The 269,028-nt window shown below is 59.6% G+C and overlaps 16 protein-coding genes and 2 long non-coding RNA genes across 28 annotated transcripts in view; 7 read left to right on the top strand and 11 right to left on the bottom strand.

Moving 5' to 3' along the window:
* PABPN1 (poly(A) binding protein nuclear 1) overlaps positions 1–2,570 on the top strand; it is a 4,782-nt gene extending 2,212 nt beyond the window's left edge. The window contains exons 3-8 of one of the 3 annotated variants that reach the window (XM_074969317.1): positions 707–774; positions 855–961; positions 1,108–1,195; positions 1,468–1,619; positions 2,044–2,067; positions 2,499–2,569. In XM_074969317.1, the coding sequence (XP_074825418.1) occupies positions 707–774; positions 855–961; positions 1,108–1,195; positions 1,468–1,619; positions 2,044–2,067; positions 2,499–2,508 (449 nt within the window). In that variant the 3' untranslated portion in view covers positions 2,509–2,569. Of the gene's footprint in view, positions 1–706; positions 775–854; positions 962–1,107; positions 1,196–1,467; positions 1,620–2,043 lie in introns of all 3 variants that reach the window. The other 2 variants (XM_074969316.1, XM_074969315.1) reach the window with 2 other exon arrangements.
* Positions 2,571–4,492: 1,922 nt separating this feature from the next.
* Positions 4,493–11,443, bottom strand: EFS (embryonal Fyn-associated substrate). The gene is made up of 6 exons (XM_074969314.1): positions 9,300–11,443; positions 8,548–8,847; positions 8,258–8,356; positions 7,592–8,158; positions 6,210–6,314; positions 4,493–5,929 (listed from the first exon to the last, which is right to left on the bottom strand). The coding sequence occupies exons 1-6, from the start codon at positions 9,303–9,305 to the stop codon at positions 5,516–5,518; spliced, it is 1,491 nt and encodes a 496-aa protein (XP_074825415.1). The 5' UTR covers positions 9,306–11,443; the 3' UTR covers positions 4,493–5,515.
* A 3,812-nt stretch (positions 11,444–15,255) lies between these two features.
* On the top strand, positions 15,256–19,945 carry IL25 (interleukin 25). The gene is made up of 3 exons (XM_074969423.1): positions 15,256–15,273; positions 18,585–18,829; positions 19,705–19,945. The coding sequence occupies exons 1-3, from the start codon at positions 15,256–15,258 to the stop codon at positions 19,943–19,945; spliced, it is 504 nt and encodes a 167-aa protein (XP_074825524.1).
* A 1,142-nt stretch (positions 19,946–21,087) lies between these two features.
* Positions 21,088–32,737, top strand: CMTM5 (CKLF like MARVEL transmembrane domain containing 5). 2 transcript variants are annotated; one of them, XM_074969311.1, is made up of 6 exons: positions 21,088–21,482; positions 22,446–22,598; positions 23,006–23,101; positions 23,570–23,654; positions 29,100–29,118; positions 31,041–32,737. In XM_074969311.1, the coding sequence occupies exons 1-6, from the start codon at positions 21,387–21,389 to the stop codon at positions 31,285–31,287; spliced, it is 696 nt and encodes a 231-aa protein (XP_074825412.1). In that variant the 5' UTR covers positions 21,088–21,386; the 3' UTR covers positions 31,288–32,737. The 2 variants fall into 2 exon arrangements, with proteins under 2 accessions (XP_074825412.1, XP_074825413.1); XM_074969312.1 differs by lacking the exon at positions 29,100–29,118 and having other exon boundaries at positions 21,092–21,482; positions 31,041–31,088.
* A 166-nt stretch (positions 32,738–32,903) lies between these two features.
* LOC141997004 (myosin-6) lies at positions 32,904–66,283 on the bottom strand. The gene is made up of 41 exons (XM_074969310.1): positions 66,236–66,283; positions 65,869–65,902; positions 65,413–65,614; positions 64,918–65,061; positions 63,823–63,979; positions 56,990–57,017; positions 56,767–56,875; positions 56,499–56,591; positions 55,834–55,897; positions 55,441–55,539; positions 55,160–55,263; positions 54,444–54,582; positions 53,925–54,043; positions 53,270–53,419; positions 52,019–52,189; positions 51,056–51,365; positions 50,457–50,530; positions 50,096–50,183; positions 49,514–49,631; positions 48,973–49,096; positions 48,732–48,868; positions 48,320–48,446; positions 47,133–47,261; positions 46,423–46,665; positions 45,853–46,029; positions 45,458–45,603; positions 45,290–45,380; positions 44,246–44,635; positions 43,473–43,599; positions 42,894–43,012; positions 42,563–42,759; positions 41,035–41,218; positions 39,881–40,046; positions 39,634–39,758; positions 37,325–37,633; positions 36,981–37,184; positions 35,799–35,924; positions 35,312–35,587; positions 34,190–34,285; positions 33,481–33,615; positions 32,904–33,058 (listed from the first exon to the last, which is right to left on the bottom strand). The coding sequence occupies exons 3-41, from the start codon at positions 65,611–65,613 to the stop codon at positions 33,038–33,040; spliced, it is 5,817 nt and encodes a 1,938-aa protein (XP_074825411.1). The 5' UTR covers position 65,614; positions 65,869–65,902; positions 66,236–66,283; the 3' UTR covers positions 32,904–33,037.
* A 12,737-nt stretch (positions 66,284–79,020) lies between these two features.
* On the bottom strand, positions 79,021–104,267 carry LOC141997003 (myosin-7). Its single transcript, XM_074969309.1, has 41 exons — positions 104,166–104,267; positions 103,512–103,584; positions 102,915–103,123; positions 102,269–102,412; positions 101,469–101,625; positions 101,071–101,098; positions 100,656–100,770; positions 100,180–100,272; positions 99,590–99,653; positions 99,374–99,472; positions 98,586–98,689; positions 98,327–98,465; positions 98,109–98,227; positions 97,461–97,610; positions 97,000–97,170; positions 95,687–95,996; positions 95,440–95,513; positions 94,986–95,073; positions 94,189–94,306; positions 93,606–93,729; positions 93,194–93,330; positions 92,940–93,066; positions 91,754–91,882; positions 91,245–91,487; positions 90,722–90,898; positions 90,297–90,442; positions 89,971–90,061; positions 88,384–88,773; positions 87,946–88,072; positions 87,372–87,490; positions 86,911–87,107; positions 85,626–85,809; positions 84,211–84,376; positions 83,942–84,066; positions 83,298–83,606; positions 82,948–83,151; positions 81,589–81,714; positions 81,187–81,462; positions 79,811–79,906; positions 79,248–79,382; positions 79,021–79,082 (listed from the first exon to the last, which is right to left on the bottom strand). Exons 3-41 carry the CDS (start codon positions 103,113–103,115, stop codon positions 79,062–79,064), a joined length of 5,823 nt encoding a protein of 1,940 aa, XP_074825410.1. The 5' UTR covers positions 103,116–103,123; positions 103,512–103,584; positions 104,166–104,267; the 3' UTR covers positions 79,021–79,061.
* Positions 104,268–115,367: 11,100 nt separating this feature from the next.
* On the bottom strand, positions 115,368–118,423 carry LOC141997558 (uncharacterized). The gene is made up of 2 exons (XR_012641738.1): positions 118,252–118,423; positions 115,368–116,979 (listed from the first exon to the last, which is right to left on the bottom strand). It is a non-coding gene; the product is annotated as an uncharacterized LOC141997558 (long non-coding RNA).
* A 581-nt stretch (positions 118,424–119,004) lies between these two features.
* Positions 119,005–123,015, top strand: NGDN (neuroguidin). The gene is made up of 11 exons (XM_074969308.1): positions 119,005–119,084; positions 119,399–119,458; positions 119,540–119,611; positions 119,839–119,976; positions 120,272–120,356; positions 120,446–120,498; positions 120,697–120,808; positions 121,181–121,349; positions 122,331–122,487; positions 122,575–122,635; positions 122,955–123,015. Exons 1-11 carry the CDS (start codon positions 119,058–119,060, stop codon positions 122,969–122,971), a joined length of 951 nt encoding a protein of 316 aa, XP_074825409.1. The 5' UTR covers positions 119,005–119,057; the 3' UTR covers positions 122,972–123,015.
* A 9-nt stretch (positions 123,016–123,024) lies between these two features.
* Positions 123,025–164,174, bottom strand: THTPA (thiamine triphosphatase). 5 transcript variants are annotated; one of them, XM_074969301.1, is made up of 5 exons: positions 163,870–164,174; positions 162,974–163,406; positions 161,587–161,844; positions 124,062–124,756; positions 123,025–123,963 (listed from the first exon to the last, which is right to left on the bottom strand). In XM_074969301.1, the coding sequence occupies exons 3-5, from the start codon at positions 161,703–161,705 to the stop codon at positions 123,713–123,715; spliced, it is 1,065 nt and encodes a 354-aa protein (XP_074825402.1). In that variant the 5' UTR covers positions 161,706–161,844; positions 162,974–163,406; positions 163,870–164,174; the 3' UTR covers positions 123,025–123,712. The 5 variants fall into 5 exon arrangements, with proteins under 5 accessions (XP_074825402.1, XP_074825406.1, XP_074825403.1 ...); XM_074969305.1 differs by having other exon boundaries at positions 162,974–163,069; XM_074969302.1 differs by lacking the exon at positions 163,870–164,174 and adding an exon at positions 163,687–163,761.
* On the top strand, positions 127,091–149,399 carry ZFHX2 (zinc finger homeobox 2). 2 transcript variants are annotated; one of them, XM_074969299.1, is made up of 10 exons: positions 127,091–127,315; positions 136,892–139,092; positions 140,189–140,697; positions 141,098–141,338; positions 142,261–142,326; positions 142,819–142,871; positions 143,233–143,436; positions 144,393–144,513; positions 144,914–148,150; positions 148,603–149,399. In XM_074969299.1, the coding sequence occupies exons 2-10, from the start codon at positions 136,947–136,949 to the stop codon at positions 149,397–149,399; spliced, it is 7,374 nt and encodes a 2,457-aa protein (XP_074825400.1). In that variant the 5' UTR covers positions 127,091–127,315; positions 136,892–136,946. The 2 variants fall into 2 exon arrangements, with proteins under 2 accessions (XP_074825400.1, XP_074825401.1); XM_074969300.1 differs by lacking the exon at positions 127,091–127,315 and adding an exon at positions 134,077–134,108.
* A 2,355-nt stretch (positions 164,175–166,529) lies between the features above and the next one.
* Positions 166,530–177,213, bottom strand: AP1G2 (adaptor related protein complex 1 subunit gamma 2). The gene is made up of 22 exons (XM_074969947.1): positions 177,175–177,213; positions 176,561–176,765; positions 175,595–175,719; positions 175,124–175,265; positions 174,850–174,946; positions 173,479–173,555; positions 172,923–173,018; positions 172,645–172,725; positions 172,469–172,567; positions 171,729–171,784; positions 170,881–170,994; positions 170,602–170,742; positions 170,454–170,508; positions 169,743–169,865; positions 169,493–169,582; positions 169,234–169,361; positions 168,127–168,231; positions 167,809–167,929; positions 167,535–167,649; positions 167,083–167,249; positions 166,799–166,897; positions 166,530–166,712 (listed from the first exon to the last, which is right to left on the bottom strand). The coding sequence occupies exons 2-22, from the start codon at positions 176,762–176,764 to the stop codon at positions 166,608–166,610; spliced, it is 2,340 nt and encodes a 779-aa protein (XP_074826048.1). The 5' UTR covers position 176,765; positions 177,175–177,213; the 3' UTR covers positions 166,530–166,607.
* Positions 177,214–180,626: 3,413 nt separating this feature from the next.
* JPH4 (junctophilin 4) lies at positions 180,627–191,230 on the bottom strand. Its single transcript, XM_074969293.1, has 6 exons — positions 191,020–191,230; positions 188,725–190,684; positions 186,515–187,307; positions 184,080–184,198; positions 182,983–183,527; positions 180,627–182,267 (listed from the first exon to the last, which is right to left on the bottom strand). Exons 2-6 carry the CDS (start codon positions 189,101–189,103, stop codon positions 182,187–182,189), a joined length of 1,917 nt encoding a protein of 638 aa, XP_074825394.1. The 5' UTR covers positions 189,104–190,684; positions 191,020–191,230; the 3' UTR covers positions 180,627–182,186.
* Positions 191,231–192,500: 1,270 nt separating this feature from the next.
* Positions 192,501–198,136, bottom strand: LOC141997556 (dehydrogenase/reductase SDR family member 4-like). 2 transcript variants are annotated; one of them, XM_074969946.1, is made up of 5 exons: positions 197,789–198,136; positions 195,208–195,309; positions 193,837–193,971; positions 193,683–193,738; positions 192,501–192,650 (listed from the first exon to the last, which is right to left on the bottom strand). In XM_074969946.1, the coding sequence occupies exons 1-5, from the start codon at positions 197,846–197,848 to the stop codon at positions 192,536–192,538; spliced, it is 468 nt and encodes a 155-aa protein (XP_074826047.1). In that variant the 5' UTR covers positions 197,849–198,136; the 3' UTR covers positions 192,501–192,535. The 2 variants fall into 2 exon arrangements, 1 of the variants encoding a protein (XP_074826047.1); XR_012641737.1 differs by lacking the exons at positions 192,501–192,650; positions 193,683–193,738; positions 193,837–193,971; positions 197,789–198,136 and adding an exon at positions 194,595–194,819 and having other exon boundaries at positions 195,208–195,292.
* Positions 198,137–201,147: 3,011 nt separating this feature from the next.
* LOC141997554 (dehydrogenase/reductase SDR family member 4-like) lies at positions 201,148–204,199 on the bottom strand. The gene is made up of 8 exons (XM_074969945.1): positions 204,045–204,199; positions 203,187–203,364; positions 202,890–202,991; positions 202,445–202,515; positions 202,120–202,171; positions 201,742–201,876; positions 201,583–201,638; positions 201,148–201,435 (listed from the first exon to the last, which is right to left on the bottom strand). Exons 1-8 carry the CDS (start codon positions 204,173–204,175, stop codon positions 201,321–201,323), a joined length of 840 nt encoding a protein of 279 aa, XP_074826046.1. The 5' UTR covers positions 204,176–204,199; the 3' UTR covers positions 201,148–201,320.
* A 14,993-nt stretch (positions 204,200–219,192) lies between these two features.
* CARMIL3 (capping protein regulator and myosin 1 linker 3) lies at positions 219,193–243,134 on the top strand. Of its 2 annotated transcripts, none has more exons than XM_074969292.1 (41): positions 219,193–219,316; positions 222,822–222,916; positions 223,107–223,157; positions 223,724–223,783; positions 224,556–224,677; positions 225,049–225,128; positions 225,225–225,295; positions 225,703–225,776; positions 226,223–226,298; positions 227,268–227,356; positions 227,560–227,654; positions 228,149–228,235; positions 228,430–228,539; positions 228,974–229,051; positions 229,199–229,275; positions 229,490–229,594; positions 230,334–230,403; positions 230,871–230,952; positions 231,057–231,153; positions 232,092–232,146; positions 232,274–232,446; positions 233,086–233,154; positions 234,135–234,228; positions 234,324–234,422; positions 234,685–234,813; positions 235,493–235,606; positions 236,142–236,317; positions 236,492–236,579; positions 237,177–237,320; positions 237,439–237,502; positions 238,433–238,647; positions 240,145–240,257; positions 240,353–240,686; positions 240,768–240,902; positions 241,183–241,249; positions 241,334–241,423; positions 241,680–241,789; positions 241,982–242,165; positions 242,390–242,500; positions 242,624–242,743; positions 242,838–243,134. In XM_074969292.1, the coding sequence occupies exons 1-41, from the start codon at positions 219,277–219,279 to the stop codon at positions 242,861–242,863; spliced, it is 4,269 nt and encodes a 1,422-aa protein (XP_074825393.1). In that variant the 5' UTR covers positions 219,193–219,276; the 3' UTR covers positions 242,864–243,134. The 2 variants fall into 2 exon arrangements, with proteins under 2 accessions (XP_074825393.1, XP_074825392.1); XM_074969291.1 differs by having other exon boundaries at positions 240,142–240,257.
* Positions 243,135–246,029: 2,895 nt separating this feature from the next.
* On the top strand, positions 246,030–256,542 carry CPNE6 (copine 6). Its single transcript, XM_074969290.1, has 17 exons — positions 246,030–246,173; positions 248,524–248,683; positions 249,039–249,227; positions 249,976–250,050; positions 250,344–250,418; positions 250,572–250,655; positions 250,865–250,954; positions 251,123–251,221; positions 251,496–251,582; positions 252,907–252,966; positions 253,067–253,200; positions 253,597–253,651; positions 253,739–253,790; positions 255,227–255,360; positions 255,452–255,685; positions 255,942–256,097; positions 256,216–256,542. Exons 2-16 carry the CDS (start codon positions 248,531–248,533, stop codon positions 256,053–256,055), a joined length of 1,635 nt encoding a protein of 544 aa, XP_074825391.1. The 5' UTR covers positions 246,030–246,173; positions 248,524–248,530; the 3' UTR covers positions 256,056–256,097; positions 256,216–256,542.
* LOC141996995 (uncharacterized) lies at positions 254,727–256,657 on the bottom strand. The gene is made up of 3 exons (XR_012641667.1): positions 256,639–256,657; positions 255,478–255,666; positions 254,727–254,795 (listed from the first exon to the last, which is right to left on the bottom strand). It is a non-coding gene; the product is annotated as an uncharacterized LOC141996995 (long non-coding RNA).
* A 3,606-nt stretch (positions 256,658–260,263) lies between these two features.
* Positions 260,264–261,994, bottom strand: NRL (neural retina leucine zipper). Its single transcript, XM_074969944.1, has 2 exons — positions 261,653–261,994; positions 260,264–260,738 (listed from the first exon to the last, which is right to left on the bottom strand). The coding sequence occupies exons 1-2, from the start codon at positions 261,976–261,978 to the stop codon at positions 260,360–260,362; spliced, it is 705 nt and encodes a 234-aa protein (XP_074826045.1). The 5' UTR covers positions 261,979–261,994; the 3' UTR covers positions 260,264–260,359.
* Positions 261,995–269,028: the final 7,034 nt, after the last annotated feature.

Below are 269,028 nucleotides of genomic sequence, written 5' to 3'. Positions count from 1 at the left end.
AAACAGTAACCTCCCCGCCCCCCACATTCAAACTCAGACTCCCTTAGCGATTGTAAAGTCTAGAGACACATGCAAATTATGTCCCTCAGAATTTTGTTTGTGTAGGACTTACATAAATGCCACCATCTTATTTGTGTAAGACCTATGTACATGGTAACCATCACTTTCCCCCTTGGACCCTGTTGATTACAGGGCAGGGGGGAGGAATGAAGCTAGGAGGCATTTGGGATTCACTCTGCTCTGCATTTTATTTGTGTAGGGCCTGTGTAAACACTACTTTTTTGTATATGTAAGGATCTAAGTAAACAATACTGCGGGGGGGGCCCAATTCACTCTCAGACCCTGGCGGGGATGGCAAAGCCTAGAGACACATGGGAATTGTGCTCCTCTGATTTTTATTTGTGTAGTACCTACATAAGTGTTCCCATCTGGTTTGCACAGGACCTGTGTAAACACCGACCTCACTCATGCTGTTCTGAACCTTGTAGGTAGGTCCTACATAAACGCTACCCCTTGGGTTGTTTGTGTAGGGCCTGTATAAACATCTTTGTTTATACATCTGTCCATACTAATTATGCCAGATGCTGGTATAAATCCAGTACAGAAAGGGGGGTCTTCCCCTCTCTGTTCTGGGAAAGGGAGTGTGCCCTGGAAGAGATTTGGGGTACAGCCCCCCCTTACTAAGCCCCCTGTTCTCTCCTCACAGCTGGCCCAGTCATAATGTCCCTAGAGGAAAAGATGGAGGCAGACGCTCGATCCATATACGTGGGTAATGTAAGTGGGGGAGCCATGGAGGGGCTGGGGGGATTCAAGGGACCCTGTTTCTCAGCCCATTGCCCCCCCCTCTTTTTCAGGTGGATTACGGGGCGACGGCTGAAGAGTTGGAGGCTCATTTCCACGGCTGCGGGTCCGTCAACCGCGTCACCATCCTGTGTGATAAATACAGTGGGCACCCCAAAGGGTGAGTGAGATTTCGGGGGGCTCGTGGGGTGGCAGGAGGAGGAGTGTGGATCATAAGGGAGGGGCTGGAGGAGAAGCTGCGGCCCTGTGGGCTGGTTTTTGTGGGGGCTATGTTTTTCGGGTGTCTAATGTGGGATCCCCCCCCAGGTTCGCCTACATCGAGTTCTCCGACAAGGAGTCTGTGCGCACCTCCATGGCGCTAGATGAATCCCTGTTCAGGGGGCGACAGATCAAGGTGAGCCCCGCACCCTAAAACCAAGGCCCGTGAATCCCGAGATTGGGCCCCTATCCTGCCCTGAACTCTAGGCTCTCTCCTGGCTCACAGGAGCTTCACCTGTCACCCCGAACCCCAAGGTTCTGTCCCTGAACCCCAGCCCCACCTTCCCTTCTCTAGCCTGGGTCTGAACCCCATTTCTCTCTCCTGCCCCCAAGTTCCTCCTTGAGCCTTGCTGCACCCCGCTTCCCTCCCCCTGCTTGGGCCTCTCTGACCCCCCTCTTCACCCACAGGTGATCCCCAAGCGGACCAACCGGCCCGGCATCAGCACCACAGACCGGGGCTTTCCCCGGGCCCGGTACCGAGGGCGCGGTTCTGGCTACACCAGCTCCCGGGCCCGGTTCTACAGTGGATTCAGCAGCCGACCGCGCGGACGCTCATACAGGTCTGGGGGGCCAGGCTGCTGCGGGCAGGATGCCTGGGTTCTCTCCTGGTTCTGGGAGGGGTGTGGGGTCTAGTGGTCAGAGCAGCAGGGGCTGGGGAACCAGGACTCTTGGGTTCTATCCCCAGCTCTGGGTGGGGAGTGAGGGCTAGTGGTTAGAGCAGGGGCGAGGGGGAGGGCTGGGAGCCAGGACTCCTGGATTTTCTGCCCAGCTTGGGAGTGTGGGGGGGCTAGTGGTTAGAGCAGTGGGGGCTAGCAGCCAGGACTCCTGGGTTCTCTCCACGGCTGTGGGGGGGGGGGGGGGGGAGTGTAATGGTTAGAGCAGGAGGAGCTGGGAGCCAGGACTCCTGGGTTCTTCGGTTGTATTTCTCTTCTCCTCTCTCTTCCCCCGGTTTATTAACTCGTTCCCTTCTTCTCTCCTCTGCAGGGGCCGGGCGAGAGCAACCTCATGGTATTCCCCTTACTAAAAAGTGTTTTTTGGGAAAGAAAAAGAAAAAAAAAAAAAAAAAAAGAGAAGAATGTGACAGTGTTGCAGCAGCCCTGTGGGGCGCAGCGGGGGGCGGGGGCTGGCTCGCTGAGCACAGGGCTCTCCTCCTCTCTGTCCTTCTTCGCTCCCCCTTTTCCCGCCATCCGTCCAAGGGCGGCCTGCTTCCTTCCCGCTTTCTGTGCCCAGCCCCTCACTTCTCCGCCTTGGGCAGGCGGCGCTTCACTCCTCCCTTCCCCCGTCTCGTCCCCGTCCCGCCGCTCCCCCCCTGCGGGTGGGCCCTGGCCCTGGCGCTGCCCCCTGCCCGGCTCTCTCCTCTCCTCCGCTGCCCCTGCCCCCTTCCCTCCGTCCGGGCCGGGGCTGTTACCTGCCGTATTTCAGTGTCTTTATCTTTGCAGGTGGCTTTAGCCTGAAGGAATTGTCGAGCCGCACGGAGCTCTTGCGACCAGATTAACTATTTGGGGGGAGGGGGGCGGAGCAGGGATTGGGGGGCCTTTCCCCTCCCCCCTTTATTTTAATTTCCAGGCGGGGGGGCAAGGGCGGGGGGGGGGAGGAAAAAAACTTAAAAAAAAAATGTTTTGAGGGTGGAAAAAAATAAAAGATGTTTTTGGAAGAAAGAAAAGGGGGTTAAGGGTGATTTGTGAGGGGACAGGACTCCTGGGGTCTCTTGTGGTGGGGGTGGGGAACCAGGACTCCTGGGTTGTTAGGGGGTGCGTCTTAGCCCGGGGCAAGAGGTCCCTGGATAACCAGGCCCGCCCCCGCGTGGGGGAGGGGACCTGAGCTGCTGGCTTGCTCTGCTGTCCCTTGGTGGGAGCGGGGTTTGGAGGGTCCTAAATCTAGGCCCTTGAGTCCAGTCTGTTGGGTGTCATCTCTTGATCACGTGACTTGGGTTGGTGGGGGTGTTTGGGGAGCAGGTGTCATATGACCAGGGTCATGGGGGGCAGGTGCTGTGAAAAGGGCCCTTGACAGTGGCTGGGGGGTGGTCTCTCAGTTGGGGGTTGGTAGGGGGTGGGGGTTCTCTGGTGTCTCAGCTGATGGGGGTGGTAGGGTCCTGTGAGAGGTGCCATGGAAGAGGGAGGGTCCCAGGATGGTTGGGAGACTCGGTGGGGTCCTGATAAGGATGGGGAATCCCTGGGAGCATTTGGGGTCAAAGGGGAGTTAGGGGGTACCCCAGAGAATGATGGGGTGTTGCTATGGGGGGGTCTGGCAAGGTTGGGGGAGGGGCCCTGAGGCCATAGCAGGCCCCAGCAAAGGTTAGGGAGTTGCAGGGGGATGGGGGCATCCCCCTGGGGTGTCTCAGCTGGTGGGCTGGGGGCAGACAGCAGGGAGAAGGGGCCAGCTGCCCCCCTCTACCATTAGACCTCACCACCCTCCCAGGGAGCCCAGATGTCTTGGCCCCCTTCCTCTGATGTCAGGGGAGATGAGGTGGGGGCCAGGCTGGTGAGGGATGGCAGTGCAGAGGTGGTGGGAGTGGGTGTCTGGGATTTGAACCCAGGTCCCTGCCATCCTCAGTAGGAGGCTGTTATCCCACTGCCCACCACTGGAGGGTGCCCCTTGCCAGCTGGCCTGTCAGCCTGGGCCCCACATGTGGTGCTGGCATGGTGCCCATGTGTGCTTGCATGTCTGGGCATGGGGTGGGTGCATGTGCCAAGCATGGAGTTGGTGTGTTGCTGGTGTGTGTGTGCTGGGCACTTGGCCATGTTGTTGGCATGTTCCTCGCATGTCACGGGCCTGCTGGCGTGTTGTTGCCTGGCACAGGCCTGCCATAAGTCCAGGTGTGGCACTGGCGTGGAGTTCACATGGTCACCTGGCAAGGCGTGTTCCTGGGCCTGGCCTGCCCACACCTATGGATGGGCCTAGCAGTGTGCGCTTGTTTATGAGGCCTGGGGTGGTGGTGCCTCCCCGAGCTGGGCTGAGAACCCAGGAGTCCTGGGTCCCCTCCTCTTCCCAACCACTAGCCCCCACTCCCGTCCCAGAGGTGGGAGAGAACCCAAGTGTCCTGGTTCCCAGCCCCTCCTGCTCTAACCACTAGACCTCACTTCCCTCCCCTGTGGCTCCCAGACCCCCCCCCCCCCCCGCTCTAACCACTGGAGCCCACAGCCTGGCCTCCAACTCCCCTCCTGTTCACAGACTCTCTCTCTCCCCCCCGCCCCGCCCAGCATAGCCCCTTCCCAACTAATCCCCCCAACAGCCCCTCCGTCCCCTCCCTACCTTTCTTAGGGAATAGAATATGGGGGGAGGGGGTTGCTGGTTCTGATCTGGTCCTGGAGGGGCAGGCTGATTGCTGGGTGGGGGGAAGGTTGTGCACATGTGCCCCCCCCGCCCCCAAGGAACAGAGACAATTGGCTTTTTTCATTGATTTATTATTTACAAACATAGAAAAAATCTTTCCTGAGAGAACAGGTCACCCTATGGGCTCCCTGGAGAGGGGCTGCGGGTTGGGAGTGAGGGGCACCGGCAGGGCTGTGAAGTGGGGGTACAGGGGCTGGGGAGTCATCAGCGGATGGGGACCATCCCCTTTGCTGAGCTTTACCCAGACTCCTCTGCTTCCTCTTGCCTTGGCCAGTCTCCTGTAATCCTCTGCTTCTTGGCATTGGCCATTCTCCCATGATCCTCTGCTCCCCGCTGGTGTTGGCTGACCCCCCCTCGCTGCTGTCCTGTCTCCGGGTGGGGGGGTGTTCCTCTTGTGCTGCCCAACCGCAGTCAAGTCTTTGGCATTGCTCTGACCCCCCAAGCAACTCTGGGGTCCCTGGGGCTGGGGGGGGGAGGTCCATCCCCCTCCATGAGTCCAGACCTGAACTATCAATGATACGAAGATTCCCCTCTATGTAGTGGGTCAGGGCTTTGCAGGTGAGAGTTAGACTGGGGCAGACATCACAGGGCAAGGCTCAAAGGGCTTTTTGGTTGGGGGGCCAGGCCAGGAGGGGGTGCCCTTGGGTGGAGTCAAGGGTGAAGGTAACGGGGCACCCAGGTCAAAGAGGGGCGGAGGGCAAAGGGGAAAGAGGAAGATCAGTTGTGGGAGGCTAAAGGTCAAAGGGCAAGAGTCACAGTGTCATGGCTTAGGGGAAACTAGCCAGGGGTCAGAGGTTGCAGTAGGTTATTGGATCTGGGAGGGCCTTGGGCTGGGGTCAGAGGTCACAATTGGTTTGAGTAGGGCTTTTGGGGTCAGAGGTCACAAGGGGATAATTTGCTACGAGGCTTTGGGACTATGTCAGAGGTCAATGGACAGGGGTCAGAGGTCAGGTAGGACCAAGTGGCAGAGGAACAGAGGACCCTGGGGAGGGGGGTCAGAGGTCATACAGGGCTAATTGGCAGGGGGTCAGAGGTCACGGGTTTCATTGGCACAGAGGACCCTGGGGAGGGGGTCAGAGGTCACCCAAGGATCATTGGTGTCAGAGGTCAAAGGTCCCGGGGGTCAGGAGGGCGCCAGGGTGCTGAGCAGGCTGGTGAAGCCCTGGGCCCGCCGGGAGAGCTCGGCCAGGCGCTCCCGGAGCAGGCGGGCAGCAGGGGGTGAGGGGTAGCTCAGCGCCGCCCCCTTGACCGACAGCACGGCCCCCTTGAGGGCCTGGCACAGGGCGCTGGCAGCTGCCCCCACCCGGGCCCGCAGGGGGGCCGAGGCCGCCTGACGCGCCAGCGTGTCGCCCACGAAGACCAGCTTGTGCGCCGTGACGAGCACAAAGCGCCCGTGTGGCACGAAGACGCCCGGCGGCTGGTTGGCCCCGGCGCTGGCCAGCAGGGCCTCCGTGGCCGCCAGGAGGGTGGTGTAGTGCGTCCGGCACTGGCCCGCATAGAACTGCAACAGCTGGGCGTCCTCAGGGCTGGGAGGCACCTGGGGGGCAGGGGAGGGAGGGTGTCAGTGCTAGAAGGGGTCATTCCTGCCCCAGGTTGGGGAGAAGGGGGCGGGAAGGACCCAGGAGCCCTGGAGGGACCCCCTGTTCCAGGAGATGAGACCAAGGAATCCAGGAAATCTTGACGCCCCCCATTCACCCGCCCACCATCCAGGAAGGACTCCACCCTTCTGAAAATGGGACCCAGGCACCCAGGACAGCTTGATCCCCATCCACCACCAGGGAAAGGGACCCAGGCATCCGGGAAGGGACCACTCCTACCTCCTCCTCCTCCAGCAAAATGGGGGTCTCTGGTTGGAGTCTGGGGCTGGTCACCTCCTCTGGGGGGTCGCGGTCTGTAGCCGGGGCCTGTAGCCTGTCTGTCCCCTGGAGGGGGTAGAGGTCAGATTTGGGGTCAGGGGTTGATGCTGGGGTCAGAGGTCAGTGGTTGTGGGACAGGGTTGACATGAGGGGTCAGGAAATGCAGTGTCCGATTGGCATTTGGGGCAGGCTCTGAGGTTGAGGTCAGAGGTGAGGGACCCTGGGGCTTTGTTGGCTTTGGGGTCAAGGTCAGAGGTCAGTGACCTGGAGTCAGAGGTTGGGAGTCGGGGTCAGAGGTCAGGGTGGCATTAGGGTAAGAGGTTATTGGACAGAAAGCTGGGGTGAAGCAGAGGTCACAGGTCAGGGATCGGATAGCTAGGTGCAGGCTGGCATTGGGGCCAGTGATCAGGTAGCCAGGATTGGGTTGAAGTCAGGACCAGGGTCAGAGGTCAGGGATCGGATAGTTGGGATCAGGTTGGTGTTAGGGGTCAGAGGTCAGGGCTCGGGTTGGTGTTAGGGCTCAGAGGTCAGGGTTCAGGTAGCCGGGTTTGGCTGGTGTTAGGGGACAGAGGTCAGGGCTCGGGTTGGTGTTAGGGGTCAGAGGTCAGGGCTTGGGTAGCTGGGCTCGGGTTAGTGTTAGGGGACAGAGGTCAGGGCTCGGGTAGCCAGGCTTGGGTTGGTTTTAGGGCTCAGAGGTCAGGGCTCGGGTAGTCGGGCTCGGGTTGGTTTTAGGGCTCAGAGGTCAGGGCTCGGGTAGTCGGGCTCGGGTTGGTTTTAGGGCTCAGAGGTCAGGGCTCGGGTAGCCGGGCTCGGGTTGGTTTTAGGGCTCAGAGGTCAGGGCTCGGGTAGTCGGGCTCGGGTTGGTTTTAGGGCTCAGAGGTCAGGGCTTGGGTAGCCGGGCTCGGGTTGGTTTTAGGGCTCAGAGGTCAGGGCTCGGGTAGTCGGGCTCGGGTTGGTTTTAGGGCTCAGAGGTCAGGGCTTGGGTAGTCGGGCTCGGGTTGGTTTTAGGGTTCAGAGGTCAGGGCTCGGGTAGTCGGGCTCGGGTTGGTTTTAGGGTTCAGAGGTCAGCGCTCGGGTAGCCGGGCTCAGGTTGGTTTTAGGGCTCAGAGGTCAGGGCTCGGGTAGCCGGGCTCGGCTTGGTTTTAGGGCTCAGAGGTCAGGGCTCGGGTAGTCGGGCTCGGGTTGGTTTTAGAGCTCAGAGGTCAGGGCTCGGGTAGTCGGGCTCGGGTTGGTTTTAGGGCTCAGAGGTCAGGGCTTGGGTAGTCGGGCTCGGGTTGGTTTTAGGGCTCAGAGGTCAGGGCTCGGGTAGCCGGGCTCGGGGGGCGGGGGCACCCCCGGCTCACCTTGAGGTGGACGTAGTCGTATTCCTCTGCCAGCCGGATCCCCTCGTAGTCGCTGTGCCCATCCCCCGCCCCCTCATCCGGCCCCCCAGCCAGTCCCCCCAGCCGGGGCGGGGGCGGAGGCAGGGGCCGGTCCTGGATGCTGCCCTTCCGGGGGGCACCAGGCGAGGGCAGAGCCGGCAGGGGGCGGCGCGAGAGGCTCTCGGCTGAGGGCAGCCGGGGGCGCCCGCCCACGCCCCCCGTCTCACCCAGGCTCAGCCCCCCTAGGGCCGCCTCTGGCGGGGGGGGCCCTGGCAGGTCGTACTCCCCCCCCAGCAGCTCCTCAGGTGACTCGTAGAGGTTGAGCAGGGCGGACACCCGGCGCAGGTTGGATGGGGTGGCGTAGATGGGGGCCGGCTCTTCCTCCCATCCCTCCTCCTCCTCCTCCTCCTGGCCCAGGGGGGGCACGGCTGGGGGGGGCACGTTGTAGGGGTCGGTGTCTGGCGCTGCCTGCTTGGGGAAGGGCGTGGGGGTGTCATAAGTATCAGAGAGGGCGGCGTCCCGCGGGAGGGAGCAGGGGACGTCGTAGACCTGGGGGTCGGGGGGAAAAGAAAGTGAATCAAGGCTCAGACACTGGTCCCCCCCATCTCCCCGCCCCCTTCCCCTCCCCCCACCAGCCCCCATTCTCACCTCACTGGGGTTCCTGTCTCTCCGGGTGGCACGGGGCACCTTGTAGATATCATCACAGGTGGTCGGGCACGGCCGGGCGGGTGGGGGCACCACGTACACCTGGGGGGGCCAGAGAGGGGTCAGGGCCCAGACTCCTGGGTTCTCAGGCCGAGCTGTGGGTGATGGGGATGGGGAGTGGTACGAGGGATCCCCAGGGGTGATTGTGTTGGAGGACCTCTAAAGCCTGGGTTCCCTGGCTGGATGGGGGAAGGGAGGCGGTGGTGGGAGATCCCGGACGCCTGGGTTCTCACCTCCTGCTGTTCCTCCTTCTGCCCTGCCCTGCTCCTCCTCTGGCCCCGGGGTGGGTTGTAGATGGTGGATGGTGCGCTCTCCTTGTGGGGCGCCGGGGAGAGGTCGGGGGGCCCCGGCTCGGGCAGGATGCGGACGCGGTTGGCCGGGACGATGCCCTGCTGCCCGTGCAGCGAGCAGAGGTGCCAGCCGGCCAGGCCAGGCACCTTGGGCTGCAGCACCAGCATCAGGTCCCCCCGGCGGAAGGAGAGCTCCTCTGGGCACTCAGCCACATTGTCGAACAGCGCTCGGGCCAGCTGGGCCTGGGGGCAGAGGGAGCAGTGAACCCACAGGGACGGCTGGGAGAGAGACCAGGAACCCCCAGGGACAGCCGGGAGAGGGGCCGGGGACCTCCAGGGACGGCTGGGAGAGGGGCCAGGGACCTCCAGGGATGGCTGGGAGAGAGGCCGGGGACCCCCAGGGACAGCCGGGAGAGAGGACAGGGACCCCCAGGGCTGGCTAGGAGAGAGACCGGGGACCCCCGAGGGCCGGCTGGGAGAGAGTTCGGGACCCCCAGGGCTGGCTGGGCCTGTGTGCAGAGGGACCAGTACTCCCAGTGCTGCTTGGTGGCAGACCAGTATCCCCCGGTACAGGGCTCATTTCCCCCAGTCGGGGTGGCAGGGACAACCCCCCACCCCCTGCAAATTCCCAGCCAACCCATTCCGGGTCAGGGTGAAAATGGGAAGGCTGTAACCCCAAGCTTCAATCTACTTACAGACATGGTTCTTCCAGGGAGGGGTCTTGTGTTGGGAGAGACAGATGGGAAAAGGAAGGAAGGAAGGTGGGGTGATAGGAGAAAGCAAAAGGAGTGAACTTGGGAAAAGGTGTGAATGATGAAGAAAAGAGTGTGAAATGAAAGAAAGACAATCACAACTTTCCTCTAAACTGTAAATTAAGGCCTAGATTATACGTTGGAGTTTATAGATTTGTTTAGTTCTTTCTGCTGTGGAATGGGGGGTGGGGGGCATATGGGGATGGAGAGAGAGAGAAAGAAAGAGATAGAGAGAGAATCACAATTTTCTTGTAAACTTTTGTCAAAGTATCATTTCAAAGTGTCCCAGTTCCTTATAGGTCCCTCAGTCTTTCTTCCATGAGTTCTGGAGGCCAAACAAACAAGCCCAATACTTTGAGCCTAAGTAGTTTCCAGCCAACTCAGCAAATCCGTTGGGTTTCCCCTCGGATCCAAACACGACTCTTTTCAAAAAGTCCAGACGTGGAAGAGCAAAATCCCGGTCATTTTCCAGAGGATCGAGGAGTCTTTTCTGCTCTGCAAACAGCTTCTTTGGTCAGCAAAATACATCCAGCGAGCACAGACACATGTAGAGAGGCCTGGCTGCTTTCATGGTGCGTGGAGGGAGGCACGCAAGGAGGTTCAACAAGTTAGGACAAAATCCTATTTTGCAAGAACAGGACTGAGTTGCAACCAGAAAGCAAAGGGCAGGCATTTCCAGAGGGTCCTCCCCAAAGCTCAGAGTATCCAAGATTGGGGTTTTGCAGACCTGGGCAATCCAGGAAAGCTTGCAAACCTTTGCGTAATCTTGCCAGCGAAAAATCCAGACAATTTTTTGCAAAACAATCTTGCAACTGTGTAGAAATCTTGCGACCTTTCCCCCAAATTTAGACCATTTTCCTGAGCCAAAGGAGCCAGAAATGTGGCCTCATTCCAAACTCCAGAATTCTCGCAAGCATCAACACCCCTGCTTTTGCAAACGTTCCCAAATCAAGACGATTTTTGGAAAGCTCAAAATTTCTGCCCTTTTTTGCAAGTTCGGCTATCCAGAAATGCCATGAAATGTCCCTCAAAATATACTGGTTTTGCAAATCCAGATTTTTTTTAACAAGTTCAAATCTCCAGAAAAATCACAGACTCCCTACAAATCTAGACAAGTCTTTTTCCCCACAATGAAAGGAAAAAATAATCTAACTCTCAAAAAAATCCAGAACTCTCACCAAAACCGCGTCCTTAAATCCTGAATCTCCTTCCACAGAAGAAGTGGTGCATATTCACAAGTCCAGAAATGTTGCAAACTTTCTACCCAAAGCTAGAAAAAAAATCATTATCTTGGGGTGGAAATTGCTGAGAAATTCTGCTAATTAATGTATCAAACATTCCAGAAATTAGGCAAATGCAGAAATCCAGAATGTTTTTAATCCACAGGGAAAACTGTGGCAACTTTAAAGTGCGGAAAACAATCTCTCTCTCACACACAGAGTTAATTTTTTTTGCAACTTCCAAGAAAATTGAGATAATCCCTCCACTACCTCAAAATTCAAACCCCGTCATTTGCTTCGGCATCTCCTCCAACCCCAGATTTTGCACCATGCCACGAATGACGCCGGCGCCGAGCCAGCCAGATGGCAAACGCACCGGAACCAAAAGAGCACAACATCCAAACGCCAATTGGCAAAGGTCAAAATCCAGAAAAATATAGTGTGCCCCAAAATAGCCCCCTTCCAGACTAGGGTTTTTTTTCTGCAGAAAGAGATAGAGAGATAGATAGAGGGGGTGGATGGGGATAGATAGATAGATAGTGTGCAAGGGGTTTGAGGATGAGATAGATAAGGTCTTTTGCTGAATGTGTAGAAGAAAGAAAGAAAGAAAGAAAGAAAGAAAGAAAGAAAGAAAGAAAGCCAAACTCCTCCCTTTGAGTTCCCAAGAAATCTCTGAACTCAGCAGCCAGCAGCTCTCTTGGGAGTTTGCTTCTTCCCCAACCCCATAATCAGGGGCTTTGCCCAGCAGCTGAAGCCAAACCCGGGCTCTGGGCTGGGCGCCCGCTGGCCCCCTGGGCTGTACTTTGTCTGGGAGGGGCTGCAGCTGGCTCTGAGCTGGGGAGAGGGAGGGAAGGGGGGGAAAGAGGGAGAGAAAAACAAGGAATGGAGAGAAGAAAAGGGGAAGGGGGAATGAAGCAGGGAGGAAGGAGGGAGAGAAGAAAAGGGGAAGGGGGAATGAAGCAGGGAGGAAGGAGGGAGAGAAGAAAAGGGGAAGGGGGGAATGAAGCAGGGAGGAAGGAGGGAGAGAAGAAAAGGGGAACGGGGGAATGAAGCAGGGAGGGAGGATAAAAGAAGAGAACGAAACAAAGAGGAAAACAAACGCCCCAGAGAGAGGCTCAGCGGCTCTTCTCGGTCGTTGCCTCCTTCCCCCTCCAGAGCCCGGGGCGCGGCTCCCTCACTCGCTTGTTCCCCCGCCGGGCCGAAAACTTTCCCTCCCCCTGTTCATCCTCCTTCCGCCGCGGCCCGGGCAGCCCGTCCAGTCCCGCTCGTTCTCCCGCAGCTCTCCGCTCGCTCGCTCGGCCACGGGCTGCTGCCCCAGGCGGGGGGATCGGCCCCTTCCCTCCTCCCTCCCTCCTTGCTTCCCTTCTTCCCTCCCTCCCCCTTCCTTCCTTCCCTCCTCCCTCCCTCCTTGCTTCCCTTCTTCCCTCTCTCCCTCCCCCTTCCTTCCTTCCCTCCTCCCTCCCTCCTTGCTTCCCTTCTTCCCTCTCTCCCTCCCCCTTCCTTCCTTCCCTCCTCCCTCCCTCCTTGCTTCCCTTCTTCCCTCTCTCCCTCCCCCTTCCTTCCTTCCCTCCTCCCTCCCTCCTTGCTTCCCTTCTTCCCTCTCTCCCTCCCCCTTCCTTCCTTCCCTCCTCCCTCCCTCCTTGCTTCCCTTCTTCCCTCTCTCCCTCACCCTTCCTTCCTTCCCTCCTCCCTCCCTCCTTTCCTCCTGCCTCCCCCTTCTCCTCCAGCCCCGAGGGAAGCTGGCCCCGCTCGTCTCTCTCCTCCTCTGTCGCTTTCACATTCTCTCTTCCCTGCTGGGAAACCCGAGTCCCCTCCCCCAGGGCTGGCCGGGCGCCGAGGCAGAGGGAGGAGGAGGGAGGGAGCCAGGGATTGAATTACTACCCATCCCCCCCATCCCCAGCCCTCCCTCCTTCCCGGTCCCAGCGGCTCCGCCTGCCCGGGCACCAGGGAGGGGCAACCCCCGCCCCCCAGCGCCCTCCGCGGGAGCTGACTCCCCCTGCCAAGATGGGGACTAGGGTGACCAGACAGCAAGTGTGAAAAATCGGGACGGGCGAGGGGGGTAATAGGCGTCTATATCAGAAAAAGACCCCAAAATCGGGACTGTCCCTATACAATTGGGACATCTGGTCACCCTAATGGGGACTGGCAGGAAAGAGAACCCAGGCGTCCTGGCTCCCAGCCCCGCCTGCTCTGACCCACCAGCCTAGGGTGACCAGATGTCCCGATTTTATAGGGACAGTCCCGATATTTGGGGCTTTTTCTTATACAGGCTCCTATTACCCCCCACCCCCGTCCCGATTTTTCACACTTGCTGTCTGGTCACCCGACAGCAGCCCCTGCTCCCTTCCCAGAGCTGGGGATAGAACCCAGGAGTCCTGGCTCCCAGTCCCCCTGCTCTAACCACTAGCCCCCACTCCCTTCCCAGAGCCAGGGAGAGAACCCAGGAGTCCTGGCTCCTCATCTTTACTCCTCATTCACCCTGGTGTCTCCCCTCCAAGCCACAAAGCAACCTGTGGGGAGTGCTGCTGAGTTAGCCCCAGGGGTTGGGCGAGGGGCTTCAGCCCCACACCCGAGGGGAGGGGGGTGAACCCAGCCCAGGGCTATTAACTATGCCTGGGGGGGGCAGGCCTCATGATTAGCAGCCCCTATACAGGGAGCCCCCACAGCCTGCCCCATGGAAACTGAGGCACACAGGGGCATGTGAATGAAACCCAGGAGTCCTGGTTCCCAGCCCCCTCCCCACCCTGCTCTAGCCACTAGACCCTGCTCCCCACCCAGGTTTGGACATTAACCATGCCTTTATCTCTGGGCCTGAGTGGGGCAGAATTCACAGCTGGAGGCCACCTTACTGCCTGTCATGGAGTGTGGGGGAGTCAGGGCCCTGCACCTCCACTTCCTGTGATTCCCCGTGACTCTCAGCCAGCCAGTAACACACAGGGTTTATTAGCCGACAAGAACACAGGCCCAAAGCGAGCTTGTCGGTACAGACAACACAACCCCTCAGTCAGGTCAACCTTGGGGGGTAGGGATCCCAGACCCCGGTTCTGGGCCTCCCTCTGTCTCCCCAGCCAGCTCCAAACTGAACCCCCTCCAGCCCCTCCTCTGGCCTTTAGTCTGGGCCACCTGATCTCTGTGTTCTCCAACCCCTTCAGTGGCACCTTGCAGGGGGGGCCCCAGGCCATCGGTGGCCAGGAGACGGGGTATCCGCCATTCTCTGTGCAGACAGCATCACACTAGCCCTCTAGGGCTCTGCAACAATCACACCCCCTTATCCCACCCCCGAGATACTTCAGAACTGCATAGGGGAAACTGAGGCACACACACCGTATTCAGAGAAAACATTAAGAACATTCCCACTTCATCACACTGCCTCACTCCCAGCCACTTCTTGGAGCCCTGGCCCCCCTGCCCATAGCCCTGCTGGTGCCCCTCACTCTCCCCGACTCGCAGCCCCAGCTAGCCCAGCTCTGCCCCCCCTCCGCCCTGCCGGAGCCCCTCACTCCTGACCCGCAGCCCCTGCTAGCCCCCCCTGCCCCCCCCAGCTCTGCTGGTGCCCCTCACTCCTGTCCTGCAGCCCCTGATAGCCCAGCCCTGCCCCCCCGCCCCGCTGGTGCCCCTCACTCGTGACCCGCAGGCCCTGCCAGCCCGCCCTGGGCGCTGGGCTGTTTGTGTTGCTATGGGCACTGCTTTGTTGTGGCTTGGGATCAGAGCCGCCTGCGCGGGGTGACTCCCCAGAATCCTATGCAAATCCGCCTGCCCACAGAAACCTGCTCCCAAACAATCCCTGTGTTCCCCAGATACAGGACCCCGCCCCCTCCCCCGTGGGGCTAGCACCCCCCCCAGCTGTGGGCTGCCCTTAGGAGGGGCTAGCGGTCCCAGGGGTGGCCTGGGGGTCCCAGGGAGAGGGCTGGGGGGGTCTAGAGGTCCCAGGGGGGCCTGGGAGACTTGGGGAGGGGGCTGGGGGTCCCGGGGAGGGGTTTGGAGTGCTGGGAGACTTGGGGAGGGGGCTGGGGGTCTCTGGGGGTGGAATATACCAGGGAAAGACCTGAATTAATGTCCTTATTATGGTATGTCACTGTACGGGCAGGCTGATTGCCAGGACTCCTGGGTTCTCTCCCAGCTGTGGCTGAGGTTTCTTCATCTGAGTCTCACTATTGTGACCCCCCCAAGCATTAAACATCCTGACTGATTTCTGCTGCAATCCAGTCAGAGAGAATCGGGGCCGGGCTCTTCCCCCTCCCCCCAGAGCTGGGCCCTGAGTCCCTTGGCCAAACTACGCTGACGCCAGCCCAGGACTCCAGCAGCTGGTGATTGAAGACAGGGGCAGCTCATTCCAGGCTTTCTGGGCTGGGCAACCCCTAGTGACGGCGCTGGCCGTGCCCCTCACTCCTAATCCGCAGCCCCCTGCCAGCCCTGCCCTGCCCCCGACAGCCCTGCCGGTGCCCCTCACTCCCGACCCGCAGCCCCTGCCAGCCCAGCCCGGCCCCTCCGCCCCACCTGTGCCTCCCATTCCCAAGCCCCGCATGGGATGCCATGGGATTGTGAGGGCTGGAAATTACCCTGATCCGAAGTGAACATCCAGGAAAAAAAATTTGCATTGCTGATATGATGGAAATTTGCCCGCTATAAAAGAGGGGCTCCCAGCACGGGCAGGTGGCAGGCGGCAGAGGAGAGCGGGCATGGCTGAGACGCTGCTGGTAAGAGCCCGGACACCTGGGTTCCGTCCCCAGCTCTGGCAGGGGAGTGGGATCGAGGGGTCCGAGCGGGGAGTGGTTCTGGGCCAGGACGCTGGGTTTCTACCTAGGCCTTGTCCTCCAGCCAGGCACTGTGGCCCAGGACAGAGCATGGCCCCCAAGGGCCCTTCTTGGGCTGGGGGGCTGGGCCCCGCCCAGGAGACCCTCACGCTCTGCGGCCCATGGAAGGGACAAGCCCGGCTTCGGGTGTGCGGGTGACAACGGCTTGATAAGTAGCAGGGAGTTCCGCTGGCTAATGCCGCGCACGGACTTGGGTCCGTTACCTTCGCTTGCTGGCTCCCGGGGGTGCCCATTAGGAGGGGCCAGCCACCCGTCCCCACTTACCCCTTCCCTCCATCCCTCCGTCCCTATGTGCCCCTGCCATCCCTCCATCTGTCCCTCCATCCCTCCCTCTGTCCCCCATCCCTCCATCCCCATGTACCCCTGCCATCCCTCCATCCACCCCTCCATCCCTCCATCCCTCCGTCCCCAGGTACCCCTGCCATCCCTCCATCCATCCCTCCCTCTGTTCCTCCATCCCTCCGTCCCCATGTACTCCTGCCATCCCTCCATCCCTCCCTCTGTCCCTCCATCCCTCTGTCCCTATGTACCCCTGCCATCCCTCCATCCATCCCTCCATCCCTCCCTCTGTCCCTCCATCCCTCCGTTCCCAAGTACCCCTGCCATCCCTCCATCCATCCCTCCATCCCTCTGTCCCTCCATCCCTCCGTCCCCATGGACTCCTGCCATCCCTCCATCCCTCCCTCTGTCCCCCATCCCTCCGTCCCCATGTACCCCTGCCATCCCTCCATCCATCCCTCCATCCCTCCCTCCCTCCCTCTGTCCCTCCATCCCCGTGTACTCCTGCCATCCCTCCATCCCTCCCTCTGTCCCTCCATCCCTCCGTCTCCATGTACCCCTGCCATCCCTCCATCTGTCCCTCCATCCCTCCGTCCCCATGTACCCCTGCCATCCCTCCATCCCTTCCTCTGTCCCTCCATCCCTCCGTCTGTTCCTCCATCCCTCCGTCCCCATGTACCCCTGCCATCACTCCATCCATCCCTCCATCCCTCCCTCTGTCCCTCCATCCTTCCAGCCCCATGTACCCCGCCCATCCCTCCATCCCTCCGTCCCCATGTACCCCTCCCATCCCTCCCTCCCTCCCTCTGTCCCTCCATCCCTATGTACCCCTGCCATCACTCCATCCATCCCTCCATCCTCCCTCTGTCCCTCCATCCCTCCATCCCCATGTACTCCTGCCATCCCTCCATCCCTCCCTCTGTCCATCCATCCCTCCGGCCCCATGTACCCCTGCCATCCCTCCATCCATCCCTCCATCCCTCTGTCCCTCCATCCCTCCGTCCCCATGTACCCCTGCCATCACTCCATCCATCCCTCCATCCCTCCCTCTGTCCCTCCATCCCTCCCTCTGTCCCCCCATCCCTCCATCCCCATGTACTCCTGCCATCCCTCCATCCCTCCCTCTGTCCCTCCATTCCTCCGTCCCCATGTACCCCTGCCATCCCTCCATCCCTCCCTCTGTCCCTCCATCCCTCCGTCCCCATGTACCCCTGCCATCACTCCATCCATCCCTCCATCCCTCCCTCTGTCCCTCCATCCTTCCAGCCCCATTTACCCCTCCCATCCCTCCATCCCTCCATCCCTCCGTCCCCATGTACCCCTCCCATCCCTCCATCCCTCCGTCCCCATGTACCCCTGCCATCCCTCCATCCCTCCCTCTGTCCCTCCATCCCTCCGTCCCCATGTACCCCTGCCATTCCTCCATCCCTCCGTCCCCATGTACCCCTGCCATCCCTCCATCCCTCCCTCTGTCCCTCCATCCCTCCGTCCCCATGTACCTCTGCCATCCCTCCATCCCTCTATCCCTCCCTCTGTCCCTCCATCCCTCCATCCCCATGTACTCCTGCCATCCCTCCATCCGTCCCTCCATCCCTCCGTCCCCATGTACCCCTGCCATCCCTCCATCCCTCCCTCTGTCCCTCCATCCCTCCGTCCCCATGTACCCCTGCCATTCCTCCATCCCTCCGTCCCCATGTACCCCTGCCATCCCTCCATCCCTCCCTCTGTCCCTCCATCCCTCCGTCCCCATGTACCTCTGCCATCCCTCCATCCCTCTATCCCTCCCTCTGTCCCTCCATCCCTCCATCCCCATGTACTCCTGCCATCCCTCCATCCCTCCCTCTGTCCATCCATCCCTCCGGCCCCATGTACCCCTGCCATCCCTCCATCCATCCCTCCATCCCTCCCTCTGTCCCTCCATCCCTCCGTCCCCATGTACCCCTGCCATCACTCCATCCATCCCTCCCTCTGTCCCTCCATCCCTCCCTCTGTCCCCCCATCCCTCCATCCCCATGTACTCCTGCCATCCCTCCATCCCTCCATCCCTCCCTCTGTCCCTCCATCCCTCCGTCCCCATGTACCCCTGCCATCCCTCCATCCCTCCCTCTGTCCCTCCATCCTTCCAGCCCCATTTACCCCTCCCATCCCTCCATCCCTCCATCCCTCCGTCCCCATGTACCCCTCCCATCCCTCCATCCCTCCGTCCCCATGTACCCCTGCCATCCCTCCATCCCTCCCTCTGTCCCTCCATCCCTCCGTCCCCATGTACCCCTGCCATTCCTCCATCCCTCCGTCCCCATGTACCCCTGCCATCCCTCCATCCCTCCCTCTGTCCCTCCATCCCTCCGTCCCCATGTACCTCTGCCATCCCTCCATCCCTCTATCCCTCCCTCTGTCCCTCCATCCCTCCGTCCCCATGTACCCCTGCCATCCCTCCCTCTGTCCCTCCATCCCTCCGTCCCCATGTACTCCTGCCATCCCTCCATCCCTCCCTCTGTCCCTCCATCCCTCCCTCTGTCCCCCCATCCCTCCGTCCCCATGTACTCCTGCCATCACTCCATCCATCCCTCCATCTCTCCCTCTGTCCCTCCATCCCTCCCTCTGTCCCCCATCCCTCCGTCCCCATGTACTCCTGCCATCACTCCATCCATCCCTCTGTCCCTCCATCCCTCCCTCTGTTCCTCCATCCCTCCGTCCCCATGTACCCCTCCCATCCCTCCATCCCTCCGTCCCCATGTACCCCTGCCATCCCTCCATCCCTCCATCCATCCCTCCATCCCTCTGTCCCCACATACCCCTTCCATCCCTCCATCCCTCCGTCCATCCCTGTCCCTCCATCCCTCCGTCCCCACATACCCCTGCCATCCCTCCGTCCATCCCTCCCTCTCTCTGACGCTCTCTCTCGCCCCCTGCAGGCCGTGCTGTTGGTGGTGCTCTGGGTGGCGTCCCTGGGCGGGGCCCAGCGATGTCTGGGCGACACCGAGTGCTGTGAGCTGGAGGAGGTGGAGAAGGCCGGGGTGTGGCTGAGCGAGGGGCGCTCCCAGGAGCCCCAGAGCTGTCACTTCAACTCCCAGGCCACCCGCCAGGGGGAGGAGCCCCAGTGCCAGGGGCGGTCCCATGGGCCCCCCAACACCCGCTCCATCGCACCCTGGAGATACCGGTAAGAGTGACCCCAATATCCAACCCCCACCTTTCTGTACCCCAATATCCGGCCCTGCCCCACCCCTCACCTGATACCCAGCCCCCACCCTCTGTACCCCAATACACGGCCCTGACCCTCAACCCTCATCCCGATACACAGCCCCCTGCTGCTCTGTACCCTAATACACAGCCCTGACCCTGGCCCCCCACCCTGACATGAACCAACTGACCTTGCTTCTGACCCCCACCCCCCGTGCTTCCTGTCTTGGGCCTAGGATCTCTCTGCATCCCCATCTCGCTTGGTCCCGGACCCAGTCCCAGTCTCCCCCCCTCAGTCCCAGTCCCCACCGCCTCGGTCCCAGTCTCTCTCCCACCCTTCGGTCCCAGTCTCTCTTCCCCCCTTTGGTCCCAGTCTCTCCCCTCCTCGGTCCCAGTCTCTCTTCCCCCCTTCGGTCCCAGTCTCCCCCCTCTCGATCCCAGTCTCTTCCCCCCTCGGTCCCAGTCTCCCCCACCTCGGTCCCAGTCTCCCCCCCCCGTCGGTCCCAGTCTCTCTCCCCCACCTCGGTCCCAGTCTCTCTTCCCCCCTTCGGTCCCAGTCTCTCGCTCCCCCTTTGGTCCCAGTCTCTCCCCCCCTTGTTCCCAGTCTCCCCCCCCGTCTGTCCCAGTCTCTCTCCCCGCCGTCGGTCCCAGTCTCTCCCCCCCCGTCCCAGTCTCTCGCTCCCCCTTCGGTCCCAGTCTCTCCCCCCCTCGGTCCCAGTCTCCCCCCCCCCGTCGGTCCCAGTCTCTCTCCCCGCCGTTGGTCCCAGTCTCTCCCCCCCCGTCCCAGTCTCTCGCTCCCCCTCGGTCCCAGTCTCTCTCTCTCTCAGCGCGCCCTCTCTCTCTCTCTCTCCGCAGGGAGGACTGTGACAGCACCCGCTTCCCGCGGCGCCTGGTCCAGGCCGAGTGCCTCTGCCCGCACTGCGTGTCGCTGGCCCCCCCGCACCACCGGGACCGCCGGGGCAACTCGGTGCGGGTCAACGCCAGCACCACGGTCTATTACCGGCGCCCCTGTCCCGGCCGGCCCGGCGCCTACTTCCTGGAGCCCCAGCTGTACCCCGTGGCCGTGGCCTGCGTCTGTGTCGTGCCACAGTTCTGAGCCACAGCGGGACCCCGGTGGGGTGTGGGACACGCTGCGGGACCCTGGGGGGCAGAGGGATGCGGAGACCCATGGGGCCGTAATGGGGTGGGGGTCACTCAGGGGGAGGAGGGACCCAGGGGAAAAGGGAGAAACCCATTGGGAAAATCCAGGGGGCTTGGGGGCACAGTGGACCCTACTGAGGTGGGGGAACCCCAGGGGGCCTGGGGGCAGGTGGCAGAGAAGGCCCGGGGGGCCAGTGGAGGAGGGGGCGACCCTGGGAATGGACCCAGCAGCCATGGGGAAGAGGCACCCTCAGGGCTGAGTTTTGGGGTGCGCCTGGGTACAGTGTCGGTGGGTCCCTGGCTCTCATTTTAGGGGGCTCAGAAGAGAGCGGTGTTTGGGGATGAATTTCAGTCTGATTTTGGAGGCTGTCTGGGTCTAGTTTGGGGGCACCCATGGGGCAGTTGGGGGGGCAAATCTAACGCCCATTTTTGGGGTGTCTCTGGGTTGACCCCAGAGCTCAGTCGGGAGGCTGGGGAGCCTGTGTTTTAGAGCTGAACTGGGGGGCTGGTTTGGGGTGAATGTGAGTGGAGGTGGGGTGAACCTGGCTGTAATTTAGGGTTTACCTCCGGCTGAATTTTGTGTGGAGGCAATTAGAATTCCTGCCAGCCCCCCCTTCATTTTGGGGGGTCGTCTCGGCCCCCCCAAAAAACCTGCTGTTACATTGGTCCCCGTTTAATCTCTTGACGGTGTTGAGAAGCTAAAGACCTTGGTTTTTACGGGCAATAAAAGTTTTACAATGATCGTAATTGGTGTGAAATTGGGGGGGGGGATGATTATTGAGGTCCCCGAACACAGCACCCCCTGCTGGTAGAGGCTGGAGTAGCCAGGAGCTCCCACCCCAGCCAGTGTCCCCACCCTGCTCCCCACGGCGCCCCCTGCTGGCAAAGGCCGGCGCTGGCATATCCCGGAGCTGGAGAATGGACTCAATTCAGAGCCCCCAACAATCAGCCCCCTTGTTCCCCACGTACCAGCTGCTCCCAGCCCCATGGGACAAGCCACCTTTGTCCAGTGCCAAAGGGCAGCTGGGCAGACCCGTCCTGCAGTCGGGGGGAGGATATGGGGGGAGCTGGAGGATGGCTGGGGACAGACGGTCCCCAGGGCTCAGCTTTCACTTTCTGGGGCTTCTTCCTCCTTTTCAACCCTTCCACACTCCCCCTTTCATTTGCCTGGCGTTTCACTCCTCCCTTCCCTTGCCACACCTGCTGGCCTCTTTCTTTCTTTTTTTCTTTCTTTCTTTCTTTCTTTCTTTCTTTCTTTCTTCTCCTCTCCCTGATTTCTGCCCCCCCGCAGTGGAGGCCGGGGAGGTGGGGGCAGGCCAGGCTGGGAACACACCCTGTCTTCATCCCACCCCGTTCCCTCCTTCCCAGCCCCAGTGAGAGGCAGCGCGGGCTCCGGGATGGGGGAGCCGGGGGAGCCTGGGGGGCTGCGGGACCTGGCGCTGGACTGGCAGTTCCTGCGCTCCACCAAGGGGGTGCTGCTGGGCACCGAGCTGGTAAATGGACCCCCGGGACGGACCCTCCCAACCTCCTGCCCCACAGACGCTGCCACCCCCCAGCCCTGAGACCCCCTCGCCCTGAGACCCCCAGAACCTGCCACCGCGACCTCTGACACCCCCTGGCTCTGAGATCCCCACCCCCTGGTCCCCCCCGACCCTGCCATCCCCCCCAGCCCTGAGACCCCCAGCCCCCCAACTTCCATACCCTGAGACCCCCTGGCCCTGAGACCCCCAGAACCTGCCACCCCACCTCAGAGACTCCTTGGCCCTGAGACCCCCAGAACCTGCCACCCTGACCTCTGACACCCCGTGGCTCTGAGATCCCCACCCCCTGGTCCCCCCCGACCCTGCCATCCCCCCCAGCCCTGAGACCCCCAGCCCCACATCTTCCATACCCCCACCTCTGAGACCCCCTGGCTCTGAGATCCCCAGAACCTACCACCCCTAACTCTGAGACGCCCTGGCCCTAAGACCCCCCCAGAACCTGCCACCCCCACCTCTGAGACCCCCTGGGTCTGAGACCCCCCCCACCCCCTGGTCCCCCCCGACCCTGCCATCCCCCCCAGCCCTGAGACCCCCTGCCCCCCAACTTCCATACCTCCACCTCCCAGCTCTGAGAACTCCCCCACCTTTCAGCCCCCCTCAAACCTGCCAAAACCCCTTACCCCCAACCCCTCGACCCCCTGAATTTAATCGGAGAGGGGCGGACACCCGGGGGGAGGTTCAACTGGAACCAGACTCAGGGGGTTTGGGGGGAATGCTGAGGGTGGGAACAGGGGAGCAGTGGACATGGTGGGGGACAGGAGTGGGGGTGCCGGTGGGGGGGTGCGGCGAGAAGCCCCAGGGGAGAGTGTGTGTGTGGGGGGGACATCTGGGCTGGGAACTCTGGAGAGGCAGGGGGAGGGGAAGCCCTGTGCTGTGGGTTGGTGGGGGTCAGACTCACCCTCTATCCACCCCCAGGCCCTGTGTTTTCTGATCTTCCTGCTGCTGACAGCCTCGGCCTCGGCCTACATGGCACCCGCCCTGCTGGAGACGCTGCTGACGGCCGGTGCCCTGGGCCTGCGTCTCACCCGCTGCCAGGAGAGGGTGCCCCGGATCCACTGGCCCTGCCTGGTGCGTGGGACCCCCCCACAGGCCCCCCAGCCCCTGCCCCGGAGCCACTGGCCCTGCCTGGCGCGTGGGACCCCCCACAGGCCCCCCAGCCCCTGCCCCGGATCCACTGGCCCTGCCTGGTGCGTGGGACCCCCCCACAGCCCCCCCCGGCCCCTGCCCCGGAGCCACCGCCCCTGCCTGGCACATGGGACCCCCCCACAGCCCCCCGGCCCTGATCCACCGCCCCTGCCTGGCGCGTGGGACCCCCCCACAGCCCCCCCGGCCCCAGATCCACCGGCCCTGCCTGGCGCGTGGGACTCCCCACCGCCCCCCCACGCGCTGCCCCATCTCCGCTCGCCCTGCCTGTGGGTGCTGGCAGGTTCCCCTGATGGGGACCCTCCAGTCTGACCCTCCCAACTGCCCCCCAGGATTTCCTGCGCTCTGCCAGCGCCACCCTGGTCTTCCTGGTGGTGTCGCCGGCTGCCATCGCCGCCAGCCAGGAGGGGCCGGCCGTCAGCGCCTTCGTGAGTGACCCCCCCACCCCTCCCCCCCCGACAGCCCCCCCCCTCCCCCCTGACAGCCCGTCCCCCCACAACCCCCCATCGCCGCCAGCCAGGAGGGGCCGGCCATCAGCGCCTTCGTGAGTGACCCCCCCCACCGCTCCCCTGCCCCTCCCGCCCCTCCCGCCCCTCCCCCCCGTCCCCCAACAACCCCCCATTGCCGACAACCGGGAGGGGCCAGCCACCAGTGCCTTCGTGAGCAACCCCCCCCACCCCTCCACCCTGCACTGCCCCTCCCCCAGTGACAGTCCCCCCACTGCTCCTTTCCCCCACCAGCAGAACCCCCCCAACCTCCACGCCCATAGACCCCTTTGTATCCCCAGCCCCTCCACGCCCCTGCTAGCCCCTCCCCACAGAGGCTCCCCACGGCTCCTTCACTCCACTGAGGTCTCCCCCGCCCCCCCCCAGCTCACGCCCACCTCTCTCCCCCAGACCTTCGGCCTCATCCTCATCGCCGTGTTTGCCTACGACGCCTTCAACACCTACTGGGCCGAGATCAGGCCGGAGCCAGCCCAGGGTGAGTGCGGCCCGGACGCCTGGGTTCCCCAGCTGGGGGCAGTGACAGAGACAGTGGGCTGGGGACAGGCCCAGTGTCACGGGGTCCCCGGGCGATGCTCTGGGACTGCTCCCGACGAAGCCAGGCAGGAGCCTCCTCTCTCGGAGCAGCCTGTCTCCAGGGCAAGAGGCTCACCCGGCTTCCCCCTTCCTGGGTCTGACCTCGGAGCATTCAGCCTCCCCTGCCCCTCCGGGCGCTTCCCACAGCCAGTCCGCCCAGGCGGGGTCCTGGGGGGCAGAGGGTCCTGCCCCCCAACTCCGCAGTCAGACGGGACTCTCAGCCAGCCAGTAAAACAGAAGGTTTATTAGACGACAGGAACAGGGTCCAAAACAGAGCTTGTAGGTACAGGAAACAGGAGCCCAAAGTCAGGTCCATCTTGGGGCCAAGGAGGCCAGAACCCCATCTGGGCCCCCCTCCATTTCCCCAGCCAGCTCCAAACTCCATTTCTCCAGGCTCTCCTCTGGCCTTTGTCTCTTTCCCGGGCTAGGAGGCCACCTGATCTCTGTGTTCTCCAACCCCTTCAGTTGGCTCCTTGCAGGGGGGGCCCCAGGCCATCAGTGGCCAGGAGACGGGGTGTCGGCCATTCTCTGTGCAGACAGCATCACGCTGGCCCACTAGGGCTCTGCAGCAATCACACCCCCTTATCCCAACACCTAGATCAGGGGTTTGAAACACGCGGCCCGTGGGCTGATTTGCTGCAGCCCGCCAAGCTCCCCACGCCCCCCACCCCACGTTATTTCCTGCAGGCGCCAAGCTCCCCCTCCCCCGCCACCTCCCCCAGCACGCCGCATCCCCGCTCCTCTGCCTACCTCCAGCCGCTTCCTGCCACCAAACAGCTGTTTGGCGGTGCTTAGCGCTTTCCAGGAGGGAGGGGGAGGAGCGGGGACCCGCGTGCTCAGGGGAGGAGGCGGAGAAGAGGCGGAGATTTGGGGAAGGGGTTGGAATAGGGGCAGGGAGGGGGCGGAGTTGGGGTGGGGACTTTGGGGAAGGGGTTGGAATGGGGTGGGAAGAGGCGGGGTAGGGGCGGGGCCTCATGGAAGGGGTGGAGTGGGGGCAGGGCTGGGGGAGGGGTGTCAGTGATGCAGCCCTGGGGCCAATGTACTAGTCCTCATGTGGTGATTTGACTTTGAGATCCCTGACCTAGATAATTAAGAACTGCCTAAGGGAAACTGAGGCACCCCCACACTATTCAGAGGAAACATTAAGAACAGTCCCGCTTCATCACATCTCTCCCCCCTTCTAGACCGAACTGAGCGGGGTCACTTTAGCCGGTGACCTGGGGAAGTTCAAACCCACCAACGTTCCCATGGATGCCCCAGCATCTCTCCCATTCCTTGGTGGGAGTTACACCAGGCCCTTCCGGTTTCACACCCTCCCTTAGGTCGGGTGTGCTCGATGCACTCGCAGGCCGCATGTGGGAAGGTTTCTGCGGCCCGTGCCCTTTTGCCACCCCAATACCCCTGGGGTTCAAACTGGGATCGGGTCTTCTCCCAGCGCTCCAGTCTGGAGGGCTGTGATTCGGGCTCTCTTGGTTAAGAGCCCCCATCTTGACCTGGGCCCCCCTCTGACCAGGTGTCTCTGTCCCCAGCAGCTCGGCACCAGCCCCTTTCATTGGGTGCAGCTGCGTCGGGGCAGAGGGGTCAGGATACCCAGCAAAGCACTGCCCAAAGAGATCCGGCCGCAGCTTTTTAAGGGCTGCCCCATGGCCAGGGATTTCTCCTCTCTGGCCGCATAGTTCTGCTCCTGGGGCAGCAGCTTCCTGCTCAGGTACCTGATGGGGTGTCTCTCCCCCTTAGCATCGGCCTGCATCAGCACCGCGCCCAGCCCTGCGTCTGGGGCGTCGGTGACACTGTGAAGGGCTTGGCAACGTCTGGGTTTACCAGATTTACTGGGGCCTGGATTAGAGCCTCCTTCAGCGCACAGAGAGCCCCCTGGCACTACTCGTCCAGACCAGCTCGTCTGGCTTCCCCTTCTTACACAGCTCAGTGATGGGGGCAGCTGGGGAGCTAGAGTGGGGTACAAACCCCCAGTTGTACCCTGCCATCCCGATAAAGGCCTGGACCTGTTTCTTGGTCTGGGGAACAGGCTCCACCTTGTGGCCCAGGTACAACACCTCTGCCATCCCCACCTTACACTTCCCAGCTTTTACCGTCAGTCCTGCCTCCTTGGGGCAGCCCAGCACCCTCTTCACCTGGGACACGTGTTCCTCCCCGGTCTGGCTAAAGACCCAGGTGTCATCAATGGACGCCAGGGCCAAGTTCTCCATCCCCCTCAGTAGCTGATCCACCCAGCACTGGGAGGTGGCCGACACCCCCTTGAGCTCGAAAGGCAGGACCAGGAACTCGAACCCCAAGGGGGTGGAGAAGGCAGATTTCAACCTGGCATCTGGGTCCAAAGGTACCTGCCAGTCGCCCTTGGTGAGATCCCTAGCAGAGAGGTAATGAGCCCCCCCAAAGCTCGTCTAGAATTTCACCAGGCCTGGGCATGGGGTAGGCATTGGACACGGTGATGGCATTAAGCTTCTGATAGTTTGCAGCGCTGTGCCCAGCACGCTCCCTCAGCTCCTCCAAGGAGGGATCCTCCTGCGGCTGAGTCTGGAATTCAGCTGCTGGGGAAGGGAGCGGGACCTGTTCCCTCTCGCGGGCTGGGCCTGGGGTCACAGCCCCGCTGAGCCCTGTCCCGGGTCGCTCCCTCCCTGCCGTGGGATCACTTCCCAGCCGCGCCTCTGGACAAAGCGAACCTGGTTGGCAGCCGACCTGCCCTGCCTGTGTCCCCCCACTCAGCTGGGGTCTCAGCTCCCCCCATGCTCAGCGCTGCCCTTGCTGTCCCAGTGGGGGCAGGCAGCGAGCTCTCTGCTCTCCTTACGGCATCAGAGCCAGCCGGAGCCCCCTCTGCGGTGTGCAGGGGGGCGGGGAGCATCGGCCCCAGGGGGCTGGTTACAGGCAGGCAGGTATCCCGAGCCTAGCAGCTCCTCCCCCCCGGCCAGCCGGGGCATCTGCATTTTCACTGACCATTTCCCTCTCTGCCCATTGGTTCCCTGGATTCAAATTCAGACCCTCGGCCATTACAGGAGCCGGGCCTGGATCCTGTCCCAAAGAGACACAGTCGTCCCCCAACAGGACCTCACAGCCGATATCCTGGAGAACCCCAACGACTAGCCAGCCCCACCCCTCCTGGGTCTGCACAGGGATCCGGGCCATAGGCAGGGTGAGGGGCTTCCTACCTAGGACCTTCACCCAGCTCACCCAGGCCCTCAGCATCTGGGGGGGCTGCACCACCCGGGGCCTGACACCAGTTCTCTCTGTCCCAGGGTCTGGCCACCCCAGGAATGTCTCCCCATTGACCATCACCTTCCGCTCCCACTGGGGTCTGAGGGGCCTGGCCCCAGGAGAGTCCCCACAGACACATAGGCTGGGGTCAGGAGTGGGAGCCTGTCCACCTCCCCACCCATTGGGCTGATGGTGTCTATGGCCTTGGGACCCAGCAAGGGAGCTAGACACCGGGGCTTTTCCGCAGGGTCCCCCTGGTTCAAATCGCCAGCCTGCTCAAAGGCAGTGAGGTGGGCATCCACACCCCCCCCCTCCTTAACCAGGGGCAGCAATTTAGTGTCGAGGTTCCCTGCGGAACTGGCCCCCCGGGGTCTATCTCCACTCACCCCTGGGAGGTCCCCTAGGCCTCTCCGCTCCCCCACCGCCAGTTCATGCTGCTGCATCTCCTGCAGCTCTTTCTTGGGCTCTCGCTGTCTCTCACAGTCCTCTCGCTCCTTCGGACTCAGCTCCAATCCCGTCCGTCTCCGATCCCCCGATGGGGAACCCGATCATGAAGACCCCCGTCTGGTCGGGGACAGGAGTCTTGGGGATGCCTGGCTCCCACTCCAGCTGCTCCCAGATCCTGCTATAGCCCCATTTCGGGTCAGGAATCTGTTCCTTAGAGCGGTCATCCTCCTCCAGCTGCACGATGAACTCTGGTGAACTTTCCAAGGCTCAACCCTCTCTTTCTGCACCAGGTTACAATGTCCTTCTCAAGGAGACGGTGACAGGCCCTCACTCCGCTCTTCCCAAGTTGTTGTGGACTCACAGGCCTGTGTGCTCTCAGCTCCCCACGGTCTCCAGGGAGAACCCCTAGTGTGCCAGCCCTTCTCCAGGTCACCACCTCTTTGCCAGGGTCGAGCTGCAGGCTCCTCTGCCCCTGGGACCGCTCACTGCAGTCCCCAGGGGGACCCCGTTACTGCAACAGTCCTTCTCGCTGGTCACACTCTCCCAGGGGATAAGAGTAGCTCCTTCGCCCCCTGAAACCGCCCCTCTCTGAGCCTTCAGCACACCTGGTCCTCGTTAATTCCCCTTCGTTTTACTGCTCCCCAGTTGCTTACTGCCGGATGCTCGGTCCACGGGGTGCAGTAGATCCCACCACTGCCACCAGTTGTCACAGAGTCACCGGACGATGCTCTGGATTTACTCCATCCAAAGCCAGGCAGGACTCTGGGGGAGCCTCCTCTCTCGGAGCAGCCTGTCTCCAGGGCAAGAAGCTTCCCCAGCTTCCCCCTTCCTGGGTCTGACCTCAGGGCATTCAGCCTCCCCTGCCCCACCGTGTGCTTCCCCCAGCGAGTCCGCACAGGCGGGGTCCTGGGGGAGCCAGAGGGTCCTGCCCCCCCAACTCCGCAGTCAGACGGGACTCTCAGCCAGCCAGGAAAACAGAAGGTTTATTAGACGACAGGAACAGGAGCCAAAACAGAGCTTGTAGGTACAGGAAACAGGAGCCCGAAGTCAGGTCCATCTTGGGGCCAAGGAGGCCAGAGCCCCATCTGGGCCCCCCTCCATTTCCCCAGCCAGCTCCAAACTCCATTTCTCCAGGCTCTCCTCTGGCCTTTGTCTCTTTCCTGGGCTAGGAGGCCACCTGATCTCTGTGTTCTCCAACCCCTTCAGTTGGCTCCTTGCAGGGGGGCCCCAGGCCATCAGTGGCCAGGAGACGGGGTGTCGGCCATTCTCTGTGCAGACAGCATCACGCTGGCCCACTAGGGCTCTGCAGCAATCACACCCCCTTATCCCACCCCCGAGATACTTCAGAACTGCATAGGGGAAACTGAGGCACCCACACAGTATTCAGAGAAAACCTTAAGAACATTCCCACTTTGTCACACCCAGCAGTGGCCCAGACTCCTGGGTTCCCCAGCTAGGAGCAGTGACAGTGAGTTGGGGAGAGGTTCAGCATTGGCCCGGACGCCTGGGTTCCCCAGCCAGGGGGCAGTGACAGTGGGTTGGGGCAGACCCAGCAGTGGCCTGGACCCCTGGGTTCCCCAGCCCGGGGGAAGTGACAGTGAGTTGGGGACAGGTCCAGCAGTGGCCCGGATGCCTGGATTCCCCAGCCCGGGCGCCCCGTGAGACGCTAAACTTTAACTTTCTTTTCTAGATGGCAACGGGAACCTGGCGTAAGAGGAAAATTGCCCCCGGCTGGGGACAGAAATAACCCCCCTGATCTCCCTCCCCCCCAAGCTCTGCCGGTGCCCCTCACTGCCGACCCGCAGCCCCCTGCTAGCCGAGCCCTGCCCCGCCCCGCCCCAGCCCTGCTGGTGCCCCTCACTCCTGAGCCGCAGCCCTCCTCCTCCCGGCCCTGGGCCCCCTGCAAACCCCCAGTCCTTGGGGCAAAGGGGCGAGTTGGGCTCTGGGTTTGTTTGCATTTAAATTGTGCAAAGGGGGAAATTACATGTGCTTTGGCCTGGTAGTGGGGGTGTGGGTGTGTGTGTGTGTGTCCGTTTCCCTGCGCCCCCTGCTGGCGGGGAGGGGCCCTGCCCTGTGTGTTGTGGTGAGTTGTGTCACCCCCCGCCCCGTTCTCCCACCATGGGAGGGGGAACGTGTCAGCGCTGGGCTAGAGCGAGAGACCCAGGGGAAGGGGGACCCAGAGCGAGGGGTGGAGAGAGAGAGAGCAGGGGGGATGAAGGGGAGGGGCTGGGGGTTGGAGGGGAGAGGGAGGGGCTGGGGGGAAGGAGGAGGGTAGGAGGGGTGGGGGTAGGGAAGGGGAAGGGAGGGAAGGGGCAGGGGAGGGGAGAGGGAGAGGGAGGGGGCTGGGGGGAAGGAGGAGGGTAGGAGGGGTGGGGAAGGGGAGGGGAGGGAAGGAGGAAACGGGGGGAAGCAGCGCTGGCCGGGCGGGGAGCGAGGGCTGGGGGAAGGGAGGCGCGGAGGGGACTGGGGGGGCGGGATGGAGGGGGAGGGGGAGGGGGTTGGGGGGCGGGGGTGAGATAGAGGCGGGATAGAAGCGGGCGGGGGGAGATGCAGCGGACGCGGCGCAGGGACCCGGCTGCTCCTGCAGCGAAGCCCCCAGCCCAGGGGAGGCAGGTACCGGACAACCCCCCGCCCGACACCCTCCGTGCCACCCTCTCCCCCCGTCCTCCCGTGCCTGACCCCCCTCCCCCATATCCTCCATCCCCCACCCCTCCCGACCCCCAGGCTCATCTCCTCTCCATCCACCCGCCCCCACTCTCATCCCCCCTTTTCCCCGACACCCCGTTTTCCCTCCAGCCCGCTCACCCAGGGTGCTCTGTAGTCAACAGAGTATGGGGGCAGCATTTGGGGGTACAGTGGGCTGGGGGCGTTTTGGGGGTGTGTGTTCAGGAGATTTGGGGAGACACAGAGGCAGGGGTTGGGGTTATTTTTTGGGGGGTGCAGGCAGGGCTGGGGAAGTTTGGGGGGGCTGGAGATTTTGGGGGGCACAGAGGCAGGGTGAGGCTGGGGGACTTGGGGGGTACAGAGGCTGAGCTGGAGACCTTTGGTGGGCTGGAGGTTTTGGGGGCGACAGAGGCAGGGCTGGAGGGTTTGGGGGATTCTTTTTGTGGGGGTGGGGATCCTTGGGGTGATGGGGGAGGGGTTGTTCCACGTGAGGGCAGGTGTGTAGGGGGGCATCCCGTGTCTGCAGGTGTGAATGACTGGGCAAGGGGGTGTGCAAAGCGTGCAAGGGAAACAGACACGTGTCCCCAGAGCTCTGTGCTGGGTGTGGGGGATGAGGGGTACAAAGGGCTGAGCCCAGGGTGTTTGCACACGTGCGTGTCTCCCAGTGCCTGCAGCTCCCCGTGCGTGTGTCTGCCGGCCAGTGCGTGTGCCTCCCCGGGCACGGCTCTCAGAATCTGCCCAAGTGTCAGTTTCCTGGCATTTGCACACGTGTGTCTCCCAGTGTGTGTCTCCGGCACCCCCCCGCCATCTTCTGGCCTTTGCACAGGCGCGTGCCTCCCAGTGCCCGTGTCGCCCGGCCTCTGCCCTCGCCCGTCTGCTCGCGGCTGCCCCCCCCGTATTTCCCGGCATTTCCCCAAGCCTGCGCGACGCCCTTTAACCCGCCTCTCCCTTCTCCGCCTCCCTACAGACGCCGCCCTGGGCTGACCCCCTCCCCCCATGTCGGATGCCTCCCGCCCCAGCCGGGCGGCCCCCTACCCTTGTGGCCTCTGCGGGGCCGAGCTCCCCCGGCTGTGGGACCTGCGCGCCCAGGCCTGCTGGCACCCCGAGGGCCGCAGCTACGGCTGCCCGACCTGCGGCAAGGCCTTGGCCCACTCCTCAGCCCGGCTCCGCCACGAGGCCGCTCACCGCGGGGAGAAGCCCTTCCGGTGCGCTGAGCTGGCGGCTCAGCTGGAGACCCACGGCCGGGCGCACACCGGCGAGCGCCCCTCTGCGCCGTCACCTCAAGGCCCACGCTGGGGAGCGGCCCTAGCCCTGCTCCCAGTGCCCCAAAGCCTTCAAGACCTCGGGGCACCGGCAGAAACACCGGCAATTCACAGCAGGGACAGCACGGCTGGGGGGCGGGGGCAGCGGCCGAAAAGCGAGGCGGGGCCGGGGGCGGAGGGAGAGGTGGGAAAGAGGGTGCCCCCGCCCCGTACAGGGAGACTCGCCCCCTCCCACTGTAGGGAATGCTCATTGGGGTGCCCCTGGAGAGGGGGTGCAGAGGCTGCGGAATGCCCCAAATGGAAAGCAAGGTGAACCCCCAAATTAAAAGCCAGCATCCCCCCCAAATTGTCACATTGAAGCCCCAAATTAAAAGCCAGGATCACCCCCAAATTGGCAGTAAGGTGCATGCCCAAGTTAAAAGCCAGGTTCACCCCCATATTTGCAAGTTGCACCCCCCCATTAGAAGCCACATTCTCCCCTCAAATTGGCAGCAAGATTCGCCCCTAAATTCAGCCGCAGATTCACCCTTTGATTGGCAAAATGTGGGTTCAAAATCAGAGCACGGCTCGCTCACCCACAGGGGACTCGGGTTCCCCCAAATGCTGACAGCAGGATTCAACCCCCAAATTGACAGGTTCACCCCAAAAGAGCAAAGTTCCTCCCCCGAACTGGAATCAGGTTCACCCCAAATATGGCAGCCAGGTTTGCCCCAAAATGTCGCCAAAATGTACCCCCAAATTATCAGCAAGGTTCACCCCAAAATTCACAGCAAGATGCACCCCCAACTTTAGAACCCCCAAACTGACAGCAGGCTGACCATCATTTATAGAAAACACATCCCAAATTTACAGAGGACATCCCCAAATTAACAGCTCTCACCCTAAAATTTCATAGCATGGGTGACACCCAACATTCATAGGATGATTCCCTCAAGTTCACCCCAAATTTCTTAGCAGATTCACCCCCAAATTAGCAGCCTGGTTCATGCCAAAATTTCACAGCATGCTCCTCCCCAGCTGTAAATAAGAGAGAAGCAGATCTTCCCCCCTTCCATAGACTCTGGGCCCTGGGGTTCCCTCTGTCCCTCCTCTGGTTGGGGGTAAGGCACCCCTCTTTTTTGAGGGGGCTGTTTGGTGGGGGGGTGCATGTCTATATTTCTCTATTGTGGCCTGATGTGCTCCGGGACCGGGAATTGCCAGATCGTTGTCTCTGTACTGACGTCCCCCACCCTGAACCCTGAAATGTTTGTGGTGTCCCCCCACCTTGAAAAAGGACTCAGTCATCCTCCTTCATACAGTAAAATGTGGTCTGGTCCTATATACCCTATATGGGCCCTGTGTGGTTATTGGGAGCTGCAAGCAGCGTGCAACACCCCTGCTGGCCACCAGGGGGCATCTGAATAGCTGGGAGTGGCCCAGATGCCTGGGTTCTCCAGCAGGGGGCGCCCTGACATTGGTTAGGGAAGGGGGTCTGCAGAGGCCTGGACACCTGTGTTCTCCAGGGTGGGGGAGGGCCTGGTACTGGATGCAGGAGGGGTCCTTGGGCGGCAGGAATGGGATGCTGTGACACCAGCATCAGAAGTTTTTGCTGTTCCATTTTATTAATGACTCTCTATTAATGTTACATTATTAAGCCCAGTCTTGAGATGTGTGTGTGTGTCGGGGGGAGGTTCCCAGCCACGATCTGGAAAATTGGGTCCCTTCATTCCTCATCGTGGAGCTTCTGGAAGAAAAAGCAGAGAGGGAAAAGTGAGAGAGAAGGAAAGAAAGAAAGAAAAAGAGAGTGTGAGAGAAAAAAGATGGAATAACAGAGAAAAATGGAGTGATAAAGACAGATGGAGGGACAGAGAAAGACAATGAGAAAGAAGATGGAGTTGAAAGAAAGAAAGATGGAGTGATAAGAAGGAGTGATAGGGAGAGAAAGAAAGAAATATGAATTGATAGGGAAAGAAAGGAAGAAAAAGAAAGATGGAATGACAGAATAAGAAAGAAAAGGAATGAAAAACACCGAGTGATACAAAGAGAAAGGCTGAGTAATGCCCTTGCTGTGACAGGGTGGGGGTCAGAGCTGGGGTCTCTGGGTTAGGCCAGATGGACCGAGCGCCGTCCCCCCGGTTCTTCCCCCCGCCGGTCCCTGTCACTCACCTTCCCCCCAGTGTCCCGGCTCTTGGCCCGCAGCTTGTTGACTTGAGACTCGGCGATGTCAGCCCGCTCCTCTGCCTCGTCCAGCTCGTGCTGCACCTTCCGGAACTTGGCCAGGTTGGTGTTGGCTTGTTCCTCCTGCCAGGGGAGAGAAACCGGGGCGTTACCCTGTGGAACTGCCCTCCACTGGATGTGCAGTGGGCCCTGGACTCAGCACAGGCAGGACCCTGCACCTGCCTGGGTACTGCCCTGGGGAGGAGGGGAATGTCCCTGCCTCATTGGGGGCATAGAAAACAAATGGACTGTGTTAACGTGAGGAGCTTCCTGCTACTGGATTTGCAACAGATAAGAGCAGGAATGGGTACTAACAGGTTAGACCCAGGTACTAACAGGTTAGACCTATCCATCCTCTCGGCTGTCAACCTGTCCATCCATCCCCCTCCCCACTCAACTATCCACCCATTTATCCCTCCCTCCCATGCACCTGCCTGGCTTCTGCCCCAGTGGGAGTTAACACAGAGAACAACAACAACAACAACAACAAAATTAATATGTTTGCCTGTGGAACTACCAACCACTGGATACTCAGTGAACACAAGCAGGCCATGGTTTGGAGGGGGAAGGCAGGACTGGCTGGGATGAATGGCCAATGAGGGAAGGGGAGCCTGGGCTGACTGGGCCAAGGGGCTGATCCAGAGGGTCGGATACTCACCGCCTCTTCCGCCTGCCTCTTGTAGGCTTTGACCTTCATCTGGAGTTTGTCCACCAGGTCCTGGAGTCTCATCAGGTTTTTCTTATCCTCCTCGGTCTGAGGACAGAGGGGAGAGAGAGAGATGGGGATGGTGGAGGAAGCATTAGTATAACAGCATCCCTGTCACCCCTGACCTCTCTGGCTGTGGGGTATCCAATGCCATCTGGAAACCATCTAGACTCCAGTCTCCAGACCCCATCTAGAATGGAAAGGACAGCTAGAAAATGGTCCTTTTCTCTAGTTCTAGAATGGACTCTAGATCAGATGGGGGACTTATGAGGAGCCGGACGTAAGGGGGGAAGGGGTAATGTGGGGAGGGTCTAGAGTCTGATTCTAGAAGGGACGGGTGGGTGGTCGGGTGGTAGGGCCTGGCTCTAGATCAAAGGGGGCCAGCAAATCAGGCCTTTTAGTTCAAGTTTAAGAGCAAGAAGGCCTAGAGAATGACTCCAGACTCATATTTGTCTTCCCAGGGGGAAAGCGCGTGAGAACAAAAGATGCAGTGGGGAGCTTATGCTTTGATTCTAGAAACAAGATGGGTTTTAAAGTTCTGTTCTAGACCCAGAAGGCCCAGACTTGGGCTGTTCTTCACACACAGACCTTTCCCCACTGCCCCATGGGCAAGTTCCTTCAGAATGAAAGCGACCCATTGGGGACATGGCAGCAGGTGGGGTCTGATATTTGGTTCTAGAACCATCACAGCATTCTAGAATTTCATTCTAGAACAGGGTGCTTGGCTCGTGCTAGGCAGCGTCAGCCATCTCCACGGAAAAGCCTCTTTCAGAATGAAAGGACCCACTCCGAGTACAGTGTCTTTGGCTCTGGAACCGAGACAGCGTTGAAGAGTACCCGCTCCAGAAGAGGAGCAAAGGAATCCTCTGTGCTGCTGTCCTCCCTTCCCCCAGGAAGATGGAAAAGCACTGCAGGGGTCCTGCCCCTCAATGCTGGAACTAGGAGCAATGATCTAGAAGCAGGAGAATATCACCTGGAGTATATGTTCTACATCAGGAGAAAACCGTCTGGAGTAGGGCTTCTGGAGAAGGTTTTTTTTTCTAGATTAACATACCCCCCCCAGCCTCCAGGTACCTGGTAGGTGAGCTCCTTGATGCGGCGCTCACACTTCCTCATGCACTTGATGCTCTCCACATTGCGCTTCTGCTCCGACTCCAGCTCGTTCTCGAGCTCCCGGACTCGCGCCTCCAGCTTCTGCAGTTGCTTCTTGCCGCCCTTGAGAGCCAGCTGCTCGGCCTCATCCAGCCGCAGCTGCAGGTCCTTGATGGTCTGCTCCATGTTCTTCTTCATCCGCTCCAGATGGGCGCTGGTGTCCTGCTCCTTCTTCAGCTCCTCCGCCATCATCGCTGCCTGCCGGCCAGAAAGAAGAGTCATTCCCTGCCCCCTGAGCCAGCCAGTCCCCCCACCCTCGGGCCAGATCAGAGCTGGTGCCTCCTGCAGGGGATGGCCCATGCCCCAATTCCTGCCCCCCCCCGAGCCAGCCTGTCCCTGCCTTGGGACCAGATTGGAGCTGGCGCCCCCTACAGGGCACAGGCCCCGTGTCCCATTCCCTCACACTCACGTCGGTGATGGCTTTCTTGGCCTTCTCCTCGGCATTCCTGCACTCCTGCACGGCCTCCTCCACCTCTGTCTGCAGGTGGGACAGATCCGCCTCCATCTTCTTCTTCTGGTTGATCAGGCTGGTGTTCTAGAGGAACACAAGGGGTGGGGGGTGGTCAGGATGACCAAGAAACAAGGTGTCATCCAGTTATCAAGATCTCTGTTCCCTGTTCTTTCTGGAAGAGCACCTGGAATCCACCTGGAACCAGGATCCATAGCTGCATGGGAACTGGTGGGGGAGCCTTACAGGGACACCGAGCTGTGTTCTAGATCATGATGGAGCACCAAGCACAGACACACACTGGGTTCTAGACCCACGCAGGGCTCCATGCTCTGCCCCCAGTTGGTTCTAAATAACAATAGGCCTAAAATATGCTCATTGCATGGGGTTCTAGATAACACTAGGCTTAATGCAGATCAATGCCCCAGGTTCACCTAGACTTCACCATGACTCATACATGGCCATTAACTGGGCTCTAGATCACTTCATGCACAGCCATAAGCCAGGTTCTAGACATCAAGAGAGCTCCACACATGACCACAAGGTGGTTTCTAGACTGAGCGTGACACTTCTGATAGTTATGCTTGGCTGACTACCTGACCAATAATACTCTAGAACACTGGAGGAACTATTGACAGCAGTGAGAAGATGTTCTAGACTGGAATTAACAGAGGAGGATTGATATGCCACACCATCATGGAATAAGATTAATGCCTTGTTCTCGATTGTCACAAATGTGCGAGCCACTCAGCAGCAGTGGCCTCAATAGTCTAGATCATCGTTCTAGAGAGGAAAGCCAAGGTTCTCAGACCATCTCCACTGGGGTTCAACAAATCCACACCAACGTTCTAGCTCTTGCAGCTATTCTAGAGTGAGTGGATTTTTGTGCTGGAGAAATGAGCTGGTTGCCTGCGGTATAGATCATCAACCCTGGAGAACCACAGACCCACCATCCACGCTCCCGGGCAGACAGAATTCTAGATGTGGCTGCTCTGGAGCATGACATTCTAGGTCACTCTTGCTACAGTGAATGAGCCCTCTAGATGACAGATCTCTGCAGGTCAGCCCAAGGACAGGAGATTGGGTGCAAAGGGAGCTCCAAGATGGGGGAGTTAGGAGTCAGAGGGTCCCCATCTCTCTCACCTGGGTGTGGAGCAGCTGGACTCTCTCGCTGGCTTCTATCAGCTCCTGCTCGGCCAGTTTCCGGGCACGCTCTGTCTGCTCCACCAGTGCCCGCAGCTCCTCCAGCTCAGCCGTCAGCAGGGAGTTCCGCCGCTCCACAATGGCAATGTTCTCCTTCAGGTCCTCATTGGCCCGGATAAAGTCATCCAGCTGCAGCTGGGAGTCCTGTGGGCACAAACATGTAGGGCTACAGGAGACCCCCCCCACCAGCCAGCATATCCCCTGTCCTGGGGCCAGGTGGGAGCTGCCCCTCTCCCCCGCAGAGGGGAAAGGCCCCATTCCCTGCCCCCTGGAGGCCCTGTTACCTTGAGCTGGGTCTGAGCAGCCTTGAGGTGGCTCTGGGCCTCAGCTGCCATGCGGTTGGCATGGCTCAGCTGGATCTCCATCTCGTTGAGGTCGCCCTCCATCTTCTTCTTGACCCTCAGCACCTCGTTGCGGCTGCGGGTCTCGGCGTCCAGCGAGGTCTGTAGCGAATCCACCACCCGCAGGTGGTTGCGCTTGGCCTGCTCCATCTCCTCATCCTTCTCCGCCAGCTTCCGCTCAAAATCTGCCTTGAACTGGCTAAAGTCCAGCTGGGCCCGCAGGATCTTCCCCTCCTCATGCTCCAGAGAGGCCTGGGGGGTGGGAGGGAGGATGAATGAATGAGAGAAAAGAGAGAGAGAGAGAGATTAATACATAAGGGAAGGAAGGAAGAGAATTAAATGGAGATGAAAGAAAATGTAGAAATGAAAGAAAGAAACAGATGTAGAAGTGAAAAAAGGAAGAATGCAGAAGAGGGAAAGAAAGGACAAAATGGAGACAAAGACATAAGAAGGAAACAGCATGAAATGAGACATGGAAAGGAATGAATACATGAAAGGAAGAAAGAATCAGTGAATGAAAGCAGGAATGAAACAACGGGGGAAAGAATGAGTGAAAAATGAGGTAGGGAAAGAAATAATGAGCCAGCGAATGAAAAGAGGAATAAATGAAGGTGTGATGGGGTGCGCTTGCCCCGCACGGGTACTGCAAGGGTTAACTCTACTCTCTGGGCCCAGGAGGCCACGCCCCCTCGGCCCTGCTGGGCATGCTCCGGCTGGAGACTAGGTATAAAAGGGAGCAGCTCGGCTCACTGGGGGCTGACCGTGCAAGAGGGAGGTCACACGCTGCAGGCTCCAGCCAGAGGCGCCGCGACCCAGGAGGATGCCCAAGAAGTGATGGAGTGGCTGAGAGCCGCACAGACCGAGGAGCCTGGAGACGCCAGGACCACGGCCCCGGGGACAGGGCAGCTCAGGGGGACGAGACGTTGTGCCGAGTGGTGCGAGCGTGTTGTGGGTGGACTTCCACTGCCAGTGCCCTCAGCTGGGAGCCGGTGGAGCAGGGCGGGCCCGGGTCCCCCTCCCTGGCCGCCACCCGCCTCTAGGTGGCAACCTACTTCCCTGACTGGCCGCTAGGCCACACAGCCCTGCTGAACAGGGCAGCCCTCCTGACTCTGCCGCAAGGCCACGCGGCGCTGAGAGAGAGCAGCTACAGTGACTTTTACCCCGCGTCCCACTATCCCAAACGAGGGTGCGACGAAGCTGGGGATTTCTGTCGTGTTTTACATGAATACCACGTGCGCCCCTCCGTTTCCCTGCGTGCCGCATGTTTAAGAAGGTGGTGGGAGAGGGTTTGTTGTTGCAGAGGGCCAGGTGTGACCGTGCCTGGCAGCTGGGGACCCCAGACAACGGCCTGGAGAGGGGGATCCTTAACAACTGGTGACCTGGAGACTAAGAGGCCCACCCCAGCTTGGCAGTCAGCTGGTTCTGGCCAGTGGGAGGACAAAGGGCTGAGGATGGAGGACGCCGGTGACCCGACCAGCCAGTTCCAGCCAGAGGGGAACAAAGGACGGAAGGGAGGGTCCCCAGCGACCTGTTTACCTGGGACGGAGGACAAAGGACAGGGGAGGAGCTGTTGGGGCCAGTGATATCAGGGTCTCTGGGCTGGGGAGAGAGAGAAGCCAGAGCCCCCCTGGATGCAGGAGGGACCTAGATGTGCTGGGCTGAGGGAGGCCAGGCCCGAGGGCCCGCAGTTTCCTGTGCTGGGTTCAGACGCTCAATAAACCCTCCTGTTTTACGCCGGCTGAGAGTCGCTCCGGTCTAGAGATCAGGGGGGCATTGTTCCCTCTGGGCACGGAGGCCCCGGGGGGCCAGAGCGAGGGGACTCCCTGAGGGGGCCCAGGCGAGCGACAGGCGTGCTGAGGGCTCAGAGAGGTGCTGTTCCAGGAGGCAGAGGGGCTTAACCCCCGGGAGAGAGTGGGCCCCCGAGAAGGGCTGTACCGCTGAAGGAGGTTCCTCCCAGGGAGCGTACGGAGCCGGGAGAGAGCACGAGTCCTGTGAGTCTGTGACAAAGGGGTGATCGTATGGACTCAGCCGCGAGGAGATAATGACCCTCACCCCACCCCAGGAGGGGACGGGGTGCGCTTGTCCCACGGCAGAAGGAATAAAAGAAAAAAGGGGACAGAGAAAGAAAGAATGAGCCAATGGAGAATGAAGAACTGAAAGAGCAGACAGACCGACCAACCAAGCCGGTGCTGGGGGGGTTCCCGGCTGACCCCCATGCGGTCTGGGAAAGGGTGCTCGGCCGTGCCCCTCACCTCAGCCTCCTCCAGTGCCGCCTGCAGCTCCATCTTCTCGGCCTCCAGCTGCTTCCGCACCTTCTCCAGCTCATGCAGGTTCTTGCCTCCCTCACCCAGCTGCTCTGTCAGGTCCGAGAGCTCCTCTGCGGGGGGAGAGAGACCGGACTAAGCAGGAGGTGGGTCATGGCTAGGGTGGGAGATTGTGGGTGCTGTGCTGCAGGGAGTGGGGGCAGGGGGTGCCGGGGAATGGGGCGGGGAGTCTCACCCTGTAGGTTCTTGTTCTCCCTCTTGAAGGTCTCCAGATGCTCCAGTGACTCCTCGTAGGCATTCTTCAGCTTGAAGAGCTCGGTGCTGAGCGACCGCGTCTCCTTCTGCGAGGACTCCAGCTCCATCTGCGACTCCTCGAACTTCTGCTTCCACTCGGACAGGATCTGGGGAGATGTGGGGCATGGTGAGAGGGTCAACCCAAAAGAGGGGCCCTCTGCCCCCCCAAGATCTCTCTCCCCTTCTCTCTCTCCTCCTCCCTGTCTCTGTTCACTGCCCCCTTCTCTCTCTCTGTGGCTGTATTTAGGCTCGGAAGGATTGGCTTTTTATCGGTCAACATCAGGAACTTTGATTTTGCCGCAGACACACCCACTCATGAAAAAATATTTCTGTCAATGATAACTGAAATTTGCAGACAGGCAAAGTAAGAAAAACCCAACTTGGGAAATTATTTCAGGCTATAGACTTTGTCTGATTTGCCACACGACGTTGCCAGTGTGTGTTTTTAACAGTCAGAAAGCTCTAAATTTTGGTATCGCAAGACGTTTGTTGCCGTTAGAAAATGACAGTCACCTGCCTTTCCCCCCCCCAGCTCCAATTGTCTGACCTCACCAGAATTTCCAGCAACACTTAAATCAATTAAAAATAAAGAAACATTAAAACTCCATCATTTTGTGGCCACTGCGAAAATTTAAATTGATTAAAAAAAGCTTAACAATAAACATCAACATTATCTGTTGAAATTATACGAAAATAAAAATAGAAAACTGCCAAATCTAGTTTTCTTTCTTTCTTTTTCTTTCTCTCGCTTTAATCTTAATTCCTATTTGTGCTATTTCATTCATAAGCTTTTTTTTCCTTTCTGTCATTGCTGTATTTATTTCTTCATTTATTGGCTCAATTTTATTCTCTTCCTTTGCTTTATTTCATTCTTTCCTTCCTTCATTCCTTTGTTGTTTCTTTGCCCTATTTCTTTCTTTCATTGTGCCCATGGCTTGCTTTTTCTCTTTGGCTCAATTTTATTATTTTCCTCCTTTGTTCCTTGACTCATTGCATTCATTCTTTCTTTGCTCTATGGCATTCCCTTCTTTCCTTTTTTCTTGTTTCTATTTCAATTATTCCTTCCTTCCTCTTTCCCCCCTCCCCCAGCCCCACCTTGTCGAAGTTTCTCTGCTTCTTGTCCAGGGCGGCGGCGGCGGCGTTCGACCGCTCCACGTCCACCATCAGGTCCTCGATCTCATTCTGCAGCCGGTGCTTGGTCTTCTCCAGCGATGAGCACTTGGCGTTCACGGCCTCCACGGCCTCCTCCGCCTCCTGCAGCCGCTGTGCCAGCTTCTTCCTGCCACCGGGGGGCGACAGACACCATCAGCCACTGGGGAGGGGCCTAGCCCCTTTCCCTCCCCTCCGGGCTTGGAGTTACAGGGGGTTCCCAGCAGAAAATCCCTGAGACACTGGGCTGGTATGGTGCATTGGATCCTTATGCTTGAGACCATTCTAGACAAAAAGCAACTCTGATTGCCTGTGTAGGGCTCTCGACCATCCCAGCATGGAGCACCCCACTGTTGTGGTGTTGGCCCCCATCTCTCATCTGTTCACACCTTTCTAGACCCACTTTGGAGCAGGGCAGCTAGAATTTGCTCTGAGGTTCAAGATCAGAGGCCAAGCCACCCCATGTAGGTCCCAATTGAGTGTGCAGTGGTAGGGCTGCAGGCTTGGTCTGTACCTCCCTCCCTGAGGTTCTAAAGGAAGATCTAGACCATTCTAGACCTTCCCCAGGGTGGATCTGCCGAGCCCCCTCTTTAAGATTCTAGGGCAAATGAGAGCCTGCCGGGCACAGATGAAAGAGTCCAAGAGGTTTGGCCTGGATCCCAGCACTGGTTCTCTAGATGGCCATGTAGAATGCTCTAGACCATAGCTCCATATCAGGACAGTGCTTGTGGAACAAAGCTCCAAGGGCCCATCCTTACGTGGAGATCATGGAGTCCACAAGGGTCGGGCCTGGACCTTGTACCTGATGTTCTAGACTGTTCTAGGACTGCTTTCCAGAAGAGCCACACAGATTCAACCTGTTATTCTAGAACAAATCTCCCAGCTTAAAACTTCCTGAGCACAGGTGAAAGAAGGGGTGAGGTTTCTCTGATAGTCTCTGACATTGCAGAGGATTGGTCTATACTGATCTAGAATGAACTCCATAGGGTAGTCTGGCTAATTTTTCGAGAAGGGCTCCCACCTACCTTAGTGCTGGTACTGTGGGTGGAGGACATGTGGTGTGGGGGGGTCTCTCCTCCAACCAACAAGCTTTTTGCTCGTCTTATATGCTGAGAGTGAAAATATAACCCAAGCCAAAAGCTTCCCTGTTAGAGGAAGCAGCTGAGAACCCCATTGTCCAGGGCTGAGCAGGGGGCATTCAGCAGGAAAAAGGGGTGGGAGGGATGGAGAGCGAGAGATGAGGAAAGAAATAAGGGAGATGGGGAAGAAAAGATGTAAGAATGATGGGGGAAGGAGAGAGAAAGAAGGTTAAAAAAGAAGGAATGAAAAAACCCAAAGAATGAAAAGAAGGAAGAACAAAAGGAGAAAAGAAGGTAAGAAAATGGCAAAAAAAGCCGAGAGGCTGGGAAAAGAAGAGGAGAGAAGGAGAAGGAAAAGGCCACCCGCATGCACCACGGCTCTGCCCGGCACTCACTTGGCCTCCTCCAGCTCCTCCGTCCGCTGGATGGCGTCCGTCTCATACTTGGTTCTCCACTGCGCCACCTCGGAGTTGGCCTTGGAGAGCGAGCGCTGCAGCTCGGCCTTCGCCTCTGTCTCCTCCTCGTACTGCTCCCGCAGCAGGTCGCAGTCATGCCGGGCTGACTGCAGTGCATGGGCCAGGGCGTTCTTCGCCTGGGGTGGGGGACGAAGAGCTCTGCTGGTGCCCCTCACTCCGAACCCGCAGCCCCCTGCTAGCCCAGCCCTGGGCTCCTCAGATCTGCTGGTGCCCCTCACTCCCGACCCACAGCCCCCTGCTATCATATCACCTTGGTTTCCTCCTCCAGCTGTCTCTTTAAGTCCTCCATCTGTTGGGTGTAGGACTGTTTGCCCCGGGTCAGCTGGGAGATCAGGGCCTCCTTCTCCTCTAGCTGGCGGGACAGCTCACCTGCGGGGGGCAGAGAATAGGGTAGGGCAAAGGTTGGGTCAAGATTACAGAGATAATCGGGGTTAGTGGGACAGGGGTACAATCAGAGTTAGTGGGTCAGGGGTATAATCAGGGTTAGTGGGTTAGTGTCAGGGGTACAATCAGGTTTAGTGGGTTAGGGTTAGGAGTATAATCAGGTTTAGTGGGTTAGGGTCGGGGTATAATCAGGTTTAGAGGGTTAAGGTTAGGGTTATAACCAGGGTTAGTGGGTTCGGATGGTGACTGGGTTTAGAATGAGTAGTTAATTGTGGTGCTAGACCAAGGTAAAAGTTGGGGTAGGGCTAAGATTAGGGCTAAGATTAGGGTTAGAGTTAAGATGAACATTAGGATGGGGAGATGGTGGAGCCTCAGGGGGCAAGGGGAGGGGCAGGGGGCAGTGCTGTCAAGGGAGGGGGCAGTGCTGTCAAGGGAGGGGCCTCACCATTCTCTGTCTGCAGTTTGGCTCTCTGGGTGCTGGTGTCATTCAGTGCTCGCTGTGTCTCCTCCAGTTTGGCCCGGTGCTCGGCCGCCTGGTCCTCTAGTGTGCGGGACAGCTTCTCCAGGCTGACCTGGGCAGGGACGGGGGAGAAGTGGGGGAATGAATGAACAAAGAATGGACCCAAAATACCCCCAAAGAGAAACCAAAAAAGAAAACAAGAAGCGAGTAAGGAATGCGTGAAAATAACCTGTAAAACCTGAAAGAATGCAAGGCTGAAAAAGAATGAATGGAAAAAGAATGAAAAAGTGAAAGTAAAAAGAAGGCATGAAAGAACTAAAGAAAAAAGAAAGAGAAAAAGAACAAAAGAATTAAAGAAATGAAAGAAGAAAAAAAGTGAAAGGAAAAAACACGAAGGAATTAAAGAGTGAGGGAACTGGAACAAAGGAATAGAAGAAAGGAAAATGCAAGAATGAAGAAACAATAGTTGAAATGAAAAATAACAAGAGTGACAAAGAAAAAAAGAAAGGAATGAAACAACAAAAGAATGAAAAAGAAGGAGAAATGAATGAAAGAAAAAGAACTAAAGAACAAAAGAAAAAAGAGAATGAAAGGAAAATGAACAAAAGACAAAAATGAAACCAAACCAAATAAAAACCTCAACAAATGAGAAAACGAAAGAAAAAAAGGAAAGCAAGGAAGAAAAAATGCTCCAAGCCTGGCCTCTTCCATCAGCCCTGGCCCCTCCCTCTCCACCCCTGGGCCTGCCCCCTGGGCACCTTGGCTTTGAGCAGCTGCTCCAGGTTGGAGCTGATGTCGTCCAGCTCCAGCTTGAGCTCGCTCTTCTCCTTCTCCAGCTTCTGCTTGACGCGCTGCAGGTTGTCGATCTGCTCGCCCAGCTCGGCCACCGAGTCGGCGTGTTTCTTGCGCAGGGTGGCGGCCGTGGCCTCGTGCTGCAGCGTGGCCTCCTCCAGGTCCCGCCGCATCTTCTGGAACTCCGCCTCCCGCTTCTTGTTCAGCTCGATCTGCACCGAGGTGGCGCCGCCCGCCTCCTCCAGCCGCTCGCTGATTTCCTCCAGCTCCCGCGACAGGTCCGAGCGCAGCTTCTCCACCTTGGCCCGGGCCGTGCGCTCCGCCTCCAGCTCTTCCTCCAGCTCCTCGATGCGCGCCTGCAGCCGGAGAGAGACCCATGGGCTCAGACACGCCAAGAACACCACGCATTCTAGAGCAGGCAGGAACACGTGGGTCTGGGTGTAAAGTAATACAATGTCCTAATCCGCATCTAGAACACGGTGGTCTAGATCAGATTAAAAATCTGGGTTCTAGAAACAGAAGGACACAGGGTTCCTGTTCAATCTGAAGAGAGCAAAATAAAACAGTTTCCTCAGATCAATCTTGAATACCTAGTGTTCTAGACTAGAAAGGGGAATCTGGGTTCCAAAGCACAGGGAGCATGAACCTAGAATTGCAGTTCTATACCTAGTTCTAGAGTGATGTCAAAAGTACCCCATGCAGGCAGAGACCCTCTTGTTCTAGAGTGGAATAGAGGGCAATGATAGAAACAAGACACACTATTTTGTTTTAGAGATGCACAAACACGAGGTTCCAGAAGGTATATTTCCTTTCGGCTCTGGACTGGTGCTAAGATGGCCGACTAGAACCCAAGCACTCACTTATGGTAGAGCGGCACCAAAAGGGACAGTCTCTTGTCCGGGTATTGAGGTAGTCTCCTAGAACAAAAATGATGCAGCTCATTCCAGAGCAGCTTCTCCAGTTCTGGGATGGAAGTGAGGGATGTTCTAGAGCAAGAGAAAGGCACCCACCTGCAGCTCCTTCAGCTTCTTCTGGAGCTGCAGGCCCAGGGCTTGCTCATCCTCTATCTTGCTGTTCTGCTGGTTGATGTCAAACTCCTTCCTGCAAAGAGATTTAGAGAGATGAATCCCCCTCTGTGCTCCGAGCACATTGGATTGTGCAAAGAACAACCCTCCTACTTTTTCAGCTTCTCTTCCAGCTGCTGCTTGTCATTCTCCAAATCCATGATGTTCTCCTGGGTCAGCTTCAAGTCCCCTTCCAGCTTCCTCTTGGCTCTCTCCAGGTCCATCCGGATCTTCTTCTCCTGCTCCAGGGAGCCCTCCAACTGAGAGAGAAAAGGGTGTGTTATTGGTAAAACTTGCATCTCTGAGGCATTCCCAAACTTAGCCTGGAGGACATTCAACCCAACCCAAGCAAGCTTGAGGACACCCAACCCAACCATTCAGTCCAACCCCTAGTGCGGTGCTCTGACACTGTGGTCAGCACTGACTGTGCATGGAGACTAACCCGTACTGAGTCCCCTGTCCCTGCTCCCTGCAGCTAAATGCCTCCTTGGGGTCCAGGATATACTCACATCATCTGCCTGCTGCTCCAGCTTGAGTTTGGCTTTGGTCAGAGTGTTGACCTTGTCCTCCTCCACCTGCAGGTCATCCAGTGCTTGCTGATGAGCTTCCTGCAGAGACTTCTTCTCCTTGGTCAGTTTAGCTATTATCTCATCCAGACCGGCCATCTCCTCTGTCAGGTTCTTCACCTGGTGGAGAAGGAATCTGGGATGTGAGGATTCTGGGATTAATAGGCCTGGACCCAAATGCAATATCTCAGGTGGGGTCTTCACTTTTTTTCTCAACCCAACTGACCTTGTGCGAACTCAACCCAACTTAACCAGCCTTGAATTGGCTCAACCCAAACCGACCCAACCAGCCTGGAGGACAGTCAACCCAACCCAGCTCAACTCTACCAGCTTTGAAAATATTCAACCCAGCCAGTCTGGAGGATACTCAGCCCAGCACAACCAGCCTTGAGGACATTAAACTCAACCCAAGCAACCTTGAGGACATGCAAGTCAGCCTCACCCAATCAGTCTTGAGGAGACTCAACCCAACCCAAATAGCCTTGAAGCCACTCATCCCTTCTACATCTTCACCTTGTTCTCTGTCGCGTGTTTCTCCTTCTCCACCTTGGCCAGGGTCAGCTCCAGGTCATCAATGTCCTTCTTGAGCTCCGAGCACTCGTCCTCCAGCTTCCTCTTCTTGGCTGTCAGCTCAGCATTCATCTCCTCCTCATCCTCCATTCGCTCTGTCAGCTCCTTCACCTTGGCCTCCAGCTGGATCTTGTTCTTGATTAGCTGGTCACAGCGCTCCTCAGCATCGTTCAGGTTGTCCTGCTCCTGTGAGTGGAAGTAGAGAGAGAGAGAGAGAATGTAAGGGACAAGGAAGTGGGGGGTTGGACTTCTTACTCCTGATCGTAGAGTTAGGGCTAGGGTCCAGCTATAGGGTCTATGGGTGTCCCATTGCTCATGGCATGGAGACCAGGGCTGAGAGCCCCCCTTTGGACTATGGGGCTTAGACAAGATTTGGTATGGAGGGTTCCCATTATGCAAAGCTGGAGGGACAGGGCTCAGGGCTTCCCATTGGGAGGTGTGGGGCTCAGATGGGGTTGGGGTACCCTGTAATTCACAGATGGGGGAAGGGAAGGACTGAAGGCTCACCCATGGATTGTGGGGCTCAAAAGGGGTTCAGGGTGGGGACCCCCATCATGTACAGTCCAACCAGTCGTGAGATCAATCAACCCAACCCAAAGACATGGGCCCTGGGTCGTGGGGGGATCTGGGCCAGAGGGAACCCTATCACTCACAGCCTGCACTTGCAGCTGGAGATCGTTCTTCTCCTGCAGCAGAGAGACCATCTTCTCCTCCAGCTCCTTCCTCCGGGCCTCCGACTTCTCTAGCGCCTCCTTCAGGCGCCCAAACTCTTCCTTCATGGTCTGCACAAGGGCAGGGGAAGGATTAGACCAAAAGGAACATATAGGCCAGTATTGCCCCATCTCACCCCACCTCACTACCCTGGACCAGAGCAATGAGCCCATCTAGCAGTATTTATCTATGAACGCATCCATCTGGCCACACATCTATCCCCCCCTTCCTCTGTAATATCCATCCATCAGTCCACCCACACATATATCCCTCCATCCCTCCCTCTGCAAGATTCATCCATCCACCCAATCTACAGCTATGCTAAACAGTTACCGTCTTTTCCATCTCCCCTTGAGCAAAATAATTTCCACTGCCAGAGTGAAACCAGAACTGAACCCACCATCCCAGGTGAGCAGCCATCTACATTGGGCTGCCTTCAGTTCTTTCTTCTGAGCAGCTACATTTGACCTAGAACCCAAGTAAATTCCCCAAATGGTTCCAGTTAACCTAGAAACCAGCTGAGGGTTTAGTGGCTTAGAACAAAGTTGTGTCTTGCATTTGGCCTAGCTACCAGCTCCTTTTCCTAAGTAGTTCCAGTTGACCAAGAACCCAGCTGCTGGTTGTATATGATCTAGAACACATCCCTGAAGCCAACTTCAGCTAACCCAGAACCCAGCTCCTCAAACTGAATAGACCCAATTGAACTAGAATGCAGCTGGAGCTGCATGTGACCTAGAACCCAGATTATCAAACCAAACAGTTCCAGATGACCTAGATCACAACTACAGGCTAATTCGACCTAGAACTCAGTCCCTCATCCCAATCAGTTCAAACCAACCTAGAACCCATATAGGGATCTAGAACCCATCTCTATCTATAACCCACCAGAGGTTGTGTTAAAACAAGAACCCAAGTTTGTTGCGTTAACCTAGAATCCAACTCTGCAAACGGTTGACATGACTGACTTGCATTTGACCTAGAGCCCACCTCTGTCCCTGAGCAGTCACAGCTGAGCTAGACCCCCATGCAATTGCCATGGGCCTAGCGCCCATCTTTATCTCCCAAGCTCTTCCAGATAATCCAGTTCCCCAGGCCCACTGCAGCCCCTGCTCCCACCCTTTGACCTCACCTGCATCTCCTTCTCCGTCTCAGCGCTTTTCAGGAGCGGTTTGATCTTGAAGTAGAGCTTCATCCAGGGCCAGTTCTTCACCCCCATGAAGGCCCGGATGTTCCACTGAATAACCAGCAGGGCGTCCCTGCATGGTGGCAGAAAGAACCACTGAGGGTGACCCAAGCCCTGCTGGGTGTCCCCAAACCTCACAGCTTGGCGGTTGGGAGGTAGAGAGGGTGAGCCACCTGCTGGGACCCAACCAACTTGTTTCACCCAATGGCCGTGCTGATTTTGCTGCTCTGGAGGGTCTCAGATGGATGAGTGTGTGGGGCTCAGACCCATCCAGTTGAGTTCTCCATGGGGTCTTCCAAGGAAGCCCCCTGCCTGGCCCCACTCAAACCGGCACAGGAAGGGCTGTGCCCCCTCTCACCTGCGCTCTAAGATCTTCTTGAACTCAATACGCATGAGCTGCCCCCGTGATTGGGCCTGGATGCGGGTGATGATCCGGGCGAGCCGCTCGTCCCGCATCTCCTCCAGCAGCCCCAGCAGCCCAGCCTTGAAGAACACCTGAGGGGGGGAGATTAGATAGATAAATAGATAGAGAGAGGGGTGGATGGGACTAGACAGGTAGATAGAGGCTCCGCCCACCCGCACGGGCTCCTCCCCCTCACCTTGGTGTGCCCGAATTTGTACTGGCTGGAGTCGATGTCGAGGGAGCCAAGCAGCTTTTCTGCCCCCTTGCGGCTGTCGATGAACTGGCCCTCGGGGATGGCCGCTGGGTTCAGGATACGGTACCTGCGGGAAGGGGATTGTTAGAGACCCTGGATCTCTGAGCCCATCCCGTGAAACTGCGAGCTTCCCCTGGAGCAGTGCCCCCTCACTCTGATGCTGCGAGCTTCCCCTGCAGCAGTGCCCCCTCACCCTGGCGCTGCAAGCTTCCCCTGGAGCAGTGCCCCCTTACCCTGACGCTGTGAGCTTCCCCTACAGCAGTGCCCCCTCACCCTGACACTGCCAGCTTGCCCTGGAGCAGTGCCCCCTCACCCTGACGCTGCCAGCTTCCCCTGCAGCAGTGCCCCTCACTCGGATGCTGCGAGCTTCCTCTGGAGCAGTGCCCCCTCACCCTGATGCTGCAAGCTTCCCCTGGAGCAGTACCCCCTCACTGTGATGCTGCAAACTTCCCCTTGAGCAATGCCCCGGGGGGAGCAGACCCACCTCTGTCTGAAGTCCCCGTAGAGGATGCGGTTGGGGAAGCCCTTCCTGCAGATGCGGATGCCCTCCAGCACCCCATTACAGCGCAGCTGGTGCATCACCAGGGGGTTGTCCATCACCCCTTCGGTGGGAAGAAAGGCAGTTACCCCAGGTCAGTGATGGTCCTGCCCCTTAGGCCCATCGCTAGTCCCTTCCCCACAACCCCAGCCATGACATTTTAACCCCTCCTCTTAATCCCTTAGCCCCCCCTTCTCTTACCCCTATACATGAGAAATGAGTCCCAACCATTTGCTTCTTAGCCCTGCCCCCTTTGTCATTCACCTCCCATAGTCCCATCCCTTAGCCCCACCCCTTTCCCCATAGTCATTAGCCAGACTCCAATATCTTTTAACCACTCCCGCTAGCCCTGTAGCTCCACCCCATTCTCTTAGCCCCTCCCATGCTCCTTAGCCACACCTCTTTCCTTAGCCCCACGCTTCGCCCTGTCCTTTTGTCCCTGAGCACCTCCCCTCCCTCCAAGGCCCTCATTCTCTTTGCCCCTTGCCAGTGGCACCACCCCTTTCCCAGAAAGCCCCACCCCCTCACCTGGTGCCTTCCGCTCATTGGGGATGATGCAGCGTACAAAGTGGGGGTGGGTGGTTTTCAGATTCGCCATTAGCTTGTTCAGATTCTCCTGGGGGGGACGGGGTGGAAGGGAAAGAGGAAGGTGGGTCAGTGCCCAGGGGGGCAAGGTTAGTATCTGCTAGAGTAGGGCAATGGCCCAGGTAACCCCCACCCCAGGGAAGCCCTCATGGTGAGACACCCCCAACTCCTTTCCAGGTATTTCCCTTCCTCTTTTGTCCCCTCCCCATGGGCACCTCCGTCCCCTAATGGGAATTCTTCCCCTTTCTGGGGTTCCCCCTCCCCACAATGCCGCCTCAGGATCAAGGGTGTCAGGGCCTCATACCCGGTGCAGCGCTGAGACCGTCTGGAAGGAGGAACCTTTCTTCTTGGCTCCCTTCCCCTTCCCCCCATCGCTGCCTGCAGGGGAGAGAGCACAGGAAAGGGGGCATGAGGGGGCGGGGCTAGGTTGGGGGGTTGGGGCCGTTCTGTACCTGGCTGAGTCTCTCTCGCTTCCCATCCATCTGTCTATCCCCCATCCCTCCCTCCATCTCCCATCTATACATCATCCTCATCCATCCCCCCATCCAGCCACTTTCCTTCCAATAAATCATCCATCCTCCCCATCTCTCCCTTCCTCCATTCATTTATCCCCTCTATCGTCCATCCATCAAACCTCCTCTTATCCATTCCTCCAGCCAACCCTACACCCATCCCTCTATCCAGCCACATTCTGTCCTTCCTTCCATCCATCGATCCATCCATTTTTCTACCCATCCAGCCAACCATATCCCATCCATCCATCCATCCATCCATCCATCCTCTCCCTGTCTCTCCATTCCTCTCTCCTTCCACGCCTTCATCAATTGCTCCATCCTTCCTATCTCCTTCCACACGCTCTCCCATTCCTCCATCTCTCTCTGTCACCCTGCCTTGTTTTCTCACCACTCTCGGCCACAGCGTAGTTGGCGAAGAGGAGGGCAAGGAGTTTGAGGGCGGATTTCTGGTAGAGCCCCACCACTGTCTCATTGAGCGGGTCTTTGTTCTTTTGCAGCCAGCCAGTGATATTGTAGTCCACCGTGCCGGCGTAGTGGATGAGGGAGAAATGCGCCTCCGGCTTGCCCTTGATGTTCCGTGGCTTGCCGAAGTTCCCTGACTTGCCCAGATGGTTGTCGTAAAGCTTGGCCTTAAAGGTCATGTCCGACGCCTTGGGGAACATGCACTCCTCCTCCAAGATGGACATGATGCCCATGGGCTGGTGTGGGGATGGAGAAAAGAGATGGATAGCATGAGAAAGGAAGAGAAGGATAAGAAAGGATGAGCAGAAGAGGAGAAGAGATGAATACAGTGAGGAAGGGAAAGAAGAAAAGGATATAATGAGAGAAGAAAAAGAAAAGAGAAGGGATGGATAGAATGAGAAGAAAAGAGAGAGAATAGAAAAGACAGAATGGGAAAGTAAAAGAGAGAGTTCAGTTTTGAGATTCAGAGACTGGCTGCCTCAAGGAAGTGAGGAATGGGACATAGTAGAGGTCTCTTTATGCCTGACCTGGACCCAACTTGGGCCCAGGTCCACCCAAGCTGAGCCCAGGAGGGTCAAGTTGTTTTCTGACCCAACCCCGATCCTTCCCCCTGACCCTGAGTCAGCGTCCCTGCTTCCTGCCCATGGGCTCGGCATGGCACCAGTGGCTGCGTGCCCCGCACCTGCCATCCGCTGCCCCCTGGGTGTGCCGTGATGCCAACCCCCCGGGCAGGAGGAGGAGAGCCAACCTGATCTGAACCCGACACTTGTAGCTGGGTCCCATCAGGCTTGGGTTGGGCTGCAGGGCTTTAGGAGATGGGTCCTTTCCCCTCTAGGGGGTGCCAGCTCCTATTTGGCCCCCAGGAGGGGGCTGTCTCAGGGGGAGGTACCTTCTCGATGAGGTCTATGCAGGCCTGCAGGTCCATGCCGAAGTCGATGAACTCCCACTCGATCCCCTCCTTCTTGTACTCCTCCTGCTCCAGCACGAACATGTGGTGGTTGAAGAACTGCTGCAGCTTCTCGTTGGTGAAGTTGATGCAGAGCTGCTCGAAGCTGTTGAACTGGGGAGGAGATGGGGGGAACAAGAGACGAGTGAGAACAAAAGAGTCCCCTCTGCTATGGAGAGCCCAGAGCTCAGTGGTTTTCCAACTTTTTTTCTGATGACCCAGTTGAAGAAAATTGTTGATGCCGTGACCCAACAGAGCTGGGGATGAGGGGTTTGGGGTGTGGGAGGGGCTCAGGGCCGGGGCAGAGGGTGGGGGCCAGGAATGAGGGGTTCAGGGTGTGAGAGGGGGCTCTGGGCTGGGGCAGGGGGTGGGATGTGTGAGGGGGTCAAGACCCTGGGGTAGGGCTGGGGATGAGGGCTTTGGGGTGCAAGAAGGGTTCTGGGTCTGGGGGAGGCTCAGGGCTGGGGTAGGGGATTGGGGTGCAGGGGGTGGGGCACGGGCTTACCTGTGATGGCTCCTGGTCAGCAGCCCAGTGCGGGGGCGGGGGCTAAGGCACCGCGGACCACGCTCTGCCCTGGAAATGGCCAGCAGCAGGCACCGCCCCCCCATAGGCACCGCCTGGCCAATGGGAATGCGGAGTCGGTGGTCCTGGTGGGGGCAATGCACAGAGCTCCATGGCCCCCCCACCTAGGAGCCGTACCTGCTGCTGGCAGCTTCCGGGGTGCAGTGCGGTGTCAGCACAGGTAGGGACTAGCCTGTCTTAGCCGGCAGTGCCACTGATGGGACTTTTAATGGCTCAGTCGGCAGTGCTGACCAAAGCCGCTGCGACCCAGTGCCTTCCATTCCACAGCCCAGTACTGGGTCATGACCTGCAGTTTGAAAACCACGGCCATAGAGGCATCTGGGGAAGACATACCAGAGTGTAACTCGCCTACCAGGTGGTGCTTTTCTATGGAGTCACCTAATGGAGGAAGGGAGGAACTGCACCACAGCCAGCTCTCCGTATAGCACCCTCTGCTGGGAGAGGCTGGGGCTGGAGTGGGGCCATGAGTTGCCCCCCAGCCAATGCTCCAGCCCCACTCCCAACAGTGTCCCCTGCTGGGAGAGGCTGGGGCTGGAGTAGCTGGGAGCTCCCCCATAGCCAACGCTCCCACCCTGCTCCCCACAGCGTCCTCTGCTGGGCAAATGACTTACATCAAAAATCTCAAAGCCAGCAATGTCCAGCACCCCGATGAAATACTGACGCGGCTGCTTCGTCTCGAGGGTGTTGTTGATCCTGGTCACCATCCAGCCGAACATCTTCTCGTACACAGACTTGGCCAGGGCTCCGATAGAGTAATACACCTGCGGGGGTCGCCAGGGGTATGTCAGAGATAGGGAGGAGGGGTAAGCATTTGAGGAGAAAAGAATGGGGTGAGACATGTGTGAGCTCTGGGGAGAAAGAAAGAAAGAAAGAAAGAAAGAAAGAAAGAAAGAAAGAAAGAAAGAAAGACACGGAGGAAGGAAGGAAGAGAGGGAGGAAGGAAGGATGGGAAGAAGGGGGAAAGGAAGGGAGAGTTGAAGGAAGGAGGGGAGGAAGGAAGGGGGAAGGAGGGAAGGGAGGAAGTGGGGAAGGAAGGTAGGGGGGGAGGAAGCGGGGAAGTAAGGGAGGAAGGAAACAAGGAAGGAGGGAAGGAAGGAAGAAGGGAGGAAGGAAGGAAGGAAGGAAGGGAGGGAGGGGGAAGGAAGGAAGGGGGGAGGAAGGGAGGAAGGAAGGGGGGAAGGAAGGAAGGAAGGGAGGGAGGGGGAAGGAAGGAAGGAGGGGAGGAAGGAAGGGGGGAAGGAAGGAAGGAGGGGAGCAGGGTCTCACCTGCTGGACATTCTGCCCCTTGGTGACATACTCGTTCCCCACCTTGACCCGGGGGTGACACAGCCCCTTCAGCAGGTCGGCCGAGTTCAGCCCCATCAGGTAGGCAGATTTATCTGCATCTGTGGGTGGAGAGATGTGGTCAGTGACCCCCCAGCTCTGTGTGTGACCACCCCCACCCTGCCTCCTCCCTGTCCGCCTCCCACTGGTCCCTCCCCACACCACCATCACCTCAACCCCCTTGACCACCCCCACCCTGCCTCCTCCCCGTCCGCCTCCCAGTGGTCCCTCCCCACACCACCATCACCTCAATCCCCTTGACCACCCCCACCCACTGCGGTCCCTGCACCCCACCTCCTGCCGAGTGTCCCCCCCCGCAACTCCCTGGATCTGCCCGCTGTCTTCTGGTGGTCCCTCCTCCTTCTGCATTCCGGGATGCCCCCAGTGGTCCCCTCCCTGTATGGCTCACTCTCCCCATCAGTGTCCCACATCCCTCCCCCCTGTGCCTTCCCCTCTGCCCACCCTCGGTGCCATCAGGCTCGGCCTGCTCCTCGCGTTGCTTCTGCTTGAACTTCATGTTCCCATAGTGCATGATGGCTCCCGTCAGCTTGTAGACCCCGACCTTCTCCTCGGGCGTGAAGCCCAACACATCGAACGCGCTCTGGGGATCCAGGCGGGGGGAGGGAAGGGAGGGAGGGTCAGGTTCAGGGGCAGCCTCTCCTCCAACCCCAACGCTGCATGACGTGCCTCAAGGGACTTGGAGACTCTTTAGTGCGGGGGTGGGGACTGAGTCCTCATTCCCCCCATCCTTCCATGCCATTGTCCCTCCATCTGTCACCACACAGGTCCTCCATCCATCCCTCCTTCCCCACACACATTCTTCCATCCACCCACCAACTGTCCATCCATTGTTCCCCATACACCCCTCTATCCATCCATACACACACCAACCACCCATCCATTATTCCCTATAGATACCCCTCTATCCATGCATCCATCCCCATATGCACCCTTCCTTCCATCCACCCACCCATCCATCCATCCAACTGTGCAGCCATCCATCCATCCATTTACTCAACTCTTCATCCATCCTTGCAGATGTCTGTCAACACACCCACACTTCCTGTCATGGTAACTGCCCCCCGCCCATAATGTATCATCTCCCAGTGAAGCCTCGCCCCCCGGGACCCTGACACCAGGTCTCTCCCTGCTCCTCCCCACAGCCCGTCGTCTCTCACATCGGTGGCCATCAGCTCCTCGGAGTCATCGATAGAAGCAACAGTCACTTCTCCTTGGGAGACGAAGCTGTAGTCATAAGGGTTGTTTGTGATCAGCATCATGTCTGCTCCGGGTGATGTGGGCAGGTTCGGGGGAAAGTAAGGAAGGAAGGTTGGTTGGTTAATGGCTGAACTGATTTCCAGGATTTCCTCAGAGCCCATAGTGGGCCCTGATCCTGGACTCAGAGAAGAGCCGCTTGCCATGGGACATCTTTCCCACTGCTGCCCCCCCACTGACTCACCAAGAAGTTCTGGCTTCTGATTGGACAGGATCTGGTAGAAGATGTGATAGTTCCTCTCTGCCTTGAGCTGGAAGATGACCCGGGATTTCTCCAAGAGATCTGATAGATAGATAGATAGATAGATGGGATGGATGGGGATAGATAGATACATAGATAGATAGATGGGGTGGATGGGGATAGATAGATAGATAGATAGATAGATAGATAGATAGATGGGGTGGATGGGGATGGATGGATAGATAGATAGATAGATAGATGGGGTGGATGGGGATGGATGGATAGATAGATAGATAGATAGATGGGGTGGATGGGGCTGGATAGACAGATAGAGAGATTAGATAGATGTGGATGAAGAGACAGACAGCTGAGAACGTTGACACTCCTCTCACTCACAGGTCTCGATATCAGCTGAAGCCAACTTCCCTGTCGCCCCAAAGTGGATCCGTATGAATTTACCCTAGAGGAAGAGAATGTGTGGGGTGTGTCCAGTGGGGGAGGTGGCTGATACATCAAGGACAGCCCCACAGATGCCTCCTAACCCAGACAGAGTCCCACAGATCTGCCCAGCACCCCAGACACAGCCCCACAAACCCTCCCTCCCTGTTGTCATCCCACCCATAGGCAACCACTGCAGGGCTGGAGCACCCATGGAAAAAAATTAGTGCACAGCACCCACGGGCGACCCCACCGATCAGCTCCTATCCCTCCCAGTGTCTCCTGCCCACTGTGATCAGCTATTCAGGGGCATGCAGGAGGTGCTGGGGGGCGGGGGAGGAGCAGGGGCAGGGCGTGCTCAGGGGAGGGGGCAGAAGAGGGTGGGAAAAGGCAGGGTGGGGTGGAGCTTTGGGGGCAGGGGTGAAGTAGGGGGTGGGGCCTGGGGTGGAGCGGGGGTTGAACCACCTTCGGGGAAAGGAGGAAGCTGGCACCTGTGATCCCAGCCCCACACAGACACCTCTGCCTTCCAGCCTCCCTTTCCCCCAGGTACAGCCCCGGGACACACCCACAGAAACACCCAGAGATCTCACCCCCAGCCCCGCGGAGACTCCCCAGATACTCACGAATCGGGACGAGTTGTCATTCCGCAAGGTCTTGGCGTTGCCGAAGGCCTCCAGGGCGGGGTTGGCCTGGATGATTTGATCCTCCAGGGTCCCCTTGAGGGTCAAAACAGAAGGGGGACGGTTAGAACTGGCTACAGATCCTCCCCACAACTTCCCCATACCACCCTCTGTGGGGCACTGTCACAGGGAAGCTTGCAGCACTGGGAGGTACTGAGCTAACAACATGGGGGGGGTCTGCGGCGGGGCAGCATCAGGGTGGAGGTCTCACCTTGTTGGCGCTGGTCCCTTCTTTCTTGCGGTCGCTGATGGCCGCGATGCTGGCAAAGTACTGGATGACCCGCTTGGTGTTCACCGTCTTCCCTGCGCCGGATTCTCCGCTGGGGAGAAAGAAGGAGGTGAGTGAGATGGGGGGTGGCGCAGGGGGGCAGGAGGCAGCTGGGGCCTCCAGGGGGACAGTGGGTGGGGTGGGTGGGGGGAAGGTAAGTACTCACGTGATGAGGATGGACTGGTTTTCTCGGTCTGGAAGAGAGAAGAGGGGTTAGCAGGCAGCCGTGGGGGAGTAGGGGGGTGGCAGGGGGTGTGAGGGAGATATGGGGTGGCTGGGATTGGAGGGAGGGGGAATGGGTGGGAGGGAGCCAGGACAAGGAGTGGGTAGGGCAGAAGGGGGCATTATGTCTGGGAGGATGGATGAGGAAGGGGTACGGGACAAGGAGAGGGTGAGGGGAGCGACTGGAGTGGGAGGTGGGTGGAATTGGGGGGTCAGTTAGGGGGTGGGAAGGATGGGGGGGTAGGAGGGAAGGGAGGTGCCCAGGTGTGTGGGTCAGGAGAGTGATGTCAGGGACAGCGTGGGGTGTCGGGGAGACGCACCTCTCAGCTTGTGTTGGTAGGTGTTCTTGGCGAGGCAGAAGGGGTGTGTGTGTTGGGGGGTTAGGGGTATAGTTATAGCTGGGGTATAGTTAAGATTGGGGTTATATTTATGGTTATGGTTAGGGGTATGTGATGCAGTGGGGATTTTCCCTTGTTATGTTGTATGTGAGCCTGAGTCTTACCGTTATGCATGAATGCTCTGCGTGCCTCAGTTTCCCTGTGTATTGCACCAATGTCTAGGTGGTGGAAATAAGGGTGTGTGACTTTTGCGGGGGTTGCTCCAGCTGCCTGCAGGGATGCTATGGCCGCCCCTTCGTAACCTGAGACCTAGGAGGGGGATGTGACCAGGTGACTCTTGGCCCAGAAGTGAGACAAATGCCGGAGGACGAGCAACGGGCAGGGCAGAGCAGGGGCCAGGCAGCTGGAAGCGAGTCGGTCTCGGCTGGCTTGGGGCGCAGGGGGAGGACCAGAGTCTTGGTTCTGGGCTCCCCGACCCCCAAGATGGGCTTGGCTGAAAGTCACTGATTTCTGTGCTAACAAGTTCTGCCCTACGCTGTGTTCCTGTCGACTAATAAACCTTCTTCTTCAGATGCATGGAGTGAAAATTACAGATGCAGACGTAAATATACTGACACATGAAGAGAAGGGAGTTAGCTCACAAGGGGAGAACCAGTGCTGACAAGGCCAATTCGAAAACTACAATACCCACCTGGGGAAGTGAGGAAACAGATTGACAGAGCGAGAAGGGTACCCAGAAATCACTTACTACAGGACAGGCCCAACAAGGAAAAGAACAGAACGCCACTGGCCATCACGTCCAGCCCCCAGCTAACACCTCTCCAGCGCATCATCAACGATCTACAACCTATCCTGGAAAACGATCCCTCGATCTCACAGACCCTGGGAGACAGGCCAGTCCTCGCTTACATACAGCCCCCAACCTGAAGCAAATACTCACCAGCAACCACACACCACACCACAGATGGGTGTGTGACCCAGGAACCAGGAACTAACCCAGGAACCAATCCCTGTAGCAAACCTCGTTGCCTTCTCTGTCCCCATATCTACTCTAGTGACACCATCAGAGGACCCCACCACATCAGCCACCCCATCAGGGGCTCGTTCACCTGCATGTCTACCAATGTGATAGATGCCATCCTGTGCCAGCAATGCCCCCTGCCATGGACATTGGCCAAACCGGGCAGTCCCTATGTAAAAGCATAAATGGGCACAAATCAGACATCAGGAACGGTAACACACAAAAGCCAGTGGGAGAACACTTCCATCTCCCTGGACATTCAGTAACAGATTTAAAAGTAACCATCCTTCAATAAAAAAACTTCAGAAACAGACTTGAAAGAGAACCAGCAGAACTAAAATTAATTTGCAAATTTAACACCATTGATTTGGGCTTGAATAGGGACTGGGAGTGGCTGACTCACTACAGAAGCAGCTTTGCCTCTCCTGGAATTGACACCTCCGCATCTATTATTGGGAGTGGACACCGTCCACCCTGATCGAATTGGCCCTGTCAGCACTGGTTCTCCCCTTGTGAGGTAACTCCCTTCCCTTCTTGTGTCAGTATATTTATGTCTGCATCTGTAATTTTCACTCCATGCATCTGAAGAAGTGGGTTTTTTACCCACAAAAGCTTATGCCCAAATAAATCTGTTAGTCTTTAAGACCGGATTCCTTGTTGTTTTTGTGGATACAGACTAACACGGCTACCCCTGATAATAAACCGTCTGTTTTACTGGCTGGCTGAGAGTCATCTCTGACTGCGGAGTTGGGGGGCAGGACCCCCTGGCTTCCCCAGGACCCCGCCTGGGCGGACTCGCTGTGGGAAGCGCACGGAGGGGCAGAGGACGCTGAATGCTCCGAGGTCAGACCCAGGAAGGTGGAAGCCGGGTGAGCTGTGTGTCCTGCAGACAGGCTGCTCCCAGAGAGGAGGCTCCCCCAGAGTCCTGGCTGGCTTCGTAGGGAGCAGTCCCAGAGCATGGCCCTGGTGACTGTGACAACTGGTGGCAGAGGTGGGATAAACTGCACCCCGTGGACAGAGCATCCTGCAGTAAGTGACTGGGGAGCAGTAAAAGGAAGGGCGATTAGTGAGAGACGGGCGTGCTGGAGGCTCCGGGAGGCAGGAGGTGGAGGAGTCTATGGTTTAACCCCGAGAGAGTGGACCCCCGAGCAGGGCTGTCGCACTGAAGGGTTCCTCCCGGGGATCATGGGGAGCTGAGAGAAAACGAGTCTGTGAGTCCATGACCACTTGGGAACAGCAGAGTGATGGCCTGTAACCATCTGCTTAAGAAGGACATTGTAGAGCTGTGCAGAGAGATGGCTGCGCATTGGAAAGCTCACTAAGGCACAGCTGATTGCTCAGTTGGAAGAGGAGGATCACTCTAAGGAGCCAGTTCCTGACCCACCTGGGGCCACGAGAGAGGCAGGGAGCAGCCGGGTATCCCGGAGACCTGTGTCCCCAACCAGCTGGGGGTCTTCACTGGGTTCCCCGTTGGTGGATCTGAGACGGATGCAATTGGAGCTGAGATCGAAGGAGTCAGAGGACCATGAGAGGCAGGGAAGGAGTGAAGCAGAACAGCAGAAGAGACAGAGGCAGCAGGAACTGGCGAAGGCTGAGCTGAGAGGCAGAAGGACCCATCCAGGGATGAGTCGAGATGGACCCCGGGGTGCCAGTTCCGCAGGGAACCTCGACACTAAATTGCTGCCCCAGGTTAAGGAGGGGTAGATATAGATGCCTGTCTCGCGGCCTTTGGGAAGGCTGGCTATTGGAACCAGCCTGGCCCTGCGGAAAGGCTCCGTGTCTAGCCCCTTTCCTGGGTCCCAAGGCCATAGAGCTGTTTAGCCGGATGGGCGGGGTGGGCGACTAGCTCCCACTCTCGGCCCCAGCATATTTGTCTGCATGGACCCTCCTGGGCTCAGGCCCCTCGGACCCCAGTGGGAGCGGAAGGTGATGGTCAATGGGGAGACATTCCTGGGGTGGCCAGATCCTGGGACAGAGAGAACTGGTGTCAGGCCCCGGGTGGTGCAGCCCCCCAGATGCTGAGGGCCTGGGTGAGCTGGGTGAAGGTCCTAGGTAGGAAGCCCCTCACCCTGCCTATGGCCCGGATCCCTGTGCAGACCCAGGAGGGGTGGGGCTGGCTGGTCATTGGGGTTCTCCAGGATATCGGCTGTGAGGTCCTGTTGGGAGATGACTGTATCTCTTTGGGACAGGATCCAGGCCCGGCTCCTGTAACGGCCGAGGGTCTGAATTTGAATCAGGGAACCAATCGGCTGAGACTGAAGCGGTCAGCATGGCTGGGCAGAGGCGCTGCTAGGCTCAGGATACCTGCCTGCCTGCAACCAGAGCCCTGGGGCTGAATGGGACAGAGAGATGCTCCCCGCCCCCCTGCACACGGGGGAGGTGGCTCACACTGGCTCTGAAATGGTGAGCAAAGCAGCAGGCTTGCTGCTGGCCCCCAATGGGACAGCCGGGGCAAAGCTGAGCCCAGGGGGATCAGAGACCCCAGCTGAGTGTGGGGAACCACAGCCAGGGCGGGACAGCTGCCAACCAGGGCTGCCTTGTCCAGAGGTGCAAAAGGCCAGGGACATGGGTAAAGCAGCCTCGAGACATCTGTCTGTCATAGAGGAGCCTTTTCAGAAGGTGGCCCTGGACTGGGGAGGGACGGATGGGAGGGGAAGGCCTCCCCCGATGGAGAATCAGTGGTGGAGCATGGACTGACTTTCCGGGAAAAGCTCGCTGAGCTCATGGGTCCAGCCAGGGAGAACCTAGCCAGGGCGCAAGGGAGGCAGAAGGTCTGGTACGGCCACTCAGCCTGTGGCACCGGGAACCAGGTGAGGGGTCTCGTCCCAGTGAGGAAGAATAAGCTGCAAGCTGCCCCGGACGGGCCCTTCACGGTCATCAAGCAGCTGAATGAGGAGAACGATGTGGTGGACCTGCCCAGCTGGGCTCACAGCCACCGAGGGGACCAGGTCAACATGATGGAGCCGTACCATGACAGGGAGAGGCTGGTGCTGGCCGTGTGTGGCCAGGGGGAGAAGGGGGAAGATCTCCTGGTGAGTCTCTTCCCTGAGACAGGAGCCGGCCCCTTGCTGGAATCAGTTCCCCTCTCTGACCAGCTAACCCCTGCCCAGCAGACAGAGATCACAGAGATCCTGCAGTTGTACCCACAGCTGTTTTCCAACCGGCCTGGGCTCACTAACTGAGCTGACCACTGCGTGGAGACGGGAGCCAGCCCTCCCATCAGGTGTTCCCCATTCAGAGTAACTGGGAACACAGCCCAGGCCCTGGAGGGAGGTCAGAGACATGCTGGCTTTAGGGGTGATCCAGCCATCCACCGAGGCCTCTCCCGTGGTGCTGGTCCCCAGGAAAGATGGGCTGATCCCATTCTGTGCGGCCGATTGGAAGCTCAGTGCCATCACCATGTCTGGTGCCTGCCCATACCTAGGCCTGATAAGATCCTAGACAAGTTGGGGGGGACTCAGGGACTCAGTACCCCATGACCAGGGATCTCACCAAAGGCTACTGGCAGGTGCCTTTGGATCCAGACGCCAGCTTGAAACCTGCTTTTGTCACCCCTTTGGGGCTGTACAAATCCCTGGTCCTACTTTTCGGCCACAAGGAGGCTCTGGTCACCTGCCAGTGCCAGATGGATCAGTTACTGAGGGGGATGGAGAGTTTTACCCTAGTGTACATGGATGATATCTGTGCCATTAGCCAGACCTGGGAGGACCATGTGTCCCGGGGAAGAGGGGCTGAGTCACCTCCAGGATGCAGGGCTGACTGTAAAAGCTAGGACGTGCAAGGTGGGGAGCAGCTGCCTAAAGCCAGAGCCAGCCAAGGTGGGGGTGATCAGAGACTGGCCTGCTCCCAGACTAAGAAACAGACCCAGGCCTTTATTGGGATGGTGGGGCACTTCCGGAGGTTTGTGCCCCACTTTAGCTCTGTGTCAGCTCCCATCACTGAGCTATGCAAGGAGGGGAAGCCAGACAAGCTGGTCTGGACCGGGCAGTGCCAGAGGGCTCTCTGCACTCTGAAGGAGGATCTGGTCACGGGCCCGGTGCTGGGAAACCCAGACTTTGAGAAGCCCTTTATGGTGTTCACCGATGCCCCAGACAAGGGCTGGGTGCGGTGCCGGCGCAGGCCAATGCAAAGGGGGAGAAACACCCCGTCATGTCCCTGAGCAGGAAGCTGCTGCCCCGGGAGCAGGGCTACGCGGCCACAGAGAAGGAACGCCTGGCCAGGGAGTGGGCTCTTAAAAGGCTGCAGCCGGATCTCTTTGGGTGACGCTTCACTGTGTACATGGACCACTTGCCCTGCCGTGGCTGCACCAGATGAGAGGGGCCAATGCCAACTCCTGAGGTGGAGTCTGTCCTCCCAGGATTTTGACATGGAGGTGGTCTATGTTAAGGGGAGTGCAAATGTTATGGTTGATGCTTTGTCCCGAGAGGGAGGCCTGAACTTCCCCAGGTCACTGGCTAAAGTGACCCTGCTCAGTCCAGTCTCGAAAGGGGGAGGGATGTGACGTAGTGGGGATTGTCCCTTGTTATGTTATATGTGAGCCTATGTGAGTCTTACTGTTTTGCATGGATGCTGTGTGTGCCTCAGTTTCCCTGTGTATTGCTCCAGTGTCTAGGTGATGGGAATAAGGGTGTGTGACTTTTGCGCGGGTTGCTCCAGCTGCCTGCGGGGATGCTATGTCCGCTCCTTCATAACCTGAGACCCAGGAGGGGGATGCGACCAGGTGACTCTTGGCCCGGAAGCGAGACAAAGGCTGGAGGAGGAGCAGCGGTCAGTACAGGGGCCAGGCAGCTAGAGGCGAGTCACTCTCAGCTGGCTTGGTGCACAGGGGGGAGGGGTAGCTCAGTGGTTTGAGCATTGGCCTGCTAAACCCAGGGTTGTGAGTTCAATCCTTGAAGAGGCCATTTGGGAGCTGGGCCAAAAATTGGGGATTGGTCCTGCTTTGAGCAGGGGGTTGGACTAGATACCTCCTGAGGTCCCTTCCAACCCTGAGATTCCATGGACTTGGCTGAAAGTCACTGATTTCTGTGCTAACAAGCTCTGTCCTACACTATGTTCCTGTCAACTAATAAACCTTCTGTTTTACACTGGCTGAGAGTCACGTCTGACTGCGGAGTTGGGGGTGCAGGATCCCACACCGGGTGGACTTGCTGCAGGAAGCACACGGAGGGGAAGGGGAGGCTGAATGCTCTGAGGTCAGACTCAGGAAGGTGGAAGCCATGTGAGCTTCTTGCCCTGGAGACAGTCCGCTCCGAAAGAGGAGGCTTCCCTGACTCACTTCATAGGGAGTAGTTCCAGAGCATCGTCTTGGTGACTCCGTGACAGGGTATAGTTAAGGATAGGGTTATGGCTGGGGTAGAGTTAAGGTTAGGATTATATTTATGGTTAGGGGTATAGTTAAGGACAGGGTTAGATCCCTACCCGTTAGCATGTTCTGGTAGGCACTGTCAGAGATGGAGAAGATGTGGGGCGGGGCTTCACTTCTCTTCTTGCCCCTGTAAGCAGCTACCACCTCCGCATTATAGACCGGCAACCACTTGTAGGGATTGACTGTCACGCAGAACAGTCCTGAGTAGGTCTGGAGAGGGGGAACAGGACAGGGGGAAGGATGGAGAGAGAGCCAGAGAGAAGAGTCAGAACAGCAGGGGAAGACCCATGGTAAAGAGATTGAGAACCTACCCTACAGTGAGTGAGAACTGATGGAGAGGGTCAGTGCTATGGAGCAGCCTCCCTCCTCTGTTCTAGAACAGGTGACACCTTCCCTTCTTGATCTAGAATGGGAGATGATGCACTGTCTCCGGTATAGAACTGGACATGATGCCCCTTCCCTGATCTAGAAGCAGAGACACATCCATCTCCCCAGTCTAGAATAGGAGACAATGCACCTGCCCCATCTAGAATGGGATAAAACACCCCTTCCCTGATCTAGATCCAGAGACATACCTATTTCACCAATATAGAACTACAGACAAGCCCCACCCATCAAGAATGGAAGAAAACACTCCTTCCTTTATCTAGATTAGAAGACAATAACCCTCCCCTGATCTAGAACATGAGATGCCAGAAAGGAAGACGATGTCACGTCCTTTGATCTAGAACAGGACTTGATAGATTGGGGAGGAATTATAACAGGAAACAATGCTCACTCTCTGATCTAGAATGGGAGCGATGGTCTCTTCTCTGATCTAGATCAGGGGATGACACCACCAGACCCCCAATCTAACAAGGAGCTGGTGACCCCTGTGGTCTAGAACAGGTTCAAGAACACCCCGCTCAATATAGAACAGCAGGGAATTCCCCTGATGTAGAATGGCAGATGATGCCACCCTGATCTAGAACAGCAGGCTACTCCCCCTGTTCTAGGAAGGAGATGATGCTCCCCCTGATCTAGAAGACAGCAACTCCCAGAGGGGGATAATGCAGGGTGGAGACCCCAGGAGCTCCCCCACCCTATGGGTACCCCAGCAACGTGGGTGTGGGGGAGCGAGGGGACTGCAGGGGACCCCCCAGACTCACGTAGATCATCCAGGCAGCGTATCGCTCCTTGAGGTTGTAGAGCACGGCCGGCTCGTGCAGGAATGTCAGCATGGCCATGTCCTCAATCTTGTCGAACTTTGGCGGGTTCTGCTGGTGGATGTCCGACTCCTTCACCGTCACCGTCTGGGCAGGAAGAAAGTGTCATGGGGGGGGGAATGAGGGGTGGTGCTACCTCCACCCAACCGCACCCTGCCGTCCTGCAAGCTGTGAGGTCAGACCAGCACCACCCATCTCTGTTTCTTTGAGCCTCCTCCCCTTATTTGGCCTTTAACCCCTAACCCCTGGTGCCCCACAGCCTGTCCTCCCCTCTAGCCCCTGACTGCAGTCTCTAATATCCCTTGCCCCATCTTCCCCTTTGACCTCTGACCTCTCACCATCCCTACCCCTAGCCTCCCTTTCGACCTCTGGCTCCTCACTGTCCATACCCCCCGACCTCACCCACCTGCCCCCCGACTCCGGTATCCCCGGCCTCACCTTGCGGTTCTCGGTCTCGACGGTCACCTTCCCCGCATCCCGGCTGACGATCTTTCCCTTGACGAACTCCTCCTTCTCGTCGGGCACGAAGCACTCGCTGCGGATGTCGAAGATCCGGGTCTGTGCCTCCAGGCGCTCCTTGTCTGACTTCCGCAGGTAGGGGGCAGCCGCCCCGAACTCGGCCATGTGGGCATCACCCATGCTGGGATGGGGGAGGGGGGAGAGAGCTGGGCAGTGAGAGTGGGCTCCCCCCTGCACTGTCAGAGCCCCCACCAGCCCAGAGATAGTGCCCCCTGCTGGGCTCCCCTCACTCCCAGCCCTGGGAACCCCCCTGTGCTGCCAAGGCCTGCCCCATCCTGGGCAGAGCATCCCCTGCTGCCTCCCCCACTCCCAGCCCTGGGGTCCCGCCTGCCCCACCTAAATCCCCCTCCCCTTCTCTGTGTGTGAGAGACTCACCTAATTAGAGTTTCACAGGAGAGATTGGAAAGACCTGGGGGGGGGAGTGAGAAAGAGATGGGGGGCAGTTTAGAGTCACCTCGAGCCCCCTCTCCAAACCCCCTCCCCATCCTCCCACCCTGCCTCTCCTCCAACCCCCAACAATCCCCCCATCCCACCCATGCCCCCTCCTGCACCCTGCCTAACCCCCTTCCCACCTCCCGCCCCCCACTCCCTCAAGGCAGTGTCCCTCCCCGCTACCGCCCAGCCCCAGCTACCCCCACCCAGAGCCTTCCCTGCCCACCCCCACTCTCCCCCTCTTCCCACCCCATCCTCCCCCTCCCCAGCTCTCTCTCCCCCCACGGGGTGACCTGGCCCCGCATCTCACCAGAGACAGGTGGGGCAGCCGGAGCCCTGATGCGATCTGTGTCACCCGGGGCCCTCCGCCCCCCTTTATAGCCCCTGCTCCCCCCACCCGGCGAGTGACGGGCCAGGAGCCGGTGTGAACGTGCCCATGAATGGAGCGGCTCAGTCCGCAGACCCCCCTCCCCCGCCTCTGTCCCCCCCCTCGGGGCGCATTCCAGAGAGAGGCTGGGAGGGTCCCAGGGGCTGATAACGGGGGGGGGGGCTGTCAGAGAGAGGTGGGAGCGGGAGAGAGACAGAAATCTCATCTCCCCTCCCATTGTCCTGCCTCGCCTGTTTCTCCTGCGTATTTTCATCTTTTTTTGAGGGGAGGGGGTCCTGAAAGATCCGGGCGCTGGAAAGTTTCTCTCTCTCTCTCTCCCCCACCCCCCTTCTTTGTTCTGCAGGGCTCTGGACCCACCAGACCCCTTCCAAAGCCAGGGAGGGAACCCAGGAGTCCTGGCTCCCAGCCCCCCCTGCTCTAACCACCAGACCCCACACCCGCCCCAGAGCCGGGGAGAGAACCCAGGAGTCCTGGCTCCCAGCCCCCCCTGCTCTAACCGCCAGACCCCACACCCGCCCCAGAGCCGGGGAGAGAACCCAGGAGTCCTGGCTCCCAGCCCCCCCTGCTCTAACTGCCAGACCCCACACCCGCCCCAGAGCCGGGGAGAGAACCCAGGAGTCCTGGCTCCCAGCCCCCCCTGCTCTAACTGCCAGACCCCACACCCGCCCCAGAGCCGGGGAGAGAACCCAGGAGTCCTGGCTCCCCATCTGGGTGACACAGAAGTCAAGTCAGTCAATTCTGTCTGGTGTTATTATTGTGATAAGAATTAACATCAAAAGGAATAAACCCCTGGTGGATGGGGGGGGGTCCCAGGCTGAAAGGCTCAGGGCCGTGTGATATCAGGGGGCCCCCCAGTCCCCTCACACACATCACACCGCAGGGCCCTCCTTTGTTTCATTCGGTTCGGTGGCTACGGGCAAAACCTAGTTCCCATTGTATCGATCCCTCCACACCTCATCCCTCCACCCGCCCTGGACCCCTCTGTCTCCCCAGACCCCCCCATCCCTCCCTTTCTGCCCCTCTCCCAGCTTTCTCTTCACGCGTCCATCCACCTCCCCTCACACCCCTCCAGCTAGCCAGCTGGCTCTTCCCTGCAGAGTCGGGGGGGCGGGGGGGGGCTGTATTGTTTGCCCCTTCAGGCCTTGGGGTCAGTGCAGTGGTGACTTGTTTAGCTGACACTTTGGGGCTGGGTTGCTCCATTAGGAGATGTCACTTTCCTGCTGGCTGACGTGTGTGTGTGTGTGTGTGTGTGTGTGTGTGTGTGTGTGGTGATTTCCAGGCAGTTTCTTCTTGCCTTGGCGGGCTCTTGTGTAGCTGTGTGTGTGTGTTGCATTAATTGCTTGCTGTTAAAATTGTTTAACTGGCAGTTGTCGGTTCAATGGTTGAGTTGTTGGGCTGTTCCCTGTGTTCATGGTGTTGGCTGCGTTGGTTTTTTGATTGTTGGGTAACCTGCTTTGGTGCGTCACTTTGTGTAGTGCGTTAGCTGTTTGGGTGTTGGCTGTGTTGGCTTTTGACTGTTGGCTTAGCTGTTTTCATGTGTTGGGTGTGTCTTTCAGCTTGGGGGGGTTGTTAGTTGTTTGGTTGTGCTAGGTCTGGGTTGTTGGTTGGCTTAGTTTGGTATGTTAGGTGTCTGGTCATTTGTTGTGTTAGTTGTTTCTTGTGTAGGTTTGTTGCATTAACTATTTAGCGCGTGCTGTGTTCGTTGTTTGCTGTGTTGTTGTTTGGCTGTGTGCTGTGTTCGTTGTTTGCTGTGTTGTTGTTTGGCTGTGTGCTGTGTTCGTTGTTTGCTGTGTTGTTTTTTGGCTGTGAGCTGTGTTCATTGTTTGCTGTGTTGTTTTTTGGCTGTGTGTTGTGTTCGTTGTTTGCTGTGTTGTTGTTTGGCTGTGTGCTGTGTTCGTTGTTTGCTGTGTTGTTTTTTGGCTGTGTGTTGTGTTCGTTGTTTGCTGTGTTGTTGTTTGGCTGTGTGCTGTGTTCGTTGTTTGCTGTGTTGTTGTTTGGCTGTGTGCTGTGTTCGTTGTTTGCTGTGTTGTTGTTTGGCTGTGTGTTGTGTTCGTTGTTTGCTGTGTTGTTGTTTGGCTGCGAGCTGTGTTCGTTGTTTGCTGTGTTGTTTTTTGGCTGTGTGCTGTGTTCGTTGTTTGCTGTGTTGTTGTTTGGCTGTGTGTTGTGTTCGTTGTTTGCTGTGTTGTTGTTTGGCTGTGTGCTGTGTTCGTTGTTTGCTGTGTTGTTTTTTGGCTGTGTGCTGTGTTCGTTGTTTGCTGTGTTGTTGTTTGGCTGCGAGCTGTGTTCGTTGTTTGCTGTGTTGTTTTTTGGCTGTGTGCTGTGTTCGTTGTTTGCTGTGTTGTTTTTTGGCTGTGTGCTGTGTTCGTTGTTTGCTGTGTTGTTGTTTGGCTGCGTGCTGTGTTCGTTGTTTGCTGTGTTGTTGTTTGGCTGCGTGCTGTGTTCGTTGTTTGCTGTGTTGTTGTTTGGCTGCGAGCTGTGTTCGTTGTTTGCTGTGTTGTTGTTTGGCTGTGTGCTGTGTTCGTTGTTTGCTGTGTTGTTGTTTGGCTGTGTGCTGTGTTCGTTGTTTGCTGTGTTGTTGTTTGGCTGTGTGCTGTGTTCGTTGTTTGCTGTGTTGTTTTTTGGCTGTGAGCTGTGTTCATTGTTTGCTGTGTTGTTTTTTGGCTGTGTGTTGTGTTCGTTGTTTGCTGTGTTGTTGTTTGGCTGTGTGCTGTGTTCGTTGTTTGCTGTGTTGTTTTTTGGCTGTGTGTTGTGTTCGTTGTTTGCTGTGTTGTTGTTTGGCTGTGTGCTGTGTTCGTTGTTTGCTGTGTTGTTTTTTGGCTGTGTGCTGTGTTCGTTGTTTGCTGTGTTGTTGTTTGGCTGTGTGCTGTGTTCGTTGTTTGCTGTGTTGTTGTTTGGCTGTGTGCTGTGTTCGTTGTTTGCTGTGTTGTTTTTTGGCTGTGTGCTGTGTTCGTTGTTTGCTGTGTTGTTGTTTGGCTGCGAGCTGTGTTCGTTGTTTGCTGTGTTGTTTTTTGGCTGTGTGCTGTGTTCGTTGTTTGCTGTGTTGTTGTTTGGCTGCGTGCTGTGTTCGTTGTTTGCTGTGTTGTTGTTTGGCTGCGAGCTGTGTTCGTTGTTTGCTGTGTTGTTGTTTGGCTGCGAGCTGTGTTCGTTGTTTGCTGTGTTGTTGTTTGGCTGCGAGCTGTGTTCGTTGTTTGCTGTGTTGTTGTTTGGCTGTGTGCTGTGTTCGTTGTTTGCTGTGTTGTTTTTTGGCTGCGAGCTGTGTTCGTTGTTTGCTGTGTTGTTGTTTGGCTGTGTGTTGTGTTCGTTGTTTGCTGTGTTGTTTTTTGGCTGTGTGCTGTGTTCGTTGTTTGCTGTGTTGTTGTTTGGCTGTGTGTTGTGTTCGTTGTTTGCTGTGTTGTTGTTTGGCTGCGAGCTGTGTTCGTTGTTTGCTGTGTTGTTTTTTGGCTGTGTGTTGTGTTCGTTGTTTGCTGTGTTGTTGTTTGGCTGCGTGCTGTGTTCGTTGTTTGCTGTGTTGTTGTTTGGCTGCGAGCTGTGTTCGTTGTTTGCTGTGTTGTTGTTTGGCTGCGAGCTGTGTTCGTTGTTTGCTGTGTTGTTGTTTGGCTGCGAGCTGTGTTCGTTGTTTGCTGTGTTGTTGTTTGGCTGTGTGCTGTGTTCGTTGTTTGCTGTGTTGTTTTTTGGCTGCGAGCTGTGTTCGTTGTTTGCTGTGTTGTTGTTTGGCTGTGTGTTGTGTTCGTTGTTTGCTGTGTTGTTTTTTGGCTGTGTGCTGTGTTCGTTGTTTGCTGTGTTGTTGTTTGGCTGTGTGTTGTGTTCGTTGTTTGCTGTGTTGTTGTTTGGCTGCGAGCTGTGTTCGTTGTTTGCTGTGTTGTTTTTTGGCTGTGTGCTGTGTTCGTTGTTTGCTGTGTTGTTGTTTGGCTGTGTGCTGTGTTCGTTGTTTGCTGTGTTGTTTTTTGGCTGTGTGCTGTGTTCGTTGTTTGCTGTGTTGTTTTTTGGCTGTGTGCTGTGTTCGTTGTTTGCTGTGCTGGTTATTTGTTGTGTTAGTTGTGCGCTGTGGCAGTAGTTTGGTTGTTTGCTGTGGCATTGTGATGTGATGGTTGTTTGGTGTGTTATTTGTTTCTTTCATTGTTTGTTGTTTGTTTAGTGTGTCATGGTCGCTGGTGTTTCAGTTGTTGGTTGTTTGGTGCGTTAGTTGCTTTGTTGATTGGTTGGTGTGTTAACTGTTTGTTTGGTTACTTGCTGTGTTAGTGTTGATTTGGTGAGCTACTTGTTGGTTTGTTCAGTTGTTTAGCTTGAGTTTGCTTAGAGATGTATGTCTCTGCTGGGCGAGGTCAGATGTTTGCAGAGTTCACTGGTCAGTTGTGTTGTTGTTTGGTGCATTGGTTGCTTTGCCGTTTGCAGTGTTCACCATTCAGTTGTGTTTATTGTGTTAGTTGGTGCATTGGTGTGTTAATTCCTTGCTGTGTCAATTGCTCCTGTGTTGAGTTGTTTAGCTCTTGGACGGTTGACTCCTGTAGTTGTTGGTGTGTTGAGTTGTGTAGCTGTGGGGTGTTCCGTCCTGTAGTTGCTGGGGTGTTGAGTTGTGTGACTGTGAGGCTGATGAGTTGTGTAGCTGTTGATGGGTTGAGTAGTGTAGTTGTTGGGGTGTTGAGTCCTGTAGCTGTTGGGGTGTTGAGTCGTATAGTTGTTGAATTGTGCAGCTGTTAGGGTGTTGAGTTGTGTAGCTGTTGAGTGGTGTAGCTGTTGGGAGATTGAGTTGCGTAGCTATTGGGGTGTTGAGTTGTGTAGCTGTTGGGCAGTTGAGTTGTGTAGCTATTGGGGGTTGAGCTGTGTAGTTGTTGAGTTGTGTCATTGTTGGGGGTTGAGATGTGTAGCTGTTGGGGGATTGAGTTGGGTAGCTATAGGGGTGTTGAGTTGTGTAGTTGTTGAATTGTGTAGCTGTTCGGGGGTTGAGTTGTGTAGTTGTTGAATTATGCCATTGTTGGGGGTTGAGTTGTGTCGTTGTTGGGGTTGAGTTGTGTAGTTGTTGAGTTGTGCCGTTGTTGAGTTGTGTCATTGTTGGGGGTTGAATTGTGTCGTTGTTGGGGTTGAGTTTTGCCGTTGTTGAGTTGTGCCGTTGTTGGGGGTTGAGTTGTGTAGTTGTTGAGTTGTGCCGTTGTTGGGGGTTGAGTTGTGTAGTTGTTGAGTTGTTGAGTTGTGTCGTTGCTGGGGGTTGAGTTGTGTAGTTGTTGAGTTGTGCCGTTGTTGAGTTGTGTCGTTGTTGGGGGTTGAGTTGTGTAGTTGTTGAGTTGTGCCGTTGTTGAGTTGTGTCGTTGTTGGGGGTTGAGTTGTGCCGTTGTTGAGTTGTGCCGTTGTTGGGGGTTGAGTTGTGTAGTTGTTGAGTTGTGTCATTGCTGGGGTTGAGTTGTGTAGTTGTTGAGTTGTGCCGTTGTTGGGGGTTGAGTTGTGTAGTTGTTGAGTTGTGCCGTTGTTGAGTTGTGTCGTTGTTGGGGGTTGAGTTGTGCCGTTGTTGAGTTGTGCCGTTGTTGGGGGTTGAGTTGTGTAGTTGTTGAGTTGTGCCGTTGTTGAGTTGTGCCGTTGTTGGGGGCTGAGTTGTGTAGTTGTTGAGTTGTGTCGTTGCTGGGGTTGAGTTGTGTAGTTGTTGAGTTGTGTCGTTGCTGGGGTTGAGTTGTGTAGTTGTTGAGTTGTGCCGTTGTTGAGTTGTGTCGTTGTTGGGGTTGAGTTGTGTCGTTCTTCCCTCTCAGCTTTGCTCCCTGCTGGGTTCTGTCTCTGTCCGAACTCCCCCAACCCCCCCGCCAGCCTCCAGCCCCAGGGTCTCCGGCCCCCGCGGCCCCCCAGGGAGGCTGCTGAAGGGCAACGGGGGGGCAGCTGGGGCGGGGCCCGCTCACCCCGGGGGCCTCTTTCCTCCCCTCAGCTGCTGTTGTTGACTCAGGAGCTGCGGAGATGCACCGGCTGCTCGGGGGGGGCTGGCAGGGGCTGCGGGTCGGGAGTGAGGGGCACCAGGCGGGGGGGGAGCAGGGCTGGGCTGGGGGGGGCTGCGGGTCGGGAGTGAGGGGCAATAGGCGGGGGGGTGCTGGGCTGGGCTGCGGGGGGCTGTGGTTCGGGAGTGAGGGGCACCAGGCTGGGGGGTGCTGCGGGTCGGGAGTGAGGGGCACCAGGCGGGGGGGGAGCAGGGCTGGGCTGGGGGGGGCTGCGGGTCGGGAGTGAGGGGCAACAGGCGGGGGGGTGCTGGGCTGGGCTGCGGGGGGCTGTGGTTCGGGAGTGAGGGGCACCAGGCTGGGGGGTGCTGCGGGTCGGGAGTGAGGGGCACCAGGCGGGGGGGGGGCTGGGCTGGGCTGGGGGGGGCTGTGGTTCGGGAGTGAGGGGCACCAGGCTGGGGGGGGGCTGCGGGTCGGGAGTGAGGGGCACCAGGCGGGGGGGGGGAGCAGGGCTAGGCTGGGGGGGGCTGCGGGTCGGGAGTGAGGGGCAACAGGCGGGGGGGGGCTGGGCTGGGCTGCGGGGGGCTGTGGTTCGGGAGTGAGGGGCACCAGGCTGGGGGGTGCTGCGGGTCGGGAGTGAGGGGCACCAGGCGGGGGGGGCAGGGCTGAGCTGGGCTGGGCTGGGGGGGGGCTGCGGGTCGGGAGTGAGGGGCACCAGGCGGGGGGGGCTGGGCTGGGCTGGGGGGGGCTGCGGGTCGGGAGTGAGGGGCACCAGGCGGGGGGGGGCTGGGCTGGGCTGGGGGGGGGCTGTGGTTCGGGAGTGAGGGGCACCAGGCTGGGGGGGGCTGCGGGTCGGGAGTGAGGGGCACCAGGCGGGGGGGGGGCTGGGCTGGGCTGGGGGGGGCTGTGGTTCGGGAGTGAGGGGCACCAGGCTGGGGGGGGCTGCGGGTCGGGAGTGAGGGGCACCAGGCGGGGGGGGGGCTGGGCTGGGCTGGGGGGGGTTGTGGTTCGGGAGTGAGGGGCACCAGGCGGGGGGGGGCTGCGGGTCGGGAGTGAGGGGCACCAGGCGGGGGGGGCTGGGCTGGGCGGGGGGGGCTGTGGTTCGGGAGTGAGGGGCACCAGGCGGGGGGGGGCTGCGGGTCGGGAGTGAGGGGCACCAGGATGGGGGGGGCTGCGGGTCGGGAGTGAGGGGCACCAGGCGGGGGGGGCTGGGCTGGGCTGGGGGGGGCTGTGGTTCGGGAGTGAGGGGCACCAGGCGGGGGGGGCTGGGCTGGGCGGGGGGGGCTGTGGTTCGGGAGTGAGGGGCACCAGGCGGGGGGGGCCGCGGGTCGCGAGTTAGGGGCACCAGGCTGGGGGGGGCTGCGGGTCGGGAGTGAGGGGCACCAGGCGGGGGGGGCCGCGGGTCGGGAGTGAGGGGCACCAGGCTGGGGGGGGCTGCGGGTCGGGAGTGAGGGGCACCAGGCGGGGGGGGGCTGCGGGTCGGGAGTGAGGGGCACCAGGCGGGGGGGGCTGGGCTGGGCTTGGGGGGGCTGTGGTTCGGGAGTGAGGGGCACCAGGCGGGGGGGGCTGGGCTGGGCGGGGGGGGCTGTGGTTCGGGAGTGAGGGGCACCAGGCGGGGGGGGGGCTGCGGGTCGGGAGTGAGGGGCACCAGGATGGGGGGGGCTGCGGGTCGGGAGTGAGGGGCACCAGGCGGGGGGGGCTGGGCTGGGCTGGGGGGGGCTGTGGTTCGGGAGTGAGGGGCACCAGGCGGGGGGGGCTGGGCTGGGCGGGGGGGGCTGTGGTTCGGGAGTGAGGGGCACCAGGCGGGGGGGGCCGCGGGTCGCGAGTTAGGGGCACCAGGCTGGGGGGGGCTGCGGGTCGGGAGTGAGGGGCACCAGGCGGGGGGGGCCGTGGGTCGGGAGTGAGGGGCACCAGGCGGGGGGGGCCGCGGGTCGGGAGTGAGGGGCACCAGGCTGGGGGGGGCTGCGGGTCGGGAGTGAGGGGCACCAGGCGGGGGGGGCTGGGCTGGGCTTGGGGGGGCTGTGGTTCGGGAGTGAGGGGCACCAGGCGGGGGGGGCTGGGCTGGGCGGGGGGGGCTGTGGTTCGGGAGTGAGGGGCACCAGGCGGGGGGGGGCTGCGGGTCGGGAGTGAGGGGCACCAGGATGGGGGGGGCTGCGGGTCGGGAGTGAGGGGCACCAGGCGGGGGGGGCTGGGCTGGGCTGGGGGGGGCTGTGGTTCGGGAGTGAGGGGCACCAGGCGGGGGGGGCTGGGCTGGGCGGGGGGGGCTGTGGTTCGGGAGTGAGGGGCACCAGGCTGGGGGGGGGCTGCGGGTCGGGAGTGAGGGGCACCAGGCGGGGGGGGGCTGCGGGTCGGGAGTGAGGGGCACCAGGCGGGGGGGGCCGCGGGTCGCGAGTTAGGGGCACCAGGCTGGGGGGGGCTGCGGGTCGGGAGTGAGGGGCACCAGGCTGGGGGGGGCTGCGGGTCGGGAGTGAGGGGCACCAGGCGGGGGGGGCCGTGGGTCGGGAGTGAGGGGCACCAGGCGGGGGGGGCCGCGGGTCGGGAGTGAGGGGCACCAGGCTGGGGGGGGCTGCGGGTCGGGAGTGAGGGGCACCAGGCGGGGGGGGCTGCGGGTCGGGAGTGAGGGGCACCAGGCGGGGGGGGCAGCACATGGAAATTCTGTCACTTCTCACCCCGCGGCTGTTGACCGGTCTCCTGCGGGGCCCCGGTCGCGGCGGCCTGTCCGGCTACACCAGACAAAGGAAGCGGGGGGGGGGCGGGGGCGGTTCATTATCGCAGGGCCCAGAGAGCCCCGTCGCGGGGCGCGGGGGGGGAGCTGGCTTTGTTCCCCGGACACAATGTCCACTTAGTCAGAGTCAAGTGTATCCCCCGAGAGAACAACTGCGGCCCTGGGAAAGGTGAGAGATTCCAGTGGGGGGGCCCCACTCCTCCCCCGCAGCCCCCTCGCTAGCCCGGCCCTGCCCCCCCGCCCTGCCGGTGCCCCTCACTCCCCACCCGCAGCCCCCCGCTATTCTACCTCATTGCAACAGCATTGGCAATGACAGGGGGCTGCGGGGCGGGAGTGAGGGGCACTGGGAGGGCTGGGGAGCAGGGCTGGGCTGGGCTGGGGGGGCTGCGGGTCGGGAGTGAGGGGCACCGGCAGAGCTGGGGGGGCAGGGCTGGGGGGGGCCGGGGGGGAGTGAGGGGCACCGGCAGAGCTGGGGGGGCAGGGCTGGGGGGGCTGCGGGTCGGGAGTGAGGGGCACCGTGGGCCATGGGGCCTGGGGGGTGTCACAGGGGTTTCACCTGCTGGAGTTGGCGCCTCCATTGACGTCAGTGAAATACTTTCCCTGGTGAGGGGTGAAGGAGGTGACAGCTGGGGGGGAGGAGGATCCTGGGGCGATGGGGAAGGGGCGGGGCTGAGGGGGGAGGGGAGAAGTGGGGGCTGCAGGAGGAGGACAGGTGGGGAGGGGACATACGGGGTGGGGGATTGGGGGAGGGAATGAGGGTTGTGTAGGGCGGGGGGCTGGGGAGAGAATGTGGGGGGCTGGCAGGGGGGTGGGGGAAGAGGAGGGAGGGCAGAGCCAGAGAGCGATGAGGAGTTGTATAGGGTAGAACAGGTGGGGAGTCAATGTGGGGGGGGGCTGGAACGGGAGGGTTGACAGCGGCTGCATGAGGCAGAGGGGGATTGTGGGGGGCACAAGAGGGGTGAACCTTGGAGGGGAGCTTAGGAGTCCCCAGTCTCGGGGTCCCCCCCACACTTGCTGCTCCCCCCTCCAGCCTGTGGCGGGGGGAAAGGACCCGCAGGAGGGAGCGGGGGAAACAGGCACACAGCCAGGAAAGGGTTAACAGCTGCTGGACTCTCCCCCCGCCCCCCCCCATCCAGTCCCGTCCGGGCTACAGCAGCGCAGAAGAAGGTGGGTCCCTGGGGTGTCGGGGGGCCGACGGGAGACAGACAGACAGAGCCTCCGCTGGGAATCACGCTGATGAGCCTCCTCCCGGACTCCTGGATCCCATCTCCCTGTCATCCCCCGGGGCAGCCATCAGAACGGGGGGGGGGGGAGTTCGGGGGAGGTGGGGGCAGTCTGGGGTCCGGACATTCGGGGGCGCCACTGTGGGGGTTCGGAGGCTGTAGCTTCCTAGGACAGACTGATAGACAGATGGATGGAGGGGTGGGGGGAGGGATGCAGGGGGCCCATGGGGGCAGATAGAGGGGGGCGTATCTGCTTCCCCAGCCTGGGGGGAGGCACAGAAGAGGGTCAGATGGGGCAGCAGCAAACCAGGTGTAGACTCTGCACCCAGCTGCCCTCAGCCTGCCCGGCTCCACCCCTGCCCGCGCCGGTCGGGGCCTTCAGCTCCCGTCCCTCGGTTCCGGTTTATGGTAATCCAGGCTGTGTTTGCGCCCGTCCACCCTCCCTCCATCCATCCATCCATCCATCCACCCACCCTCCCTCCCTCCATCCCTCCCTCCATCCATCCATCCATCCATCCCTCCCTCCCTCCATCCCTCCCTCCCTCCATCCATCCATCCACACTCCCTCCATCCCTCCCTCCCTCCCTCCATCCATCCATCCACCGCTCCCTCCATCCATCCACACTCCCTCCATCCCTCCCTCCATCTATTCATCCATCCACACTCCCTCCATCCTCCCTCCCTTCATCCATCCACCCTCCCTCCCTCCATCCACCGCTCCCTCCCTCCACCCCTCCCTCCATCCATCCATCCCTCCATCCATCCACCCTCCCTCCCTCCACCCCTCCATCCACCCCCCCTCCCTGCCTCCCTCCACCCCCCCTCCATCCATCCTCCCCTCCATCCATCCATCCATCCACCGCTCCCTCCATCCATCCACCCTCCCTCCCTCCCTCCACCCCTCCATCCACCCTCTCTCCCTCCATCCATCCATCCACCCTCCATCCCTCCACCCCCTCTCCATCCATCCATCGACCCCTCCCTCCCTCCATCCCTCTATCCACCCACCCCCCCTCCCTCCACCCTCCCTCCATCCATCCCTCCACCCCTCCTCCATCCACTCTCCCTTCCTCCATCCATGCCTCCATCCATCCATCCATCCACCCCTCCCTCCATCCCCCCATCCCCATCCACAGCCATTCATCCCTCCATCCCCCCATTCCCCCATCCCCAGCCAAACATCCCTCCATCCCCATCCCCATCCCCAGACAAACATCCCCCCATCCCTCCATCGCCATCCATTCATCCCTCCATCCTCCCATCCCCATCCCCAAAAAAACATCCCCCCATCCCTCCATCCCCATCCATTCATCCCTCCATCCCCATCCACAGCCAAACATCCCCCCAACCCCCCATCCCTCCATCCCCCATCCCCATCCCCATCCATTCATCCCTCCATCCCCATCCACAGCCAAACATCCCCCCATCCCCATCCCCATCCATTCAACCCTCCATCCCCCATCCCTCCATCCCCATCCACAGTCATTCATCCCTCCATCCCCCCATCCCCAGCCCCAGCCAAACATCTGCCCATCCCTCCATCCCCATCCACAGCCGTTCATCCCTCCACACATTCGAGCTACTCTGTTTCTTTGACCTATTTCCACCTTTAAATCTGGTAATTTCGCCATCACACATAATCTCCTTGAATCTGTTTTTTCTCATCGATTTCAGTTAACATTAGTCAGGCTAATCTTGTTATCTCAGTCTGAGCTCATCTAACTATTCAGTCTTCTTCAGGATCTATGGAACCATCCTACCCTCCCTGCCTCCCTGTGTGATATCCATCCTCCATCCCCCTCTCCCTCCACACCATCCCTCCCTCCCTCTGTCATATCCATCCCTCCATCCCCCCTCCCTCCACAACATCCCTCCCTCCCCCTGTGATATCCATCCCTCCATCCCCCTCTCCCCCCACAACATCCCTCCCTCCCTCTTTGATATCCATCCCTCCATCCCCCTCTCCCTCCACGACATCCCTCCCTCCCTGTGTGATATCCATCCCTCCACCCCCCTCCCTCTACAACATCCCTCCCTCCCTGTGTGATATCCATCCCTCCATCCCCCCTCCCTCCACAACATCCCTCCCTCCCTGTGTGATATCCATCCCTCCATCCCCCCTCCCTCCACAACATCCCTCCCTCCCTCTGTGATATCCATCCCTCCATCCCCCCTCCCTCCACAACGTCCCTCCCTCCCTGTGTGATATCCATCCCTCCACCCCCTCTCCCTCCACAACATCCCTCCCTCCCTGTGTGATATCCATCCCTCCACCCCCTCTCCCTCCACAACATCCCTCCCTCCCTCTGTGATATCCATCCCTCCACCCCCTCTCCCTCCACAACATCCCTTCCTCCCTCTGTGATATCCATCCCTCCATCCCCCTCTCCCTCCACAACGTCCCTCCCTCCTTGTGTGATATCCATCCCTCCATCCCCCCTCCCTCCACAACATCCCTCCCTCCGTGTGTGATATCCACCCCTCCATCCCCCTCTCCCTCCACAACCTCCAGCCGTCCCTGTGTGATATCCCAGCCCCATCCCGTCTCTCACCCCCTCCTCGCCTGTTCATTGTGCAATACCGACACTGGCCACTAGTGGGCAGCTAATACCAATGACAGAGCCTGGTCTCCACTCAACTCGTCTATGGGTAGAGAGGACACTGGTGTGTAGGCCTGGGGGCGCTGTGCCAGGGGGAGTCGGGGGCGGGGCTCGGTGGGGGAGTGTTTATTTAAAGTCACACGAAGAGCGCACGGAGCTGTACAATGCATTTTATTCTACAGTCTGGGAAGCGGGGATGGGGGCCGACGCTGATATACAGAGAACGGGGGTGGGTCGGGGGGCAGAGTCTGTCGGTTGCAGCCAGGGGGTGCCTGGGGGGGGTCACAGGAGTTACTCCTCGTTCAGCCCCTTCTGCAAAAGAACAGAGAGAGAGAGAGTGTGTGTGTCAATACGAGGGCAAACACGTGGGGAGGGGAGAAGGGAGGGGAGAAGAGGTGACAGGAGAAATGGGGGAGGAGAGGAAAAAAGGGGGTGGGGGGTCAGACGATGGGGAGGGGCAGCTCCTCCATGGCTCACCTTGGCTCCGATGTCCCGGCTCTTGGCCCGCAGCTTGTTGACCTGGGACTCGGCGATGTCAGCCCGCTCCTCTGCCTCATCCAGCTCGTGCTGCACCTTCCGGAACTTGGCCAGGTTGGTGTTGGCTTGTTCCTCCTGCCAGGGGAGAGAAACCGGGGCATTACCCTGTGGAAGTGCCCGCTACTGGGTCTGCAGTGCAGCCCAGAGTTCAGCACAGCCAGGCCCCTGCACTTACCTGGCTACTGCCCCAAGGAAGGGGGTGCCTGTCCCACTGGGGACACAGAGAAGAAAATGGGATGTGTTAACCTGTGGAAGTACCCACCACTGGATTTCCAACAGATAAGGGCTCAGGGAAGGTTAGGAGGGGGCCAGCCCCTGTGTACTGATTGGTTACAATCCATCCATTCTTCCATTTTCTCATCCAACCTTTCCATCAACTCTCCACCTATCCACCCACTCAACTGTCCACCTGCCCATCCATCTGGGTTCTGGGGCCCGGGGGAGGAGGAGGTCTGGATTCCAGAATGCATCACGGGGAGGATCTAGAAGTTCTGGACACTCACCGCCTCCTCGGCCTGCCGCTTGTAGGCTTTGACCTTCAGCTGGAGTTTGTCTACCAGGTCCTGGAGACGGATCAGATTCTTCCTGTCCTCCTCAGTCTGGAGAGATGGGGGGGAGAGGGGGAGACATTCTGGATTCAGCAAGTGGCTCTGGAACCCAGCTACTCAAGAACCATGGGGGGCTGGATTAACCCCCAACCTCCGTTTGTGACCATAAGTCTACGTGTGTTACCTGAAGTGGGGGTGGGAACAAAAGAGCCCCACAATTATTCTAGACCTGTCTAAAACTCAAGGGCTGCTGGGGTACCCTCGATCTAGAATTTAAAAAAGCCAGTGGGAGGGGTGATTGTTTCTAGATCCACCATGTTCTAGACCAAAAGCCAAGCCAGTTAGGGGTTGGTTCTAGAGCAGGACTGGGTAAGAGCCTGGCTCTAGAACAGCATGATGGCTGGGAATGCTGAGATACTCCAGGTTGTTATTGTATAATACGGGGGTAACACATGGGAATTTCATGCAGGGTTCGAGACTATGGAACGAATGGTGTTCTTGAATCTGGCTATGGAACACAAGGCTACTGGGTGTGCTACACTCTAGAACATATTGTTCTAGAACAAGTGAGGGAAGTCTATGGCCTGTAATATACAGGAGATCTGGCTGGATGACCTCAATGATCCTTTCTGGCCTTGGATCCATGACTCTAGGTCATTTATGGTCGAGCATAGATCAGGTTATGTTCTGTGCCACATGTCCCACATTCTCGAGTGGATAGCTTGTGTTCTGGTGCAGAGGTTTCTGGAACAGGATGTGCTCACCTAGGTCTACAATGATTAGTAAGATGTTATAGACCAGGCAAACAATTCTGTAGCATGTGTCTTGAGTGTGATGCTCAAGTCCTAGTGTGGGATGGTCAGAAGCCAGGTATTTGTGATGCAGAACAGCTAGGATTATGTTCTGGATAGGACCATACATGCCCTGGGGCATGTTGTGATGAAGTGGAGGATGGGCTCAGAGAGATGCGGTTCCAGGAGGTGGAAGGTCTTAACCCCCAAGAGAGAGTGGATCCCCGAGAAGGGCTGTCACACTGAAGGGGGTTCCTCCCAGGGACTGCACGGGGCCAAGAATGGGCACGACCTGTGAGTCCATGACACATGTGTCTTATGTTCTAGAGCATATGTAACATGTTTGGGGGCAGGCTACTTGTGTTCCATGCCAGACAACTCATGTTCTAGACTGCAAGTTCTGGGGCACGCACTTCGGGGTCTAGAGCACACATTGTGTTCTGAGGCATGCAACTCATGTTCTGGATCATACCATTTGTATTCTGGATTGCAAGATCTGCAGCTTGTCTTGTTTCCAGACCCACCCCCTCCCAGCGGTACCTGGTAGGTGAGCTCCTTGATGCGCCGCTCCGACTTGCGCAGGCCCTTGATGCTCTCCACGTTGCGCTTCTGCTCCGACTCCAGCTCGTTCTCGAGCTCCCGGACTCGCGCCTCCAGCTTCTGCAGTTGCTTCTTGCCACCCTTGAGGGCCAGCTGCTCGGCCTCATCCAGCCGCAGCTGCAGGTCCTTGATGGTCTGCTCCATGTTCTTCTTCATCCGCTCCAGATGCGCGCTGGTGTCCTGCTCCTTCTTCAGCTCCTCTGCCATCATTGCCGCCTGCCAGCCAGAAAGAAGAATCATTCCCTGCCCCCCTGAGACAGCCAGTCCCCCCACTCTGGGGCCAGATAATAGCCGGCACCTGCGGGAGGGGAAAAGCCCCATGTCCCATTCCCTAGCACTCACGTCGGTGATGGCTTTCTTGGCCTTCTCCTCAGCATTCCTGCACTCCTGCACGGCCTCCTCCACCTCTGTCTGCAGCTGGGACAGATCTGCCTCCATCTTCTTCTTCTGGTTGATCAGGCTGGTGTTCTAGATCAGTGGGTGAGGGGAGATAAGCTCAGAGGTGGCATTGTTCCATCAGATCTAGACATGATTTCCTGACAGCTCAGGATCAGGGCCATCTGAGCTCCTTCCCTGGTGGGCTAGAACCTGATGCTGGCAGGTCTGTTCTAGATTTGCCTCTCTGGGAGAAATGCTACTCCCTAAAATGTTCTAGCACCTTGATCTTGAATTAAATGGGATCAGGGGGTGGTTGTTGAGACTCAGGTTCTAGTTTGGCCTAAAACCAGCTGGTGGAGTGAGGTCTGTACAGGCACCAGACAAATAAGAGACTCTTGTCTCTCACACACAGAGCAGTGACTATTTTCTAGACTTATCCCACTCAAAATGGGCATATTATAGACTATTATTTGCACAAAAGGAGTAATTATCATATTCTAGACTGCCACCCCACCCAAATGTTCTACATTATTGCCCCAACCAAATGGTGCAGTGATCCCATTCCAGAATGCTATTTTACCTCACCGAGACAAGTTCTAGACAATTTCCCCAAGCAATCAGGACATTGGCCATATTATACACATATTCTAGACTATCACATCACTCAAAACATGTCCTGTTCTAGACTCTGAGTCAGACGAAACTTCTAGATGATTATTCAGATCAAATAAAGTGATGTTTATAGTTCAGAGTATTATCCAAAACAAATAAATGGCCACCATGTTCTAGATGACTATGCTGAATGAACTTGGCAATGGCCATCTTCTAGACTACTATCCAGAATGTGCTGACCTCTAACCATGTTCCGGAGCATCACCCAAAACCATTCCTGTCGTGAATGAACAGGGAAGCCCATATGGTTGTGATCTTGTGCTAGGTTGTTTCCCAGACAGAGTGGATATTCTAGACTATTATCCAGAACAAATCAAGTGGCAATCATATTCTAAATGGTTATCCAGACACAAAAATGGCAGTATTGATGCTCTAGACCACTTCCCAGAGCAAACAAAGTGCTGTTCAGGTTCTGGATTACAATCCAACCCCAACACGGCAGCATCCACACTCTAGATTATGGCTGTCATGTTCTAGATCACTCTCCAGACCCAACAGGGCAGTGTCAGTGTTCTAGGCTCCTGTTGTGAATGAACAGGGAAGCCCACATGGGTCAGTGACGGGAACCGCTGCTGGGGCCAGGTTCTCTGCAGTGGCCCGAAGGGGGTTCCACTCTAGGGGTCAGATGTCAGGGGTCCCCGTCTCTCTCACCTGGGTGTGGAGCAGCTGGACTCTCTCACTGGCTTCTATCAGCTCCTGCTCGGCCAGTTTCCGGGCACGCTCCGTCTGCTCCACCAGTGCCCGCAGCTCCTCCAGCTCGGCCGTCAGCAAGTTGTTCCGCCGCTCCACAATGGCAATGTTCTCCTTCAGGTCCTCATTGGCCCGGACGACGTCGTCCAGCTGGATCTGGGTGTCCTGGGGTGGAGGGAAACAGGCCATGAGTGGGGAGACAGGGCATGGCCAAGACCCTCCCCTCCACAGCACAGCACCTCCTAGGGCCAGGCTGGGAAACAGGGAACCACTGGGACCCCCCCCCACAGCATAGCACCCCCTGGAGGTACCTTGAGCAATCCCTGCAGCAGCTTGACTTGCTTCTGGGCCTCGGCCGCCATGCGGTTGGCATGGCTCAGCTGGATCTCCATCTCGTTGAGGTCGCCCTCCATCTTCTTCTTGACCCTCAGCGCCTCGTTGCGGCTGCGGGTCTCGGCATCCAGCGAGGTCTGTAGTGAATCCACCACCCGCAGGTGGTTGCGCTTGGCCTGCTCCATCTCCTCATCCTTCTCCGCCAGCTTCCGCTCAAAATCTGCCTTGAACTGGCTAAACTCCAGCTGGGCCCGCAGAATCTTCCCCTCCTCATGCTCCAGAGAGGCCTGGGGAGTGGAAGAGGGGAAGGATGAATGAGTGAGAGAAAAGAGAGAGATTAATACATAAGAGAAAGAAAGAAAGAAAGAAAGAAAGAAAGAAAGAAAGAAAGAAAGAAAGAAAGAAAGAAAGAATATATTCAAGGAAGAATTGAAAAAGTGGCAGACAGAAGAAAAGAATTAGTGAAAAAAGCAAGGGTGGATGAAAGGGGAAGACCAGGGAAAGGGTTGGAAAGAGAGAGAGGGAAAATGAAATCAGAATAGGCAGAGCTGGTGCTGGGGGGGGTGTTTCCCGGCTGACCCCCATGTGGCTCTGGGAAAGGGTGCTCGGCCGTACTCCTCACCTCAGCCTCCTCCAGTGCCGCCTGCAGCTCCATCTTCTCGGCTTCCAGCTGCTTCCGCACCTTCTCCAGCTCATGGATGGTTTTGCCGCTGGTTCCCAGCTGCTCCGTCAGGTCTGAGATCTCCTCTGCGGGGGGAGAGAGACTGCGCTAAGCAGGAGGTGGGTCATGGCTAGGGTGGGAGATTGTCCTACCCCAGCCTGGGGCCAATGGGTGCTGTGCTGCAGGGACTGTGGGCAGGGGGTGCAGGGGAATGGGGCGGGGAATCTCACCCTGTAGGTTCTTGTTCTCCCTCTTGAAGGTCTCCAGATGTTCCAGAGACTCCTCATAGGCATTCTTCAGCTTGAAGAGCTCGGTGCTGAGCGACCGCGCCTCCTTCTGCGAGGACTCCAGCTCCGTCTGCGACTCCTCGAACTTCTGCTTCCACTCGGACAGGATCTAGGGGGTGGGGGGTGAGAGAAAGTCACGCCAATGGAGAAAACTCCCTGCTTTGGGCCCCTCTCCCTCCTTTCCTCTAGCTTTTCATTCTTTCCTGCTTTCCCTTTCCTCTGTCTCTCCCCCTTTCCAGTCACTCATGTCTCCAGCCCATATCTGACAACTGAGCTAGAACGTATCTTAAGAGACGCTGGTTCTTGATTTAAAGATGCCAAGTGAGAGAGAAGCCACTGTCAGCCTAGGCTGGCTGTTCTAAGGGTTAATTCCTGTGCCCATGAAAAATGTGCACCTTATTTCTAGTCTGAACATGTCATGCTTCAGATTCCAGCCACTGGGTCTCGTTCTCCTTTGGGCGTTGAGATTCAAGAGAGCCCTACCAGAAAACCTCTTGCCTAGGTAGATCCTTGTAGACCACGATCAAGTCACCTAGTAAGCTCTGAGATATTGTGGACCATCTGGTCCCGCCACCTCCGACAGGAGAACGAGGCGGGAGGGGGGTGGAAATGTTGACTTTTCAGGGAAACAAATATTTTTCACCTCTTAGCAACCCAAATCAGAATGTTTTCTGCTGAAAAATACCCAATTGTTGGTTGCCGAAAACTATTTTTTGCCTTCCTTGGCTCTATTTCATTCATTCTTTGGCTCTGTTTCATTCACTCGTTCTTTATTTGGCTCTCTCTATTTCATTTTCTTTCCATTTTTCACTCCATCTATTTTTTGCCTCCATTTAAGTCCCTCTTTGCTCTGTTTCATTCATTTGTTTGTTGGTTTTTTATTCAATTTTTCTTTGGCTCTCTCATTCTTTCTTTTATTCTTTGGCTGTACTTCAGTCTCTCATTCTTTGGCTCCTTCCCTCTAGTTCATTTTTACTTTCTTTCCATTTTTTTGCTCTATTTTATTTATATTTGGTTTTGCTTCTTTCTTTCCTTGGCTCTATTTCATTCCTTCTGTGCTCTGTTTCCTTCTTTATTTCCCTCCTTTTAGTCTTTCTTTGATCTATTTCATTCATTCACTGTGTTTTATCCCTTCCTTCCGTCCTTCCTTCCATTTAAATTTTTTTTTTGGCTTTGTATTCAATTTTTCTGTGGTTCTACCTCCTCCTTTCTTTCTTTCCTCGGCTCTATTTAATTCATGCTTCATTTCTTTAGCTTTGTTTTATTCTGTCTTCCTTTGGCTCTGTTTCATTATTTCTTTGCTCTACTCCATCCATCCATCCATCCTCTCTCTCTCTCTCTCTCTCCCCCAGCCCCACCTTGTCGAAGTTTCTCTGCTTCTTGTCCAGGGCGGCGGCGGCGGCGTTCGACCGCTCCACGTCCACCATCAGGTCCTCGATCTCATTCTGCAGCCGGTGCTTGGTCTTCTCCAGCGATGAGCACTTGGCGTTCACGGCCTCCACGGCCTCCTCCGCCTCCTGCAGCCGCTGCGCCAGCTTCTTCCTGCCACCGGGAGGCGACAGACACCATCAGCCACTGAAGAGCAACTTGGGCTCTTCCCCACCTCCCTGGGCCTTGGAGTTATGGGGGGTTCCCAGCAGAAAAATGCCCGTGACACTGGCCTGATGGTCTAGACCATGCTAGACAAGTTCTCCGTAGAAAATTACCAAGACACTGACTTGACACGTGGGATTCTTATATTCTAGACTGCTCTAGACCATTGTAGACAATCTCCCAGCTGTGCATGACCAAGACACTGGCCGGATGCATGGGAACCTTATGTTCTAGACCATTCAAGGCAAAAAGAGTTTCTGGTCCATGGTGGGGACTAGAGAGAGACACACACACCTGCACTTCAGGCAAGACGGAAGGAAATAGGAGAGATGGCGGGGATGTGGAACCAAGCATAAGAGAGGATTAAAGGAAAGGAAAGGATAAACAAGAACGAACAGGAAGAACAAACAATCAGGAAGAAAGAATGAACTGAAAGAAAGGACAAGAAGAAGGAAAAAACAGGAAGATGAAAGGAAAAAAGAAAAAGAATGAGACAAACAATAAAAAGGGAAAAAAGAAAAAACAGAAGGAGTGAAAGAAGGAACAAAAGAATGAAAAAGTATGAAAGGAAAAAAGAGCCGGCGGATGAAAGAACAAACAAATGAAAAGCCAACAGAAAGAAAGGAAGCAAGAGAGATGGGAAGACAGAACAAAACAGGGAATGAAAGAACAACAAAAAGAAAGAAAAAATGACAGAACAAACAAGAGAATGAAAGGAAAAAAGAAAGAATGAATGAGAGAAACAAGAGGAGCGGATAAAAAAAAGAACAAAAGAATAAGAGAATGTACAAAAAGATAAAAGAGCAAGGGAATGAAAAGAAAAAAGGAGGGATTGAATGAGAGGGGGAAAGAAAAGAGGAATGGAAGCACGGGGTAGTGGAAGGGTTCTAGACCACTCTAGACAAGTCCCCAGCAGAAAACATCCAAAACACTGGCCTGCCACGTGGGATCCTCATGTTCCAGATGGCTCTAGAGCATTCTAGACAAGTTCCCAGGAAGGGGGGAAGGCAGGGAAGGGGACGGTGAGAGGGAAAGCCGCCCGGCACTCACTTGGCCTCCTCCAGCTCCTCCGTCCGCTGGATGGCGTCCGTCTCATACTTGGTTCTCCACTGCGCCACCTCGGAGTTGGCCTTGGAGAGCGAGCGCTGCAGCTCGGCCTTCGCCTCCGTCTCCTCCTCGTACTGCTCCCGCAGCAGGTCGCAGTCATGCCGGGCCGACTGCAGTGCATGGGCCAGGGCGTTCTTCGCCTGGGGTGGGGGACGAAGAGCTCTGCTGGTGCCCCTCACTCCGAACCCGCAGCCCCCTGCTAGCCCAGCCCTGGGCTTCTCAGATCTGCCGGTGCCCCTCACTCCTGACCCAGAGCCCCTGGTAGCCCAGCCCTGCCCCCACCCCAGCTCTGTGATCACTCCTGACCACAGACCCCTGCTGGCCCAGCCCTGGGCTCCCCCCACTCCCAGCTCTACCGGTGCCCCTTACCCCTGACCCGCAGCCCCCTGCCAGCCCAGCCTTGCCTTGGCCTCTTCCTCCAGTTGTCTCTTGAGATCTTCCAGCTGCTGGGTGTACGTCAGCTTCCCCCGTGTCAGCTGGTTGACCAGCGCATCCTTCTCATCCAGCTGCCTGGCCAGCTCGCCTGGGCGCAGGGCAGAAGGAGAAGAATAGGGAACCATCCTCCACAAGGACCCCCCCCGCGTGCACAGGGGCCATGAGGGGGGCTCCCAGAGGTGTGGAGGGAGGATCCATCATATGGAGTGCAGGGGGTTGGGAGAGAGCTCTTGGGAGGTCCCTCAGGGAGGGGCAGAGGGTGGGGAGGAGGGTTACAGGTCTCAGGGGCTCGTGCTTGGTGTGTGGAGTGCAGGGGGGAGGGAGAGGACATGGGGGGCGAGGAGGGGGCTCCCAGAGGGCATATCCCTCATGGGGTGGTCAGAAGGATGTAGCAGGGCTCTCAGGGGTGGGTGAGGGAGTCCCAGGGGCATAGGGGGGATGGAGGGGGGTCCCAGGTTTGCAGGGGATACCAGTGGTGCAGGGTCCCAGGGGTGTAGGGGGATGGGGGCATCCCGGGGGGCAGGGCAGGGCTTCCCCACTCACCATTCTCAGCCTGGAGCTTGGCACGCTGGGTAGTGAGGTCATTCACCATGCGCTGCCCCTCCTCGGACTTGGTCCTGTGTTCGTTCATCTGATCCTCCATCGTCCGGCACAGCTTCTCCAGGTTGGCCTGGGGAGGGGGAGACGTCGGGGCGGTGAAGGGGGGGGGAAGAAACCAACGGGAGAATGAAGGAGGGACAGGAACAGGAGACCCCGAAAAGACAGGAGGGCGGGAGAAAGCGAGGCACCTCCTGCTGCCGCACTGGCCCTGCCCACGAGCTTTGGCCCCACCTCCCTGCCTTTGCCTGGCCTCATGAGCACTGGAGGAGCAGTGGCTCCTCCCCCACTGATGCTGCCCTCACAGCGATGATCGGCCCTCCATCCGGAGCCCCTCCCCCTCCCCGTGGCCCGTCCCCCTCCATGGGCCTGCCCCCTGGGCACCTTGGCTTTGAGCAGCTGCTCCAGGTTGGAGCTGATGTCGTCCAGCTCCAGCTTGAGCTCGCTCTTCTCCTTCTCCAGCTTCTGCTTGACACGCTGCAGGTTGTCGATCTGCTCGCCCAGCTCGGCCACCGAGTCGGCATGTTTCTTGCGCAGGGTGGCGGCCGTGGCCTCGTGCTGCAGCGTGGCCTCCTCCAGGTCCCGCCGCATCTTCTGGAACTCCGCCTCCCGCTTCTTGTTCAGCTCGATCTGCACCGAGGTGGCGCCGCCCGCCTCCTCCAGCCGCTCGCTGATCTCCTCCAGCTCCCGCGACAGGTCCGAGCGCAGCTTCTCCACCTTGGCCCGGGCTGCGCGCTCTGCCTCCAGCTCTTCCTCCAGCTCCTCGATGCGCGCCTGCAGCCGGGGAGAGACCCATGGGCTTAGACAGGCCTAGAACATCTCACATTCTAGAGCAGGCAGGAACACGTGGGGTAGAGGAGCAAAGATCCTCAGCCAAATCTAGAACATGACATATGCTAGATACGATAGAAAAGTTCTAGGAACAAAGGTCATTAGCCAGATCTCAGACACCCAGGTTCACATACAGCATGTAGACATCCTACGTCATGGGAAAGACTCCTTTGGGTTCCAGAAGGAAAGGACCAGTAGCGAAGCTACGGGGGGCAGCGGCCGCTCCCCCACCAGGCAGAAGTGCCGCCTTTTTAATTCTTTGGCGCCTTTTAAATGTTTACTCACCCGGCGGCGCTCCCAGCAGCACTTGGGCGTCGGGTCCTTCACTTGCTCTGGTCTTTGGCGGCATTGCGGTGGGGGGTCCCTCAGTGCCGAAGACCAGAGCGAGTGAAGGACCCAACACCCAAGTGCTGCTGAAGACCTGGAGCACCACCGGGTGAGTACCAGGGGGTGGTGCCTTTTTTATCTCCGCTCCCCCTGTTCTTTGCACCTGGCTACGCCACTTTAAAGGACCTGAACTGGGTCTACAACATGCAGCACCAAAGGACAGAATGTAGATGTTCTAGATCAGGGAAAGCATGTGTTGGTGGGGGCTCTAGAAGCAAGTGGCCTTTACAGCATCTAGAACACCCAACGTTGAAAATGACTGGTGGACATTCTAGAACAGGGAAGGAATAATATGAGTTCTGGAGATTCCCTGTTCAATCAGGAGAGAGCTCAAATAACCAATTTCTTTAAACAGATCAAGACCCCACTGTGCCAAATAAAACACATAGATGTTCTAGATCATTATAAAAGTAGTCTAAGTTCTAGAAGCAAAGGAGCATAGGTTCAGACCGATATGAGTTATTCTAACTTTTGGGGCATGCTGTTCTACAGCAGAGAGGAAGAGAATTTTCCTGAGAGACAAAAGAGGGGACCCTGAATGTCTCTATTGGTTCTAGACTTTCAATGAGCTTCTCCCTCCTAATTCTAGACCGGAGAGAAAGGAGGGGAGGGATTGTGGAGACACCCACAAGCAACACAGAGTAAAGACTGGAGAGGAAATGAGCACTGAGATCATCCTGCTACCACAGCCCGGCTAGGTGGGGAGCATTTCTGTACCCCAACTCTGGTGATGTACAAGCCAGCCTGCCTCACCTGAAGCTCTTTGAGCTTTTTCTGGAGCTGGGCAGCTATCAGTTGCTCATCCTCGATCCGGGCATTCAGCGCGCTGAGCTCAAAGTCTTTCCTGAAGGAGACAGAAAACAAGTTCTCTTTGTGGTTCTGGGAGGGGAGTGGGGTCTAGTGGTTAGAATGGAAGGTTGGGAGCCAGGACTCCTAGGTTCTACCCCTGGCTCTGGAGGGAGGGGGTCTAGTGGTTAGAGTGGGAGGTTGGGAGCCAGGACTCCTGGGTTCTACCCCTGGCTCTGGAGGGAGTGGGGTCTAGAGGTTAGAGCAAAGAGGCGACACAAGGAGGCCCCTACTTTTTCAGCTTCTCGTCCATCTGCTGCTTGTCATTCTCCAGGTCCATGATGCTCTCCTGGGCCAGTTTCAAATCCCCTTCCAGCTTCCTCTTGGCCCGTTCCAAGTCCATGCGGATCTTCTTCTCCTGCTCCAGGGAGCCCTCCAACTGAGAGAGAGAGAAAGAAAATGAACCCAGGAACCTGGGGTCTGCTCAACAGGACATTTTTAGTGGGAAACCCCCCAGTGATGTATCGCCCTCCATTGGAGACACTCTGCTCTGTGGTTCCCGCAGGCACCCTCCCTGGACCCCGACTTGGATCCCTCAGAGATAACCTCTCCAGACACAACATCCCCCAGAGTCTAAGGAGTCTAAGGTGAGTAACTAATAACCTATCAGTAATGCCATCTAGCTCCTTAGCCCCATCCCCAGGCTGCTGGTACTTACATCATCCACCTGCTGCTCCAGCTTGACCTTGGCTTTGCTCAAGGTATTGACCTTGTCCTCCTCAGCCTGTAGGTCATCCAGCGCTTGCTGATGGGCCTCCTGCAGGGCCTTCTTCTCCTTGGTCAGCTTGGCTATTATCTCATCCAGCCCGGCCATCTCTTCTGTCAGGTTCTTCACCTGCAAGTAGATAAATCATGTGGGTTTAGATATAGGGTGGCCCAATGTGCGAAGCTCAGTGTTGGAGATTAGTGGCTTAATGGCAGGATGGAGGGTTGTGGCCACTTGACTCGAACTAGCAATCCTTGAATCCACTTGACCAACCCAACACAATCATCCCTCTGGCCCCTGAACCAACCCAGCCGTCTTGAGAACTCTCAATCTAACCAGGTCTCAGGCCACGAAATCCAACCCAACCCAACCAACCTTGTGGCCACGCTCCTCAGTCCAACTAGCCTTGATACCACTCAACCGAATTAGTCTTGAAGCCACTTATCACAAATCAAACTCCCGTCTCTGCCCTCACCTTGTTCTCTGTCGCGTGTTTCTCCTTCTCCACCTTGGCCAGGGTCAGCTCCAGGTCGTCAATGTCCTTCTTGAGCTCCGAGCACTCGTCCTCCAGCTTCCTCTTCTTGGCTGTCAGCTCAGCATTCATCTCCTCTTCGTCTTCCAGCCGCTCCGTCTGCTCTTTCACCTTGGCCTCCAGCTGGATCTTGTTCTTGATCAGCTGGTCGCAGCGCTCCTCAGCATCTGCAAGATTGTCTTGCTCCTGAAAGGAAAGAAGAAAAAGATGGAGAGAACGAAGGAAAGAAAGAGTGTGATAGGTTGATAGGTGAAGCATGGGGTTCAAGGATAGGGGAATCCCTTTTTATAAGCCTACAGGGCAGAAGTTGGAGCTCCTCAATGGACGTCAGGGAGGATTAAAACTGGGGGATCTCCATCATTCATGGCCCAACCAGCCTTGAGGCACCTCAACCCAACCTCACTGACCATGGGCCCAGAAGGGTCGGGGGGAGGAATGCTTCCATCACTCACAGCCTGCACTTGCAGCTGGAGATCGTTCTTCTCCTGCAGCAGAGAGACCATCTTCTCCTCCAGCTCCTTCCTCCGGGCCTCCGACTTCTCTAGCGCCTCCTTCAGGCGCCCAAACTCTTCCTTCATGGTCTGCACAGGGGCAGGGGAAGGATTAGACCAAAAGGAACATATAGGCCAGTATTGCCCCATCTCACCCCACCTCACTACCCTGGACCAGAGCAATGAGCCCATCTAGCAGTATTTATCTATGAACGCATCCATCTGGCCACACATCTATCCCCCCCTTCCTCTGTAATATCCATCCATCAGTCCACCCACACATATATCCCTCCATCCCTCCCTCTGCAAGATTCATCCATCCACCCAATCTACAGCTATGCTAAACAGTTACCGTCTTTTCCATCTCCCCTTGAGCAAAATAATTTCCACTGCCAGAGTGAAACCAGAACTGAACCCACCATCCCAGGTGAGCAGCCATCTACATTGGGCTGCCTTCAGTTCTTTCTTCTGAGCAGCTACATTTGACCTAGAACCCAAGTAAATTCCCCAAATGGTTCCAGTTAACCTAGAAACCAGCTGAGGGTTTAGTGGCTTAGAACAAAGTTGTGTCTTGCATTTGGCCTAGCTACCAGCTCCTTTTCCTAAGTAGTTCCAGTTGACCAAGAACCCAGCTGCTGGTTGTATATGATCTAGAACACATCCCTGAAGCCAACTTCAGCTAACCCAGAACCCAGCTCCTCAAACTGAATAGACCCAATTGAACTAGAATGCAGCTGGAGCTGCATGTGACCTAGAACCCAGATTATAAACCAAACAGTTCCAGATGACCTAGATCACAACTACAGGCTAATTCGACCTAGAACTCAGTCCCTCATCCCAATCAGTTCAAACCAACCTAGAACCCATCTAGGGATCTAGAACCCATCTCTATCTATAACCCACCAGAGGTTGTGTTAAAACAAGAACCCAAGTTTGTTGCGTTAACCTAGAATCCAACTCTGCAAACGGTTGACATGACTGACTTGCATTTGACCTAGAGCCCACCTCTGTCCCTGAGCAGTCACAGCTGAGCTAGACCCCCATGCAATTGCCATGGGCCTAGCGCCCATCTTTATCTCCCAAGCTCTTCCAGATAATCCAGTTCCCCAGGCCCACTGCAGCCCCTGCTCCCACCCTTTGACCTCACCTGCATCTCCTTCTCCGTCTCAGCGCTTTTCAGGAGCGGCTTGATCTTGAAGTAGAGCTTCATCCAGGGCCAGTTCTTCACCCCCATGAAGGCCCGGATGTTCCACTGTATAACCAGCAGGGCGTCCCTGGCAGGGAGGGAGGCCACATGAGCTGGAGTTGTGAACTTCCCCACAGCAGTGCCCCAGCCAGAAATGGCTGCGAGCTTCCCTGCAACAACAATGGCTCCTCTGACACCTTCGCATCCCACCCTACCTGCGTTCCAAGATCTTCTTGAATTCAATGCGGGAGAGGAGGCCCCGAGACTGGGCCTGGATGCGGGTGATGATCCGGGCGAGCCGCTCGTCCCGCATCTCCTCCAGCAGTCCCAGCAGCCCAGCCTTGAAGAACACCTGGGACAGCCAGTGAAATATGTACATCAGCCCAGCGCCCCCTAGCACCAGGCTGGGACCCCCACAGCCCAATGATCCCTCGCACCAGGCTGGGACCCCCACGGCCCAGCACCCCCAGCACCAGGCTGGGAGACAGGGCACAGTTGGGACCCCCCCCCAGCACAGTGCCCCCTAATGCCAGCACAACTGTATGGTCCTTGGTCCCTGGGGGTGCTGGCTAGCTGAGACCCTGCCCCCCACAGGCTCCGCCCACCACACAGGCTCCTCCCCCTCACCTTGGTGTGCCCGAATTTGTACTGGCTGGAGTCGATGTCGAGGGAGCCAAGCAGCTTTTCCGCCCCCTTGCGGCTGTCGATGAACTGGCCCTCGGGGATGGCCGCTGGGTTCAGGATACGGTACCTGCGGGGAGGGGATCATTAGAGACCCTGGATCTCTAAGCCCATGCCGTGAAACTGCGAGCTTCCCCTGCAGCAGTGCCCCCTCACCCTGACGCTGCGAGCTTCCCCTGCAGCAGTGCCCCCCTCACCCTGACACTGTGAGCTTCCCCTGCAGCAGTGCCCTCTCACCCTGATGCTGCCAGCTTCCCTGGGAGCAGTGCCCCCTCACCCTGACGCTGTGAGCTTCCCCTGCAGCAGTGTCCCCTCACCCTGACACTGCCAGCTTCCCCTGGAGCAGTGCCCCCCTCACCCTGACACTGCCAGCTTCCCCTGGAGCAGTGCCCCCTCACCCTGACGCTGCCAGCTTCCCCTGCAGCTGTGTCCCCTCACTCTGACGCTGCCAGCTTCCCCTGCAGCAGTGCCCCCTCACCCTGACGCTGCGAACTTCCCCTGGAGCAGTGCCCTGGGGGGGCAGACCCACCTCTGTCTGAAGTCCCCGTAGAGGATGCGGTTGGGGAAGCCCTTCCTGCAGATGCGGATGCCCTCCAACACCCCGTTACAGCGCAGCTGGTGCATCACCAGGGGGTTGTCCATCATCCCTGGGGGCAGGAAAACAGGGGGGTTAGTGATGGAAAGGGTTGGAGCCTGGCAGCTACAGGCCCTGCCTTTACCTCTTGGCCATGTCCCTTGCCTCTGGAGAGGGGGTGGATAGGGAGCTTTATTCATGCAAATAAAGGCCCTGCCCCTTCCCACTGAGCCATGCCCCCGTGCCCTTAGCCCTGCCCGGCTCCTTTGGGGAGGGATTGATTTGGGTGGGGGGCAATGTATGCCCGTTAGGCCACACCCACTCTGCCCTTTAGGTAGGGACAGACGTGGAAGGGGGGCCCAATCTATAAACCACGCCCCCATCACATGCAGTCACGCCCATTTTCCCATTAATCACACCCCTCAGCCACAGGGAGAAATGGAGAGTGGATAATTTATGCAAAAAATGAACACGCCCCACTTCCTCTTAGCCCTGCCCCTCTCCTTTAGCCAGGTCCCCTCACCTCTGGGGAGGGATGGAAGGCAACAGAGACAGGATAAACCATGCAAACATATTCCCCACCCCCTCATGATTTAGCCTTCAGCCCTTAGCCACACCCCTCTCCCCTTAGCCATGCCCCTACCCCTTTAGGACCGCCCTCCAGTCCTTAGCCACTCCCCCTCCCTCGGAACAGCCCTGGGGAACCATTGAGCCTGTGACTTCCCCTCCCCAGGCAGGGGGGGATCACGTGCCTGGAGACTTTGTCTCATTGGGGATGATGCAGCGGACGAAGTGGGGGTGAGTTGAGCGCAGGTTTGTCATCAGCTTGTTCAGGTTCTCCTGGGGAGGGGGGGAGAGAGATGGAGAGAAAAGGACAGAAAAGGTGGGATGGATGGATAAAGAGAATGAGGCAAAGAGAGGCAGAGGGAATGGAGAGAACAAGAAAGGAAGGAAGGAAGGAAGGAAGGATGAAGAAAGAGAGGTGAACAGAATGAAACACAGAGAGAAAAACAGATGGATGGAATGAGACAGAAAGGGAGGCAGAAAGATGGATAGAATGAGAAAGCAAGAGTCAAGGAGAAGCAAAGAAGAAAGAACAAGAAAGAGAGAGGGACAAAGAAGGTCTGTTAGGAATCTCCTCTGGCAGAGCTGATCCTACAGGAGATCTGAACCCTACCTCAGCCGCCTGCCCCCGGACCCCCTTACCCTGTGCAGCGCTGACACTGTCTGGAAAGATGAACCCTTCTTCTTTGATCCTTTCCCCTTCCCGCCTTCATGGGCTGTGAGGGAGAGAGACCCACACCCATCAGAAAGGGAATGGGGATTAGTGGTTACAGTGGGGGGGAAGGTAGTGGGAGCCCAGGACTCCTGGGTTCTTTCTCTGGTTATGGGAGGGGAGTGGGTTCTGGTGGTTAGAGCAGGGGGGCTGGGACTCAGGGGAGAGGGGTCTTACCTGAGTCAGCCCCAGCGTAGTTGGCGAAGAGGAGGGCAAGGAGTTTGAGGGCAGATTTCTGGTAGAGCCCCACCACCGTCTCATTGAGGGGGTCCTTGTTCTTCTGCAGCCAGCCCAGGATGTTGTAGTCCACCGTACCAGCATAGTGCATGAGGGAGAAATGCGCCTCTGGCTTGCCCTTGATGTTCCGTGGCTTGCCGAAGTTGCCTGACTTGCCCAGGTGGTTGTCATAGAGCTTGGCCTTGAAGGTCATGTCCGTTGCCTTGGGGAACATGCACTCCTCCTCCAGGATGGACATGATGCCCATGGGCTGGAGGACAGAGACAACTAGGAGTCACCACAGGCAAACAGCAAAGGATTAAGGCTGTCTCTCTACCCTTAACTCTGCCCCTCATGAGAGACGACTTCAATTCTGTGATCATGTGCTGCTTTCCCACAGGACCCTGCCTCAATTAGCACCTGACCTGGCCCGGCTCTGGGGCTGAACCAGTGCTGAGTCTGCCAGACCCTGCCTCCTTCAGCGCCTGTCCCCAAGCCCGGCCAGGCCTGTGTCTGCCAGACCCTGCCTCCTTCAGTGCCTGGCCCCGAGCCCGGCCAGGCCTGTGTCTGCCAGACCCTGCCTCATGTGCTGCACGAGTTGCAAGGCATGGAATGAATGAGGCAGGGGCTGCAGGATCTGAAAGGCCAGTCTTGGGGCGAAGCAGCTGAATGCTGCCCCGGAAAATTAGATTCTCTCCCTGCCAAATTCTTGCAGGCCCTGCCTCAGTGTCCAGAGTGCCGGGAACTCTGACCTGGAAACTGACATTGTAATTGACGTGATGTGGCTGTGGAAAAGGCCAGTGTTGTCCTATGGCTTGTCAGGACAGGTTTTTCCAGGAGAGATAGGGAGGTTTTAACGCCATTGGACAAGGCACTGGCAAAACCCCATCTGGGATCCGGTGTGCAATTCCGGTCACCTGTTCCAGAAAGAGGGCTTCCTTCCAGGACAGGTGCCGAGCGAAGGGCTGCTGGGACAATCGGGGGAACGGAGAGCAGGTCTTATAGGAGGCAAATGAAAGAGCTGGGCCTGTTTAGCATCAAACACAGGCTGAGAGGGGATCTGGCTGCTCTATGAATACGTTGTGGGAGGGAGACACCGGGGGGGAGAAGAGCTGATGAAGTGAAAGGAGAACATCGGCACAAGAGCAAAATGGGATGAACTGGCCAGGGATCAGCCAAGGCTGGACATGAGAAGCAAAACCTGACTGCAGATCCTACTCCAGTGGCGGCGACCGAGGCGTGGAGGGTCGCGATGGAGTGGCGGCAGGAGGTACCTTCTCTATGAGGTCTATGCAGGCCTGCAGGTCCATGCCGAAGTCGATGAACACCCACTCGATCCCCTCCTTCTTGTACTCCTCCTGCTCCAGCACGAACATGTGGTGGTTGAAGAACTGCTGCAGCTTCTCGTTGGTGAAGTTGATGCAGAGCTGCTCAAAGCTGTTGAACTGGGGAGGAGATGGGGGGAACAAGAGACGAGTGAGAACAAAAAGTACCTCCTACTATGGTGAGACCATAGAGGCATCTGGGGAAGACATACCAGAGTGTAACTGCACCTACCAGGTGATGCTTTTCTATAGAGCCACCTAATGGAGGAAGGGAGGAACTACACCACAACTAGCACTCCCTACAGCACCTTCTGCTGGGAGAGGCTGGAGCTGGGGTAGCCAGGAGCTCCCCCACAGCCAGTGCCCCTGCCCTGCTCCCTACAGTGCCCCCTGCTGGGGGAATCACTTACATCGAAGATCTCAAAGCCAGCAATGTCCAGCACGCCGATGAAATACTGACGTGGCTGCTTCGTCTCGAGGGTGTTGTTGATCCTGGTCACCATCCAGCCGAACATCTTCTCATACATGGACTTGGCTAGGGCTCCTACAGCATAAGCTACCTGAGGGATGACAGATGACCTGGTTACCTATTGCAGGCTGGGAGGGTGAATCCCAGGCCTGGTGGTCCCTGGGCATGGATCTCCGCACTCTGGACTAAACTCATGAGTCCCATTTCCAATCATCCAGGCTCAATTCAGGTGAAAGCAAGAATGAAAGAAAAGAATGAGAAACAGGGAAGAAACAGTGAAATGGAAAGAAAGAAAGAAAGAAAGAAAGAAAGAAAGAAAGGCAGTTAGGATGGAAAAATGGAAGTTAGGATGGAAAATAGAGATGAAGCAGTGAGAGAAGGAGAAACACGCAAAGTAAAAGAATAAAAGAAAGAAAAACACTGGAAGAAACTGAGACAGAAAGCATGGAAGAAAGAAAGGGAAAGTGAAGGAAATAAAAGAAATAATGAGACACAAAGGAAGAGTGAAAGAAAAAATAAGACACAGAAAGAGGAGAGGAAAGAAGGAGTGAAAAAGGAGAAGGAAGGAAGGAAGGAAGTGGGGTCTCACCTGCTGGACAGTCTGCCCCTTGGTCACATACTCATTCCCCACCTTGACCCGTGGGTGAACAAGCCCCTTCAGTAGATCTGACGAGTTCAACCCCATCAGGTAGGCAGATTTGTCCGCCTCTGGAAAAACAAAGGAGACAATGTTTGTCTTCCATTCCCCCAGGCCTGGGCATGACCAATCCCCACCCTACATTGGCCCCAGTCGCCACCGGTGCCCACCCTCAGTGCCATCAGGCTCGGCCTGCTCCTCGCGTTGCTTCTGCTTGAACTTCATGTTCCCGAAGTGCATGATGGCGCCTGTCAGCTTGTACAAAGAGTTCTTCTCCTCCTGAGTGAAGCCCAAGATGTCAAAGGCACTCTGTGTTGGGAGAGGGACAAAATGTCAAGGCTTCCAACTGAAGAAGAGACAGCAATGGCTTCCCAGGCAGTGGTCCCTTGAGAGTCTTCCCGGTCCCCTGCTGCCCCTGGCTATACTCACATCAGTGGCTAGCAACTCTTCAGCATCATCGATGGACGTCACCGTGGTCTCTCCTTGGGAGATGAAGGCGTAGTCATATGGATTGTTGGTCACCAGCATCATGTCTGCAGAGGGAAGCTGATGGTTCACGGATGGACACAAGACCCTTGTCTATATGACGCATCTGCGCAACTCAACTCAATGAAAGAGTGAGGATGCCACTCAACTGAAACCAGCTCAGCAAGGAAAGGTCAAGGACTTGGGGCCACTCAGTTCAATTCCTCAAGACCTGAATTCACTCAACCGAACATGAGTCAACTCACCCAGACTCAACAGGACTTGAGGACGCTGAATTCAGCTCTTCTGGATTTGAGGGATCTCAGCCAGACTTGAAGATGCTAAGCTCAGTCTAACAAGACTGGACGCCATGCAACTGAACAAGATATGATGCCTCTAAACATACTAAGATGTGAGGATGCTCGGCTCATTTCAAATCAACACGACAGAAGGTCACTCCACTCTACTTGCAAGACTCAAGGGAACTCAGTTTAAGGATACTAGAGTTCATCATCTCCTCAAGACTGGAAGGGATTCAATGCAAGGGTACAAGAGGTCACTCCACTTGAATCAGACTCCAGGGAACTCAACTTTACTTAAGGATACTAGCGTCCAGTCACCTTAACAAGCTTTGTGGACACACCACTCAACTCACGAAGATGCGAAGACACTCAACTAGACCAACTCATGTAGACATGAGGCTGTTCAGTACCGCGCAAGCACAATCTGCCTAGGTTGCTGAAGATCCTCACCCAGGAGTTCTGGCTTCTTGTTGGACAGGATCTGGTAGTAGATGTGATAGCTCCTCTCGGCTTTGAGCTGGAAGATGACCCGGGATTTTTCCAGGAGATCTGAGGGAAAGGGGGAAAGAGTATGTTAGAGAGAAGGTATGGGGAGAGGCAGAGAACAAACATGAACCCATGAGGCATGGGATGGAGGCAGAGAACATTGACATTCATCACACTCACAGGTCTCTATATCAGCTGAAGCCAACTTCCCCGTCGCCCCAAAATGAATCCGGATGAATTTACCCTAGAGAGAGAGGGAGGGAGGGAGACTGCTCATGATTAGGGGCTAATATAGCAGGGATAGCCCCATGGACTCCAAACACAGACCCCTTCCCCCGGCTCCCACAAGCCCCAAAACCTTCTTCCCCACAGCCACCCACCCCGTACACGGCCCTTCAGACCTCAAACCCCATAGACAGCCACAGAGACTTCTCCCCCAGATCTCCCACCTGACATACAGCCCCACAATCTCCTTCCCTATAGACTCTCCCATCCCAGACACTGCCCTTCAGACTCCCAAACTCCATACACAGGCCCATAGATCCCTCCCCAAAAGACACCTTCACCCCACATACAACCACACAGACCTCTCCCCCCAGATATACAACCACACAACCTTCCCCACCGCCCCCACCCCATAACCTCCTCCACTGACCCCCACATCTGAGACAACAGCCCCATGGCTTCCTTCCCAGAGCTCCCACCCCAGACACAGCCCCACATACTACTCCCCCAGCTCTCCACCTCCACCCAAATTCCAGGATACTCACAAATCGGGACGAGTTGTCATTCCTCACAGTCTTGGCATTGCCAAAGGCCTCCAGGGCAGGATTGGCCTGGATGATTTGATCCTCCAGGGTCCCCTGAAGGAGGAACATCACACAGATGAGGGAAAAGGGAAAAAGAAATAATTAGAGGAAAGAAAGGGAAGAGTGAGACAGAGAATGGATGATGGGAAGAATGAGAGATAGATGGATGGACATATGGACATATGTGAGGATGGACAGACAGACATGGGGATGGATGGATGGATGGATGGGTGAACAGATATAGGAATGGGACAGATAGATGGGTACAGAGATATGGGGATGGGGATGGATGGATGGTAGCAGATAAACACAAGGCCAGGGATGGACAGACTAGTAAAGGGATGGACAGATGGACATGGGGATAGGCATGGGCGGATGGACATGGGGATGGTTACAGGCATAGATGGATGGTTCAGATAGATGGGTGGAGACCACACCTTGCTCTTGTCCACCTGTTGTTCCTTCTTGCTGCGGTCACTGATGGCTGCGATGACAGCAAAGTACTGAATGACCCGCTTGGTGTTCACGGTCTTCCCCGCCCCGGATTCTCCACTGGGGGACAGGAGGGGACAGTGAGACACAGCCCCTCCTGCCTGTGTCCCACCCACCCTGAGCGCTGGAGAAGCTGGAAGACTCCATGCAGAATTCAGGGGTCAGGACTTCAGAGAGGGGGAGGGGAAGTTAAAACTTTAGCAGGTGGGACTAAGACTTGAAGGGTAGGGGCTACAATACAAGAAGGGCTAAAACTTTGGGGGGTGGGATCAGACTTCAAGCAGGCTGTTAAAGGTTTTGGGGTGCAGTGATTTTGTGGGGGTGAGGGGGGAAGAGAGGAGGGGATGGGGTGGTACTCACGTGATGAGGATGGACTGGTTCTCCCGATCTGGAAAGAAGAAGGGGAGGAGAAACAGCATTAGGTGGATAGAAGCTACCTAGCCCCATTCTGCCCACCGCAGATCAGAATGGACATCCTGTACCCATCCGCATGTGCTGGTGGGCAGAGAGGGAAAGGAAGCAGTGGGATAGGTGTGCAGGTTAGGGGTTCATGGTTAGGGATATAGTTAGGGATAGAGACTATGGTTATGGCCAGGGGTATATTTATGGGTATGGGTATGGGTATAATTAGGGATAGGCTTATGGATAGGAGTATAGTTAAGGTTAGGGTTATATTTATGGTTATGGCTGGAGTAGAGTTAAGGTTAGGGTTATAGTTATGGTTAGGGGCATAGTTAAGGATAGGGTTAGGTCCCTACCTGTCAGCATGTTCTGATAGGCATTGTCAGAGATGGAGAAGATGTGGGGCGGGGCTTCACTTCTCTTCTTGCCCCTGTAGGCGCCCACCACCTCTGCATTATAGACCGGCAACCACTTGTAGGGATTGACTGTCACACAGAACAGCCCCGAGTAGGTCTGGAGAGGGGAATGGGATGTGAGGGGGGGAAGGATGGAGAGAGGGAAGATAACAGAGATGATGCCTCCTCCCCTCCCCCGTGATCCAGGAAAGGAAAAAATGACACCACCCAACCTCCATCTAGAAGAAGAGATAATGCCACCCAATCCCAGTCTAGAAGGTGAGGCAACCCCCACCAATATGGAATGACACTAACATCCTTGATCTAGAAGCGGAGTGGAAGCCCTTCTTCCTCCTTCTCTAATACTCCCCCCACAATCTAGAAGAGACATTGAGTTTCTGCTCTAAAATGGCTCCAGTGCCCCGATCTAAACCAGTGACTGAGTTTCTTTACTAGAACCGCTCTAAGCTAGAAGATGGAGAGAGTCCCCAACCCTCTGATCTAGAAGATGGACTGATTTGCTGATGAAGAATGGCTCTAAACAGAGCCACTGGATGGGGAACGGCTCTAAACTCCTCTGATTTAGAACGTCTGGCTCCAGAACGGCTCTAGATGTAGTGCTCCCAGAAAAACTACAGCCCCGATGCAGGGGTGGGTTGCACAGCATGGAGGTCCAGGTATTTGGTCCTTCGCTCAACTAGGGAGGCCGGGGAAGGGAAGCTGGCAGAGCCCAGCAGGGGGGCACCCCCCCCCAGACTCACGTAGATCATCCAGGCAGCGTATCGCTCCTTGAGGTTGTAGAGCACGGCCGGCTCGTGCAGAAACGTCAGCATGGCCATGTCCTCGATCTTGTCGAATTTTGGCGGGTTCTGCTGCATGATCTGATCCTCCTTCACCGTTACCGTCTGCAGTGACACCCCCCAACACACACACCGAGAGAGCCCCGGGTGGCGTTAGCGTGGGAGACGATTGCACAAAGAGGAGGGCTGAGGAGGTGGGTGCCATCTGGGGCAGGCAGCCCACAGAGGAACTGGGATCAGCCTCCAGGGGGCACTGTAGGGATGGGAAGGGCTAGAGGAGTTGGGGGTGGGGGGGAGTTTATGGGGGGTGGGAGGAGGAGTTTGGAGGGTCCCTGAAGTGAACTCATGAGGGGTGGGGGCTGGAGGGGGGGTTCCCTGGAGGAGGAGGTGGGGTCACTTTGGGGTTTTGAGTGTATGGTGTGGGGGAGGAGCAGTCATCCCTTCTTGAACAGGGGACCCAGGAGGTGCTGGGGGGCACCATGGAGGATGGCATCTGGAGCCTGTCGGGGGTGCCGTGCTTAGGGGCAGTGACACTGGAGGGGGGCAGGAGAGAACTGTGTGGATGGAGCTGTCTGGGGCACCCCCCCCACCCCCCGCTCCTCCGCACCTGGCCACTCTCGGTCTCGGCGGTGACCTTGCCCCCTTCCCGGGAGAGGAGCTTGGCCTTGACAAACTCCTCCTTGACGTCCGGCACGAAGATGTCCTTCTTCAGGTCGAAGGGCCGGGTCTGCGCTTCGAGCCGCAGCTTCTCCGACTGGCGCAGATAGGGAGCAGCGGTCCCAAACTCAGCCATCTCTGCGTCCGACATGGCAGGCTCTGCGGGTGGCAGTGGGCAGTGGGTGACCCAGGCCCCTCCTTAGCCACTATTCGAACCCACGACACTGGTGTGCTGTAGTTCCCTGACAGACCGCGAGGGGCAGAACCCCCTCATCCGAGCATCCCCCGGGGGAGCTGGAATAGGCGGGGTGAACTTCTTACAGCTGCTACCAAGGGGCAGCAACCTTCTCTTGCTGAGGGGTTCCCGTATAACCAGCCTCCGTGCCCCACCCCAGAGCCAGCCGCATCTCAGCGCTGGGCTAGGGGTCCCCGTATAACCAGCCCCAGTGCCCCATCCCAGAGCCAGTCACATCTCAGTGCCAGGTGAGGGGTCCCCGTATAACCAGCCCCTGCGCCCCAGCCCAGAGGGGGCCGCATTTCGGCCTACCTTTCCTTTTCCTCTAACGCTCCTGCGGGGGAAGATCGCGGTGGGTTGGGCTGGCTGCTGTGGGTCTGGAGTCCTGTAAGGCAGAGGGAGCAGGGTCCGAGAGGAGCTGGGGATCCAGGGATGCCCTTCGAAGGGCTCAGAACCCCACGCCCCACCCCACATCCATCATTCACATGAGACCCCTTCTCCTGCAGCTCACAGCATGCACGCCCCCCACCCCGCCCCCGCAGGGCAGGGCCCGGCCCCGCCAAGAGGGGGTGCACACACACGTAAACATACACAACGACACAAACACAAAACCTCACAGACCCCCACAACTCCAGCCCCCCCTTCAATCTCACCCTGACTCCCCCTCCCTATTCCAACACCACACATCCCCACAGAGCCCCCAACCCCTCTGTACCCCAGGTCCCCCCACCCTCTTCCTCCCAAATTCCCCAGGGAGCCCCCACTATCAGCCCCATAACACTGCTAGCGCCCTCCAGCCCCTTTCCCCACCCCTAGGAGCCCCCCAGAATCCCCAATTCCCCTTCCCCCCATGCTCCCCAGGGAGCCTCCACACTCCCCTTCCCCCCACCAGAGGCCTGCCCCCCCATTCCCCAGGGAGCATCCCCACGCCAGAGCTCTAACGTTGCCAGTGCCCCGGGTGCGTACCTCACACCGACACAAATGGGGGGCTGTGGACGGGCGTCCGAGGTGGGTTCCCCATTATATAGCCTGCTCCCCGCCCTGGCTGGGGGCTCCTGCCCAATATGGGCAGAGGCCCCCCCCCACGGAACAATTGGAAGCTCTCGTCATTGTCCTGGAACGATGAAGAATGGGAACAGGTTCGGGGCGGGGGAGGGGGGGTCCAAAATATCCTGGGGCCGGAGGGTTGGGATTCCAGAGCGGAAGGACGGAGGGTCCCAGCGGAGGAGGGACAGGAACACGGACACCCCATTATGCCAGCCCCCCTCAATCCTGACCCGCAGCCCCCTGCTAGCCCAGCCCTGCCGGTGCCCCTCACTTCTGACCCACAGCCCCTGCTAGCCCCATCCTCCCCCCCCCCCCCCCCCGGTGTATAGGGTGCTGTCTAACATCCCATGTAGACGTGCTGGGATGTGGGGCGGGGGGGCCAGTGAGGGATCTTGGTTGGTCCTGTATCAGCATCAGGAATATTATGGGATTGTGCCTGAGAGCTTAAGTTTCCATGGAAATATTTCTCCATAAATATCTACCCTATCCTGGGCTTTCACAACAAAGCACAGAACTGGACTCCAGGACTCCTGGGTTCCAGGCCCGGCTCTGGGAGGGGAGTGGGGTCTGGTGGGTGAGAGCGCTGGGGGGCTGGGAGCCAGGACTCCTGGGTTCCAGGCCCGGCTCTGGGAGGGGAGTGGGGTCTGGTGGGGGGGTGGGGAGGGGCCGAGAGCCAGGACTCCTGGGTTCCATCGCTGCTGTGTGATCTGTTCCCTTCCCCCGTGCCGTGCTCAGACGGACAACAAACAGGTGGCCGCTGGGGCGGGAGACAAAGCCGGGAGCAGGTGTCCGGCTGGAATCCTGGCCGCGTGGCTCAGGGCATGGAGGGGAGGGGGGGACAATGTGCCAAGTGCTGGGAGCTCCCGGGCATTAACCCTGCACTCGCTAGAGACACCCCCCCCCACCAGCACCCCTGGGGCTTCGGACCTGCCTGCTCTGGCCCGTAGGCACTTTGCCAGAGCGTGAACCGGGGACAGAGCCAAGGGGGGGAGAAGAGAGAGACATGACAGCGATTTTCTCCTTCTCTCTCCCATATTCCTTCACACTCTACGTGTATCCCCAGCTCTTTTATTCTTTCTTCCCCGCTCCCTTCTTTCTGTCCCTTTCCTTCCCTCCACTCTCTCTTGCTCCCCGGCTCTTCCGTCTCGCCTCCCCCCTCTGTTCCGTTCTTTGTTAATTCTCTCTGCCTTTTTCTTCCCCCCTCCCTCCCACTGGTATAATTTTAGCCTCCTAGATGCAAAGGACGCCCCCGCCCCCGCATTCCCACACCACACCCCCCTTTTCCCCCCGTCACTCGATCCCTCGGTAACAAAGCGGGAGGATGGGACAATAGCAAGGAGGACGGACGGTCACCTTGCCCAGCACCAGGCCTTATATAGACCTACCCAGTGCACGGGCCCCAAAAGGCCTGGCCATATTAATAGTAGCCAGAGCTGAAAATAGACCCCAGGAGTCCTGACTCCCAATCCCCTTTCCTCTGACCCCTAACCCCTACTCCCCTCCCAGAGCCAGGGATAGAACCCAGGAGTCCTGGCTCCCACCCCCTGCTCTAGCCACCAGCCCCCACTGCCTTCCCAGAGCCAGGGACAGAACCCAGGAGTCCTGGCTCCCACCCCCTGCTCGGGCCACTAGACCCCAAAGAGTTGCTGGCTCCTAGAACAATGAGCAGGTAGCAGGGAGAGTAGCCCCGGGTGGCGGGGGGGGGGGGGGGATTGCGCCAGGCCAAAGGGGAAGGGAGGGAAGCCCTGGCGCAGGCAGCTGCATTCCCTGGAACAACAGCCAGGTGAGGGATCCCCCTGGACTGGGACCCAGACAATGGGAAACCCCCACCCCGCAGGAATGCGCCTGGTTATTGTTCCAACAGAGCGAGAGAATCTGTGGGGCAGGCAGCCAGGGCCACCCGCAGAGCTGGGTGAGGTTGGGGCAGGGCTGGGCTGTGGGGGCTGTGGGTCGGGAGTGAGGGGCACTGGCAGGGCTAGGGGGGACCCCAGGGCTGGGCTAGCAGGTTGCTGGGGGTCGGGAGTGAGGGGCACTGGCAGGGCTGGGGGGGCGCCCAGGGCTGGGCTAGCAGGGGTCTGCCAGTTTGGAGAGAGGGGCACCAGCAGCGCTGAAATGGGTGCCCCTCACTCCTGGCCCACAGCCCCGGGGATCCCAGCCCTGCTTCCCCGCAGCTCTGCGGGTGGCCCTGGCTGCCTGCCCCACAGATTCTCTCGCTCTGCTGGAACAATAGCCAGGCGCATTCCTGCGGGGTGGGGGTTTCCCATTGTCTGGGTCCCCGTCCAGGGGGATCCCTCACCTGGCTGTTGTTCCAGGGAATGCAGCTGCCTGCGCCAGGGCGTCCCTCCCTTCCCCTTTGGCCTGGCGCAATCCCCCCTAGGCCGCACTGCCAGCTGGCTGCCCATCGTTCTGGGTCCCATCCCCGTCACCCCGGATTTCAAGGACAGCGTGGACAATCGCCGTTTGTACTCATGGGTCTTCGCACGGCACCCCAGACCAATTCGGGGAGAACAACGCTGACCGCACGGAGCACCAAGAGCCCGCCACCCCGCTGCGGCGTGTCGCCCTGCGGCGCCGTCACTTGCTGGCCACGTGAAGATCGAAGCAGAAATATTCACCTCGTGCGAGTTTTGTTTCAGAGCCTCTTCCAAGAATTCCATCCGCCCTCCGCCCGCACGCCTGCCAGAGCTTCATCTGGAAGACAGACAGGTCTCCAGCCTGTGAATTACGCGGCCATTTCATCGCACTTGGGTGCAAATCAGGTTGTTACACTTAAAATACAGCAGGGGGGATATGGCAAAGCACCACATTTACTGGTAATCCACGTGTCAATCCACACGGCATCAGACGCATATGATCGATATTACACTCCTGCACTCGCACTCACACAGAAGCACACCCCGTCTTCTTGTTGTTACCAACTAGTTGCTCCCCTTAACTTCACTGGCCAGGGGAGTTAGATGGGGGAGGGGTGGAGCCGGGCTTCTGTCGGTCTGGATCGATGCTCCCATGTTGACAAGATGAGACCCGGGGTCCTCCGCAAGACACCTCACATTTATAGCAGCTTCCCTCTCATGCAAATCTGTCCCAGATGCAAAATCTGTGTCTGTGTCAGCTGGTCATCTGGGATGCTTCCTTCTGGGTGATGTCTTAATGCTGCCACATTTATTTTCAGAGAGGGTGTTTTCAAAAGAAGGTGCTCGCTCCTAATTCCCAAGGCCGTCAATATGTCCGATCTTCTTTAGTGAGCCCACTTGACAAGACTTATTGTTCTTGGCTCTGGCTTCCATCCCCTCTCCAACTGTTGCAGCTGTCTGGAGGAGCTGGCCTTCCACGCCTTCCTCATTCACATCTCATTCATTCAACAGGGCAGTTAATTAAAAGGGGGGAGATCTTATTTTACTCCTAGTGAAATGACATTTTTCTTCTACCTTAACTATCCTTAGGGGCTATAACGTTATACCAAGGCTCAATACAAAGTTTCTACATAAGGATTTGATACAAAGTTCCTATATCAAAGGGCTTGATACAAAGTTACATGAAAATAGAGGTTATATATGGAAAGACTTAACACAAAATCATATGAAAATGATACACAATTATGCGAAGATGCTTAATGCAGAGATTTCTCTACAAGGTGAGCCTTGATACCAACCAAACCAAGACTTCTGCATTGGGCACCCAGTCCTGCCCTGTGAGGCCCAGCAGTTGTTGGAAACAGACCAAGGTTTCTAAGGTCTGGGTTTCCTGCCCATAGAGCAAAGTTGAGACCACAACGGCATTATAGACTTTGTGTTTTGTCCACAGACAGATTGTGTGTTGCGTCCAGATTCGGTGAGAGAGGTGACCACGTGCTTTCTTATTTCGCGCATCCACTTCACAATTGATTGTTGCTGCCTTATTTAACATGCCGCCGAGTCAGTGAACTACCTGGCAGCTCGGAGCGTGGTATCCTCCCTGCTGATTGATGGATTGGGGGAAAGTTGTTGAGCGACGGGCTGTTCATAGGCTTGTTTGGCAGATGGCAAGGCCAACCTTACAAGCTGCCCCAGCCAAGTGGTTTGTAAGATTTCGTCCTGCACCTTCAGGTTGTGCTACCAAGGGACAGTCATAAGAGCCTAAGAACGGCGACCCTGGGTCAGACCCAAGGTCCATCTAGTCCAGTGTCCTGTCTTCTGACAGTGGCCTACGCCAGGTGCCCCAGAGGGAACGAACAGAACAGGGAATCATCAAGTGATCCATCCCCTCTCGCCATTCCCAGCTTCTGGCAAACAGAGGCTAGGGACATCATTGGTGTAGAGCAGTTCCTGGATCAATGTTTCGATCTCCTTGATATTTGCACGTAGACGAGAGAGAATAAAAAGCTTGCCAGTGTGAAAGCATATAGAGATGCTGTGACGGGTTCGGTCACAGAGACCCCCTTGGGGGCTGCCACCTGATGTGCTGAGATTACCCCTGAGCCCATTTCCCTGCCAGCTTGGGACTTCAGTGCCCTGCCTGGCTGTGCCAGACATGCCAGCCTGCTGCAAACCCAGACCCAGGTCCGAACCATGTCCTCCTGCAGGCTTACCTGAAAACAGCTTAAGAAGTGCTCCTGTCTCCAGCACTCAGATGCCCAACTCCCAATGGGGTCCAAACCCCAAATAAATCCTTTTTACCCTGTATAAAGCTTATACAGGGTAAACTCATAAATTGTTCGCCCTCTATGACACTGATAGAGAGATATGCACTGCTGTTTGCCCCCCTCCCCCCAGGTATTAATACATACTCTGGGTTAATTAATAAGTAAAAAGTGATTTTATTAAATACAGAAAGTAGGATTTAAGTGGTTCCTGGTAATAACAGACAGAACAAAGTGAATTACCAAGCAAAATAAAATAAAACACGCAAGTCTAAGCCTATTACAGTAAAAAAACTGAATACAGATAAAATCTCACCCTCAGAGATGTTTCAATAAGCTTCTTACATGGACTGGACACCTTCCTAGTCTGGGCCCAATCCATTCCCTTGGTACAGCCCTTATTCCAGCTCAGGTGGTAGGTAGGGGATTTCTCATGACTGATGCCCCCTTTGTTCTGTTCTACCCCCTTTTATCTCTTTTGCACAAGGCGGGGATCCTTTGTCCCTCTCTGGGTTCCCACCCCTCCCTCTAAATGGAAAAGCACCAGGTTAAGGATGGATTCCAGTTCAGGTGACATGATCACATGTCACTGTAAGACATCATTACCCACTTGCCAGCCCACGGGTCTACAGGAAGACTTACAAGTAAACAGAGCCATCTACAGTCAATTGTCCTGGTTGATGGGAGCCATCAAGATTCTAAACCACCATTAATGGCCCACACTTTGCATAATTACAATAGGCCCTCAGAGTCATATTTCATATTTCTAGTTTCAGATACAAGAGTGATACAGTTATACAAATAGGATGACCACACTCAGTAGATTTAAGCTTTGTAATGATACCTTACAAGAGACCTTTTGCATGAAGCATGTTCCAGTTACATTATATTTACACTCATTAGCATATTTTCATAAATCATACAGAGCGCAACGTCACAGATACCATTTGAAGAACAATGGAGGGCTTGCTCTAGCATTGGAGACCAAGAAGAATAGACCAAGGCAGCTAGGAGCAAGGACACATCCTTGCTTCACCCCATTCGTGACTGGAAACAGGTCTGTTAGATCGCCATCCACACTAACTCTTCCAACCATGCCTTTGTGGCATTGCCACCTGTTGTTAATAAATTTGTCTGGACGTCCAAATTTAGCAAGGACTTTCCAGACGCGAGTGGGGTAGACCATGTTGAAAGCTTAGACCAGGAATGATGATGTACAAAGGTTGATGCTGTCATGATATTTTTCCTGTACTTGTCAAAGAATGCAAATCATGTCAACAGTGCTCCGCAGAGCACAAAAGCTGCACTGTGGCTTTGTCAATAATTTGGATCCGAAGCTGGATCCAAGCAAGAATCTTACCGGCTGTGAAGAGCAAGCAGATGCTGCCATAGTTCATAGAATCATAGAATATCAGGGTTGGAAGGGACCTGAGGAGGTCATCTAGTCCAACCCCCTGCTCAAAGCAGGACCAATCCCCAATTAAATCATCCCAGCCAGGGCTTTATCAAGCCTGACCTTAAAAACTTCTAAGGAAGGAGATTCCACCACCTCCCTAGGTAACACATTCCAGTGTTTCACCACCCTCCTAGTGAAAAAGTTTTTCCTAATATCCAACCTAAATCTCCCCCACTGCAACTTGAGACCATTACTCCTTGTTCTGTCATCTGCTACCACTGAGAACAGTCTAGAGCCATCCTCTTTGGAACCCCCTTTCAGGTAGTTGAAAGCAGCTATCAAATCCCCCCTCATTCTTCTCTTCCGTAGACTAAACATCCCCAGTTCACTCAGCCTCTCCTCATAAGTCATGTGTTCCAGTCCCCTAATCATTTTTGTTGCCCTCCGCTGGACTCTTTCCAATTTTTCCACATCCTTCTTGTCGTGTGGGGCCCAAAACTGGACACAGTACTCCAGATGAGGCCTCACCAGTGTTGAATAGAGGGGAACGATCATGTCCCTCAATCTGCTGGCAATGCCCCTACTTATACATCCCAAAATGCCATTGGCTTTCTTGGCAACAAGGGCACACTGTTGACTCATATCCAGCTTCTCGTCCGCTGTCACCCCTAGGTCCTTTTCTGCAGAACTGCTGCCGAGCCATTCGGTCCCTAGTCTGTAGCGGTGCATCGGATTCTTCCGTCCTAAGTGCAGGACTCTGCACTTGTCCTTGTTGAACCTTGTTGTTACCACAGTTGCTATTTGAGCTTTTGTGCTGATAGATCATGATAATGTTGGCTTCTTTCAATTGTTGTGGTGTGACTTCTTAAAGCCAGAAATGCGTGAGAAGAATGCACAAAGCCCGTCACAGAGGTTTCCTCTGTGTTTCAAAACTTCAGCTGGAATAGCATCGTGACCAGGAGATTTGTTATTTTTCATTGCTTGGATGGCCTTCAACACCACAGCTCGCGTGGGTGGATCTGCAAGTGCGTTAGATGCAGGCTCTCTGTGGGTGTTATTCAGTGACTCAGAGAGAGTAGAGAGACAATTAAGTAATTCCCAAAAGTGTTCATGCCACCATTGGTGGACGGCAGTGTGAACCATGATAAAAAGTTTGCCATCAGCCCTTGTTACTGGCGCCAAGGCAGATCAGGTAGGGCTGTACACAGCTTTTACCGCATCACAGACACTTCTGAAGCCATGCTTTTCAGAAGGGACCTGCAGGTCATCCACTCTGGGGTCAAGCCACATATTTTGCATTTGGCAGCATTTGCATTGAAGCGTGCCGCAAGCTACCACCTATCTGGCCTTTTTCGACTTAGAGAATGGATCAGCTACGAGCACATCACATCCTTGCTGCTTGGCATCAAGAAGATTCGATATTTCAGGATTGTGATCAGCAAACCAGTCTGCATGATGGCGTTTCTTATATCCAGCACAGTCCATGACAGTATTCTAGATTGTAGCACACATTTGGCAGACACCTTATCACTGAACATTGGAAGATTTTCCAAACCTGTAGCTGAAAATGTTTGGCAGTCAACAGATCTTACAACCAGGCAATGGTTAGATGCTTAGCAGACTGGTTTTTGTGCATTTTTGGCCAAATAAAAAGGGAAAACTCCAACTGAACAAGACGGTGGACAGTCCACAGATCAGCTCCGTATAATACTCAGGTTATACTCACAGTGATGCTGGCAAACCGGGTGCCAGCTCATGCCAAAGCCAGTCTCAGCTGAACGCTGACCAATAGCTGGAACCAGTCTGGCTCAACCTGTGTCTTAGAGTTGTTAAAATAGGTATAGGAGTTCTCAACCCATGGTGAGTATTTAGACTTTATGAAATGCTTGTGAGTTGCCGCCTGCACTAATCTCACCTATATCCCTGTATAAGGTAATGCTGAAGGGTTTGTGTGAAGGTCAAGCTTCAGAGGGGTAGCCGTGTTAGTCTGGATCTGTAAAAGTGGCAAAGAGTCCTGTGGCACCTTAGAGACTAACAGACGTACTGGAGCATGAGCTTTGGTGGGTGCATCTGATGAAGTGGGTATTCACCCACGAAAGCTCATGCTCCAGGACGTCTGTTAGTCTATAAGGTGCCACAGGACTCTTTGTGTGATGGTGCTGCCCGTGGGAGCCAGCTGAGGTCACTCAATCAGGGTGAACTGCAAACAGAACGGGGCAGACAAACCCCAAACGCTGGTGGATATTCCGATACTTAGATTTACCCAGCCAGCCCAAACCAGCTTCTACAGCACCTCCCTGGTTACTCAGACATTCAAACAACGCAGTTCCCTTAAAGTACCCAGCCTCAGGCCTCCAGCCAGACACACGTCAGATATGATGATGGTTACTGAAAATCTTATCTCATCATAAAAAAGAAAAGGTTCTTCCAATCCCAAAGGACCAGACACACCCCCATATCAAATGATAACGTAGATCCTACCCAAAATATACGTTATAGTCAATTCTTGTTAACTAAACTAAAATTTATTTAAAAAGAAAAGATAAAGAGTGTTGGTTAAAAGATCAATACACGGACAGACTTGAATTCAATTCTTGAGGTTCAGATACAGAGCAGAGATGAGCCTCTAGTTGCCAAAAGTCCTTTTAGAAATAGTCCATAGGTTATAGTCCAGTGTCCATATTCAGGGTGACTCTAGTCAGAGACTGGGGATCTCAGTCCTTATTGCTCAGGGTTTCCCCCTCTTGAAACCCAAAGCAGATCTGAGATGAAGAAGGATCGTGTCCCAGGGTTTTTATATACTTCCAGGAGCCTTTTGGCCTGAGAAAACAATAGGCTTAACTTTCCTTCTTCCAAACATCCTGACAATTAGCACAAGGTAATTTATCCATTAAAGAGTTCAGACACAGGTTACCACCACCTTCAAAGAGACATATAGACAATTATACTATTTCACTCAAGTGTCTTCCTAAATGTTAATATTCCTCTTTTGATCTTTGAATTAAAGCTATAGCCCTAGACAAGACTTGTTTGCTTACATCACAAGACCTGAGCAAACATCTACCCTTCTACCTCTAACAATGCAGGCTTGCATTTCAAAGCTCTATTCATTTACATCTCTTCCTAACAAGTCTTTAAAGTTCGGCCATGGGTCAGGTCAGTCTGTGAGTTAATTAACTCTTTCTGGCCCTGTCACCTTTCAATGAGATATTATATTACACTCATAATGTCACAGTTTGCTCTGAAACGTTGGACATCAGCCGACAGGACAGAAGCATTAGCAAGCATGAAATACTAGCTGCCAGCAGGAGGCGGTATGTCTTGCCTGACGGAAAATGGCCCGTCAACCCCAGATGAACCAGAGTGGAACATCAGAAGACCAATGATTTTGTGGATTGCTCCCCCTACCCTATGAAGAGGAAATGGGCAACTGACTTCCTCCCAACAGCTAAATCTGCAACTCAAAGCAGAAGCGGGAAAGGAATAAAAAGCCCTAACAAGGGGGAGCTGCTTTGAGTCTGAGGGGAGAGGACTATTAAGCATAAGAAAAAGATCCCTGGATTAGCCCTAAGAGACATATTTGCTTAGGGCATGTCTATGCTACAAAACTAAGACAACCCAATTTATGTCGGCATATGGCTGCTGCAGTAATTACTCGCTTGTGCAGGTCTACGCTTTGCTCCTTGTGTCAGCGGTGTGTGTCCTCACCTGGAGCGCTTGTCCCGATAGTACTGTCGGTGGGTGGCACTGCGGGACGACTTCTGAAAGCCAGTAACAGCCAATTTGGGGGGAGCAAAATTTTAGTGTAGACACTTCCATAGGTAAATTGCCTAGTGTTGACCTCATCTGTAGCGTAGACCAGACCTTATTATAGAAGCTTCTATTCACCTTTTGAAACTTAAGCCTGTAACTCATCTTTGTGTGTGTCTACCTGCTTTAACCTTGTCAATAACTCTCTGATTTCCTGTTGCTAGGTAATAAATCTTTCAACAGTTTATTATAGGATTGGCTACAAGCATTGTCTTTGTGAGATTGAAGGGGCAATTGACCTGGGGTCAATGACAGGTCCTTTGGGACTGGGAGTAACTTGAATATTGTTGTGATTTTTGGTGTAAGGGACCATCGATCTTGACAAGAGGGACCGGAGTGCCCAAGGGGACCGACTGTGACTCCATGGTAAGGCAGTTATACATTTGATACTTGGTTGGTGACATCTAAGTACAGGAGAACCCCATTTATCCGATCCTCCGTTATCTGGTTCTCCGCATTAAACCAACAACCTGGACTCCAGGCCCAGAAGCAGGCGATCTCTCCTGCAGCCACTAGATGGCGCTGCAGCACTGCATTTTCCCATTCTCTGGCTTAACAGTCCTTTTGGCTTTCCAATCTAGCCCCGGTCCCAACTAGATGGGATAAACGGGGTTCTGCTATGTAGCACTCGCAGCCAACTGGGGGCTTGTGCCCCGCTTCCTGAGAGTCTGCCCTGACGTCGGTTCTCACTGCAGGCACTGTTCAGCTGGAACTTCCTCGATCTGTCATTTATACTAGGGGTTCTCAGCCACGGGTACATGTACCCCTAGGGTATGCCGAGGTCTTCCAGGGGGGACATCAACTCATCTAGAGAGTTGCCTAGTTGTACAACAGGCTACATAAAAAGCACTAGCGAAGTCAGTGCAAACTAAGATTTCATACAGACAATGACTTGTTTATGCTGCTCTATTTACTACATCAGTGGTTCTCAAACAGAGTCGCAACCCCAAGGCGAGTTGCGAGTTCGTTTTTAGGGGGTCACCAGGGCTGGCATTCGACTCACTGGGGCCCAGTGCAGAAAGCCGAAGCCCAAGCAATTTAACTTCACCCTGCTTGCCACGCCCCCTAACTCTGGCCATGAGAGCAGGAACAGACTCTGCGTGGGTGAACACTTAATGGTCTCTGTCATTTCACCACCTCCCAGAATGCCAAGGCTCACAAGTGAAAACCAGAGTCATGTATCACACGGGAATGGAAGTACAATATTTCTATTCCAATCCGCTTTATTTTATAACTGTATGGTGACAATGAGAAGGTCAGCAATTTGCCAGGAACGGTGTGCTGTGACCATTCTGAATTTTTACGCCTGACTTTGTAAGCAAGTTGTTTTTAAGTGACGTGAAACTTGGGGTATGCAAATACAATCAGACTCCTGAAAGGGGTACGGTTGTCTGGAAAGGTTGAGAGTCCAGCTATGAGGACAGGTGACTAGACTAGATGACCTCTCGAGGTCCCTTCCAGTCCTACGAGTCTATGATTTATCCCGATGGGCAGGCTCTCTGTGACGTTCCCCTCTGGTGTTGTCTGGACCAGCGATCTGCTAGGCCACTCTGACCCTTGACTCTGGGAGCCGGCCTTACCCTGCTCTGCTGTGAGAAACCCCACTCCTGGGCGATTCACGCACAGCCTCTGGCATGTAAGCTGCTCCCAGCAACCGAATGACACTAGCCAATATCTCCGGTCCCAGCCACAACCCTGGGAACCTCCGTCTTGCAGGGTCCAGTTATGCCCGCTGGACACTGCAAACTTATATAAGTTTGTCAGTTTAACAAAGAAATTGGTATGTACCAGGCTTGTTCTCCCAAGGAGAGCCTCTGACACACCGCAAACCAAACGCACTGCTTCAGGTAGAATAAACAAACAGATTTATGAACTACAAAAGACAGATTTTAAGTGATTATAAGTCAAAGTGCAACAAGTCAGATTTGGTCAAATGAAATAAAAGCAAAACGCATTCTAAACTGGTCTCAACACTTTCAGTGCTCTTACAAACATAGATGTTTCTCACCAAAGGCTGGCTCTTCAGCCAGGCTCTCCCCTTTGATCAGCGTTTCAGTCACCTGGCGGTGGTGGTGTCTGTAGATGTAGGCAGAAGAGAGAGAGCATGGCAAAATGTCTCTCCCTTTTATCACGTCCTTTCTTTCCTCCTGGCTTTCCCCCCCACCCCTTCAGAGTCAGGTAAACATTAACTCATTGCAGTCCCAAACTGCCCAAAGGAAGGGGGTGACTCCCTCGACGGTCTAACAGATTCTTTTGTCACTCCTAAGCCAGTGTCCTTTGTTCCCGTGAGGCTGGGCTGGGTTTGTCCCATCTATGCCCTGACGAGGTGTGAACGGCCTCTCTGCTCTTGGAGAGTTTTCGCCTGGGCTTGTTTTAAGCCATGAGGATACATTTTCAGCCTCATAACTACATACATGAAATTATACCCTATAACCTTACTATAACATTACTGTGACAATTACTGTAACATCACTATAACAACCATACTCAGTGCATCACGAGCCTTCCGAAGACACCCAACATGACAAACTTTGCGTTGGATACCACACAATCATTTTATAACGATGAACATGGGGGTGTAGGGTGTTCCCCCGAGGTACAGCGCGTCACACTCTCCAAACGAGATTCTTTCTCATTGTGACACGGACGCCCAAGTCACCCGGTGCATTTCGTGGCTGTCTCTTCCACAAGAAAGCGTATCCAGTTGCTCAGTCAATTGACCCTCTTCAGCAAGTGCAAGGGGCGGTTTGATTTGGACGATGAAGCAGCACACCGACCTCCCACGTCGTAACACGGAAGCTTTTCAAGGCTTATGTGCTGACAGCAGCTGGTCTAGGTTGTCGGGGAGGAACAATTTTTCAGGTGCGTTTTCGAGTGCCCCTCTCAGCTGGACGTGGGCTGGGCTGTCACTGAATAGAGCAGCCGGGTCGGCAAAGAAGTGGCCAAGCTATGGTGCCTCCCCCTCCCCCCACCAAGTCAATGCACAAGTGGCCAAAGTCTTGACCCACCCACACGCCACGAGTAGGACTCCCAGCAGCGTCCGGCGTGGGTCGCTTCTGCCCTCCCCCATTGCTGTGGGACCCGTGGGATCGGAGCTTAAAGTGGGCAAGTGGCAGCCAACAACTTGCACGTGGGCTCAGCCGGCAAGGGCATTTCCAGCGATGGGGGAGGCTCTGTGGGGGCTAGTGGTTAGAGTGGGCGGGATGGGAGCCAGACTCCTGGGTTATCGGGGGGCGCTAGTGGTTGGGGCGGTGGGATGGGAGCCAGGACTCCTGGGTTATCGGGGGGGGGGGAGCTAGTGGTTGGGGTGAGGGGATGGGAGCCAGGATCCTGGGTTTTCCGGGGGGGGGGGCTAGTGGTTAGAGTGGGGGAGATGGGAGCCAGGCTCCTGGGTTATCGGGGGGGGGCGAGTGGTTGGGGTGAGGGGATGGGAGCCAGGATCCTGGGTTTTTGGGGTGGGGGGGCTAGTGATTAGAGTGGGGGAGATGGGAGCCAGACTCCTGGGTTATTGGGGGGGGCTAGTGGTTAGAGGGGAGGGGTGCGAGCCAGGACTCCTGCTTTTTCGGGAGGGGCTAGGAGCCAGGACTCCTGGGTTATCGGGGGAGGGTCTAGTGGTTAGAGTGGGGGGATGGGAGCCAGGACTCCTGGGTTTTCGGCGGGGGGCTAGTGTCATGGAGTCCCTGGCCGATGCTCTGGAACTGCTCCCTACTAAGCCAGTCAGGACTCTGGGGAAGTCTCCTTTCTGGGAGCAGCCTGTCTGCAGGACACACAGCTCACCCGGCTTCCACTGTCCTGGGTCTGACCTCGGAGCATTCAGCCTCCTCTGCCCCTCCGTGCGCTTCCCACAGCGAGTCCGCCCAGGCGGGGTCCTGGGGGAGACAGAGGGTCCTGCCCCCCAACTCCGCAGTCAGACGGGACTCTCAGCCAGCCAGTAACACAGAAGGTTTATTAGACGACAGGAACATGGTCTAAAGCAGAGCTTGTAGGTGCAGAGAACAGGACTCCTCAGCTGGGTCCATTTTTGGGGGCAGTGAGCCAGACAACCCCGTCTGCACCTCACTCCACGTCCCCACCCAGCCCCAAACTGAAACTCTCTCCAGCCCCTCCTCCTCTGGGCTTTGTCCCTTTCCCGGGCCAGGAGGTCACCGGATCCCTTTGTTCCCCAACCCTTTAGCTCTCACCTTGCAGGGGGGAAAGGCCCAGGGCATCAGCTGCCAGGGAACAGGGTGTCGGCCATTCTCTGTGTCCAGACTCCTGCACACACCTGCCCTCTAGGGCTCTGCAAGGATCACACACCCTGACCCCACCCCCTAGAGACTTAAGAACTGCAGAGGGGAAACTGAGGCAGCCCCACACGATCCAGAGGAAACATTAAGAACAGTCCCACTTTGTCACAGCTAGTGGGGTGGGGGGATGGGAGCCAGGACCCCTGGGTTTTCGGGGGGGGGGGGGACTCAGACAAGAGCCGCCGCCTCCCAGCCCTGTTCTCCCCTCAGGCTCCGTCCTTTAGAGCCCTAGGGAATCTCTCCCTGCCATTGGTCTCCGTCTCTGTCAAGCACCCTCAGCCCGCCCCTCCCCTCCCAGTTGCTGATTGGTCCGGTAGGACCATGTGGACGGAGCCAGGCGGCTGATTGGCTTAAATTTAGAGCGCAGCCGGCGGCGCGGGGCTGATTCGCTGATTCCTCTCGCGGCGTCTGCGTCCGCCCGCTGACTGGTCCAACCCCGGGAAGCGGGCGTCGGGGGGGAGAGGGGGGTCGTGATTCCGTCTCTGATTGGTTAGTTCCTCTCCTACCGGAGGCGGGCTAAGAGCATCAGGTGCCGCCCGCGATTGGCCGGATCCTCTCTAACGAGGCGGAAGTGCGGTCCTGATTCGCCCGCACCGCCGCCAGGAGGCGGGATCCTGGGCGCCGATTGGCCGAGGCGGGTACCGAGGCGGAAGCGGTAGGTGCGCCCAACGCCGCGTGTCCCACTCCACGGGGAGGTTGGGATGGAGGCGGCGGGGCCCGAGCTGCGGGTGAGGCGGGGTTCCGAGGGGGGGCTCTGGGGAAGGGGATCGGGAGGGCGCACGGGGGAGCGGGGCTGGGGAAGGGGATCGGGGGGGGGGCGCACGAGGGGGCGGGGCTGGGGAAGGGGATCCGGGGGTGGGGAAGGGGATCCGGGGGCGACGCACGGGGGGGCGGGGCTGGGGAAGGGGATCCGGGGGCGACGCACGGGGGGGTGGGGGTGGGGAAGGGGATCGGGGGGGGGCGCACGGGGGAGCGGGCTGGGGAAGGGGATCTGGCAGGAGGCATGGGGGGTGGCTCGGTTTAAAGTCTCCCCACCCTGCAGGAGCAGCTGGTGTCCGACCTGCCCCCCGCACTGGCCTTGCTGGGATCTCTCCAGGAGCAGGTGAGAGAGACCCCGACCCCCCAGATCGGGGCCACCCCCTCGGGGAAAGACCCTGGCTCACCCCCTCTCTTCCCCCCACAGGTTGTTGGGGTCACGGCCCATGTCCAGGGGCTGCTGCAGAGGGTCCGGGCCGGCGCCTTCCCCACGGAGAAGGTAAGAGCGGTCCTCTTCTGCCCCCGGGTGTCCCCCCGCATCCTACCCCTGTCCACTGGGTCCACCCCCATCCTGCTCCCTCCCGCTTCCCTGCCCCGGGTGTCCCCCCCATCCTGCCCCTGTCCCCTGGGTCCACCCCCATCCTGCCCCTCTCCTGCTTCCCTGGCCTGGGTGTCCCCCCGATCCTGTCCCTGTCCCCCCTTTGATGCCTCTGCCCCCTTCCGCAGGGGCTGAGTTTCCTGGAGCTGAAGGCCCAGCTGCTGCTGTTCTATCTCCAGGACCTGGCCCAGCTGCTGCTGGAGAAGAGCTCGGGCCGCTCCCTGGCCGCCCAGCCGGGTGTCCTGCGCCTGGCTGAGCTGCGCACGGTGCGTGGGGCCGATGGAGCCCATGGGGGCCATGCCAGGGCGGGGGCGGACCGCTGGAGGCAAGGTTCCGGCTCTGTAGGGTACCTCCGGGAGGGGAGTGGGGTCCAGTGGTTAGAGTGGGGGGAAGGGCTGGGAGCCAGGACTCCTGGGTTCTATCCCCAGCTCTGGGAGGGGAGGTGGGCTAGTGGTTAGAGCAGGGGGGGTACGGGGAGCCTGAAGTCCTGGGTGTGGTGGGTGGTTCTTGGGGGGCAGGGTCTCCCCACGTCTGACCCCCGCACACTCCTGCCCCCCCCAGGTGTTGGAGAAGATGCGCCCCATTGAGCAGAAGCTCCGGTACCAGGTTGACAAGCTGGTGAAGGCAGCTGTGACGGGTGCTGTGGGTGAGTTGGGGGCACCGAGGGGGGTGGGCACGAGGTGACCAGGGCCCCCGCTGACCATGCCTCACCCCCCCGGGGTGCTCTCATTGCAGGAGACGACAATCCGCTGAGATTCAAACCGGACCCTGGGAACATGATGAGCAAGGTGAAGGGGAGGGGCAGGACTCCTGGGTTCCATCCTCAGCTCTGGGAAGGGGGGGGGTCCTAGTGGTTAGAGCAGGGGAGGGGCTGGGAGCCAGGCTGGGCTGTGTCTCTGGGGAGGAATGGGGTTACTCATTGGCTTGTGCTGGGGGGAAGAGGGCAGGGCCAGCTCTTGATTGACAGGCTGTTTTCTCTCGGGCAGCTGAGTGATGAGGAAGAGGACGGGACGGGAGGCAAAGCTGCCGGGAAGAAGCCCCTGGCCAAAGCAGGGGTCCGGAAATACGTCCCACCCCGGCTGGTACCGGTGCATTATGGTGAGAGCTGGGAGTCCGCCCGGCTTCTAGCCCTCGCCTTAGAAAGAGCGGGGTTTGTATAACCACCCTGCACCCCACCCCAGAGCCAGCCGCCTCTCAGCGCCAGGGGAGGGGTCCCTGTATAATCAGCCCTGTGCCCCACCCCAGAGCCAGCCGCCTCTCAGCGCCGGGGGAGGGGTCCCCGCATGTTCAGCCCCGCGCCCCATCCCAGAGGGGGCCACTTCTCAGCTCTGGGGGAGGGGTCCCCATATAGCCAGCCCCCCGCCCCACCCCAGAGGGGGCCGCCTCTCCACGCCGGGGAAGGGGTCCCCGTACACTCAGCTCCCCCGCCCCACCCCAGAGGTGACCGCATCCCCACCCGTCCCCCCTCAGATGAGACGGCGGCCGAGCGGGAGAAGAAGGCCCTCGACCAGGCGAAGAAGCGGGCGCTGAGCAGCTCCGTCATCCGGGAGCTGAAAGAGCAGTTCTCGGACGCGCCGGAGGAGATCCGCGAAGGGCGCTACCGGCACGCGACCCGGCAGAGCCAGGAGGATGAGCACCGGTGAGTGCGGGCTAGTGGTTAGAGGCGGGGGGGCTGGGAGCCGGGACTCCGGGGTTCTGTCCCTGGCTCTGGGAGGGGAGGCGGGGAGGTGTCCCCGGGCGATGCTCTGGGATTGCTCCCGACGAAGCCAGGCAGGACTCTGGGGGAGCCTCCTCTCTGGGAGCAGCCCGTCTGCAGGGCAAGAAACTCACCCGGCTTCCCCCTTCCTGGGTCTGACCTTGGAGCCTTCAGCCTCCCCTGCCCCTCCGGGTGCTTCCCACAGCAAGGCGGGGTCCTGGGGGAGCCAGAGGGTCCTGCCCCCCAACTCCGCAGTCAGACGGGACTCTTAGCCAGCCAGTAAAACAGAAGGTTTATTCGTCGACAGGAACACAGCGTAGGGCACAGCTTGTTAGCACAGAAATCAGTGACTTTCAGCCAAGTCCATCTTGGGGGTCGGGAAGCCCAGAGCCAGGGCTCTGGCCCTCCCCCTGCACCCCAAGCCAGCCCAGACCGACTTGCTGCCAGCAGCCTGGCCCCTGCCCTGCCCGTTGCTCCTCCTCCAGCCTTCCTCTTGCTTCCCAGGCCAACCATCCTCCTCCTGGGTCTCAGGTTACGAAGGGCATCCCTGCAGGCAGCTGGAGCAGCCCCCCCAAAAGTCACACACCCTTATTCCCACCACCTAGACATTGGTGCAATACACAGGGAAACTGAGGCACGCACAGCATCCATGCAAAACAGTAAGACTCACATAGGGTCACATACAACATAACAAGGGAAAATCCCCACTACATCACAGGGTCTAGTGGTTAAAGCGTGGGGCTGGGGGTTGGGAGCCAGGACTCCTCGGTTCTATCCTGGCTCGGGGAGGGGAGTGGGGTCTAGTCGTAAGAGCAGGGGGCTGGGAGCTAGGACTCCTGGGTTCTCTCCTAGCTCTGGGTGGCAGAGGGGAGTGGGGTCTAGTGATCAGAGCAGGACCCAGGCTCCCCGTTCTGGTCATTGCAGGAGGAGCTACGAGGAGGCCATGCTGGTGAGGCTGAACTTGAGCCGGCAGGACAAGGCCCGGCGGCGCCGGGTGGCTGCGCTGGGGGCCCAGCTCCACTCCCTGACCCACTTCGGCGACATCAGCGCCCTGACTGGGGCAGCGCCCCCCACTGGAGAGGTGAGGCAGCACAGAGTGACGGGCGGGGGCAGGGGAGCAAGCTGGGGCTGAGCCTCACCCAGCTAATTGTCTCCATTCCTCTCCCAGGATCTGAGCCCCCAGAAGAAAAGGAGGAAGAAGACGAATGCAAAGAGGGGAAGGAAAAAGGGTGAGTGTGAAGGGCAGCCCCCTCTGGCCCAGCAGTCCCAACTTCAGTCCCCACCCCCACCTTTTAGAGCCCCTCAAAATCCAGTGGTGGGGGGTTCCACAGGTGAACAGCAGCCCGAGGAGGTTCAAGAACTAGCTGGGAGTCCGGTCACCAGGGTCCTGGCTCTGGAAGGAGAGTGGGCTGTAATGGGTTAGACTGGGTGGGAGGGGAGCCAGGACGCCTGGGTTTTCTCCCAGCTCTGGGAGGGGAGCCGGGGCTGTGATCTGTCACTTGTCCGCTCGCTCTCCTTCCACACTCCCCTATTCTCTTCCTTTTGTAGGTTTCCGGAGGCGATAACGGAGCCACATTGCCCCCCCTGCACCCGCCGGAGCGACGCCCCCCGCCCCCCCACAGAGCGACTCTCACACGGGGGCAGAATGTTTAGACAATAAAATTGAGCCCCTGAACATGTGTCTTGGTGTAAACGTCCACTAGGGGGCGCTGTGCTGCTGGGGCCCCGTCGCCCAGCCCGTCACTAGGGGGCGCTGTGCGGCAGCGTTGCCTGCTCGGCTTAGGCCAAGGGTTCCCGGCAAGGGAGCTGATGCACGCTGGGGCCCCGTCCTATCCCCTTGCTCGGCCGGAGGGCAACTGGACCCCAACATGCCCCCCAGCTCTTTACCAGCCCCGCTCCATATCTTTGCCAGATCTCAGCTTCCCTCCCCCCTAGGTCCTAGCGTAACTGAGCTGAATGTATTAGCGGGCGGGCGGGGGCCAGCTGTCCCCATTCTCCCCCTCGGGGGATCAAACGGGGGCGGGTGCCCCCTGCAGCTTTCCTCGGTTTCCGCCCTTGGGACGGGGGCCAAGCCAGGCGCCTGCTGGCGTGTGACCGCGGGTCATGCTGCAGTTAGCGACCGAGGCCAATTGCACAGGGAGCCACCCTGCCTCGGTTGCTCGGCTGTGGGCTGGCCCCATAGGGCGGGGCCTCCAGAGCTCTGGGGTGAGAGCCATGTTCTGTGACCGTAGCATCCTTCGATGGGCTGCAGCTGGGGGGCGCTGGGCTGTGGAGGGGGCCGGTCCGTGCCAAGGCTCCCCCCGGCGCTAGGGGGCGCTGGGCTGCCTCTCCCCGGCGCTAGGCCCCATTTCAACCTCCGCCGCCCCCGCCAGCCCCATCAATTTTGAGGGGCCACATGGCGCCGGCGTGTCAGGCCCGGAAGCGTTGTCGTCATGGGGGGGCGGTTGGGGGTCCCCGGCCAGCACCCCCGCCCGGAGCAGCTCCTGGTAGTGCCGGGGGCGATGCCGCTGGAGGTAGACGCTCATCTTGCCGGGCACGCGGGTGGCACCGTCCCACCCTGGGAGGGGAGAGAAGACCCGGTCAGTGGGGGCGTCCCGGCGCCTCCCCCCCCGGCGTCCCGGCGCCTCCCCCCCCAGTGCCCCAGATGCCACTCACCCAGTGCCCGCTGAAGCTGCATCACCCCCTCCAGCGCTGCCGGCACCTCCTGCTGGGCCCCCACCAGGGCCTCTACCTCGGCCACGGTGTAGCCGAAATCCGCCTGGTCCAGGTCCACCCGCAGGCCCCCCAGCCGGTAGCTGCGGCGCCAGGTCACGAAGCTGGCAAACTCCTGCAGGCCCAGCCCGGCCACGGCCCCAGGCACCTGGTCCCAGCCGGGCGCGGGGGCCACGCCCAGCACCCCGCACAGCCGGCCCACGATGGCGCGGGGGCTCGTCAGCTCCTGGTAGGTGGTGGCCACGGCGGGCGGCTCCGGGGACGGGGCACCCGGGCCGTGGCTGGAGCCTCCGGCGCTCTCTGCTGGCGGCTCCGGGGACGGGGCACCCAGGACGTGGCTGGAGCCTCCGGCGCCCTCTGCTGGCGGCTCCGGGGACGGGGCACCCGGGCTGTGGCTGGAGCCTTCGGCTTCTCTGCATGGCACCGGGGGGCACTTGAGCTCCCAGCCGGCCCCCTGGCGGAGCCGCAGCCAGTGGTCGGCCCGTGTGAGCCGCAGGTCGGGGGTGTCGTAATAGCGGTCGCGGAAGGACGAGCTCCCGGCCAGGGCCGCCCCCAGCGCCGCCAGCCTGGCCTCCGTACCCGGCCCGGCCGTGAACTTCACCTCCACCTCGATGCTGCCCGACGGCATCACGGCCTCTCTGGGGGCAGGAGAGGGGGAGTGAGCCACGGAGCGACCCCTGGACACAGCCCACTGACCCCCCCCATGGCACCCCCTACCCCACTCCCCATAGCACAGTGCACTTCACACAGGCCTGCCCCATGGTGACCCCCACCCAGCCCAGCTCCCTGCCCCAGAGCAACCCCCACCCTGCCCCACAACACCCTGCCCCACTCCCCATAGCACAGTGCACTTCACACAGGCCTGCCCCACAACATGCCCTATGGTGACCCCACCCAGCCCGGCTCCCTGCCCCATAGCAACCCCCACCCTGCCCCACAGTGCCCCAGCCCAGCTCCCTGCCCCACTCCCCATAGCACAGTGCACTTCACACAACCTGCCCCATGGTGACCCCCACCCAGCCCTGCTCCTTGCCCTATGGCAACCCCCACCCTGCCCCACAGTGCCCCTGCCCCACTCCCCATAGTATAGTGCACTTCACACAGGCCTGCCCCATGGCTACCCCCACCTAGCCCCATTCCTTACCCCACAGCAATCCCCATCCAGCCCAGCTCCCTGCCCCGCGGCGCCCTTTGCCCGGCCCACTCCCGACAGCACGTGCACCCCGCTCAGCCCCGCCCCACTCCCTGCTCAAGGGGTCTCCTGGCGGGGTCCCGGGGCCAGCACCGACCTCGCCCCTGTCCCAGCTCCCTGCTTGGTCCCAGCTGTCGGCGCCTCCTGGGCGGGGCTGTGAGGGGGCGGGGCTGCGAGGGGGGAGCTGGGAGGGGGCGGGGCCGTAAGTGGGCGGGGCTGGGAGGGGGCGGGGCCGTGGGGGGGCTGGAGTTTTCTTTTCGGAGAATTAATTTGCTTCCTCGCGCTACAGTGGTGGGGAGCGGGGCATGCTGGGAGCTGTAGTTCCAGGGGTGGGGCATGCTGGGAGCTGTAGTTCTGAGGGGAGCAGGGACTGCTGGGAGCTGTAGTGCCAAAGGGAGTGGGGCATTTTGGGCGAAGTAGTTCCAAGAAGGCAGGGCATTCTGGGAGCTGTAGTTCTGTAGGGAGGAGAGCATTCTGGGAACTGTAGTACCAGAGGGAGCAGGGCATTCTGGGAGCTGTAGTTCCAGACGACTAAGGGATTGGGGAAACCGATGTCTTTGGCCTCTCTCTCTCTGTCTCACTCCCCGGCCCGCCAACTGCGTCTGTCTCGCTTCTTTGCTCCCAGTTGCTATGGTGACCGGAAAGCTGCAATTAGGAGCTGCAGGATGGGGGGTCCTTAATGAGGAGATGGGGTTAACTCCTTGTGGACCAGGAGGCAGGGACTTCTGAGTGCTATTCCGGGCTCTGGCAGTGGAGTGGGGTCCAGTGGTTAGAGGTGGGAGGGGGGCTGGGAGCCAGGACTCCTGGGTTCTCTCCCTGAGTCTGGGAGGAGAGTGGGGGCTAGTGGTTAGAGCCGGGGGGTTGGGCACAGCTGCTTATTGCTGTTCTCTCTCTGCCTGACAGCGCCACCAGCCAGGGAAGGGAGCCCAGAGGCCGCCGGGGAGGAGATGCGGGCTGAAGAGGGCGGGGGGTGATTACGAGGGAAAGACCGTGGGGTGGAGGGGAGATGGGGAGGTTGTAGGGGGCGCGAGCGAAGGGCTCTGGGGTCAGGGGTGGATGGGGAGGGGGTCAGGGGATGAGGTGTGGGGGAGAATTAGGGGGAAGGGATGTGGGTCTAGGGGTGTGTGGAAGGTGGGGGGGAGGGGCATTGGAGCAATGGGGGCTGGGGGAATGGGTGGGGGTGGGGGTTAGCAGGGGCTGGAGGATTGGGGTTGGGAAAGGGCTGGAGGGTCAGGGGTGGGGTGAGGTGGGTGAGAGGGGTTGGGGGTCGGGTGAACCCCCTGAGCTGCTCCGTGCCTCGGTTTCCCCAGTGTAACATGCAGAGAATAGTCCTGCCCTCCCTCGCAAGGGGGTCGGGAGGGGAAAGCTTGTGGGGGGCTATGATACTGTAGGAATAGGTTGGGGGCCTGGCTGGCTCAGAGGGGCGGGGCTCGGGGTCTTTTGCCTCTAGGGGGCGCTGCTGAGGGGAGGCACGAGGCCTTTCCCCTCTAGGGTCACCAGCTCCAGCCCCAGGGGGGACTCGGGGACCTTCCCCCCTAGGGGCCGCTGTGGGGCAGTGGGGGGGGCAGTGCACCTGCTCTGGAGGGGGGGTCAGACACGCCCATCCCATCCCCCCCGGCTCCCCCTCACACACACTTTTGTCCATCCCAGGGTGCAGAGGCGGGGGGGGGGCAGAGCCTGCGGGGGGGCGAGAGACTACATTTCCCATCATGCTCAGCTGCACCTGCTCCCTGCCGCCCCCCCCCCGCCGGGGTGCTGGAAGGCGGGGGGGGGGAGGGAAATTGATTATTCCATTGTGTGGCGCGGCTGCCGGCAGCTCCGGAGCGAGGGAGCGGAGCAGGGCGGGCGCGGACGAGTGTAAATCAATGGGGAAGCCCCGGCGGCGCCCCGATCGATCCGCGGGCCGGGCCTGAGCCAGGGGGAGGCGCTGGAGGAGGGGAGCGGCCGGAGCCGAGCTCCCCCCCCATCCCCACCCCCGGCGGAGCCCCCTCTTCCAGCGAGCAGAGTAAGTGGGATCGATTTCCCATCGCTTCACTCCGGCTGGCAGCGTGTGAACGGGAGGGGGGAGGGAAGGAGACAGAGGAGAGAGGGAGGGGGATGGAGAGAGGGAAGGAGACAGAAAGGGATGGAGGGGAATGGAGAGGGGGAAGGAGACAGAGAGGGATGGACAGAGAATGGAGAGGGGGAAGGAGAATGGAGAGAGAGGGGAATGGAGGGGAGAATGGAGAGGGGGATGGGGACAGAGAGGGACGGAGGAGGGATGGACGGGGGAAGGAGAGAGAGGGGGATGGAGAGGGGGAAGGAGACAGAGGGAGGGAGGGCGATGGAGAGGGGAAGGAGACAAGGAGGAATGGAGGGGAATGGAGACGGCGAAGGAGACAGAGGGGGATGGATGGGGGGTGAAGAGGGGGAAGGGGAGATAGAATGATGGAGGGGAGAATGAAGAGGGAGAAGGAGAAAGAGAGGGAAGGAGAGGAGGGGAAGGAGCGAGGGGAGGGGAGAGGAAGGAGCTAGGGAAGGGGATGGGGTGAGTGGAGGGGAAGGGAAGCAGAGAAGGGAGGGGAGGAGAAGGGAAGGAGGGAGGGGAAGGGAAGGAGCGAGGGGACGGGGCGAGTGGAGGGGAAGGGAAGGAGAGAGGGGAGGGGAGGGGACGGGGCGAGTGGAGGGGAAGGGAAGGAACAAGGGGAGGAAATGGGGGAGGGGAGGGAAGGGAAAGGAGTGAGGGGAGGGGACAGGGCGAGGGGAGGGGAGGGGAAGGAGACAGACCAGAGGGGGAAAGGGAGAGGATGCATGGCGGGGAGCCCGCAGAACGGGGGAGGGAGGCAAGAAGGAAGGAGGGAAGAGGGCAGGGGAAGGAGATGAGAGAGGAAGGGGGGAGGAGGAGGAGGAGAGAGGACTGAGACAGGACAATGGAGGGGTGTGTGGGGATGAAGCAAAGGATGGCTGGAGAGGAGAATGTAGGGATGGGAGGCTGGATAGAGGATGGGGCATGGAGGGATGGAAGGGAGGATGGAAGGAGGGGTGGAGGGGATGTGGAGATGGAGGGATGGATGGAAGGAGGGATGGAAGGGTGGATGGAAGGGTGGATGGAAGGAGGGGTGTGCGAGGATGGAAGGAGGGATGGAGGGGATGTGGAGATGGAGGGATGGATGGAAGGAGGGGTGGAGGGGAAGTGGAGATGGAGGGATGGATGGAAGGAGGGATGGAAGGGTGGATGGAAGGAGGGATGGAGGGGATGTGGAGATGGAGGGATGGATGGAAGGAGGGATGGAAGGGTGGGTGGAAGGAGGGGTGTGCGGGGATGGAAGGAGGGATGGAGGGGATGTGGAGATGGAGGAGTGTGGGGATGGAGGGATTGGGGACGGAGGAAGGTTTGGATGAGGGATGGATGGAGGGAAGGATGGATGGAAGGAGGGGTGTGCGGGGATGGAAGGAGGGATGGAGGGGATGTGGAGATGGACGGATGGATGGAAGGAGGGGTGGAGGGGATGTGGAGATGGAGGGAGGGGTTGATGGGGCATGGAGGGATGGATGGAAGGAGGGATGGGACGAGGAGTGTGGGGGGGGTGAGGGCCAGGCCCAGACGGGGGTGGTTGTCTGCTGGGGGTCCTGGTATTGGGTTCCCCCCTCCAGCTGGGCCCCCTTGTTTGGCTCCAGACACCCACTCCTGTCCCCGCTACAGCCAGAGGTGGGGGTTGGGGGAGTAGCAATGTCGGGAAGTGGGGGGGGACAAAGGGGAGATGGGGTGGGGGATGTGGACAGTGGGGGAGGGGAAAGGAGCAATAGGGGTTTTGCGAGAGCCACCCTCCATGCCCCCCCCGTACCCTCCATGGGTGGGGGGAACAATGTGGGGGGAAGAGCAGCCCCCCCAAACACACTGCCCCAGAGACTGTCCCCTCTCCTTTCTCTCCTTCCCTCCATCTGGACTGGGGAACAGGGGGTGGGGTGGGTGGAGGGAAGGAAGGAGCCGGGCCGGCGGAGGGATGGAGGGAAGGAGAGAACCGGGCTGGCGGACGTGTGGAGGGAAGCAGACAGGGATGGAGGGAACCTGGCTGGTGGAGGGATGAAGGGAAGCCACAGGGATGGAGGGAAAGAAGAAGCCGGGCCGGCGGACAGCTGGAGGGAAGGAAGGAGTCAGGCTGGCGCAGGGAAGGAGGGAACTGGGCCGGCGGAGGGATGGAGGGAAGGAGGAAACCGGGCCGGCAGAGGGATGGAGGGAAGGAAGAAGCCGGGCTGGCAGAGGGATGGAGGTAAGGAGGGAACCGGGCCAGCAGAGGGATGGAGGGATGAAGGGAAGGAGGGAACCTGGCCGGCAGAGGGATGGAGGGAAGGATGGAGCCGGGTTGGCAGAGGGATGGAGGGAAGGAAGAAGCCAGGCTGGTGGAGGGAAGGAGGGAACCAGGCTGGCAGAGGGATGGAGGGAAGAAGGGAACCGGGCCGGCGGAGGGATGGAGGGAAGGAAGAAGCCAGGCCGGCGGAGGGATGGAGGGAAGGAAGAAGCAGGCTGGTGGAGGGATGGAGGGAGGGAAGAAGCCGGGCCGGCGGAGGGGTGGAGAGAAGGAAGAAGCCGGGCCAGCGGAGGGATGGAGGGAAGGAAGAAGCAGGCTGGTGGAGGGATGGAGGGAAGGAAGAAGCCAGGCCGGCGGAGGGATGGAGAGGAGGGAACCGGGCTGATGGAGGTAAGGAGGGAACCGGGCCAGCAGAGGGATGGAAGGAAGGAAGGAGCCGGGCCGGTGGAGGGATGAAGGGAAGGAGGGAACCGGGCCGGCGGAGGGGTGGAGGGAAGGAAGAAGCAGGCCGGTGAAGGGAAGGAGGGAACTGGGCCGGCGGAGGAGTGGAAGGAAGGAAGAAGCAGGCTGGCGGAGGGAAGGAGGGAAGGAAGAAGCCAGGCCGGCGGAGGGGTGGAGGGAAGGAAGAAGCAGGCTGGCGGAGGGATGGAGGGAAGGAAGAAGCCGGCCAGCGGAGGGGTGGAGGGAAGGAAGAAGCCGGGCCGGCGGAGGGGTGGAAGACGGAGTGTATCAAGGAAGCTCATATATTCCAGTGGGCGACAGCTCCGTGCCCTGGCTGGCTCAGCCCATCGATTTTACAATCCTTCTTCCTCCGTCACCTGCTTCTTCGCTCCCTCGCTCCCCGCTCCCCCCGCACAGGATAGAACCCAAAGCGCGGGAGGGGGGCGGTTACAGTGGGGGCTGGGAGCCAGGACTCCAGGGTTCTCTCCCTGTCTCTGGGAGGGGAGTGGGGCGTGGTGGTTAGAGCGGGGGGCTGGGAAACAGGACTCCTGGGTTCTCTCTCTGGTTTTATGGGACTCCCCCCGTCTGGGCAGTATGGGGTGTTTGAATCACTTGTTCTCTCTGGCTGAGGCCCAAAGGAGGTTGTTGCCGTTCTGTGCGCATTGAGTTGTGTAGCAGCCCCAACGGGCTCGTGATGGGATACAGTAGAGGAGACAGCAACACAAACACACCAAACACAACCTGGCAGCAGGACACAACACACACAAAACACAACCAGGCAGGGGTACCCAGCGCACAACCGCACACGAGAGAATCACAATACAGACCCACAACACAACTGCTAGCCCCTCACCTCTGAAGTCCCACACAACAGAAAGATAAAACACAACCAACCGACACTCCACACAAAAACACACCCTCGCAAAACACGTCCAGCCAGCAGGACGCTGCACACAACCAGGCCACACAACAGGCAAATGAAGAAGCAAATGCAAACACCACAAAAGCCCAGCACAAACACATCTCCCAAAATGAAGCCAAACACAACATGACAAATGTAACACACAATCATACAAACCCCGCCAAGGTTTCACAAAGCACCCCCCGCAAATGGTGACACAACCCCCCAGAAATCAAACACCAAAAAGCACAACCAAGCAACAACACACAAAATACAAATCACATAACCGCAGAGAACACACAATAAAACCAGAAACATACAATAAAACCAGAATCGACAATAAACCCCTCACAACGCAAACCCACAAAACAACAATGCACAAAGCCCCAATCCCAACCCCACAAAAACTCCACCACCAAGACACAAAATACTAAACCCACAACACCCCCCACCAAAAACGCAACCAACTGACACAAAATCCAACCAATAACACACAATATACAAAACCCACAACAACCAGAAAGGACAACCAGCCAACAATATGCAAAATGCAAAACCCACAAGAAACACAGACCACAACCAACAACACACACAAAACCCAACCCTCACAAAAAGTACACAACAGACACCCAGAAAACCAGTCACAACAAACAAAGTAGAACCATTGTCTAATACAACCCAACAAACATATGACTCCAACACAAACCCTAAAGACACCCACGCACCCTGACTGCACGCTACACCACAACAGAAACCCACAACACACAACCAGAGAACAAATACAACACAAAACCCACCTGACATAATCTCCAAATGGAAAACAACATCACAGCACTTACTTCAATAACACAACCCCCCTGCAACAACACAGCCACCACCACATCCCCCTCCCATTCCTTGCCACAGTAACACAACCCACCCCACCAACACTCCACCGTCTTTCTCTCTCACACACACACAATCCATTCCCACAGCCAGATACAACCACACAATCCCCAGTAACACAACACTTGCTGTCAGCCACACCCCCCCCGCACCCTGACACTGAATAATGTACACACAACCACTCACACCCAGACACACACAACTCACATGTAGACACTTCTATACCCCCCCATCACACACGCCATATACATATAGGTGCAAACCAAAACCTCCACCCTCACACCACTACACAACACCACACCATATACACAAGCATCTCACAGTCATACACAGCACCCCCAAAGAGATACAGGAACACACACAACATCTCACACAAATACACAACATCCCCGTCAACACACATGCAACCCCCTACCCTCAAAAAAGATGGGTCATTCAACTGCGACTACACAAACACAACACACTGAGCCACACAACCCAGCACACACAGAGACAGGGCTCCCTGCACTACCGCATTCTGTAACAGCCCCCAAACATCCCCCCAGGGTCGCACAATGACACACTCGGCTCAAACAGGACAGGAGCACATGTGTGCAGTCGACACACACAGCAAGTGCACCAATGCACAGCTGGCACACAATCGACGCACACAACATGAAGAGCACCCACAATGGATACACACAACACACCCCCAAGCGACACGCCCAATCAACGTGCAGAACACACACACATGCGATCAATACACATAACACACATCCAAGCCACACAGCTGGTCGAAATACACCACACCTACAGTTGCCACACCCCATTGATATACACAACACACACACAGAGTCGATGCACCTGATGGATATACATAACACACACCCAATCAATATACACAGCCCCCCCCAGTGGATATACACAAGACACACATGCACAGTCGACACACCTGATGGATCTACACAACACACACCCAATCGGTATACAAAACACACACATGATGGATATACACAACACACACTGCACAGCTGATACACCTGATAGATATACATGACACACACCCGATCGATACACACAACACACACGCACACACAGTCGACACACCTGATCAATACACACAACACACACCCAATCGGTACATACACACACACACGCACACACAGTCGACACACCCGATCAGTACACACACGTACACAGACACACACAGCTGACCCACGCAATCGATACACACATGCACACACACACTAGCACAGCGAACACACCCGATCGGTGCACACACACAACCAACACACCCGGTCGATACACACACACACACAGCTGACACACCCGATTGATACACACACACACATGCACACACAGAGCTGACACACCTGATCGGTACACGCACACGTGCACACACAGACACACACACACACTGCCGACACACCCAGTCGGTACACACACACACACACACACTGCCGACACACCCAGTCGGTACACACATGCTCACACACACTCACACACACACACACACTGCCGACACACCCAGTCGGTACACACACACACACACACACACACTGCCGACACACCCAGTCGGTACACACACACACACACATGCTCACACACACACACACACACACACTGCCCACACACACACACACACACACATGCTCACACACACACACACACTGCCGACACACACACACACACACACATGCTCACACACACACACACTGCCGACACACCCAGTCGGTACACACACACACACACATGCTCACACACACACACACACACACACACTGCCGACACACACACACACACACAATCAGTGCACACACAAGAGAGCCAGAGGATGTTGTTGTTTTTACGGTATCTCTGCCCTGGGCCCTCTGATGGGGTTTGCAGATTTGCATATGCAGATGAGCGGGTGGAGCCTCCAGTCCACACCTCCCCCACCCCGTCCGCACACAGAACAAGATCAGAGCAGCCTCTTAGACACCCAGGGCTCACGACTGTATGCAAATTCAATGCAAACGGGTGCCCTTGTGCATTGTGGGATGTCAGGCCTAGGAGAAAGGCCAACCACCGCAGGCATCCCTCCCCCCCCAACCCCCAGCCAGGCCCTGCCCTCCTGCCCCCCACCCGGCATGGGAACTGCCCCCCCAGCGCCCCCTGCTGGAACGGGGCTGGAGGAGCCGGGAGCTCCCCTCTCGGGGATGCACCCACTGCTCCAACAGGCCCCTGGCTGGGGCTCCCCAGGCTGGTAACGAGCGTTTCTCGTCTCCCACCAACTAGTGCCACAAGCCAGCCCTGCCCCCCAGGTGAGAGTGAGGGGAGCAGGGGGGCAGGGCTGGGCTAAGGGCTGCGGGGTCAGGAGTGAGGGGCACCGGCAGAGTTGGGGGGGACAGGGCTGGGCTGGCAGGGGGCTGCGGGTCAGGAGTGAAGGGCACCGGCAGGACTCGGGGTGGGGGGGCCAGGGCTGGGCTGGCAGGGGGCTGCAGGTCGGGAGTGAGGGGCACCGGCAGGGCTCGGGGGGGGGGGGGGACAACAGGACAGGGCATCTCCCCTCCCCCACAGCCTGGTTTCTCGACATGTCGCTCGTTTTATTGACAGTCGCTGCTGCCCCGTCGCCCCCCCAACATGAATCGCCCCAAATCAGCCTGCGCCGACCCCGCCCCTCCCCCACCGCCTGCGGCATGGACCCCTGGGTCACCCCCCCATCGCTGCCTTGCTCTGTCCCCTCCGCTGTCTCCTTCCTCCTCCTCTCCCTGCTTCATTCCCTCCATCCTCCTCCTCTGTCTCCTTCCCTCCTTCCTCCTCCTTCCCTGCTTCGTTCCCTCCTTCCTTCTCCGTTCCTTCCCTCCTTCCTCCTCCTCTGTCTCCTTCCCTCCTTCCTTCTCTTCTCCCTGCTTCGTTCCCGCCATCCTTCTCCTCTGTCTCCTTCCCTCCTTCCTCCTCCTTCCCTGCTTCATTCCCTCCTTCCTCCTCCTCTGTCTCCTTCCCTCCTTCCTCCTCCTCTCCCTGCTTCGTTCCCTCCATCCTTCTCCTCTGTCTCCTTCCCTCCTTTCTCCTCCTTCCCTGCTTCATTCCCTCCTTCCTCCTCCTCTGTCTCCTTCCCTCCTTCCTCCTCCTCTCCCTGCTTCGTTCCCTCCATCCTTCTCCTCTGTCTCCTTCCCTCCTTTCTCCTCCTTCCCTGCTTCATTCCCTCCTTCCTCCTCCTCTGTCTCCTTCCCTCCTTCCTCCTCCTCTCCCTGCTTCGTTCCCTCCATCCTTCTCCTCTGTCTCCTTCCCTCCTTCCTCCTCCTTCCCTGCTTCGTTCCCTCCATCCTCCTCCTTCCCTGCTTTGTTCCCTCCTTCCTCCTCCTCTCTCTGCTTCGTTTCCTCCATCCTCCTCCTCTATCTCCTTCCCTCCTTCCTCCTCCTCTCCCTGCTTCGTTCCCTCCTTCCTCCTCCTCTCCCTGCTTCGTTCCCTCCTTCCTCCTCTTCTGTCTCCTTCCCTCCTTCCTCCTCCATTTCCTCCGTTCTCTTCTTTCCTGTCTGTTGCGTCGTCGTCCCCCCTTCTCCTCTGTCTGTTTCATTCCCTCCCTCCATCCCTCCTTCTGTCTCATTCCTTGCGTCCGTCTGGCTTCTGCCTCCAACCCTCTTTTCCAGCCTTTCGCTCTCCCGAGCCCTCTCTCGTTTTCTTTCCCTGTCTCCCGCTGCCTCGCTCCCTCCATCCTTCCCTTTCCCTCCCTCCAGCCCCTGTTTTCTTCCCTCCATCTCTCTCCCCTCCCCCACCCACTGCCTTTGTGTCGCTGATAAGAAATACAAGGCCCAGGCTAATTACCCTGCCAGCCGCTGGTTCCTTAATGAGGTGATTTGCATCCACAAGACTCCCCTCGGAGGGGGGAGTCCGCCCCCCCCCCCCGCCTGGAACTCCCCCTCCCCTCGCCCCAGCGGAGACATGGGAGACGGAGTGAGATGGGAACGGGGTGGGGGGTGAAAAGGGGGAGAGAGACGGGGGGATGGATGGGGAAACAGGGGCCGAATGACTGCAAATGGAGGGGTCTACGGCAAGGGATGAGTAGGAATGAATATCAGACTATGGCCTCCCCCCACCTGCATCCATCCACGCCCTGCACCCACCCCCATCCATCCATCCATCCATCCACCCCCTGCACTCACCCCCATCCATCCATCCATCCCCTGTACCCCCCCATCCACCTTTCCATCCCCACCCACCCCCGGAACACTCCACCCCCTATCCATCCGTCCCCACCCACCCCCTGCACCCTCCACCCCCCATCCATCCATCCATCCATCCCCACCCACCCCCTGCACCCTCCACCCCCCATCCATCCATCCATCCCCACCCACCCCCTGCACCCACTCCCCATCCATTCATCCCCTGCACCAACCCACCCCCCATCCATTCATCCAGCCATCCACCTGTCCCCATCCACCCCCTGCACCCTGCACCCCCCGATCCATCCACCCACCTGCACCCCCTCTATCTAGCTATCCGGGAGGTGGAGGTGCATTTCGCCGCTCTTAGGCCTGGTTCCCCTGAGCAGGCTGGTCTCAGGGGTCCCATGCCCTGGCAATTCTGTCTCTCAGCCCAAGCTCCCCAAGTGCCCCCTGTGGTTCTCAGCCCCTCCCCTGTGTCCTGCCCCCCCCCCTCCCCCCCAGTGACTCCCGGCCTGTGTCCAGCTGCATTTGCAATGGAAATTCCTCCTCCAGCCTGGGTTTGCAAGTTAAATAAACTCCTCTTATTTGCAAGTTAAACAACCTCCCCCTCCCCCACCAGTTCCTCCCCAACTGGCACCCCAATCCTCCAGCCAGCGCCCCATAGAGGGGACAGGCCCTGCACCCCACTCCCAGCCCCCCTGAGCTGGCCAGTCCCCGCCCAGGGGCCACAGGGGATGGGAGGAGCAGGGCCCTGGTCGCTGGTGTGGGGGGATGCAGTACTAGGCCCTGCCCCATAGGGGGCTCTGTTCGCCCAGCCTCGATGGGTCCTGGCTGTGTGGAGGGGACGGGGGACGCGGGGGGCGTGCGGGGGTTCCCGTGCACTCCTTTTTTCTCACCCTCCTTCTTTCACTCTGTTCTCCCCCCCCGCCCCCCACAGGGTCTCGGCTCCTGCGCTGAGATGACCCCTCCACGCTCCTCCTGCCTCCACCGCCATGGACGCTCCCTCTAACTTTGCCTCCTCTTCTTCCTCCTCCTCCTCCTCCTCCTCCTCCGCCCCCCCGGCCGACGGGCAGGATGCCAGGGCTGCGGGCTGGCCACCTCAGGACCCCTCCGCCCCTCCAGCCACCAAAGAACCCTCCCTGCCGGACCCCCCCTCCGCCTCTCCTTCCCCCGCTGAGACCATGAGGCCCAGCCCCGTCCCGCAGCTGGAACCAGGCCCCGCCAGTCTCCCAGCAGCCATCTTGTCCGCCCCACAACTCCAGGCAGGCTTCAGCCTAGTAGCACCAAGCCCATCCCTCCTCCATCCCTCGGCCCCTAGGGAAGATGGCCAGGAGGAGGAGGAAGAAGGAGGCAATGATGACGATGAAGAGGATGTGGAAGATGGTGGCAGCACAGCCCATCTGCTCTTCTTCCCTGATGGCTCAGCCTATCTCCTCAGCGGCGGCCATGTTCTCTTACCAAAGGGCTACCCTGGCGCCACGGCAACACTGCCGGTGTCCACCCTCCACGTCCAAGATGGCGGCCCCAACCAAGGCTTTATGTCTACTGACCAAATGTCCCAGAATACCTCAGCGCCGGGCGAGCAGCCCCCATCCGGCGCCTTCCGCAGCTACCGACTAGCCAGGGCCTCTGCTCCCACCACCTCTGCCAAAAACTCTCCCACCGAACCCAAAGATGCCGTCATGGACGGGATGGGGGAAGCCAAAGTTGGCCAAGAGGAAGAACCATCATGGCCACCCTGGCTGTGCTTGGTCTGCCGTCTCTCCTTCCGACAGGGCCGCTCCTTGGCATCCCATGCCCTCTCAGCCCATGGGGTGCGACTCAGCCCCGGGGAGTGCCGGACCCTGTCCCGAGGGGTTCCCGCCATTCTCCAGGGCACTGCCCTCAGCTTCCTAGAACCAAATAACCCCACCAGCAGGGTGGACCTCAGCGCCGGAATGTGTAGTGGATGGGTGAATGTAATGAAGGAGGAGGAGGAGGAGGAGAGAAGCCCCCAAGAAGGACGCAAGCCACCCGATGCCAAAGATTCAAGGGCCGGCAGCGTGGACTGGGCCAACGGGGGAGAGGAGGAGGAGCAAGAGGAGGAGAAGGCTGAAGGCAGGAAGGAAGAAGAGGATGGGCTGAGGCTTCTGCCAGACCAAAGCTCACATGGCCAAAGCCCACCCAGAGGCACCAACGTCCCAGATGACCCACCACCAGAGAAGGCCAACACCGAGGTCAATGTTGGGTTGGCCAACACCGAGCTCAACAATGAGTCCAACAGCGAGTCCAATGTTGGGTTGGCCAACAGCGGGGTCAACCCCAACACTGGAGGGGTCCCTATTGGCTTTGGGGACGAATACACGGCCATGGCCTATCCTGGGCTCAGTCTCTCTGGCCACATGTCCCTGCTGCATTCCCGCAACTCCTGCAAAACCCTCAAGTGCCCCAAATGCAACTGGCACTACAAGTACCAGCAGACCTTGGATGTCCACATGAAGGAGAAGCATCCTGAGAGCAACAGCCACTGCGCCTTCTGCAGTGCTGGAGGCCCCCACCCACGCCTTGCCCGCGGCGAGAGTTACAACTGTGGCTATAAGCCGTACCGCTGTGAGGCCTGCAACTACTCCACCACCACCAAGGGGAACCTCAGCATCCACATGCAGTCGGACAAGCATCTAGCCAACCTTCAGGGTTTCCAAGCTAACACGAGCAGCGGGGCCCACCCGGTGCCGCCAGCCACCCCCACAGCCCCGACCCCTGTGGCCCCTGAGGAGAAAGAGACCAAGAGCAAGACGTCCTGGCAGTGCAAAGTCTGCAGCTATGAGACCGGCATCTCCCGCAACCTACGCATCCACATGACATCGGAAAAGCACATGCAAAATGTGCTTCTCCTCCACCAAGGGCTGCCATTGGCCTTGCCCGGACTCCTGGGACAGCCGGGGGGCAGCAGTGGGGGGAAACAGCAGCCGCAGACCGAGCTCTTCCAGTTCTATGGGGTGCAGGCTCTGGGTCACCACCATGGCCACCACCATGCAGGAGCCACCGGCGCCGTCCCGGGACTGCGGGTGGAGAAGCCCATGGAACCAGCCCAGCTGCTGCTCAATGGCTTCCACCCACTGGGTCCTGCTGGGAGGAAGGGGGCGGTTTCAGCACCAGGTAAGGGGCTGTGGCCCTTTGCCTCACTGTGACACTCACACCATGCCTTCACATCTCCCCCTGTCACCACCATCACCACCAGTGACCTTCTGCCCACACTGTGCCCCCCATTCTCCTCAGTAGTTAATTTTGGGTGGGTTGGCCAACAGTGGGGTCAATGTTGGGTTGGCCAACAATGGGGTCCAACTTTGGGATGGCCATCAATAGGGGGATCCCTGTTCACGTCCTCCCATGTCGCTCCTTCCTCGCCATGTTTCCCCACGTCCACCCCACCAGTGAGCTCCATGCCGCCTTCCCAACCCTCCTGCCACCTCTGAAATTCCCATCCCTTCCCTCCTGCTCCATCCCACCATTCCTCTTCCTCTTTCCAGGGGGCAGGACACTGAGAATCTGGAGGGGGCTGGAAAGGCTGGGATCCCCCAAGAGAGTTTGTAGGGGCAGTAGGGAAAATATCTTTTCAGGTCAATATTAACAGATTTCATCCATTCTCTTCTGTCCATCTTCTCTCTACATTTCACCCTATCTTTCTTTTCATTCGTTTCTTCCTTCCTTCTTTCTGACTCGCAATCATTCTTTCTCTCATTCATTCCTTCCTTCCACTTTCATTTTTTATTCATTCCTTTTTTCTTTTATTCTTTCCTTTTCTGTCTCTCATTCATCCATCCATCCTTTCCTTCTTTACTTTCATTGTTTCTTCTGTATGCATTGTTTCTTATACATTCATTTGTTCTTTCATTCCTCTTTTTTCTTGTTCATGCATTCCTCCTTTCTTGCTCACACACATTCATTCTTTCTCTCTTTCCTCTCTCATTCATTCTTTCAATTGTTTCCCCATTCTGGCTGCCTTTCTTGCTCATTAATTCATTCCTCATTTCTTCCTGTTTCATTTGTTCATTCTTTTTGTCTTCTCTCTCCCTCGTTTGTTCATTCACTCATTCTTTCTTTCTCTCTTTTATTCGTTCTCTCTTGTTCATTTTCTTTCAATTTCCTGTTCATTCTTTATTCCTTTCTTTCCTATTCATTCCTCCCTTTTCTCTCATTCTTTCTTCCTTTTCCTCTTTCTCTTTCCCCTTCTCTCGTTCTCTCCCTGCCCCAGCCCCAGCGGCTCCGGTGTCACTTTCCCCCTCCCCATGTCCTCTGCCCCCACCGGCCCCTGCCTCCCCCCCACTGGCTGTGCCAGTGGCATCGGAGCGGCTCTTCGGCTGCCTGGTGTGCCAGCGGTTCGGCACGGACAGTGTGGAGGAGCTGCTGCGGCACTCCACCGCTCCGCGCCGGCTGCCCGAGGCTGAGTGGAAGGAGGTGGCGGGGGATCTCCACCGCTGCCGGCTCTGCGCCTACGGCACCCAGCTCAAGGCCAACTTCCAGCTGCACCTCAAGACTGACAAGCACGCCCACAAGTACCAGCTGGCTGCCCACCTGCGCGAGGGGGGCGGGGCCTTGCCCACCGCCACCCCCGGAGGGGCCGAGCTGCAGCCTGGCCCTGCCCCTGCCCCGACCCCCCTCCACCTGCGCTGCAACCTCTGCGACTACGAGACCAACAGCAAGGAGAAGATGCGGCTGCACGTGCGGGGGGCGGGGCACGAGGAGGGCGAGCGAAGCTACAAGGTGAGGGGGCGGGGCTCTGGGGAAGGGTGGGGCTTCCAGGTAAGGATGAGGCAGGGCTGGGGGAGAGGGCGGAGCTGGGGGAGAGGGGATGGGAGGGGACCAGAGGAGGGCAAGCCAAGATACAAGGTGAGGAGGGGCTGGGCTAGCAGGGGAGGGTGGGGCTACAGCAGAAGAGGTGGGGCATGAGGAGTGTGCCCGGGCTATGAGAGGGCGGGTCCGCCTTGCACTGGAGGCGGGGAATGAAAGGGGAGGGCGTGGCAACCAGGCATGGGGGTGAGGCAACCAACAGAGGGGGGGACGCATCGGTTCTGGGGGGGTGAGAAGCCAGGAGGGGAGTGCTGGGGGCAGGGTTGGGGGGGCTCCCCCGCCAACACCTCTGATCTCTCTCTCCCCACCCCAGTTCCTGCTGGAGTTGGAGGCGTCAGCACCGGGTCCCGACCCCCCCCACTTCCACTGCCTGCTCTGCAACACCACCGCTCCTTCCTGCCTCGCCATTCTGTCCCACCTGCGGGCCCCCCGGCACCGTGATGCCCAGGGCCAGCACCGCCTCCACCTGCTGCAGGGCGGGCGACCCACAGATGAGGGCACCACGGCCCTGGAGAGATGCATCCGCCTGGCTGAGCCCGTGCCCCGGAGCACCGGTACCCGGGGCTATGGGTCAGGAAGGGGGGGCACCGCCAGAGCTGGGAAAGGGGGGGAGCCCAGGGCGGGCAGAGCATGGGGCTGCAGATCGGGAGTGACGGGCGCCGTCACGGCTGCTGCTCCCCCCCCCCCCCCCGGGGTGTTTCAGGCTCATGCCGCCCTGGGACACATTCAAGCGCGAAGCGACTGCGGGGAAACGCGCCCCCCGCATGGATTCTGACAGACACCGGGACTCGTTGCCTAGCAACCAGCGGGGCGAACGAAGGAACGGGGAAAATGAGCCAGAGAAAGAGAGAAATTATCTCTGTGCGACTGACAGCCCCGCGGGGGACCCTAGGCCTGGAATCTGCCCCAACTTTCCCACCCCCTGAACCTGGGGGGCTGTGGGTTGGGAGTGAGGGGCACCGGCAGGGCGGGGGGGGCAGGGCTGGATTGGCAGGGGCTGCGGGTCAGGAGTGAGGGGCACCGGCAGAGCTGGGTGGGGGGCAGGGTAGGGCCGGCAGGGGCTGCAGGTCGGGAGTGAGGGGCACCGGGCGGCGGTGGGGGGCGGGGGGCGCTGGGCTGGCAGGGGGCTGCGGGTCAGGAGTGAGGGGCACCAGTAGGATGGGGGGGGAGGGCTGGGCTGGCAGGGGCTGCAGGTCGGGAGTGAGGGGCACCGGCAGGGCGGCGGGATGGGGGCTGGGCTGGCAGGAGGCTGCGGGTCGGGAGTGAGGGGCACCGGCAGGGCCCGGGGGGGGGAGGGTTGGCCTGGCAGGGGCTGCAGGTCGGGAGTGAGGGGCACGGTCTGGTTCTGGGGCCAGTCAAACAAAACTGACGCAGGGATGGGGGGGAACGAAGCGGGGGCGGGGGAGCATTTCCCCACCCCCGGCCCCACCCGACTGCTCCCACTCCCATAACCCATCCCGTCTGCCCCCCCACCAGGGAAGGAGTCGGCATCTGAGCCCACGACCCCCGAGAAAGAGACTTTGAACAAAGCCCCGCCCCCAGGTGAGTGGCCCCTCTGCCGCAGGACACCTGGGTTCCGCCCTCTCCTCCCCCTCACAGGACACCTGGGTTCCTGCAACCCACTGGGAGATTCCAGCTTTGCCCTCCCTGCTTCACTCTCCTGCAGCCGGGCGGCCTGGGTGGCCCTGACCCCGCGCATGCTCCGCCCGCTCCCCAAGGCTGTGCCCAAGGGGGAGGCCAGCGGGCTGGTGCTGGGCATGGCTGGCGGCCCAGGGCAGTTCGGCGGGCGGCAGGGGGGGAGGGGCTCCCGCGGAGGGGGAGGGGGCAGGGTCGAAGGCAGAAGGGGTGGGGCCGCGGGGCGAGCCTCTCCAAAGCGGGGCTCATGCCGCCCATTCATCATGCCCCCAGCCCCACCCAACTGCTCCCACTCCCATAACCCATCCCGTCTGCCCCGGGGGGGCTCAAGGGGGTGCAGGTTGGGCGGGGGGGGGAAGCAGAGCCAGTCATTAACACACCCCCCCACACACACTGCAGGACTGGACGAGACAGAGACGAAGAGCCGCGCATCGGGGGAAACCCAGACCGTGGTGAGCACCCCAACTGGGAGAGGGCGACTCCCCATCCCGGACACCTGGGTCCAATCCTGGTCCCTCCACCATGCCCCAAGGGCTGACAGCTGCAGGGCTGCTGTCCCAGATGCCTGGGTTCCTTTCCCCCGTCCCGGACTCCTGGGTCCCTTTTTGCCCAGCCCTGTCTCTCCCTGCTCCACCTCCTGGGACTGGGAGCTGCAGGACAGCTGTCCCAGATTCCTGGATCCCCTCTCTGGTCTTCGATGCCGGGGTCCCATTCCCCCATCCCGGATGCCTGGGTCCTTTTCACCTGTCCCAAAAGCTTCGGCCCCTCCCATATGATCTGACAACCCCTCTCTCGGCCCCCCTGCCCCCCCAGGTGTTCTGCTGCCCATACTGCAGCTACGTGAGCCGGGCGCCGGCGGGGGTGCGCAGCCATGCCGTCTCCCAGCATGCCCTGCAGCCGACCTACCGGTGCCCGCTGTGCCAGGAGGAGCAGCTGGTGGGCAGGGGCAGCCTGCGGGTCCATCTCAGTCACGTCCACAACGTGGTGCCCGAATGTGTGGAGAAACTGCTCCTTGTGGTGAGCACCCCCCCGTGCCAGCCTGGGACCCCCCGAAACACAGCGCCCCCCCAGTGCCAGGCTGGGACCCCCCGAAACACAGCATCCCCCAGTGCCAGGCTGGGACCCCCCCGAAACACAGCACCTCCCAGTGCCAGGCTGGGGCCCCCCCGAAACACAGCGCCCCCCAGTGCCAGGCTGGGACCCCCCGGCACAGCACCCCCCCAGTGCCAGGCTGGGACCCCCCGACACACAGCACCCCCCAGTGCCAGGCTGGGACCCCCCAGCACAGCGGCCCCCCAGTGCCAGGCTGGGACCCCCCCGACAAAGCACCCCCCAGTGCCAGGCTGGGACCCCCCGAAACACAGCACCCCCCAGTGCCAGGCTGGGGCCCCCCAGTGCCAGGCTGGGGCCCCCCCGACAAAGCACCCCCCAGTGCCAGGCTGGGACCCCCCGAAACACAGCACCCCCCAGTGCCAGGCTGGGGCCCCCCAGTGCCAGGCTGGGGCCCCCCCGAAAAAGCACCCCCCAGTGCCAGGCTGGGACCCCCCGAAACACAGCGCCCCCGAGTGCCAGGCTGGGACCCCCTGAAACACAGCACCCCCCAGTGCCAGGCTGGGACCCCCCGAAACACAGCACCCCCCAGTGCCAGGCTGGGGCCCCCCAGTGCCAGGCTGGGACCCCCCTGACACAGCACCCCCCAGTGCCAGGCTGGGACCCCCCGAAACACAGCACCCCCCAGTGCCAGGCTGGGACCCCCCAGCACAGCGGCCCCCAGTGCCAGGCTGGGACCCCCCGGCACCGTGCCGACCCCCCCAAGACAGCGCCCCCTAGTGCCAGGCTGGGACCCCCCTGCACCGTGCCCCCTAGTGCCAGGCTGGGACCCCCCCAGCACCGTGCCCCTGAGTGCCAGGCTGGGAGACGGGGTCCGGGCCTGGTATAACTCATTTAATTCTCCTGTTTCGTTCTCTGCCCAGGCCACCACAGTGGAGATGAACTTTGCCACCAAAGTCCTACCCAGCCCTGCCCCCGAACCTCCTGAGACAGGAGCAGCCCCCAACCCTGAGTGCAGGGGGGAGTGTGAATTCGCACCCACAGGTGAGCTCCCCCTGGGGCCAGGCTGGGAGATGGGGCATGGCTGGGACCCCTGGCACAGCGCCCCCTGGGGCCGGGATGGGAAATGGGGAATGGCTGGGACGGGCAGGGAGATGGCGCAGGACCAGGACTCCCGGCATAGCACCCCCTGGGGCTGGGATGGGAGATGGGGAATGGCTGGGACCCCTGGCACAGCGCCCCCTGGGGCCAGTCTGGGAGATGGGGCAGCACCGGCACAGCACCCCCTGGGGCTGGGATGGGAGCTGGAGGATGGCAAGGGATTCAGGAAGGGTTCACCCCTGGGGGGACTGGAGTGAGGGGTATATGGGGGGACTCCTCCCCAGAACTGCCTCCTTTATTGATCCCCGCACAACTTTCTCTCGCTCCTCCCCCCTCGCTGCAGCGCCCCCTGCTGGAGACACCACCACCTCAGCCCCACTCCCCCCTGCCCCCTCGCCCCCTCCTCCAGCAGCCGACCTGCCCCCCCAGCCCTGCCCAGCCTCCCCCGCAGCTCCGAAGGCCAACGACATGGAGGAGGAAGCCCCTGTCCGGCTTCCCGCCCCCCCTGAGGAGCAGCAGCGCCCCCCCGAGACCTTGCCGGCCCTCCAGGACCCACGGCACCCCCTGTCCTACCGGAAAGCCACCAACTTCGCCCTGGACAAGTTCTTGGATCCGTCGCGGCCCTACAAGTGCACGGTGTGCAAAGAGTCCTTCACCCAGAAGAACATCCTCCTGGTCCACTACAACTCCGTCTCCCACCTCCACAAGATGAAGAAGGCTTCGGCCGACCCCAGCGCCCCGTCCCGGGGCGACTCGGGGGCCCCCGGTGCCCCCCCGCCCTCCTCCGACAAGCCCTACAAATGCACCACGTGCCGGGTGTCATACAACCAGAGCTCCACCCTGGAGATCCACATGCGCTCGGTGCTCCACCAGACCCGCTCCCGGGTGGCCAAGGCGGAGGCCGCCAGCAAAGGAGAGTCAGGGGAGGCGGGGGAGGCGGGGGAGGCAGCCCCGGTGCCCCCCACTGAAGCCGAGCCCCCCAAGATCCTGGAGGTGCCAGGGGCGCTGCCCTTCCCGGCACCACTCTTCTCCCCTCCGCTGCTGCCGCCATTCCCGGTCGTGCCAGAATCTCTCCTCAAGCTGCAACAGCAGCAGCTCCTCCTGCCCTTCTACCTGCACGACCTCAAGGGGGCGCCCAAGCTCGCGCTGGCAGCGCCGGCCCTGGCCCTGCCGGCCCCGTCCGCCCCGCTGATCCTGGCTCCACCCAAAGAGCCGCCCCCGCCCCCGCCGCCCCCACCGCCTGCCCCGGCCAAGACGGAGACAGAGGAGGACGCTGGCGGAGAGGAAGCCAACGTGGCCTCCCACCCGGCGGCCAAGGCTCTGCTGGAGAACTTCGGCTTCGAGCTGGTGATTCAGTACAATGAGGGAAAGCAGGGGCCGGGGGGCACAGCCCCCCCTCCAGTGGCCCCGCTGCCCTGCCCGCCGGCCGAGAAGCTGCGGTGTGGCACCTGTGGGAAGGTCTTCTCCAACATGCTCATCCTGAAGACGCACGAGGAGCACGTTCACCGGCGCTTCCTGCCCTTTGAGGCCCTCAGCCGCTACGCTGCCCAGTTCCGGAAGACCTACGACAGCATGTACCCGCCGTCTGAGGGCCCTGCCCCCACGGAGATCCCCCCAGCGCCCCCCGGCATCCCCCCTCTTTGCCCACCCTTCCTGATGCAGCCGGTGCCGGTGGTGGTGCCCCCAGCGCTGGCTGAAGCCGAAGGGCGGTGGGTCCAGGGTGAGGAAGAGGAAGGAGGGATGGACCCATCCCGGGATGGTCAGTCGAGCCGGCGGTTCTCCCGCACCAAATTCACCGAGTTCCAGTCGCAGGCTCTCCAGTCCTTCTTTGAAGCCAGCGCCTACCCCAAGGACGGCGAGGTGGAGCGTCTCTCCATCCTCCTGGGCTTGGCCAACCGGGTCATCGTGGTGTGGTTCCAGAATGCCAGGCAGAAGGCCCGGAAGAATGGCGCTGAGGGAGGGGGCGCCGGAGGGGGCATTGTCACCAGCCAACCCAGCTGTAAGAAATGCCAAGCCGCCTTCCGGTGCATCTTTGACCTGGTGCGGCACCTCAAGAAATGCTATGATGACCGTCCCTCAGTGGAAGGCAATGAGGAGGAGGAGGAAGAAGGAGAGGAAGAGCCAGAGGAAGAGGAACCGGAGGAAGAGCCTGAGCCACCAGCTGAGGAAGAGGAGGCGGAAGAGGAGGAAGAGGCACCAAGGGGCGATGGAGACCCCAAGGAAGATCAGCCAGTGAACGATGGAGCCATGGAGCCCCTGGAGAGCAACGCCCCCGCATTCTCTTCAGATCCACCAGGAGCCCATGGCTCAGCACTCCTGGCCCCTCATGACCCACTGCCGGAGCTGCCCCGCAGCCAGGGGGTGCCCATGAAGAGGAAGCATGAGGACGGGAGCCAGTCACCGGGTGGCGGGAGCAGTGGCGAAGGGGAGCCTCCGCGAGACAAGCGTCTCCGAACCACCATCCTCCCAGAGCAGCTGGACGTCCTCTACCGCTGGTACGTGCAGGACTCGAACCCCACCCGCAAGATGCTGGACTGTATCTCAGAGGAGGTGGGGCTCAAGAAACGGGTGGTGCAGGTGTGGTTCCAAAACACCCGTGCCAGGGAACGCAAGGGACAGTTCCGGTGCACTGCCAGCACCGGGATCCCCCCCATCAAGACCTCCCCATCCTCTTCCTTGGCCAAGTTGAGTCCTGGGGGCGGGACGGCCAACGTCTCCGTTGTTGGGATCTCCAACATCTCCAGTGGCGGGATGGCCAATGTCACCATTGGCGGGACGGCCAACATCTCCAGTGGCGGGACCTCCAATGTCTCCGGTGGGGGGATGGCCAACATCTCTGTTGGCGGGATCTCCAATGTCTCTGGTGGGGGGATGGCCAATGTCTCCAGTGGTGGGACCTCCAATGTCTCCGGTGGCGGGATGCCCAACATCTCTGATGGCGTCTCTGATAGTGGGACAGCCAAAGTCCCCTACAGCATCAACCAGGCCGAGCCGGAGCCATCAGAGTTTAACGAAGCCCGGAGCCCATCTGGTGGTGATCTGAGCGACTCTTCTTCCTCCTCTTCCTCTTCCTCCTCCTTGGCCGACCCAGAGTCGCCGGGCGGGCACGGGCGGGTGTCAGAGGGGGTGGCCGGGCTGGATCTGCTGGGCCAGCGCCGCTACCGGACCCAGATGTCCAGCCTGCAGCTGAAGATCATGAAGGCATGTTACGAGGCCTACCGAACGCCCACCATGCAGGAGTGCGAGGTGCTGGGCGAGGAGATCGGCCTGCCCAAGAGGGTCATCCAGGTCTGGTTCCAGAACGCACGGGCCAAAGAGAAGAAGGCTAAGGTGGCCTTGGGTGAGGGGGGCCCTGGGGCTCCCTCTGAGGGCCCCCCTGAGCCCCGGGCTGAGTGCCGCGTCTGCCAGGTCAAGTACGACTTCTACGTCTCCTGCCGTGGCCACCTGTTCTCCCGTGGCCACCTGGCCCGGCTCAAGGAGGCCGTGCAGGCCCAGCTGCGCAGCGAGGGCCACGAAGGGGTGCCAGGGCCCCCGCTCCTGCCAGTCCCCCCTGGAGCCTCCCCGGCAGCCGGCGCCACAGGTGAGTGGAAGGGCGTGGAGAGGTGAGTGGTGTCAGTGGGGGTAGGGGAAAGGGGGGGAAGGGGGCTTCCCTGCCCCTGCTTCCAGCGTCCTCCTACTGACCCCATGCCTCTACATTGCTCCTCCCTCTCCCGCCCCGGGCCCACCCACCTTCCACCTCCCCTGTCCCCCTTCTGCATGCGCCCCACTCCCTCTCCTCTAGCGGTGCCCCCCTGCTTCCCACCCTTCTTCCCCTCTCCTCCCGTATTTCCCTTCCCACTCCCAGCTTCCTACACCCCGGCTCCCCTCCCCCTTCCCAACTTCCTTCTCTCTCTGGGTTGGGGTGGAGTTCCCATGGTTATGCGGGGGGGGGCACAGATAGAGTGGGACCAGGTGGGCAGGGAGGGGCAGGGACTCTCAGCCCACCATGCTGACCTCCCCGCAATGCTTTTCCCCTCCCCCTCCTCTGAGCAGGCCCCTCCGCCGCCCCCAGCACCGGACTCCTGGGTTCCACGCCGCCAGGACATCCCTTACCTCAGAGCCAGCTCGGCTCAGCGCTGGAGCCCGCCGGGGAGACCCAGCCAGAGCCGGGAGCCGCCGGAGTGTCCGTCGCCGGAGCCACCGGACTTCCCAGCACCGTGGCCAACCCCACCTCGCCCACCCTAAAGACCCTGAAGAGTTTGAAGCCGACGGTGCCCGCACTCCTGGGCACCCAGTTCCTGCCCTTCTCCGTGCCAGCGGGGGCCCCGGCCTCTCTGTTCAGTGCCCCGCTGCCCGGCGGCTACTTCCAGCAGCTGTACGGCATGAAGAAGGGGCTGTTCCCCATGAATCCCGTCATACCTCAGACCCTCATCAGCCTGCTGCCCGGCAGCCTGCTGCCCGCCCCCGAGGCCCCCGAGCCGGCCGGGGTCTCCACGGTGGACGTGGCCCACCACTACCTGTGCCGCCAGTGCAAGGCGGCGTTCGAGGGGGAGGCGGCGGCCGCGGCCCACCAGACCGGCTTCTGCTACTACGGCCAGCCGGCGCCCGCCCCGCTGCGGGTGCCCGTCTGCACCTACCACTGCCTGGCGTGCGAGGTGCTGGTAAGCGGGCGGGAGGCGCTGGGGGCCCACCTCCGCTCCAGCGCCCACCGCCGCCAGGCCGGCCCCGCCCCCGCCGCCGGCCCCGCCCCCGGCCCCACCCCGGCCTTTGCCAAAGAGGAAGCAAAGTTACCTCACTCGGACCCCAGCCCAAAAAGCAACTCTACCTCGACCACGCTTCTAGCTTTATGAACAGCGCGGGGTGCAGCTGGAGATGGGGGGCGCCTGGACCCTCCCCCCTCCCCGCCTCCCGGAACCCTCCCGCCCTGGGTGACCCCCAGCCTGAAACCCCCAATGCCAGCCCCCAAGCCCCCTCACTCTGGGGAACCCCAACCCGGGACTGCCCCGTGTCCCGAGGGACCCCCAGCCCGGAACACCCACTGCCAGCTTCCAGCATATCCACATACCCCCCAATCTGCCTCCCCAGCTCCGATTGTGCCCCCCTTGCCCTTCCCCCATACTCCCAACCCAGATGTAGGGAGTTGGCACTGCTGGGTGCATGTGTGTGTGTGGGGGTGGGGGGGCGTGAATTGAACGCACACACCCTGCCTTCTTGGTTGGCGAGGTGGCCCCACGTGTGCTAGGCGTGTTCCCAACACAGCTGGCCCCGCACACACACACCCCCACCTCTCCACACATGTGTCAGGCATGTTCCCACCACGCAGGCTCCCCCAAATGCCCCCAGCCTTCGGTCCCACATATGCTCCCTGTGCACCCCAGAGACGTCTCAGACTCTGCCCCCCCACACACATGAGACAGGGCTTCCACATGACCCACCCCGCCACCTCCCTCTCCTCCCCCAGCCTTTCCCTTCCCCTTCCCCCCCAGCCTCCCTTCCCCCCATGCCAAATCCCAGGTGCCCCCAGGCTGCCCCCCCAGCACATGCCCTGTACTGTTACCGATCAAGACAGGCCAAAACCAAAACTCAACTCAACGGACAGCACGAGAGACAAACTCAAGGAAATGAAAAACGGGGGGGGGGGGGCAACCCCTGGACCCCCCATCCGTCCCCCCCCGAAATCCCGCCTCTTCTCCTCCCCTCGAGCATGCTCCGCCCATTGTGTATAGAACTCGTCGGGATGGACGGACGGACAGACAGACACTGGCTCCAGCCCCAACCAAACAGGGGACCGGGGGCCCATCGCCCCGCCGGTCTCTCGGCCGAGGGCTTTGCAGGCCCAGCCCTCGCTCCCCAGTGTTTCCGGGGTGACCCGGGGCGGGGAGGAGGGCGTGGATCGACGGACGCGCCCCCCCCACCCCCAATCCTTCAAAGGCTTTAAAAGATCCCCACGTGCCCGGTTCCCCCCCCCAAAAAAACTTCCTCCCCATCCACCCAGGCCGCCGGACGAGGGAACGAATTCACCCCCCACCTGCCGCCCCGCGAAGCCAAAGCTTCTCCTACCGCAACCAAAAACCCACCAACCGCGCAACCACCCGAGCGAGGACCTGACAGACGCCTCCGCCCCCAAAAGAGAACTCAGCCCGAGGCCGCACCCCAACGTCCGACGGCAAAGGGCTGGGTCTACCCCCCTTCCCCGCCTCATCCCGTCGGAATGATTTTATTTCCGTCACCCGGTCGGGTAGTTTTAAACTTTTCCCCCCCCGTGTCCCCTGCACCCCAGGATCGAGTCATTTCTACGGCGGGAAGGGGCCGTTTTGTGAGCCCGCTCGTCGCTGTGAACCAAACGTACTACAAACCATGGGGGGGGAAGGAGGGGGAATAAAACTTGGGCTTGTGCCCCCCCCGCCTCAAACCCGCCCTCCTCACCGGAGCACCAAAAAACCCGGCGTTTGTTGTGTATTTAAAGAAAAGGGGGGACAAGGGAAAAGATCCCCCCCAAAAGGAAATAAAAGGAATTGAAAATAAATGCTATGAAAGAAAAGAGGGGTCGGGGGGGCGCATCGGGTCATGGAGCGGATGGGCAAAGCGGGGGGAAGAATCAGAAGGAGAAAGTGGACGGAGATGGTGGAAATTCCCATTGTTTTAGGGGATTTGTCCTGTGTGTTCCTGCCTCTGGCTCCGCCTCCTGTGGAAGGAGCCCCGCCCCCTGCAAGGCTCCTCCCCCTCTGGGCTGACTCCACCCCTTCTTTCCTAGCTCTGCCCCTCCACCTCAGCCCCTTTCCCTGCTCTCCCCACTCCTGCACAGATGCCCCTGTTCTCCCATTGACCTCACCTCTTTTGCCATAAGCCCCACCCCTCCTCAATTAGACCCGCCCCTTCTGCCATTGGTCCTTCCCACCTCCCTCGGCCTGTCCTTCCCACCCCTTTCTCCATGAGCTCCCCCAACCCCTCTCTTCACCCTGGTCCCACCCTTTTCCCCATCAGGCCCTATCTCTTCCTCCTTAGCCCCTCCCCTTCCTATATTAGCCCCTCCCCTTCTTCCTTAATTGAACTCCTCCCCTTATTGGCCCCTCCCACTTCCTAAGAGCTACTCCTTTTGCCCAACCCCTTCCTCCACCGATCCCCATTGGCCCCACCTCTTCCTCCATTAGCCCCACCCCTTCCTCCATTAGTCCCTCCCAGTTCCCTGGTTCCCCCTCCCCCCCTTAGTTCTGCTTTTTTTTTTGTGACTAGAATTGACCCCGCCCCTTTCTCTTTGACCCGCCTCTCATGGGAGGAGGGGGAGCACAAGAAGTCTCCACATCCTTCTCCAGACCCCGCCTCCTCCCCTGCAGAGAAGAGGTGGGGCTAAGGAGGTGGGAGGGGTCAATGGAGGAAGGGGTGGGGTTAAGGAGGTGGGTGGGGCCAGTGGAGTTGGGGGTCATGGGTTATGAGGCAAAAATGAGGTGGGGTGAACAAGGAGGTGGGCCTGTGAGGATTGGCATATGGCGAGGAACCAGTTGGGTGCCATTTTGGTATGACCCACCAAAATGAGCCCTGGCTCTATTTCCCTCTCCCCCCCAGATCTAGCCTCATCCACCCCAGGCAGTCAGGAAATAGTCTTGGGAATACGGGGGGGGGGAGGTCCCCCCAATTCCCCATCATGCACCCCCCATACGGGCCCCAAGCTCCCCATGCCCCTCCCGTCCCTCCTGCCCTACAACTTCACCCTCCCACCACCAGCCCCCTCCCCCCTCATCCCACTTCATCCCAGCCTACCGCCCCACCCCCTCCCTTCCTCCCACCCCATCATCTCAACCCCTTCCCCAAAGCGCCCACCTGGCATTTTCTAACCCGAAGGCAAGAGAAGACGAAAGAGACAGGAGGAGTACAGTGGGGGGGGGAGAGGTTCCTGCATCCACCCCACATTTCCCTCCCCACCAACACCAAAGAGCTGAAGAACCTGGATGTGCAGATCTCAGAGCACTTTCCCAAGGGGGCCAGGTCATCCTCTCCCACTTCACAGATGGGGAAACTGAGGTACGGCGCAAGGTCACCCAATGGTAGAGCTCGGAATTGAACCCAGGAGTCCTGGCCTCTAGTCCAGTGCTCTACCCCTTAGGACTCACCCCCACAACACAGCCTGGACCCAGCCACCTCAGCCCCCGCTGGCGCCTCTCGCCAGTTGTTCTGCTTTGATAAGTGAAAAACCATCCCCTGTCGACCGGGGTGATTCCGTTCAACCGGACTTTCCGATTCGGGCCCAGAAATAAATAGCCGATATCGGATTATACAGTATGACAGGTGATGGATGCAGCAGGGTGGTGAATTTCCCCCTCGCACCCAGAACCGGTGGTTGGCCAAAAATGCCGCGTTCGTTGAAAAGATTTCGACCGACCTGTCCGTTTCGATAACACTTCATGGAGGGAAGAAACCACGACGGCGGGAAAACATTCCGAAACAAAATCCATGGGGTGCCTTTAAACCCGCTCAAAAAGCTCGCCCGCCAAGCAGGGTATTTTGATTTTATCGGGGAAAAGCCCCCAACATTTCAATCCACCCAAAGTGATTTTTTTTCACAATTTCGTTCAGTGGGAAATTGTGAACATTGTGGTTTTCCTGCCGTTTTTTCACATTTGTTTTTTAATTAAGCAATTTCCCATAAACGGAAAATCCAATTCCCATCCATCGCTCTGTATGATTGAATATAGCATGGAATATTAAAAGATTTAATCTATTTCTGTATGTATACATACACTAAGTACTAGATTATTTAAGATTATTGCTCTATCAGATAATTTTTCTACCAGATCTAGCACCAGGCTGGCACTCAGGAAACTTGGGTTCAAACCCCTGATCCACCCCAGACTCCCTGTATGACCGTGGTCAACTCACTTAACCGCTCCGTGCCTCAGTTTCCCTTCTTGCTAATAATCACAGTTCACTACCTGATAGGGGTATTGCAAAAGTAAATGCGGGAAAGGTTGTGAGGTGCTCAGGTCTCACGGTAATAGCTGTTTCGGTACGTACCATTGGTCGACCCGGATACCCCACCGTTGATGGGAATTGTGGTACCCAAGAATCTCCTGAGAGCTCAATCAATTTTACACCCCAGGTGAAATATCTTGAAGCCCAACTGGTGCCATGGCTGGGCAGAAAGGATTCACCTTTGTGGGGCCTGGGGTTATTAACCACAAAACGACCCCAATGTGAGAAGAACATAAGAAACTGGGTCAGAGCAAAGGTCCATCTAGCCCAGTGTCCTCTCTACCGGCAGCGGCCGGTGCCAGGTGCCCCAGAAACAGACGGATCATGATGCTCATTCTCTTGCCCTGCCTTTCTTGTTCTCCTCTTCGCTGGAGTTCCCACCCGAAACAATTGGATCTTTTGCCAAAGGAGGGGAAGAAGGACCTGTCTTTGGGGAGGAGGAGAAAAGAGATGGGGAGAGGTTCAAAGAAGGGAAAATGGTGGAAAAAATAGAGATGATGGAAGTGGAAACTCTCAGGGTGAAGGGAAGGGGGCAGGATTTGGGGCATGAAGGGAAAGACGGGTGGAAAACACATCATCCAGGTGGCAATTGGGAAAAATTGAACAAAATCTTCATTTTGGGTGGACGCGAAAATGAATTGTTTCAAACCTTTCGATGAGTCGAAAAGTCAAAAGAAGTTGAGTTCGGGTGGCACAAGACGGTGTGGTTTTTGGACACAATTGAAAGGTTTGGCATCAGTTGTGACCATTTGCATCCAATCGGGCCTGTTCATTGGTGATTGGAATGGAACTACGGGGACAGGGAGAGAAAAAGTCGTTCAAAACCGAAACGTCAAAATGCTGGGACCCGGTGGGAGAAAATGCCACGATTTCCCTGGGATTGTTTTTGTGGTGGGAGGTTGACAAAAGGTATCTGGAGACATTGCCACAAATTCGCAGACTGGTTTTGTGTCCGTGGTTTTCATAGCGCACCAGCTCTGTGCAGACTGGACCAGTGGCTCTACCGCGGGTCAGGGGAAAGACGGGGGAAGGCGGGATGGGACAAGGACCTGGGTTGGGCTGGAAACCGGTCAATATCCATGCTGGGCGTGACGGGATGCATGGGAGAATTATGGATGAATACCCGAGAGCGTGAGGCAGCAGGGAGCGGGGCAGATTGACCTGGGGGTGTCGCAGGGCGTTCTACCGGGACTGTCAGCACTGGGGATGGGAGAGGAGGGGGTGACATGAGGGATGATACATAAGCCTGTAACCTGAGCCCAGGAGGGGCTGGGGCCAGGTGACACCTTTGCCTGGGAAACTGGACAAAGGCTGGAGGAGGACCCGGGGGGAGACGGCTGGAAGGGGTGTCAGTTTGGAGCAGTCTGGGGAAATGGACGGAGCCCCAGGGCTGGGGTCTAAGCTCCCTGCCCCCCAGAGGGACCTGACTGAGGGGTCCTGGTTGTACCTACAAGCTCTGTTTGGGACTGTGTTCCTGTCGTCTAATAAACCCATTTTACTGGCTGGCTGAGAGTCACAGGGAATCGCAGGAAGAGGGGGGTGCAGGGACCGGACTCCCCCACACTCCGTGACAACTGGTGGCAGTGGTGGGATCTACTGCACCCTGTGGGCGGCGCTTCCTGCAGTAAGCAACTGGGGAGCAGTAAAACGAAGGGGGATTGACGAGGACCAGGTGTGCTGAAGGCTCAGAGAGGGGCAGTTTCGGGGGGCGAAGGAGCTACTCTTATCCCCTGGGAGTATGAGACCAGCGAGAAGGACTGTCGCAGTAACGGGGTCCCCCTCGGGACTGCAGCGAGAGGTCCCAGGGGCAGAGGAGTCTGCGGCTAGATCCTGGGAGAGAGGTGGTGACCTGGAGAAGGGCTGGCACACTAGGGGTTCTCCCTGGAGACCGTGGGGAGCTGCGAGCACACAGGCCTGTGAGTGACCAGATGGAAGATGTATAATAAGTGCCTTAAGAGTGACCTGGTGGAGCTGTGCAGGCAGCGGGGGCTGCGCATTGGGCGGCTCACCAAAGAACAGCCGATTGCCCAGCTGCAGGAGGAGGATCGCTCGGATGAACTGATCCCTGCCTCTGAGGGAAGCAGCCCGGCACATGCAGCGCGGGCACCAGGATCTGTCCCAGCTGGGAGTGGTCAGAAGGCTGCAGAGGGCATCCTGTGCCTAGGGGAGGGGCTGGGAGGAACCCCGTGAATACGGAGGGCACTGTGACCCCTGCAACCACCCCTGGAGCTGAGGCGGCTGGAATGGGAGAGAGAGCTACAACTGAAAGAGTTGGAAGATCAGGAGAAGGAGCGGGAGGATGGCGAGGAATAGGGTCAGCATGAGCTGGAGTTGGCCAGGCTGAGGAGCAGCGGGGCCCCGGCTGCGGTGAGTGAAGGGGGACCCAGGACTGCATGGAGATTTGATAAGTGCTTCCTGGCCCAGCATGAGGAAGGGGAGGACATAGATGACTTCCTGAATGCCTTTGAGAAGGCCTGTGAGCTGCACAGGGTTGACCCGGCAGACAGGCTCCGGTTTCTCACCCCCTTACTAGACCCCAAAGCCGTGGCGCTGTACTGACGAATGGAAGGGGCGGAGGCAGAGGCCTACGAACTATTCAGAAAGGCCCTGCTCCACGAGTTTGGGCTGACTCCCAAGATGTACTGGGAAAGGTTCCAGAGTCAACGTAAAACCCCTGAGGTCACATATCTAGAACCGATCCTCCGAATGCAGGGATATGCCCACAAGTGGTCAGATGAGGCTCAGACGAAGAGGGACCTGCTTAACCTGATCATACTGGAGCAACTGTATGAATAGTGCCCATCCGACCTGAGGCTGTGATTGGTGGACAAAAGCCAGAGAACCCGCAATGCGCAGGGCAGCTTGCTGATGAGTTTGTGAAGAGCTGGTCAGGGGGTGGCAGGGAGGAGTCCCAAAGGAACAGGCCCACCACTGCCACGATGCCAAGAGAGAGTCATCCTGGGACCTCCCAATGGGGAATATGGAAAACTCCCTCCCAAGGGGAACATCCGGCGTCAGGACCAACCAACCGGCTTGAGGGGACCAACGAGACATGAGCTGCTATTACTGTGGCCAGAAAGGCCACATACAGACCCAGTGCCCCAAGCTCAAGGACACACTGAGCAGACTAAACCCACACAGGGTTAACTGGGCAGGGATCCAGCTGGAGGAGGGGCAGGCTTCCCAGGCAAGGGGGGCTGACAGCTTACCACCTGCTCAAGAGGGAGGAGTTTCCCAGACCAGCTCCTCCTAGGGGCTGGATGCTCCGGACTCAGGGTGCTCGGTTTACGGGGGGGGGGGGGGGGGGGGGGATGGGGTTGTCCCTCCAGAGAGAGTGCCTTGTTCCCCTGGCAGTGGATGGGAGGAAGGTCAATGGATACTGGGACACAGGTGCTGAGGTGACGCTGGCCCGGCCCGAGGTGGTGGCCCCAGATCGGGTGGTGCCCAACACCTACCTGACCCTGATGGGGGTGGGTGGGACCCCATTCAAGGTGCCCGTGGCAAGGGTACACCTGAAATGGGGGGCCAAGGAGGGCCCCAAGGACGTGGGGGTGCACGACCCTTTGCCCACTGAGGTTTTCATGGGGGGGACCTAGAGGACTGGCCAAGCAACCCCCAGACACCCTGGTTGTGACCCGTAGCCAGAGCCGGCGAGGGGCACTGCACCCTGACCTTGGGGAGGGTACCACACCGGAGGCGCAGGACCCTACCCTGGTGGGGAGGGAGCGCCGAGGGGCACGGCTCAGAGAGGCTGTGGCCTCAGACCCGGCCAATGAAAGGGAATCGGTCCCCACCTCTTCCCCAGCTGCTGAGTTCCAGGCCGAGTTGAGGAAAGATCCCTCCTTGCGGAAGCTCAGGGACCTGGCCGACCTCAGTGTGGGACGGACCATGAGGAGAGGCTGCCAGGAGAGGTTCCTGTGGGAGAAGGGGTTCCTGTACCGAGAATGGGCTCCCCCAGGGGAAGGGGAGTCCTGTGGGATCAGGAGGCAGCTGGTGGTCCCCCAGAAGTATCGCCGCAAGCTCCTGTACCTGGCCCATGACATCCCCCGCGCAGGGCACCAGGGAATCCGGCGCACCCGGCAGAGGTTGCTACAGAACTTTTACTGGCCGGGGGTCTTTATCACAGTCCGGCAGTATTGCCGATCCTGTGACCCCTGTCAGAGGGTGGGGAAGGCCCGGGACAAGGGGAAAGCGCCTTTGAGACCTTTGCCCATCATAGAGGAGCCTTTCCAGAAGGTGGCCATGGACATCGTGGGGCCTCTCAGCAAGACGACCCGGTCGGGGAAGAAATACATTCTGGTGGTGGTAGATTTCGCCACCCGCTACCCCGAGGCAGTGCCCTTAGCTTCCGTTGAAGCAGACACTGTGGCAGATGCGCTCCTGACCATTTTCAGCCAAGTGGGGTTCCCCAAGGAAGTCTTGACAGACCAAGGGTCCAACTTCATGTCGGCCCTGCTCCGGCGCTTGTGGGAGAAATGTGGGGTCCGGCACAACTGGGCCTCAGCTTATCACCCCCAGTCCAATGGGCTGGTGGAGAGGTTCAATGGGACGCTAAAGATGATGCTGAAAACCTTTATGAACCAGCACCCGCAGGATTGGGACAAGTACTTACCTCACCTGCTGTTCGCGTACAGGGAGGTGCCCCAGGAGTCTACCGGGTTCTCACCTTTCGAACTGTTATATGGAAGGAGGGTGAGGGGCCCCCTGGACCTGATGAGAGACGAGTGGGAGGGGAAGGCCACTCCCGATGGAGAGTCAGTGGTGGAGTATGTCCTGATCTTCTGAGAGAGACTAGCTGAACTCATGGGCCTGGCCAGGGAGAATCTGGCCAGAGCCCAGAAGAAGCAGAAGATCTGGTATGACCGCAAGGCGCGGGCCCGTGCCTACGCCACCGGGGATGCGGTGATGGTTCTCATCCCCATGAGAAAGAACAAACTACAGTCCGCCTGGGAGGGCCCTTTCAAGGTTGTCAAGCAGCTAAACGAGGTAAACTATGTGGTGGAGCTGTCGAACTGGGCGCACCACCGCCGGGTGTACCATGTGAATATGATGAAGCCATATTATGCCAGAGGGAATGTGGTGTTGGCCGTGTGTGGACAGTGGGAGGAGCAGGGAGATGACCCTTTAGTAGATCTATTCCCTGGGACCAGAGCTGGTTCCCCCCTGGAAACAATTCCCCCCTCGGATCAGCTAACCCCTGCCAGCAAGCTGAGATCAGGGGGGTGCTGCATCCGTACCGACAGCTGTTTTCCAACCAGCCTGGATGCACTAATCTGACTGTCCACTGGGTGCAAACAGGGTCGCACCCGCCGATAAGATGCTCCCCATTCCGAGTCACAGGGACAACTGCTCAGGACCTGGAAAGAGAGGTCCGGGACATGCTGGCTTTGGGGGTGATCCAGCCATCGGCCAGCCCTTGGGCCTCGCCGGTGGTGCTGGTCCCCAAAAAGGACAGGTCGATCCGGTTCTGTGTGGACTATCGGAAGCTCAATGCCATCACTGTATCTGATGCCTACCCCATGCCCAGGCCTGACGAGCTCCTAGACAAGCTGGGAGGAGCTCGGTACCTTACCACCATGCCCCTTACAAAGTGCTACTGGCAAGTGCCGCTGGATGCAGATGAGTTCCTGACCCTGCCTTTCGGCCTCAAGGGAGCACCGGCCACCTTGCAGCGCCTGGTGGACCAGCTCCTGAGGGGGATGGAGAGTTTTGCCGTGGCGTATATTGACGACATCTGTGTCTTTAGCCAGACCTGGGAGGACCACGTGTCCCAGGTTAGACAAGTGCTGGACCGACTCCAGGGGGCTGGGCTGACTGTAAAAGTGGAGAAATGCAAGGTGGGGATGGCTGAAGTATCTTACCTGGGCCATCGGGTGGGGAGCGGCCACCTAAAGCGGAACCAGCCAAGGTGGAGGTGATCAGAGACTGGCCCGCTCTCCACACCAAAAAGCAGGTCCAAGCCTTTATTGGGTTGGCAGGATACTATCGCAGGTTCGTGCCCCGCTTTAGCGCCATAGCCACCCCCATCACTGAGCTATGCAAGAAGGGGAAGCCAGACAAGGTGGTCTGGACCGAGCACTGCTAGGAGGCTTTCCGGGTGCTGAAGGAGGCTCTGGTTAGGGGCCCGGTTCTGGCAAACCCAGATTTTGACAAGACCTTTGTGGTATTCACCGACGCCTCAGACACGGGACTGGGAGAGGTGTTAATGCAGGAGGATGAAAAGGGGGAGAGACACCCCATCGTGTACCTGAGCAAGAAGTTGCTACCCCGGGAGCAACACTACGCGGCCATCGAGAAGGAGTGCCTGGCCATGGTGTGGGCCCTAGAGCTCTATCTCTTCGGGCGACACTTCACCGTGTACACCGACAACTCTCCCCTGACCTGGCTGCACCAGATGAAAGGAGCCAACGCCAAGCTCCTGAGGTGGAGCCTGTTCCTGCAGGATTATGACATGGATGTGGTCCACGTGAAGGGAAGTGCCAACCTGATAGCGGACGCTGTCCCGGAGAGGGGGCCCTGAACTTCCCCAGGTCACTGGTCAGGGTGACCCCGCTCCATTCAGTCTCGAAGGGGGGAGAGATGTGACGCAGCAGGGTGGGGGGAGTGTTGACCTGGGGGTGTCACAGGGGAGTTTTACCGGGACTGTCGGCATTGGGGATGGGAGAGCAGGGGTGACTTGACTTGAGGGACGATACCTGAGCCTGTAACCTGAGCCAGGAGGGGGCTGGGGTCAGGTGACACCTCTGCCTGGGAAACTGGACAAAGGCTGGAGGAGGAACAAGGGGGAGGCGGGGGGGGAGACGGCTGGAGGGGGGCTCAGTTTGGAGCAGTCTGGGGAAACGGAGGGAGCCCCAGGGCTGGGGTCTAAGCTCCCTGCCCCCCAGAGGGACCTTACTGAGGTTGTACCTACAAGCTCTGTTTGGGACTGTGTTCCTGTCGGCTAATAAACCTTCCATTTTACTGGCTGGCTGAGAGTCCCAGGGAATCACAGGAAGAGGGGTGCAGGGCCCTGACTCCCCCACACTCCGTGACAGAGAGGAACAGACACAAACGCAGACATGGCTACTTGTCCCAGGCTATATCCCAGTGCCTGGGAACCCCCAGCACCAATACACAGCCCTGTTCCCTCCCCGCCATTATATCTCAAGCCCTGGGACTCCCAGCACCGAGATACGGCCCCGGCACCCTGCTATATCCCAGCCCGTGGGACCCCCGCATGGAGATATGGCCCTGGCCCCCCTCTATATCCAGCCCCTGGGACCCCCAGCACTGAGATACGGCCCCAGCACCCCTCTATATCCCAGCCCCTGGGACCCCCAGCACTGAGATATGACCCCGGCACTCCGCTATATCCCAGCCCCTGGGACCCCCGCACCAAGATACGGGCCCCCCCGCCCACTATATCCCAGCCCCTGGGAACCCACAGCTCCGAGATACAACCCTGGGCCCCAGTTATATCCTAGCCCCCGGGAACCCGCAGCACCAAGACATGGCCCCTCCCCGCCTCCCACTATATCCCAGCCCCCGGGAACCCCCAGCACTGAGACACGGCCCCTCCCCCACCCACTATATCCCAGCCCCCAGGAGCCCCCAGCACTGAGACATGGTCCTTCCCCCCGCCCACTATATCCCAGCCCCCAGGAACCTCCAGCACCGAGACACAGCCCCTCCCCCCCGCCCACTATATCCCAGCCCCCGGGAACCCCTAACACAGAGCCATGCCCCCCATTATATCCCAGTCCCCGGGAACCCCCACCCCCAAGACACATCCCCATACCCACCCCCGCTATATCCCATCCCCCCGGAAACCTCCAGCACCAAGACACGACCCTCCCCCTGCTATATCCCATCCCCCGGGAATGCCTGGCACCAAGACACGACCCGTCCCGTCCCCCCCAGCTATATCCCAGCCCCTGGGAACCTCCAGCACTGAGACATATCCTTACTCCCCCCAATCCCCTGCTATATCCCAGCCCCCAGGAACGCCCGGCACCAAGCCATGGCCCATCCCATAGTTTTCACTTATTCTCTTTCAGAACCAATGTGCGTGAAGGGACATTTTCCACTCACCTCTGGCTGGGATCTTTTTGCTCTTTGGATCCTTCCACTGTCCTCAGCCTGCAGGAGATTCCCAGATTTCCACTGACTGCAAAGTGGCTTGCCTTTGTCCCATTGCATTTATAAATCATTTACATGCACTCGAAGGTCTCCCAAATCTGATACCCCGAAAGGAGCTGGTGGAATCTCATGTTTTCCCTTCCAAGGGGAATCCCGGCTTTTCCCAATTTCCTCTGGTCCCGGACCGGGATGCGAAGTGAAGGATGGAGTCTGCCCGAGAGAAGAAAATCCCTGAAAATTTGTGTGTCCAAAGCATCGAAAAAACTTCATGGAAACACTTCTCTGGAATAAATTTGTTTTGACTTTAATATATAAGGAATTACATTAGATTAGATTAGATATCTTTCTAAAAGATAGACTATATATATATATATATATATATATATATATATATATATATATAAAATACACACTCATCTATTGATCTATCCACCCATTCCCATACATCTCCACCTAATCTAAACTCTCTATTTAGCCATCTCCATACACATCCATACATCTAATCTATCCATCCATTGAGCCCCATCCTCAGCTATCTATGTAATCCATCCATCTACACCCATCTATCTACCCAGCCAGCCAGCCAACCATCCCCATACACACATCTATTTACACATCCATCCATCCATCCTTCCAGACACATGTCTAGTTATCTATCCATCCTTCCATCCATCCCCATCTACACCCATCTCATCTATCCATCCATCCCCTTACATATCTATCTAATCTATCTATGTATCTATCCACATGCACCCCCTCTATCTAATCTATCCTCTCTATCTCAATATAATATAATCCAAAGGATAATGTCTAATGGAAATGTTTCACCAAGACCCAATGGAAATATTTCGGCCTAATCCAAATGACAATCCAAATTTTTATCCCATGCTTTTGATATTCCCTACAGAAAATCCTTGGGAAATTCTGCTTCCCAGGAAATCCCAGCTGCCCCATCCCATTCCAAGGCCACTGTGCCCCGCAGGAGGGGAATCCCATGGAGCGGCTGCCTGGAACTGGTGTTTGGGGGATGCCATGACTTTGTCCGGCTGGGAAACATCGGAAAGTTCTGAGCCCATTTGGCTTGTTCTAGTGGCCAAAGGTGGATGAAAGGATGGGAAGGGCCCTTCAAGAGTAGTACAGACAAGACACCCTTTGTCATCTCATCCCCTCAGCCAATCCGAACACGGTATTCACTTTTCACAGGTGTGGACATCACTCCCTTGCCCAATCAGGAAGCACGGCTGCGAAGATGCCTGGCCTCCCCTTTTCTTGAACACCTCCATTGGTTTTCCCACCTCTGCTATTGCCAACGCGTCCCTTCCCTCCACCACACGCTCACCCTGAGAAACGAAGAGACTCTTTGTGTCCAGGTGGCAGGACCAATAGGGGGGTTGAGATCTTCCTCCGGTGACTTCTCCTCTTCCTCAGCCAGTCTCTGCGGGAGACGAGAGAGAGAGAGAGAGAGAGAGAGAGAGAGAGAGGCGGATGGGGATAGAAAGAGAGAGAGAGAGAGAGGCGGATGGGGATGGACAGATAGACAGACAGACAGAGAGGGTGAATGGTGATAGATCGATCGCTCTTTCTCTTCTCTCTGGGCTATCCCCATCTCTCTGTTCCAGCCCTGGTTCTCAGTGATCCAGCTGTTGCCCATGGTGCCCCACTGTAGCTGGCTGGGCCGGGGTGGGCCTGGCCGGCCTTCTTTCTCTCTTCGCTGCCTCTGCGGCAGCACTGGGTCAGGCAGGTGGCTCACTCGCTGGGCAATGGCAGCCCCACTTGGAGGGTGCCAAGGGCCGTGGTACCCAGGGGTGGGCGACGCGGAGGAGAGAGAAAAGCAGAAATATTAAAAGTGCTGAAAATTCTCAATGCCTGGTTCTGAGCCTCCTTCTCCCTCCTGGCCTGGAGACGGAAAGACTCACTCCCCCGCCATTTCTCCATCCCTCCTTCCCCACCCCGCTAACCCTGCACCTCTGCAGTTCTCTTTGTCCTGCCCTCCATAGGTATCCATCCATCCCTCCCTCCCTCCCCACTCCCCTCTCTCTCTCCCCCAGCTACCTGCCTAACCTAGCCGTCCATCCCCATACGCTCCTCTGTCTATCGCTCTACCCATCCCTGTACATCCCTTTTTCTATCTAGCCAGCCAGCCCTGTGCACACCCATCTCTCCACCCCCATGCACTCCCTGTTTCTCTCCATCGCCCCCTCCATCCCCATGCTATTGATCCAGCCCTGTACACACCCATCTCTTTCTCTGACAATGCCAGTGCTCCATGCCAGTCGCTCTGCGTGTCTGTGTTGGGGGCTGTGTGCCAGCCGCTCCCCGCCCCCCGCGCGCCCACCAGCCGGCACCTTTGACTCAGTGCCAGCTGGCTGGGGGCTGGCACGTGGAGGGGGGGGCTGTGTCCCCATGGGCACGAGGCTGGCACCTCCCCCCCACGAGGGTGCCCGCTGGGCTGTCCCCCTCCCCCTCCCTGGGTGGCACCAAGCCATGCCGCAGCGTGGGGGGAGGGGGCATCTCCCTGGCAGCTGGTGCCCCTCCCCCCACACAGCGTCACTCTGGGCATCAGGGCTGGCAGATGCTGTAGCCCCTCCTCTCCGCCTGCCTTGTTCTTTCGCTCTGGCCAGCCCGCCCACTTCCTCTGCTCTCCCTCCCTCCCGCTTCCACTCTCATGCCATCTCACCACCCTCTCGCTCCCTCTTTCCTTGCCTGGCCTGGCGGGTGCCCATCTCTGGACCCGGAGGGGGCGGGGAGACAGCCACCCCATCACTCCTCCGCTCGCTGCCCTTCTTCATTCTGTCCATTCCCCTCCCCCACTCCGGCCCATTCTCCCAGACAGTGGTGGCATCATGCCAAGCCCGCTGGGCCCATCCGCCCCCCTCCCCCCCCAATCTGGGCCCTCCCCCCTCCCCCCGCCGCCTCGTTAATTAGCATCTGAATTAATTAAACCTGAGACACTAATTAAAATTCTTCCGGAGCAGGGGAGGGGGGGTGAGGGAGGGAATACAAGGGGAAGAAAGAAGGAGAAAACGGCATGCAGAAAGACAAACAAAACTCCCAGGCTGGTGCTGGGGGCCAGGACACCTGGATTCCATTCCCCAGATCTGGGAGGGGAGTGCAGTGTAGTGGTTAGAGCGGGGAGGGAGGAGCTGGGAGCCCGGACTCCTGGGTTCTCTCACTGGCTGGTGGGGCCCGTGTTAGTAAGCTGTGCAGTACAGGCAACCCTTTGCTGAGTCTCCTGTTGCCAGGTGAAGACCCCCCCCACGCCCCGAAGCCGCGGGCTTCTCCCTCAGCCCTTCTTCCTTCCTCGTTCCCACTTGCCCCTCCCTGGCTCCTTTCCTTCCACCTTGGTCTGCGGCCCTCACCCCGCCTTCATGACTTCAGCCTTTTCTCTTGTTTTAAGGACCCCCGGCGCGAGGCCCCCCAAATAACCTGCCCCCCACACCCCAATCACCAGGGACAGAAATCCAGTTAACTGAGGAGCGAATTCACGTGGGTGCTGAGGGCAAGGAGAGGACAGATGGGGCTGGCACGGCCCCCCCATCACATGGGCACACACAGACGGAAATAACAGAGAAAATCCAGTGCCAGGCGAACCACAGGAGGCTGAGGGACCGAGGGGCACCAGCAGGGCCAGGAGGGGCCCAGGGCTAGGCTAGGGGGGCTGCAGGTCGGGAGTGAGGGGCACCGGCGGGGCGGGGGGACTGCGGGTCAGGAATGAGGGGCACCGGCGGGGCGGGGGGGGGGGTGGGGGGGCGGCGGGACGGGAGTGAGGGGCATCGGCAGTGCGGGGAGGGGGGGCTGCAGGTCGGGAGTGAGGGGCACTGGCGGGGCGGGGGGGGGGCTGCGGGACGGGAGTGAGGAGCACCGGCGGGGCGTGGGGGGGGGGCTGTGGGTCGGGAGTGAGGGGCACTGGCGGGGCGGGAGTGAGGGGCATCGGCAGTGCGGGGGGGTGGGGGGGCTGCGGGACGGGAGTGAGGGGCACCGGCAGGGCGGGGGGGCTGCGGGGCGGGAGTGAGGGGCAATCCCAGGCCCCCGGTCATTACGGCTCCTTCGCTCCTCCGCTTCCCCCCCGCCCAGCGCGACGGGGGCGGGCGGGGGGGGGGGGGACGCTGCAGTGAGGCACCAAATTAATTGGAGGCGGGGGGCGGCGCCCCGGCTGGAGTATGAATGAAGCGGGGGAGGGGCAGCAGCGCCACCTGCTGGCGGGACCCGGCTCCGCCCCCCGCCCGATCCGGATTCCAGCCGCTGGAGAAACCCGCTCGATGGCATCGATCCTGGGTGGCGGGGGAGGGAATCCCCCCTGCCCTGGGCTTCCCCAGCGCTTCCGAGCCGCCCTCCCCCCAACCAGCCCCCCAGGCCGGGGATCCCCCCTCCCTCTGTCTGCCCCCCCCGAACCCCTTCCCTCCAGGCCTAGGATCCACCTCCCCCCCACCGCCAGGGATCCCCCCTCCCTCTGCTTCCCCCTCAGCCTCTCCTCCCCCCAACCCGCCCCCCAGGCCTGGGATCCCCCCTCCCTCTGCCTGTCCCCCAACCAGCCCCTCCTGGCATGGGATCCCCCCTCCCTCTGCTTCCTCCCCAACCTGCCCCCCAGGCCTGGGATCCCCCTCCCCCCAACCAGCCCTCCCCCCACCTGGGATGCCCCCTGGGTCTGCCTGCCCCCCAACCAGCCCCCCCGGCCTGGGATCCCCCCTCCCTCTCCCTGCCCCCACTCCTAGTCCCCACCCCATGCTTGACCTCCAGACCCCTCCTTTTCTCACCAGCCCCAAACCCCAACCCAGGCAGTGCCCCCCCGCCCCGCTCCCCCACAATGTACACACACTGGACACAGACTCTGTCTCTCGGGGGGGGGGGGGCTGTTTTTATTTACCCAGGCCTCCCCCATCCCCCCATCTCTGTCCCGATCAACAGCGCCCCCTGGTGGCGGCTGGCAGGAACCATGGCCCGGTGGCAGGGTCCTCACTGCTCGGGGGGGTCGGTCATTGCCAGGCAGCTGCAGGGAAGTCGTTGATCTCCAGGGTCTCCTGCACCGGGACCCCCGCGGGGGGCGTATAGGCCAGTCGCAGGCGCATCCGCAGGGGAGCCTGGGGGGAGAAGGGGGAGTCAGGGGGGTGGGGGCTGTGAGGAGAGATATGGGGGAGGGGATCCCCGGGCTGACGCCCCCCCTCACCTGGCCGGGGTTCCGCACACGCAGCTGCTGGCTCAGGGGGGCCCCATCCGGGGCTGGCACCGACGTCCCGCTGGGGGCCTCCAACTGCACCTGCAGAGACTGAGGGGTGGGGGGGTCAGTGGGGGGCAACCCAGCCCCAAAATGCCCCCTGTTCCCCATGCTCTGCCCCGTCCTCTCCCCTCCCCCACCCGGCCCTATGGCTCCAGTTCCCCCTCCCCCACGCCAGAGATCGTCCCTGTCCCTAAGGCGGGACTCCAGTCCCCCCAGAGGGGTGGGGGGCTCACCTTGGGCACGGCCACCTGGAGCAGGAACCCCGAGGTGGTGCCGGGCTGGGTGCGGCTGGCGCTGGCCGTGATGAGGAGCAGGTGGGGGTCGGCTGGGTGGCGCTGGAAGGCGAAGTCCAGCCGCAGCCCGTCCCCCTCCCACACCGTCAGTGGGGGGATGGGGGGCGCTGGGGGGGTGAGAGATTGACACCAAGGACTCACGGGTGCCCCCACTCCACAAAATGCCCCCCACTGATTCCCAGCCCCCACACTTGACCCCAGCCCCCCCATTCCTCAACCCAGCCTCTTTCCAGCCCCCCACTCCTCACCACCCCACATGATCCCAGCCCCCCATTCCTCACCGCCCCCCCACCTGACCTCCGCCCCCCTCATTCCTCACCCCCCCACCTGTCCCCAGCCCCCCATTCCTCACTGCCCCACCGCCTGACCCCAGCCTCCCCCCTATTTATCACCAGTTGTCACGTCTTCCAGCAAGTCCAGCAGAGATTCGGCCACAGGAGTGTCTGAGCCTGCGGGGACCAGGGGGTCAGCTGGGGGCCCCCCAAGGAGATCCAAGAGGTCGGCGACCTAGAGGAGGAGAGAGAAGGTGGGACGGGGGTTGGGGGTGACAGGGAGTGTCTAGGAGCCCCCCAGCACAGCGCCCCCCAGACCAGGCTGGGAGAAGGGGCACAGCCAGGACGCCCCCCTCCAGCCCAGCGCCACCCCGCCCCGGGACACGTTCCACACCTGGCTGGGCTCCTCCTGAGCGGTGGAGGACGGCGCCCTCTTCTGGCCTCCTGGTGCAACAACCTCAGCTCCTTCCTCTTCCTCAGCCTTCACCAGCGGCATCTTCTCCAGCACAGACGCCCTGTGGGAATGAGCCTGAGAACCCAGGAGTCCTGGCTCCCAGCCCGCCCCCCACTAGACCCCACTCCGCTCCCAGACCCAGGGAGAGAACCCAGGAGTCCTGGCTCCCAGCCCCCGCGGCTCCAATCACCAGCCCTCACTCTCCACCCAGAGCCAGGGATGGGACCCAGGAGTCCTGGCTCCCCGCCCTCCCCCTACCTGAGGTGGTCATATTTCCTGAAGAGGGCGTTGTACTCCACCGCCCTCTGCTGGAGCTCGATGTCATGGCAGCTGCCGAACACCGAGACGATCCGCCGGATGCGGCTGAGTGGAGACAAATTGGGGGCCCATCAACTTCCAGCGGTAAAGGGGGGCTAGGGGGTGAAGGGAAAGGCGGGGGGAAGAGAGGTGCCTGGAGATGGGGGGCAGGAAGGATTTCAGGGTCCATGGGGGAGCTGGTGGGGGTTCCATGGAGATTTGGGGTGCATGCACAACATTGGGGTGCTGCTGGGTACATGGGGTGCCACAGTGGGGACATGGGGTGCAGGGAGAGTTCTGGGAGGATTCATAAAAATCAGGGAGGGAAGAGAGGATTTTGGGGGTGCAGGGAGCATGCACAGGGATTCTGGGGTGTAGAGGGGATTTGGGGTACAGGGAATGTGCATGGGGATGTTGAGGGTGCAGGGAGCATACACAGAGATACGGGGTGCAGGGAGCATGCATGTGACATTGGGGGTGGAGAAGGCATTCTGGGGGTGCAAGGAGCATGCATAGGGATTCTGGGGGTGCAGTGGGGATTTGGGGGTGCAGGGAGCATGCAAAGGGATTCTGGGGGTCAATGGAGATTTGGGGTGCAGGGAGCATACACAGGGATTCTGGGGTGCTGAGGGGGATTTAAAGTGCAGGGAGCATGCAAAGGGATTATGGGGGTGCAGTGGGGATTTGGGATGCAGGGAGCATGCACGGGGATTCTGGGGGTGCTGAGGGGGATTTGGAGTGCAGGGAGCATGCACGGGGATTCTGGGGGTGCTGAGGGGAATTTGGAGTGCAGGGAGCATGCACGGGGTTCGGGGGTGCTGAGGGGAATTTGGGGTGCAGGGAGCATGCACGGGGATTCTGGGTTGCTGAGGGGGTTTTGGGGTGCAGGGAGCATGCACGGGGATTCTGGGGGTGCTGAGGGGGATTTGGGGTGCAGGGAGCATGCATGGGGATTCTGGGGGTGCTGAGGGGGTTTTGGGGTGCAGGGAGCATGCACGGGGGTTCTGCGGGTGCTGAGGGGGTTTTGGGGTGCAGGGAGCATGCACGGGGGTTCTGGGGGTGCCTCACTCGATGTCCCGCGACAGGCGGGTGCTGAGTTTCATGAGGGCCGTCAGGGCGAGGGCTCGCGTGGGGGGCAGCGAGAGGTGAGACTGCAGCACCCGCTCCAGCAGCGCCAGCACCTGCCCCTCCTCCACCTGCGGGGGGCGACACGAGGCAAGGGGTGAGCAGGGACCAGCACTCCAGGTGTCCTTCCCCTGCTGCCCCACAGCCAGGCACCCCCATGCCCCTGACCCCGCCGCTCCAGCTTGCAGCCCCGCCCCCTGACCTGCACAGGCTCCGCCTCCTCGCAGCTGCCGGCTAATAGAAGGTCGCCATATTCGCCGATGCACCAGGTGGCCACCTGCACCAGAGGTTGCTGGGGGAAAAGCAGGGTGGGGGACGACCCCCCAAATGAGACAGTGGGGCTTAGACACCCCCAAAACTGCCTGGCCCCGCCCCCCACCAGGACTCCGCCGCCCCCCACCCATTTCCTCCGTCCTCCCTTCTCCCACTCCCCCACTGAGACCCCCCCTCACCTGGGAGATGTCGCAGGCCAGTGCCCCATAGAGACGTCTCACGATGTAGGGGTGCAGTTCCCCAGCCCCCACAATCAGTTGGATCAGGTGGGAGACAGCATCGTCCGGCACTGAGGAGCCAGCCTGGGGCAGGGGAGACCTGGTTACCCGCTGCCCCCCACCCACTGGGCCCCCCATCCCTCCTTCCCCCTCCCCCAGCTCCTTCACCCCCCACAGAACCCTATCCACCCCTCCCCCCAGCCCCCCATCTGCCCCTCCTCCCTGCCACTTACCCCAGTTCCCCTCCCTCCCCTCTCCCACCTATTCCTAGCCAGCCACTAATGAGTTAAAGAGCCCAAAAGGTCTAAAAGGGACCCTCTGTCAGTTTCCAGGGTGGGGCGCAGAGCCTGGAAACAGACATGGGAGGATGGCAGTGCCTCATGGGAGCCCCTAGAAACAGACATTGTCACGACTCATGTTCTATATGACACCTGCACCATGACGGGAGAATACAAGCTCTTTCCCCCATCTTCCCCGGCCAACTATTCCCTCCAGCCCAGTCTTGCCCCCACCCACAACCATGCTGCCCCCCCCCAGGTCCCTCCACATGCTCCCTGCACCCTGATCTCCCCGTGCCCCCAGGTCCCTCTGCATGCCCCCTGCACCCCGATCTCCCCGCTGCCCCCCCAGACCCGTCTGTGCTCCCTGCATCCCGAGATCCCCGCCTCTCACCATGGTCAGAACTTGCAGCATGGTATCTATGTGCCAGCGTTTGTTTGGGGCAAATCTGGGGGTGACAAGAGATAAAAGGGGTGGGGGGGGCCACACGGTGACCCCCCCCGCCCCGCTCCCCACCATGCCCCCTGCCAGCCAGACTTACCTCTCGGCGGCGAAGAGCAGCCCAGAGGCACAGGGGGGCTTCATGGCCGGGGGGCAGGTCTCCAGGAACCCCAGCAGCTCCTGGGTCATGGTCTGGACGTTGGCGCCCGTCATCAGGGCCAGGCTGAGATCCAGGGCGCGTCTGGGGGCAGGGAGGGAGGGGTCAGTTACTGGGGGCAGGGGGGGCAGGCGCTGGGGGGGGGAGAGGGGGTCAGTCACCGGGGGTGGGGGGGGCCAGTCACGGGGTGGAAGAGGGAGCGGTCGCCCCCCCGTGTCTCACCGGTGGATGGTGGGGTCCGGGTCGCGCAGACAGGCCAGCACGGTGGCCCGGTGCCTCTGGAGGGCGCTCTGCTCCACACGCACCAGCCGCAGCAGGGACATCAAGGCCACGGACCTGGGGAACAGCCCCCGCCCTGGGGTGAGAGCCCCACGTGGCCTCCCGGACGCCCGGGTCCCATTCCCAGCTCTCCAGCCCCCCCAGCCCCTCCCTGCCCTGGCCCCCAAACTCAGATCCCCCGATACAGCCACTGCCCCCTGCACCCCCAAACACAGATCCCCTGACCCAGCCCTTCCCCACCCTGTACCCCCAAACTCAGGTCTCCCAACCCAGCCCCTCCCTGCCCTGGCCCCCATACTCAGATCCCCCGATCCAGCCACTGCCCCCTGCACCCCCAAACACAGATCCCCTGACCCAGCCCTTCCCCACCCTGTACCCCCAAACTCAGGTCTCCCAACCCAGCCTCTCCCTGCCCTGTACCCTCAAACTCAGATCCCCCCCTCAGCCCCTCCTCACCCCCCCAAACTCAGGTCCCCCAACCCAGCCCCTCTCCCGATCCTCCCAACTCCTCAAAACAGCTCTGCTCCACCCTCTCAGACCCCCTCCAATCTAGCCCCACCCCCTCTCCCTTTCTCACCCAAAACCCAGCCCTTGCCCCTCATCCTCCCTGACCACCCCACCCCCAAACCGAGCCCCACCCCCTGCTCCCTCCGTCCCCCCCCCAACCCACCCCATCTCCACAGGGGGCTAATGTCCCGGACACCTGGGGACCTTTCCCAGTCCTGGTCTCTTCCTGCCCCCTTTCTTACTAGGGGCCACGGGGAGCGTACCGGATGCCTGGGTCCTTTTACCTGATGTTCCGATCCCTGCTGAGGAGGAATCGTCCCAGAATATTGACAGCCAGAACCTGGGGGGGGAGGGGGGAGGAGGGGAGAACAGGGGGAAGAGGCTGAAACTGGAGACAACTTGCCCCATTGGTACCAGCCCCAGACTGGGGGAGGGAAGCTGGGAAGGAGGGGATGGGGCAGAGCAGCCAGGGAATGAGCAGGGAATCAGATCCCAGGGTTAGAATACATCTAGGAGTGGGTTGGGTGGTGTTAACCTGCGGAACTACCCGCTACTGGATTTTAGCCCAAATGTTGAAGGGAGGGGGCTGGGAATGAGGGAAAGGGAGAGAGAATTGGAGGAGGAGTGGTAGGGCGTGGGGGAGGAATGGGGCAGAGAAGCCAAAGAATGAGTGGGGAAACGGGTCTCACGATTAGATTGCTTCTGGGGGCAGTTTGGGTGCACTGACCTGCGGAACTACCTGCTACTGGATTCGGCTCCGACTGGGGGAGGGAACGGGGAGCAGGGCAAAGAGAACGAATGAGTGGGGAGGAAGGAGGGGATGGGGCAGAGCAGGCAGAGAGGGATTGGGGAATCAGGCCCCAGGGTTAAATGATGCCTGGGAGGCAGTTGGGGGGGGCGTTAACCTGCGGAACTACCTGCTGCTGGATTCTCAACTGATTGGGGGAAGGGGGGAGCAAGCCAGAGTCCCAGGTGGAGGAGTGCTCTCCCCAATGGGTGGGCTCAGGTTTGTGCCCCCCCGTACCCGCAGGCCGGGTGCTGAGTGCACCGCTGTGATGGTCAGCACCGTCTCGTACAGCACCGCACTGCCCACGTTGTGCGAGGTCTCCGTGTTCGTGGCCACCTGGCAGGGGGGAGACGGGGGGGGTCAGTGCCGGCTCGGTGCTTGTTCCCCCCTCCCCCACCCCATGCCCCACCCACCTGAGCCAGGGTGTCGTTCATGGCCTCGCTGGCCTCCTCGCTGCCCTGTCCAAGGACTCTCAGCAGCCGCAGGGCGCGCACCTGGGGGGGGGAAATTGGGGGGGTCAGAGAGGGAGGTGTCGGGGGAGGGTGGTGAGAGGGACCCCAAGGGGCAGGGGGGGTGGGGGGACTTGGGGGATGGCAGAGGCATGGGAAGGAGTTGGGGGGGAAGTGTGTTTGAGGGGATGGGGAAGGGCAAGGTGGGGAGTGCGAGGCTGGGGGGCAGGGAAGGGGGGTACCTGCAGGAAGGGGTTGCTGACCCCCATGATGCTGTGCTCCAGCGAGTACCCTGACACCTCCAAATTGTGCAGCATCTCCACCACTCGGGGCACGGCCTGCACGGGGAAGGGGGGTGAATACATTGCCCCCCATATCACTCCCATCACCCCTCCCTTCTCTCCCCACCCCCCCATATCCCCTACCACCCTCTGGGAACACCTATTCCCAGCTCTGGGAGGGGAGTGGGGTCTGGGGGCTAGGACTCCTGGGTTCTCTCCCAGCTGTGTGAGGGGAGTGGGGTGTAGTGGTTAGAGCAGGGGGTGCTGGGAGCCAGGACTCCTGGGTTCTCTCCCAGCTGCATGAGGGGAGGGGGGTGGAGTGGTTAGAGCAGGGGGCAGGTTGGGAGCCTGGACTCCTGGGTTCTCTCCCAGCTGTTTGAGGGGAGTGGGGTGTAATGGTTAGAGCAGGGGGTGCTGGGAGCCAGGACTCCTGGGTTGTCGCTCAGCTGCGTGAGGGGAGTGGGGTGTAGTGGTTAGAAAAGGGGTGCTGGGAGCCAGGACTCCTGGGTTCTCTCACCTTGCGGAAGTGATTCAAGACATCGGGACTTCGCTCGCACATTTCCGTGATCAACAGCAGGGTGCCGTGAAGGAGGCCTGACATGAGGCCGACAGGTGTCAGTCAAGTCCCGGGGCTCAGGGCAAGGACTGTAACCCCCTGCCCCTTCTCTCTGGGCTGAAGTCCCACACCAGGGCGTCAGTTAACATTTGGGGCTGCAGGACAATCTTTGGCAGGGGCCAGCTCCTCTGCGGTTGGGGGTCATGGGCCTACGAGGGTATTTTGCTAAGAGGGGTATGATCCCTAGGCGTGCCTCAGTTTCCCCACGGTCTCCCTAGCCGCTGGGGGAAGGGATGTTTGAGTCCATCTGGGTTAGAGTCTAATGGACCAGGGAGGCCTGGGCAGACTCACTGCAGGTGGCGAGACCCAATCGCTGGACCCCGGGGGGGGGGGGGACACCTCCCGTCTGCAGCACCCACAGACTGGTTTCCATGGCTGCTGCCGGGCAGCAGAGGGTCAGAGGAGGGGCTGGAGGCAGAAGGTCCCTCTAGGGGTCCATCCCTCCATCCCCACATGTCTGCTCCCCCCCACCCTAGAAAGGTTGGGGTGGAAGGCCCTCTGGGGTCCCACGCGCTGAGGCAGGATCACAGCGCGGGATGGGGGGGTTCTCCAGCGGGTTGCGGCGTTTCAGGGGGGCAGAAGTTCCCGGCGGCCGAGGGGGCACTCAGGATGGGGGGGCGTTTCAGGGGGAAGAGGTTCCTGGCAGACAGGGGGGTGGGGCACTGAGGATCGGGGGGACGCTGCGTTTCAGGGGGCAGAGGTTCCCGGTGGCCGGGGGGTGGGGCACTGAGGAGTGGGGGACTGGGCGTTCCAGGGGGCAGAGGTTCCCAGCAGCTGGGGGGGCACTGAGGATGTGGGAGGGGCGTCTCGTGGGGCAGAGGTTCCTGGCAGATGGGGGGGTGGGGCACTGAGGATTGGGGGGATGGGGTGTTTCAGGAGGCAGAGGTTCCCAGCAGCTGGGGGGGGATAGGTCCCCGGGGGGGGGGCTGCACTGAGGATGGGGGGGACAGTGCATTTTGGGGTCCCTCACCGTGGCTGCGCTCCTTGAGGAGCCGGTTGGGGGGCAGGGCACTGAGGATCGGGGGGACAGGGCATTTCAGGGGCAGAGGTTCCCAGCGGCCGGGGGGTGGGGCACTGAGGATCGGGGGGATGGGGCTTTTCAGGGGGCAGAGGTTCCCGGTGGCCAGGGGGGTAGGTCCAGGGGGGGGCACTGAGGATCGGGGGGACTGGGCGTTTCACTGGGCAGAGGTTCCCGGCGGCCGGGGGGGCAGGTCCCGGGGGGGGGGGGGCGGCACCGAGGATGGGGGGACGGTGCGTTTCGTGGTCCCTCACCTTGGCTGTGCTCCTTGAGGAGCCGGTCGCAGACGGGGACGAAGATGTCGGAGAGCTCCGGGACTTTGCGGACCATGTGGACAGCACAGGCCACAGCCTGGGGGGGCAGGAGGGGGTTAGGAGTTGCAGGGGGGCAGGGATCTGGGTTATAGGGAGTAGAAGGGGGTGGGGGAAGGGGGAACAAGGGAGGCTCCGGGGGCAGAGGGTTCGTAGGGGATGGGGGTCCCGGCGAGGAGGGGTTGGGGGGCAGAGAGGTTGGGGGGTCCCCACTCACCTTCCTGCGCACGGGGGCCGGGGCGTCCCCCGCCAGTCGCTGCACCTCCCCCGCCAGGTCGCGGCACATCCCGGCCGAGCCCAGGCAGCCCAAACAGGCCAGCGCCAGGCCCTGCACGCAGGGCGAGGGGTGTGCCAGGTCACTGCGGGGAGACGGGGGGTGAACCCTGAGGACTGGCCCAGGGACCCGGATCCCAAACCACCATAGCCCAGCTCTCAGCCCCCCAAACCCCGGCCTGGACACCGCAACCCCTCCAACCTCATCCTCTGAACCCCAAATTCCTGTCTTCACTGCCCAGATTCAACCCTAGCCCCCCAAACCTCCAGTGCCCCATAGCCAGAAGCTCCCCTGACTTCCTGAACCCCCATATCTCAGCCAGAGACCCTCAGAATCATGATCCCCCTTGGGGTCCCCCCAAATCTCCAATCCTCAGCCCCCCCAAACACCAGGCCTCTTGGGCTCCCCCCTCACTTCTTGATGCTATTGGTCAGGAGCAAGTGGGCGTCCTGCCTCTCATCCAATAGGAGCGCAGCACCCAGGTAGCCTATCCGCTTCTGGTGGAATTGGGGTGAGGCCAAGAGCTTCAGACACTCCATCTGGGGGGACAAGGGGGGGCATGGGGTAGAGGGGATCAGTGGGGGGATGGGCAACAGGGAAGGGGAGGGGATACTGGAGGAAAGGGACGCAGAGGGGTGCAACTGGGAGATGGGGGTACAGGGTGGGAGGATTGGGGGTGCAGGCAGTTCAGGAGCGACAGAGGGAAGAGAAATTAACAATAATCTTAGTACCCATCTTGCCCTGCTGGGGTCCCTCCCGGGGGAGCAGATGGGGGTTAGGGGTGCAGTGGGGCGATATTGGGGTCCCACCAGGCCTGGGAGCACAGCAGGGCAGGGTTTGGGGGTCCCTGGGGGCATGAAGGGAAGATATAGAGATCTTGGGGGGACTAGAGGTGCAAAGGGGGTTATTGTGGTGTGGGGGAGGCAGTGGGAAGCCTTGGGGTGTGGAGGTGCAATGGGGGGCCTGGGTGTGCAGTTGGGGATATCAAGGTCTGGGGGTGAAGTGGGGGATATTGGGGCATGGAGGGGCAGTAGGAGGTCTGGGGGTGCAGTGGGGAATATCAGGGCCTGGGTGTGCAGTGAGGGTCTCGGGGTGCAGTGGGGGATATTGGGGTGTGGAGGGGCAGTAGGAGGTTGGGGTGCATTGGGGGATATCTGTGTGTGGGTGTCCAGTGGGGGGCCTGGGGGTGCAGTGGGGGAGTATCAGGGTCTGGGGGTACAGTGGGGGATATCGGGGTGCAGAGGGGCAGTCAGAGGTCAGGAGTGCAGTGGGAGATATAAGGGTCTGGGGTGCATTGGGGGAGCTGGGGGTGCAGTGGGGCAGTAGGAGCTCTGGGGGTGCAGTGGGGGCCCGGGGTATATCAGGGTGCGGTTCCCATACCTGGCCAAAGTGGGCAGGGTACCCCAGCAGGTGGATGTAGAGCAGTTTGGTGAGGTTGGTGGTGCCGGCCTGGGGGTCCCCGGTCCGAATGGCCCCCCGGATCCGGGCACACTCCCGCTGCACCAGCTCCTGCTCCACCGCCTGCGTCCGCGCCCCCCGCACTCCCCGGATCAGCTCCGGGAGCGTCACGAGGGGGTCCCCCATCCTGGGAGGAGAGGGAAGGGGTTACTCCCCAGACACAGCGGCCCCTAACTGAACCCCACGAACCCTGTATCCCAGTCCCCCCGCTCCCTCACTCCCTCCCCCCCACACCTGGGCCCTGCCTCCTCCCCAGTGCCCTTCCCCCACTCACCACGTCTCTCCCCCTACAGGTCCCCCGGGCCCCATTTCCCCCTCCATGACCCCATCCCCTCACCCCTCCCTTCCCGCCCGCCACGTGCACCTGGGCCCCCTCCCTCTTTGCCCCCCACATTCCCTTTCCCCCAGTACCCCGCACCGGACCCCCTCCTGGCACATCCCTGGGCCCTCGCCTCCCCTCACCTGCCTGCTCTCCTAAATCAGCCCCTCCCCCTCCATCTCTCCAGGACGGGGGGGCCTCCGCTCCCCCCCCTTACCTGCCTGTCTCCAGACTTCCGCAGAAGACCTCACCTGTGCGCTGCGCTCACCTGGCGGCCGGGGCCCCCTACTGGCCGCGGGACGGAACTTCACCCATTGGGGCCGCCGGGAGCCGGCGCCGGAGGTGGGAGACGGGGAGGGACTGGGAAAGTAAAAACAGGGGGGATAAGAGGCAACTGGGGAGTTGGGGGGCCTGGGGGTTCTGGGAAAACAGGGGGAACAGGGGACGCACTGCTTGGGGGTTCGGCTGGAAGCAGGGGGTGGGGCAATAACTGAGGGATTGGGGCTTCTGGGGGCAAAACCTGGGGGGGTTCTGGGGAAAATGGGGGAGTCTTTGGGGGGAACCGGGGGGTTCTAGGAGCTACTCGGTTTTCGGGGGGGGGTTCTGAGGAAGCGGGAGGGGCTTTAGGGGGAGCTGGGATGTGTCGTTCCATCGGGACCCCCCCTTGGGGGCACTGGGCTCAGTGAGCGTGGGGCCGGGGCAGAGCAGCGGCCGCGGACGCCTGGGTCCCACCCAGGGAGAAGGAGCCTGGCCCATCCCCCTTCGATCCCAGCCTCGGAGGGCGTGTGGGGCTAGGGGCAACCCCCAGGCTCTGCAGACACCACAATCAGGGACACTAGGTAATGAGGGGCTGGGAGCCTGCCCGGACTCCTGGGTTCTCTCCCCGACTCTGGGAGGGGAGTGGGGCCCAGTGGGTTGGTGGGGGCTGTGGGCCCGGACTTCTGGGTTCTCTCCGAGACTCCTCTGTGTTGGTGCTGAGTGATGATGCCCTTGACGGGCTGGGGGTGCTATTGATGGGGGCCATGGCCTCTCTCTGGTTGTGGGAAATAAGAGCCCCCCTCAGAGCCCACAGTCCAGTCCCCCAGCCCTGAAGTCCCTCTCCTCACCCCCGGGCTGGAGTGGAGCGGGGAGGGGGCTGGAGTTGGGGGGGGCAGGGCTTATAAAGTAAGGGGAACCCAGGGTCTGTACAGAGTCAGGGTCCCTGGGCGATGCGGGGTCCCCTATGCCCAGGTCATTACAACATCTTCCTCCCACCCCACCCCACCCCCCCGTAGTATCCAACCCCTCAGTTTGAACCCCCTGAGCCCCCGTTACAGATGCAAGTCTCCAGCTCCAACCTTGATTAGTTCCCCAGCCCCTGGGGGAATCCAGACTGACCCCCACCCCCGACGAATGCTTGAGCTGGCCGGTCCCCACCTCTCAGGGTCTCCCTCCTCAGACCTGCTCTCCCGGTTCTGTCAGCAGGTGCCATGTAGGGGACCCCCACCCCCGTGGAGAGGCACTGAGATGGAGGGTCCCCGGGGGGGCATCATCAGGGGGTGTTTCTCACACCCCTGCCAGGGCTGAGATGAGGACTCCCAAGTGCGTCGGTCGGAGGAGGGTCCAGGAGCACCCCCAGGACCCTGGAGGTGGGGGGAGCCCCAGGCTGGGCCATGGGAAGAGCAAGACGGATCATCTGCCAGAGACCTGCACCTGCAGAGACGCTGGAGGGGCATGGGGAGGCCTGGTGGGGGCACCAAGGGGCCCTTTCCCATAATCCTCCAGGGCTGGGAAGAACTTCACAGGGTATCCCTGAAGAGATGTCAAGGGGACCCTTCCCAAAATCCCCAGGGGCTGGGTAAGAACATAGGACGGCGTTGTGGGGAGCAGACGGGGCCACATCTAGGGCCGCCAAAGTCATGGAGATGGTTGGAGACCCCGGCCTGTTGCTGGAGAGATGCCGGGGAGGGGGGACCCTTCCCAGAATCCCTTAGGGCTGGAGACCCCAGACCCTCTGCCCAGAATCCTCAGTGTGGTAACAGCCAGGGCAGCTTGGGGACCCCGACAGGGGACCATCCTCTGGAGGGGGTGCCCCAAGCGGACATCCCCACCCGGGCAGCCCCAGACACGGCGGGGGCCCTGATCTCGGCTGGGGTCTGTGCAGCGCCCGGCACAATGGGGCCCTGTTTTCAAGCTGGAAATAAAACTCATTGTTAACTAGGAGAGAATTCCTGACGGGAACTGCTTCATTCGCCAGTGTCTGGACGCTTTATACCAGGGGTCTCAAAGTCAAATCACCAGGAGGGCCACGTGAGGACGAGAACATTGGCCCGAGGGCTGCACCACTGACACCCCTCCCGCTGCTTCCCCCGGCCCCACCCCCACTCCACCCCTTCCATGAGACCCCGTCCCTGTCCCATCTCTTCCCAAAGTCCCCACCCCAATGCCGCCCCCTCCCTGCCCCCATTCCAACCCCTTCCCCAAATCCCCACCCCGGCCCCGCCTCTTCCCCTGAGTGCATGCATCCCCGCTCCTCCCCCTCCCTCCTGAAAAGTCCTGAGCCCCGCCAAACAGCTGTTTGGTGGCAGGAAGTACTGGGAGGTAGGCGGAGGAGCGGGGACGCGGCGCGCTCGGGAGGAGGGAGGAGCAGGGGCTGGGTCTGAGGGGAGCTTGGCTGCTGGTGGAGTAGGCGTCTATGGCCGCCTATGGCGGGCCACAGGAAATAACTCTGCTGGCCACGTGTGGCTGCGTTTTTAAGACCCCTGATTTATACCTAGACTGGGCGGCTCTGTCCACGTTCCTCTCCAGCTCGCCCATCAGATATGGGCTGGATGAATCACGCCGGTCCGTATCAGATGGACTACGATCCCCCTACCCTCTGTACCCAACTGGCTAATGACCACGCTGCCAACTCTGCTAAGTTACCTCCAGCCCTTCCCCTTAAATTGCTAGCTTCAGGAGTCCTGTCATTTCACCTTCCCTCTAGGCCATTCCCAGCCCCGGGAAAGGGAGCCCATGAACCACAGAGGGGGTGAAAAGCCCCGGAAATGGAACATTTTTTGCTTTCGTGGTTTGCTTGAGGTCCTGATGGCTGATTTCTCTGCCCTCGGGGGCCACGTGGTTGTAATTATAGTGGGTGGGTTAGAGTTGGAGGGTTGGGAGCCAGGACTCCTGGGTTCTCTCCCCTGCTCTGGAGGGGCGGGGGGATGTCTCTTTAAGACGATAGAGACACTAAGGAGTCCTCCAGCCTCCTCCCAGAGCGTCCTTCTCCCTCCCTGCGCGCCCGCTCTATCTTGCACTCGATGGTCGGAGCCTCTCTGGGAAGCGCCGTCTCTATGGTGAGCGGCGGCCGCTCTGGGATGCGACACCATAGAGCGCGCGGAGCCGGGGGCGGAGTCTTCCCCGCCCAGCGGCCGCGATCGGGGAGCCCGGACTCCTGGGTTCTCTGCCCGGCTCCGGGCGGGGGTTAGAGCTCGGACTCCTGGGTTCTCGGCCCGGACCCGGGCAAGGGTTAGAGCCCGGACTCCTGGGTTCTCGGCCCGGACCCGGGCAAGGGTTAGAGCCCGGACTCCTGGGTTCTCGGCCCGGACCCGGGCGGGGGTTAGAGCCCCGGGGAGCCCGGACTCCTGGGTTCCCAACATGAAAGAAGACGATGTCAGTCCATTTTCTTATTAATATATTTTTATTAAATTTCTCATTTTTTAAATCTGCAAGACTGTTTGTATTTTCAATCCCAAAGACACGCTATAAGAAATATCCCGTGGAAAAGGCAATCCGGGGAGGGGACATCGGATCAAGGCCGGAGCAAGGGAGGAAACAGCCAGCAGGGAGGGAGGTAGAAAACTGCAGGGCCATGGGGATTGGAGTCGATTATACACATTCCCAATACACTGAGCATCCTCATGCATTTTCTGGGGGACCGAAAGGGAGATTCCTGCCAGGGGGTGCTCCCCAAAGGGCCCCCCAACTTCCTAGCCCTGCCCTGGGTGATTGGAGGGGATGTATCCTCCACAGCTATACTGCCCCCCTCTAAGTCAACACGTACCTTGGGGTATCATTGCGTTCCCCTCCCATGGTCAAGCAGGCTCATTGGCCCAAATCGTATCTCCCTGCCTTCCAGAAGGTGGGACTTCTTGTTTTGCACCCACCAATCTCTGCAAAAAGGCAGGACTTCCTGCTTTGCCCCCTTTCGGAGTATTTTCCACCCTCCGGAAGGCAGAACTTCCTGTATTGCACATCACGTCCCTTTAAAAAGGTGGGACTTCCTGTTCCACCGCTCAGCTGAGTATCCTCTACCCTGCCGAGGGTGGAACTTCCTGTATTGCACCGTCACATCCCTACAAAAGGCAGGACTTCCCGTTTCTCCCCTTCGGGGAGTGTTCCCAACCCATTTCCTTTATTGCACCATCACATCCCTGCAAAAGGCAGGACTTTCTGTGTTGAACGCTTGGGGTGGTTCTCCTGTAGGAGGAACTTCCCCACCCTCCAGTAGATGGTGTTCCACACTACGAGTTCCCCACTAAGCCCACTAGGAGGCAGGATTTCCTGTCTGACCCCTTTAGAACCATCCTTCCAAAGGCGGGACTTCCTCTTTTGCCCCACTAGGTGTAGCAGCTGCCCTCAACAGCCTCGCACCAAGATTGAGCTCCCCAGTCACCCCCAATGGCAGAATCGCCCCCTTCACCCCCTTTTTAAATTTTTTAACTAGTTATTTCATTCAGACGCAGCAAGAAAAGTCATTAAAAAAGCAGAAATAAAAGTTTGCCATTTTTGTTTGTTTTTGGAGGGGTGGGGAGAGCACGCCCCCTGCTGGGATTCCCCTCCACTCCCAGTCGTGGGGTCCCCCATCCCCAATTTACTGAACCCCAAAAGAAGGAGTGCATTAAGGGGAAAGGAACCTCAAATTTCAAACGGGGGGGTGTTTTTTTGTCATGGTCTCAGACAGAGAAAGAGAAATCTACTAGAAAGAGCCCTTCATATGTAAACAATCTAGAGAGAGAGAGAGAGAGAGAGAGGGAAGGGGGCGGAGCGGGAACGGAGGAATGAAAGACACAGACCGACAAGAATGAGAGAGAAAGAGAGAATAAAATAGGAGAGAAGAACGTGTGAAAGAGAGAGAGAGAGGGAACGAGAGAGGAGAGAAGAAAGAGAGAGAGGGAATGAGACAGAGTGGCAGAGAACGAGCAACAGGTGGGGTGGGGGAAGGGGCAGAGGGAGGGGTCCGTTGGGGAGCCACCCCAAACCCCCGTCTCAGGTGAGAAGCAGAGAGAACAGGTGAGCCAGGCAGATGTCAATCAACACAACAGCCAGAACCACCAATGGGTGAGCTCCCTGCAAGGGAAAAGGGAAGGGTGAGACACGCCCCTCCGACACCCCGACCTTACTCTCTCCTCATACACCCCCTTCCCCCATAACCCCACCCCAGCTGACACTGCAGCCCCCCATACACCTCCCAACTCCCCAGCCTCAACCCCCTCTCCCCAAACACACCCACAACTTTCCACCCCACATCCCCCACCCTCCACGTGACTCCCAGCCCCTCACTCCGCTCTAACCCCCAATACCCCTGTCCCCTCCCAGAGCCAGGGAGAGAACCCAGGAGTCCTGGCTCCCAGTCGCACCCCCTCAACCACTAGACTCCACTCCTCTCCCAGAGCCAGGGATACAACCCAGGTGTCCTGGCTCCCAGCCCACTCTAACCCACCAGACCCGCAGCCCCCCTCCCCACGGCCAGTTCCTCCCAGCACCCCCCACTGCAGCTCTGCTGGGCGGGGCTGAGATGCTGCAGTGGGGCGGGAGGGATGCTGGACAGAAGATGCAGTTGCTATGAGACAGGAGCCAGGACACCAGCCAATCCGTGGAGCTTCACCAGCTGGGCCACACCCACAACCCCCCCTCCCATCCTGACAGACTCCTGGGTTCTCTCCCAGCTCGGGGACGGGAGTGGGGGCTAGTGGCTGGGGAGGAGGGGCTGGGAGTCAGGACTCCTGGGTTCTCTCCCAATTCTGGGAGGGGGGGGATGGGGGTATCCCTTTGCCCCTCTTACCTGTCTCACAGCTGCTCCTGTCTCCTTCACACCCTGAGCCGCAGCCCCCCTCCCCGAAGGCAGCTTTTCAGCCCCCAGTCCAGAGTGCCCCGGGGGTCCCGCCACCTCCGACCCTGCCTGGGGCTCCCCAATATCCAGCTGGTGGAGCTCTTCCTCGTAGTCCTCTTCCTCGTCTTCCTCCCGGAGGCTTCCAGAGCTGCCGCTGGGAGGGGTGCCCACCAGGGAGCGCCCTGGATCCCCCTCCTCCTCATCCCCCTCCCACAGTTCCTCGGGTGGGAACCCCGGTGTCCGGGCAGGGAACCTCCGGCACCCCCACTCATCCTCAGGGTCTGATGCATCCGCAGGGGGCACTCGAGGGGGACCTCCATTCTCCAGAGGGTGCCAAGTCCGACGGGGGTCTCCCCTCCAGGGCTGCAGTGGGGTGGGCGGGTAGCTGGGGTCTGGGGTCACGTCTGATGGGGTGACCCCATTTTCATAGACCTCCGGGCTGTCGTATTCTAACAGGTCCGTGTCGGTGCCTTCGGAGTCCAGGTGGGTCCGTGGCTCTGGGTTTTTTGGGGGAGAGATAAAAGGGGGGTCAACAGTCGGGTTCTGTTGATAGACTCCCACAGGGTTCAATGCCCCCCCCAAATTCAGCCCTCCCCCCAACACTGTCAGGAGAATCCAGGTCTGGGGGTGCAGGGAGAAAAGGGATGTGGGGGTCAGGAATTGGGAGGTAGAGACAAAATGGGTGCCATGGGGTGAGAAAGGGTGTTCAGGTCAAAATCACCGCCATACAAGCATGGGGAGGGGTGGATGCCCCTTCTGCAATATGGGGGAGCCCACAGGCACACTTGTACAGAGGGGGGGCTGGGCTGGGGGGCTTCCCAGCAGACCCAGGATTAGAAATATATATGTATATATATTTCTTCTTACTCTATGTTCCATTCTATGCCGCCGATGAAGTGGGTTTAGCCCACGAAAGCTTATGCTCAAATAAATTTGTTAGTCTCTAAGGTGCCACAAGTCCTCCTGTTCTTTCTGCGGATACAGACTAACACGGCTGCTACTCTGAAACCAGGATTAGGGGCTCCCTCTTCCCTGCCCCCCAAACTCACCAGGGTCATCCAGGATGGGCTGAAGATCCTGGGCCAGGATCTTGGCCACTCGAGCCGCCTCCACGGCCTTCTCGGCGGAGGCCAGCGCGGCCGTGGCCTTCAGCCGGGCATCGGCTGCCCTGGGGAGAGGGTCAGGGTGGGTCTCTGTGGGGTGAAGCCTCCCTGGGGTCAGCGCTGGCCCTCCCCCACCCAAACCCGCCCACCCATCCTGCACCCATCCCCAGTGCAACCCAACCAAACCCTCACCCTAACCCTCAGCCTAACCTCACCCTAACCCTCAGCACCCACCACCCATCCCCATCCATCCTACCCCACAGCCACCATCCCTTGCCGTCACCCCACCCCCCCACTGAGCCCCGGCACCCATCCAGACCCACCCTGGGCCTCAGCACCTGTTCCCACCCATAGTTACTGATCACACACCCTGGCCCCAAGAATCACCCACCCACCCATCCCTATACAGCCCCCAGCCACCAACTTGCCCCTTCACTTCACCCAGTCCCCAACGCCCTCCCTCTAATTCCCAGCCCGCTCCCTGCTCCATGCCAGGGGAAGTGCCCTTCCCCCACCAGCAGCCCCTCTGCCCCCCCTCCCCTGGTACATGCCCAGTGGATGCTGCTGCTCCACTGTTTCCACAGCAACCACCAGCCAATCGCTGTTGCCATCACCCGGTTGTCTAGGAGACCAGGCAGCCTCTGCCAGGCCCTTGCATACACTCCATGTAACCTGTCTTCCCCTCCCCCAGCCCCCAACCATGCCCTCGCTGGGGATGGCAACATGGCAGGGGGGGGAGAGCAGGGAATAGGGGGGGAAAAGAAGAAAGAAAGAAAGAAAGAAAGAAAGCGAGACAAAATGAGACAGAAAACGAGCCAGCCAGCAAAAGAAATAATTAACGAAAAGCAACAAGAGAAGGAGAGTGCCAGAGGAAAGGAGAGAAAAGCAAACTCCAGCCAGACAGAGAGGAGCCATCGTCACTGATTGTTGGCAGAGCCAATGTCTCAATTTCAGTGCTGGGCAAGGACACAAGTTCTGACAGCCAAGTCCATCCACCCACCTGCCTTCCCCATGCCAGCTAGAAACCCAGTAGTCCCCAAGAAAGCACCTCAATATGGTCAAATTTGGGTGGTAGGGCCTTCCCCTCCAACACCTCAGTCTCAGCAAGGCCTCCACACCATTCACCCAACCCCCCAGCCTCTCCTCCATCCGGACCAACTGGATAACTTTCAAGATGGCTGCCCCAACTGGGATCATTAGAACCAACTTTCAAGATGGCTACTCTTGACCTCCCTCTTGACCTCACCCTAATGCAGGGTGAATTCCCCCTTCCTGGTAGGGATGAGACTTCTCCTGCAGCCCCTCAGCTGGCCACTGGGACCTCCCGGTTCATTTGCCTACTGGGACTCCATCGTTAATTAGTTCCCATCCAGCCCCCATCCCACCCAGGCATGCCCGCAGGGCGGGCGGCTCACAGAATAACCCATGTGCCTCTGGGAGAATGGACACGCCGGCGTTCCATGGTCATTTCAACCAGCTTTCAAGATGGCTGCTCAGTTGGGGAGGTCACTTGAGTCAACTTTAAAATGGCTGCTCAGCTGAGGGGGGTTTGAACCTGATTTCAAGATGGCTACCCCAGTTGAGGACCACTTGATCCAACTTTCAAGATGGCTACTCAGTTGGGTTGGCTTGAGCCAACTTTCAGGATGGCTACCACTGGGTGGTGTCACTTAACCCAGGTTTCAAGATGTCTACCCGCTCGGGGATCCCTTGAGCCAACTTTCAAGATGGCTGCCAGTGCCCCGCTCACGAGCTCTCCCCATCGTGGACTGAGGTCCCCCTTCCCAGGCAGGAAGTGAAGCTTCAGGAAGGAGGAAAATGGCAGCTGAGGAGGCGGTTGTGGGACAAGATGGCGTGGATGGAGGAATTATGGCTTTGGGCCTACTGAGGCCTACAAGGCCTAGCTGAAGCCTGGGCCTTGTCTAGATTTGTGGCCAGGAGAAAAGGCAGAGTTCTGGGGTGTTTTTGAGGGGTGAATCCCAGGACCCCCAGAGGGCTCCCTGCCCAAACCCCTGAAGCCCCACTCAAACCGCAGTCCCACTGCAGGCCCCAGAGCGTAACAGGGTGTGTTATTGAGACACACACCCACTGCCCCCCCCCGAGCCATTCCTCTACATCTCCCCTCCCCTCCCTCAGCCTCCTACATCCCCAATCCCCTACCCCCTTTCCCCCAAAAACTCACCCCATGCTCCGCCTCCACATCCCCCACTCCTCCATGTCCCCCATTCTCCTGCGTCCCCTATGTCCCCCACCCCATGCTCCCCTCCATAGTCCCCCTCCCCCGATGCCCCCTGCACTCCCCCAACCACACCTGACCGCCCCCAATACTCCAGCTCCCCAGCACCCCATGGCCCGCCAGTGACCCCCGTCTGCCAGCTGACCTGGTGGCCGCCATCTCCTGCTTCTGCCTGGCCAGGCTGACGGCCCTGCGGGCCATCTCCACCGCCCGGTCCACCTTCTCCTTCACCTTGCTGCGCCGGAGCGGGATGAGGTTCTTGACCTTGCCGCTCACCAGCCGGTTGAGCTTGTACTTGCCCTCTTCCTTGGTGCCGTCGGGGTAGGTCGTGCGCCCGTAGCCATGCCGCCGGTTCCCAAGCCACTCGCCTTCGTAGCGCAGCCCATTGGAGCGCCGGCTGACCCCGTAGCCGCTGCGCCGGTCAGCGCGCCACTCCCCGGCATACACCTCGGTGGAGGAGCCCTCGATGGCCAACCGTGAAGGCATCTCGGGGGGTTCGGTCTCGGCGTAGCTCAGGGTGGTGGCTTCGCTCCCAGTCGAGCTCACCCCAGCTTCGCTCTTCAGAGACCCCCGCTTGCTGCCCAGGGAGGCTTTGGACTCGGCTCGGCGCACCCGCAGGCCACTCAGCAGCAGGGAGCGCCGGAAGAAGAAGCCCCCCGTCTTCTTCTTGGCCCCCTTGGGGAAGCCCGGGTCGCCAGGGAAGGCCAGCACAAAGCCGCCCCGGGAGCCCGAGGCTGGGCTGTCCCCCGGGAGCAGCGGAGGTGGCAGGGGAGGGGGCGGGAGCGGAGGAGGGGGCACGCCGGGGTCGGGGTCGCTGCGGAGGGAGTCCAGCGAGGTGCGGCGCAGGGAGCACACCAAGGCAGCCTGACGGTAGGGGACGCTCTGGCGAACGCCGTAGCCGTGCCGCTTCCCGGCTTGCCACTGGCCCTGGTAGGTGCCTGCAAAGGAGGCACGGAGCGGGGCAGGGTTAGAGGAGGGGAGGACAAACCGGCGGGGGGATGGAAACCGGGCAGACGGAAGGAGGAAGTGAATGTGGAAGTGGAGGGCGGGAGGAAAGCTGGAACTGCAGGGATAGAGGGGTGGGTGATAGACCTGGCTGGCTGGCTGGCTGGAGGGAGGGAGGGAGGGAGGGTGGAACCGCAGGGATAGAGGGGTGGGTGATGGACCTGGGTGGATGGACGGAGGGAGGGAGTGTGAAGCTGCAGGGATAGAGGGGTGGGTGATGGACCTGGGTGGATGGATGGAGGGTGAAGCCGGAGGGATAGAGGGGTGGGTGATGGACCTGGGTGGATGGACGGATGGAGGGAGGGTGGAGCCGTAGGGATAGAAGGGTGGGTGATGGACCTGGCTGGATGGACGGAGGGAGGGAGGGTGGAGCCATAGGGATAGAAGGGTGGGTGATGGACCTGGGTGGATGGACAGATTGAAGGAGAGTGGAGCCGCAGGGATAGAGGGGTGGCTGGAGGATGGATGGAGGGAGGGTGGAGCCGTAGGGATAGAGGGGTGGGTGATGGACCTGGCTGGATGGACGGATGGAGGGAGGGTGGAGCCGCAGGGATAGAGGGGTAGGTGATGGACCTGGGTGGATGGACGGATGGAGGGAGGGTGGAGCCGTAGGGATAGAGGGGTGGGTGATGGACCTGGGTGGATGGACAGATGGAAGGAGAGTGGAGCCGCAGGGATAGAGGGGTAGGTGATGGACCTGGGTGGATGGACGAATGGAGGGAGGGTGGAGCCGCAGGGATAGAGGGGTGGCTGGAGGATGGATGGAGGGAGGGTGGAGCCATAGGGATAGAGGGGTGGGTGATGGACCTGGCTGGATGGACGAATGGAGGGAGGGTGGAGCCGCAGAGATAGAGGGGTAGGTGATGGACCTGGGTGGATGGACAGATGGAAGGAGAGTGGAGCCGCAGGGATAGAAGGGTGGGTGATGGACCTGGGTGGATGGACAGATGGAAGGAGAGTGAAGCCGTAGGGATAGAGGGGTGGGTGATGGACCTGGGTGGATGGACGAATGGAGGGAGGGTGGAGCCGCAGGGATAGAGGGGTAGGTGATGGACCTGGGTGGATGGACGAATGGAGGGAGGGTGGAGCCGCAGGGATAGAGGGGTGGGTGATGGACCTGGGTGGATGGACGGATGGAGGGAGGGTGGAGCCGTAGGGATAGAAGGGTGGCTGGAGGATGGATGGAGGGATGAATGCAAATACAGCAATGGAGCGCAGAGCAGGGCAGGAGAGTGGATGGAGCATGGGCCTGTGCGTGGACATGGTTGGATGGAGGGAGCGCGCAGCTGGACAGATAGAACCCCACTTCCCCTCCCCCCACCCCCCGAGCTGGCACCCGTCTGCCCTCACCTCCGTCAGCGTAGGTCTCAGTGCCGTAGCCATCCTGGAGCCCGTCCCTCCACATGCCCTCGTAGGTGACCCCGGAGTGGCTCTCCCAGACGCCAGCCCGGCCCTTCAGCCCATGGCTCCACTCCCCCTTGTAACACCACTTGCTCTTGCGCTCCACGCCCAGCCCTTCCCGCTTGCCCTGGCTCCAGTGGCCCTGGTAGGTGTTGCCGCTGGGCCAGGTGTAGACACCCAGAGACTCGAACCCACGGCGCCACTGCCCGCTGTACTCGCCCTGTGCCCCAGGGCCAGTGCAGACCCCGTACCCGTGTGCCCGGCCCTCCTGCCAGTCACCCACGTAGCAGCCGCCATCGTCAAAGTTGAACCTGCCCCCGTGGGACATGCATGTAACGAGGCCCCGCCTCTCCCGGCGCCGGCTACCCACAGGACCCTGCGCTCATAGCCAGGGCCAGCCCCACCATGCGGGGCTGGCTGTAGGTGGCAGGGTCAGGGTGGCATCTGTAGTGGGAACTTCCACTCCTCCGACAGGCGGGCAATGGGACTAACAGCCGTACGTCAGTCCTGGAGTTCTTCCCCTACAGGCGGGGTGACAGTCGCACGCCACTCCTGGAATCCTGCCCCTTACAGTCGTAGGGAGATCCCCAGCTTCTCTGTCTATGGGCAAGTAGTGTAGCTACAGGTGAATGAAGAACCAGGAGTTCTCCTCCTACAGGTGGACAGTGGAGCTACAGCAGCATGCCAGTCCTGGAGTTCTCCACCTACAGGCACATGGTGGTAGTGGTGGGGGGCGGGGGGAGGGGTTTACAGTCGGAGAGCGACCTCTGAGTTCTCTGGCTACAGGTGTGCACTTCAGTTGCAGTCATACACAAATCCCAGACATCTCCACCTACAACCATTCAATGGAGATACAGTCATACAGACATCCTGGAGTTGTCCCCTACAGGCGTACGGCAGTGGTACAGTGGTACAGAAGTCCCAGACTTCTCCGCCTACGTGTGTAAAGTGGGGGTCAGTCATACAGCAGTCCCAGACATCTTTGGCTACAGGCGTACGGTTGCTTCAACACCTACAGTAATCTGGCTTTGGCTATGGCTGTATGGTGCCCTACAGTAAGACTACAGCCCATAATTCTGTAGCTACGGGGGTATGGAGGCTGTCTGATTACACCTGTACGTGGCTCCTGGAGTTCTCTGGTCACAGACGTAGTATGGTCCTGGAGTCCATGTGTTACAGGCAGACAGTGGCCTCCAAATCTGCAATGACTTGGTTCTGGCTCTGTGCTGCCATGCTGTGACCTGGGAGTCTCTGTATCTTACAGGCAGATGGGGGCTGGAAGTTCTCTGGCTACAGGTGTGCAACAGTCCTTGATTTCTCCAGCTATAGGCATACAATAAGTCCAGGGGTCTTCTGTGACAGGCAATCCCTATGTTCGGTAACTACAGGTGTAAAGTGCTCCTGGAAGTCTTGGCTACAGGTCTACAGCCATCCCAGAGTTCTCCGGCTACAGGCGTACAGCGGTCCTGGAGTTTCTCCGGCTACAGGCGCACAGCGGACCTGGAGTTCTCCGGCTACAGGCGCACAGCAGACCTGGAGTTCTCTGGTGACCAGTGTCTAGCAGGGAGTGTATTTCTCCAGCTACAGGCTGAGAGTGGTCGGTTCTCTGGCTACAGGCAGACAGAGCCCTCTAGACTTGCAGCCACTGGTTACGACTGTGCGCTGCCAGGCTGTAACTTGGAATTCTTGGTGTTCTACAGCCCAGGAGTTCCCCAGCTACAGGTATAGTGTCCAACAGGCGTAGAGCAGGCCTTGGGAATCTCTGCCTACAGGCGTCGGGATGTGCTCCCGGTCCCCCGACTCAGAGAGGCTCCGGGTGTTCCCAGGAAGCAAACGAGCTGCTGGGGGTGTGGAACGGAGCCGGGGGGCCAGGGAGGGCTCCCAACAGTGGTCTCATGATGTGGGGTACCTACAACGAAAGAGGGTGAGAGAGTGGCTGGCCGAGGGAGGGAGGAACAATCAGACCCCCAACGTAGAGAAACAGACAGCCTGAAAAATACCCCCAACACAAACACACACAAGGGGCAGGTCCCATCCCCTCCAGCAGAGGGCAGCAGGGAGATAGATAGATAGATAGATAGATAGATAGATAGATAGATAGATAGATAGATGGGGTGGATGGGGATAGACAGATGGATGGATGGATGGGTGGGTGGATGGGGATGGATAGATAGAGGGGGTGGATGGGGATAGACAGATAGAAGGGGTGAATGGGGATGGATAGATAGATAGATAGATACTCACTCCGTATTTATTTCCTGAGAAGCAGAGGAGAAGCAGGAAGCGAATCCATGCGGCCAGGAAAGAGGGAGCGGAGAAAAGCCCAGAGGGCTAGAGGGCTAGACACACCCAAGGCGGCAGTGAGCGGGGAGGAATCTCGCCCATGCTCTGGAGGGGAAAGAAGGGAGCGTGGAAATGCAGGAAAGGAAGGCGGGTTGGAGCGGGGCTGAAGGGGGGGCGGGGGGCAGTGCCGGAGGAATGGGGAGAAGGAGCTGAACCAGCTCAGAGGGGGAGTGAGTTGGAGGAAATTTCCAAATGGAGAGAGAAGATCTCGGGGGTGGAAAGAGACAGAAGGGGGAAATCCAGGAATGGAGAGATTTGGGGGGCGGGTGGGGGCTAGGGACTGTCAGGAACGGAGGGAGGGAAATCTCAGAGGGGGAAGGAGCCACTCCCCGGGGGGGGCCGGGGATGGAGGGGAGGTAGAAACCCCCCGGCGGAGAGAGAAGCCGGCCGGAGCGGGGGAAGGAGCCAGGGCTGGGATGGAGGGAGACGCTCCCGGGAGGCTGAGCCGGGCGAGGGATGGAGGGAAGGTGGAAGGCAACGGAGGAGGAGGGGGGGGGGCTGCCGACAACACAGCCCCCCCTTGCGGGAACGGGGGGGACGTAACGTGGGAGGCGGGATTCTAGTTAGGTCCCGTCCCTTTTCAATCCGTTATAGAGCCCGGCCCCTCCCCCTGCCCCTCCCCCCTTTACAGACCTCCTCCCACTCTGTCCCCTCCCCCTGCCCCCCTTTACAGACCCCCTGTTCTCCTTCTTCCCCTCCCGCATTATAGACCACCTGCCCCTCCCCTGCCCCCTCGCCCCCCTCTTATAGACCTCCCCCAAAAGAGGCAAACCAAGGACGCAGAAACAATCTACCAAGTCTTTGGCAGGTGGCTGGTATCTGGAGAGATCGGGAAGGGGGGTGAAGGGCAGGGGTCCTCATGCCCCAACACTCAGCCCCCCTCCCCAAATGGCCATGTGTCCCCCATTTCCACCCTCCCAGACCCCCAAAATCTCCCCCTTCTCCTCCTTGCCTCACCACTGTGCCCCAAAACTTCCCCACCTCTCCTCCCTGATGTGTACCCCAGTAATACCCTCATGCCCACTCCCTACCCCCATCAACCCCTTGCCCGCCCCCCTTCCTGCCCGCAGCCTCAAAACTACCCTGCTTTTCTCTCCCCAAAGGAGACCCCCCCATACAGGTCACCCCAGCTCCCTACCCCCCAAAAGCTGATCCACTGGCTCACTCCAGCCCCCCCCATGGACCTCAAATTCCAACCCCCACCCAAAATCTTGCTCCCCTACTTCCCTCTAGCCCTTCCCCACAATTTCTGCCATCCAAACCTGCTTCTCTTCCAGACCCCCAAGAGGGGACCCAAGGACTCCCCTTCCCTGTGGAGTGTACCCCAAGAGCCATCAGACCCCGCAGGCTCCCAATTTGGGGTCAGGCCAACTAGGGCCAGCCCATCCATCTGTCAGGCCATCTGTGTTCTGGGGGCTCAGAGGCAGGAGGGGGCGCCCCCACCCACCACCACCGTCTCCCCACTGATGTAGCTGGTGTCGGGGAAGCACAGGAAGGCGACGATCCCGGCACAGTCAGACGGGACCCCCAACCTGGGGAGAAGAGACAGGGTTAGCCCGGGGGGGATGGATGGATGGATAGGTGTGTAAGGGGGGCGGTGGATGGATGGATAGAGGGGTGTGTATAGGGGTGGATGGAAGGGTGGGTGGATGACTTATGAGGAGAGGCTGAGGGAACTGGGATTGTTTAGTCTGCGGAAGAGAAGAATGAGGGGGGATTTGATAGCTGCTTTCAACTCCCTGAAAGGGGGTTCCAAAGAGGATGGAGCTCGGCTGTTCTCAGTGGTGGCAGAGGACAGGACAAGGAGTAATGGTCTCAAGTTGCAGTGGGGGAGGTCTAGGTGGGATATTAGGAAACCCTATTTCACTAGGAGGGTGGTGAAACACTGGAATGCGTTACCTAGGGAGGTGGTGGAATCTCCTTCCTTAGAAGTTTTTAAGGTCAGGCTCGACAAAGCCCTGGCTGGGATGATTTAGTTGGGGTTGGTCCTGCTTTGAGCCGGGGGTTGGACTAGATGACCTCCTCAGGTCCCTTCCCACCCCGAGATTCTAAGATTCTGTGGGTGGCTGGATGGAGGGAGGGAAGGAGGGAGGGGTGTGTAGGGGGATGGAGGGATGGATGGAGGGGGGGATGGAGGGAGGGGTGCGTAGGGGATGGAGGGAGGGGTGTGTAGGGGGATGGAGGGAGGGGTGTGCAGGGAGAGGGAGGGATGGATGGAGGGGTGTGTAGGGGGATGGATGGAGAGGAGGAGGGGTGTGTAGGGGATGGATGGAGGGGGGAGGGAGGGAGGAAGGGGTGTGTAGGGGATGGATGGAGGGAGGGGGGAAGGGGTGTATAGGGGATGGATGGAGGGAGGGGGGAGGGAGGGAGGAAGGGGTGTGTAGGGGATGGATGGAGGGAGGGAGGGAGGAAGGGGTGTGTAGGGGATGGAGGGAGGGAGGGAGGGAGGAAGGAAGGGGTGTGTAGGGGGATGGATGGAGGGGGGAGGGAGGGAGGGGTGCATAGGGGATGGAGGGAGGGGTGTGTAGGGGGATGGATGGATGGGGGAAGAGGTGGGGGGGTGCTGGGGAACTCTCAGGTTCTTCAACATTTTCTCCTTTACAGCCTCGTCCTTCCACAACTGGAAGAAAAATCAGAGTTGGGGGTCACTGCCCTGCCCCCCAGGTGCGGCCCCGCCCCCAGCAGTGCCCCCCAGCTTTGGCCCCGCCCCGCACTCACGGCAGAGCTGAACTTGGTCTGGACGATCCCCGGTGCCAGGCAGTTGGTGCGGATGTTGCGGGCGCCGAGCTCGGGCGCCAGGGACTTGGGGAGCCCCAGCAGGGCCGTTTTACTGACGCTGTACGGGCCCAGTGCCTGGGGGGGGGGTGTCAGCACAGCCAGCCCTACCCCCCGTGCCTGCCCCGGCCCACCCCTCCGCCCACCTACCCCCCTCCAGCCCCCCCTTGCCGCCTCTGACCACCCACTGCCACCTCTCCACTCCGCCTACCCACCCCACCAGCCCCCTCCATCTGCCCGCCAGCCAACCATCCCCCCAGACACTCCCCTCCCTTCCTCCCTCCTTCGGGGCTGTGGGAGGGCCAGGGCGTCTCACCGGGAAGGGGGAGAACCCGGCGATGGAGGAGATGAGGACGATGAAGCCACCCCTGAGCGGAGAGAGGGAATGAGCCAGAGACGAGAGACCAGCTGCCCCCTCATGTCGTCCCCCCCCCACACTCAAGCCTGTTTCTCCACGGGGGGGCACGACCAGGCTGATTAGCAGTGCCAGTGCTGTCACATTCACTTGCAGGATCTGAAAGGGGAGTCGGGGTTCAGGAGGGGTCCTGCTTCTCCCCACACACCCCCAGACTCCCTCAAGCCCCACACTCTGCCCCCCAGTTGCATTTCCCCCTCTCCTCCCTGGAACTCCCTGTACCCCATGGTCACCACTTTTATAGGGCTATGATAAATCCTGTAAGAAGTATGCCTTGGGAGGTTACCCTGTGAAAAATCATAATTTGCTGAGTATCAGTGTCCTGTTGAACGACGTGTAGCAAAATGGTGCAGGAAGTTCTACGAGTCTGCTGTCCCATTGTTACTGTATCATGCTGCGGTTCTGGGGGGAACGGTCCTCGCCTGGAAATTTCCCGAGTGCTGAAAGCATTTGACTGAGAGAAACCGTTCCACTTTCAGCCTGCTGGCATTGCTCACGTCGAGGAACCAGCCTGCGGATTTAACTTTTATTTCATGTCTAGCCAACTCCAACCTTGGTGCTTAATATTCGCTTAAAAATCTTCTGTTCTCTAGTGAATGGGCTGGTTTAACTGTTTGACTTTAAGCAGTTCGTGAAAACCCCAGGAGTGGGGGGCGGGGGGACACGGCCGTTCCATGGTCCAGATGGTCCCCCGGGGAATGGCACACACCCCCTCCCCCCACCCCTCTGACCCCCACGTCCTCTCCGCAAACCCCCATTTCTACTCCCACCTCCTCCTCCCTCCACCCACTCCCCCAGAGCCCACCTCACCCCACCTCCTCCTCCAATCCCAGCCCCCTCCGTCCCGCAACTCCCCCTTCCCCCCCAACCCCTGCTCTCTGCTCTGCCCCCACCCCCACCTTGTTCCACACCTCCTCGCTGGCGTCAAGCGTGCTGCCAAAGAACGGGTTCACGGCCGCAATGGAGACCAGGATGTCGATACCCCCGTGACGCTCCAGGACCTGGAGAGACGAGACGTGGAGGGGGCTGGTTACCGACCGCGATTGGCGCCCCACTGTGCCGGGCACTGCCCTCCCAGGGCCGGGGAGAGAACCCAGGAGTCCTGGCTCCCAGCCCCCTGCTCAAACCACTAGCCCCCACTTCCCTCCCAGAGCCTGGCAGAGAACCCAGGAGTCCTGGCTCCCAGCCCCCCCCCTCTAACCACTCCCCACCCAGGATAGAACCCAGGAGTCCTGGCTCCCAGCCCCCCTGTGCTAAGCACTAGCCCCTACTCCCCTCCCAGCACTGGGGATAGGACCCAGGCATCTGGGCTCACTGTGGCGATCAGGGGGGTCAGGAGTGAGGGGCACCAGCAGAGCTGGGGGGGCAGGGCTGGTCTAGGAAGGGGCTGCTGGTCAGGAGTGAGGGGCACCAGTGGGGCTTGGGGGGGTCACTCACCCCTCGGTAGGTACCATCACAACCACCTTGTCGGCCAGGAGCCCCCGGCGCACCCCGGCCGTGCCCATCACCTGCAGCGACCCCCACACGGGACGGCAGATCCTGGCCCCCGCCCGCCTCCCCCACATGCCGCCTCCGGACTCTGCCCGGGATACACGGACCTCAGTAGTCAAGTGTCCCCCCCTCCTCTTTTTGGTTTATGTCCCACCCCCGCTCTCATAGTTGGACCCACCTGCTTTGGCCATTGGGGAAAAACCTATTTTAAATGTTCATGGGGAACCTGAGGGCTGTTTGTGTGTCTGTGCATGTGTCTCTGTGTGTCTGTGTGTGTGTTTGTGCGTGTCTTTGTGCGTCTGTGCGTGTCTTTGTCTGAGTGTGTGTCTTTGTGTGTCTGTGCGTGTCTGTGTGTCTGTGCGTCTTTGTGCGTCTGTGCGTGTCTTTGTCTGAGTGTGTGTCTTTGTGTGTCTGTGCGTGCCTGTCTGTGTGTCTTTGTGCATGTCTGTGTGTGCGTCTTTGTGCGTCTGTGCGTGTCTTTGTCTGAGTGTCTTTGTGTGTCTGTGCATGCCTGTCTGTGTGTGCCTTTGTGTCTGTCTTTGTGTGCCTGTGTGTGTCTTTGTGCATGTCTGTGTGTGTGTATTTGTGTGTCTGTGAGTGTCTTTGTCTGAGTGTGTGTCTTTGTGTGTCTGTGCGTGTGTCTGTGTGTGTTTGTGCGTGTGTCTGTGCGTGACTTTGTCTGTGTGTGTCTTTGTGTGTCTGTGCGTGCCTGTCTGTGTGTGCCTTTGTGTCTGTCTTTGTGTGCGTGTCTGTGTGTGTATTTGTGTGTCTGTGCGTGTCTTTGTCTGTGTGTGTCTTTGTGTGTCTGTGTGTGCCTGACTGTGTGTGCCTTTGTGTCTGTCTTTGTGTGAGTGTCTGTGTGTGTCTGTCTGTGCGTGTGTCTTGGTGTGTCTGTGTGTCCGTGCGTGTGTCTTTGTGTTCACACACGGAGGCTTAAAGAAAAGGTTTTCAGAGAAAAGTAGGTTCGGGGGCATTTTGGATCATGCGGAGAATAAGGCAGATCATGACTGGAAAATACCAGAAGAGGGTTTTAAAAGTGCTGTAGTGACAACAAATGCGCGGTTGCTTCTTTCTAAACCAAAGGGATTCAATGGCCGGTGTTTTTAGGGAGCTACGGGGGATGCCTGTTTCGAAATGATGGTGTTAAAGATGAGATTTTAGAACGCGAGCCCTGTGCATGTTTCGACATAAACGGATTCAATATTAGGGTTCAGAAACAACAAGCGTTCTGTGTTTTCAGCGTTCGGTGTTAGAGAAAACGGGGGTCGTCCATTTCGGATATTTTGAAGCCGAGCCTGTAAAATAACCGGGGGCGCCCTGAGGGCCAGACTCGCGTCTTTCTTTTCGAGAAGACCGAGATGCAGCGTGAGAGGGAGCAGCCGAGACGGGAGAAACCCTGCTCCGGGAGGGAGCGGACGTCTCCAAGCCGTGAGAACGCCGCCTCGCCGAGCGCATGGCAGAGAGAGGCCGGAGCGCCACGTGGCGGGCCCCACGGCTGGGCCGGTCTGGAACCACAGCGGGAAAACGGGGGGGACGGTTTTTTTCCAGGGCAGGGTTATAGTTACTGGCTAAGACCAAGGCCCTGATAGCGGCCGTCCGGTGGCCCGTTTAAAACACACGAAGGAATGAAGACAGGCCGTGTGCACCGTGCAAGGTTGTGTCAACTTATGCCAGCCTCCGCTGGCTTTTGAAAGCTTTGCCGAAAGGAAAACTGCGGGCAAGAAATCTTTCTGCAAAACAAACCCAGAGGCCAACCTCTAAGGAAAATGAGCTCATGTTCCCACCTCTGACCCCAGGAGTTTATTTCCCCCCCGAGACACGGTCTTTTTCTTCCCAAACGTGGTTTTCAAACCTCACCGCTGTTAAGCAAACAAACCAACTTCTAACCCACCCACCGAAAGGCCCATGGGTGTACATGTATGTGCCACGTTTACGTAAATTTAGCAAACATCCGTATTTGTTTTTTGTTTTGGGCCAGAGTGAAATTACCTCTAGGCATGGCCGGGAACAATGGTAGCCGGGAAAGTTACGTTTAACCTCTATACCCATCTCCCCTCTCCTTAAAGGAACGTATTCTTAGAGCCGTGTACGGCTCCTGGAAACTCGCAACTGTTGACTTTTGCTGTAAGGAGACCTTTGAATTGAAACTCTGTGCCACCGGTGAACTGGACCCCCTTCGGACAGCACGGAGATTTGGGGGCGAATGCAGCCCTCCCAGCGCTTACCCGGGTTATCCGAAGCGGTGACCTGGTGCAGCGAAAACAATCGTTTGGTTAGAAATAACGCACACTCATACCGGAGCTAAATACGTCACAAGGAACCAGCGCTTGGCAACCGAGGTCCCTCTCTGCCCTGACGTGATCCTCTTCTAACCCCACGAAGCAGCAGATCCCCACCACTCCACACGGTCACCTGAAGAAACAGCCCCCAGACCCCCCGACCCCAACTTCTCCCCGCTAATTTCAAACCCTCGCGGGCCGTCGCTGCCAGGCGGTTTCTACGCGTCCCCACGGTGCACGCAGAAGAGCAGCGCTGACCATTCGCGGCCGGCGGCGGGACGGCAAGGCCTGGCCTGGGGCGCGTGGCGGAGGTTGGGTGAAATAACCGTGTCGCAGCAGCACCGCTGTGGCCTTTCCAAGCGTCTGAAGGAACCAGACAAAAGCTGGTGACGGAGCAGGGAGCGGGGTGGGTTGGCCTGGGGATGTTGCAGGGGAGTTTTACCGGGACTGTCTGCGTTGATGGTGGGATATCAGGGTGTGAGCACGTAACCCGAGCCTAGGAGGGGGTTGGGGAAACAGAGGGAGACCCGGGGCGAGGGTCCAAGCTCCCTGGCCCCCAAGATGGACCTGACTGAGGGCTCCTGTTTCCTGTACCTACAAGCTCCAGTTTGGACCGTGTTCCTGTCGGCTAATAAACCTTCGTGTTGCTGGCTGGCTGAGAGTCCCGCTGGATCACAGGAAGTGGGGGTGCGGGGCCCGGACTCCACGTGTGGCCTGCAAGGAATGCCGGGCGTAACATGAAACTCTCCCACTGAGGGGACTTGCAGGGGGGATGTCACTGGAGATACAAACAGGTTTCAACAAACAAATTCAAGTTCAAGCCGCCTGGAGGAGCGACTGCTTTGCCGAAACGAATTGCCCAGAACACAAAAGCACAACACCCAAAACCCGGCTCCACTTGTCAATTGCAAAGAAAGCTGCGAAAGCCGGGGGACGGTATAAACCCCGCAACCGGGGCTGGTTTTACAGTGACAGGATTACAAGCTTGGCTTTGCCACCGCGTGAAGTTCAGAGATCAGGGCACAGCCGCAGACGCGGTTAGCTGAAGAAACAGCCCCAAGCAGATGCCGAGTTTTTGTCACTGGTAAAACGGGCGTCTTCTCCGTGGCCTTTTTGCTAAACACGCCGCCTTGACGGGTAGCCAACCAAGCGGGTTTTTCATTTTTTAAGGCCAGAGGGGAAAGTGAGCTGGCGCGGAGATATTCTTGCCCAGTTTACGAGGCATCGTCTCCCCCCACCCAACAAGACAATCAGAAATCATCAGTAAACAAGATTAACCAAAGCGTGGGGGATTGAACGCTTGGCGAGATTTGCTAGCAACACCCGGAAAGCAACAACGGCGTTTGTGTGTTTGTTTATTCTTACATTGTCTGGACACACGAGAGAATTATTTGCTGTTGTTTTTCTACCCTTTTATCCAACCGGGTTTTGAAGCGTTGGCCCTAAACTATTCGCTCAGAAAGTATCCGTGGAATAGAAGAGGACGCGTGGTTGATTAAAGACGGACGCGCCGAATGTCACCCCTCACTGAGACCAAGAGGCCGTCAGTCCGCGAGCGCAGTGTTACAACGAGCCGAGAAAAACGTATCTGAGGAGAAACGGCGGCTGGCTGCACCGACTTCACCAACGTGGCATTTTCGACCCGACGCCGGCGTGGAGACCAGCGAGCTTGGTGGCTGTCGACGAGCCTCTGGAAAACAATCACAAATCTCACAACATTTTTTAACGGGTAACCTCGCTCGGCGGTCGGCCAACTGGAAGAGTCTCCAAAGTCAACATTCGCACGCCTGGAAAGAAAACGCTGAGCCGGGCCGAGGCCAGCGGGTTTCTGAGGGAAGGCGGCATGTTTGCTGCCATATGGCTTCCACGTTTAGTTGGTTGACCAAAGCCAGGGAGCAGCAGTTGCCAGTGATTAAAAGACCTCCTGATGCAGATGAAACACACGGGGTCTTCCTTCCTATCGGTAGACGCTGGCCTATTTTGATTTTCCCAGGCCTCAGCTGTAGCTGGAGGAAGAATTTTGCTACGGGGGCACAACCGAGGCGAAAGGAAACCCGTCGCATTTCCCATTTGGCCCGAGCGTTGGTGCTGAAATTCGGCGCCGAACGAATAACCGCTAAGGCAATGAACCAGCCCGCCTTGGGTCAAACGGCCGCTCCCATCCTCTGCCGGCTACGTGCGGCCCTCAGCCGTGCCCGGGAGCCGCTGGAGCGGTTCGGCGTCACACCGGCACGTGCCCCAGGCTCTCCCGGAGCGCCCCAGCGGGACCAGCAGCCACCGGAAGGGTCACGAAAACGCTCGCGGGAACGCCAGCGTCGTTCCTGGGCCCCGGAGGCCACACGGGGGCGCCGTCGGCTTGAGTTGGCGACACGACAATTCAAGAGCTTTGTGCAGGCGGAGAGAGAAGGTGGAAGGAGGGGGAGGAGGAGTGTGTGTGGCGGGGGGGGCACTCTGCAAAACACAGCCCCCCTTTGCGGGAACAGGGTGGGGACGTAACCTGGGAGGGCGGGACTCTAGTTAGGCCCCGCCCCTTCTATACACCTATTATAGCCCCCTGCCCCCCTCCACCCCCTTAAAGACCCCCCCGCCTTTCCCCCTTCCATCCCCTCCCCCTGCAGCCCTGATAGAGACCCCCTGCGTTAGAGACCCCTGCCCCTCCCCACAAAAGAAGGATGCAGACAGAGGATGCGCTGATAATTTATCAAGTCTTTGGCAGGTGGCTAGTAGCCAGAAAGATGGGGAAGGGGGGAAATGGCACGGGGTCCCCGTGCCCCCCAATACTCAGCCCCCCTCCCCAAATGGGGGGGCCAACCCCAAAATCCACCACCACAGCCTGCCTAAATCTCCCCTTCTCCTCCCTGCCCCACCCCTCCTCCCAGATGTGTACCCCAATAATTCCCTCATGCTCACTCCCTGCCCCCCATCTACCCCTTGGGCCCCCCTTCCTGCCCCCATCCCCAAAACTGCCCTGCTTCTTTCTCCCCAAAGGAGACCCCCCTCACCCCAGCGCCCTGCCCCCAAAAGCTGATCCACTGGCTGTCTCCAGCCCCCCCAAATCTTGCTCCCCCACTTCCCTATAGTGCCACCAACAATTCCTGCCACCCAAACCTGCTTCTCTCCCAGACCCCCTTCCCCTGAGGAGTGCACCTCAATAGCCATCAGCCCACACAAGTCCCCCAGTTTGGGGTCAAGCCAATCAGGGCCCACCCGTCCATCCGTCAGGCCATCTGGGTTCTGGGGGCTCAGAGGCGGGAGGGGGCGCCCCCGCCCACCACCACGGTCTCCCCGCTGATGTAGCTGGCGTCGGGGGAGCACAGGAAGGAGACGATCCCGGCGCAGTCAGACGGGACCCCCAACCTGGGGAGAAGAGACAGGGTTAGCCCGGGGCGGGGGTGGGGACTGAGGGGGGGTGGATGGATGGATAGAGGCGTGTGTAAGGGGGTGGGGGGGATGGATGGGGGGGATGAGGGGAGGGGTGCGCAGGGGGCTGGAGGACGTTGGTACCTTTGCACTCTCAGGTTCTCCATCATTTTCTCCTTTACGGACTCGTCCTTCCACAGCTGGAAGAAAAACCAGAGTTAGGGATCACTGCCCTGCCCCCCAGCGGAGGCCCCGCCCCCAGCAGAGGCCCCGCCCCCAGCAGAGGCCCCGCCCCGCACTCACGGCCGAGCTGAACTTGGTCTGGACGATTCCCGGTGCCAGGCAGTTGATGCGGATGTTGCGGGCACCGAGCTCGGGGGCCAGGGCCTTGGTGAGCCCCAGCAGGGCCGTTTTACTGACGCTGTACGGGCCCAGCGCCTGGGGGGGGGAGGGGGTGTTAGCACAGCCAGCCCTACCCCCCGTGCCCCCCTGCCGGCCACCCCCTGCCCCCACCAACCCCTGCCCCTCTGACCCAATAGCCAGCCCCTCTCCCACCTGCCACCCCCTGCCCTGCCCTGCCCGCCCCAGAGCAACCACCCCTGCTCCCCGCCTTGCCCTCCCCCCGGCCAGCCACCCCCCCTCCACCCCCTTCCCCCCACTCCAGGGCTGGGGGCGTCTCACCGGGAAGGGGGAGAAGCCGGCAATGGAGGAGACAAGGACGATGGAGCCGCCCCTGCGCAGAGAGAGGGAATGAGCCAGAGACGAGAGACCTGCTGCCCCCTGGGCTCCCCACTTCCTCGTCCCCCCCCATCACCCCTCCCCCATGTGTCCCCCTCTCCCTGGGCTCCCTTCTTCCTTGTCCCCCCTCCCCCCCTCATCCCCTCCCCCCTCATCCATTCCCCCTTCCCCCAGGCTCCCCCATCTCCCCATGTGTCCCCCCGGGGTCCCCTCCCCTTCGTCTCCCCTCTCTCCATTTTCCCCCCTCCCCCCAGCCTTCCCCACTCACCCCCGTTTCTCCATGTGGGGCACGACCAGGCCGACCAGCAGGGCTGTTGCCGTCACATTGATCTGCAGGATCTGAAGGGTGGGGTCAGGGGGGGTCTGGGGTCTGTCCCCCCCCATGCCCCAGATGCCCTGCCCCCCTGCCCCCCAGCTACACCCAGGGCCCTTTCCCCTCTCCACCCCGTCTGCGCCCCCAAGCTGCCCCCTCTCATCCAGTGCCCCTCCCCCTTGCCTCTGACCCCCACCTTCTCTCCCCCTCCCCCCTCTGCCCCCCAGCTACACCCAGGGCCCCTTCCCCTCTCCACCCCATCTGCCCCCTCTCATCCAGTGCCCCTCCCCCACCCCTCTGACCCCCACCTTCCCTCCCCCTCCCACCCCTCTGACCCCCAGCTCCCACTACATCTCCTAGTCTCTCTGCCCCCCAACCCCTGCTCTCCCCCCACCCCCACCTTGTTCCACACGTCCTCGCTGGCGTCGAGCGTGCTGCCGAAGAACGGGTTCACGGCCGCATTGGAGACCAGGATGTCGATACCCCCGTGACGCTCCAGGGCCTGGAGAGACGGGGGCGGGGGTGCGGCTGGTTACCGACCGCGATCGGTGCCCCACTGTGCCGGGCGCTGCCCTCCCAGGGCCGGGGAGAGAACCCAGGAGTCCTGGCTACCAGCCCCGCCCCCCCCCCCGCTCTAACCACTAGCCCCCACTCCCATTCCTAGAGCTGGGGACAGAACCCAGGCGTCCGGGCTCACCGTGGCTACCAGGCGGTCCCGATCCTCGGCGATGCCCACGTGACACACGGTGCCAGACACGCTGAGGTTCTGGGCTTGGAGCTCGGCCACGGCTCGATCCACGTTACTCTGCTTCCTGCTGCTTAGCACCACGTGGGCCCCATCCTGTGCCAGGCGCCGGGCGACAGCGAACCCGATCCTGGGGGGAGAGCGGGGTCGGGAGTGAGGGGCACTGACGGGGCTGGGGGGGATCCCAGGGGGCTGCGGGTCGGGAGTGAGGGACACCAGCAGGATGTGGGGGGATCCCAGGGGGCTGCGGGTCGGGAGTGAGGGGCACCAACGGGGCTGGGGGGGATCCCAGGGGGCTGCGGATCAGGAGTGAGGGGCACCGACGGGGCTGGGGGAGATCCCAGGGGGCTGCGGGTCGGGAGTGAGGGGCACCAACGGGGCTGGGGGGGATCCCAGGGGGCTGCGGATCAGGAGTGAGGGGCACCGACGGGGCTGGGGGAGATCCCAGGGGGCTGCGGGTCGGGAGTGAGGGGCACCAATGGGGCTGGGGGGGATCCCAGGGGGCTGCAGGTCGGGAGTGAGGGGCACCGGTGGGGCTGGGGGGATCCCAGGGGGCTGCAGGTCGGGAGTGAGGGACACCGACGGGGCTGGGGGCGATCCCAGAGGTGCGGGTCGGGAGTGAGGGGCACCGACGGGGCTGGGGGCAATCCCAGGGGTGCGGGTCGGGAGTGAGGGGCACCGGTGGGGCTGGGGGGATCCCAGGGGGCTGCGGGTCAGGAGTGAGGGACACCAGCAAGGTGTGGGGGGATCCCAGGGGGTGGGGGGTCAAGAGTGAGGGGCACCGGTGGGGCTGGGGGGTGGGTCACTCACCCCTCGGTAGAAGCCGTCACAAGAGCCACCTTGTCGCCCAGGAGCCCCCTGCGCGCCCCGGCGGTGCCCATCGCCCGCCGCGACCCCCACACGGGACGGCAGATCCTGGCCCCCGCCCGCCTCCCCCACATGCCGCCTCCGGACTCTGCCCCACGGCCGGCCTCTGCCCCCTGGGAAAGGAAAGCGAGCGTCAGCGGGGGGCTGGGGCGGGCCGGGCTGTGCTGACCCCACCCCACGGGGGTGTTCCGTTCCTCCCAGCTCCCGGCAGGCCCCCCCGCCTCTTCCCCCGCCCCATGGAGCTCCCCCCCTCGCCCCGCCCCCACAAAATGTCGCTTTCAGAAAACTTTTCCCCTTCGCTGCCAGGCGGGGCTGAGCCCCTGGGTCGCTTCCTGCAGCGCCCCCCCCGGGGGCTGCCCCCCACTTCCCTCGCCCCCCAGCACCCTTCCCCCCCACATACCCCGGACAGCCCCTTCGCCCCCCGGGGGCTCCCCCCACTTCCCCGCCCCCCCAGCACCCTTCCCCCCACATACCCCGGACAGCCCCTTCGCCCCCCGGGGGCTGCCCCCCACTTCCCCCCCCCAGCACCCTTCCCCCCACATACCCCGGACAGCCCCTTCGCCCCCCGGGGTCTGCCCCCCACTTCCCCGCCCCCCCAGCACCCTTCCCCCCCACATACCCCGGACAGCCCCTTCGCCCCCCGGGGGCTGCCCCCCACTTCCCCGCCCCCCGAGTTCCGCTGGCACCTGCGGGCTGTGCGGACGGACAGACGGACGGGCGCCGAAAGCGAAAGCGGATCGAGCAGGGCCCAGGGAGGGACCGGGGCGCCCCCTGGCGGGGAAACGGGGCCCGGCCGCGGCCACATGGAGCGGCCTTGAACAGGGGAGCGGGGGGCGGACTCGGGTCACTGGTGGGGTCTGCGAGCCAGGAGGGCCGAGGTGTCAGACAGACACATAGATACGGGGCGGGGGTAGATTCATAGACACTAAGGTCAGACGAGACCATCATGATCATCTAGTCCGGGCCACAGAACCTCACCCACCCGCTCCTGCGATAAACCTCTCACCTGTGTCTGAGCTACTGAAGTCCTCAAATCCTGGTTCAAAGAGTTCAAGGAGCAGAGACTCCTCCAGCAAGTGACCCGTGCCCCACGCTACAGAGGAAGGTGAAAACCCCCCCGGGGCCTCTTCCAATCTGCCCTGGAGGAAAATTCCTTCCCGACCCCAAATATGATAGAGGGGGTGGATGGGGATAGATAGATGGTGTGTGTGGAGATGGATAAATAGATAAATAGAGGGGGTGGATGAGGGTAGATACGTAGCTAGATAGAAGGGGTGGATGGGGATGGATAAATAGATAGATTAGATAGAGGGGGTGGGTGGGGAGAGATAGATAGATGGGGTGGATGAGGATAGATGGATGGGGATGGATAAATAGATAGATAGAGGGAGTGGATGGGGGTAGATACGTAAATAGATAGAGGGGGTGGATGGGGATGGATGGATAGATAGAGAGAGGGGGTGGGTGGGGATGGATAGAGAGTGGGGGTGGATGGAGATGGATAGATGGGGGTGGATGAGGATAGATAGAGGGGGTGGATGGGGATGGATAAATAGAGGGGGTGGATGGAGATGGATAGATGGGGTGGACGAGGATAGATAGATGGGGGTGGACGAGGATAGATAGATGGGGGTGGATGAGGATAGATAGATGGGGGTGGATGAGGATGGATAGATGGGGTGGATGAGGATAGATGGGGGGTGGATGGGGATGGACAGTTAGAGGGGGTGGGTGGGGATAGATAGATGTGGGTGGATGAGGATGGGTAGATAGACAGAGAAGGTGGATGGGAGTAGATACGTAGATAGATGGGTGCGGTTGAAATGTGTCATTTTAAATTGTTGGATGCCGAGGAATTGTATTTGATAAATGACGAACAATCTTTCTTTTAGGCCGGGGGAAGCCGGTTTTCCAGCTGTGACTGTTTGTTTCTTTGCCTGCCAAGTCCAGGGCGTCTCTTCCTTCTCTTCGGGGGCACCCCTGCTCATGGCCCCATCAACTCCCCCCAGTTCGAAACCCCAGCTCTTTTATTACTAAAGGAAGAAGAAGAAACCAAAGACGAGTGGCCGGGCCCAAAGGGATGGGTTGGGTGAGCTCGGTCACGGTCTCTTCCGGTTGACTTGTGGTGGGGCACATCGAGCAGAGCTTGTGCCTGGCTGGGCGGGTGACGCTTTTTTTTTTTTTTTTTTTTTTAAACGTAGTGCCAATCTTTAAAAAAGGGAAGAAGGAGGATCCTGGGAACTACAGCCCAGTCAGCCTCACCTCAGTCCCCGGAAAAATCATGGAGCAGGTCCTCAAGGAATCAATCCTGAAGCACTTACACGAGAGGAAAGTGATCAGGAACAGTCAGCATGGATTCACCAAGGGAAGGTCATGCCTGACTAATCTAATCGCCTTCTATGATGAGATTACTGGTTCTGTGGATGAAGGGAAAGCAGTGGATGTATTGTTTCTTGACTTTAGCAAAGCTTTTGACACGGTCTCCCACAGTATTCTTGTCAGCAAGTTAAAGAAGTATGGGCTGGATGAATGTACTATAAGGTGGGTAGAAAGTTGGCTAGATTGTCGGGCTCAACGGGTAGTGATCAATGGCTCCATGTCTAGTTGGCAGCCGGTGTCAAGTGGAGTGCCCCAGGGGTCAGTCCTGGGGCCGGTTTTGTTCAATATCTTCATAAATGATCTGGAGGATGGTGTGGATTGCACTCTCAGCAAATTTGCGGATAATACTAAACTGGGAGGAGTGGTAGATACGCTGGAGGGCAGAGATAGGATACAGAGGGACCTAGACAAATTGGAGGATTGGGCCAAAAGAAACCTGATGAGGTTCAATAAGGATAAGTGCAGGGTCCTGCACTTAGGACGGAAGAACCCAATGCGCAGCTACAGACTAGGGACCAAATGGCTAGGCAGCAGTTCTGCGGAAAAGGACCTAGGGGTGACAGTGGACGAGAAGCTGGATATGAGTCAGCAGTGTGCCCTTGTTGCCAAGAAGGCCAATGGCATTTTGGGATGTATAAGTAGGGGCATAGCGAGCAGATCGAGGGACGTGATCGTTCCCCTCTATGCGACATTGGTGAGGCCTCATCTGGAGTACTGTGTCCAGTTTTGGGCCCCACACTACAAGAAGGATGTGGATAAATTGGAGAGAGTCCAGCGAAGGGCAACAAAAATGATTAGGGGACTGGAACACATGACTTATGAGGAGAGGCTGAGGGAACTGGGATTGTTTAGTCTGCGGAAGAGAAGAATGAGGGGGGATTTGATAGCTGCTTTCAACTACCTGAGAGGTGGTTCCAGAGAGGATGGTTCTAGACTATTCTCAATGGTAGAAGAGGACAGGACAAGGAGTAATGGTCTCAAGTTGCAATGGGGGAGGTTTAGGTTGGATATTAGGAAAAACTTTTTCACTAGGAGGGTGGTGAAACACTGGAATGCGTTACCTAGGGAGGTGGTAGAATCTCCTTCCTTGGAAGTTTTTAAGGTCAGGCTTGACAAAGCCTTGGCTGGGATGAGTTGATTGGGGATTGGTCCTGCTTTGAGCAGGGGGTTGGACTAGATGACCTCCTGAGGTCCCTTCCAACCCTGATATTCTATGATTCTATGATTCTATGATTCTCTTGGGACGCTGAGACCAAAGTCTGTTATTTCCACAAATTCTTGTGACTCCATTCGGAGCCTCTCGCCCGCCGGCCTGGCAGGATCAGATTTGATCGGTCGGTAAACGTCCACTTTGCCACACACCCCAAGCCCCAGACAAAGCTCTCCACCTGTGATCAGCCACACTCACGGGTGGGCAAGGTAAGACACAGCTGCTTGCGAACTGAGCAGCGCTGGATTTCACGCCACGCGCTTGTGGGCCTGTGACGGGGAGACCGTTTGTGCTTTAATGGCTCTACAGCTTTCACTTTTTGAATCTCAGCGTCAATAATTATCGTCTGGTCGCCCGTTCGTTTGCACAACTGTGAACGTTAACATTGATAAACATTGAAAACAAGGCTTAAAGCCCCATCATTTCCTGCAACTGTGAAAATGTAATGTGAGAAAACTCGAATAAACAGCGATATTGTCTGTCAGCACGAACTGAATTCTGCCAAGACTGCTTCTTAGATACCTAAAAACTGTTTCCGATTGAGCAAATGAATGTTGTTTACCGAATTCTGGAGCCTGCAGGTTATTACTAAATAACCCAGGCAGTTAATAATTGGGCACAGTGAGAAGCCATTTAAGGAGGTGTTTTGAGACAGGCCAATTACAAATATTAAGAATTGTAAATCCAATTAAACCCACTATTTCTCTGTGAACCAGTTTTTAGCCCCTGCCCTCTTTCCAGGTTCTAACCATCTGATGATTAACAGGACAACGGCTTAGTCATTTCAGATACGACCGTGTTTTCATCTCCCAATGTGCAGAAACAGAAAACAACACAATAAAAATTCACTGTACACAAAAAGCTAAACACACAGAAAATAACACAATACACACACAAACACACAACATGCACACACAACAACTAAACAAAATGACACCAAACATCTACAATATGTACAAAACATTCACAATACACAAAAAGCTAAACAGACAGAAAATAACACAATACACGCACAAGGCATACACAGTCCATACACACACAGAACAACAGGCACGTGTCGCCCAAGCTAACAGAGCATGGCACAAAATCGGCTGCAACAGCAGTGAACTTCCTCTCTCCAACACTAAAGTCTTGGGGGAGAAGGGTTGTTCCTTGTGTTGGCTTCTTCTTGACTCTTTTGTGTTCTTCTTACCTGTCGGTTGTAGTTTGCTTGTAAACAGGACCTGCCGATGAGCGCATACAGTTTGAGCAGATGACAGGCGTGCATGGCTTGCACACTTCAGAGTTCTTAAATGCTCTTTTCCTTCCTATTTCCATGAGATTAGGAGCACAAACTTGTAAATGTATGTTCCCATCTCGGGACAAAGCGTGTCGGCCGAACTTACAGGATGGGGGCTCTATCCTGGGGGGCAGGGACTCTGAAAAAGATTTGGGGATCATGGTGGAAAATCAGCTGAACACAAGCTCCCAGTGCGACGCTGTGGCCAAAAGGCCAATGAGATCTTGGGCTGTATCAACAGGGGAATCTGGAGTAGGGGTAGAGAGGTTATTTTACCTCTATATTGGGCACCGGTGTGACCGCTGCAGGAATCCTGTGTCCAGTTCTGGTGCCCACCATTCAGGAAGGATGGTGATAAATTGGAGAGGGGTCAGAGAAGAGCCACGAGAGTGATTCAAGGATTAGAAAACCTGCCGTATAGTGAGATACGCAAGGAGCTCCGTCTATTCAGCTTAACAGAGAGAAGGTTCGGGGTGACCTGATCCCAGTCTGTCAGTACCTAAATGGGGAACAAATATTTAACAATGGGCTCTTCAGTCTAGCAGAGAAAGGTGTAACCCCATCCAATGGCTGGACAAATTCAGGTTGGAATTACGGTGTAAATTTTTAATGGAGAGGGTAACTAACCATTGAACCACTGACCAAGGGTCACGGTGGATTCTCCAACACTGATAATGTTTAACTCAAGATTGGATGTTCTTCTCAGAGATCCGCTGTAGGAATTATTGCAGGGCAGGTCTCTGGCCTGTCCTCTGCAGGAGGTCAGACTACGTGATTGCAGGGTTTTCTTCTGGCCTTAGAGTCTAGGGAGCTGGGAATTTCAGGCTTGTTGAGATTCAGAGTTGTTGGTTGTCACTTTTACCTCGTGCTAGCGAGGTTGACACCTTCAGCTCCTGAATAATGCAGTTTGTTCACCGAGGGCACAGCACACATTCGTTGCTCTTTGTGCGGCAGGAAGATCCCAGATAACCTTTTCAAGTTGGAGTTCACCTTCTTCTTTTTGTTTGGTTCCTTGCCTGAGTGGTTCCTTCTGTCTCAACGGGAAATGAAATCCAGCTTTCAGAGAGCCCAAGTGCCCCCGTCCTTTTCAATTCTCAAAATAGTCTTTTCACATTCAATCCCTCTCCCGAAGCCATGAGCTTAAACAAATAAAACGTTCTTGATTTTTGTACCAGGTATTGGAGAAAAGTTCGTATTCCGGGGTTTGCTGAGGGTTTGCTTGCGTGCTGTCTGTAGTTAGTTAATTCCCCGTTAATATAACTCTTCGGTACTTAAATGGCTTCTTACGAGGGAGATTTGGGTTACATAATAGCAGCTACTTTCTGACTATCAGGGTAGTTGAGCTCCAGAATCGGCTTCCAAGGGAGGTTTTTAAAAACAGGTCGGACAAACACCCATCTGGGATGGTCTCGGTTTACTTGGCTTGCTCGGTGACCTCTTGAGGGTTCCTTCTAGCCCCACATTTCTACGATTCTGTGGTTAGTAACTTGTTTATAGCACTGAAAAAAAACTTCCTATATTTGTATCCAGAACATTATCGTTTTCATATAACAACAATAATGGACATTTATGATACAAGGGCTTGCATTTGGATGCAACATATACCACTATACAAAATAAACAAAACTACATTTTAAGGTGCTGACTCCGTGGGTGTTCCGGGGCTGGAGCACCCATGGAGGAAAATTAGTACCCCGCCCCACCTCACCTCCTCCCCTGAGCGCGCTGCATTCCCGCTTCTCCGCCTACCTCCCAGCACTTGTCGCCACAAAACAGCTGTTTCGCAGCATAACAAGCTCCAGGAGGGAGGGGGGAGAAGTGGGAACGCGGTGCGCTCAGGGGAGGAGGCGGGGGCGGGGTGGGGATTTGGGGAAGGGATTGGAATGGGGGCAGAGCAGGGGTGGTGTCAGGGTGGGGCGGGGGGGTAGAGGGAAGTTGAGTACCCCCCTGCGCCAGCAGAAGTCGGCGCCTATGATTTGGTGCCACCTTAAAGCATTTGAGAAAGACGACCAAAACGTGAGCTGAAAGTAACCAATGTGTTCTGAGAGACTTTTCCCACCATAAACGTTTGCTGCCTTTAAAGAATGAAGACTTGAGCACGGTTGCAAAGGAAATCAGTTTCAATCGGGAGATTTCTAGAATTGAAATGGGTTTGAATAAGATTTTTCTTTGCAAAGAGGTGGGCTAAAATGCCCACATTTATTACTTGCGTGAGAAAGCTCTGTCCTTGCCGGTTTCCTGGCGGATTTCACTAGCCTCAGAGGCTCACTGTGACCCTCCACGTATCCCTTCTCTCTCTAGAGACAAAGGTCACAGTCTACTGAGCCATTTTCATCATAAGCCAGCAAGGGAGGTGAGGAGAAGTTATCTCTGTACAGTCTCTGTTGTCTCCCAGTCTCAGTGATTAATCAGGGGGCAAAGGTGTGGGGGGGGGAGCCCGGGCCCACCGTCTACTACGGGCTCCAGCCCAGGGACCCTAATAGTATCAGCTATGGTAGCTGACCTTTTAGAAACAGGACATGTACAATTCCCTGGGCTACTTCCCCCACAGCAGCCCTCACTTCCTCAAGCTCCACTTCACCCTCACCTCAGGGCCTCCTTCCTTGTGCCTGATATGGTGTGTACTACTCAGCCTCTCCAACAGCGCAACTTCCTCCCACAGCTCCTGACATGCACCCCCACCTGACTGACTGGGAGACTTTGAACTAGTTTCAGCCAGCCCCTGATTGGCTTCAGGTGTCCCAATCAACCTACCTTCTCCCTGCCCTCTGGAAAGTTCTTAATTGGCCCCAGGTGTCTTAACTGACCTGGAGCAGCTGCCATTTCACTTATCCTGGTACCAGGGATTTGTTTAGCCTGGAGCTAATAGATCTATCTCCCACTACTTTTCTATAGCCATCTGGCCTTGCCCCGTCACACTTGGTTGATAGCTCTGAGAACTCAGCCCAAACATTCCTAGTTTTTGAAATGTTCTGAATCACATTCTTTTACAAAACCAGGACTGTTTAGCAAACATCAGTGTCTTAGAACATAAGAACGGCCAGACTGGGTCAGACCAAAGCTCCATCTAGCCCAGCATCCCATCTTCTGACCGTGGCCAGTGCCAGGTGCCCCAGAGGGAATGAACAGAACAGGCAGTCATCCAGTGATCCATCCCCTGTCAAGGTTCCTTCCCCACTCTGAACTCTGGGGTACAGATGTGGGGACCTGCATGAAAAACCCCCTAAGCTTATTTTTACCAGCTGAGGTTAAAACTTCTCCAAGGTACAAACTATTTTACCTTTTGCCCCTGGACTTTATTGCTGCCACCACCAAGTGTCTAACAAAAATAACAGGGAAAGAGCCCACCTGGAAACGTCTTTCCCCCCAAAATCCCCCCAAGCCCTACACCCCCTTCTGCTTCTGGCAAAATCTGTCTTCTTAAAATAAAGCGAATATCTTTACCATCTTATACCTGTGGAATGTGTCCTATTATTTGATAAGACCCTCTGATTGAGTGGCTTGCTTTTTGACCCAGTGTGTTTTAGATTTGCAACTGACCCTTTGCAGGAGAGAAGAAGAACAAAGGAGAAAATGGGTGGAACGTTTTTGGCTGTTTGAAATAGACCAAGACCAAGGAAACCACCAGAAACACAAAATGAAGACCTACCATGAGAGGTTGATACTGATCTAGGAGATATTACAATAAATGGAAGAAGTTAGAAAAGCCATCAGTACGCTTGGCAATGGGAGAGCAGCGGGAAATGGTAACATCTCTGGAGAGAGGCATGTGACGAAACAGCCCTCCAGATTGTCCTTAGTGGTTTTGGGTAGAAGATTCATAGATTCTCGGGCCAGAAAGTGCCATTGTGAGAGGGCGGCTTCCCCACCCCCGAATGAAGAACCCAACCCAGCACAAGAGAGGCCTTCTTGTAAAATTGTCAGAGAACTTACCCACAGCCATGGTTGGAGAGGGGCGACGTTATCATCAGCACCCGGGGAAGCTGCGTACAACAGTATCCTGGGCCATGTCAGCAAACGGACAGACCTGCACCGCAGAGGACCACGCGGGTTTCAGACCTCTGAGGTCCGATGCAGGCTGTATTGCTGTTCTCAGAGATGGTGCAGAACGAAGTGGGGGAGGGAAGCCCGCCCCTCCTGATATGTTTTATAGCTTTCCAGAAGGCTTTTGACAGCGTACACAGAGACAGTGTCTGGAAACTTATAGAGACATGCTGGGGGAGGTGAGTTCTTTTAGTGGCCAACTTCTGTTGGTGAGAGAGACAAGCTTCCGAGCTTACACAGAGCTCTTCAGGTCAGCTAAATACAAGGTGGAACAGACTGCTTAGGGTAAGTAGTTAACACATAGTTCAAGGGACCCTTTAAGGGAAGTGACGAGTTAACACCCCTCCAGTTGTAGCGGGAAGGGGGTGAAAGAAGAGGCATTTAGTGGGTTACTTATTATCATTGTAATAAGCCATAAAGCCAGTGTCTCTGGTCAGTCCATGATTTCCGTGTCCAGGAGAGTTCTGGATTGAAGCTCCCAGGCTCCCCTTTTGAAAGTTTTCTGCAAGTTTCCTTTGAGGCTGAGGACTGAGAGGTCAGGTATGGAGCGATCACTCAGTGAAACGTGTTCACCCACTGGTGTTGGTGTGGTTTTGTCTTTTAGCGTTTTCCCGCGTGACTTCATTCAAGAGTGGAGTGATTGTCAGGATTCACCCACATGGTTGTTGCTGGGTGTCATGGACTCACAGGACTCGTGCTCTCTCGGCTCTGTACAGTCCCTGGGGGGAACCCCCTTCAGTGCCACAGCCCTTCTCGGGGGTCCACTCTCTTGGGGGTTAAGCTGTAGGCCCTTCACCTCCTGAAACCGCACCTCTCTGAGCCTTCAGCACATCTGTCGAGCACCGCGGGCCCCCTCAGGGAGTCCCCTCGCTCTGGCCCCCCGGGGCCCCCATGCCCAGAGGGAACAATGCCTTCCCCCCCACACCCGATCTCTAGACCGGAGCGACTCTCAGCCTGCATAAAACAGGAGGGTTTATTGAGCGTCTGAACCCAGCATAGGAAGCTCTCTGGGCCCTCGGGCCTAGCAACCCTCAGCCCAGCACATCTAGGTCCCTCCTGCATCCAGGGGGGCTCTGGCTTCTCTCTCTCCCCAGCCCAGAGACCCTGATATCACTGGCCCCAACAGCTCCTCCCCTGTCCTTTGTCCTCCGTCCCAGGTAAACAGGTCGCTGGGGGACCTCCCTTCCATCCTCTGTTCCCCTCTGGCTGGAACTTGCTGGTCGGATCACCGGGGTCCTCCATCCTCAGCCCTTTGTCCTCCCACTGAACCAGCTGTGACATCCGAGCTGAGCCTCCCAGTCTCCAGGTCATCAGTTGTTAGGGTTCCCCCTCTCCAGGCTGTTGTCTGGGGGCCCCAGCTGCCAGGCAAGGTCACACCTGGCCCTCTGCAACAACAAACCCTCTCCCACCACCTTGTTAAACATGCAGCACGCAGGGAAACGGAGGCGCGCACGTGGCATTCATGTAAAACACGACCGAAATCCCCAACTTCGTCACATTGGGGCATTTAGTGCACTGGCTGAGGTACACCACATATTGTGATAGGCGTGTGTAGGACCCATGGACCTTGAAAGGGTGGATCTTTGTAGCAGTGGAGATCTGTCTGCAGATTTTGCATCTGCTGTTCTGGCAGGGTCTGGTGCTGCTTTGACTTGGTGGGTCCTGGTCTGTGGGGAGCTTCTGATGATGGGCTTGGAGAGGTTGGGGGGTTGTTTGAAGGCCAGAAGATAGGGTCTGGGAAAGAATTCTTTCAGGTTGGGGTCCCCACTGAATATGGGTTGTAATTGGGTGATGAAACCTTGGATGGGTTCCAGTGTGGGGGGTATGTTTTATTTCTGTATTGAAGCAGATTCTCTTGGGACATTTGGGTGACCTGTTCCATGATGTGATCTACTTCTCTGGTGGAGTGTCCTTTGGTTTGGTGAAGGTGGTTTTGAATCTGTTAGAGCAGGGATCAGCAACCTTTGTCACGTGGCCCGTCAGGGAAATCCGCTGGCGGGCCGGGACGCTTTGTTTACCTGCAGCATCTCCAGATTCGGCCGATCGTGGCTCCCACTGGCTGCGGTTTGCCGTCCCAGGCCAATGGGGGCTGTGGGAAGTGGCGGCCAGTACATCCCTTGGCCCGCGCCGCTTCCCACAGCCCCCATTGGCCTGGGACGGCGAACCGCAGCCAGTGGGAGCTGTGATCTGCCGAACCTGCAGACGCTGCAGGTACACAAACCATCTTGGCCCGCCAGGGGCTTTCCCTGACGGGCTGCGTGCCAAAGGTTGCCGATTCCTGCATTAGAGTGTGCATCCGGTTCTCCTTGGAGTGCATTCTGTGGTATCTGAGTGCCTGCCTGTAGATAACAGATGTCTTGGTGTGTTTGCGGTGGTTACTAGATCTATGACGGTAGGTGTGGTGATCCATGGGTCTCTTGTGTATTGTTGTCCGTGGGGTCCCATTGTTGAACCTGATTGTGGTGTCCATGAAGCCGATGCCGGTGCAGGAGTGTTTTAGAAAGAGTTTACTGGAGGGATGGTGGTTGTTGAAGTTGTGGTGGAAACCAATGAGGGAGTTTAGGTCATCTGCCTGCAGGATGAAAATATCGCCAAGGTATCTCAGGTATATCATTGGTTTTGTGGGGCATTCGGAAAATTATGGCATTCCCTGGAATACCTGGGATCTGTATGACCATGCTGAGCGTGCAGCCAGAGATGGTGGCGACATCAGGCAATGGTTTGCCTTGACAACAGGTGTCAGACAAGTGTGTGTTGTTCACATTGGTCACTGACTCCATCATGAATGAAGGAACCGCGGGACGCAACGGAGGAATTTTACGGACAAATGAGAAAGCACAGTTGGACGACCGCATTTTTGCAGATGACATTGTGCTGCTTAGTTCAACACACCGACCACTTAATGGAAGGAAAGAGCCAACTCTTGGCAGACCCAGCAAAATGAGTTGGTTTGTTTATCAACAAGTGGAAGACAAAATATACGGCCAGCAATCTCCCACAACCATCAGAGTAGACGGAGAAACATTCACAGAAGAAAGAACATTTAATGATGGTGAAACCGTGCTAGACGTTGGCAAGGAACTTTCATTCACTTGCAAAGATCTGAAAACGGAGCATGATTGGCCCTGGCTCTGAAATATGATTTTTTTTAACACTGCCGTCACGTCTGTCCTCCTTTATGGAGCAGAGTCATGAAAATCTACACCAAATTAATAAGAAGATTAACTCATTCCAAAGTAAAGGTCTGTGGGAGACCTTCAGAGTCCATGGGAAAGAGTTTCTTGCAACATCCAAAACTCTAAGTACAACAACCCAACCTGAAGCCTGGTCTGAAGACAATGGACATGTGTTAAGGACACCACCAAAACGACTTGTCCATCATGTGAAGATAATGTGATAATGTGGAGACCACCTGGGAAAAGGAAAATGCAAACGATAAACAAGCCAAATCCATCAACACGACACTGAGATGCCTGAACAGACCACCCCAACGGTGCAGGAGGAGACAGAAAAGCATCAGTGGTAGATTATCCCAATAATTTGACCTGTCCAGACAGTTTTCAAAGCCCCGCATCAGGGAAAACAGGACAGAAAGTTACCATGGAATAGAAGTCGTAAAGCTGCATTGCAGTGTTTGTGTAAACACACCAGAAGGCAATAAACGTCTCCTTCAGCAGTCAGAGACTCAAAGGTCGACAGAAGCACTGAGATCATCTAGCTCAGTGCTTCTCAAGCTCTCTGATGTGGGGGACCAGCAAATTTGTTTTCCAATGTGCGCGCAGACCGGCAGCTGATGGCTCGTGGACCGACACCGGTTCACGGACCACCACTTTGAGTAGCACTGATCTAGATGATCTAGGCCAGGGGGTTTCAACCTTTCTTCATTTGCAGACCCCTAAAAAATTTCATATGGAGGTGCGGCCGCCTTTGGAAAACTCAGACATAGTCTGCAGAGCACAGGATGAAAACCACCAATCTAGTCTGACCTGCTGGAGAAGTTCCCCCCAATGATCCCTCAAGCAGATCTTGTAGGACTCGTCGACACTAGGAAAGGAGAGTGGCCCAGCTGGGTCCCATGGGGGTGTGAACAATCCACACCTTTGAGCGACATTGTTCAGCCGACCTGAGCCCTTGTGTAGGCATCTACTGCCTCTCAGGGAGGTGGATTAACTACAGTGATAGGAGAACCCCACCTGTCGATGCAGGCCAGGTGTACACGAGAACATTGCAAGGCTAAGCAAATATCATTTGACTAGATAGATAGATAGAGGGGGTGGATGAGGACAGATAGATAGATAGATGGATGGGGTGGATGGATGGATGGATGGATGGATGGATAGGGGAATAGGGGGACGGGGATAGAACAGCCAGGCCTACCCAGAAGATATTGGTTGTTCTGGAGCTCTGTCTGTTGGGGTGACTTTGCTCTGAATCCCGGCTCCTTTGTGCTCTCCCTGCCCTGGAGTGGGGCAAGACCCCAACGCCTGCCCTGCAGGGTGACCCCAGTGTGTGTGTGGGGGGGGCAGCCAGGATCCCGGACTGGAGGGAGGAGCCCTGGGATCCCACCCCAAGAAATGGGAAGGATGGGAGCTCAAGACCTATGTGTGCCTCTCCCTCCCACTGCCCCAGACTGGGGAGGGGACCCCAAAACGACCATAGAGGGGCTCAGGTTCCCCCAGCTCTGGGACAGGCCTCAGGGGCTGCCTGCCTGCTGGAGGGCTCCCCCCTTCTGAGAGAGACCCGCACCCCCCCGGCCTGGACAGGCAGGGGCAAGGCAGGCTCTGGGGGTGACATTCCCCGGCTCTGAGAGACATGGATGTTTTGCTGCCAACAGCCACTAGAGAGCAGCAAACCACAACAAACAGGAGCTACCCCCCCTACCCCCCCCACCCCCCCACCCCCTACCCCGCCTACCCCCCCACCTACCCCTATGGACACCCCCCACCTACCCCCCCTACCCCCCCTCCCCACCCCCACCCACCCCTACCCCCCCTACCCACCCCTATAGACACCCCCCACCTACCCCCCCACCCCCCCTTCCCCCCTACCCACCCCTATAGACACCCCCCACCTACCCCCCCTACCCCCCCATGGACACCCCGCTCTACTCCCACCTACCCCCCCTACCCCTATGGACACCCCGCTCTACTCCCCCCTACCCCCCCTACCCCTATGGACACCCCGCTCTACTCCCCCCTACCCCCTACCCCACCCCTATGGACACCCCCCACCTACCCCCCCACCCACCCCCACCCCTAGGGACACCCCCCCTACCCACCTACCCCCCCACCTACCCCTATGGACACCCCCCACCTATGGACACCCCCCACCCACCCCTATAGACACCCCGCTCTACGCCCACCTACCCCCCCTACCCCTATGGACACCCCCTACCCACCCCTATAGACACCCCCCGTCCACCCCTATGGACACCCCCTACCCACCCCTATAGACATCCCCTGTTCACCCCCTACCCACCGCGATAGACAACCCCATCTACCCTATAGACACTCCCATTTACTCCTATGGACTCCCCGTCCACCCCTATAGACACCCCTCTCTACTGCCATAGAAACCACAATGTACCCCTACAGACAGCCCTGTCTACGCCTCTAGGCACCCCCATCTCCCCCTAAAGACACCCTATCAATGCCTATAGACACTCCCATCTAACCCTATAGACACCCCAATCCACCCCTACAGACACCCCTATTAACCCCCATAGACACTCCCAATCTACCCCCATAGACACCCCCATCTACCCCCACAGACACCCCCTATAAACTCCTATAGACATCCCCGTCTACGCTATAGACCCCCTCCACCATGGCGTAGGGGGAGCTCCCAAGGGGAGGATGCTCAGGATTGGGGGGGGACGCGAGGGGGGAGAAGGAAGATGCCGGTGGGGGGAAGTTCAGAGCGGGAGGGGGACGCGCGGGGGGCGGGGAGGAAGATGCCGGAACGGGGGGGAGGAGGAAGATGCGGGGGGGGTGCTCGGGGCGGGGGGGGAGGAAGATGCGGGGGGGAGGAGGAAGATCCTCGGGGCGGGGGGGGAGGAAGATGCGGGGGGGAGGAGGAAGATGCTCGGGGCGGGGAGGCGAGGAAGATGCGGGGGGGCTGCTCGGGGCGGGGGAGGAGGAAGATGCTCGGGGCGGGGGGGGGGGAAGCTCAGCGCCTGCCCAGCTGGTACCGGGGGGGGGTTGCGCAGACTCCGCTGCTGTCTGCGCCCGGCCCCGGCATGTGGCTCCGGCCCCGCAGCTGCCATGGCCCGGCCGGCGGGAGACCTCGCCCGGGACCTGCAAGGTACCGCGGGGGGGGCTCCCCCTGCCCCCTCCAGCCCCCGCCCCATCTCTCCCCATTCCCCAGCCCCCTCCAGCCCCCCACCCCCGCCCCATCTTCCCCCTTCCCCAGCCCCCCGCCCCTGTCCGTCCGCCACCCCAGCCCCCCCATTCCCCAGCCCCCTGCCCCATCTCCCCCATTCCCCACCCCCCACCCCTGTCAGTCCCCCACCCCCCACTCCTCCGTCCTCCCAGCCCCCCCATTCCCCAGCCCCCCAGCCCCCTGCCCCATCTCCCCCATTCCCCAGCCACCCACCCCATCCGTCTGCCACCCCAGCCCCCCATTCCCCAGCCCCCCAGCCACCTGCCCCCTCCCCATCTCCCCCATTCCCCAGCTCCCCACCTCTGTCAATCCCCCACCCCCCACTCCTCCGTCCTCCCAGGCCCCCCATTCCCCAGCCACCTGCCCCCTCCATCCCCCCACCCCCTGCCCCATCTCCCCCTTCCCGAGCCCCCCCCCCGTCCGTCTGCCACCCCAGCCCCCCCATTCCCCAGCCCCCTGGCCACCTGCCCCATCACCCCCATTCCCCAGCTCCCCACCCCTGTCCATCCCCCACCCCCCCACTCCTCCGTCCTCCCAGCCCCCCCATTCCCCCGCCCCCTGCCCCATCTCTCCCCATCCCCCACCCACAACCGCTGTCCAACCCCATCCTCTGGCCATCCCAGCAGCCCACCTGGCCCCTCCCATTCCCCCACCCCGTCCATGTTCTGGCCATCGCCACAGACCCCCCCACGCCCGCATCCCTCCCTCCATCCTCCCCGCACCAATCCTCCAGTCCTCTGTGCATCCCCCCTTCCCAGGTGAATGATCCCCTGGACTCTGGGAGTGGGGTCTAGTGGGTAGAGTGGGCGAAGGGGCTGGGAGCCAGGACTCCTGGGTTCTATCCTAGCTCGGAGAGGGGAGGGGAGTCTAGTGGTTAGAGCAGGGAGGGCTGGGAGCCAGGACTCCTGGGGTCTCTCCCCAGCTCTGGAAGGGGAGTGGGGTCTGGCAGTGGGAGCAGCCAGGACTCCTGGGTTCTCTTGTGGGTGAGGATCTGGCAGCGCAGCTGCCGTCGGTTGCACCCTGTGGCCGGGGTCCGTGCGACGGTTGGTTCCTCTCTGCCCCCTGCGGCCCCCGCTCCCCGCCCGCCCTGCTGGATTCGGGCCTTTGCTGTGGGTTTGGCGGAAGGGTTGTGACATGTCAGGTTGTGACAGGCAGAGCGTGGGGGATGTCAAGCTGCCTGCCGGCAATCCAGACACGGCTAGATACACACGGACACGCGGACACGCCTGCACCCCGAGCCCGGCTGGGCCGGTCTGGGGCCATAATTCAGCCTAGCTCCAGTACAAACGTACACCCGCATCCCAGCTCCGTCTCCCCCCCACGCTGACCCCCACAGACGGCAACACGACTGCCAAACAAACCCCACACTGAGGGCCTGACAGCAAAATAAACCAGACACTCCCAGAGTTTGATCCATCTAACCCCGTCCACCCATCTCGCTCTCTCTCCCCCCATCCACCCCCTTTCTCTATCTATCTCTCGATCTATCCCCACACCCCTCCTCTCTCTCTCCCCTCACATGCCCACACAGCCCCTCCGTGCACACACCTGTCACAGACACTGTTACAAACTAGGGTGCCCAGACACCCCGATATCAGGGGCTTTGTCTCATCTCCCCCGCCCATGATTCACACTTCCTGTCCGGTCCCCTGTTCCAAACACACCGAGACATTTCACCCCCCACCCCGGGGCCGTCTCTCGGCTCCAGCCGCAGTGGGATTGGAATGACCCCGGGAATCCCTCATCCCGCTCGGGGTCACCATGTCCCCCGAAAGGGGACCCCAAAACCTGTACCCGAAATCCTAACACAGGCTGGGCTCGCAGGGGCTGCGTGGCGGGAGTGAGGGACACCGGGGGGGGGGGGCAGGGCTGTTCCATCAGCCGCCTGGTGGGCCCCATCCTGTTTTCCGGTGTCTCTGGGCTTCCTTTTTCAACTGCACTGGGTAGTGGCACCCAGCAGAAGTGTCTGACTCGTGGTTTCGCTTCCTCTCCCAGCCCCATGTTGGCTTCTCCCTGGCTGGGCGAGATGCCAGGGTCAGGGCATCTGACGGCCCAGGGCCCCCTGCTGCCCCCGCACCCCGCAGCCCAGTGCCCCCTGCTGCCCCCGCGCCCCACAGCCCAGGGCCCCCTGCTGCCCCCACTCCCCGCAGCCCAGGACCCCCTGCTGCCCCCGCGCCCCTCAGCCCAGTGCCCCCTGCTGCCCCCGATCCCCATAGCCCAGGACCCCCTGCTGCCCCCGCTCCCCGCAGCCCAGGACCCCCTGCTGCCGCCGCTCCTCGCAGCCCAGTGCCCCCTGCTGCCCCCGCTCCCCACAGCCCAGGGCCCCCTGCTGCCCCCACTCCCCGCAGCCCAGGACCCCCTGCTGCCCCCGCTCCCCACAGCCCAGTGCCCCCTGCTGCCCCCGCGCCCCGCAGCCCAGGACCCCCTGCTGCCCCCGCTCCCCACAGCCCAGTGCCCCCTGCTGCCCCCATGCCCCGCAGCCCAGGACCCCCTGCTGCCCCCGCTCCCCACAGCCCAGGGCCCCCTGCTGCCCCCGCTCCCCGCAGCCCAGTGCCCCCTGCTGCCCCCGCTCCCCGCAACCCAGGACCCCCTGCTGCCCCCGCTCCTCGCAGCCCAGGACCCCCTGCTGCCCCCGATCCCCATAGCCCAGTGCCCCCTGCTGCCCCTGCGCCCCGCAGCCCAGGACCCCCTGCTGCCCCTGCGCCCCTCAGCCCAGTGCCCCCTGCTGCCCCCGATCCCCATAGCCCAGTGCCCCCTGCTGCCCCCGCGCCCCGCAGCCCAGGACCCCCTGCTGCCCCCGCTCCCCGCAGCCCAGGACCCCCTGCTGCCCCCGCTCCCCGCAGCCCAGGGCCCCCTGCTGCCCCCGATCCCCATAGCCCAGTGCCCCCTGCTGCCCCTGCTCCCTGCAGCCAGTGCCCCCTGCTGCCCCCGCGCCCCGCAGCCCAGGAACCCCTGCTGCCCCCGCGCCCTGCAGCCCAGGGCCCCCTGCTGCCCCCGCTCCCCATAGCCCAGGACCCCCTGCTGCCCCCGATCCCCATAGCCCAGTGCCCCCTGCTGCCCCTGCGCCCCGCAGCCCAGGACCCCCTGCTGCCCCCGCGCCCCGCAGCCCAGGACCCCCTGCTGCCCCCGCTCCCCATAGCCCAGGACCCCCTGCTGCCCCCGATCCCCATAGCCCAGTGCCCCCTGCTGCCCCTGCGCCCCGCAGCCCAGGACCCCCTGCTGCCCCCGCGCCCCGCAGCCCAGGACCCCCTGCTGCCCCCGCGCCCCACAGCCCAGGACCCCCTGCTGCCCCCGCTCCCCGCAGCCCAGGGCCCCTGCTGGCCCCGCTCCCCGCAGCCCAGGGCCCCTGGCCGCAGACCCTGTTGGGGGGGCTGGGAGGTGACTCGTGGGGCGCTGACCCGGCGCTGACCCCGTCCCCCCTTTGCAGACAGCATTCGCAAGGTCCTGAGCCGCCCGCCCAACCCTCTGCTGCTGAAGGTGAAGCTTGAAACCAAGCCCAAGAAGTTTGAGGATCGTGTGTTGGTGAGTTTCCGGGGACGGGGGGGTCTGTCCCTCCTTCCCCCTCCCTCAGCCCTGCCGGCCCCCCCCAGGACCCTCTTTCCAGGAGTCACCCCAGAAGCTTTGACGTCGCCATCCCCAGGGCTGAGCCCAGCACCCGGGAATCGCGGCGTCTCCCCGCACTCGTCTCACGGGGGCTGCTTGTCCCCCACAGGTGCTGACGGCCTGGCGGCTCCACCTCTTCGGGCTGAAAGTGCCGGCCAAGGTGAGTGTGAGACGCACCCGGGCCTGGCCAGCAGGGGGCGCAGGGAGACACACACACACACACACACACACACGGAGACACACTCACACATAGACACACAGACACACACTCTCACACAGACACACGCACTCCCATGCGGACACACACACGCTCACACACAGACACACGCACTCACACTCCCACACTCACACTCACATGGACAGACACAGACACGCTCGCGGACACACACTCACACACGGACACACTCACACTCACACATAGACACAGTCACGCACGGACGGACACACACACACTCACACACGGGGACACACTCACACATAGACACACAGACAGACACACACTCACACATAGACACACACACTCCCATGCGGGGACACACACACTCACACACAGACACACTCACACTCACATGGACAGACACAGACACACTCACGGACACACACACACACGGACACACTCACACTGACACATAGACACAGTCACGCACGGACACACACACACACTCACACACGGACACACACACTCATGGACACACACACACACTCATTTCTCCTATCTCTCCCCAGGTTGAAAGCTCCTTCAATGTCTTGGAAATTCGAACGTTAAACACAATAAACCACAGCCAGGTAAGTGCCCCCCAGCCCAGGGACAGCACCCCCTGCTGGCCCCCTGCCCTCGGTCCCCCCCATGATGTCACTGCCCCCCCGGCCCAGGGACAACGCCCCCTGCTGGCCCCCTGTCATGGAGTGGGGGGGAGTCAGGGCCCTGCACCCCACTTCCTGCGATTCCCCGGGACCCTCAGCCAGCCAGTAACACAGAGGGTTTATTAGCCGACAGGGACACAGGCCCAAACCGAGCTTGTCGGTACAACCAGGACCCCTCAGCCAGGTCACTCGGGGGGGGCAGGGGGGGCAGGGAGCTTAGACCCCAGCCCTGGGGCTCCCTCCATTTCCCCAGTCCGCTCCAAACTGAACCCCGCTCCAGCCGTCTCCCCCCGGCTCCTCCTCCAGCCTTTGTCCAGCCCGTCCTGGCTCAGGTATCGTCCCCCCCGTGAAGCCCCCCCCACATCCCATCCCCCACGCAGACAGTCCCAGAAAACACCCCTGCGACATCCTCAGGTCGGTCCGCCCCACTCCCTGCTGTGTCACCCCCCACCCGGGGTCCCCCCGTCCCTCCCCCCCACATACACACACACACTCTCTCAGGTGGTGGGGGGCAGTTAATTAGTTAATTGGCTTAATCAGGGTCACAGCTCTTGGTAGTGGGAATAATTTGTGTTTGGTGAGGAATGTTCCCACTCTCTTCCCTCCCCCCCATGCCCCCCTGGCTCCCCGCCCCCCCTTCCCCCCCCGATTCCCCCCACCCCTCCCCCCCGGCTCCCCCCTCCCCGTCTCTCAGATCCTGGTGGACACGGAGAAAGCCACCTACAGCTTCAAATTCCCCAGCGCGGCCAGCGCCGAGCAGCTCACCCGGCACGTCAACGCGGCTCTCAGCAAGATCTTCCCCAGCCCCACGGCGGGGTGAGTGCGGCCCCGGGGCACCGGGCTGCAGGGAGTGGGGGGGTCACTAGGGGCGCCGGGCTGCAGGGAGGGTCACTAGGGGGCGCCGGGCTGCAGGGTGTGGGGGCTTCACTAGGGGGCGCCGGGCTCCAGGGAGCGGGGGGGGGGTTCACTGCGGGGGCTGGGCTGCAGAGAGCGGGGGAGGTCACTAGGGGGCGTTGGGCTGCGGGGAGCGGGGGGGTCACTAGGGGGCGTTGGGCTGCGGGGGAGCGGGGGGGGTCACTAGGGGGCTTTGGGCTGCAGGGAGCGGGGGGGTCACTAGGGGGCGTTGGGCTGCAGGGAGCGGGGGTGGGGATAGAACCCAGGCATCCTAACACTGTGGCCCCCCCCAGCTGTCTGAGGACCCCTGAGACCCCCCGGGACACGTCCCCCAACTCTGAGAGTTCAACCTCCACCAGTCACAGCATCTGCGGTGAGTGGGGGGGGAGTGAATGGGAGGGAAGGGGACGGGGGGGACGGGGGAGCCCCCCCCCGCTGACTTCCGTGGCTCTGTCTGTCTCCCTGGCAGGGGGGTTCTCCGATACCTACGCCGCCCTCTGCGACTACAACGGGCTCTTCTGCCGGGAGGAGGTGCAGTGGGTAGGTGGGGGGTGGGGGGGCAGGGGAGGGGGAGGGGAAGGTGGAGGAGGTGCAGTGGGTAGGTGGGGGAGGGGGAGGGGAAGGCAGAGGGGGTGCAGTGGGGGGAGGGGAGGGGAAGGTGGAGGAGGTGCAGTGGGTAGGTGGGGGGCAGGGGAGGGGGAGGGGAAGGCAGAGGGGGTGCAGTGGGGGGTGGGGGGAGGGCAAGGCAGAGGGGGTGCAGTGGGTAGATGGGGGGAGGAGGGGCTGGGGGGCAGTTGGGGGTATGGGGCAGGGCTCTTTGGGGGGGACCCGTGGGGTTAGTGGGGGGGTGGGAGGGAGGGGAGGGGAAGGCAGAGGAGGTGCAGTGGGCAGGTGGGGACCCCTCACCATGGGGTCCCCCATTTCTCTCACCCTCCCTCCCTTACCAGGATGTCGACACCATCTACCACTCGGCCGACAATCATGAATTCAACCTGCTGGACTTCAGCCACCTGGAAAGCCGGTGAGGGACCCCTGATACCTCCTGTACCCCCCAACCTGGTACCCCAATCTGCCTGAACCTCCATACCCCCTTTTTTGAGACCCCTATTTCCCCATACCCCAATCCCCAAAAATTGTACCCCAACCCACCCTTACCTCGATACCCCCAGGCCTGCCTGCACCCCTTGCCAGCACCCCAATACCCCTCTACCGCCAGTATCTCCTGTGTGCCCAGTACCCCTGTACCCCCCAACCCTGGCCCAGCATCCCAAGACTCCCTGAATCTCTGAAACCCACCTATACCCCCAAACCCACCTGGCAGAACCCCGATACCCTGCATCCCCACAGACACCCCAGCCCCTCTTCTCCGCATCGGACCCTCTTGGGGCGCCCCTGCCCCCATCAGCGCAGTGGGGGTGCTGGCAGATGTGGGGGCGTTCACCCCCTTCTCCATGACTCTCCCCGCAGGGACCTGGCTTTGATCGTCGCCGCCCTTGCCTACAACCCTTGGTTCACGCGACTGCACTGCAAGGACCTGAGGCTGGTAGGTACCCCCCAAAACCCACCCTGGGCCCCAAAAATTTCTCCTGGGCCCTAAAACCCACTCCTGGGCCCCCAAACCTTCCCCTGGGCCCTAAAACCCACTCCTGGACACACCAAACCCACCCCTGGGCCCAAAACCCACCACTGGACCCCCAACCCATCCCATAGCCCCAAAACCCAGCCTTGGACCCCCAAACCCACCCCTGGACTCAAAGTTCCCTGGACATAATCTCCACTGAACCCTCAAATTTCTCTGAACCCCAAATTCTGCCCCTCTGCTCCCAAAATCCTCTCTATGCCCTGAAACATTCCCCTGCACCCCAAAACAACTCCTGGTCCCCAATCCCCTCCTCCTCTGTGCCCCATATCCCACCCTGGCACCCCAAAACCCTGCCCCAAAATCTCATGCCCCAAACCCCCTGCATCCCAAAACCCTTGTCTGTGCCCCAAAAGCCACACCGTGCCCAGAAACTCCCCCAAACTCCATCTGTACCCCAAAATTCCCTTCATCACCCCCAAATCCCATCCGTCTGTAGCTCAAACCCTCCTCTATACCCTGACACTTTCCTGTGTCATAGCTCTGTACCCCAAAATCCCCCGCACTCCCCAACACTTGTCTGGGCCCTGAAACATTCCCCTGCAGCCCACTACCCACCGTCAATCCCAAACCCCTCCTTTACCCATGCAAATGCTCTGTACCCCCATATCCCTCCTCCTCTATGCCCACAAACTGCCCTGTACCCCAAAGCTGTCCCAGCCCCCCAATTCATCCCCTGGAGCCCCCAAACCACCAGAACCCCCAAACCACCCTCTGTGCCCCCTAATCACCCTGCCACCCAAACCATCCCCTGCACCCCCAGAATGCCCCCATAGGGACTCCAGGGGGATCTGCCTCCCCAGCACCCCGTTCCTCGGTCGGGGGGGCCCCGCATCTCTCCCCTGCGCTCTCTGTCTCCTTCCCTCTCCCCAGGGCTCTGAGGTATCTGAGCAAGTTCTGCACACACTCAGCAAGTCCCATCACCTGGAGGAGCTGGTGCTGGACAACACGGGGTTAAAAACGTGAGTGAGCCCCCCCAAAACCCCCGCTCCCCTCTCAGCGGCTCCGGCTCCCACCCGGCCCCAGGGCAGGGACCGGCTGGCTCAGGGGGGCAGGGATGGGGCACGGGGCCTGGTCCGACCCCAGGGCAGGGACTGGCTGGGCTGGGGAGAAGGGGCCAGGGTTCGGGGTTCAGGGCGTCACCCCCCGTCTCTCTCTGGCGCAGAGACTTCGCGCTCAAACTGACCTGCGCTCTGGGAGACAACCCCGGCTCGGCCCTGCACAGCCTGGTGCTGTCGCACAACCAGATCGAGGACAAAGGTGGGGACCCCCCAGCTGCCCCCCCAGCACCACCAGTGTCCCCCAAAGCCTCCAGTCTCCCCCCGTGCCATCCAATGTCCCCGCAGTGTCCTGCCCGCCTGACACCCCTCAGCGCCTCTCAACTGCCCCCCAGCCCCCAATGCCCCCCAGCTGCAGGGAGCGGGGGGGTCACTAGGGGTCGCTGGGCTGCAGGGAGCAGGGGGGTCACTGTCCAGCCCGCTGTCCAGCACCTGACACCCCCCAGTGTCCCCCAGCACCTCCAATGTCCCCCATCACCTGAGACCCCCAGCAGCCCCCAGTGTCATCCCAACACTACCCAGTGTCCCCCCCAGTATCCCCGAGCCCTCCCCATGTCCCCCAGCTCTTCACAACTTTCAGCACCCCCAATATCCCCCCAGCACCTCCCGTATCCTCCCCCCCCCGCCCTGCCCCCATCTCTGCTCTCGCCCCCCCCCGGGTCCCCCTAATCTTTTCCCCCTCCCTCCCCCTCACAGGTCTCATCTCCCTGAGCCAGCAATTCCTCTACTTCCCCAAGGGGCTGCAGCAGCTCGGGCTCTGCAAGACGGGGGTCACCCCGAAAGGTACGGGGGGGCTGGGGAGAGGGGTGGGGAAGGTGAGCAGGGGAGGGGGAGGGAGCTGAGGAAGGGCAGGTGGTTGGGGCTGGGGGAGCTTTGTGGGCACAGTGGGGGAGGGAGAAGCTCTCGGGCCTGGGGGGCAGGGTGGGGTTGGGCAGGGGGTCCCAGCCCCCCACCACTCACCCCCTCTCCCCTCCCAGGGCTGGCCGGGCTCTGTCAGACCCTGGGGGCCAACCCGGCCTTCAGCAGCTCCCTGCAACACCTGGACCTCAGCAAGAACCCCGGGCTGCTGGGCGGCGAGGAGGCCAACGTGAGTGACAGCCGGGGGTGCTGGGGGGCAGGGAGGTGGGGACTAGGTAGGGAGTGCCGGGGACAGGGGGCGCCGTGGGGCAGGGAGGAGGGAGCTGGGCGGCGGGTGCCATGGGGCAGGGAGCGGGGGCTCTGTGGGGCAGGGAGGCGGGAGCTGGGCAGCGGGTGCCGTGGGGCAGGGGGCGGGGGCTCTGTGGGGCAGGGAGGCGGGAGCTGGGCAGCGGGGGCTCTGTGGGGCGGGGAGGCGGGAGCTGGGCAGCGGGTGCCGTGGGGCAGGGAGGTGGGTGCCGTGGGGCAGGGAGGCGGGGGCTCTGTGGGGCAGGGAGGCGGAAGCTGGGCAGCGGGTGCCGTGGGGCAGGGGGCGGGGGCTCTGTGGGGCACAGACAGCCCCCCAGCTCCCTCCATCGCTCGGTTTCGTCCCCTCTCCCCCCGCAGGGTTTTTATTCCTTCCTGGCCCAGCCCAACGCCCTCCTGCGCCTCGAGCTGGCCGGCACGGACTGCGCCGTCGACGTGGTGAGGGGCGACCAGCCGGGGGCGCCGGGGGGAGCGGGGCAGTAGCCCTGGCTGGGGGAGGGGCCTCCCGGAGGCCGCGGCCTCGCCCTGCAGGGGGCATCGTGGGGAGCTGGGGGTTCGATCCCTTTCTCTCTCTGCCCCCCCCAGTTATTCGGGGCGCTGCTGCATGGATGTTGCACTCGGCTTCGCTACCTCAACCTCTCCCGGAACTCCTTCTCCCACAGGTAAGTGTCGGGGTCCCCCCGCCCCCCGATTGCCTAGCTCTGGCGTCCCCGTCAGGTGAACTCCCCCCCTGCACCCCAGCTTCCCAGTGAGGGGGATCCCAATTAGGCTGAGCCCCCTCCATGCCTCCTTGCGCACCCTTTCCACGGGGATCAGGGTCCCTCTGGGGCAGGCCCCCCTTAATTTTGGGGGCTCCTGGCCTGTCTCTGTCTCTAGGAAAGCCAAGGACTCCCAGCCGGCCTTCAGGCAATTCTTCTCGAGCGCCTACGCACTGAACTACGTGAGCCTGTCGGGCACGAAAATGCCCCTGGATGCCTTGAGGTGTGTGTGTGTGTGTGTGTGTGTGTGTGTCCCTGGGCCCCCTGCCGGAGAGGATGGACCCTGCCGTGTGTGTGTGTGTGTCCCTGGGCCCCCTGCTGGAGGGGACGGGCCCTGCCCTGTGTGTGTGCGTGTGTCCGTGTGTGTGTGTGTGTGTGTGTGTGTGTCCCTGCGCCCCCTGCTGGAGGGGACAGGCTCTGCCCTGTGTGTGTGTGTCCCTGGGCCCCCTGCTGGAGGGGACGGGCCCTGCCCTGTGTGTGTGTGTCCGTGTGTGTCCGTGTGTGTGTGTGTGTCCCTGCGCCCCCTGCTGGAGGGGACGGGCCCTGCCCTGTGTGTGTGTGTCCGTGTGTGTCCGTGTGTGTGTGTGTGTGTGTGTCCCTGCGCCCCCTGCTGGAGGGGACGGGCCCTGCCCTGTGTGTGTGTGTCCGTGTGTGTGTGTGTGTGTGTGTGTCCCTGGGCCCCCTGCCGGAGAGGATGGACCCTGCCGTGTGTGTGTATGTCCCTGGGCCCCCTGCTGGAGGGGACGGGCCCTGCCCTGTGTGTGTGTGTGTGTCCGTGTGTGTGTCCGTGTCCCTGCGCCCCCTGCTGGAGGGGACAGGCTCTGCCCTGTGTGTGTGTGTCCCTGGGCCCCCTGCTGGAGGGGACGGGCCCTGCTCGCTGTGTGTTGGGGAGGCAAATGGGGGAGGTGGGCGGGGCTAATGGGAGTCACCCCCTCTGCCCCCATTAACCCCACGGTCGCCAGGTCTCTGTTCCAGGGTCTCTCGGCCAACACCCACCTGAGTGACGTTCACCTGGACTTGAGCGGCTGCGAGGTGAGAGGGGGCTGGGAGGAGGCTGTGCATTGTGGGGGGGAGGCTGGCGGGGGGGCTTGTTATGGTTGGTCAGGGAGGGGACCATCTGTTAATTCTTTCTTTACTTCCCCTTCTCGTTCTCTCGTCATTTCTCGTTCCCTCGTTCTTTCCCCCATCTTGTTCTCGTTCCCTCGTTCTTTTCCTCCCATCTCATTCCCTCGTTCCCTCGTTCTTTCCCTCCCCATCTTGTTCTCTTGTTCTTTCCCTCCCATCTCGTTCTCTCGTTTCCTCGTTCTTTCCCTCCCGTTTCGTTCCTTTGTCCTTTCCCTCCCGTCTTGTTCTCTCGTTCTGTCATTCCCCCGTTCTTTCCCTCCCGTCTCGTTCTCTCATTCTCTCATTGTTTCCTTTCCAGTGTTGTTCTCTTGTTCTTTCAATTGTTCCTTCTTTCCCTCCTCCACTATCTCATTCACTCATTCTCTCTCTCCCAGCTGCGCTCGCCGGGGGCTCAGGTCCTACAGGAGCAGCTCCCAGGGGTCACTGCTGTGGGGAGCCTAGATATCTCCGACAACGGTGAGTCTGTCTACCTGCCCTTGAGCCCCTGCATCCCTGCCCTGGGGGCGGGGGCAGTATCTCAACTCCCCCTGACGCTCCTCTTCTCCCACTGCTCGCTCCAGGTTTCGACTCCGATTTGCTGACGCTGGTCCCTGCTTTGGGCAAGAACAAATCCCTCAAACACCTCTGGCTGGGCAAGAACTTCAGCGTCAAGTCCCGGTGGGTGAACACTTCTGTCCCATCTCATTCCCTCCCTCTTCCCCGGGAGAGAGAGGTCCTTGAGGAGCCTCTTCTAAACCTATTTTCCTCCGAGCTCACTTTCTCTAGTGAGGAGGTTGTGCTCCATGGGACCCAGTCTAGACTCATTGGATGGGTGCTGGGCTCCATGGGACCTTTTCTAGACCCACTAGATGGGCACTGGCTCCATGAGAGCCGTTTGAGACCCACTGGATGGGCATTGGACCCATGGGACCCATTCTACACCCTTTAAATGGCATTGGGCTCCATGGCACCCATTCTAGACTCATTGGATGGGTGCTGGGCTCCGTTAGAAACTTCTAGACCCACTGGATGGGTATTGGTGCCCAATGGGGACCATTCTAGACCAATTAGACTATGCTGCAAACATCCAGAAAGAAATGGAGAATAGTGGAAGTAGAAAAGCCATCTAGAACCTCCCCAGGTGGGTGACCTAGAAAGATGGCCAAGAGGTTTTGCATCTCTGATTAGGTTGACGTTATGAAGTCCAGTTATACAGAACCCACCAAGCGTCGAGCATGGAAGGAAGTGATACAGCATGGATGACCTAGAAGACTAGCCAAGCACTGTGATGAGTCTACTGAGTTTGAATCTATAGAGCCCAATTATCCAGAACGTGTCCAGTCTAGAACATGGGAAAAGGGTCTAGAACGGGTCACCTAGAACACTAGCCAAGCAATGTTGCAAATCTGCTGAGGTGGATGCTGTTGAGTTCAGCAATCCAGAACCCACCCAACTTAGAACGTGAAGGGAAGGGGTCTAGAATAAGTGTCCTAGAACAATTAGCATGTTCCTGTTTAGCTTACAGCCAGTCAGTGGCTGGGCTGGCGAATTTAGCTCTCAGCCTCGTCCCACCCCTCTGGGTGCTCATGCCCGGCCTCTGTGTTCTCTCTCCCCAGGACGCTGGAGGAGATACTTCACAAGATTGTACAGCTGATTCAGGAGGAAGATTGTGTGAGTCTGTCCCTCGTGAAAAGTGAAAATTGCTCTGAGGCGGGGGGCTGTGGATCGGGATTGAGGGGAACCAGCAGATTTGTGGGGGGCAGGGGATAACAGGGCTGACTCCCCTCTCTCCTGCCAGTCCCTGCAGTCTCTCTCTGTGGCCGACTCACGGCTGAAGTCCCGGACCAGCATCCTCATCAACGCCCTTGGCAGTAATACCTGCTTGAGCAAGGTGGACCTGAGCGGGAATGGCATGGAGGACCTGGGGGCCAAGATGCTGTCCAAGGCTCTGCAGATCAACAGCAGCCTCCGGTGGGGGCTCCTGGAGGAAGGGGACACCGGGGTGCAGCAGGAAGTCCCATCAGGGGGATTGGGTGCGGGAGGCGGTCTCATGGCGGGGATTGGGGTTGGGGGTAGGAAGCAAGGTCCGATTCAGGGACGTGGGTGCAGATTGAGGGGATGGGGTAGCTGGGGTCTCAATGGCAGGAGAGGGGGGGATTGGGGCTGGGGCGGGGGGGGTCTCACTGGGTGGGCCAAGGGAGGGTGTCCCATTGGGGGATTTGCAGGGGGATTGGGACTTGTGGGGTCTTGTCAGGGGAAGTGGGGGGAAATTGGGGGTTGGGAGAGGGGCTACCATTGGGCAGGAGCAGGGATTGGGGTTGGGAGGGGAGAACCGAGGGGAAGGATCCCAGGGGACTAGGAAGCATGGGAGGGATACGGAAGGGGGGCCTTGTTGGAGGGAGGAGGGGAGGAGAGAGCCATTGATGGGGACAGCAGAAGAGGGAGTCCCTATTGGAGAATGTGGGGAAGGGGGTGCCACTGGAGAGGAGGAGGGTGGACGCTTTGTATTAGCCAAGGCAGGGAACAGGGTCTCATCTGGGGTGTCATCACAGTGGAGGGGCAAGAAGGACCCCAGTGTTGGGTGACCCAGCCTGGATCTCCCCTTTGCAGGAGCATCGCCTGGGACCGGAACAACACGACAGCACTCGGCTTCCATGATGTTGCCCGAGCCCTGGAGAAGTGAGTCTGGAAGGGGACTTCCTGGTTGAGTGTCAGCCCCTGACACTCAGGGTGCCCCCCAACATGCACCTCACCCTCAGTCTGCATGCTTAGTGTTAGCATTGATAACAGATGTCATTACTCAGGTTTTTAATGCCTGCTTGCTGCTTAATTGTTTGTAATTCATTTTTATTGGGGACGTGTGTGGACTGGCAGAGCTGTCTGGATGGTTTGGAGCTGAGTTGGGGGTTGGATTGGTTGTGTTGAGTTGAGGCAGTTAGGTTGTTGAGTAGGTGATTGGGTTGTTGGAGTGGATTACTGGTGCATTTGTTGGGTTGGTTGGTATTGTTGGATGGGTGATTGAGTTAGTGAATGGGGCTGGTTTGGGGTGGGTTATTGCTTTGGTTCAGTTAGCTTGGGTTATTGGTTGAATAGAGTCGGGTTAGCTTGAGTTGGATTGGATTATTACTAGCATAGAGTTGGGTTAGGTTGGGTTGAGTTGGTTTGGGTTCTTGGTTGGGTTACGTTGGTTGAGTTGGATTGAATAAGTGGTTAAGTAGAGTTGGGTTGGGTAGTGTTGGGCTGGGTTGAATTTGATTGGGTTGTTGGGTAGAGTTGGGATGGGTTCTTAGTTGGGTTGGGTTGAGTTGGGTTGAATTTGATTGGGTTCTTGGGTAGAGTTGGGCTGGGTTCTTGGTTGAGTGGAGTTGGGTTGGGTTATTGGAAGGGTCATTGGGGTGGTGAGTTGTTTGGGTTGGGTTGTTGGGATGGCTGGATGATAAGAGGGAGGTGGACAATGCCTGGGATAATGGGCGGACAAGAAGTTGGTTGGGGGGTGACTGGAGGAGGAACAGGGGGTGATAATGGGGAGATGGGGGAGGTTAGATAACTGGGAGGAAGTAAGACCATAACTCTGACAGATCTGAGCGGAAGATCCCTGAGTATCTGGGGGGCCCTTTCCCAACACCCTCTCCTGTTTAACCTCACTCCCCTCCCTACAGCAACTACACCCTGAAGTACATGTCCTTCCCCATGAGCGACATCACAGCCGCTTACCGCAGTGCCCCGGAGAGGACGGACGAGGTGTGGCAGAAGGTGAGTAGAGCCCGGAGGCCCCGGGGCTCGGTTGAAGGGGGTGGGGGGAACCCAAGGGGTCTCTCATCTGCTTCTCTCCCTTCCCTCCCACCCAGATCCAATGGTGCCTCCTCCGAAACGGCCATTCCCAGAAGTTCTCCCAGGAGCAGGCGTTCCGACTCCAGCAGGGGATCGGCACCAGCAGCGCCGAGCAAGTAAACGTTCCCATCTCCCCATACCACCCCCCATGGGCAAGGGAGCTGGCTGGCTCAGGAGAGTGGAGAATGGGACACGGGGCCTTTCCCCTCTAGGGGGTGCCAGCTCCCATCAGGCCCCAGGATGGGACTGGCTGGCTCAAGGAGGCTGGGAATGGGACATGGGGCCTTTCCCCCTAGGGGGTGCTGGTTCTGATCTGGCCCCTGGGCGGGGGTCCCGGCTGGCTCCAGGGATTTTGCTAACAGCTTCGTCCCCCAGCAGATGATCAGACGGCTGTGCCTGCGGGTCCAGGAGGAGGTGAGGGCTCTGCACAGCTGCCCTGCTGATTCTGTCCAGGAGGAGGTGCTTTATGCGCGGGAGCTCATGAAGGAGGCCAAGAACTCGCGGGCGGTGAGACAGACCCCTCCGTCTGGGCCCTGCCCCATTCTTGCCATCCCCACCCCTCTCAGTTCGGCCCCTGTTCCTCCCTCCCGTTTGATCCCATCCCCTTCCCCTCGGTCTCACCTTCCGCCTGCCTTTCTTCTCTCTGTCTCCTCTCCCCAGATGTTCTCCACATCTGTACACAGCAGCCCTGGCTGAACACTGGGTCCACTAGCTGAGGTCACATCCAGTCTTGCTGGCCCAGACAGTAGCTCTCCAGATGTTACCATGGCTCTTCTATCACCAGATACAAACTGTCTCCCCAGATGTTGCTGCACCTCTGCACAGCTGGGTCCTCCATCTCTGGCCAAGTCACTAAGTCCCATATGTTGCCACAGCTGTATTCCATATCCCTGGCTAAACACTGCTTCTGCAGATGTTGACACATCTGGACCTTCTATCCCCAGCCAGAAACTAGACCCCCAGATGTTGCCACAGCTGTAGCCTCTATCCCTGGCGGGACACCGTCTCCCCCAATGTTGCCACAGCGGTACACAGCTGGATCCTCCATCTCTGGCCCAGGAACAAACTCCCCAGATGTTACCACAGCTGCACACCGTAGCCCCGCCCCGGCTGCTGTCGCCCCTCCCCCCGCGCACATCTGTCCCTGTTCACCCCGCCCCTCTCTGCACGTGCTTTCTCTCCCCAGCTGTTCCCCAGCCTCTATGAACTGGGACACATCTTGGCGAGTGACGGGCCCGTCCGGCAGCGACTGGAGTCCGTGGCCAATGAGGTCTCCAAGGCCGTTGACAAGGAGCTGCAGGTGATGAGCTGGGGACGTCTCCTTGGGGGGGGTTGGGGGACTCAGGGTAGGGGGACCCCAGGTCTTACTGGGGGTGTTGGGAGTGTAGGGGGGCACCCCAGATGTCACTAGTGGGGTTGGGGGACCCCAGGTCTCACTGGGGAGGTCTGGGGAACCTTGAATTTCATTAGGGGGACCCCAGGTCTCACTGAGGGGTTTGGGGGCTCAGTTTAGGGGAACCATGAGTTTCATTAGGAGGGTTGGGGGGACTCAGTTTGGGGGACCACAGGTCCCACCAAGGGTTGGGGGACACAGCTTAGGGGGACCCCGGGTCTCATTAGCTGGGTCGGGGACCCCAGGTCTCACTGGGAGGTTTCAGGGGCTCAGTATGGGGGGTCCCCAGGTCTTACTGGAGTCTTGGGGGACTCAGTTTGGGGGGACCCTGGGTCTGCTGTGTTACTAAGGGAGCTCAGTGTGGGGGGCCCAGCTCTGGGGCACTTGGGGGTGACTCAGTGTTTCGGGAGCCCCCCTTTCTGACTGGTGTGGTCCCTCCCAGGTGATCCTGGAGTCCATGGTGACACTGACCCAGGAGCTCTGCCCCAGGGCCATGCAGGCCGCCGAGGGCCACAACAAGATGCTGGGGGCCGTGTCAGAGCGGGTGACCGTCCCCCGCAACTTCATCCGGGGGGCGCTGCTGGAGCAGGCCGGGCAGGACATCCAGAACAAGCTGAAGTAAGACGGGAGCTGGGGGGGGGGGGGCAGGTGTGTGTACGGGGGGTCCCCAAGGACGGCTGGGTGGGGCGTTTTAGGGGGATGGGGAGCACTGTGGGATGGCCAGGTTGGGGTGCTCGGGGGGCTTTAGGGGGGCTGTCCAGTCTCTGACCCCCCTCCCCCGTTTGTCCCCAGCGAGGTGAAGTTGTCTGTGGTGACGTATCTCACCAACTCCATTGTGGAGGAGCTCCTGGAGGAGTTGTACAGCACCCACAAGAGCCTGGTGAGCGCCCCCCATGACCCCCAGCCCCTCACAGTGACCCCGGCCCCCCCAGTCACCCCCCAGCCCCCCACAGTGACCCCAGCCCCTCACAATAACCCCAGCCCCCACAGAGAACCCTACTCCCCACAGTCATCCCCAGCCCCCCACACTGACCCTCAGCCCCGCACAGAGATCCCCACCCCCCACAGAGACTCCCAGCCTCCCTCAGTCACCCCCAGCCCCCCACACTGACCCTCAGCCCCTCACTGTGACCCCAGCCCTCCACAGAGATCCCCACCTCCCACAGAGACTTTAAGCTCCCCACAGTGACCCCCAGCCCTCTGTACTGCCCCTCCCCGCCCCCTGACACCTCCCCCACCAGTCCTCATACACCCCACAGCCCCACCCCCCTGCTCCCACTGCATTACCCCAGACCTCTATCTCCCCAACCCCACATGTCCCCAGAACCCCCACTTCCCCCTCTCTCCCCCCAAATGCAGCTGTACCCCACCCCTACCTTTTCCCTCAGCCCCCTGTACTTTGCCCCCCAAACCCTCCTCAGTCCCCTCTAACCCCTGGGTCGCCCCAATAATCTCTCTCATCTTCCCCCCCACATAGACCCAGCACATCGCTCACCTCCAGCAGCTCTCCGAGGGGCAGGGCGGTGCTGGGAGCTCCGGGGGGACCCCACTGGACCAGCCCCCCAGGAACCAGCTGAGAGATCATGAGGAGACCACAGACGATGAGCTGGGAACCAGCATTGTAAGCAATGGGGATGGGGCACAGCCCTGCAGGCCCCTCTCCCAGCCACCCACCCCCCAGGGCAGGGAGGGGACCCCCCATACCTGGCTCTGGGGTCACCCTGCTCTCCTCTCTGCAGGACACCATCGCTATCAAGAGGCAGAAACATGGCAGGAAAATCCGACCTGTCTCAGCTTTTATCGGTGAGTGATGGTCACACATCAGATCTCCTCTTTCTCCATCCACCCCTTATCCATCCATCCATCCATCCATCCTCCTGTCCATCCATCCACCCCTTATCCATCCATCCATCCCTCCGTCCATCCACCCCTTATCCATCCATCCATCCTCCTGCCCATCCATCCACCCCTTATCCACCTGTCCAGCCATCCACCCCTTATCCAGCCATCCATCCATCCTCCTCTCCATCCGTCCATCTATCCATCCTCCTGTCCATCCATCCACCCTTTATCCACCGTTTCATCCATCCATCCCCATACACACCCCTCCATCCATCCATCCCTTATCCATCCATCCATCCACCTGTCCATCCATCCACCCTTTATCCACCGTTTAATCCATCCATCTCCATACACACCCCTCCATCCATCCACCCCTTATCCATCCATCCATCCACCTCCTGTCCATCCATCCATCCATCCATCCTCCTGTCCATCCATCCACCCTTTATCCACCGTTTAATCCATCCATCTCCATACACACCCCTCCATCCATCCACCCCTTATCCATCCATCCATCTATCCATCCACCCATCCGTCCATCCACCCTTTATCCATCCATCCTCCTGCCCATCCATCCACCCCTTATCCACCTGTCCATCCATCCATCCACCCATCCTCCTCTCCATCCGTCCACCCATCCATCCATCCACCCACCCTTTATTCACCGCTTAATCCATCCATCTCCATACACACCGCTCTATCCATCCATCTATCCACCCACCACTTCATCCACCCACCCCTCCCTCTATCCATTCACTCCTTCATCCATCTCTCCATCCCTGTCCACTCTCCCTCCATCCATCCACCCCTCGGTCCATCCACACAACCCTTCCTCTGTCACTCACCCTCTCCTCTGCCCCACTCTCTCTCTCTCTCTGCCTCCCCCCACAGGCGGGGCTGACCCAAACACTGATGCCACACACTCCTGGGGCACCAACTCGCCGTCAGGCTGGCTCTCCTCGTCAGCCAGCAGCCAGTACTCGCATTCCCGCAGCCCCTCCTTCGAGGGACTGGCTGAGCTCCCCACTGAGGGGTCCCGGCTGGAGCACCGCACCCGCGGCCGGCCCCGGCCCCCTCGGTGCGTCCCCCCGGGGCCCCGCCAGAACGTGAGTCACGCTGATCCCATCCGCCCCCTCGCTCAGCCACACCTTCCATTTCTCTTTCACTCCTCCCTCCATTTTCTCATTTCTCTGTTCCTTTTCCTAGTCCTTCACTTTCTCATCCATTCCCTCGTTTTCTCCTTTCCACAGTCAGTTTTGCCTTAAGTCATTCATTTGCTCATTCCTTTGTTTTCTCGATCCTTTCTCATTCTTTTGTTTTGTCCTTTGTTTTTCATTTGCTTATTTGCTTGTGTAGTAGGAAGAGAGTCTGTGGGATACAAGTACCGTGCTTCATCTACAATAAACCTGGCTAGGTGCCTTCATCCCTTAACGAATCTTGTGGTCATTGGGTGGTTTGCTCGAGTTCTGCTGTGCCAGCTGTCTGTGCAGAGCTGGGGTGGCACACAGAGGGAAAACACACATGCAGCCAAACGTCTATCAACATCTAACCACAGCTTATTCATTTATTCTCTCCACTTTGTGTTCCTTCTTTCATTCATTGATTTTCTCATTTATTAATTCCTTGTCTCATTCGTTTTCTCATTCATTTGTTCCTTCTTCTATTCTTTCACTCATTTATTTCTTCATTCCATTGTTCCTTCCCTCATTCATTTGTTTGTTCATCTTCCCGTCTGTTCTCTTATTTGTTCCTTTACTCAGTCTGTCGTCCATCCTCTCCTTTGTTCATTCATTCTTTTCCCTCTTTCTCTGTCTTTCCTCAAGAAAGTATTTTTTCATGCAATGCACTGTCAACCTCTGGAACTCCTTGCCAGAGGGTGTTGTGAAAGCCAATACTATAACGGGGTTCAAAAGGGAGCTAGATAGATTCATGGAGGATAGGCCCATCAATGGCTATTAGCCAGGATGGGCAGAAATGTGTGTCCATAGCCTCTGTTTGCCAGAAGCTGGGGTGGGGCGACAGGGGGTGGATCACTTGATGATTCCCTGTTCTGTCCATTCCCTCTGGGGCACCTGCCATTGGCTACTGTCAGATGACAGGATACTGGGCTTGATGGACCTTTGGTCTGACCCAGTCTGGCCGTTCTTATGTTCTTATGTAATTGCATCCTTTTGGACTGACCCTTGCCCCAGCCCCAGAGCCTGATGGGTAATGAGCAGAAACAGACACATGCAGGTAGAAATTATCCCTTACCAAGACAGGAAGTCCTGGTTGCCAAGAGATGGGACTTCCCCCTTTCACAGTTGAAGTGGTATGAGCCAGCCTTAAAGCAGGAACCGCCAGCTGAACATTAATCTTTCTAATACTCCAAAATGGGAAGTCCTGCCCACTGGAGGCGGTACTTCCTGTTTCCCCATGGAAAGAAGGAAGAGCCATTCTAAAGTGGGAGGAGTTAAAAGCTGTATCTCAAGACTCTGAAGCAGGAAGTCCAAATCACTGGAGGCGGGACTTCCCATTTTGCCTGAGGGGGCAGGGGAAGGGGGAGAAGCAAGCCTTAAAGTGACAGCAGCTAATTCCTTGCTTCTTACACGTCTCCTCAGCAGGCTCGGACACCTGGGTCCATTGAGCCCCAGCGGCAGGAGAATGGGACAGTGCCGCGACTGGATGAGGGGCTGGAGGAATTTTTTAGCAGGCGTGTCCTCACAGATAACACCAGGTGGGACCATATACCCTAGGGGTGCGGGAAAGGGTGGGGATCACCCCAGTCTGATTCTCCGACCACCCCCACTTCTCTCCTCTGCCCCCCTACAGCTATCCACGGACCCCCAGAGGCTGTGGGGTGAGACCAGGCCCCTCAGACGCGCTGCCCCCCATGCAGAAGAAGAGGCGAAAGGGGCTTTTTCATTTTCGGAGGCATCGGAGCCTCAAGGGGGAGAGGGAGGTTGAAGACACCCTGTGGGGGGCCCCCCACAGCTCCCCCGGCACCCCCCAGGGGACAGCAGATGAGTCCAAGGCTTCAATGTGGAGTTCAGCCAGCCTGGATGAGGGGGAGGGGCAGGAACCCCAGGGAATGGGGATTCCCCTCCCCGGGTTGGGGGGCAGCGGAGGAAGTGGGGTGAAGGGGCTGCCCCCCAGAGGTAAGCAGGTAAGGAGGCGCCAGGCTGCAGGGAGCGGGGCAGGAGGGGCCAGCAGGGGTCGCTGCTTTCAACTGCCTCTGTTTTTGTAGGGCCTCACCGCTGATCATTCCCCCAACCCCATGAGGGAGGAGTCAGATTCTTCGGAGGCGGAGCTACTGCAGCCCTCCAGAGTCCACGGAATCGCCCTGCCCGGAATGGGGCGGAGCCTGGATGGGAAGAAAGAGGTACGTGGGCTGAGAGAGGAGGTGCAGACCTGCAGGGGCGGGGCCTGAGGACAGGCCACGCCCCCTCAATGCCTCAAGGTCTGCAGCTACGTTAGCGGAAGGAGGGGGATTCTCGGGGACGGGGCCAGAGGATGGAGGCCACACCCTCCGAACCCCTTATGGTCTGGACTGAGGCTGGGGAGGGAGAGGCTCTGGGGGCATGGGCTGAGGGTGGAGGCCACACCCACTTAACCCCTGATGGTCTGGTCCAAACTCCCCTGTTCCCTCACTCTTGTTTCAGGGGGCAGAGCTACAAAGGGTGGGCAGCCTACAGGATCGAGAGAGGAGGAGGTCCTCGGATGGCTCAGGTAGGGGGGCACACCCCAAATTCTGCCCCTCCCCCTCGCCTAGCTCCCCCCAACCTGATACCCCCCTTTATCTCTCCCCCACAGAGAAAGGGGGCTGGAGACCCCAGCCTCCCCCTCAGAGCTCCAAGCCAGCGTTTGCCACCATTCGAAGGGCTGAGGCTAGCTGGGATATCGGTAAGGGCTGTGAGCTTCCCCACAGCAGTGCCCCCAGGGCTGCAAGCTTCCCTGCAGCAGTGCCCCCAGGGCTGCGAACTTCCCCAGGGCAGTTCCCCCAGCCAGCCAATCCAAGGCTGTGAGCTTCCCTGCAGCAGTGCCCCCAGGGCTGTGAGCTTCCCAAGAGCAGTGTCCCCAGCCAGGGGAGGAGCTCTGGGCTTGTGCAGCAGTGCTCCCATTGCTAATGTGGTTTCTCCCTCTCCCCCAACCCCATCAGCGGAGGAGAGCTCCCAGCTGGACCTGGAGGGGACGGACATCTCCAGCGGGGCCCCCAGAGTGGAGGCGGGGGAGAAGCCCCCAAACCCCAGCTTCCTGGCATCTGGAAAGGTGAGGGGGACCCTGCAGGGGTGGGAGGCTGGGGTGGTGAAGCTGGGGGGCAGAGAGGGGGTATAAGCTGTGAGCTTCCCCACAGCAGTGCCCCCAGGAGCCCAGGATGGAGTTTGGGGTGCTCTGTGGCATTACCGGGGGGGGGGCTAATTGCTCTGATTATCTCTCCCCCCCAATCCCATTCCCTAACAGGCCAGGGAGCCGCCATCCGGCCCCCGCCCCCCCAAGCCAGTAGCCATCCCCCGCGGCCGAAAGCCCCCGACTCAGCCAGAGAGGAGTCAGAGTAGCGAGGAACAGGCAGGTGGGGCCGGCCCCACTGAGACTCGGACCTCCCCCCCCGTCGCCCGCCCCCGACCGGACCACTTGGAAACAGAAGGTATCGGGAACGGGGATTGGGGCACGGGGCCTTTCCCCTCCAGGGGGCGCTGGCCCCGATCCAGCCCCTTGGTAGGGACCGGTTCAAGGGGACGGCTAATGGGATGTGGGGCTTGTCCCCTCTAGTGGGCGCCGGCTTCCATCCAGCCCCAGGGCAGGGGAGCTGGCTGGCTCAGGAGGGTGGGGGATGAGACACGGAACCTTTCACCCTCTCTCTCTTTCCAGGGGGGTCCGAGGTGGGGCGGAAGGCGGCCCCTCTGAAACCTCAGCGAACGCGCCGGGCGCAGTCCTGTGACAAACTGGAATCAGATCAGGGTCGAGACCCCGGAGCCAGAGGTGAGACCCTGAACTGAGCCGGGGGGCGAGAGCCGGGGGCTACGAGATTCCCCCCTGCAGTGTCCCCAACCGGGCTGTCTCTCTCTCAGGATCTAACCTCTTCCCCTCTCCTGCCCCCAATAGGTGCTGCTAACGCCCCCCTGCCGGACCCCCCTCCGCCCCCGCCCTCGGAGCAGCATCAGCCCCCTCGGAAACCTCGTCTCCCCATCTCCCGGCCTTTCCTCTCTGTGGACCAGGCTGTGGGTGAGTAAAACGGCCCCTCTGGGCCACAGAGGGTTAACAACCCCCCACCCGGCCATCCCCCCTCTACCCTGACACCTTGTCTGTCTCTCCTCAGGAACCCAGGAGTCCGGGACAGACTGACAGACCTGCTATTGAGTATCAGCCATGCCACCAGCTGGGAGAAGAGGGGGAACGTGGAAGCCTGAGAACAGAGAGAGAGAAGGGACGACTGGGCCTTCCCCAAGATCCAGCCATGAACCCCCCAAAACAAGGATCAGCACCCCCCACACATGGCCTTGGGGCTGCAGACCCTGCCCTGCCCCCCCACCCTTCCCTCCCGCCTCACTTCCACTCCTCCGTTCAGGCCTGTTTTGTTCCCTCGCTTCTGCCCCCCCCCCCAATCCCTCGAGGGACGGACCCCTGTTTTCACGGCGTGCCCCCCGGCGGGAGGAGTCATTGCTCCCCCGGGAGGAAACAGCAGGCGGGACTCTGAATGCGGCTCATCCCCCCTGCACCCCCCATCGCCCCCCAGCTGCCCACCCCCCATTTTCCACCCCTCCAGGGTCCCTGTCTATTTTCGGCTTGTACAGAAGGAAGAGAGAAATAAATTCTATATGGCGACCGGAGCGGGCGCGAGGGCGTCTCCTTTGTTCCTCCGGGGCAGCGGGGGACAGGAGCACCCCCTCTTCTGGGGGCTCCCCCAGGCCGCAAGCACCAGGAGTCACCGTCCCAATCTCGGGGTGGGGGGGGTCACATACTGGGTTGTAGTTCTCAGATGTGGCCAGCAGGGGGCGCGGACACGGACACACACACACACACACACACACACACACGGCAGTTCTCAGCCCCTCCACCAGGGGGCAGCAAGGACGCCCCCCCAACACATTCGGCTCCAGCTCAGCTTGTGTTGTTGTGTACCCCCTCAAATCGTATGCAGGGGCGTGGGTGGGACGTCACCCTTGTCCCTTGGTGTGTGCGTTTGTGGTGGGGCCTGAGGGAGAGTGGCGGGGGGAAGGGGGGAGGTTGGTGTGGGTTGTGGGGCTGGCTTGCTGTAAGCAGGGCGCGCCTGGGGTGGGTGTGTCCCTGGTGAGTTGTGTGTTTGTGTTGGTGTCGGTGGGAGGGGTTCCTTGCCGCGAGTGTCCCGCCGCTGTGTGGTGTCCCCGCCGTGTCGGGTCTCCCTGAGCACGGTGCGGTGCTCGGTGCTGCCTTGCTGGCGAGAAGTGTGGTGTCCCCGCCGTGTCGTGTCCCCGGGGGGTGTTTGCCGCAGCTGCGGGGCGTGGGGGCTCCCTGGGCTGTCCCGTGTGTCTGTTGTTGGTTTGTGTGGTTGTAACGGGTCCTTCCCGGGCGCCCCAGGGCTGCGCCTGCCGTGCAAGGTGTTGTCTCTGGAGCTGCCTGGCTGGGAGCGGTGTGTCCCTGCTGGGTGTTGTCGGAGTGGGGGTGGGGGGCTGGTGTGCACTTGGGGCGCCCCCTTCCTCAGGCCGTCTCCCTGCGCTGGTGTGTGTCTGTCTGCGACAATCTCCACACACCCAGCCCCGCCGCAGCGTCCGGTCTCCGCCGGAGCGGGGGCGGGGCCAAGCCGCCAAGCCACGCCCCCAGACCCCCCGTCTGGAGCGGAGCAGAGTGACGGGAGGAGAAATGCGGGTCGGGGGAAGGGAGATCGATACCCTCAGGGAGCGAGGGAGTGAGACAGCCGGCAGGGACGAGAGCAGAGAAGGAGGGAGGGTAGAAGGGGGAAGAAGGAGGGTGAAGAAGGAGGGAGGGTAGAAGAGGGGGAGAAGGAGGGCGGAGAAGGAGGGACGGTAGAAGGGGGAGAGGAGGAGGGCGGAGAAGGAGGGAGGGTAGAAGAGGGAAGGAGGAGGGGGGAGAAGGAGGGAGGGTAGAAGAGGGAAGGAGGAGGGCGGAGAAGGAGGGAGGGTAGAAGGGGGAGAGGAGGCGGGCGGAGAAGGAGGGAGGGTAAAAGAGGGAGAGGAGGAGGGCGGAGAAGGAGGGAGGGTAAAAGAGGGAGAGGAGGAGGGCGGAGAAGGAGGGAGGGTAGAAGAGGGAAGGAGGAAGGCGGAGAAGGAGGGAGGGTAAAAGAGGGGGAGGAGGAGGGCAGAGAAGGAGGGACGGTAGAAGGGGGAGAGGAGGAGGGCGGAGAAGGAGGGACGGTAGAAGGGGGAGAGGAGGAGGGCGGAGAAGGAGGGAGGGTAGAAGAGGGAGAGGAGGAGGGCGGAGAAGGAGGGAGGGTAGAAGAGGAAAAGGAGGAGGATGGTGAAGGAAGGAGGGTAAAAGCGGTTGAAGGAGGGAGGGTAGAAGGGGAAGAAGGAGGGCAGAGAAGGAGGGAGGGTAGAAGGGAGAGAGGAGGAGGGTGGAGAAGGAGGGAGGGTAGAAGGGGAAGAAGGAGGGCAGAGAAGGAGGGAGGGTAGAAGAGGGAGAGGAGGAGGGTGGAGAAGGAGGGAGGGTAGAAGGGGGAGAGAAGGAGGGAGGGTAGAAGAGGGAAGGAGGAGGGCGGAGAAGGAGGGAGGGTAAAAGAGGGGGAGGAGGAGGGCAGAGAAGGAGGGACGGTAGAAGGGGGAGAGGAGGAGGGCGGAGAAGGAGGGACGGTAGAAGGGGGAGAGGAGGAGGGCGGAGAAGGAGGGAGGGTAGAAGAGGGAGAGGAGGAGGGCGGAGAAGGAGGGAGGGTAGAAGAGGAAAAGGAGGAGGATGGTGAAGGAAGGAGGGTAAAAGCGGTTGAAGGAGGGAGGGTAGAAGGGGAAGAAGGAGGGCAGAGAAGGAGGGAGGGTAGAAGGGAGAGAGGAGGAGGGCAGAGAAGGAGGGAGGGTAGAAGGGGAAGAAGGAGGGCAGAGAAGGAGGGAGGGTAGAAGAGGGAGAGGAGGAGGGTGGAGAAGGAGGGAGGGTAGAAGGGGGAGAGGAGGAGGGTGGAGAAGGAGGGAGGGTAGAAGGGGGAGAGGAGGAGGGCGGAGAAGGAGGGAGGGTAGAAGGGGGGGAGAAGGAGGGAGGGTAAAAGAGGGAGGGTAGAAGAGGGGGAGAAGGAGGGAGGGTAAAAGAGGGAGAGGAGGAGGGCGGAGAAGGAGGGAGGGTAAAAGAGGGAGAGGAGGAGGGCGGAGAAGGAGGGAGGGTAAAAGAGGGAGAGGAGGAGGGCGGAGAAGGAGGGAGGGTAAAAGAGGGAGAGGAGGAGGGCGGAGGAGGAGGGAGGGTAGAAGGGGGAGAGGAGGAGGGCGGAGAAGGAGGGAGGGTAGAAGGGGGAGAGGAGGAGGGCGGAGAAGGAGGGAGCGAAGCAGAGACCGGCAGAGAGGCGGAGTGTGCCAGGGTCAGTGAAGGAGATATTTCTCTGCTCAGGAGCCAGGGAGTGAAGTAGCCAGAGGAGGAGCGGGGAAGGAGGGAGCGTGACGGAGCCAGAGGAGGAGAGGGGAAGCCGGTGGCAGAGGCTGCAGGAGGAGACAGCCAGGCCGCTGTCCACACCTCTGCCCAGGTACGTGCCGCGTTCCCTTCTTCCGTCTCTGCCCGGCACCCCCCAAACCTTAACCCCCCCACCCCCCGTCTGCAGCTGCCTCTGTCTGTGTGTGTGTGTGTGTGTCTCCTTGTGCGGTGTCTGTCCCTAGGGTGTTGTGTGCGTGTGTCTATGCTGTGCATGTCCATCCCTACACTGGGTGTTGTGTGTGTGTCCCTGGTGTGAGTGTGTATCCCTACACTGGGTGTTGTTTCTTTGTGTGTCCATCCATACCCAGGGTCGTAGAGTTGTGTGTGTGTACTTGTTGTATGTCTGTCTATTCCTACGCTGCGTGTTGTGGTGTTGTGTGTGTGTGTGTGTGTGTCCCTGCCCTGAGCGTTGTAGATTTCAAGGCACAAGGACACACCCACAGGACTCTGCTCAAGTCCAAGGCCTTCTTCCAGGCCCACAGCTGGGGGATGGAGGAGCCGACACAGCCCTGGGTTAGATGAGCCAGTGTGTCATTGTGTGCGTGTTGTGTGGCCCTGTTGTGTGTCACTGCTGTACTGTGTGTTGTGTATCAGCAGTGTGCCGGTGTGGTGTGTCTCAACATTATGTGTCCCAGTTGTGCATCAGTGTTGTGCTGGTGTGTTGTGTTGTGTCTGCGTGTTGTGTCTCGACACCATGTGTCCTGGTTGTATGTCAGTGTGGAGCTGCTGTGATGTGTGTCCCTGTTGTGTCTCTACACACTCTAAGCATGCCCTGTTTGTTATGTTGTTTGTGGTTAGCCCCGGTTGTGTTATATCTCCCCAAAGCCTCTCCCCCAAGCCCCCTCCCAACACACTGGGACCTCCCTCCCCCGCCCCCAGATTAACCCCCCACCCCCAAACCCAGGGAAAGGTAAAAAATAATCAAAGTGAGAATTATGCTTCTCCATTTCCACTGTGATCCCAGCCCAGATTTTCTGCCCATTGTGTTATTTTAACACAACTTGTGTGCCCTGGGGGAGGGTTTGGGGGAGGGGCTCTGGGTTTTGGGTGGGCAGGAAAAGTGAGGCCGGCGGATCTGAACCCCAAATCACTGCTGGGTGAATTGAGAAGTTTGTTGTGTGGGGGTGACCCACAATGGGAGGTGGGGGAGTTTACACACACACACACGGGTGGGGCAGCCACCCAACACTGAGTAACGGTGTGTGGAAGGGTCTGTGGAGCATAACGCACAAGCCTGACACACAGGAGAGAGGAGGCAACACGACACCAATGTCGTTCAGATACACACACACACACAGATAGTGCCCCTCACTCCGGACCCCCAGCCCCTGCTGGCCCAGCCCTGGGCTCCCCCGGCCCCCGGATCATCTGAGTCACGTCCCAGCCCTGAGCCAGGGACCCCCAGGCCCCAGATCCTCCAGCTGGTGCTGATGGGGCAGAAACATCTCCGGACGGGGGCTTCCCTCCCTGCCCCCCCCCCGCCCCCCAGCCCTGCCGGTGCCCTCACTCCTGACCCGCAGCCCCGGCCAGCCCAGCCCTGCCCCCCACCCAGCCCTGCCGGGGCCCCTCACACCCGACCCGCAGCTCTGCCGGTGCCCTCACTCCCGACCCGCAGCCCCGGCCAGCCCAGCCCTGCCCCCCAGCCCTGCCGGGGCCCCTCACTCCCAACCCGCAGCCCCGGCCAGCCCAGCCCTGCCCCCCACCCAGCCCTGCCGCTGCCCCTCACTCCTGACTCACAGCCCCTGCCAGCCCAGCCCACACCACTCACCCCATCCCTGCCCCCTCGCTCTCAATCACAGTCCGTGCTGTGATTTAAATCTCTCTCGAGGGGGATGCTTGCTATCCTCCCAAAAAGCCCCTCCATTCATCTCCTCACCCATCCACCCACCCGAACCCCCCTCCGTCCACCCACCCACCCAGCTCTAACCCCCAGCCACCCACATCTTCATCCATCCACCCACCCAAACCCCCCTCCACCCATCCACCCACCTCTCACCCTCATCCATCCACCCACCTAAACCCTCCTCCTTTCATCCATCCACCCACAATCCCATCCATCCACCGACCCAAACCCCACTCCATCCATCCACCCACCCAAACCTCGTCCACCCACCCACCTCTAACCCCCATCCATCCACCCATCCAAAACCCCCCTCCTTTCATCCATCCATCCACCCACAACCCTGCCCACCCATCCACCTCTCACCCTCATCCATCCACCCACCCAAACCCCCCTCCTTTCATCCATCCACCCACAACCCCGTCCATCCATCTACCCATCCAAACACTCATCCACAGCCGCTGTCCATCCTTCCATCCACCCACAAGCTGCAGAATCTATCTAGCCCTGTGTGCATCTCCCACCCATCTCGCCTGCCACATGTCCCATTTCGCCCTCCCAGACCCACCATGTCGGAGGTGGACAAGTCCCAGCCAGTGGCCCTGGGGGCCTCGCGGGTTGAGCTCCGGGTCTCATGCTGGAACCTCCTGGACCGGGACACCCTGACCAACCCGAACCCCTGCGTGGTGCTGAAGCAGCTCAGCGAGGGGGAGTGGAGTGAGGTATGAGGTTGGCAAGGGGTGGATGCGGATCCCCTCCACCAGTCTCCTGATCATCCCCTGCCCCAGGAAGCCTCCCCCTTGGGCTGCCCCACAGTCCCCCGTTCTCACCCAGGGGAAATTGGGGGACCCCCATGGTGCCCCTCAATTTCTCAGGTGTGTCCCTCTTCCCCACTTTGCTCTGGGCTTCCACCTCTTGGCCCCCCAAACTCTCTCCCCCAGATAGGGGACGTGGCCCCTTAAGCCACCATCCCATCATCCTCCAAAGGGGGTGCCCCCCCAAACCCTAGTGCCCCCTCTTCCTCAGAGCCCCTGCTCCCCGCTGAACCTCCTCCTGAACCCTGTCCCCCACCCCCAGGTGGGGCGCTCTGAGATCATGCACTGCAGCCTGAACCCCGTCTTCTCCCACGTCTTCCCACTGGACTACTTCTTCGAGGAGATGCAGACGCTGTGCTTCGAAGTCTACGACGCCGGCACCAAGGGCGCTGAGGATGCGGGGTTCCAGGATGATGCTTTCCTGGGGGAGGCCGAGTGCTCCCTGGGCCAGGTGGGGATACGGAGTAAACCCCCAGATAACCCTAGCCCTAAACCTAACCCTTGGGACATGGGGTAAACCCCCAGATAACCCTAGCCCTAAACCTAACCCAGGGACATGGGGTAAACCCCCAGATAACCCTAACCCTAAACCTAACCCTGGGGGCATGGGGTAAACCCCCAGCTAACCCTAAACCTAACCCTTGGGACATGGGGTAAATCCCCAGCTAACCCTAAACCTAACCCTTGGGACATGGGGTAAACCCCCAGACAACCCGAACCCTAAACCTAACCCTGGGGGCATGGGGTAAACCCCCAGATAACCCGAACCCTAAACCTAACCCTGGGGACATGTGGTAAACCCCCAGATAACCCTAACCTAACCCTAGCCCTGGGACAAGAGGTGATGCGAGATACATCCCCTGATAACCATAACCTCTAGCTCTACCCCTGGGCCTCGAGTTGAGGTGGGATATGCCCTTGCTCACCATAACCCAACACTAACCCCAAACCCGGGGATACATGGTGATGTCTGCCACACATCAAACCTTAGCCACTAACCCCTATGCACAGTGCCCCCAACCTTAACTTCTCACCTAACCCTAACCCCCCCACAACTTCATCATAACCCCAATCAACTGGTGCCGCAGCCCGAAGGCAAAGCCCGTGAGTGCCCCTTCTATGCCTCCCCTCTGTCCTGCTCTCCACCCTTCTCGCTCTGTACCCCCCGAGCTCCGCCTGACCTCTCTCCCCCATGGCAGATCGTGTCCCAGACCAAGGTCACCAAGCCGCTGCTACTCAAGACTGGGAAGACTGCGGGAAAATCCACCATCACGGTAGGAGGGCTACTGGGCTGAGAGAGACAGTTACCCCCAGAGAGAGCTGGAGAGAAGAGAACTAGTAGTTTAGAGTGGTGGGGGGGGCTAGGAGCCAGGACTCCTGGGTCCTATCCACAGCTCTGGGAGGGGAGTGGGGTTTAGTGGCTAGGTAGAACAGAGTCGGTGTATGGTTAGCGAGAGGTGGGACTAGGCCAGCCGCGGCTTGTGTGTCAGCATAACGAAGTTCTCCAAGCTCTGCCCGTGGGTCTCTTGTGTCTCCGGCTGGGTCCATCCATGTCTCTTCCACCCAGATTGAAGCAGAAGAGGTCACTAGTACCAACGACTTTGTGCAGCTTGAGTTCCGGGCTCAGAAGCTGGACAACAAGGTAAGAGAGAGAGTTTCCCTTCCCCTGCCCAGAGAACCCAGGAGTCCTGGCTCCCAGCCCCCTCTGCTCCAACCCACCAGACCCCACTCCCCTCCCAGAGCTGGCCTGGAACCCAGGAGTCCTGGGGCAGATCCTCTCTCTCCCTCGCTGTAGGATCTCTTCAGCAAGTCTGACCCTTTCCTGGAAATCTACAAGGTGAACAGTAAGCACACGGAGCAGCTGGTGATGAGGACGGAGGTGAGGGGCTGGGGCAAGGGAAAACTGGGGGTTTCGGGGGGGAGAGGAAGCTGGACGGTTGGCAGGGAGGTTGTTTGGAGGCAGTGGGGGGGTAGCGTGGGAGAGGGGGTGAAGGGAGAGGGGCGGGGTGGTGCCAGGTTGGGGATGGGGCGGCAAGGTGGAGTGGGTGGTAGAGACCCATATTGACCCAGCTAACCCCCCCCCTCCAGGTGATAAATAACAACCTCAGCCCCAGCTGGGAACCCTTCCGCCTCTCCCTCCACTCGCTGTGCAGCTGCGACCCAGACAAGACCATACGGGTGAGTGTCCAGATGCCTGGGTTCTCTCTCCGGCTCTGGGAGGGAAGTGGGGTCCAGTGGTTAGAGCAGGGGGGGCTGGGAGCCAGGACTCCTGGGGTCTATCCTGGCTCTGGAAGGGGATGGGGGGGGGGTCTCTCACACTATCACTCCATCTCTCTTTTCTCCCAGTGTGTCGTTTACGACTATAACTCCAGTGGGAAACACGATTACATCGGAGAATTCAAGACAACCTTCCGTGAAATGCAGGAGGTTTCCTCGGGGAAAGAGGTATAGAGGGTGGGGTTGGGAGCCAGGACTCCTGGGTTCTCTTCCTGGTTCTGAGAGGGGAGTGGGGTCTTGTGGGTTAGAGTAGGAGGGGACTGGGAGCCAGGACTCCTGGGTTCCATCCCCAGCTCTGGTAAGGGAGTGGGGTTGAGTGGGTTGAGGGGGGTGGGCCTGGGAGCCAGGACTCCTGGGTTCTCTCCCCAGCACTGGAGCAGGTGAGAATTGGAGGGTACAGATCTGACCCCCCCACACACACACTTTCCCTATCGCTGGGCAGATGGAGTTTGAGTGCATCAACCCGAAGTACCAGGAGAAGAAGAAACACTACACTAACTCCGGCACGGTGCTTCTGACCCAGTGCAAGGTGAGTGATGGGGTGAAAGGGGGGCGGGGCTAAAGGATGGTTCTGCGGGCAGTGCCTGGGGATCAGGACTCCTGGGTCCAATTCATTACTTTACCACAGACTCGCTGTGCAACCTTGTCAAGCCACTAAGTACTTCCATACCTTCGTCAATAAGTAATTGACTCTGTTTTATTAATAACTGTGGCCCTCCTCATTATTTTAACTAATTATTGTTCTGCATTAATGATTTGTCTGTATGATTAACCGGTCGCGAGTTTTTACCTTTCTACTTCCATTAATTAGCATTATTAATTATCACTGAGCACCGGGCGACAGTAGTTATCACTATCAGTGGCTTGCTGGACGTATCCCGCAAGGGTCAGTCCTGGGTCCGGTCCCAGTCAATATTGTTGTTAACGACTTGGCTAATGGAGTGGAGAGGAGGCTTATGAAATCTGTGGATGCCAGCAAGCTGGGCGGGGTTGCCAGCACTTTGGAGGGCAGGGCTAGCAATCAAAAATGACCTTGACTAAGTGGAGAATTGGTCTGAAACCAACGGGATGCAATTCAATGAAGGCAAGTGCAAAATACTTCCCTGTGGAAGGAAAACTCAGACGGCAAAGCGGGGAAGGCGCTGGGGGTCCGAGCGGCTCCCAGGCGGAAGATGAGCCAACCATGTGGTGCAGTTAGGAGAAAGGGGCGTATTAACAGGAGGGTGGTGCGTCAGACATGGGAGATAATTATCTCATTCTGCTTGGCACTGACGAGGCCTCAGCAGAATATTGCGTCCAGTTCTGGGCGTCACGTTTCAGGGGAGATGTAGACAAATTGGAGAGAGTCCAGAGGAGAGCAACAAACAGTGATCAAAGGGTTAGAAAAATCTGATCTAGGAGGGAAGGTTGAAAACAACTGGGCATGTCTGGTCTCCAGAAGGTCGAGGTGGGAACCTGCTGACAGGCTTTAATGGGTGAAGGGCCGTTCTGAAGAGGACGGGGATCCATTGTTCTCTGTGGATGGCAGGACCAGACGTCCCGGGGCTTATCCCGCAGCAAGGGAGAGCGAGGTTGGACATTAGGAGAAACTCCCGAACGCTCGGGGGAGTTCAGCATCCAGGGGAGGTTGGGGAAGCCCCAATGTTGGAGGTTTGGAAGACCCGGGTGGACAAAGACCCGTCAGGGCTGGGCTCGGGTTACATGGTGCTGCGCCGGGGGGCTGGAGTCGGCGAGGTCCCTTCCACCCGATGTTGCCACATCTCTGCAATGAACGGCTCGCTATCGCTCATTGTTAATGCCTCGTTATGAATCCTCACTGATGCCGCTAATATTATTTCACCCTCTCCGGGCAGGTGGAGAAGGTTCACACGTTCCTGGATTACATCATGGGCGGACTGCAGATCTACTTCACGGTGAGGCAGCTGGGCCCACTGGCGGGGCGGGGAGAGGCTCAGACTGGGGCATGAACCCCACCCTCTAACCCCGGGGGGCTGCCCCCCCGTTCCCCTGCAGGTGGCGATTGACTTCACGGCTTCCAACGGCGACCCGCGCAGCGAACACTCCCTGCATTTCATCAACCCCAAGGAACCCAACGAATACCTCAAAGCGCTGTCAGCCGTGGGTGAGATCTGCCAGGACTATGACAGGTAACAGCGCCCCCTAGGGCAGAGACCCTGCATGGCCATCCCGGATGCCTGGGTTCCATCCCGGGCTCTCCCCCGCCCCGCCCCGCCAGCAAATTACCCACCATGCATTGCCCCAGAATCCGGCTCTTGCAAACTACCCGCAGAAAGCTACTCCGTGTTTACCACAAGAGTCTCTGCTCTCAGAAACTACCCAAAATCCTTTGCAGCAGCAAATTATCCGCAGTCCTTTGCTCTGGAGTCCCGTGGTAGCAAGTTACCCACAGTCCTTTGCAATAGGGTCTTGCTATCTCAAGTTATACCCCTGGGGCTGGGAGCCTTGCACTGTCATCCTGGACTCCTGGGTCCCATTTGCTGTTCAGGGTTCATTGGCTTGACCCCTGTCTCTCTCTCTTCCAGCGACAAGAAGTTTCCAGCCTTTGGATTTGGGGCACGGATCCCCCCAAACTACGAGGTACATTTCAGGAAGCTGGGGGTGGGGGAGTAGATTGGGGGGGCGGCGTTTGCCCTCTCTCTGAGCCAGCGTCTCCTCTTTTCTCAGGTCTCCCATGATTTTGCCATCAACTTCGACCCAGACAACCCGGAGTGTGAACGTAGGAGAATCTCTCTCTCTTCGTTAGCGAGTGTCATTCGTTAACCTAGGCAATGCTCAACAGACCCCTGACCGAGATGAGCCCAGGAGGACCCAGGAGTCCTGGCTCCCAGCCCCCCTCTGCTCTAACCACCAGACCCCACTCCCCTCCGAGAGCCAGGGTGTAACGATGCTGGTTCTGGTGGGACCCAACTGCGAGTGCCAATTCAGGACAAACTGCTCAAAGCAGGGCAGTTACAGCCCAGGGCTGGGGTTTCTGTGCCCACCAAGGCAAACCCAACCAGCCGGCCAGAGAGGACTTTGGTTTTACCCCCCTGGCTAACCACAAGCCACACAAGCAATTCCCTTAGACACTCCAGTTTCCCAGTATCCCCACCAGTGCCCCTCGTTATGGGGACAGATGGTTATGAAAACCAATACCCCAGAAAAAGAACAAAGGTTCTCTTGATCCCAGAGGACCAAGCCCCAGACCCAGGTCAATAGACAAATCAGATCTAATCCACAAATCCCGCTGCTGCCAATTCCTTAGAATCTAAAATCTAACGGTTTATTCATAAAAGGAAAAGATAGAGACGAGAGCTAGAATCGGTTACATGGAATCGGCGACATCCAGTCATGGCCAAGGGCTTGGTTCAGGCTTGCGGCAGGGGTGGAATAAACGGCAGGTTCCAATCCAGTCTCTGGAGAACGTCCCCAGCTGGGGTGGGTCCTTCAGTCCTTGGGTCAGAGCTTCAGTGGAGCAAAGTCCCTCCAGAGGCAAGAGGCAGGACTGACGACCAGATGGAGACGAGGCGTCAGGCTTTTCTAGGCTTTTCCAGGTGGAAGGACCCCTCTTTGTTCTCACTGTGGAAAATTACAGCAAAATGGAGTTTGGGGTCGCATGGGCAGGTCCCTGCCCACCTGGCTGAGTCCCCAGGCGTGTCTGCCTTCTCGCAGTGGGTCCGTTGTGTCGCTGATGGTCCTTAGTGGGCATCCGGCAGGCTAGGCAGAGCTGACACCAGCTTCTCTGGGGTGTCACCCAGAAGAATAGCACAAGTTTGAACTACAGACAGTAGAGAGCCAATATTCATAGCTTCAACTGCAAAAACGATGCCCACATATAGCCAGGACAGTCAGCACCAGCAAACCATCACCTCGTCTGAGACCCCTCGTTTGACCCCCTTTACACAAGATTTGGTGCCACTACAGGACCTTGGTTGCAACAATGATCTATACGGTCCCAGATTATGTCAGTAACGTCACAAGGGGACCGAACCCAGGAGTTCTGGCTCCCAGCCCCCCTCTGCTCGAACCACTAGACCCCCCTCCCCTCCCCTCCCAGAGCCAGAACCCAGGAGTCCCGGCTCCCAGCCCTCCCCTGCTCCAACTACTAGACCCCACCCCCTTCCCCGAGCCGGGGAGAGAACTCCAGACTCCTGAGCATCTCTCCCCCTGCAGGGATCTCGGGGGTGATCGAGGCCTACAAGCGGTGCCTGCCCCAGATCCAGCTCTACGGCCCCACCAACCTGGCCCCCATCATCAACCGGGTGCTGGCCCCCGCCAGCGAGGAAGAGGGCAGCGGGCCTCCCATGGTGAGGGGGAAGGGCAGAAGGAGAGAGGGAGGGGACTGGACGCAGAGGGAGTTTGGGGTCCCCCCAGCACCGACCTCCCACTTCTCCCCAGCGCTACCGGGTGCTCCTGGTGCTTACGGACGGGGTGCTGAGCGACATGCCGGCCACGCGGGAAGCCGTCATCCGAGCCTCGCGCCTGCCCGTCTCCATCATCATTGTGGGGGTGGGGAACACCGACTTCTCCGACATGCGGGCGCTGGACGAGGAGGACGGGACCCAGGAGTCCGAGGGGGAGCGGGCTGCCCGCGACATCGTCCAGTTTGTGCCCTTCCGCGAGTTCAAGAAGGTGAGTGGGAGACGGGGGCCTCCTCCCTCCGTCTCCTCGACGCTCCCTCCCTCCCTCCGACCCCCTCCGTCCGTCTCCTCGACGCTCCCTCCCTCCGTCCCCCCCCTCCGTCCGGCTCCTCGACGCTCCCTCCCTCCGTCCCCCCCTCCTCCGTCCGGCTCCTCGACGCTCCCTCCCTCCGACCCCCCCCCGTCCGGCTCCTCGACACTCCCCCCCTCCGACCGCTCTGCCTCACTCCCTCCGTCTCTCTCCCCAGGCCCCCCCGGCAGCGCTGGCCAAGTGCGTGCTGGCCGAGGTCCCCAACCAGGTGGTGGAGTTTTATGGCAGCCGCGGTATCGTCCCCGGCCCCCGAACTCCTCGGCCCCAGTGAGAGCCCCGGGGCCGACCCCCAGCCTGACCCAGGCCCCCACGGGTAAGTGCCCTCTTGTCCCCAAGGGGCGGGCCCGGGGCAGTGGCTCTTTTCCAATAACCTCTCTCTCCTCCTTCCTGCCTTTCTCCTTCCCTCCATCCTGCCCCCATCTCTCCCCCAGGTGCCTCTGTCCTTTCCCTCTGCCGACCTTCGGCCTTTTCTCCTGGACCCCAGGGGCTCCGAGGACCGACGCAGGGTGAGGGGCTCCCAGCCCCATGGTGCCCTCCCCGACTGAGGGTGAAGGCTGGACCTGACCCCCACCACCACCACCACCGCCCCATGGGCCCCATTGTTCTCAGGCCTCTAACTTCAGACTTGGGGTGACACCCCACAAATCCTGTCCCCAGATCCCAGCATCCCACCCCGATTGTCCCTAATCCTCTGACCCTCCACCCGAATCCCCCCACACCCTGGTCCTCCCACATCCCAAGCTGCCCCGCCCTCCCCAGTGGTGACCCCCCCCACCCCACCCCACCCCCCCCCCCAGAGCAATGTCCATCAGACCCCTCAATAAAGCCACCCCTATGGACACCCCATTCTCCACCTGGGATATTCATTGATCGGTGACCTCGCTCAGCAGGGCTGGGGGGGGCAGGGACTGGACAGGAGACCACAGTGCTGTGGGGCGGTAGGTGCCACGCTGTTGGGTGTGGCGCTGGGGGGACAGCTTAGTTACATGAGGGGCTGGGTGGATAGAGGGCACAGGGTGGGAGGGAGGGAAGGGTGGGGAAGGGGATGGAAAGTGGGAGGAAGGGAGGGGGGAGGGAGGGGTGGGAAAGGGGATGGATGGAGCAGGGGGAGAGGGGTGGGGAAGGGGATGGAAAGAGGGAGGAAGGGAGGGGGAGGGGGAGGGAGGGGTGGGGAAGGGGATGGAGAGAGGGAGGGAGCCATCTCCTTGCCACGGCTTGTCCGCAAGACGCCAAGGCCCGAGCCGCGCCGTCCATCCCCCGACCGCCCCACTGGCCGCCCCTCGGCCCCCAACGAACGCCCCTGCGGCCCTCCCCCCAGCCCTGTGGGGCTCCCCTGGCACCCCCAGCGCTGGGGGCCCCGGGGAGCACTCTCTGGAGGCCACTGGGGCTGCCGTGCTAAACCCAGCGCCCTCCACGGGGAGGGGGGAAGCTGCGTGGACAAAGATTTGGGGGCGCAGCGGCCAATCAGCTGAGCAGGGAGACGCTGGGCCCCACAGCTACGGCTGAACAAAGAGAAGGCGAAGGGGGATTTGATCCCCTTCTCTTGGGACCAACGTGGGCAACAAAAACAGGTTCATTCCCATCTCAGGCAGGCACCAATTCAGCAGGAGCCATGGCTGGCAGCAGAAGCTGGACGGCTTCACAGTGGACCCAAGGGGCAGATTTTGACCAGGGCGGGTATTGAACCGAGGGGACGATTGACGAGGGGCACGGGGGGTTCGCCAGCCTTGAGACGGGCTGTTTTGGGGGCCAGCTGGGAATCCACACAGGGAAGGGCCGGGGCTGGCGAGCTTCTCATGCGGCTCCTGTCTGGGGCTCGCTGCCCCGTCTTCTCGCAGGCCAGGGGCTGCCTAGACCCACCGGCCGGGGGGACGGTTTCCGCTCGGCGGCCGCACGGGCAACCGGAGCCAGGAGCCAGCTCTGGCTTCCTCAGCGAACCCGGGCACGGAGCCAGCCATGAGCTAAGGCCACCCTTGGCACAGAGATGACTGCGCCAGCCCTCTGCAGAGCTGGGGGTGGGGAGCCCAGGGCTGGGCTGGCAGGGGCTGGGCGTCGGGGGGGAGGGGCACCGGCAGGGCTGGGGGGGCAGCGCTGGGCTGGCTGGGGGCTGCGGGTTGGGAGTGAGGGGCACTGGCAGGGCTGGGGCTGGGGCTGGGGGGGCAGGGCTGGCCTGGCAGGTGCTGAGGGTCGGGGGCACCGGCAGGGCTGCGGGGGCAGGGCTGGGCTGGCAGGGGCTGTGGGTTGGGGGGGAGGGGCACCTGCAGGGCTGGGGGGGCAGCGCTGGGCTGGCTGGGGGCTGCGGGTCGGGAGTGAGGGGCACTGGCAGGGATAGGGCTGGGGCTGGGGCTGGCAGGGCTGGGCTGGCAGGAGCTGTGGGTTGGGGGCACCGGCAGGGCTGGGGGGGCAGGGCTGGGCTGGCAGGGGCTGTGGGTCGGGGGGAGGGGCACCGGCAGGGCTGGGGGGCAGGGCTGGGCTGGCAGGAGCTGTGGGTCGGGGGGGAGGGGCATCGGCAGGGCTGGGGGGGCAGGGCTGGGCTGGCAGGGGCTGTGGGTCGGGGGGGGAGGGGCACCGGCAGGGCTGGGCTGGCAGGAGCTGTGGGTCGGGGGGGAGGGGCACCGGCAGGGCTGGGGGGGCAGGGCTGGGCTGGCAGGGGCTGTGGGTCGGGGGCACCGGCAGGGCTGGGGGGTCAGGGCTGGGCTGGCTGAGGGGCTGCAGGTCACCGGCAGGGCGGGGGGGGCTGCAGCCCTTCAAGGGTTAATCCCGTTTCATGCGGTAATTACAGGCTGTTGTGACTTCCCAGCAGCTGCTGGTTTTCTTGTCTCCTGGCGGGTGGGGGGGGGGGGGAAATGAATTTCCTGCTGTGGGGGCGTGGCCCAGTCCTGCCCCCCACCCCCTTACAACTGGCAGAGAACAAGAGCGCCCCCTCACTGCACAGCGGGAATCCCTCCTCTAATCACCAGCCCCCCCTCCCCGAGCCAGGGACAGAACCCAGGGTCCTGGCTCCCTGCCTCCCCCACCAGCCCCACCTCCCGGAGCCAGGGACAGAACCCAGGCGTCCTGGCTCCCTGCCCCCCCCAACCACCAGCCCCCCCCCTCGAGCCAGGGACAGAACCCAGGAGTCCTGGCTCCCAGTCCCCCCCGGAATCCTCGGGCCACCTGCTGCCCAGAGCTGGCATCTTCCTCTGGGAGAGGATGTTGCATGGGAGGGGGATTGGGGGCGGGGCTGATACGCCCAAGGGGTGGGGCTTCCCTAGGCCGCTCCCCCACTCTAGGCTCCACCCCCAGCCCACAAGAACTACCGGCGCCGGGCTCGGTGGGGTCCGGTGATGTTTATTCTACAACGACATTGGAAAGCGGCGACGGGAGCAACTGCTCTGGCCCCGCCCCTTGTGCCCCCACAAGCTCCGCCCCGTGGGCGGGGCTCCGCAGGCAGCCCGCCTCCTGGAGAGGGATGGTAGGGGGGCAGCACCATCCGTGGGGCCGTGGGACTTTAGAGACTAAAGCCGAATGTGGGGGGCTAAAAAACTAACCCCCCCACACCCAGGGCAGGGCCGTGCGTCTCCAGCAGGGGGCGCAGGGACCCCCGCACAAGCCCCGCCCCTAGACTTCGACGGTGCTAGGGCCCGCCGAGTGGGAGTAGGGCGCACTGGGTGCTCTCAGGGGGGGTCCCTGGGGCTCCTAGAGGCTGCTATTGAGCTGAGGGGATCCCAGGGCACTTGGGGGTCCTGAGGGGTTGGTTGGTGGGAGCACCCCACTGTTGGGGGGCAGGGCATCAATAGAGAGTGGATCTCTGGGGGGGCTGGTGGTCCAGTAGGGAGAGGATGGGGGGTCTTTGGCTGACGTACTCCAATCCTGAGGAGCAGGGCGTCATAAGGGGGTACAGCGCAGGTCTGAGCTCACTTCCAGCATTGGAGAGCAGGGAGGCTTGAGGCTCAATATAGGGGCCCCAGGAGGTGGCTTGCTGATGCACTGCAGTATGGGGACACGTGTTGGTAGTGGGGTGTAGGGCTGGCTGGTGCACCCCGCTGTCCGGGTGCAGGGGGCTGATATTGGGGTACAGGAAGTGGCCAGCCATGGATGTGGAGGGTCGCTCTGAGGAAGCTGGGGAGGCAATGGGGGGGTACAGAGGGTGCTTGGCTGCTGGTGCTGCTTTTTGGGGTGCAGCATCGGTGGGCATGACCGGCATGCAACAGGTGAGTCCAGCCCCCCCCCACACTCCCATTGTCAGAGGGAGGGTCCCCCACACCTAGGGCCGCCCCATCACAATCCACACAAACGTTGATCCGGCTCTCAAAAAAAATCCCTCCCCCTACAACTTACTCCCCTCGGGAGGCAGGAAGGGGGAACCCCAGAGTCACCCCCAAAATCCCCTGCTCCCCCCACAGGTCCCAGTCACACTCCCCCTGGTGGCAAAATGGAGTAACACCGCTGGGACTGTGGAGAGCCTGGAGACGTCATTGAGCCAGTGGGCTCCCTCTGCTGGCCACAGGCGGAACGACACCTCCCGAGTCCTCAGCAGAACAGCGCCCCCTGCTGGCCGCCCCCCAGTGTCCGCGCCCCACGCCCCGGGGCGGCTCAGAGGAAGCCCTGGGAGGGCGAGGGGGCCTGGGGCAGGAGCTTCTCGCAGCGGGCCTTGTAGAGGTCGCGCTCGCGGGCGAGCCGGGCCAGCTCGCCCCGCAGGGCCTCCAGCTCGCGGGCCAGCCGGGATTTCTCCGCCTCCAGCACGTGGCGCTGCTGGACCCGCTTGAAGCGGCAGGACTGGGCGTAGCCGCGGTTCTTCAGCGTGCGCCGCTTCTGCTTCAGCCGCAGCACCTCGTCCTTGCCGACGCCCCGCAGCCGCCGGTTCAGCTCCCGCACCGACATGCCCACGAGCTGCTCGTCCGAGAGCCGGTCGCGGAGCGGCGGGAGCTGCGGGGGAGGCAAGAATGAGCCCGGATCGACTGGACAGGGCGAGCTGGAGCCCCCCGCTCCGACCCGCAGCCCCCTGCCAGCCCAGCCCTGGTGCCCCCGCCCCGAAGCCCCCCGCTAGCCCAGCCCTGCACCCCCCCAGCTCTGCCGGTGCCCCTCACTCCTGACCCGCAGCCCCCCTACTCTGCTGGAGACCCCCGCTCCGACCCGCAGCCCCCTGCCAGCCTAGCCCTGGTGCCCCCTGCCCCGACCCGCAGCCCCCGGCTAGGCCAGCTCTGCTCCCCAGCTCTGCCGATGCCCCTCACTCCTGACCCCTAGCCCCCTGCCAGCCCAACCCTGCCCCCCACCCAGCTCTGCCGGTGCCCCTCACTCCTGACCTACTGCCCCCTGCCAGCCCAGCCCTGCCCCCCTGCTCTGCCGGTGCCCCTCACTCCCGACCCGCAGCCCCTGCTAGCCCAGCCCTGCCCCCCACCCAGCTCTGCCGGTGCCCCTCACTCCCGAGCCACAGCCCCCTCTAGCCCAGCCCTGCCCCCCACCCAGCTCTGCCGGTGCCCCTCACTCCCGACCCGCTGGCCCCCGCCAGCCCAGCCCTGCCCCCCTGCTCTGCCATTGCCCCTCACTCCTGACCCACAGCCCCTGCTAGCCCAGCCCCCCACCCAGCTCTGCCGGTGCCCCTCACTCCTGACCCGCAGCCCCCTGCCAGCCCAGCCCCCCACCCAGCTCTGCCGGTGCCCCTCTCTCCTGACCCGCAGCCCCCTGCCAGCCCAGCCCTGCCCCCCACCGGCTCTGCTGGTGCCCCCTAAGTGTGTGTGTGTCTCTCTCTCTCTCTCTCCCCTCACATCCCCTTCTCCAGCCTTACCCCTCTCACCACCCACTCCCTGTCTACCTTCCCCACCCCTTTTCTCTCTGCCCCCACAACTCACCTGCTGTTGCGGCTGGAGCAGCCCCCCGGGGCAGAACCCCCCCTCGGCTGCCCCCCCCAGCAGGGCCTCCACCGCTTCCTCCGGGCTCAGCCCCAGCCCCTCCCCACCCCCGGCCATCTGCTGGTGCAGCGCCGCCAGCCAGCAGAGCTCCTCCAGCCCTGCCTTGGGGTCCCCTCCATCCCCCATCCCCACTTCGCTCAGCGTGGGGGAGGGTGGCACCGAGCTGCAGGGGGAGGGGCCCAGGGAGGCCCCGCCCATTGGGCCGGCCAGCTCACGCTTGACCTCAAACTTCAGCAGGTCAAAATCGTTGAGATATTCCAGGGCCAGGGGGCTGGTGGGGAACTCGGCTAGGGGCACCGACATCCTGGGTGGGGCAGCGTCGTGGGGCATGAGACCTGGGGGAGAGAAGAGAGACAGGTGAGGGGCCCAGGGATGATTGGGCAGCAGACCCACTCCACTCTATATGGACCAGCAGTGTCTAAGGACCGGGGTATATGGACCGGCTGTGTCCAAGGACTGGCTTTCTATGTGGACCAGTTATATGGACCAGCTTTGTCAATGGGCCAGCTATACAGACCAGCTTTCTAAACAGAAGAGCTACGTGGACCAGTTGTGTCTGTGGACTGGCTTTCTACATAGACCAGCTTTGTCTATGGACCAGTTCTACAGACTCTATACAGAGTAGCTTTCTGGTTTTATAAACCAGATATATGGACCAGCTGTGTATAGAGACTGGGATAAAGACCAGCTTTCTCTATAGGCCAGGTATAGGTAACAGCTAAGTCTTGCACTAGCTATATGGACCAATTCGCTATATTCACCAGCTATATAGACAGCCAAGGAACCACCCAGGTATCAGGGCAAAAGGATGTCTCCAATATAGGGTCCTTGCTCTATACAGACCTGTCTCCTATAGACCAGTGGCTGTATATGGACTGGATTGATGTATGGTCCAATTTGGCTGGATTCACACAGGCTTTGCATTATGGGGTCCACTGTTCCCTCTGAGCTGTGCACGCGGGCACACAGATCCTAAACCCCATGCACACGGCTCAACACCGTGTGCACAAACATTTGCACAGAAGAAATTTTTTTGCACACACGGCCTGACAAAAATTAGAGGGAACATTGATGGGGTCCCTTGCTCTATATAGGCTGCCTCTGGCTCACAGACCAACAGGTCTACATGGGCCACCTGTGTGTATATGGACCAGTTCGGGGTAAGGACTGGGCTAGACAGACCGCAGAGGGAGCAGAGCAAGGCTAATGCTGCAAAGGCCCCCTCTGGTGGCAGACGGCCACGTATGGACCAGCCCAGGTACCATCCCCCAATTTCTCCCTCTCACAGGCATTCCCATCCCCTTCCCCTGTACAGCTCCTTGTCCCCCCACACGCCCCCTCCGTCCCCCCCAACCCCTTTGTACCCCCAGTCCCACCCCCATCCATCCCTCCCATACCCCCATGTCCCCACCCCCATCCACCCCTCCGTACCCCCAGTCCCACCCCCCCACGCCCCCACCCATCCCCCCTCCCCTCCATACTCCCAGTCCCCCGACAACCCCCCATCCCACCCCCCTATTCCCTCACACCTCCTCCAAACCCCCACATCCCCCCACCTGCCCCTCTTCCACTGGGGGCCCCTGAACCCTGGACACCCAGATTCGCCCCTGCTCACCTGTCAACGCCACGCTTCGCCGCCAGGGGCCGCCCTGGGGAACCCCGGCGTCTGGGACCTGCCCTGAGCCGCAGCGGAGTCCCGGACGCCGGGGTCCCACTTAAAGAACCCCGGGCGCTGAGCTCACCCGCATCTCATTAGCCGCTGGCCAATGGGAAGCCGCCTCATTAGCATGTGGAGGCGGGGGGAGGGAATGAGGAAGTTCTGAGGGAGGACCGAGGGGGGATACGGCGGTGCCCCCCACAGCGCCCCTCCCCCCCGGCTCCTGACCCCCCAGCCGGAGTCACGGGGGGGGGAATCTGGTCTGATTAGCCAAGAATCCAATGACGACATGGGGGGGACACGAGGACTCTCAGCGCCCAGCCCCCCCTTCCCCAGATGTGCCCCTTCCCCCCAGCCCCACATATTGCCCCGGCCCCTTCTTCCCACCACCCTTCACAATCTCCCCCTACCGACGCCGAGCCCCAGACCCACAACCCTTCCCAGCCCCCCCTTCCTCCACCAGGTACCCCCAGCCCCATAACTTCTCCCCTCCCCACACATCCCCCCCTTTCTGTCCCCACCCCCTCCCATCTTCCTCAGACACCCAGCCCCACATCCCCACCCCTCCCCCACCCCATGACTCAGCCTCTCCCCCACATGCCCCCTCCCACTTCTGGCCCTATCTGCTCACACTGACACCCCACACACACCCCCCCAGCATCTGCTTCCCCAGCCCCATAACTCCCTCAGGACAGTGGATCCAGCACTGAACCCCCTCCCCCTCCCCACACTGCTCTGCCTAACCGGGGGGGGCTGCAGGTCGGGAGTGAGGGGCACCGGCAGGGTGCGGGGGGCCAGGGGGCTGCGGGGCAGGAGTGAGGGGCACCGGCAGGGCGGCAGGGCAGGAGTCTGCGGGTCAGGAGTGAGGGGCACTGGGGGGCGGGGGCTGCAGGGCGGGAGTGAGGGGCACCAGGGGGCTGCGGGGCAGGAGTGAGGGGCACCGGCAGGGCGGGGGAGCAGGGGTCTGCGGGTCGGGAGTGAGGGGCACCAGGGGGCAGGGGTCTGCGGGGCGGGAATGAGGGGCACCGGCAGGGCGGGGGGGCAGGGGACTGTGGGGCGGGAGTGAGGGGCACCGGGGGGCGGGGGCTGCGGGGCGGGAGTGAGGGGCACCAGGGGGCTGAGGGGCAGGAGTGAGGGGCACCGGCAGGGCGGGGGGGCAGGGGACTGTGGGGTGGGAGTGAGGGGCACCGGGGGGTGGGGGCTGCGGGGCGGGAGTGAGGGGCACCGGCAGGGCGGGGGGGCAGGGGACTGTGGGGCGGGAGTGAGGGGCACTGGGGGGCGGGGTCTGCGGGGCGGGAGTGAGGGGCACCAGCAGGGCGGGGGGGCAGGGGACTGTGGGGCGGGAGTGAGGGGTACCGGGGGGCCGGGGCTGCGGGGCGGGAGTGAGGGGCACTGGGGGGGGATGGGAGCGGGTTCAGGTCGGGGGCAGGGGGCTGGGCCGGGTGTGTGGGGTGGTTCTGCCTAACAACAGGCCAGGATCAGGTGGGGCCGCACGGGGGCTGGGGCCTGACAGGGTGAATTGGGTCTGAATGGCCCCGAGAATCCCCCGTCAGGGAGCATTAGAGACGCTGGCTGGAGCCATTGTCCCCCCGCCAGGGTATTAGCGCCCCCCCCGCTCCCCCTGCCCTGCGGTGCCCCTCACTCCCGCCCCACAGCCCCCTGCACTCCTGCCCCCCGCCCTGCCGGTGCCCCTCACTCCCGCCCCGCAGCCCCCTGTCCCCCCCACCGTGCCGGTGCCCTTCACTCCTGACCCGCAGCCCCCCGCCAGCCCAGCCCTGCCCCCCCCGCCCTGCTGGTGCCCCTCACTCCCATCCTGCAGTCCCCTGCCCTCCCGCAGCCCTGCCGGTGCCCCTCACTCCCGAGCCACAGCCCCTGCTAGCGCAGCCCGGCCCCCGCCCCCCGCCCTGCCGGTGCCCCTCACTCCTGACCCACAGTCCCCACAGCCCAGCGCTGGGACCCCCCCGCCCTGCCAGTGCCCCTCACTCCCGATCCGCAGCCCCCCCAGCCCAGCTCTGTCGCCCCTGCCCTGCCGGTGCCCCTCACTCCTGACCCGCAGTCCCCCGCCAGCCCAGCCCCCTGCCCCCCCCGGCCCTGCGGTGCCCCTCACCCCTGACCTGCAGTCCCCTGCTCCCCCCGCCCTGCCGGTGCCCCTCACTCCTGGCCCGCAGCTCCCTGCCTCCCCCAGCCCTGCCCCCCCCGCTCTGCGGTGCCCCTCACTCCAGACAAGCAGCCCCCTGCCATCCCCACCCTGCGGTGCCCCTCAGTCTGGATCCGAAGCCCCCACAGCCCAGCCCTGCCCCACACTCTTCCGGGGCCCCTCACTCCTGACCCACACCCCCTGCTAGCCCAGCCCTGTCCATCCCCCGCTCTGCTGGTGCCCCTCACTCCTGTCCCGTAGCCCCCCAGCTTATCCCACTTCAGAGACTTAGTCTCTGTTTAATTGGCCAGGCCTACAGCTGGCCCTGTGGGGGCCCCCTCCAGCCCTGGCTGACCCACATATGCCCCATGGCTAATCCTCGAGCCAGGGACACCTTTAATGGCCTCTGATCCCCCTCAAGCCGCTTTCCCCAGCCCCCGCCCCCTCCCCCCCTCCAGCCAGCAGACACCCAGGGGCTTAGGTGCTGGGGAGACATTTAATGAGATCAGTGTCTCTATCGGGGCGATTTCTCCTCTCACAACAGCCAGGGGGCGAGGGGTTAAACTTTTAACCCCCCCCACAGGCCCCCCGCAGCTGAGGGGCTAGTGGTTAGATTTGGGGGCGGGTGGGGGGCTGAGAGCTAGGACTGCTGGGTTCTGTCCCAGCACTGGGTTCTGTCCCAGCACTGGGAGGGGAGCAGGGCCTAGTGGTTAGTCGGGAAGCGGGGGGGTGCTGGGAGGGGAGATGAACCCCCCAGCGTCTTTCCCCGTCTCAGAGCCCAGCCCAGCGCCCACCCCGCTGCCAGCCAGCGCCCAGAGCTCCAGGAGCCCTGGGCAATTGGAACCAAAAGCAAAGGGTAGAGGGTTTGGGAGCTAGAAACCATCCTCCCCTCCCAGAGCTGGGGAAAGAACCCAGGAGTCCGGGCTCCCAGCCCCCTCTTCTCTAACCAGTAACCCCACTCCCCTCCCAGAGCTGGGGAGAGAACCCAGGAGTCCGGTCTCCCAGCCCCTCCCGCCCCACTCTAACCACTAGCCCCCAAGCTGGGGGGGGCGGGGGGGCGGGGAGGCAGTTAAAAGTTTAACCCCTCGCCCCCTGGCTGTTGTGAGAGGAGAAATGGCCCCGATAGAGACACTGATCTCATTAAATGTCTCCCCAGCACCTAATCCCCTGGGTGTCTGCTGGTCGTGGGCGGGGGGAACTGGGGGGGACCATGTGTCTCTTGGTGGGGGGTTAGACAGGAGATGTCTTGAGCTCTGGGAGCCTGGACTCCTGGGTTCTCTCCCTGGCTCTGGGAGGGGAGTGGGGTCTAGTGGTTAGAGTGGGGGGGCTGAAACCCAGGACTCCTGGGTTCTCTTTCCTGTGGGTTTGTTATTAGCATTAATATCTGTCTCTGCTCCTGGGTGGGGTTGGGGGCGATTATAATTAATCGGCTCATAACAAGCTCAGTTCTATATTTTCTCTGATCGGCTCTCCCCGCCTCCAGGATCTGGCTGAGGGGGCCGGGGGGCCACACATGTCACATGGGCCTGGCACACGCCTCGTTGCCCCTGGGCCATGTGTGGCCCCGGGGCAGGGGGGACGGGCCCATATTGCTAGCATGTCCTTTCCGTGGCCCTCGTGTCACGGGGGCTGTCCTCTGCTCTCCTATCCCTGGCGAGTCTAATGTGTGTCCGTTGGGCATCTCTGCCTCTCCCGTGCCCTGGTGTGTCCATGAGTCTCCCGTGACCTTGGCATGTCTCTGGATCTAACATGTGCTTGGCATGTCTGTGACTCGCCCGTGTCCCTGGTGTGTCCATGAATCTCCCATGTCCTTGGCATGGCTCTGGATCTAACATGTGCTTGGCATGTCCGTGACTCGCGCGTGTCCCAGGTGTGTCCTTGGCATGTCCCTGGCATACCCGTGACTCTCCCATGTCCCTGGTGTGTCTGTGAGTCTGCTGTGCCCATGACAACTCCATCCCAGGCTCTCCCCAGAGCCCTTCCCCACTGCCCTGGATTTCCCTCCCCTGCTGGATTTGGGGGGAAGGGCGGATGCCAGGGTCCCCTCCTAGCTCTACCCCCCCCCCCCCCGCTGTTTATCCTTGGCAGATTTGGGGCGGTAAATAGGATCAGAGGGGAGAGCCGGGGGAGCAGATGGGGTGAGTGGCTGGAAGAGAAACCAGGGAGGCCCTGTCTGAGCTGCCAACTCCAAGCCAGGGGGAGAGAGCGGGACATGGGGCCTGTTCCCTCTAGGGGGAGCCGGCTTCCATCCAGCCCCAGGGCGGGGGGTGGGGGCTGGCTCGGAGGGGCAGTGAATGGGGCATGGGGACTTCCCCTCGAGTGGGCGCTGGCTTCCGTCCAGCCCCATGGTGGGGACTGGCTGGCTCAGGGGGTTCAGGGATGCTGTGTCAGTAGGTGACTCACAGATCACCTGGATTCCCAGCCGGCCCTTTGCCCTGTTGCAATAACCACCCCCCCAGCTGCCCACGCGCTGCGGTTCCCAGCTCATCATGCGCCCCCTTGGGGTGGCCGGGCAGGGCCCAGAATAGCCGGCACCAGCACCAGGGCGAGCAGAGAGTTCCTACAGAGCATCCCATCCACCGCTAGCCCCACGGCGCCCCCTAGAGAGGACGGGCCTGGGCCCCATTCCCCGCCCTGGGGCCGGCGCCCCCTAGAGGGGACGGGCCCCGCGCCCCATTCCCCACCTTGGGGCCGGCGCCCCCTAGAGGGGACGGGCCCCATGCCCCACCCTGGAGCCAGTGCCCCTAGAGGGGACGGGCCCCACGCCCCATTCCCCACCTTGGGGCCGGCGCCCCCTAGAGGGGACGTGCCCCGTGCCCCACCCTGGGGCCAGTGCCCCTAGAGGGGACGGGCCCCGTGCCCCGTTCCCTGCCCCCGCGAGCCAGCCAGTCCCTGCCCTGTATAAAAGGGGGGGCTGTTGCACAGTCAGGTTGGGTGATTGGCGTGTGACACTGCCCCCCAGTCACGCTGCCCTCGGGGAAGGGGGGGCCCGGGGGGCTCTGGAGGCAGCGCCCTGGGAAAGGAGGAACTAGCTGTAAAAGCTGAAGGCGGGGGAGGGGCAGGGGAGCGGAGGGCGAGGGGGAGGGGGAGCGTAATACAGGGGTTTGGGGGCGCACGGAAGGGGGGAAGTGCAGGGAGGGGCCGCACACGGGGGCGGGGGAATGGGGGGCACAGGGGGGAGGGGCTGGGCGGAGGGAAGAAGCGCAGGCAGGGGAGGAGCTAAGGGGAGAGGGAGGGACCAGGCGAGGGGGGTGGGGGTCACTCAGGTCTCCGCGCTGATGCTGCCACCTGCTGGCCAGAATCTGTAACTGCAGCCAGAACATTGACCTGGGACCCCCCAGCCAGCCTCCCAAGCCCTCCTGAGACCCTGTAATAACAATAAAAAGAAAAGGAGTACTTGTGGCACTCCTTTTCTTTTTGTGAATACAGACTAACACGGCTGTTACTCTGAAACCTGTAATAACAATCAGTCCCAAGACTCCGGGACCCTGCAATAACACACCAGGCCCCCTCAGCCCCCAGGAGACCCTACAATAACACACCCGCCCCCCAGGAGACC

The sequence above is a fragment of the Natator depressus genome, chromosome 13 (genome assembly GCF_965152275.1).
Source record: "Natator depressus isolate rNatDep1 chromosome 13, rNatDep2.hap1, whole genome shotgun sequence".
Taxonomy (NCBI): Eukaryota; Metazoa; Chordata; order Testudines; family Cheloniidae; genus Natator; species Natator depressus.
The sequence above is the reverse complement of the archived record's forward strand: the minus strand, read 5'-3'. Positions and strand labels throughout refer to the sequence as shown.

Bases quoted from the DNA above. Each gene is read 5' to 3' on its own strand.
- EFS (XM_074969314.1), bottom strand. The intron at 8,357-8,547 runs GTGAGAACCCAG...TGGCCCCCCCAG, and splicing joins AGAAGGAGGAACAGCAGGAG to GTGTACGTGGTGCCCCCACC. The intron at 6,315-7,591 runs GTGAGCCGGGGG...TACCCCCTCCAG, and splicing joins ACGACTACGTCCACCTCAAG to GGGACAGACAGGCTACAGGC.
- IL25 (XM_074969423.1), top strand. The intron at 18,830-19,704 runs GTAAGAGTGACC...CTCTCTCCGCAG, and splicing joins ATCGCACCCTGGAGATACCG to GGAGGACTGTGACAGCACCC.
- CMTM5 (XM_074969311.1), top strand. From the start codon at position 21,387: ATGGGGGAGCCGGGGGAGCCTGGGGGGCTGCGGGACCTGGCGCTGGAC. The intron at 22,599-23,005 runs GTGCGTGGGACC...ACTGCCCCCCAG, and splicing joins GGATCCACTGGCCCTGCCTG to GATTTCCTGCGCTCTGCCAG. The intron at 23,102-23,569 runs GTGAGTGACCCC...TCTCTCCCCCAG, and splicing joins GGCCGGCCGTCAGCGCCTTC to ACCTTCGGCCTCATCCTCAT.
- LOC141997004 (XM_074969310.1), bottom strand. From the start codon at position 65,613: ATGGGTGATGCCCACATGGCCGAGTTCGGGGCGGCTGCCCCCTACCTG. The intron at 54,044-54,443 runs GTGGGCAGAGGG...CTCCACCCACAG, and splicing joins CGAGCCTGATGGCACCGAGG to ATGCAGATAAATCTGCCTAC. The intron at 34,286-35,311 runs GTACCTGGAGGC...CTCTGTCCTCAG, and splicing joins TCAAGGAGCTCACCTACCAG to ACCGAGGAGGATAAGAAAAA.
- LOC141997003 (XM_074969309.1), bottom strand. From the start codon at position 103,115: ATGTCGGACGCAGAGATGGCTGAGTTTGGGACCGCTGCTCCCTATCTG. The intron at 93,067-93,193 runs GTAGGGTGGGAT...CCTCCCTGCCAG, and splicing joins AAGAAGATCTTGGAACGCAG to GGACGCCCTGCTGGTTATAC. The intron at 83,607-83,941 runs GTGAGGAGTACG...TCCACTCCCCAG, and splicing joins CGGCACTGGAGGAGGCTGAG to GCCTCTCTGGAGCATGAGGA.
- NGDN (XM_074969308.1), top strand. From the start codon at position 119,058: ATGGAGGCGGCGGGGCCCGAGCTGCGG. The intron at 119,085-119,398 runs GTGAGGCGGGGT...CCCACCCTGCAG, and splicing joins CGGCGGGGCCCGAGCTGCGG to GAGCAGCTGGTGTCCGACCT. The intron at 121,350-122,330 runs GTGAGTGCGGGC...TGGTCATTGCAG, and splicing joins AGCCAGGAGGATGAGCACCG to GAGGAGCTACGAGGAGGCCA.
- ZFHX2 (XM_074969299.1), top strand. From the start codon at position 136,947: ATGGACGCTCCCTCTAACTTTGCCTCCTCTTCTTCCTCCTCCTCCTCC. The intron at 143,437-144,392 runs GTGAGCACCCCC...TTCTCTGCCCAG, and splicing joins TGGAGAAACTGCTCCTTGTG to GCCACCACAGTGGAGATGAA. The intron at 148,151-148,602 runs GTGAGTGGAAGG...TCCTCTGAGCAG, and splicing joins CCCGGCAGCCGGCGCCACAG to GCCCCTCCGCCGCCCCCAGC.
- THTPA (XM_074969301.1), bottom strand. From the start codon at position 161,705: ATGATTTATAAATGCAATGGGACAAAGGCAAGCCACTTTGCAGTCAGT. The intron at 124,757-161,586 runs GTGAGTGGAAAA...TCCTGCCCCCAG, and splicing joins CAAAAAGATCCCAGCCAGAG to AGAGGCCGTGATGCCGTCGG. The intron at 123,964-124,061 runs GTGAGTGGCATC...CTCCCCTCCCAG, and splicing joins GCAGCTTCAGCGGGCACTGG to GGTGGGACGGTGCCACCCGC.
- AP1G2 (XM_074969947.1), bottom strand. From the start codon at position 176,764: ATGGGGGACCCCCTCGTGACGCTCCCGGAGCTGATCCGGGGAGTGCGG. The intron at 169,362-169,492 runs GTCAGGGGGCGG...CGCCCCCCGCAG, and splicing joins AGGAGGCGGAGCCTGTGCAG to GTGGAGGAGGGGCAGGTGCT. The intron at 167,250-167,534 runs GTGATAAATAGG...TCACCCCCCCAG, and splicing joins GCTGGAAGACGTGACAACTG to CGCCCCCCATCCCCCCACTG.
- JPH4 (XM_074969293.1), bottom strand. From the start codon at position 189,103: ATGTCCCACGGGGGCAGGTTCAACTTTGACGATGGCGGCTGCTACGTG. The intron at 184,199-186,514 runs GTCAGCTGGCAG...CCCTCTCCCCAG, and splicing joins CAGGAGATGGCGGCCACCAG to GGCAGCCGATGCCCGGCTGA. The intron at 182,268-182,982 runs GTAAGAGGGGCA...TTTCCCTTGCAG, and splicing joins CAGGAGCAGCTGTGAGACAG to GGAGCTCACCCATTGGTGGT.
- LOC141997556 (XM_074969946.1), bottom strand. From the start codon at position 197,848: ATGGGTATAGAGGTTAAACGTAACTTTCCCGGCTACCATTGTTCCCGG. The intron at 193,972-195,207 runs GTGGGGGTGGGG...CCCCCCCCCCAG, and splicing joins GCGAGGAGGTGTGGAACAAG to GCACTGGGCCCGTACAGCGT. The intron at 192,651-193,682 runs GCACCCCCCCAC...TCTTCTCCCCAG, and splicing joins AAGAACCTGAGAGTTCCCCA to GTTGGGGGTCCCGTCTGACT.
- LOC141997554 (XM_074969945.1), bottom strand. From the start codon at position 204,175: ATGTGGGGGAGGCGGGCGGGGGCCAGGATCTGCCGTCCCGTGTGGGGG. The intron at 202,992-203,186 runs GTGAGCCCGGAC...CCGTCTCTCCAG, and splicing joins GGGACCGCCTGGTAGCCACG to GCCCTGGAGCGTCACGGGGG. The intron at 201,639-201,741 runs GTGAGTGCGGGG...TTTTTCTTCCAG, and splicing joins AGACCAAGTTCAGCTCGGCC to CTGTGGAAGGACGAGTCCGT.
- CARMIL3 (XM_074969291.1), top strand. From the start codon at position 219,277: ATGGCCCGGCCGGCGGGAGACCTCGCCCGGGACCTGCAAG. The intron at 223,158-223,723 runs GTGAGTGTGAGA...ATCTCTCCCCAG, and splicing joins GGCTGAAAGTGCCGGCCAAG to GTTGAAAGCTCCTTCAATGT. The intron at 242,166-242,389 runs GTATCGGGAACG...CTCTCTTTCCAG, and splicing joins GGACCACTTGGAAACAGAAG to GGGGGTCCGAGGTGGGGCGG.
- CPNE6 (XM_074969290.1), top strand. From the start codon at position 248,531: ATGTCGGAGGTGGACAAGTCCCAGCCAGTGGCCCTGGGGGCCTCGCGG. The intron at 249,228-249,975 runs GTGGGGATACGG...CCCCCATGGCAG, and splicing joins CCGAGTGCTCCCTGGGCCAG to ATCGTGTCCCAGACCAAGGT. The intron at 253,201-253,596 runs GTAACAGCGCCC...TCTCTCTTCCAG, and splicing joins ATCTGCCAGGACTATGACAG to CGACAAGAAGTTTCCAGCCT.
- NRL (XM_074969944.1), bottom strand. From the start codon at position 261,978: ATGTCGGTGCCCCTAGCCGAGTTCCCCACCAGCCCCCTGGCCCTGGAA. The intron at 260,739-261,652 runs GTTCTGCCCCGG...GGGGGGCTCCAG, and splicing joins GGGGGGGCAGCCGAGGGGGG to CTCGCCCTGTCCAGTCGATC.